This window comes from Cynocephalus volans, chromosome 1 (genome assembly GCF_027409185.1).
Source record: "Cynocephalus volans isolate mCynVol1 chromosome 1, mCynVol1.pri, whole genome shotgun sequence".
Taxonomy (NCBI): domain Eukaryota; kingdom Metazoa; phylum Chordata; class Mammalia; order Dermoptera; family Cynocephalidae; genus Cynocephalus; species Cynocephalus volans.
The window spans coordinates 36358447-36646804 of record NC_084460.1 but is presented as its reverse complement, the minus strand read 5'-3'; the positions used below and the strand labels follow the sequence as shown (position 1 = coordinate 36646804).

Genomic DNA, 288358 nt, shown 5'->3' with positions numbered 1-288358 from the left:
AACCAAATTTACAGAAATCAAAAGGGTTATAAGAGAATACTATGAATAACTGTTAGTCAACAAATTAGATCATCTAGATCTAGTATAGCCATTATGGAAAACAGTATGGGGGGTTTTCAAAAAACTACAGATAGAACTACCATATGATCCACCAATCCCACTACTGGCTACGTATCTAAAGGAAAGAAAATCAACATGTTGAAGGGATACCTGCACTCCCATATTCATCGTGGCTCTATTCACAATAGCCAAAATATGGAACCAACCTAAATGTCCATCAATGGATGAAAGAAAATGTATATATACACAATGGAATATTTCTCAGCCATAACAAACAATGAAATTCTTCCATTCACAGCAACATGGATGACCTTGGAGAAAATTATGTTAACTAAACCATGAACAGAAAGAAATAGTGCATGCTCTCACTCATATGTGGAAGCTAAAAACATTGATCTCTTAGAAGTAGAGAGTAGAATAGTGGTTACTAGAGACTGGTAGGGGGAGGGGGAGGGAAAGATGGGGAGATGGTAGTCAGTGGATACGAAACTGTAGAGAGAAAGTAAACTCTAGTTTTCTATGGCAATATAGACTGCATTCAACAACCAGTTATTGTGTGATTTCAAGCAGCTAGTGCGAGGATTTTGAGTATTCCCAGCACGAAGAGGCAACAAATGTTTGAGGGGATGGATATGCTAATTAACCTGATATGAGCTTTGCCCACTGTATTATAAGTGTACCCAAATATCAGTTGCATTCCATAAATATATAATTAGCATGGGTCAACTAAGGAAAAGGTAAAACAAAACGGAGCAACATATTCTATGTATACTCTCATTTATTTAAGAAATATTTATTGAGTATCTGAACATGTCAGCCCATGTTCCAGATGCTGCGGATGAGCAAAACAAAGTTCCTGTCCTCGGGGACATTACAGAGGATATTCAGCTCATAGGGGCTAGGCAGAAAAGTAAAGTAGGACCAGAGGATAGAGAGTGGTGGAGGTTGGGACTTGATATTTTAGTAGAGTGGCTTGGGAAAATCTTTCTGGGGAGGTGACTTTTGAATAGACATTTGGAGTGAGGGCACACACCTTTCTGATATCTGGGGGAAGAAAAACCAAATGCAAAGTCCTGAGGTAAGAGTGAGCTTCTATGTTCCAGGAGCAGGTAGGAGGCTGGTATGGCTGGAATGGAGTGAGAAGGTGGAGTGGGAGGAGACGTAGTTAAGAGAGGTGGAGGAGGGTAAGTGAAGGATACGATTTTAGAGGCCCTTGAAGAACATTTTCTGGTTTTTACTCTAAACGAGATGGGAAGCCATTGGAGGCTTTAGCAGAGGGGAGAAACATGTTTTGACTTAGGTTTTAACAGAATCTCTCTGGCTGCTGTGTTGAGAACAGGCTCACTGAGAGCAGACTGGAATCAGGGAAAACAGGGAGGAGGCTATTGCAATATTCCAGGAAAGAGAAGAAGAGGGTATTTTAAAGGTAGAGCTGACAGGCTTTGCTAATGGATTGCATGTGGGATATAATAGAAAGAGAGGAGTCAAAGATGACTCCAGTGGTTTCTCCTGAGCCACTAGAAGGACTGAGTTGACATATGAGGTGGGAAAGGCTGTGAAAGGAGCAAGTAAAGGGGCAAGTTTCAGTGTTTGACTCTGGATATGTTAAGTTTGACACATTGCTCACACTTATGTATGTGTTCAGTAGTTTTTAGGATCGGAAGGTTCTAATGCAACCCGAAGTTAAAGTCAGCCTTATTAATTCAACACCAGGCACTGTGCAGGAAGCTCCTTTCAATAATCCTGTTGGTTTAGTTACTACTATTTCACTGCCCTTTTATTGATGAGAGATTAATATGTCCAAAGTCACTCAGCCAATTATTAATCTGCCAGATTAATGCAGTTCTGGGATTCCGACCCAGGTGTGTCAGACTGTAGACCTCTTGCTGTTTATTAATCAGTGGATTCTAAAGGTGGGGACCGCTTTCTCAGCATATTTGCTACAGACTTGGGTTCCCTAACAAAAAAGGTGCCAGGAACACGTGACAAGAATTCAGAAAAGAGCCCACCCCAACCCAGGCATAACAGGTTACACAAAAGCTACCAAGAAAGTACATTATTGGATTTGAGGAGGCTGACTAATGTTTGAAAGCTCAAGTACTAAAGATTTAATGTTAAGAAAGCGGTGATCAGAAGTTTTTGTTTGGGTTATTATTATTTTTAAGAAATAAGATAATTAAAAACTGCAGTGAAGCCTTGGTGGGATAAAAGAAAGATCAACTTCCAGGGGATGCTTGTTGGGAAACACTGGACGGGGGAGCGGAGACCGACTGGGCCCCCGCCCGTCCTACGTCCTTTTGAAAATGTAGCCTGGTGTGGCCTTCCTTAGGTGGTCCTCTAGAAAGACCGGGATATGTTGTACAAAAGCCGGGAACCACTGGAGCCGTAGCATCCGCCCCCACCTCTGCCGCCGTCCGCTTCAGCCTCCACGCGGGAAGCGTGGGGCGGGCGCTCGCGCATGCGTCCGGGGCAAGTCCGCTCCCGCGACGTCAGGGGGCTCGAGCTCGCTCAAAGCCCCGCCCCCCGAGCGCCAGAGGCGACCTGGGAGGGGGGCCCGGGCCACGCCCCCAGCCGAGACTGGCCGAACAGAGCCGAGCGCCTCCGAGCACCGCCGAGCCGAGCCGAGCGTCCCGGAGTCGGTCGGTGCAGCTGCGTTCCCTCCGCTCAGCAGTCCGCGGCTCCGGCGTCGCCGCCTCCGCGGGGCCTGCGCCGGCCGCCCGCCCGCCCGCCGGGAGGGAGACCCGCAGCGCGGGGAGAGCAGCCCGGCCGCAGGCGCCGCCGCCGCCGCCTCTGCCAGGTGAGCGCCCGCCGCGGCCCGCTGGCCCTGTGTGCCCCCGCCGCTGTCAGTCCCTGGTGTCTGTGTGTCTCTCTGCCTGTCAGCCCCTGTGTCTGCGCAAGCTCCTTCTCGTCACGCCTGGCCCCTAGGCCGGCCGCAGTCCCCGTCAGCCCCCTCCCGCCCGCTGCCCCCGGTCTTTCTGTCAGCCGCCAGCCACCCCCTGCTGGGAGGCTCCGCCCCTCCCCCCAGGCCCCGCCCTTCGCCCATCTGTCATCACCCCCCGCTCCAGCTCCGGCGTCCCGGGGTTCGCGGGCTCAGTGTAGCCCCGCGGGCCACACAGTTGCGAAAGGAGCAGAAGGGGGAGGTGGAGGGGAGGCCCATCTGACCGTGTGAGTGCGCGTCCGGTGTGCGCCCCGCGTGTGCGCCCGAGAGCCGGGAGGCAGATGCTGGGCGCCTGCGAGCCGCTTGCTTCCACTCCCGTGGCCCGTTGCACGGTGCTGGGAGGTGGCAGCCCATGCCTCTGGTGTAAAGAACGTTAGCTCAACCAGGGGAGGCCGCTGAGCCGGGACTCGAACCACTCGGGGTACAGTAGCAAACGGAATTCTGGGATCCTTGTTTGCCCACGCTAAAACTCTACACGTGGGCCCCGGGATCCCGGATGCCCTGCATGGCGTGTGAGCGGAGTTTGGGGCCTGATAAGCCTTCCCAGTTTGGGATTTTCATTCAGAGAAGCGTGTTGGAAGTGACTGAGGAGTGGGTGGGATGTGGGGCTTAGGTGGAAAGTGTTTGCGAGCTTGAGTCATTTTGAGTTGCATGGTTTGCATTTCTGAGCAGTGATTGCCCTGGGCTTGTGTCCTTCGAGACTTGGGGGTGGGATGGGGAGGTTAGGTAGAGGAGGACGGAGGGCAAACTTCTTTGTTTCTGTGTCATGTGAACACATAACATATTTATCTAGATATCCTAAATGTTTATTCACGAGGCGTCCACACATCCTCAATTTAAAAAAGGATTACAGTAGTTTCCATTTATACATGTTCTTTTACGTTGTTATCTTGATGTTCTTTATTTGTGGTAATTCGTATTGCAATATTTCAAAGCTGAGAGAAAATACGTCCTAAAACAATTGGTATTTTGCTTGATAATTCTCAACTTTGGTGAAAGAGCCAAAAGCGCACTTCATGAGCTGGAACAACTTTTTCGGGCTTAATTTGTTTCTAGGAGAAATACAGTGGAAAAATCCAGAAGCAGCAAAGTAGTATCAAAGAGACTTAGGAAATGTATGAAAAGGGCCCTTCTGTTGCTGCCTTGGAAAGATGGTATCAAAGCTGCTGTAGAGGACAGAACTAATATGTAATGATAAACATATTAACCAAGTTAGTTTTGTGACCTTGATACATTGAGCTGTGCTTGATTTGTGCAGTGGTTCATGACAGGCAAACATTGCATGGGAAGTGTGGTAATTTTCAGAAAAAATGTTCCTCATGTTGTTTTTGTTCTTTCTTCTTTTTGAAGTAAGATTTCAGACCAGGGCAGTCCCATGGTGGAGTGGTGGTTTGTTTGTTTGTTTGTTTTTAAACATAACGTTAAAAATTACAAAAGTAATTCATGTTTAAGGCAGAAAACTTGAAAAACAAGAAAAGCGTAAGAAAAAAACCAAAACCCACAAACCGTAGTAAACCATCATTTGGTATTTATCCTTTTCATCTTTTGTTCCCACGTGTACACGTTTTTCCTTACAAAAATGCTACCATACTATATAAGACTTAGTGTATGCTTTTCTTTTTTACTTCTAAATAGGTTACGAGAGATATGTCTCGGTTTTACGAGTTAGGAACTTGTGTTCCCTTTGTGATCCTTTTAAAAAGTTAGATCATGTAGGTCCTCTGCTTAGAGCCTTCCAGTAGCTTCTCATATTAAAGTAAAATCTGAAGTCCTTGTAGTGTCCTACCAGGCTACCTCCCTGTCCTCAATTCCAGTCTTGCCAGGTGGATCTCTGCTATCTCTTAAAAACTTCAAGCATATTCTGGCCTCAGTGTCTTTGCATTTGCTGTTCTCTGCTTAGAATCCCTGAATATTATCATGGTTGACTCCCTTACTTCTTCAGTTCTCTGCTCAAATACAACCTTGTCAGGGTTTCCCTGACCACTCTATGAAATGCACCTCATTCCCCTGTCCTCCTTACCCTTACCACCACTTGACATAACATATTTATTTGTTGATTTATTTTATCTCTCTCCCTCATTAACCCAAGAAGTGTGAGACTTTTGTCACTTATATAACCTCATGGCCCAGAGCTGTGCTTGGCCCCATTGTAGGTACTTAATATTTGTTGAATGAATGAACAAATTAATGAATGCTCATTACCCATTTATTCATGTGACCTTGTTGGTAGCCTTTTAGGCTTATTGCTATATCATGAGGTGGAATACAATCTCTTAAAAAACAGGATATTCCTCTCCTTTCCATATCTGAGAAGAATTTTACAAAGTGAGGCTTATGATCTTAAAAAGAATTACAGTCTTAATTTAACTTGAACAATTGAAGAAAGGAATATTTTTGGCAAATGTTACTGGCTTTCCTTCTTATGTATTATCCCTGTGTCACATTGGAAATCTTTGAAAAATATCAAGTGTCCCAGTTATGTTTAAAATTGTGATTTAAATTTGGTAGTTCTTAGTGATAATATAAGCCTCAAGAGCTTAGTGGGCTTTTTTGTGTCAACAGATTCCCAGAGATATAATTACAGCTTTAATGTGTTTTCCTTTAGGGAGTAGCTGTTATATTTACTTATATTCCTGGCAGTTCTATTGTTTTCATCTCCCTGCTTATCAGTTTTTGGATGGAATAACAGGTATACTTAAAGTTGTTTTTTTTTAAAACACTTTAAAATAAATCCTTGACTTTTTGAGTATTTTGCGTCTCTCGTGTAATTCTTGAATTGTTTTGAAAGTACCAGTTTCTTCTTTCAAGATGAAACAACATCTGTAGTAAAATGTATAATTGCATTTTCATTTATAAGGAGAGGAAAAATTGTAGCTCGGGGCAGAATTTTCACAGAGAAGATATAATGTGAATGTAAGCTTTTTAAAGGTTTGAATTTCAGATAGGCTACTTTAAATTTTAGTGAGCTTTTGAAAAAAGAGTGCTTTTTTTCCTCTTAAAGAACAGGATTCCTTTGAACACAATCCAAACAGAGACCTTCAAAAACTTTTTGTTTTTTCTGCTCCAAATGTATAAGAATACTTAAGTGAAAATATTATTCTTTTAAAGGCCTAAAGGGAATGTGTTAAGGATTTTTTTTTATTTGTTCCACAGGCATTTATTGAGCCCATATTCAGGGCAGTTCTAGGTGTTTTTGTGTGGGCTACATTACCATGTTTAATTTTAGATTACCAACCTGATTTCTTATTACAGTATTTCTTTTCTTTTCTCGCTCAGCTTCCTCCCTTCTCTCATCATAGTCTCTCCCTAAATGATCTCATCCATTCCCAGGACTTTAATACCCTCTGGATGCAGATGATTTCCTCCTTTATGCCTCCCACCTGTTCTCTGGTTCCCGACTTGCATTTTCAGGTACAGCCTTCCTGTTATCTCTCCTTTCAGCCTCACAGGATCTCAGACTTCACATGTCCAAAACAGAGCTCTCAATCTCCTTCTCAAACGTCTAAATTTATGTTCTTCATTCCTGACCCCTCCCTCCCCACCCCCAGCCTTCCATGTCTCAGCGTCATTACTGTCCATTCATTTTTCAGGCCAGACACCTGAAAGTCGTCCTTGATTCTTCCTGTTTCCTCACCCCACATCCAATCAATTCGTCAGTGTGGCCTTTTGGCCTAGCCTCCAGAATATCTAAAGTCCCTCCTTTCCTCCATCTTCCTAAACAAGCCACCCTGCTCTTTCAGCCAGGTAACTGCCCCTGCCTCCTAGTTGGTTTCCCAGCTTCCGCTCTTGCCTTCTTCCGGCACATTCTCCTCACAGCAGCCAGAGTGATTCTACTAAAAAGCAGACTAGAGCATGCCATCCTCTGCTTAGTGACTTCTTGCTGCACTTAGACTCATATCCACACTTACTCTGAGATGCCTGGCCCTTGTCTCCCTCTCCAAGCTCTGCTCCTGCTCACCATGCTTGTCGGGTTGGGCACTGTCAGTTCTTCAAACATGCCAAGTTCTTTTCCTTCTTTATACAGTCCCTTCCCTCTGCCCGGCACTCTTCCCCTGGCTCTTCTTGTAGAAAAATCTTTCTCAAACATCCAGTGTCAGCTGCAACATATCCTTCTCAGAGTAGCCTTCCCTGATCAACCCTTCTGTAGTAGCTTCCTCTCCTTTGTCCCCTGTCTCAGTACATGTCCATTTCCTGCTTGGCACCTCACCAAACTTCCAAGTATTTCATTTACATGTTTGTTTCCTTCTTTATTGTCTATTCCCCTGATAGACTGCAGTATCTATGAGGGCAGGGACAGCCTTGTCCTGTGTATGGTACAGTCCTGGCACCCAATGCTCTGCCTAGAATACGATAGGTGCAGGGCCTCAAAACATTTTGAATAACAATTATTATAACAGCTAACTTTTTTTTTTTGAGACTCATTTTGTACCAGGTCCACTGCTAAGTACATTTGCACAGTATCTCTAAATCTTTGGGAAAACCCAGTGAGGTAGTGATGATAATTACATTGCCATTTCTATTTTTTAGCTAAGAAAATTGAACTTAGAAAAGTTAAGTAATTTTTAAAGTTACACAGCTAAGAAAGTGGTAGAATTTTAATCTACATGATCTCACTTTAGAACCTTTCCTCTTATTCATTACTGCCTTCTGTATGAATGTAAGAATGAATGAATATGAAATATGCTGTAATATTAATATTTGATGGTTCCTCATGTTTGTGTTTCTAAGCATAGATGGGAACATATAAACTAAGAACACTTGGGTTAGGGTGTTCTCCTGGAAAGTTTCTGTTAATAACCACTATGCCAAAGCACATAGATTAGTTTGCTTTTAGGCTCTGTGTTTTAATTCTACCTTTGCCACTTTCTAGCTATAAGCCCTTGGGGAAATTACTTAACATGTCTAAGCCTGTTTTTTCAGCTGAAATGGAGAAAAATAATAATTCTTATCTCGCAAGGTCTTGTGAGGTGCAGAATTATACACAAAAACAATCAATGTTAACTATTAATATCATAAGGAAAGAAAAAAACCCTCAGGAAAAGATCTGTAGCCCCATCACCAAACTAGAGTTTGGGTAAGAGTGAACAACAACAGACAATAACCAACTTAGTAGTCCCTTCACTGATCATGGTTTTGGATTTATAAAAGTTACCAGGGAATTGACTATTTGTCCTATAATTATTCTCTTGATATATGGCAACTTTATGTTTGGATTTAAGCTTGTTAAATGCTTGTGAGATAACATCACTTTCTTTTTGTCTTCTTTTTAAACTCTTCCTCATTTTTAGAAGAATTACCAAGGTAGAGAGCTCTTTTAAGAAAATGGCCATACTATTTTATTTTCCTTTCACTAGAAAGATGCTTACCATCATACTCTTTACTTAAGTAATGCTTACCACCAGGGAGCTTACTTCAAGTAACCAAGTGAACAGTGGTCCCAGTTCAGGCACGATGGACTTGGCAGTCCTCATGATGGAATATCTGGGCACAGTTGTATTTTCTGGTGGGATGGCTTATGAAAGAGTGCCAGTCTGGTGGCTTCCCATATCTCTGTGAGGTTGTCTGCTAAGAATAAGTGAGAAGAGGTTGGAGGGAAAATAAGGAAGTTTGACATACAATTGAGATCAGGAAAAGGGAGAATGAACTTAAGACAATGTCCATGATCTTTAAGCAGTATGCATACCTCCATTGAGAAAGGAGACCGTGGATTGATTGGGGCACCAGTGGCTTTCAGCTGCCTGGTTTTAGGAGCAAAGAAAGCATTTAGTTGGATTGATCCAGGGTTGGGGTTTGCTGGGGGTGAGTGGCAGTAGGACAGTGGAGCAGGAGAACTGAGGGTATTGGCCAGGGAGTGATTAATGTGATGGGTCATGGTGTCTAGACTGGATGGGAGGAGAAAGGACCAGAGGTGTTGTTGAAGTTAAAGAATGGGTGTATTGGAGTGATGCAGTAATAGAAGGATGTGGTTAGAGAGGGACATGTGAGTGGAATATTTCAGAGTTGGAGCAATTAATTACTGGGCATGACAGACTCCTGTGTTTTGCCACAGACATGGATAGCTGAAATGAAGTGAACTCACTGAAACTGGCTGCAGTCAAGGAGGTCAAGTAACTGAGAGGCTGAAGTGTTGTTTGGGTCATCCTTGTGGTTAGAAAAGCCATCAGAAATATAGCAGATACTTGGGGTGGAGAAAGGGAAGGTAGGCCAAGTTTTCAGCAAATGAGATGGGGTCAGAGGTCCCAGCAATGAGAAGAGGTGTTAGGCCAGCCTGCAAGGAGTCTCAAAGGACATTCAGCCTGAGAGAGATGGAAAAGCAGTGACCTGGAAGATTTATTGGTTGCCAGGTCTCTCTGGAAGGGGTTGGACCTGGCCCAGGTTTGTTATGCTTCTGAAGGAATCCCAATTCAAGAGGGCAGCACTGGTGTCATGTAGTATTGTGTTTCTAAACTTGTTCATGAAAATCATCTGAGGGTATGTGTTAAAAATACAGATTCCAGGCTCTTTCGCAGGCCCACTGAACTAGAATCTCTAGGAGAGGAGTCTGAGAATGTGTATTTTAACACTCCCCCTCCCTCCGCTCTGCTCAACACCACCACCCTACACACACATACAGTCTTGGTAATTCTTTATAATTATGCAAGTTTCGGAAATGTGGCTGCAGTGGTTGAGAACATGGGATCTGGAAGCCTACTGCCTGGGTCTGAAGGAGGTGAGACTGATGGCAGTGAGCCTTAGCCCATGACTCTTAAGAGTTTGGCTTTCCAGGTCTACCTGATATCAGAAGCAATGAATTAAGGAATGCTTCATTAGAGGCAAACACACTGACAACAGCAAGAAGGGACAGCTTGTAATGACAGAAGCAGAAACTGTGTACAAAATAATTCAAAGTTTAGCAGTTTGGGGATATTCATTGTAGAGGAAAAAGTCCTGTTTGCCTCAATGGTCTCTGAATACATTAATTAATTCTAATCATTATCCTGTTCAACAGGAATAAGTCAAATAATGGTTTGGTTTGTTTGGAACAGCCTAAGGAAGTCATGCAATTTAGGAAAGCTTTCCATTACAAACTAACATGTTTTAGTGCTTTAGTTATCCATAAAATTGACTTACATGACACAATTCTATCTCTGAAGATACTGGAATAAAAAAAAGATTTACTCAATGACAAGCCAAAGACAAGAACAGTTATTATCCCCAAGGGGCTGTATATACGAGTATGATGAGATACTTAATATCATGATACCAGCAACCCTACTGCCCCATTCTCCCTATTTTTACTGAGAAAATTCTTTCTTTTCCATGACGAGGAAGAGGAATCCTGCAAAAGAGTAGCTGTTTGGGAGGGGACTTGGAGTTAGCTGTTCTTGGCTGATCACCTAGAATCCCCCTATTGCTATTAAGGAAGTTTTGAGTTTGAGTTGCAGTGTTTAAAATACTTAAAACTATATTACCACCTCATTTAACAATCCCACACTAAAGCTTTGGGAAAAGAATGTTGTCAGTGCTGTTAGAAATGGTTGCTATGGACCTTGAGCCTGAACTTGATTTGCTCTATCATATGTTCCATTTCTTCTTTCCTCTTAGACTGAGAACCCTGGCTTTCAAACGGAGAACTGGTGAGCGTCTCAGTTGCATTCCAGTCACCTACAACATCCTTCTACTCGCTGTCTCTTCTCAGTGAACTGCAGGGAGCTAGCTGAATGTATGTTGTGAGGCCTGGAGAATGTGGCTGTGAAGATGTAGTGATGCCAACTCAACCAGAACTTTCAGTTCGCAAGTTGAGATTTTTAAAGAGTCATTCCCTTTTAGAAAAACATGTTCTTCTAAAGCTGAGGAATACCGAACAGAGCCAATAAGTGCTTCGATGATAGTAACATGTTCTCTAATCTCACACTTTTCTTCCCTACAGAGCTCAGGAACCCTTGAAGCCTCTGCTGTATTATGGTACTCTTTATAATGTTTGAACCATGAAGAGTACTCAGTTTGTGAAGGGTTCGTATGGCTGCTGTGAACTAGGCACCTTGGGGTTAAAAGGGAAAGTCCCGGTGGATCCCCATACTGGCCAATCACAAAAAGAAAAGAAAAGAAAAAAGTCTCTGGACTCAAGAAATTTATTAAAAGTAAGAAAAGTTTCATTTAAATCTTAAACCTCAAGTGGACCATGCTATGTGCTGTGAGGGTGGTACGAGCTTACTTCAAAATGTTCTTGGAAAAATAGAATTAAAACATATTACAAATCTTTCCATGAACTTTTTGAAGTAACGTCATATAATCAAAATGTCGTAGGACCACAGATGAAATGGAGGTTATTTCTGGTGCTGAGTGGAAGTGGCAAGAGGGGACTAGAGACTGTCCAGAATGTGTCATTCCTTAATTATTTTAGGTAGCTTATTTGTTTCTGTACTTAACACATGAAGCATTAAGGAGTGTATGTTGGTGAAGGGCTTTTATGGAAGCATAACTGAAAATGATCTTGGAATACTAGTGGATATCTGAAAGAATTGGAAATATAGTATTGGGGTGGTAAACAGAAAACCAGAATGATATTGGAACATATACGTTTAGGAATTGGGGGAAGATGGAGCTCTAAGTGATGTTAGTGAGGTCTTCGTAGGAAAGGACTAGACTGCCAAGTTAGCAGGCCTCTTTAATACCAGCATCCCACTTCTGAGTATCTTTCTCAGGGATGGTTGGCCATGTGGCAGGAGAGCACTGTGGGGTGGGGCCATAGTACGCTGAAGGAGGCCAGCTGCTCCTCATTCTCCTTTGCTTCAGCGTGGCTAAGCACAGAGGGTTTTACAGAAAGGCTGTGAAGCTGTGCCCAGAGTGGCTCTTCCTGCTTCAGGCTCCGGGCGCCTGGTTCTTGAGCTTGGCCTGCCTCAGAGCTGCATCTTCTTGCCACAGAGTGGATTCTTTCTCACTGATGTGAATCCCTGTGGGTGAGTCCTCACTCCTTTGGCAAGCCTATTTCTTGCCGTGGTAGGTTAGCTATGACTGGACCATTGTGCCAGCCTTGCAAGTGGTCATTGTTATGTCTGAGACCTTGCATCCAGTTTTTCCTTTCTCATGACTGTTTTTACTCTTCCACCTGTCCCCTTGATTCCACTCTTAATTTTCTAGGAGGCTGAAAAACATACCACTTGCTACCATTTTTGCTGAAACAAGGCCCTGGCCCAGAATTCTAATCTCCTTGGGAATCAACATGTATGGTTTAGAAAAGATAGCATTTCCTTTTTGTTTATTCCTGATAATGCAAATATCATGTATTTATTTATTCTTCAATAGCATTTAAAAAGCCACAATATTTGGCAATGCTATATGCCCCATTTTACCATACAAGTGATTAAAGCCACTCTAAGAAAATGAATTCAGCAGTTCACCAAATAATGTACTTATTGTTTGCCTACTATGTGTCAGATACTATGCTAGACACCAATGGAGAAATCAGACATGGTCTTTCTCTGGCCTCATAGCACTTACATTTTTTTTTTTTTTCTTTTGAGATAAGGAGTTTTGAACTGCATTGTTCCTTTTTGGTTCTGACCTCTCATTGTAGGTATTTTCTGTAGCAACCTAGACAAGACCCTTAATCTTTCTGAACTTCAGTCTACTCATAAAATGTCACCTTTTCTTTGCCATATCAACTTCACAGGGTTGTTGAAACATTCAAATAAAGTATTGGAATGGATGTGCTTCTGTCTGTATGATGGTCCTCATTCAGTCATAGGTGTAGTGATCAGGTAATTCTGGCAAATGAATGCCCTAGAAGGGCTGTGTCTTGCTTTGTAGCATAGCCCTTGTTCGAGTCCTGATTCTTCCTCGTGATGACTCATTCAGTGCCTTCCACATCCTGTTGTCCCATTCTCATATAATAGCATCTTACTTTATACCCAGTTGGCCATTAGCCAACACTTGTTCAGCTTCTGCTGTGTGACAGACTTATGCAAGATGCTGGTGGTATGGAGGTGAGAGGGTCAGAGCCTGTCTCCAGGGTCCCTGTCAAGTAGCGGGGGAGCCCAAGACTGAAACAGCAATTCTGGGCTGTCCTACAAGTTTTGGACTTGTCAGCCCCTACAATTGTGTGAGCCAGTTCCTAAAATAAATCTGTGTGTGTATTCATACATACTGCACACACATACACACACACACATGCACACACACATTGGTGTGTTTCATATTGGTTCTGTTTCTCTGGAGAACCCTGACCAATATAATACTCAATAAATGAGCTCATTATTGATGCAGAAAGAGGAGGAGCAAATGTGGTAAATAAGATGCATATTGTGGTTTTTGCCATGTTAAATTTGAAGTGCCTCTGGAATTATTCAAGTAGAGATACCAGCAGGCAAATGTAGCTGGGATGGGGAGACCCACATGACTGGTATGGACTGGAGATATGTAAGTGTGGAAGTCACCAGTGTGTAGCTGTCAGTTGAAGCTATGTTTGTGGATGATTTCAAACAGAGAGAGTATAGCATGTAAGGTAAGAGGAAGTATGGAACCCCAGAAAACACTAATATTTAGGGGGCAGGTAGAGGAAGAGGAGCCTATAAAGGAAATCGAGAAGTAGACAGAGGAGAAAGATCAGGAGAGAGAGGGGTCATGGAAATCATGGTCATGGAGGGGAGAATTTCAAAAAGGAGGGAGTTCCATAAAAGGGTCAAGTAAGACAAATGTTGGAAATTTCCCATTGAATTTATCTCCTAAGAGTATTGTTGGAGGTGACTGTTCCAGTGTCCCACAACTGCATTACAGTGGGTGGAGTAGAGAATCCATGATGATGGAGTGAAGATGCGTGTCAGCTGCTGCTGCTTAAAGGAGTTCAGCTATGAAGTGTGAAAGCAGGAGAATAGGCTTCCTGAGAAAGGGGTGATTTCAGGAAGAGAGGAGTTCTAGCATGTTTAGAGGCTGAGGAAAGGAAGAGCCAGAAGAATGGAAGAAGGCAGAGATTAAAGGAAGAGAAAGGATGAATGATTGGGCAGGTCTCTCCCATGGATGGAGAGACATACACAAGGGATGGGTAGCAGCATTGCGGGGGAGGGATGCCTCTTCCATTTGGCATTGTGGAAAGAGGGAAGACTTTGTGGAGATACAGAGAAGTCTATAGAAAGTAGGGGGCTGGAAGTTTTGCCTTTGTAAAAGCTCTATTTTCTTTGTGAAGTGGACCTTTGGCACCAACTGAGAGCCAAGAGGAAATGATGCAGTAAGGTCTTTGAAGACAAATGAGAACATATAAAATTACTGCTGTGGAGCTTGGAAGTGGAAGTTGATTATTGCTCCCCATTGTCTGTTGAATGAAAGTTATATTCCACAGTCCAATGTTTATAAATTCCTCCACAATTTGCCTTTAATCAATTCTACCAGACTACCTGTCTTTTTTGTTTCGTTCTAGCACCTCTGTACTTCAGCCAAGAGTTTCTCTGATGTAGCACCTAGAATGTGGCTTTGAGAGACTAGATGCTGAAGTCAAAATGACATTGGTCCACGAGTCAGGAGTCCTGTGGTCTAGTCTTGGCTCCTCCATTGACTAGTTATGGGACTTTGTACATGCCTTAACTTCTCTGTTTCTTCATTTGTAAACTGTTAATAATAATAACAATAAGTGATGATGACAATGGTGTATCAAATGAGAAAACATATTTTGAAATACTTTGAAGAGGATAAATGGAGGTGGTGTCATTAGGCCATGCCTAATTTTAGCTCCAGGCTTTTGTATAAACTTCTTTACCATGAGAGTCCTCCCACTTCTCTCCAACTGTCTAAATTCAGCCTGTATTATGTAGAGAAATGCTAGCTATTGTAATAGATAAACACTGCTGAAACCTCAGTGGCTTAAAATGGTAGACATTTTTGTGCTCATTGAAAATCCAGTCTGCCATGCATGCTCTGGCATCTTCAAACCATGGTTTCCAAGGTTGCCCTGGGTGTCGATGGCCAGCCTGCAGCATGGGGGAAGAGATCAAGAGTCGATGACTGTCTGGGAGGCTTTTATGCACCATGCATAAAAGGAAGGATGGTTGAGAAGAGGCATCTACTGGATGGGTGATGAATCTGGAGTGTGTGGGCAAAGGGCACCCGAGCCCCTTTGTGATTAGGTAAGTCCAGGCCTTTAGCCCTCACCTGACTTGATTTGCATCCATTCAAACTGTTAGCCATTCCTGCCTTTAAATGCTCTCCTCCTTTGCTCTTTTGTCACTCTGATCCCTTTCTGGTCCCCAAATCCTCAGACTAGCCCTGAAATGATAGCATTCCCCAGGCTTCTGACCTTGGTCCTCTTGGGGATCCCCTGTGCCCTTCTGCATAGAATGAACCCTCCCCTCGTTTATCAGGCCAACACCAGCTTGCCTTTCCCGCTTCATCTCAGGTGCCCCCTCCTCCAGAAAGTCTTTCCTGACCACTCAGTCAGGGTTAGGCACAACTTTTTCTCCTTTCTCATTTCTCCTGGAGCATAAAGTAGATACCTCTATGATAGCACTTAGCACCTGTTTACTTATTTGTCTCCCCAGTCTAATAGTGCCTGAAGGATAAGGTTACAATGAAATACTCTCTGTGATCTAGGACAAAGATTGCTTTCTCCAGTTCAGGTGAGAAAGCCACGCTTTATAATGAAGGTATCTACACCTGATTATATATCCTTTAATAGGGCATTCATTTTTCACTGGGCCTGAAGGCTGGAATTCTGGTATAATATCTTCTGTGAATAGAAGCAATTAATTTAATCAGAAATAATCACCAATTGTCTCCATCTTCTGAAAGGAAAAACATGATTTAAGAATCTGAATTGCTTCAGAAGAGCTTCTGAAGACCTGCACTTCTTGTCTGGTACTTTGGATCTCCATTCCCTTGTTCCCATCTCAAAACCTGTTACATGTTTCTTGTATTTTGTGATTCCACAATTCTGGGTTTGGCATTACAATTGCCTCCATGGTGATGAGCACTAATGTTCTCCTGTGCTGAATTGTGATAGCTGTTAAAGGCAGCAAATAGGCAAATGAAAGATGAGCTTTTGCCTTTAGTATCCTTCCCTCCTGCTAACCATCTCATTGTGGTGAAAGAAAAAGAGAAGATGGGTAGAGACTGAAGTATACACTTAGATTTATAAGTAACATATCTGGAATTTCAGTAAGGTTTTGGGCATTTAATGTCATTAAACTCTCATGCTTTTCTTTCAGATGTCTTTTTCTACTCTCTTGAATTCTTTTTGTCTTTCTCTCAGTTCCAAACCCACTCCACCTTCTTTGGCAGGTGGAACAAAGAAAATAAAATGTTTAATCAATTTCTTCTCAGTGGCTGCGATTTTTAGAAACTTTCTTGAATTTTTTCAGTGTTTAGTTTTTTGAGCCTAACAGAGCAAAAAAGCAGTGATGCCTTTGACTAAATGAAACTCTTAGCATCATTACTCAAAATATGACAGGTTGCACTTGTGCCTTTTTGATATAATGTTGGGCTGATTAATTTATTTTTAAGAAAAAAAAATATGGGTCATTATTTATTTATTTATTTTTAACTAGACTACCTCTCAAGTAGAATAAGACTTCCTAAGTATATGTAAAAGTGGACTAAATTTGAGCCCTCATGTTAACTCTCTCAAGGGTTTGTTGCTATCAGGGTAAGAAATGCTAGCACATATTAGCCTCATGTTATTGATTTCCACTTATGTTTATTTCTGTCATCCAAACAAGACATCAGGATCACAGACTCTCAGATAGGATGAGACCATAGGGTTTTTCATTATGCCTGGTGAGATGCCAACTTTCCTTTATATGTGGGGAACCTCTCTGTTAGCTCAAGAACAGTCTTCCTCATAGGAAGCCACAGACTGTGTCTTGGGAACTTTCACCCACTGACTTACATAGTGAGTCTTTCCCACCATATATAACATATACAGCCCTTCAAGTACTTGAAGAAAGCTATCTCCCCTTTTATCGCCTGAGTCCTTATCTTCAGACTCTGGATCCCTGGTTTCTTCAGATGTATCCTCCCTCCTTATTCTGCATATAGTGATCCTAACAGATCATCCCAAGATTTTCTTAGCCTTTTCTGTGGGCTCAATCCTTTGTTGAATTTACTCTTGGTTGGGATCCACCCTCATGGAACTCCCCTCTGAGTGTAGGTTCTAAAATGTCTATTTAATGGAATATTTTTTCTCACTGGTCTTACTAGCATAGTTTTATTGTTATATTTTGTTACATTTGTTAACATTGTAATATTCTTTCCCCTAAAAGAAAACAAAGGCTTTTAAATCCTGGGGTACAGGTAAAAGGCCAGTAAGGTCATAGAATCTTATTTCCAGCTTGAGGAGACTTAACCAACTTCAGTTGGGTCTGATAATAAGAGCTTGCATTGATTGAGCCCTTGCAGCATGCTTGTCACTGTGCCTGGGACTGTTACACATGTCATTTAGTGTAATACAAATATGGGTTAATAATAATATCATTAATAGTAGCTAGTGTTATTAACCTTGTTTTAGTGATGAAGAAACAGAGGCTTAGAAAGGTTGGGGCTTGCTCCATGTTTCACATGTTGCAGTTGTGACCCAGAGTACAAACTCTAAATACGCCACTACCTTCTTTAACGCGTTCCTGCTGGGCAAAGCTCTGTGTACAACTCCCTTCTTTTGTGCTTCATGTTTAGCTCTCTGGTCCTCTTAATAAAATGTAAATTAAAAAAAAAAAAGAATTGGATGATTCTTTTCAACTCACCAGGGCATCTAGAAGAGCACTCTGTACATGGTGGGTACTGACAGTTAGAGCTGAAGTCCATGTCTTTAGACCCAGTAAAAGGAGATTAAACCTCTGTGAGTTCTTCAGTCTTGGGATGACTAGGCCCACTGTAGAGCTCATAAGTTTATCTTAAACCAGTGAAAGTCTGATGCGTCATGATGGGCTAGCACTGAACTGGGGGGCGTGCTCCCTTTGACTTACCTTTGGGCAAATGGCCAGCAGGGACCAAATGGGAGAGAGTATGGCTGTTGTAGTCAAAGTTGGACTAGCAGCCAGATACCTGTGTTTAGTCCTAGCTCTGCCTTCCACACTTACCTCTGTGGGCCTCAGTTTTCTTACTTCCTCTGGGACTTAGGAGGGAGAGAAAGGTGTGTGTATGGTGGTGGTTGGGGGAATGGGTTCTTTTCCCACTTCATCAGAGAAAAGCAGCTCTTTTGTTTTGGAGAGTTAGTTTTTGGGCTCTGTTTCCCAACCTCACACTTGAAATAGTGGCGCAATTGGAAGAATGGGAAATGTGGGAGGCTGCTGTATTTTTCCTCCCCCCAATCCCTAACAGAACGGTGAATTGGAAACAATTATTAACCCGAGATAAAACCGGCACTCATTGACTGAGATTGAACTGAAGATTTAAAACATGGGGATGCCTAGAACTTCTCCCCCAATTAACAGGGCCCCAGGGGATTAGAAACTGATGTTATTCCCCTGGGGTCCAAGGAGAGTGGCTCAGCAGTGGGACTATTTACAGACTTATTAAGAGAGCATGACTAGCCTCTGGAGTCTGGTATTTTAGAATCAGCAAGTCCTGCCTGCATTCTCCCTGAATTGATGCAAGGTATAAATTATTCTGGAATGCTATACATAGGACTTTATCAGTCAGAATCTCAATAGGAAAAGCTGGCATTCTCAATTTAGGATAATTCCAGGAGAGTTTACTTAAAGAGGTGTGAGTAGGATGTAGAGGAAACCATTAGGGGTAATCCAGCACCCTGGGATTATGGTGATAGTGGAGCTATTACCACCGCTAGCTCCAAAGGGACAAATGGATGAAAGTGGTTATCAGAAGACAGAAGATGAAAAAATGAGATTCTGAGTTTCAAGATGGCGGCGGCTGCGGCGGCTGGCGCGGAGTAGCTGAGGTGGAAAAGGTGGCCACTGGGCCTCAGGCAGCCGGGAAACTTGTGGACCTTCCTCTGGGCATCTCTTAAGGGAGGACTGCTGCTGCTGGCCGGTTGTGGGGGCTCAACGCCACTTTGCCCCCGGCAGGAGAGGCTGCCTCATTTACAGGCAACAGCTTTGAAGTGTGGAGCAGGAAAAGAACTGATTCTTAGCTGCAAAAGCGAGTCTTGAAACAGGGAACACGGCGCCAGGGCTGCTGTGGATGCAGCCAGGATCCCGGAGGCTGGGGCCGCACTGAAGGCGGCCAGCTGCCCTATTCAGGATTCGAGGTTTCAGGCCGGCATTAAAGAAGATTCCTGGGAGTGCCCGAGCGGCGCCGCGACTGGACAGCCCGAGGCGGCAGCGCCGAGAACACGGAAGGCAACAAACCAGAGACAGAGCGAGCGCCCGACCTGGCACAGCACTGTGAGTGATCCCTGGCACAGCTCTGTTCGGGGGGGTGGATGCCCACGCGGCTCCCGCCTGCACCACCAGGCCACTCACTGCCCCGGTGCTGCCTCCATTTTCCCAGGTGCGGGCAGCTCCGCCCTGCTCGGCCATCACTGAGCCCATTTGCTTGGCCTGGCGCGGGGCTTTCCGGACCCTGCGGGCCGGCCTCCTCTCCCACTCCCTCCACGGTTCTCTGGCGGGGCTGGGGGTGTGGGGCGTCCCGACCAGTGTTGGGAGGGCTAGGAAGTACGGGCGGGCCGACTGTCACTCCACCACACCCTGGACTCCGGCCCCGGTAAACTTCCTGTTACTGGGAGGCAGATACCATCTCTGCGACCACCAGTTTGGAAAAAAGCCTAACAAATTTCTGGTTGGGAATAGTGTGGTAGGAGAGTTCCCAGGTCCGCTTGAACCTGCCGGAGAGCAGGCTGCAGGCGGGCACTAGACTCGGTTTATACCGGGGGGATACAAAGGTGAACAAGACCCGAGAAAGATCTACACAGTGCTACAAAGGCACCCAGAGAGACCGGTCGTCTGTGCCTAGCAGAAACCTGGTAGACTTCCTGGGTGAGGCGGTGCTGAGCAGGGTCTTGAAGGCCCAGCTGATAGACGAGGGGTGCAGAAGACACACCCCAGCCCAGCACAGTGTGCACAGAGGGGGGAGACGTGCGGCCAGGGAGGCGGAGACTCGACAGAAACCACACACCCGGTGGGGTCGCCACTGCACGATCTACCAGCCTGGGCCAGAGCACACAGAACGGGGAGAAGTCCTGTACAGAAAGTGAAAGCTCAACAGAGATCACACACCCTGTGGTACGTGATCCACCAGCCCAGCGGAGTACAAGCTGACCAGAAAGGTGGATCCCCGGAGAAGCCCAAGACCCGAGGCAACCACACACACAAGACACTAGAGGCCAACTGAGCAGTCACGGTGGGAGCCATACCAAATTGGCAACCACAGCAACATCCTAGTTAGTCATTAGTCTCAAACCGGTGGACTGTGAAACCCCCTGCCACAATGAATAAATACCAAAAAAAAGACACCAGAAATACAAAAAATCAAGAAAGTACACCACCAAAAGTTAATAAATCTCATACTCTAGATCCTATAGAACAAGAAGCCCTTGAAATAACTGACAAGGAATTTCGAGTGATAATTCTAAGGAAACTGAATGAGATACAAGAAAACTCAGCTAGACATCATGATGAAATGAGGAAAAGTATACAGGATCTGAAAGAGGAAATATACAAGGAAATCAATGTCCTGAAAAAAAATGTAGCAGAACTTGCTGAACTGAAGAAGTTATTCAGCGAAATAAAAAACACAACGGAGAGTTTAACCAACAGGCTTGTCGAAGTTGAAGAGAGAACCTCTGAACTTGAAGATGGGCTGTTTGAAATAACACAAGCAGACAAAAAGAAAGAAAAAAGAATCAAGGACATGGAAGAAAATCTGAGAGAGATATCAGACAACCTCAAGCGCTCAAATATCCGAGTCATGGGTATTCCAGAAGGGGAGGAAAATGGAGATTCCATTGAAAACATATTCAACAAAATAGTGGCAGAAAACTTCCCAGGTATAGGAAAAATCACAGATCTTCAGATCCAGGAAGCTCAACGATCTCCAAACGTATTCAACCCAAAAAGGCCTTCTCCAAGACATGTCATAGTCAAATTGGCAAAACTCAGAGACAAAGAGAGAATCTTAAAAGCTGCAAGAGAGAAGCGTCAAATCACCTATAAGGGAGCCCCAATCAGGTTAACATCAGACTTTTCATCACAAACCCTAAAAGCTAGAAAGGAATGGGATGATATCTTCAAAATACTAAAAGACAAAGATTGCCAGCCAAGAATACTCTACCCGGCAAGGCTATCCTTCCGAAATGAGGGGCAAATAGTATATTTCTCAGACAAACAAAAACTGCGGGAGTTCACTACCACAAGACCACCCTTACAAGAAATCCTCAAGGGAGTACTGGGTTTGGTTCCTGAAAAATAACTACCACTGCCATAAAAACCTAAGAAAAATCTAAACCCGCTAGTACAATAAAAATGGCATTCATGAAGAGAAAACAAGCTAACAAAAACACTATCTACAACCTAAGGAACCAACAAACAAAGAAACCAAACAGTAAATCAGAAAGCAAGGAACAAAAGACACCTAAGACAACCAAACAACCAATAAAATGCTAGGAATAAATCAACACCTTTCAATAACAACTCTTAATGTTAAAGGCTTAAATTCCCCAATTAAAAGACACAGACTGGCTGACTGGATCAAAAAGCAGGACCCAACTATATGCTGCCTACAAGAGACCCACCTCACCGATAAAGATTCACACAGACTAAGAGTGAAAGGATGGAAAAAGATTTACCATGCAAACAGAAAAGAAAAACGAGCTGGAGTGGCTATTCTTATATCTGACAAAATAGACTTTAAACTAAAAACCATAAAAAGAGACAATGAGGGACACTACTTAATGATAAAAGGACTGATCCATCAAGAAGACATAACAATCATAAATATGTACGCACCCAATGTTGGAGCAGCCAGATTTATAAAACAAACTCTGTTAGACCTAAAGAAGGAAATAGACACTAATACCATAATAGCAGGGGACCTGCACACTCCACTGTCAATATTAGACAGATCATCTAGGCAAAGAATCAGTAGAGAAACACAAGATCTAAACAAGACTCTAGACCAATTGGAATTGGCAGATATCTACAGAACATTCCACCCAACAACCTCAGAATATTCATTCTTCTCATCAGCACATGGATCATTCTCCAGGATAGATCACATATTAGGTCACAAATCAAGTCTCAATAAATTCAAAAAAATTGGAATTATCCCATGTATCTTCTCAGACCACAATGGATTAAAACTAGAAATTAATAACAAACAAAACTCTGGAAACTATACAAACACATGGAAATTAAACAGCATTCTACTTAATGACATATGGGTCCAAGAAGAAATCAAGCAGGAAATCAAAAAGTTTATTGAAACTAATGAAAACAATGATACATCATACCAAAACCTGTGGGATACTGCAAAAGCAGTATTGAGGGGAAAATTTATTGCATTAAATGCTCACTTCAGAAGAATGGAAAGATGGCAAGTGAACAACCTAACACTTCACCTTAAAGAACTAGAAAAACAAGAACAATCCAATCCTAAAGTTAGCAGACGGAAAGAAATCATTAAGATCAGAGCAGAACTGAATGAAATTGAAAACCAAAAAACAATTCAAAAGATCAACGAATCAAAAAGTTGGTTTTTTGAAAAGATAAATAAAATTGACAAACCATTAGCATGGCTAACCAAAAAAAGAAGAGAGAAGACTCAAATAACAAAAATTAGAAATGAAAAAGGCGATATTACAACTGATTCATCTGAAATACAAGGAATCATTCGAGACTACTATAAACAACTATACGCCAACAAATTTGAAAATCTGGAGGAAATGGATAAATTTCTGGACACACACAAGCTCCTAAAACTGAACCGTGAAGACGTAGAAAATTTGAACAGACCAATAACAATAAAGGAGATTGAAGCTGTTATCAGAAGGCTCCCAACAAAGAAAAGCCCAGGACCAGATGGATTCACAGCAGAATTTTACCAAACATTCAAAGAGGAATTGACACCGATTTTTTACAAACTATTCCAAAAGATTGAAACGGACGCAAATCTCCCAAACTCATTCTATGAAGCAAACATCATCCTGATACCAAAACCAGGTAAAGATATAACCAAAAAAGAAAACTACAGGCCGATATCCTTGATGAATATAGATGCAAAAATCCTCACTAAAATACTAGCAAACAGAATACAGCAACACATACGAAAAATTATTCATCACGATCAAGTGGGATTCATCCCAGGGATGCAAGGTTGGTTCAACATACGCAAATCAATAAATGTGATACACCATATTAATAAACTCAAACACAAGGACCATATGATCATCTCTATAGATGCTGAAAAAGCATTTGATAAAGTTCAGCACTCATTCATGACAAAGACCCTCTATAAGTTAGGTATAGAGGGAAAGTATCTCAACATAATTAAAGCCATATGTGACAAACTCACTGCCAATATCATCCTGAATGGGGAAAAGCTGAAAGCTTTTCCTTTAAGAACAGGCACTAGACAAGGATGCCCACTCTCACCACTCCTATTCAACATAGTGTTGGAAGTACTAGCCAGAGCAATCAGAGAAGAGAAGGAAATAAAGGGCATCCAGATTGGAAAAGATGAAGTCAAACTGTCCCTGTTTGCAGATGACATGATCCTATATATCGAACAGCCTAAAACCTCTACAAAAAAACTGTTGGAATTGATAAATGATTTCAGCACAGTAGCAGGATACAAAATCAACACACAAAAATCAGTAGCATTTCTTTTCTCCAATAGTGAACATGCAGAAGGAGAAATCAAGAAAGCCTGCCCATTTACAATAGCCACCAAAAAAATAAAATACTTAGGAATTGAGTTAACCAAGGAGGTGAAAAATCTCTATAATGAGAACTACAAACCACTGCTGAGAGAAATTAGAGAGGATACAAGAAGATGGAAAGATATTCCATGCTCTTGGATTGGAAGAATCAACATAGTGAAAATGTCCATACTACCCAAAGTGATATACAAATTCAATGCAATCCCCATCAAAATTCCAAAGACATTTTTCTCAGAAATGGAAAAAACTATTCAGACATTTATATGGAACAATAAAAGACCACGAATAGCCAAAGCAATGCTGAGCAAAAAAAATAAAGCTGGAGGCATAACACTACCTGACTTTAAGCTATACTACAAAGCTATAATAACCAAAACAGTATGGTACTGGCATAAAAACAGACACACTGACCAATGGAATAGAATAGAGAATCCAGAAATCAACCCACACACTTACTGCCATCTGATCTTTGACAAAGGCACCAAGCCTATTCACTGGGGAAGGGACTGCCTCTTCAGCAAGTGGTGCTGGGATAACTGGATATCGATATGCAGGAGAATGAAACTAGATCCATACCTCTCACCGTATACTAAAATCAACTCAAAATGGATTAAGGATTTAAATATACACCCTGAGACAATAAAACTTCTTAAAGAAAACATAGGAGAAACACTTCAGGAAATAGGACTGGGCACAGACTTCATGAATACGACCCCAAAAGCACGGGCAACCAAAGGAAAAATAAACAAATTGGATTATATCAAACTAAAAAGCTTCTGCACAGCAAAAGAAACAATTAAAAGAGTTAAAAGACAACCAACAGAGTGGGAGAAAATATTTGCAAAATATACATCTGACAAAGGATTAATATCCAGAATATATAAGGAACTCAAACAACTTTACAAGAAGAAAACAAGCAACCCAATTAAAAAATGGGCAAAAGAGCTAAGTAGGCATTTCTCTAAGGAAGATATCCAAATGGCCAACAGACATATGAAAAAATGCTCAACATCACTCAGCATCCGGGAAATGCAAATCAAAACCACATTGAGATACCATCTAACCCCAGTTAGGATGGCTAAAATCCAAAAGACTATGAACGATAAATGCTGGCGAGGCTGCGGAGAAAAAGGAACTCTCATACATTGTTGGTGGGACTGCAAAATGGTGCAGCCTCTATGGAAAATGGTATGGAGGTTCCTTAAACAATTGCAAATAGATCTACCATACGACCCAGCCATCCCACTGTTGGGAATATACCCAGAGGAATGGAAATCATCAAGTCGAAGGTATACCTGTTCCCCAATGTTCATCGCAGCACTCTTTACAATAGCCAAGAGTTGGAACCAGCCCAAATGCCCATCATCAGATGAGTGGATACGGAAAATGTGGTACATCTACACAATGGAATACTACTCAGCTATAAAAACGAATGAAATACTGCCATTTGCAACAACATGGATGGACCATGAGAGAATTATATTAAGTGAAACAAGTCAGGCACAGAAAGAGAAATACCACATGTTCTCACTTATTGGAGGGAGCTAAAAATTAATATATAAATTCACACACACATACACACACACACACAAACCGGGGGGGGGGGAAGAAGATATAACAACCACAATTATTTGAAGTTGATACAACAAGCAAACAGAAAGGACATTGTTGGGGGGGAGGGGGGGAGGGAGAAGGGAGGGAGGTTTTGGTGATGGGGAGCAATAATCAGCTACAATGTATATCGACAAAATAAAATTAAAAAAAAAAAAAAAAGACAGAAGATATTGTTATCTGGAAGAGGCCATCTTGAAAGGAGCAGTGACTATTGGTTGAGAGATGCATTTAATCAAAGTGGAATGAATTCCCCAACTTCACTTCCTCCCTCGACTTCTGTTTCCCTATGGTCTCCTTCATGGATCACAATATGTCCCATAAGGATCAGCCTGCTGGGGCAGACAACAGGGTAGAGAAAGGTGGAGAGTGCATCTGAAAAATATCAGGCATAAGGACCAATGCAGTTTCATAATGGGCAGAGCTTGTATGCATAGTGGGAGATGGGGAAAAAGGATGAGACAAACATTTCTTGAGCACCACCACATACTAGGGGCTTTCTCATGACATCACCTTTTGGGGTAAGTGGGATTATTTCCATGTTATAGATGTGGAAAACCTGAACCCAGGCTAAGTCATCTTAGTCCTGGTGATCCCTTTCTGGAGTGGGCTACAGAGAGAGTAAAACATGGAGAATATTTCACTATTATCTGTTACCACCTGATAGTAGTTGGATATTCCCCACGTCTTACCCTTTCTGTAGCCCACTCCAGAAAGCCACATTTCATGGCATTGCTGGGAGACCAGGGGAGGACTGTAACAGAGCTGCTGTGTATTTTTTTCTTCACATCTATGAACTTGAGGAGAAGGGAAAAGAGGAGTAAAAAAACTTGGCATGAGTGATGTTAAGCAAGATCAAATAAGGTGAAAAGTAAAATAGAATCCAGAAATTTAGTTTTGCTTTTACCCAAAGTTCATGGATGGCTGCTGTACAAAGTCCTTTTTACTTTCTGCAAATGTTAAGCTCTTTTCATAACATGAATCTCATTATCTTTACTTTTGGTTGTTTGTGAACTTATTTATAAAGAACAAAGAACCAATTGAAGATGAAGATCAAACTGTGTCACTTTTGCTATTCCATTTCTTGCTGAGGTACAAATTCTTACACTTATAATGAGTTACAGTTATTTTGGTTCCTGATACCTTCATTTAAAAGTGTTTTCTGAACAGCCAACAGTGAGACAGAAATAATAATAAAAAAGGAATTTTAACACCCTAGAAAATAAACTTTAAAATTTTCTTTTTTCCCTAGCTTTTGTGCACATACATGCATAATTTTTACATGGCCAGAAATGTATACATTTGTATTGTTTTCTTAACTTGTCATTATAAGTATTTTTCTATGTTGCTATGTAGCCTGCATGATTATTTACAACAATTTATCAATTTACCTTAAGCATTCTCAAACTTGTTGAATATTATTTTTTATTATTTATACCCTGCCTCATTTCATAAAAGGGATTGTCGGTTTGTTGAATGTTCAAGTGGTTTATTTATTATTTTTCTTTATAAATGTTGCTCATTTTCATTTTCAGGCATCTAGTTTCCCCACCCCTCCCTCTGGTTTTTCTGAAAGAGAGAAGGAATTGTTATTTCTTTAGGATGTAGATATATTCTTTCGGGAGTAGAATGAGCAACTCTGAAGCTACATCAGGGAACACGAAATATAGTAGCAGTTTTAGGGGTAGCTGAGAGAAGCAAGAGTACAATTGAGATGAGTCATTAGGCAAAATTGTTGATTAAAAGGTTAATGTGGATTTTTATTAAATATTAGGTTAAAACCTAAAAAAACATTGCTAAAAGAGAAATTAGACATCATTTACATTTACACACAAAATTTATTTCATACCCTAAGTTGTGGTTAAGTTTTAAAATATTCTCAGTTAAACTGAATGTAGTATAATTCTAAGCAAATCTTACATGAGGCTAATGATACTGGCTCCAGTTTTCCTCCAGTCCTGCAATATTAGCACTGGCCTCATAGTCCCCTGTGCTACTCCCTGGGAGGTGATCATCCCTTCCCTAACCCATTCTTCCAGCCCTGGGGAGCCTGGGCCCTTTGGTTTATTCCCTGCTTTACAAAGCTATAGTCCTCTGGCTGGAAGGGACTTCCTTGTATGGTGCCCACACCCTTCCATTGGCTATAGTTCTGCTTTCTGGAACAACAGACAAATTTCTTCCATGGGGCAGGAAAATCAGAAAATCAGAGATCAGTTCTAGTTTTTACTCTCTGTGTCCTTAGTTTCTGGCATACTGCCTGACACATAGCAGATGTTCAAAAACACATTTGTAGAATGAAATGTTTTGAGATAGTCCTTCAGATATGTGTGAATACGACCGCAACGTCTCCAATTAGTCACCTTTTCTGCAGGCTTAATGTCCTTCAGTACACCTATTCCTTATGATAGATCCCTTTCCTTCCCTGTCCATCACCATTGCCTGTGGCCACAGTTTGTTGTCAGTCAGTGTTAGTGTGCAGCCAGATTTATAAAGCCGGTTTTCCAGAAGTGGTTTGATTTGCAGTAATACATTCACGTGTGCATTACTTTTTTTTTTTTCCTTTAGTAAATTTCTGATTGCGTATATCTTTTTACATGATCTGCTGTTAAGCCAGGTCTCTTCCAAGAGATACTTGTGCAATTGTTTTCTTCTAGTGTCACTTGGGATTTGACGAAGGCTCTTCAGTATCCTTATTTGAGTCATTAGTAAAAATGAGGAACAGAAGCCCAAGGAAGAGTGTTGTAGAAACCTCCCTTCAAACTGATAGCAATCCCCTAATCCTATGCGTTTCAAGCTATAATGTTCATACAAATAATCTGGGAATTTGGTTGAAATACAGATTCTGATTCACTCGGTTTGGGTGTGGCCTGAGATTCTGCCTTTCTAACAAGTTCTCCCCAAAGTTAAGCTGATGCTGTCGGCCTCCAAGATCATACTGTGAATAGCAAAGGCACAGTTTTTGGGTAAAGTAGCTCATGGGAGCAAATCCTTTGGTGTTTGGATAGCTGTGCCATACCTATCAGAGCCCCCAGCAGATACTGTCTGATGCAGGTACTTGACACCATACTTGGACGTTCATCTGCCACCTCACTAGATAATTGAAGAGAAGAAGAGCTGGGCTGTTTCACCAGCTTCCAAGTGGTTGCATGCTTCTCTCTGCATGTTCAACTGGACCCTTTATTCCAGCCAGACACACTGTTACCTAACATATTTGATATCTTTTCAAGTTTCTTATCGTCTGGACATTTGATAAAGTGTTCATGTATACTGTTTTTTGTTATTAATCTGGTGTACTTTCGTATACCAGAAAGTTACCCAAAGAGACACAAACAGATAGTTTTTTAAAAATTGGATCGAAAATACAGTGTCACTGATAAAATTCTTTCATAATAAATGTTATGGGGCGTCCAATTTTTTTTTACTCTATTGGAATTTGGATAAAATGGATGCATTGTTGAAATTACATGCCTAAACTGAAAGATATTCATGCAGATGGCAGCCTTTGAGTAGTAGATTAGCATGTGAGTTCTGTAGAAACACAGGATAGAGAGGTCATGAGCACCTGATCTCCCTTTTCTTCAAGCTTTTAATCTTTTAGCTCGTGCGAGGGGTGCTTTTCTCTTGTCCTTTGCACAGGCAAATAACACCATGACTAAGACTTTTTTGGTCATTTCAAAGAGTAATTATTATTAAACATTGATTAGAAAGTACAAAAATTTAGACAGCAAAGCATTTATATTTATTTTGTAGAGATCATTGTAACTTGGCCAACAGGACGTTTCTCTGTGTTAGGGATTCCTTACCTCTTTGTGAGATGAGCTCTTATTTCCTTGAAGCCTTAGGATGAGTAGAAAGAAGTATTTAGTTAATGTTCTTGAAAGAGAGGTTTTACTTTGAATTATTCTCCAGCCCTAGGAGCAAGGGCCCTCTGAGCTCAAAGTCTTTGCTTAGAAACTGACTAGCATTGTTCCTTTCCCAATCAGGCCTCTGGCCTTGGTGTTTTGTGGGGAGGTGGGCGGATATAGAGTCACTTTCAAAGTGCAATCTACCTAATGCCCTTGTCCTGGCAATTTATAACCTGGTTGGTGCAGTTATCACAACACAAAAACAGATCCAATCAATCCGTTAAATTTTACCTGTGTAGGTTGCCTTTTCTTTTTGTCCACTGAATGTGAAAAAGCCTCTCTCCCTGCCCTCTCACAGCTCTTAAGCCCCAAGTTCCTCATTTGAAGATATGGGGGACAGGTAAGGAGTGACATGTTGCTGCCATAGTTCACGTATTAATTTCCTCCCTTTCCATGATGATGGTATTCCAACGGTTGCCCAGATGTCTGTCTTGCTTGTTCTTTCAGCTGCTTATGTGCAAGCATAGTTGCAGCAGCAATTACACCTTCCCTTTAATAGTTTTTTTCATTCTAGTAATTTTCAAACGTGTATTAGGAACCTCTGTGAACCCACCATATAACTCTGACAATACCAACAACATCCTAATCTTGTTTCATTTATTTCCTACCCCATTTCATCCTCTTCCCTACCCATCACCATACATGCTCTCTTTCCACCTGTCTACTGGAGTCTTTTGAAGCAAATCCCAAATATTTAGTTATTTCATGTGTGATAGTTCAGTATGTAACTTCACAGAGAAAGAAGTATAATATATATAAAAATGAACCAAAGTATAGAGCCTGGTGAATTTCACAAACCGAATGGACCTATACAAGCAATACCATATCAAGAAACAGAACATTACCAGCACTAAGCAGAGGACTTTTCTGGATGAATTCAATGTTAATCTCTAATGCATTCATTACTAAATATTCTAACCTATAATTGAATAACCAATAATTGAAGTTTTTATGGTATATCTATATTTTAATTAGGCAAATATAAGTATTGTTTCATTATAAATGTTTAAAACATGATTTGACTCTAACCATGTTTTTATACCAAATACCAAAGTATTATTAGTCTCCAATGAGTTGATTACTTCACTACTGTTCATTAATATTTTAGATAATTCTGATTCTTAAATACTAAAGACTGTCTTCCAAACATGTTACAAAGGTTGAATCCTGTAACTAGGCATTAAATTAGGAAATCCCAAGCAGAGGAGAAAGATAACAGTAACAAAAAAAAAAGCCTTGACGTTGATGATAATTTGGCTGCTCTTTTTTCAGTGAAAAATAAGCAGTAATACCCACATTCAGTCCAGGCTGAAAATGAATGATGGATGTATTAACAATGATTGAATGATAGAACTTAAAAAAAAAAAAAAAACTATAGTGCCATTAACATACCCCCAAATAGCAATAGTTCTTTAATATCATCTAATACCCAGTACATATTAAAATTTTCCTGATTGCCAAAAAATGTCTCCTTTTTTAGATTCATGCTTTACTTTTAATTGATGGTTCATATAAAAATTGTTATAGGTTTAGAAGATAAATTTTTTAAGTATGTCAATCTTTTATTGTTTTTACATAACCATAGCTTTCATATGGTACTTATGCTCTATGCTTGCTAAATTATTAACAATGAAAAATGTAGTCATTTCTATCATAATTATTGTATCTTTGTTAGAAGAAAAAATATTTTGAAGATTGATCCAGCCACCCTTTCCAAACCTGAACTAACTTGCTTTAGGAGAACACCTACTTACAGATACTACTATAACCATACTTCTGCAAAGTATTATTCTGGGTTTGCCTTTCTCTGGCACCACTTCTCATCTATTTTCTCATATTCTTAAAATTTGTTGTGACTTGTTCTCTGATCTTTCCCTTCTGTGTAGATAACTGACCTTGAGGTTATGTGACTCCCTTTCAGTAGTGGAAAGAGCACTGTGTGGAAAAAAAAAGAAGTCTGAGTTCAAATCTCAGTTCCACTACTTCCTGCTGTATGACCTGAAGCAGTGTATTTAACTTCCCCCAATTACTTTGTAAGTAAAATGTTTAATTCCTTTTCAGTGGCCTGCATCAAACAAATACCATAAATTGTTTAAAATATCCTAAAGCTCCCCAAACTTGTAGGCGGGGAGTAATATTGGATCACTGCTTTTTGTTCCAAACTATAACTTAAAGAGCATTGCCTAAGGAGCAAGGATGGGAGGTCCCCAGATGAAGAAAGTGGGAGAGGAGACATGGGAAGAGAAATGGCAATTAATATCTACTGAGTGCCTATAGCCATTTTTCCATGTGTTTATTTAGACCTCACAGCTGGCCTGGCAATTTTATGATCACAGAAACTTTGGCTCTGCCAGCGTAGTTAAGTGGTTATGCCAAGTGGTTATGAGCCTGGGTTGAAATCCCTATGTTGCCACTGGGTACTAGTAGTTGTGTGACCTAAGGCAGGTCCCTTCACCTCTTTGTGTCATCAGACACAGGGATAACACAGCATCTGCTTCATAGGATGCTTGTGAGGATTAAATGAAATAAGTGTGTACGGTGGCAAGCACAGTACCTGCTACATAATCAGCATTCAATAAAGCAAATTGTTATCCATCATTTACTTCTTTTTAGACTTAGGGTCTTTTTAAAGGAAGGCTATGAATTTTTAGTAGCTTTTAATAACATTTATAGTTGTGACTACAGATTAAGCAGATTTTCTAACAACCGTACCAGAACTTTGTCAAACATATGCATGCTTTCCGTTCAAACTGGCCATCATGAAAACCTCTTACTTATTCCAAAGTTGCCCCAGTGTTGCTCAAAATATGTTTGGATTTATTATTATTACTTTTTAGTCCCTACGTGTCTTTTTGCTAAAAGTGCAACCAGGATAGAGGTGAACACCTACATAATTAAAATTAATTATTTATCCATTTATTAAGTAGACTTTTATTAACCACCTACTATTTGTCAGGCATGCTGCTAGTCACTGGGAATATGGCAGTGAACAAAGAAGACAGGGTCGTTTCTCTGTGGCATTTGTAATCTAAGGGGCAGAAAGCTTTCATCAGCACCTTGGATTGTGCCAAAAATATGACAGTCCTAACTAATATTGGTAAAACTGCTGAAAGGAAAAAGGCAAATTTTGGAATGTTTGGTAGACATATCCAAACCTTTTATTGGTACAAAAAGATCACATCCTTGGCTTGTTACCCAAAAGGAAGACAGATGCCTTCTTGGTGAATAAAATGAGATGTACTGAGGGAGACAGCATTCTGTATTCAATGTGATGATGTAACCTGCCCTTTAAATTCAAATTTGGAGTAAAACAAGGGGCTCACTTATTTTCTCTCTGTTTGACCGTGACTTTGGAGCTGCTCATTTATGAACTTGAAATCGGAGGCATAGTTACATTAAACAACACAATTGAAACTAAGTTATCATTCACTAGTAACCTGGTGATTATTGAAAATTGTTATACATTCAAGAATATTTGTTAAGTTCTACTAATTAGCATGTCTAAAATTTATGCTGATTTTTTCTAAGTTTCCAAATATTTGTGTGTATTCAATTTAACATCTTAGTGTTAAATAATTGCAATATATATATATATATAATTAAATAAACAAAATTACAGAGTGCTAATCTTCAAAGACACTTTAAATATAATTTAGGATAGCCACCCTTACATTGTAAAAAAGCCCTCTGCCTATTTTCCAACATCTCTGGTGATAGAGAATGTCTAACCATAGACCAAGGGTCACAAGCATATAGTATAAAGGTAGGAATTTATCTAACGGGAGTGGTATTTACCTATGGTAAACTTTTGGCCCCTTTCAGTACAATTTTTTTTCCCAAGTATCATTACAGCCAGCTAAGACTTGACTTCTGCAGGCTGGTATCTGCCTATGGATCTCCAGTGTGTCACCCTTCCAGTATATTTTGGCACTGGCTAGGGAAAAATCCTGAGATCTTTTTAGTTTTCTAAATTTGTAATTAACATTATAGCATACAATTTTAACTATGTATTCATGAGCAAATATTTATTAAGTGACTGTTGTGTACCAGTCACTTTTCTGTGAGTGGTGTGGTACACAGTAGTCGCATAATGAAAGTGAATAAATAAAAGGGATAATAGCACCGAGCAAAAAGTTACTACTATCATGGACATTTTAAGTTTATAAAGGAGTAGCTCTAAAGTTACAGTCAAACATGAAATAAAGGATGTCCTTGCTTTATTCCAAACTTGAATTTTAAGGGGGGTTACATTATCACAATGGATACAGAGTAGTGTCTCTCATTACATCTCATGATATTTTATATTTTATTTTACACATGAGGATGTGTTAATTATTGCTGCATATTAAATAGAAATTAGCACCTTAAAACAACAAACCCTTGTTATCTAACAGGAATGGGTTGTGTGTCTGGGCAGGGCTTAACGGGTGGCTCACAGTCTCAAATGAGATTGCAGTTAAACTGTTGGTTGGAGAAGTAGTCTCATCTGAAGGATTTATTTGGAGAGAAGACGCTCTGCTTCCAAGCTCACTCATGTGGTTGTTGCTAGGCCTCAGTCTCTTATCACAAGTGCCCATCCATAGAGTTGCCTCATGACTTGGTGTTTGCTTCCTCTAGGGGGCAGGATCCAAGAGAGAGTGAAAGAGACCACCCAAGATGGAAGCCATGGTCTTTATATAACCTAATATTGAAAGTGGCATTCCATCACATCCACTGTATTCTCTTTATAAGTCTGACCCACCCTCAAGGAGGTTATAAAAGGGTATGAATACCCAGGAAGCAGAGATCTTTGGGGGCCACCTTAGAAGCTGCCTAATACAGAAGGTAAGACATATCATAAACAAATATAATGTGTCAGGTGATAATATGTGCTATGGAGAAAAATAGAGCAGAATAAGGGAACAGAGAGTGGTAGAATGGGAATCTGCTATTTTGGACAGAGTAGTCAGGGGTGGCCTCTCTGATACAGTGACATCTGAGCAGAATTCTAAGAGAGATTAAGGGAGCAAATGTGAATTCCTGGGATGAATGAATGATTCCTGCTACTCATTCAAAGAAGAATAAATAGTAACTGAAAGGCCTCAAGTCAGGAGCATTCTTGGTGTGTTTGAGGAATAGCACAGAGTCCAGGTGTGGAGTAATCAAGGAGGAGAAGGGCTCTTAGTCCATGGAAAGTATTTTTGTTGGTCCTCAGATGGGAAGCCATTGGAGGGTTTTGCCTAGAAAAAAGAGAAAGGAAGAGAACAAAGAGAAAGGAAGAGCAGCAATATTCAAAGAGTTAGTGGATAATAATTTTCCAGAATGGGTGAAAGATGTGAATTCTTATATAATAATTACAAGTAATCATGAGTATAATAAATAAAAACAAATCCATACCAAGACACACTTCAGTAAAACTGTAGATCCCAGTGACAAAGAGAACTTCTTAAAAGCAACCAGAGAGAAAAAGACATCATTTTTACTTACAGCAGACTTTTCAACAGCAGCAATAGAGGCTGAAAGACGATGGAACAAAGTGCTGAGTGGGGAACTGCTATCTGAGAATATCTAAACTATCATTCAAGCTAAACTATCATTAGATATCAAGCTAGCTGTCATTCAAGAGTGGAGGTGAGATAGTTTTTACAAAGACTGAGAAGTTTATCATCCACTGACCATTGCTAAAGAACCCCTAAGTAAGCAGAAAAATGAATGCAGAAGGAAGGAGTGGGATGCAAGAAGAAATGATACAATCTGTACATTCAACAGTAGCCATCATTCTGCTGGCCAGTGGGCTCAGTTGGTTAGAGTGCCGTGTTGATAACAATAACACCAACATCAAGGGTTTGGATCCCCTTACCAGCCAGTTACCCCCCAACCCCCTCCCCCCTACAAAAAAAGCCATCATTCTAAGTGTTTTTTAATGTTCAATTATAAGTAGCTAATTTTTGGTACTGGAATGATTAAGAGTGTTTTCTATGTATAATTCTTTGCATTTAAAAAAAAAGTATGCAAAGAAAGTACATTCTAAACAGTGACTATTACTCTGATGCCATTATACATTTTTTACTTTTGTCAATGCAAGAACTCTGTTAGCTGATAGTTTAAAATTGTAACAATAGTTATTACTGATTGAACATTTACTTGTATTAAGCATACAATGCTAAGCATTTTATATGTGTTATCTCATTTAATATTCAGTAGTTCTGTGAAATAGGCACTATTGTTATTCCTATTTTACAAATGAAGAAACTGATATATAAAAGATGAGCAACTCTTTGATAACAACAGTTATTAAGTAGTATAGCCAGGATAACACCTGCTAGTGAGCAGTACTGCCAAAACAAGAACACAAAGGTCTGACCCTAGAGCTCATGCTTTTAACTGCTACACTGTTCTCTCTCTTCTTCTAACCAGTTTTTGTTACTTTATTTTGATAAAACTGTATCAATTATTGAAGCACTAAATTAAACTGAGCTTCTCTTGAGAATTTGATGCCTTACTGCATTTAGTATTATAGAACTTTAAAAATGGAAGGGATCTTAAAGAGCTAGCTCAGCTCTCTCATTTTATAAATGAGAAAGTGGAGGTCCAGGCAGCTTAACTTGTCCAAGGTTACACAGATGGTGACGGCAACATCTAGAAGATATGTCTCTTGATACCAATATTAATATTATTTCCTCTAGAATCTGAACAGTTAGCTTCAAAAAAGGTCAGGGTTCTATTGAAATGGCTTAAAAATTATTTTGTCCAGAGATGCTTATTCTGTAAGCTGGCATTCATATAATCAGTATTTATTGATGTAAACGCCTTCCATAGAGAAGAGCAGCAGACATGACCCCTGGCCTCAAGAAATTTACAGTCTAGTGCAGTTACAGAGGAGTAAAAGGAAACTGCAGTTCAGCATGTTAGGTTCTGTGGGAGGGGTAAGAGCAGAATGGCCAGCAGAAGGGCAACCAATCCAGTATTTGGAGGGGGTGAGAAGGAAGGGTAGTCAGGGAAAGCTTCTTGGAGGAAAAAAAGTGACTAAGCAGCAACTTAAAGGGACCACCAGTAAGAGTGTACCAGGTCAAGGGAGGGGTGGGGAAGTATATGGAGGAGGAAGAATATACCAAATAGTAAGGGGAAGAACGATGGGGGAAGTGAATGCTTGTGTCCAGGACCCTAAAGTAATCCGGTATAGTGACAGTTTGCAATAAAGGGTGGGGAGGGGGTGAGGGATGGTTAGATTGGTGGAAAAGGAGGCTGGAGAGGTGAGATAGGCCTTGACCCCGATCACAACATGCCTAGACTTGATGCTGAAGCTTTGATGAGGGTCTCCTGAAGACTTTGCAGTGTGAAAGTGACCAAGCAGATTTTCAGTGAGAAAGGTTAAGCCCGGAGCAATATGGAGCATGGATTGCGGCAAGCTAGGAGACTGAGGTCATGGTAGGAGGGGTGGTCCTTTGAACATATAAGTGTGGTGACCAGCAGACAGATTGAAGAAAGTTTTAGGAGGTGGAGAACTAGCAAGAATTGGATACTGGTGGGAGGTGGGAGGTTGGGGGAAGGAGAGGGGCTAGGCAGTTGGGTTTGTATTGAGATGGGCGTCATAGGAGATGGATCAGTTCTGAGGGAGATGATGATTTTGGTTTGGGACATGCTGAGTTTGGGAAGCAGTGGCCATCCAAAAGCAGATATCCAGTGGGCAGCTGGCTTTGTGGTGAGAGATTATTTGGGGAATGTTGGCTTGTGGGGTGGGACTTGAAGCAATTGGAGCAGAGAAGGTCAGCAAGGGAAAGTGAGTGGTGTGAGAGTAAGAGAGAGTCTAGGGTAGCATGCTGCTTGGCACTGGAAAGTACCAAATGAATGTTTATAAATGCACTTAATTGATCAACAGCTATATTCCTTTTTAGATAATTATGTAATAAGCGATTCCTTATTCAGTAATTGAAACATTATTGAAGCAAGTACAATTTTCTCATTACGCTGGAAGCTAACTATTTTCTGTTATAATGGTTTGGGAAATGGAATTTTGTGTAATAGGCTTTCCTTTTTTTTTTTTTTAATTACACAAGTAATATACATATGTACTTGTAATATCCAAAAAACATGGAAGTATAGAGTAAGAAGTTTGTCACTTTTACCTCTCTCTTCACCCTCACCAAGACTTGTTTTTAATAACTTTCCATATACTGTTCCTAAGAGGAGCTGTGTTCTGAAGAGACTCTAGGTTGGAAATTGGAGAATGTGATTCCTTGTGTTTGTCTTCAACTCACAGTGATTACAGATAAGTTATATTAATGTTCAGTGACTACCTCTCCAAGAGATGTACTTGCCTTTGCCCTTAGTAGTAGGTGGCCTTGCTTTTAAAGGAAGTCATTCTGCTTTATAGTTAGCCTCACATTATGAACTTTGGGAAGTTCTATCACAGCTGTACAGATGTGGAGGAGGGGGATCTCATTTCCAAGAAATGGAAAATCACTGTCATGTGAATACACACACACACACACACACACACACCCCTTTATGGGATGTGTAAGTTCTGAAATGTCTTTTGTGATGCAGTGGATTTCTAGTGTTATTACCTATACCAGACTCTAGCAAATCAAAATAGTTATCTTTAGGGAATGTTAGTGAGAAGTACTCATGAGATGTTGCATATTTTATTAGATTCCTTATTTGTCCAGTTTTACTGCATGCAGTGGACCTGGGGTTTCTAGTGTTGGTGTTTGGCCATCATTTAGAGGTGGACGTCGTTAGAGGTATTGAAAGCCTAATTGTGTCTAATGGACCTCTGAGACGTTGCTTCTCTAGTGTTAAATATGCATAAAAATATGTGCTTGAGGAAGATTGTTAATTTGATAGGAAATATGAGAAGAGAAATTATGTGATTGCTTTTGGTGTTTGCAGCATACCACAGGATCTAGAATTTAAATGAAAAATTAGTTCAGAGCAAAAGCACTGAAAGGGTACTTAGTATTTCTCTGACAGCTTGCTGATCTGTTTCTCTTCTGGTCTTCCCCATATTGGTAAAATGGTACCTTGATGGACTTTTGTGTTAAAACCAGAAACCTGGGAGCCATCCTTAACAACTCTGTCCCTCATGCTCAATCCACTGGAAGGTCTGCTGATTCTACCTCCAACACATATGGAAAATCCATCTCCACTGCCAGCACTCTAATGTAGGCCACTGTCACCATGGCCCAGGACTTCTGCAGTAGCCTTCTGCCTTCTCTTTCAGCTGCTACTGTTGCTCCACTCCAATCCATTCAATCCCAGACAGAGTAATCTTTTTGGAAACATGTCAACTCTGTTACTCCTCTGCTTAAAACTCTTAAATGGCTTCCCATTGCACTTAGAGTAAAGTGTTTAAATCCCCAACTCTGTCTGCAAGGCTGTGTGCGACGTGACCTCGGACTTATTAACCTCATTTTGAGCTCTGTCACCTCCATTCAGTTCCTAGAGGTCATCCTTTTATCTGAACCTAACTTTCTCTATAGACATCAAAAATTTAAATAGCACCTGTTTTCTCCATAAATAAGAAAAGATTTTAAATCTGTGTCTGCTTTTGTTTTCCTACTCCTTTGGTTCCCAGATTTTTTTCAAAGTTTCTGATTAATTTTCTACATTATACTTCTTTTGTTTCAAGAATTCTTATTAGCAATTGCATTTTGCCTCACATCTATTTTATCAATAACTGTGGAGCTTTAACTGTAAATTTTACTTATTTCTTTGTTCAGCACTTCTTGTATCCTAACTCACCTTTTATTTCTTGGATTCAAATTTAATTTACTACAGTACAACTTTGAGTTTCTCCCCCCACCACTCCCACCTCCAAAATGTGTGGTGGTGAACTTCGTGGACTCTTGCATACCCCCAAATAACTTTATTTTGCCTTTATACTTATGATAGTTTTAGGGAGACATGGGATTCTACATTTAAAATTATTTTCCCTTTTAAACTTTGTAGAAATTTTCATTTATGTTTTAGTATCTGGTGTTGCAGATGAGAAGTCTGGTGCAAACCCAATTTTCCTTTTGTGTTTGTTAATACCTCCCACCCCCCAACCTTAGATTGCAAGATTCTCTTTATTTTTTCAATTTAAAAATTTCATCAAGTTTTATTTAGGTGGTGTTGTTATTGTTTTTCAATATTATTATAAACCACTTAGCAGACCCTTTCAACCTAATACTCAGGTCTCTAACTCAGAGAAATTTGGTCCTATTATTTCTTTGGGAACTTCTTTCCCTCTATTTTCTCCTTTTAAAAAAACCAGAAAACCTAAACAGATATTAGACATATATTGGATTGTCTAGATTTATTCTCCTTTGCCCCCTCATATTTCCTGTCTCTTGGTTTGGGAAAATTTGTCAGTTCAATCCTCCGAATCACTATTTGTGTCTTTGGTCATGCTCCTTTTGCTATTCAGACCTCTGTTGAGGGATTTAAAAAATTTTTTTTTTGGTAGTTTTATTTCTTTATTCCCCACTAATAACATTTTAGTATTGGCTCCCCCTCCCACCTTAGTATCTTTATAGATCTTTCAGAGAATACTAAAATTATTTTTTGCTTTCTTTGTTAACTCTGTTTCCTCTGGGCTTGATTCCTCTGTTCAATTTAGTGTCACTTTTCATTCTATTTTTTTTCTTAGTGTTTGATTCTTAGGTGGTTTTCTGTTCACATTTATAAATGATGTGCCAGACCAGTCGTTTTCAATCCTAAGGGTAGTTAACTTATCTGGAGAGCATTTAAATGCTAATGCCTGGACCCCATTTCTTCTATCAATAATGGTTTAATTGGATTGTGGTGGGGCCCAGGTAATTGGTGTTTTTAAGAGGCTCTCTAGGGTTGATTCTGATGTACAGCCAGGGCTGAGAAAGAACCCTGGTTGTGTGATCAGAGTGGTAACTGTAGTGAGTTCTCTCAGTGCAAATGGGAATTACTGTTCTTCCAGAAGTAAATCCACAGTACTGGAGCCCTGGTCTTGCTAAGTACCAAGTATATCCCTCCAGGGTTCAGAGTCAGCTGCCTTCTGGGTGGGTATGTGCCTTGTCATTTGTGGCACTATTTCTTCCTTCTCTAGTTTTAGCACCTATGTGGGACGTCCCCTGCAGCTGATCCCTCACTTTATTATAGCGATCTGTTTCACAGCTTAGCCTGAGAACACTGGAGGATGCAGCTGTCCCACAGACCTTTAATTGTTCTCTTGACAATCCATGGCTCACTTCTTCTACATCCAGCTTCCACTCTCTATGAATTTGGGTTTGTTTCCACCCAGGTTCTGTGGGCACAGTCACATTTTCAGAGGTTCCTACTTTTGCTTAGTTCAAATTGAAGCTTCCTCTACATGGTTAGCACTGTCATCGTTCAGTCCCGATGGCTTTTTTTCTTTTTTCTATTTTTTTGGCCTATAATTCTTCATGCTATTCTCTAGATGGCATCTTTTCTGTTTGTCCTATGCTGCTGTGAACTTATTTTTACTTTTATATTTTTATAATTGATATTCTTACTCTTATAATAAACCATTAGTCTTTTATATTGGCCATTTAAAAAGATGTGAGAAGTATGTTCTAAAGCTCCATTATTTATGATAAATAAACCAGAAGTCTCCAAACACTTTTTGGTTACCTCTAAGGAATTTAGCAGACTATTCACAGAAGAGGATCTATAGGTGGTTTAACAAAATGAAAAACTACTTCATTCTGCTAGTGAATGCATTTAAAGTTCTAAGATACCATTTTTCATATGTCAAATTAGCAAAGTGTGTTTTTGTATGTATGGGAGTTATGGTAGGGGGTTCTGATAGGCAGTATATGAGAGTGGGGAGTGTGTGTGAGAGACAGAAGGAGAGAATTTGATGCTAGAAAGGGTGTTAGAAGTATAGACATTCTTATATACTCTCCCTGTGGAATGCAAAGTGGTACAGCTCTCAATGCGGTTTGGCATTATGGGCCTTAAAAATGTTCGTCATGGGAATTCAAATTCTGGCAGTCCATCCCAAGGAAATAATCATGGGTTAAGACAGTAATTTATATATAAAGATGTTATAAAGTAAATAAAAACAAAAATAAACGTTCAAATGCCTGATGCTGATTAATTGTTAAATTATAGTACATCTATGCAGCTAACAAAATTCAGCAAAGTAAAGCTAAGAAAAGTAAATGTTTAAAAAGATTTTAATGACATAGGGAAAATTCTCATGTAAAAATGCTGAGTGAAATATATATACTCTAAAACAGATCTATCCAGAATATCATTTCTATAAGAAAACATATGTGCAAAGAAAAGTAAAAATAAGCAGTAGTGATTATTTTTATGACTTGAATTATATGAGTTTTCCCCCTTTAGTCATATGCTCTTCTGTACTTTCCATATTTCTGCAGTAAGTATATTATAATCAGCAAAAATATAACTATTTTTAAAAAAAATCGCCAGGCTGTTCCACAGAGGAATAATCACATGAAAATGTTTAACCTCAGTAGTAATAAAAAATGGAAACAATGCTCAATAACATGGGAAGTGTTTTTTACATATATTTACGTGAAAAAAAGTACCAAAATGTACAGTATGATTCCAATTTGGTTAATATTTGCGTGTGTGTGTGTGTGTGAGAAAATGTTGATAGTGCTAATCTCTCTAGGTAGTGGATATTGTGGGGATGACCTTTAATTTTCTTCTTTATACTTATTATTTGGATTATATGAGTTACCCCTCCCTCCCACACTATAATCTTATCTTCTCTATTTTCCAGTTTGCCTATATTAAATATAATATTGCTCTTACAATCAGGGGAGGTTTTTCTTCACACATTAAAAAAAATCAAATTAGTTTTGCCATCCTCTACACCATACTTTCCACTCTTAAAACATATTTAAAATATTTAACACAGAGGTTAGAGTAAGAGAAATTTAAGGGTATTTTCCATGTAATTCAGTCTTAAGAATTAATTGAATTCATTAATATAAATTTTCATACTTTACTTTTTAAAGAGATTTAAAGAGGTATATTTGAATATTTCAAATATCTTTTCTCTTTCTCAAAATGTTAGCCACATAGGTGCAAAATGATGGAAAACTACCTTTGTGCCATTTTTGAAAAAAGATTTTTGAACTTTTTTATTTTTAAAAATTGAGGTATAATTTACATACAGTGAAATGTACATACAGATTTTAAGTGTATAGTTCAATGTTCTGACAAATGTTCATTTCCATGGAATACCACCTCAATCAACATGTAGAACATTTTGTCACCCCAGGAAAGTTCCCTCATGCTCCTTCTTGTCAGTTTTCACCATTCAAAGGTAATCTCTGTTCTGATTTTTACCACTGTAGATTAATTTTGTCTTCTCTAGAACTCCATAGGAATGGAATCATAGAATATATTCTCTTTTATATCTGGCTTCTTTTACTGAGCATGATTTTGAGATTCACCCATGATGTGTGTATCAGAAACTTATTCTTTCTTTTTTATTGCTGAGTAGTATTCCATTGTAGGAATACCACAATTTTTGTATACATTCTCATGTTGACAGTCATATAGGATGTGTCCAGGTTTTGGCTAATTTAATATTGAGGCTGGGTAGTTTGTAGCTGTGTCATACACCTGGCATGCCATCTCCCTCCCTTTTCCTGGCTAGCAGGGCTTGCAAACCAGCCATTTACTCTTCAGTCAAGGGCTTGTTTCCAAGAGCTTGTAACTAAGATTACCATAAAGAAAGCAGAAAACAAAACTATAGTAGAGCCTCCAAGTCTCGGGTGGGCACTTTAGAAGCTCAGCTCTTGGGCACAGAATGGCAGGCCTGTAAAATTAACTCAAAGCTCCCTTTACATAAAGAAAAAATAAAAGCTAAGCTCAGGGTACCCAATCAGGGACTAAGAGAGCCACCACCACATTGGATCAGCAGTTGTTTTGAGATGGAGAGGTTACTCAGAGCACTGAGCCCGGACTATATTGTGGGTGGGATGCCTCCCACTGCCTCCCCCAGCCTCCCCCAGCCAGCCTTGCAGCAAGTGTCTCCAGAGTGCCTGATCAGGGCTCCCTTCTGCTGGGGCTTCAGGCTAAGAAGCATCAGGATGCACTTGAAGCACTTGCTGTGTGGCCCCTGACTGCTCTTCTAACATGAGCTACAGACTCTTGGGTGTGGGGAGGGGGTCGGGGAGACATACTTGATAACAGAAATTAGAAAAACCTCACAGATTCAAGTGGCTAGCATACATTCAGATATTCAGCTTATTACCCAAGAGCAGGAATCTGAGTTCTGGGTTTGAGAGGCCCGGGACATCTCTCTCTGTGACAGAATAGGGCAGAGCACCCTTCCCACTTTTCATTCCTTATGGAGTACATCTCCCTCTGTGCCAATCAAAAAGAATGTGAGCTGTTTCCTTGGGCACTGCCCCTTTGTCCCACCTATCCCCTGAATCTTGAAACAGAATTCAGGTAAACTGAGTACAACTAGAGCTGAGGAAATGTGGAGGGAAAAGTACAGTAATTCAATTAGCTTGTTGAAAACACTCTTAAAGGATAGGAAATGGTATGGAGCCTGAAGGCAGGACCGTCATTAGGCACTTGCAGGACCAAAGAAGAGGAAGGCCTCTCCACCAGCCATGTTCGAAGGGCTTTCCAGTCCTGGACGAATTTATGGCAAAACTTTTGCCATGAGAGTGAGTCTACCATGGATGTTATACTGGCCAGCCTTACTGATAACTGTGCAGAAAGGATCCTCTGCTTGGCATTGGGCTCAGCCAGCAAGCAGTTTACTCTACATATATCTGAGCCCAGCTCTTCTCCTCCCTGGACTGTTGTCTGTCTGTTGCCTTGCTGAGTCAGGTTCTTACCTGGTTATCTTCTGGCCTTTATTTCTTGCACAGGCCTATTTTTTTTTTTTTTTTCTTGCCCTCTCCAACTTACACTTTCTGGTAAAAAACAAAAAATAAACATTGACTCAGAACTCCTAACTTTGCATTAGCTAACATTTCTTCCCAAGGCACTGACCCTGAGCACCTGCCAAAAGATATTTTTATTGCCTTTAGTTTCATTATAGATGACAAAATACGTGGAATTGGATTTCTTTTTCCTGGGATCTGGTTGCTGGTTGTTTATTTCAACATCAGATGGTATTTTCTGATTGAAGTTATTTATAGGCAATTTGATTCTCAAAACCCTTTCTGATATTGCTGGATTGCCTAGGACCATGAGTCTCATGTGACTCCTACATTGAGAGGAGGTACAAACTGAAGCTTTGAAAAGTTGACACCAGACATCAGAACTAGTGCAATCAGTCACTGCCCTCAGACTCATAATCTATCGGTCTTAAATGTCTTTTACTTTTGAGAGTATGCAATTTCCTTGAAATTGCTAGTCTTAGAGAACTTCACAGTTACTTTTCCTGGTTGTCTTGAGTTCTAATTTTGATGTGAGAGCAAAGAACAGATTTTTTGCAGCCCAAGTTACATTTATAACTTCAAGTGATTGTTCTCTCATAGACTTCAGCCAAAAATTTTTAGAAAACAGACTTTTAAAAAAGTTTTCCTCCCCACCTCTCACCCTGCCCAAATATAGTTGACACTTTAAGCTCTGACTACCCAACCTTCTTTGAGCAAAATCTTTGGCAAAGTAGCTAATATTTCATAATAAATTTGGGGAGATTTGAACTACATAAAAGACAGTTCCTGAAAGCATCCCGTGAAGTCTTTTAAACAACTTACTCTTATCAGGCTCATGTGTATCAATTCCGTTACTAGGAGCTGAAGATGATAACAATTATAAATCAGAGAAGCGAAAATCCTTGAGTTCTAACCTTTTCCATAACCAAAAGCAAACAGTAAGACCCTGAATAATTGATTCTCATTTTCTGGAGTATGAATATTGGATTCTCCATGGCAAGTGTAAACTTTATATTTGTGAATTACTCCAGGGTGTTCATAAATTACATATAGATACAGACAACTGAAGGAAGTTAGTGTATGGCCTTATCAGGGGCATTTTAAGATAACATTAAAATTACATCATAGAACAGAAAGATATTCCATGCTCATGGATTTAAAAACTTGCTATTGTATAGGAGGCAGTACTGCCCAAAGTGATCTAAAGATTCAATGCAATCTCTACCAAAATCCCAGTGACCTTTTTTTCAAAAATGGAAAAGCTGGTCCTAAAATTCACATGGAATTGCAAAGGACCCTAAATAATCAAAACAATCCTAAAGCCAAACAAATTTGGAGTACTCATGCTTCCCAATTTCAAAAGTTACTACAAAGCTACAATAATCAAAACAGTGTAATATTGGCATAAGAATATACATATAGATCAGTGGAATAAAATTGAGAGTCCAGAAATAAGCACCTGCATCTATGATCAATTGATTTTTGAGAAGAGTGCCAAGACGGTTCAACGGGGAAAGGACAGTCTCTTCAACTAATGGTGCAGGGGCAACTGGATATTCACACGTGAATGAATGAAATTGGACCCCAGCCTCACACACATATTAAAATTAACTCAAAAAGGGTCAATGACCTTTTTAAAAACTATAAAACTCTTGAAGAAAAGGTAAGGGTAAATCTTTATGACCTTGGAATTGGTAATGGATTCTTAGAAATGACACCAAAAGCACAAGCAATAAAAGAAAAAAAATCATTTGAATTACATCAAAATTAAAAATTTTTGTGCATCAAAGGACACCATCAAGTAAGTGAATGGTGAGAAAAGAATGGGAGAAAATAATAGCAAATCTGATAAGGGTCTAGTATCCATAATACTTATATAAAACTCTAACAACTCCAAAAAATACAAACAACCCAATTAAGATATGGGCATGGATCTTGAATATACATTTCTCTAAATTTATATTCTAAAGAAGATATACAAATGGTCAGCAAACACATGAAAAGATATTCAGTGTCATTGGTCATTTAAAAATGCAAATCAAAATCTCACTCACTAGGCTGGGTATTATTTTAAAACAAAACAAAATAAAAAAACAGAAAATTACAAATGTTGGTGAGGATGTGGAGAAATTGGAACATTGACCTTTGCTGATGGGAATATAAAATGGTAAAGCCATTGTGGAAAACAGTTTGGTAGTTCCTCAAAAAATTGAATATAAAATTACCACATCAACCAACAACTCCACCCTAGGTATATACCCCAAATAATTGAAAACAGGTATTCAAACAAATACTTGTACATGAGTTTTCATAGTAGCATTATTCACAATAGCCAAAAGGTGGAAACAACACAAATGTCCATAAATGGATGAATGGATGAACAGAGGACTATTTTTCAGCCATAAGCAGGAATGAAATACTGACTGATACATGCTGCAGTAGAGGAACTTTGAGACATTATGCTAAGTGAAAGAAGGCAGACACAAAAGGTCACATATTGTATGATTTCATTTATGTGAAATATCCGGAAGAGGTAAATCCATAGAGACATAAAACATGTTAGTGGTTGTCAGGAGCTGGAGGAGGGGGAACGGGAGTGGCTGCTTTAATGATTATAGGGTTTCATTTGGGGGTAATGAAGACATTTTACAACTAGGTAGAGGTAATGGTTGCATAGCATTGTGAATGTACTAAATGCCACTGAATTGTAGTTTTAAAATGGTTCATAGTACATTATGTGAATTTTACCTCAATCTAAAAAATTACATCATACAGTTTTTGTGATCTCACAAATAACTGTGGCTTTGCTGTCTTAGTTACCTTGTGACTGTTAGACCCATGTACTTTGTAGCATTAGTACCTTGGGAAGTTCTTTCCTCCTGCGGGCAGGAAAACTCAAAGATGGATGACCCCCAGTGAGTTTCTTCATAAAATTATGATTAAGGAATACAGTTCTGCTTTTTCATTTTTGTTTGTCGAAGCTGGTAAAACTTCTACCTTGAGTGGACCCTGGGTTGTTTTAAAATGTAATCTGGTCTGATATTGGTTGGTTTCTTCATTAATTTGAAAAAGCATGTTTAAAATAACTTTATATTGGAGATAAAGTAATTTTTGGTTTTATGAAAATTTAAGGTAATTTTTAAACAATCTAAGTAAGAAACACTGGAATTGCAGTCAGAATTTTCTGATGGTTTTGTGCATTGCTAGAGACTTTTGATTCTTTCTAAAACCATTGCAAATCCTTTTTACTGTCAGTGGAATTTGTGTCAGGAATAAGAAAATTCTATTTTCAGATCAAGCAGAGCTTGTGCATAAACTGAAAACATTAATTTCTTATTTTTATCTTATACCTGTTTTGTTTTTTGAAGGAGGAACTTCAGGTTATGTTCTGGCAAAAGACCTGAGGTTGAGAAGAGCTTCTTACTTCAGAAAGGTAGAAGGGCTTTGCCAATGATCATGAAGCTTTTCTTTATGAATAAGGCTGATGCTTCTGGCCCATAGTCAGTGTTGTGTTTTATGGGACTTGTTTCTCCTACAGATGTATTTATGCTAGTTGTCTCACATCCTTCCACCTGGTTCCTCTTATGACCCAAAATATGCCATCCAGGTTAAAGATCTGTAGATGCAAAGCAAGCTAACTGCTCTGTAGTGGACTGAACACACAGTTTTTGGCATTATGTCCCAATGAACTGAACTAATGCCTTGCTTGAGCAAGGGTTTTGCAATTTTAAAGTTAGAAGGGATCTGGTAAGCATAGGAAAATATCTGGAATACATGTAATATGTGGAAATAGTGGGTGAATAAGAGTGTTCAGCTTGAAATAATTATTGCTTCTGACTTCCACAAAATTAGGAGGATTTCCTTTTTGTGAAGTTCATAGGATAATTAAAAAAAAAACATTATAAGTTTTTCAGTAAACAATTAGAAAATTTTTTTAACAAGAACTAATTTAACTAGACATTGAACTACTTTCACTAGACATTCTAGGACATCAATAGAAGAAAGTGAACAGGTGGATGAGACAATGGCTTATTGCAAAATTATATTTGCCCAGGGACCCCTGCCTATGAAAAGCAGCACAGCACGTAGTGATTTTCCTTGGGTGATTTTCTTAACTAGTTTCCTCATATGGGTGATTAGAATAACAGAATCAACCTTGTAGGGTTGTTATAAGGATTGAATTAATTAATATAGTTAAAGCTGTTAGAATAATGCCTGACACAGTGTAAAAGATAGATATGTCTATATTAGAGACATAAGAATCCTGGTGATAATTAGGAGCTACTTTGGTAAGGGGTGCTTTTTTGAGGAACAAACCTGTTTACATTCACAGATGCTCATAGTCCTCACCCTCTCTAGTGTATCCATATGCCTGGACTTCTATTTGAAGTTCTGAGACCTTCTGCTATACTCACTTTGGGGCCATATTACTGCTAATGGGCATTTCAACTGAAGAGAATGCTTTGGAAAAGAAAGAGAGAACTCAGGAGCAGTTGTTTTTCAACTGTTTCCCTAGTAATTTTAAGATCCCATGAAGCACTTTGGTGGTTTGTTGAAAACATAGTTACTGTCTCCTTCATTCACCAAGAGTTGTTGTGTGCCCACCATTGGCACTGGGCAGAATGGAATGAAATAGGGGTAACAGAGACAAAAATGAAGAGAACCTAGTTCCTTGGCCTGGCACATGCAGTCTCAACCATTCCTGTACCTCTAGAATCCATCCCAGGAAAACCTCAGGGCTTGGAATGGAAGAGCACCAGAAAACAGTGCATCCTTAAGAGTGTGCATCCTTGAAGTTGTAAGGCCATGCATCAGTTAATATTATTATTTCTGCCAAGCTGTCTCAAGCTTAGCTGGGAGAGAGGAATGGAAACTCATCGGTGGAAAGATTGTTAAAATTACAGATTTTGATGGATTATCTTATTCTGATCTGTTGTCAGAGACAGTTGAGTTTGCTTTACTTCCACTTATGTATTCCAGTTTCTACTAGCATTTTTAATAGTTCTAAATTGCTAGTTTTTGTTTCAATGACCTTTTTTTACTCTCGTGCCCCTCTGGTTTTCCTGTTCTGATGAAAATGAAGTAGGAAAGGAGAATGATGAGATTGGATAACTCAGCTCCTGAGAATGCTTTATCTTCTCATGAAGTGATGGTATACTGCTTCTTCTATAGGAGTGAATTGTAACTGCAGAAGCAACAAGTGGTCCAGTAAAGATGCACTTGGGGCTGGATAAAGTGAAGAGTGAAACTGGAGAAAGTAATGAAGTAAGGAAAAGGTATGTTTCCCAGATTAAAAGTGTGCTTCTGAATTTTAACATTTCTTTCTACATCAATCAACTTTGTAATTCCTGAGTCTGTATAGCCATATTTAGTCTTTGTATTGCTGTTAAACATTATTTATTTTCTCCTCCCTTGGTTTTTATTGCTGAACTCTTTGATCAAATGATTCTTGTTTGGATTAATCTAAAAATCTGTATTGAATCTATAACTTATTTCATTTCTTAGATCACTTGATGGGAATCTGTTATAACTTAGGTTGACCATTGGGTATCATAAAAGTAGAGTCGTGTGTTGTGTTTTTGTGATGTGCAGATTTAGTCCGAGTGTCAGCTTTTAGTCTGAGTGCAAAACTTACACTTGTGCTTTATTAAATGACTGACTTGAAAAACTAGAAAACTAGTTAGAATGCCATTCATCCAAGCCATATTTTTAGACTACAATATGTGTGGCACTGTACACGTCTATGGAATCTCTGGAATAGGCAACCTTTTCTATTGCTAAATTTAATATAGAAGACAGAGCAGACAAGTGAATAGTCAGCATAAACAGACATAGCCTTCACTTGATGAAATAGATATGATTTAGTAAGCTTTTCAAACAAAGCCGATCTTTTATATTATTTTCCATTATAAAGTTAAGAACCTTTCTTCGATATGCTTAATAGAGATTTTTGGGAAGGGAGAAGGAATTGGAGTCAGAATCATCAATGATATATGGTGGAAGTTCTGTACCACAACATCCTTAGACAATTCCATGGCAACATCACTCCTTCTCCACAAGCCTGGGGACCACCAGCCCATGGGAAATTTTCCACAATTGTAACTCTTAGAACTTCCTGCCTTGTCGTGGGTGGTCTTCCCTGTGCTTCAGGAATGGATTGTAGCAGGGCCACTCTTGGATGTAAGATATATTCCAGCTTGATCATTCTCTCACTTTGAGTCTTAAAGTTGAGTAAAACTGTTTTGTGGTCTTGTATATCGATCCTCTAAACTGAAAATGTCATAAGACAAGCTTTTTGTAACACACATTTTCTACTGCTAACCCCCACAATAACTCTGCTTCATTATTCTGGTCTCCCAGCTATGCTTCATTCAATCCAGAAATGCCCCAGCTTCAAGGCCATTGTACTTGCTCCCTCTGCTTCAAATCTTGTCCTCCCAGATTAGCCCCATGGCTCCATGGTCAGGACAGAGGGTAACAGGCAGGCTCTAGCAATGTTTGTTGGGCTGGGGGACTAGTAGGAAGGGGACATTGCCTGTGGTGACTAGAGGTTGCAATGGAGGAAAGTTAATGGGAAGGGCAGGGCAAAGCCAAACTAGAATCACCAGCCATCTCTGAACCTACTACCTGGCGACACTGAGCCATCCTGCCTAGCTCCAGCTTAGCTCATTCTCCCAGTACACTCCTACCTATGAAGTATGAAGTTTTGTTTATTCTACACATTGTGCTTTCTTGGTTTCACCTTTAAGATCTTTTAAAATTAATCTCTCACTTTTAGAGGCATATACCATTTGACTCAGCAATTGCATTTCAAGGAACATATTCATGTATAACCTCATACAGGTAGGCAGGTAATCCTGTACCACTTCAGCCTCTGTTAAGTTCTCATGCATGCTTCCTCCCTCAATAGCACTTGGACAGAGACTAAATAAACATCTCTCATTGCCATCATTCTGTTGTGGCCCTGGGTTATGTCCCTTCTGCTTGCTCAAGTGTTAACTGCCTGCCTCTTTGCCCAAACTGCAGTAGACTGGGGACATTTGCACAGTATCTAACTATATTCCCTCTTTGCTTTCTTCTTTTGGATTTCTGTTTCTTACAGCAGTCTTTCTTTTCCCATTTGCAATTATCAGGAATGGTTAAATTTTTGCGTTGCATTTTCTAGATATTTAGATAATTAAGTATATAGTAGTGGATATCTCTACTTGGGTGCATGCTAAAATCACCTCAGAAACTTCATAAAACATTAATGCCTGGTCCCACCTCCAGTTATTCTGGCTTTATTTTTTTTCCTTTTTTCTTTTTTTGGTGGCTGGCGAGTAAGGGTATCCAAGCCCTTGACCTTGTTATTCTAACACCATGGTCTAACCAACTGAACTAATCAGCCAGCCCCTACCTTCAGAGATTCTGAGGCAACTTGTCTGAGGTGAGGCATGGGCATCAACATTTTTGAAAGCTACCCAGTTGATTTTTATGTGTGCTCAAGTTTGAAAACTAGAAGTACTATTGATTTTTCTATATTGGTGATGACTCTGGTCACTTTAAACTCATCATAACCATGTAAATGATTTCTTTGAGTTTTATAAGTGTAGGATGGAGTTATTCATAAAAATATTTTGTCTCTGCCTTTACTATATTTGTATCTCTCATTCCTTTTTATATTGCTTTGTATTGGAAGGAACTTCTGATACTGTGTTAATTAACAGTGAAGATAAAATGCATCTTCATTCTGTGCCTATTTTTAATGACTGCATAGCTTGTTTTTTCCCTTGAAGTATAATATTGACATTTGGTTTTAAATAGATGCAGTACTCTAATTAGGGTAAGAAAGTATACCTATATTATTAGTTTTAGAATTTTAAAATTAAGAATAGATGTTGGCAGTGGAATACTACTCAGCCATAAAAAAGAATGAAATTCTGCCATTTGCAGCAACATTGATGAGTCTGGAGAAAATTATGTTAAGTGAATTAAGCCAGACAAGGAAAGAGAAATATTGCATGTTCTCACTCATAACTGGGTGCTAAGAAAGAAGGAAGGAAAGAAAGAAAGGGAGAAAGAAAGAAAAGACCACAACAATTCATTGAACTTTCAGAAGGAGAGAACAAACCTAAGGTTATAAGAGATGAGGGAGGAGGAAATGAGGTTTGGGGAGGGATGGATCAGATAAAGGGCATAAAGAAAAATCATGATTTGTAATAATGAATATGCTGATAATAATAATAATAAAAAGAATAGGTGTTGGATTTTAGCAAATGGATTTTTGGTATCTGTTGACATGACACAGTTAAAAAATTTAATTTATTCCTAGATTCTATTTACTGTTATTTTCTTTTGAATTATTGACCATGAATTCTGAGTGAGCTTTGTCTATAGTTTTTTCTTTTCATTTTCTTTAGCCAGTTTTAGTGTCAAGTTAGTAGAATAAGTTAGATAACCTATATCTTGACCTATTTTAGGCATGATTTCTATAGCATGTGAATTGTTTCCATAGAGTTTCAAGGGACTCACTAATAAACCATCCAAAGGCAAACTGGCTGCTTTTTGGGGTGTGGTTATCTGATTCTGTATAGCTGTTGTTCAAGTTAGTTATTTTATTTTTGCCAATATCGGAATTTTACATTTTTAATATAAAATTCATTTATTTAGTTCTATCCAAATTTATTAACACACACAATATTCTCTACAATTTTATTGCTCCTTTTTGTGTCCTATTTTTCCAATTTTAAGTGTTTCCTTTTTTTTGGTAACTACATTTACCAGTAGTCTTACTTTGAGTATATTCACAAAAACTTTTGTGTGTGTGTGTGTGTGTGGCTGGCCAGTATGTATTCACAGAAACTTTTAGTTGAAATATAAAACTTTAAAAAATACAAAAAAATGTAGTAAAAAGTCAGTTTCCCATTCACTCCTGTTCCTAAAGCAAACAACTCTCCTCTCATAGGCAGCAGCTCCTGCTAGTTTCTTATGAATCCTCCCAAAGTATTTGGGTTTTCACTTTCAAAATATCTAATTTCTTTTGTTTGGGTAAAAAAAAAGTTCCTTTAGTTTTTGTTTTTTTTTTTTTTTTTTTTTTTTTTTTTTTGCTTCTCAAGATTATTAATTGCATATTTAGTTTTTATTTTTATTTATTTATTTATTTTTATTTATTTATTATTTTTTTTTTTTTCGTGACCGGCACTCAGCCAGTGAGTGCACCGGTCAGTCCTATATAGGATCCGAACCCGCGGCGGGAGCGTCGCCGCGCTCCCAGCGCAGCACTCTACCAAGTGCGCCCCGGGCTCGGCCCTTTATTTTTGTTTTTTATAACATTTATTTATTTTTTAATTGGTATCACTTTGTTTATTTATTTATTTATTTATTTTTTAAATTTTATGTCGATATACATTGTGGCTGATTATTGCTGTCCATCACCAAAACCTCCCTTCTTCCTCCCTCTCCCCTCCCCCCCAACAATGTCCTTTCTGTTTGCTTGTCGTATCAACTTCAAGTAATTGTGGTTGTTATATCTTCTTCCCCCCCCCCCCCCGGTTTTTGTTTGTGTGTGTGTGTGTGTGTGTGTGTGTGAATTATATATTAATTTTTAGCTCCCACCAATAAGTGAGAACATGTGGTATTTCTCTTTCTGTGCCTGACTTGTTTCACTTAATATAATTCTCTCAAGGTCCATCCATGTTGTTGCAAATGGCAGTATTTCATTCGTTTTTATAGCTGAGTAGTATTCCATTGTGTAGATGTACCACATTTTCCGTATCCACTCATCTGATGATGGATATTTGGGCTGGTTCCAACTCTTGGCTATTGTAAAGAGTGCTGCGATGAACATTGGGGAACAGGTATACCTTCGACTTGATGATTTCCATTCCTCTGGGTATATTCCCAACAGTGGGATAGCTGGGTCATATGGTAGATCTATCTGCAATTGTTTAAGGAACCTCCATACCATTTTCCATAGAGGCTGCACCATTTTGCAGTCCTACCAACAATGTATGAGAGTTCCTTTTTCTCCACAACCTCGCCAGCATTTATCGTTCAGAGTCTTTTGGATTTTAGCCATCCTAACTGGGGTTAGATGGTATCTCAGTGTGGTTTTGATTTGCATTTCCTGGATGCTGAGTGATGTTGAGCATTTTCATGTCTGTTGGCCATTTGTATATCTTCCTTAGAGAAATGCCTACTTAGCTCTTTTGCCCATTTTTTAATTGGGTTGCTTGTTTTTTTCTTGTAAAGTTGTCTGAGTTCCTTATATATTCTGGATATTAATCCTTTGTCAGATGTATATTTTGCAAATATTTTCTCCCACTCTGTTGGTTGTCTTTTAACTCTGTTAATTGTTTCTTTTGCTGTGCAGAAGCTTTTTAGTTTGATGTAATCCCATTTGTCTATTTTTCCTTTGGTTGCCCGTGCTTTTGGGGTCATATTCATGAAGTCTGTGTCCAGTCCTATTTCCTGAAGTGTTTCTCCTATGTTTTCTTTAAGAAGTTTTATTGTTTCAGGGTGTATATTTAAATCCTTAATCCATTTTGAGTTGATTTTAGTATATGGTGAGAGGTATGGGTCTAGTTTCATTCTCCTGCATAAGGATATCCAGTTATCCCAGCACCATTTGCTGAAGAGGCAGTCCCTTCCCCAGTGAATAGGCTTGGTGCCTTTGTCAAAGATCAGATGGCAGTAAGTGTGTGGGTTGATTTCTGGATTCTCTATTCTATTCCATTGATCAGTGTGTCTGTTTTTATGCCAGTACCATACTGTTTTGGTTATTATAGATTTGTAGTATAGCTTAAAGTCAGGTAGTGTTATGCCTCCAGCTTTATTTTTTTTGCTCAGCATTGCTTTGGCTACGCGTGGTCTTTTATTATTCCATATAAATGTCTGGATAGTTTTTTCCATTTCTGAGAAAAATGTCTTTGGAATTTTGATGGGGATTGCATTGAATTTGTATATCACTTTGGGTAGTATGGACATTTTCACTATGTTGATTCTTCCAATCCAAGAGCATGGGATATCTTTCCATCTTCTTGTATCCTCTCTAAGCAGTCCTTGTCCTCCTTCTTTCATAGTCTATAGATTTCTTGTATAGCAATTTTGTTACATTTTCTAACTTCATTATTGTTATTTCAGAGTTTATCTCTTGCAAACAGAATATTGTTGTATTTTGACTCTATTCAACCTCTCTTCTTGAAGAATCTGTACCTTATGTGGAAATTTATACTCTTTAATTTATGGTTGCCATTATATTTCTTATGTTTTCTCTATATCATTTGTTTCTCAATTTTTATATTTCTTTGTTATCTCTTTTCCATTATGCCTTTTGTTTTATGGAATATTCTTTGCTTCTGTTTAGCTTTTAAACACATTTTAAAGGTGAACAATCTTTTGAATTCTTAGTGCTAAAAATAACATTCGTTACTATGTTTATTTACTATCATCAAAGCAAAAGCAGGAACTTTCCTTTCCTTCCATATGAGGAAATTCAGTTTCTCTCTTTTTGGCATCCTCTCTTCCTATTCCTTATCTACCTACCCCCCCCATGCATTATTTTTTCCTTTCACATTTTACATTTGTTCTGTGAAGTGTACTAATTCTTCTGAGCCTCAACCTGGTACTCATAATTATTTTGCTATGTTTGATTCAGTCCCTTAATTAACAACCACTGAGGCCTAACTCTGAGCCAAAATATACTGAGCTAGATACAGGAGATACAAAGATAAAGCCAGTTTTATCCATGCCTCAAGGTCCCCTTTCCAGTTGAGAAGGCAGCATGACATGCAAAGCAACAGTGGCAAAAGACGTGATGTGTCACAAGTGCTGGAGACACAGAGGGAAGGAGGGAGTGACATTTGGTGAGTGGGCGAAGGTATCCTGGGAGCTCAGTGTCAATGTATGTCCCAGCAGGGCTTCGTGAGATAAAGCCACAGGGAAAAAGCCTGAAGGTGCACAGGCACATCACCCCATTCTTGGGAGAGTGGTTGGAGATGACACTGGACAAAGGGATGCTGGGACCAGATTGTGAAGCATCTGTTTATATCCTGTGGGCTGCACCACACAGGTTCTAAAGCAGGGGAGTACCAGGTTCTGGTTCATTTTGAGGAAGATAACTCTGCTGTCATGAACAACACAGACTGCAGAGAAGGAAGTCAGTTAAGCGGTTGTGGCAGTCATCCAGATGAGAAGTGAGGGCATCTTGGACAAGGGGGTGGTGGTGATGGTGGGGAAGAAAAGAGGAAGTGTTTTGAGGCAGAACCTAAAAATATTAGTGCCTGACTTGGGGGAGACTGGGAATGAGGGAATGCCTTGGAAGGGTTTTTGTTTATTAGTTTTAGGGAAGGTGATGATAGGTGGTGGAACTTTTGATCAACTTAGGGAATGGGGTAAAGTGTGTAGAGCGGGTAAAGAGACTAATTTGGAGAGAGGCAGAGAAGAGTGTGTTTTAGGACTTGTTGAATTGAAGAAACCTTCAAGTTGTCTAGAAAAACTTATCTTGGAGCAATTGTGAATATGGGTCAGAAACTCAGGTGAGATGTGGGACCGGGAGGTAAAGGTATGAGATTCACTTGCTCCATGGAGGATCAGAGTCATAAGAGCAGATATAAAAATCCCCCCGAGTAGAGCATGTAGACAGAAAACAAAAGGTCCTAGGATGGGCTTTTGGCAAAGTCCAGTCTTTATGCAGGAAATTGAAACCTTTTGAGCACTGTAATACGTTCCCAGCATGGGATGGCTAGAACTTTTTCAGATGGCTTACTTTATCTTCTCAACAGCCCTGTGCATGGGAATTATATTATTCTACTTTGTGGGCCAGGAAACTAAGGCTCCAAGGTATTGTTACTAAGCTAGTAAGTGGTATTGCAAACCAAATATGCTAGAGTAGAGGAGAAGCAGAAAAGAGGTGTGGAAGAGATAATTTCCTACAAGGGGCCATGACCAGCAGTGACCACTCATTCAGAGATCCGGTAGCATAAGGAGAAGCTAAGCCACTGGTCTTCTCAATTAGAAAACTGAGAGAGATCCCGCAGTTCCCACCACATACCTGTCAGCTCACACTGGTGTTAGGAGGTGAGGAAATGCAGATTGACTGTAGCTCTTGGAAACAGTTTAGTGGTAGAGGAATGATGAGGCTGTCTGGTCTGGGGGTAGCATCATTTTTATTTACAGATGACAGGTTGAGATATTCTGATTTGCTCAGCTTGATTTGTGTTGTCTCTAGACTTCTGTTACTAAAAAGGATCAAAAGTAACTGGTGGATTCCCTTTCATGGAATCTACTTGTTTCATTTGTTTACTTAGAGTTCTTTTTTTCTCTTTTTCTTCTACACATTTCTTTCAGATGTTTCCAGGCCGTGTCTGAGTGACCCTCTTTGATTGCTAATTATGCGTGAGACCCTGGGAGCTGCTTCTTGTTTCTTCTCTCAGGTCTTTTCATTCTAGAAGTGGTTTTCTTCTGTCCTTTGAATCTTTTATTCAATTCAGCTTCCTACGAACTCTAATTCCTGGATTGTCTCTGTCCTCCAGATGACAACTTGCTTATGCATTCTTTGATGACATGAGAGTGTGCTCTAAGAGCATGGGCTCTGCAACCAGTCTGCCTGGATCCAAATCCTGGCTCTACCAACTACTAGCTGAATGACCTTGGGCAGGTTATTAGCTTCTTTATGCCTCTGTTTTCTCATCTGCAAACTGGAGGTAATAATAGTATCTACTACCAAGGGTTGTGGTGAGGGTTAAATGAGCGAGTGCATGTAAGTGCTTAGAATGAGCGGTGTGCAGTGCGCATCGTATCTTCCATCATTGTTAGCTGCTTTTATTGTTGTTATTGTTTTAGTGACAAGTAGTAGGACAGATGACCTCTTCCTGATTATCATTTGGACAATACAAGTAAGGTATAAATTTACAGACTGTTGTAGCCTTACTTGATGAGCTAGAAGTAGGCAAATTCTGGGAACCAGGTAGTATTCCCTCAAGTTTTTAAGGAGTTAAGCAATGAACAATTTTAACCTTGGTCCAGATGTGGCATCTGGAGTTGCGGATGTCTACTGTGTGTTCTTACCCTCCCTATGACAGTGTTCAACTGATGTTCCTTAAAAATAGGCATATAACTTTAATTTCCATTTTACAGAATAGTTCTTCCAAAAAATGTTTTTGTTCCTGTAGCTGCAATTATCTCATATGCAAATAATACTTTAAACTCCTTGTGCAATGTGTATGACTACCTTATGCCAGTTGTCTTGCTGCATTGGCCAGAACTTCAAAAATATTTGAGATAGTAATGCTAGCTTATATCTCCTTTTTTTTGACATCTGGCTTAGAATGATGTGTTATATTGTCTTGTCTTATCTATAGGCCATTTTGTTCTCAGTATTTTTATTAGGAATGTATGCTATCAAATGACTTTCTTGTATATATTGAAGGATTCATTAGGTTTTTTTCATTTAACTTTTTGATTTTGCGTCATATTTATCTTGAACTACCATCCCATTCTGGCCAAATCCTTATCAGTTTGGTTATTCTTTTATCATTAAATTATTTTTGCCAATCACTAAAAATTTTTAAGTCTATATTCATTCAGAGTTTTTATCTATAACAAAGTTCTTTTTTGATCGTATATTCATTCAGAGTTTTTATCTATAACAAAGTTCTTTTTTGATCGTATTGGGGTTTTAAAGTAGCATACCCTTTGTAAAAAATTCAAATAATATAATATTTATAGACTAAATAAGGAACAAAACTCACCTGATAATCCTATTAATTACAAAGTAATTAATGTTGGGTTTATTGTCAAACCTTCCAGATTTTTTCCATGCATTTACCTATATATGGGGTTTTTTTCCTCTCTCTCTCTCTTTATTTTACCAAAAATGAAATCATACGAAGTCCTGAAACTTTCATTTAAATTTAATATTATATCATTGGCATCTTTCTGAGTCCATGCACATACATCTACTTCATTCTTTGTAACATCGGTAGGGTATATCATAGTATGGAGTGGTCATAATACGTTTAGTTAGTCCTGTTGGTGGATGTTTAAATTATTCACAATCTTTTGCTAACACTACATGAAACATCTCAGTACATGTTTGTGTGTACAAGTATTTTCTAGGATAGATTACTACAAATGGATTTGTGTATCAGAGGTGATGAATAGAATAGGGGTTTTTAACCTAGTCTGTGAGTACCTATTCTTGTATGCAAAATGTGGCGTGTATTACCTATATTGTGCATTTTCCTAGAATGAGAGTCTATAAATAAGATTCACAAAGAAGTCATTGCCCAAAGAGAAAAAATTACCACCACATAAAATTAAGTAACTTGCCTGAGTCCATGGTGGGACAGATGTAAGCCCTTGGTATCTCTCTCCAGTGGTATTAAAAAAGGAAAAAAGGTTCAGAAGGAATATGTCCTTCAAATTATCTATAGTGCCAATCTCTGAGGGTAGGGCTATGAGAGTTCCACAAAGACTTTTTTTTTTTTTTTTTACAACGAAGATATGTTATTTTTATAAGCAGAACAAAAGTAAAACTCATTGAACAAACAGAAAAAAGTAAAAACAAAGTGCTTGCATGACAGATATAGTAAGGGGAAATCAATCAACTAATCTCTTGGGGTTTTTAAGGATAGTGAGCAGGTTTGTCAATGAGTGAGCCAGTTGTCCTTTAAGAAATCTTTGACAGAATTTGCATAGTCTCAAATAAGCTATCTCAGCATGTTTATTAACTATAAATGAAAAGGTAGTAACTTTATAGTGGAGAGATCCAGCAGAAACCACCTTTACCAAATCTCAAGGTCAGCATCACCAACAATAAGACATTGTGAGCCCCATGACACAATGCACTGAGAAGAACACAGCATCATTTCTATGGTATTTTTGCCAAAAAATGCATCACCTTAGTGTAATCATGAGAAAACATCAGGCAAACCCAAATCAAGGGTAAGTCAACAAAATAACTGATTAAATCTCTAAAGTGTCAAGAACATGAATGACGAGAAAAGACTGAGGAATTGTCATAGACTGCAGGAGATGAAGGAGGAATAACAGCCAAATACGATGGGGGTCCTGGATAGGATTCTGGAACAGAAAAAAAGACACTGGTAGAAAAAACTGGTGCAATTAAAATAAGATCTTTGGTTTGGTTAACAGTATTGTACCAATGTTAATATCCTGGTTCTGTTAGATATACTATAGTTGTGTAAGATGTCAACATTAGGTGAAGCTGGGTCAGGGATATATAGACACACTCTCTACTATTTCTGTAACTTTTCTATAAATCTAAAATTAGCTCAAAATGAAAAGGTTTTGGGCCGGCCCATGGCTCACTCGGTAGAGTGCGGTGTTGATAACACCAAGGCCCCGGGTTCGGATCCCATATACGGATGGCCAGTTCGCTCACTGGCTGAGCGTGGTGCTGACAACACCAAGTCAAGGGTTAAGATCCCCTTACCGGTCATCTTTTAAAAAAAAAAAAAAAAAAAAAAAATTAAAAGGTTTTGTTTGTTTGTTTTAAGAAAACTTGACAAGACTCCTTACAAATGTTTTCTATTTTTACTCTATCTCATTTTTCTTTTAAGTAAAAAGCCCTCATGGGGTTAGAGAAACCCTTTGGTCCGGGGTAGAAACTGGCTTAAGAATATGAAAGAAAGCTTAGGGTTAAATTCCCTTCTCTGAGTGGATAAATGTTAATGTTGACCTTCCACAGTGTTGCCTCTGGGATCATTTTCTAATATGTTTAATTTCCCAGACTTTTTAAAAGGGTACAGTAGTGAAAATCTGTACTGATGGGAGATTTTGCTGAAATTTTTTATGAGGCCAAGTGAGCAGAAAATTAGTCAATGCAAGATACTGCACTTAAGGGGAAAAAAATTCCAAACCAGACTTATACAAAGTCATGGATCACAAAATATCACTTAGTACCTTGGTATTCTCTGAAGATAATGCCTCAGTGCTTGATGCTGAGGCCAAAATGGCCTGAAAATTGGTGCACACCCCTGCAGAGATGACCATACCCAAGCGGTCATCTAGGGGCTTGTGCAGATGAAGGTCCCTCCTTTTTGTTAGGAAGCAGCCAGCCCAAAGCACTATATACAGAAAAAATTTTAAAGCTATGGGTTTATAACATGTTTACATGAAGAAGGGTACAAGAGGGCAGCAGACTTGGAGTCTGCATGGAGTCTAGGAAGATTTGGAGGGCAGGACTCTATCAGAGCATATCTGGCTCTGTCCATAGGAGGGGAGATACCACATTGGCCTGGGCTGGTTGCTGCAAAGATGGGCATGCTAGACATACAGGTTGAATACTTCCTAAGGAGTTCTAAATCTGTTCCTCAGGCAGCAACCTGATTAGGGATTTTGTTTCCCAGATGCTGTGATTAGCAGGAAAGGATAGCTCTGGGTAAATGACAGGAACAGTGAGTCGCCTGGAAAGTGAGTAAGACTCTTGAAAATGAGGGCGGAAAATCTGGTTTGTCTACATTGAGTTTGGTTGGTATTAAGACAATTCCACCCCACCCAATTAAGAATTTAATAATCTCTTAGTGAACTTAAAAAAAAATGTATCATATTTCTGAACTTAAAAAGTTGGGGACTAGACTTAGTCAATGAGTATTTCATGAGCAACATGCCAGGCACTGTATTAGGCCCTGAAAATGCATACAGCAGCAAGCAAGATATTCACGGTTCCTGCCCTTGTGGAGCTCACAGACCAGGATATTGTTCCTCAGAGCCTAAACCAGCCAGCCCACCTACCTCACACAAAGGTGCCTCTGCTAAAAAGGCTTTGTTTACACCAAAATAGAAGTTCACCTTTTATTTTTTTTAAAAATAAAAATTTAAAATAATTATCACTATTTTAATTTCCTTCCGAGTGTTGAAAAGATGTGTCGTGTATACTTCATGTGATTAATTTACATAATTTTGAAGCAGCATTTGGCACCTTTAATCATAAAATCTGCCCCTGTCCTGGCTGCTCCCCTGGGCTGTGATGTTGAAGACACTTTGGTAAGGCCTAGTGGGTTTGCTCAGTGTGTAAGACAGTCAGCAATGTTTACCAAGGCATCGGGAGCTCTGAGAAGGCACAGCATGGCCAGCTGGCAGTATCCAGGGGGAGCCACCTCTTCTCTGCTGTTGCATGGACATTTCTCCCTTCCTGAATTTACTCTTTTGGGTCAAATTCCAACAAATTGGAACCTTCAAGCAGTGAACCAACTAGAGTGGTGCTAATTCACCTGATTCCACAACACTGTTAGTGACCTCTTCCCTGGTTCTTCCTCCAGAGGCTCTGGGCCTTTTTATTTAGTAGAGATACATTCTCATGCCTTGAATTGGTAGAATGGTTATGAATTCTTGTTTTTGTATATAAAGAGTGCAGTGGATAAATGATGAGCAGTATTTATTATTTATCAGCGAGAATAAGTTTGTGGTTGACATATTTAATTTGCAAGATTCAGCTCTATGAATCCAGTGTAGTATATGAATAGATGATCATTTTTTCCAAGTACTTTTGCAGAATGAAGTTTCATCAGAGAGCTTTCCACCATCTGAGCCTGATCCCTTTCCAGCCACGAATCTTCCAACCCACCCTGACCTACCTTTTGTTAAGCTCCAGAAGGCCATCTTTTTGCATTACTGAGCTTTTTTGCCTTCTCTGCTTTCAAGTCCCAGTTCATCAAATGCCAGCCTCCCTTTGAAGCTTTCTTTGCTCTTCCTCGTTCATTATTATCAGCCTTTCCCTCAGGTCTCCCAATCCCGCAATAGTGCCTCTCCTGTAGCACATATACATCACAGGTCTTTTGTGATGACTGCGTTGACGTGGCTTTCTCCTCTCCTGGATTAGAGACTTTTGCATTCATCTTTATGTCCTCTGAGTATCCTGCACAGTGAATTTGCTAACATTAACTGAGGGCTTACACTATTCCAGCCACTGTCTAAAGCACTTTTTATTATCGTGCTTAATTGTCATAATAACCCTACGAGAATAATACTTACTATCCCTGTTTTACAGATAAGGAAACTGAATCATAGAAAGGTTAAGGATTTTGCCCAAAGCAGCAAATGTAATAAGTGGTGCAGTTGGGATTTGAAGCCAGGCAGCCAGTCAGGAGTCAGGGCTTCTAACCACTACTTGATACTGGAATAATATGCTATATAGTGCCCATGCTCCTTACTGTATGCTACACTGGCATAAGAACAGACAGTGTTTCTCAAAAACCAGCTGGGTGGCAAGCACTAAGCTAAGTGTTATGTGTTTATTATCTCACTTAATCCTCACAAAAATCCCATGAAGCACATGCGATGACTATTCCATAGATGAGGAACCTCATATGTAGAGGAGTTGGGGTTAAGCAGCTTGTGCTAAGCAATAGTACCGTGTGTGCCTAATAAGTGTTTATATGTGAATGAGTGAGTAGATGAATGAATAACAGCAGGGAAAGGGTTTGAGATATATGTATTGAGTGCCTTCCATTTTTTTCAGTAGAAAATTTTTTCCCAATATTTTATTATGAAAATTTTCAAACATACTGCAAAGTCAAAAGAATATTACAGTGAGCAACCATACACCCACCACCAGGCTTTGACCATTAATATTTTACTCTTTGTGCTTTCTGTCATTCTAGTCAGCCATCTGTTCTTCGTATTTTTTCATTCATTCCCCTTGGTATTTCAGCGTGTATATCACTAAGTAGAGGTCATTATTTGTTTACACGTTATTTTCTTTAGAGGTAAGATTTGTGCATTTCATTGTAGTTAAATTTTAACTGTACATTTGCCTGTTTTTGACAAATGCATGCACCTGCATCACTCAAACTCCTACTAACATATTATTACCCAGGAAATTCCTTCATGTCCCTTCCCAGTCAGTGCCCACCCCTACTTCCTAGAGGAGTATCTGCTATTTTTATATTGTTGATTTATATGCTATCTTGTTCTAAGAGAATTTAAGGTGACTCACTCAGGTTCATAATATACAGCAAGAAAACGTAGATGAGAAGTAGGTGGAAAAAAAAACTAAGGTAGGAATATTAAGTCAAGCCAAGAGAGTACCTATGATATTACTTGAACTTTTATAAGTAATGTATTACTCAATCCTCACAAAAGATATGCATGCTTATTTCCATTTTGTAGATGGAGAGTCTACGAAGTTGTGTAGCTGCTAAGTAAACACATTTACTCCAAAGTTCATAGTTTTTCCACTTTATCCCAAAAAACCAAGACAACAGATAAAATAAAAGCTCATCTTAAATGTTAATATGGTTTCAAATAATATGTGCTGAAGTATTTATAAAACTGTGTTACCTGGTTAGCCACCTGATACAGGCTGTTACTCATCTGTCTTCTGCTTGCCCGGCTGGTGGTGCCAGTTCTTTGTGTCTGCACGGGTGCAGGCACTAAAATGGTCCAAATCCGAGCAAAGTGCCTTAAGGTCTGGATTGGCTTTGAGTTATCCTGTGTGGCCCTAGAGATGGGATTCCATGTCCTCAGAGAAAAAGTCAACTTTTCCAGGACTGGTGATAAGAGTGAGAAGTCTTGAAATGGTCCTATTGACTGCTAAATAAGACCGAAGCAACATCAGCAAGGAAGCATCTTATATATGAAAAAGTCTTGGTTAGAGCTTTCAGTTTTGACTTTAATAGGGTTTATTTGTTAATTGTGTTATGAAAAAGTAAAGGTAATTATTTGGTAAAAGAATTATAAATCTCTAATAGGATGCTTTAGAAATCTTCTACCTTGTATATTCTATGTTGAGTCTGCTTTGTAATAATAGGTTGGTTACACGAATAAAGGGTAAGGAGGAAGTGAAGATTACTTTGTGGTTTCTTACTTGAAATGCCAGAAAAAGGGTTGGGCTTGTTATGCAGTAAGAAGGTTGTCACAGGGCTCCTCAATAAAGTTAGGGAGAGACTTTAAAAAAGAAAAGAAGATGGGCATACTAAATTGATACCTACTTGGCAATTTAAAACAAGGATTTCCTCTTCTGGACTGTGGCCCCCAGTATGGTGGAACAATACTTGTGTTGGGCTCTGTTGTGCCAGTGGGAACTATGATATGCTTACATGGTCTTGGGTGATAGGGTGAGGAAACACAGGAACCAGCTCAGGAGCCAGACTTGTGAAGACCTAGAGCAGTGACACTGGAGACCACTAGAAGTGAGGCAGGTGTCCAATAGTCTTGCTCTGCTGTCCACACTGTCCCACACTCCACTTTTCACTCCCACCCTTTTCTCCCTGGATCCCATACCCACAGCTTGCAAAGAGAACATTTCTTGGTCTTCCAGGCTCTCTTCTCTGTGCTTCTAGTCCTCTGGAGGGCACAGGAGGGGTGGACAGCCAACTCACCAGTAGAAAGATCCACATTAATGGTGGCTACCAATGATAAAGATTAGTTCCTCCTCCCTGGGAAGCAACAGTTAGTTGTCTTTAACAGACTTTTAATTGAAGGGGGAAAAAACCCCACCTTGTTTTCTCATTATAAAAATCATTCTTACAGTAAATAATCTGAAAAATATAGGAAAGCATAACTGAGATTCCCTTAATGATATCTTGATAGCATTCCTTTTAGGTATTTATTTAGAAATTGCTTACATAGAGTCTGACACCATGCTATATATACATTTTGTATCTTGCTTTTAGAATATTTATGATTTACTTATTTTTCATATCTTATAAAATGTAATATTCTAAATATTTTCCTGTATCAAAAATAAGTATCATTTTAAGTAGGCATTGATATTCCATATATTGTGTGGACAGTATTCTATTTTTAGCTTACCTATTTTGTTGACTTTGAAGTGAGTTTCTTGTGAATAGTATATAGTTGGGTTATATTTATCCACTCTGACAATCTCTGCCCTTTTAAAATTTTTATTTTAATTTAACATTGTAATTTTACATACTTGTGGGGTATAATCTGATATTTTGATACATATATATGTTGTATAATAATCAGGTCAGGGTAGTTAATGTATCAATCACCTCATGCATTTATCATTTCTTTGTGGCAAAAACATTCAAAAGCCTCTCCTCTAGCTATTATATAACATACAACACTTAACTGTTAACCATTGTCACCTGACTGCTATAGAACACCAGAACTTATTCCTCCTGTCTAATTGTAAATCTGGTACCCATTGGCCAACCACTCTCTGTTTTCCCTACCCAGTTTCTGGTAACCACTGTTCTATTCTCTGCTTCTATAATATCAATGTTTTACCCCCCCTTAAATTCCACATATGAGTGAACTCATGTGGTATTTGTCTTTCTGTGCCTAGCTCACTTCACTTGACATAATGACCTTTTAATTGGTGTATTTAGATCATCTACATTTAAGGTAATTATTGACATATTAGGGCTTTAATCTACCATTTTATTATTTGTTTTGTTTCCTGTTTCTCATTCTTCTGTTTCTCTTTGCTTGCTTTTCTCTGGGTTACTTGAACACTTTTTAGGGTTTTGGCATTTTTACAGTATTTTTGAGTGTGTCTTTATCATTTTCTTACAATACACATATGTGACTACAGTCTACTGTTATCAACATTTTACCACCTTGAGTGAAATGTGGTACACCTTACTTCCATCTAGGTTTCTTTACCTTCTTCCTTTTAATATACTGTCTTGACTCTCAGATGATGTTATGATTTTTGTTTCAGTTATCGAATATGATTTATAAAGCTCATGAGGAGAATGATAGTTTGTTGTATGGACCTGTATTTCTGCTTTTTCTGTTGTTGTTTATTTCTTCCTGATGCTCCAAGATTTCTTTTATCAATTCTGTTCTATTTGAAGAGCTTCCTATAACCATTCTTTTAAGGGTAGGTCTTCTAGCAACACCTTCTTTTAGTTTTCCTTCATCTGAGAATGTCTCCCCCTATCCCCTGCCCAATATTGAAGTATAGTTTCACCATATAGAGAATTGATGGTTGATAGTTCTTTTCCTTCAGCATTGAAAATGTTGTGCCTCTTCCTTCTGAACTCCATGGTTTCAGATAAGAAACCTCTTGTCATTTGAATCATTGTTTCCTTATAGGTGGTACGTTATTTTTCTCTGCTTTCAAGAGTTTTTCTGTCTGTAATTTCAGAAATTTTAATTATATGTGTCTTGATGTGGGTTTATTTAAGTTTATCCTATTAGGGGGTTATTCACCTTCTTGAATCTATAGATTTATGTCTTTCACCAAATTTGGGAAATATTTAGCCATTATCTTTTTGAATACTCTTTCAGCCTCTCTCTTTTTCTCCTCTCCTTCCAAAACTCTGGTAATATGAATATTGGAGCTTTTGCTGTTGTTTCACAAGTGCCTGAGGCTCTGTTCATTTGTTTTCAGTCTATCTTTTCTCTTTTGTTCATATTTGGTAAATTCTATTGATCCATCCACAAGTTCACTGGTTCTGTCCTCTGTAGTGTCCACCCTATCATTGAGCCTATCTAGCAAGTTTTTTTGTTTGTTTTTGTTTTTTTTAATTTCTGTTATTTTATCTTTGAGTTCTATAATTTCCATTTGGTTCTTTTTTTTGATGAGATTTTCTATTTTTTCATTTGTTTCAAGAGAACTGGTAATTGTTGAAACATTTTTATGATGGCTGCTTTAAAATCCTTGTAAGCCAATGCCAACATCAGATTCATCTTGGTGTTGGCATCAATTAATTATATTTTCTCATGCAAGTTGTGATTTTCCTGGTTCTTAGTATGACAGGTGATTTTCACTTTTATTTTGGACATTTTGTCTATTGTGTTAGGAGACTATGGGTCCTATTTAAATCTTCTATTTTAACAGGCAGTCACTGTGTTTAGATTTAGCACACAGGTTGGGGTCTACTTTTGTGGTTCCAATGACAATTTACTTTTTAGAGCCTTTGCTGTACTCTTTTGGTCTGCTTAGTTTATCTGGTGCTACTGGGGCTCCTACTGGTCCCTGTTGGTGCTGTCTGAGTCGGGTAAGGAGTTTCCCCAGGCCGTGATGCCTGGCACTTCCAGGTGAGGGAGGGAGTCTCTGTCCTGCTATGATGAAGAGTACTTCCTAGGGACTCTGTAGGGAGGAAGAGTGTTTCCCCAGACTCCTTTGTTATCCTTGGGATCCCGAGTTATTCCTCTTGTTGGTGCTGCCAGGTGGCCTGGTAGTATCAGTGGGACTCCCATTCAATCTTAGGCTGCCTTCTTTTGCTCAGATGGGGGTTGGGATACATTGAGCCTAGGCCACCTTCTTCTTTTGAATGGGGGGTGAGGGTGGTTGTCATAAGATGTCCTGATGCTATGTTTACTCCTCCAGTCCTGGGGTCCCTAACCAGTTCACCTTCCTTTTTCTGTCTTTCAGACTTCTCCTTTGGTAGCCTCTTGTGTTATTTCCAGGGTTTATGGTTGTACTTATAAGGAGGTTGGGGGAAGAAATGGGTTTATACCATCTTATTTGGACCATGACAGTGTTCTATTTAACCATTCATCTTTTGGATGATAAGATTGTTTTAAATGGTGAGTACTTTAGATATCACAACAAGGGGTTGGGGGAAGAGAACTTCCAACAGCCTTGAAATCTGAAAGGCTTTCTTACTGCACAGACCCATGGGCCTGGGCCTGGTTGGCTGCCCAGTACAGGCTGTTACTCATCTGTCTTCTACTTGCTTGGCTGGTAATGTCAGTTCTTCATGTCTGCGTTAAATGTAGGCTTTTCTTCTTGTTGTGCTCATTGAATAATGCAGTAGTTTATCATACTTCTAGAATGATTAAAACAGATGAACTGTCACCTTTGTAGGGCCTTTTGGTCTTTCCTTTTGGTCTTTATTGTCTCCCCTTTGGCAAGGATTTTATTTTAAATTTAGCCACACAAATTGTATTTAATTGTGACTTAACTATGAGATGTTTAATTTTTTATGTGAACATTTCTATTTTAGAGCTGTAAAACAATGAATAAGTTTTTTCATAAATTTGTGTGAAGAAAGTTTTTGACATTTTCCATTTGTGAATGAGGAATTTGAGGTCATCTCAGTTCTTCCACAGTAAATGTGCCTTTAAAAGAGTCAGAATGAGAAATCCTTTATATTGGAAGCCATGGGTCATTTTGTATAGTTTATAATAATAGTTTTGCACAAATAATTTCAGGTTAAAATTGCATACTATTTATTCCCACCCATTTCCTTTATTGGCTGTGACACACAGGAATTACGCCCATTGCTTGACTAACCTTTCTGACCTTTTGTTACTTGGCTATAAATTGACTTGGGTCTTTTGCAAAAACACTGTCAGGGGGAAAAATCTTTTTGTTAGAACCCAGCCAATTCCTGCTTCAGTGCAGAACAGTTTGTTCTCCTGAAGAAATGAGCCAGTTTAGTGAACAGAAAAACATAGCTATAAACTGGCATCGTCAAAAACTGCAAAAGTGATTGCCCACATTCATTCCACAGAGCAGGGAACTTTATAAAAGAATGGGGCTTTGGGAAGAGAAATACAGTTTTGAGCTCCACAGCCTTTAGATAAATGTAATTGACTTGTTAGAGTGAGTTGTAACCACATGAGAAGGATTTCTTTTTCTGAGCTCTGGCAGTCACCAATATTTTAACATTTTAATGGGGAATCTTGTAGAATCCTCCCTCCCTCTCAGAGCTCTCTCAGATTGTGTTGTAGCATGTATCCCCTGCACTTCACCTGATCTTCCCACTAGGTCGGAAGCTGCTTCTCTTCAACAGTACAAACATTTCCTGAGTGACTGCTTTGAGCAAGGCTGAGTGCTGCTGGCCCATCCCCCAAAGAAGACATTTATTATGAGAAAACATGAAAAATCATTACATGACAGTGTGGTAGATGCAGTAATAGAAAAACGTATAAGGCACAGTCAGTACTCGAGAGACTATATCACAGAAGTGGGGGCATTTGAGTGAGGTTTGAAGACTGTCTAGGAGTTTGCCAAATAGACGAGAGGAGAAGAGTGTTCTGTGCAAGGAGAGGAGCATATGTAAAGCTGAAGCATGATGACAAAGCGTAGGGTTGCAGGTACTATACTATAAGTAGAATTGCTTGCATTTAAAGTATGAGGAGGGAAAGTAGTGGTGGACAGTGAAACTGGGAAGGGACAGGGACCAGATACCATGTGTCTCAAATGCCACGTGGAGCAGTTTGGAATTTATACTGTAGGCCATAGGATCTATGTAAGGGCTTGAAACAGGGAAATGGCCTGGGCAGTGTTGGGGTGGGAAGACGTGGGTTTGCAAGGAACCATGAGTTCAGAAAGGCTGGGTCAGACCATACTAAGAAAGTGCCATGTCACCATGCTAAAGTGGTGGACTTTATCCTGCAGGGAATCACTGAAGACAATTATCTGTGTTCTAGAAAGACAAATATGGTTGTGATTGAGAGGAGCATATGGGGAGGGCAGTTTAGATCCCTGAAGTCACTGAGCAGTCCACAAGCAAGAAGAGAGAGACAGTGCTCAGAGAAGCCTTACTCAGGGACCACTGGGGAGTGCAAGGAGATAGGAGGCAAGAAGCCCGAGACTTCCTCTTACCTCTCAGCGTGCCTGTCAAAGGCTCTCTCACACAGACTGTTTAATTTTCATGGTGAACCCTACCCTGTCTGCACTCAGATTACCAATTTTACAAAAGAGAACTGAGTTTTGGGAGGTTCAATATTTCCCCCAACACCCAAGTGACCTGCACTAGGAAGTAACCAAATCAGAGTTGGAACCCAAGTTTATCTGACTCCAAACATACAATTAGTATTTTGAAAGCCTGTTTTTCTTTTCTTCTTAACCTGTTATCCTATGAAAACATCAGGCACATGATTTCATTTCTTAAAGATCTCACCATTTTGGAACAATTGGCTTGGGAGAAGGCCCAACCAAATTGGCAAAAAGTATAAATGAGTGAGTATACCCAAAGAGATATAATTCTTTAATGTTTGTGTGTGTGTGAGTTCATATTAGAATAACGAACTATGGCTTCCAGAAATTAGAGAACCTTTTAAGACTAACATGAAGTTAACATGGTGATTTTTAGTAAATGTGTGCTTTAAAAGGTCTCAGAAAACATATTTTTCGGGTAACTGTATTATATCTGAAGAAGTAGTTTACTAAGCAAAACTCATCTTCAATCAAGCTCCAGGACACATGAATGATTCTCTCTATGCAGAATTCGTTCTACAGTCATGAGCCCATGGATTCCAGGGTTAGGGCCTAGGAGAATAGACAGGAAAGAGCCCAAAACACACCTGACCTGCTCTATATCAAAAATATATTCTTGGTTAATAGATTAGCCCCTATTTAGTTACCAAAGGGAAATACTGTCCCATTTGGGATTGGAGCCTTGAGGTTCCAGCATCGAAGGCTGTAATTACGGAATGTTGCAAGCTGTCTCTTCAGCATCTCATTTTCACCCTTCCTTTCCTTGTTTCTCAAAGTGGAACCAGAAATAATGAATGTTTCAAGACAGAAAAATGCAGGAAATGTGGGGAAAGTATCTTAATCTTAAGCTAAGTCTTATTATTATTTTGTGGCATCACTGGTTAACATTGGTGGGTTTTCAAGAAAAAAACTATGTCTGATGTGACTGAGCTGTGGAGCTACAGCATACTCCGCTGCCGAAACAAAGTTGGGATTATATATAGCACAGGAAAAGAAAGCCAGTTATGCTTTCCTCTGGTGGCTGCCGAGCATAGCAGGAGAAGCAGTTATGTAACATGGTGTACTCATTAGCTCCATGGTAAATTCACACAGCTGGGCCTCTGTGGGCCCTTTGTTCACCTCCGTGTTAACTCTTGCTTGCTTCCTTGGTCACCGCAGGGCCTGAGCCCGGAACATAAGGAAATGCTGGCGACACGGAACCCCAAACACAGCCCTGACAACCTAGTCTGGCAGAGCAGACAGACAAGTCAGTGAGCAGCTACAGCTCGTGTGGACAAGAAGCTCTGGGCGCTGGAGCATGAGGAGGCACAGCAGGAGGAAGCTGCCAACCAGGCCTTAGGCCTCTGGTCATTCTGGGAGCCCCCTCAGTCTGCAAAGTTGCCTCCCTGAACCTCATTTTCCTCCTCTATAATAAGGAAGTTATAATACCCACTTCCATACATAAGTGTGAGAATTGAATGTGGAAATTCATGCAATGTGCCTTGCCCTGAACTGGCACTCAGTGGGCATTTTGTAAATATTCAGTCCTCTGCCCTTTTCCTTTCCTCCAACCCCCAGCCCTACCTTGTTTTCTTTTTACTGAGAAACATGGTTGCCTTTTGAATTCTGTCAATAGATCTCTCTTGGACTTCAGAATTCTCTCATCTTCACCCTCTTCTCCTCTTTCCTTCCTTCCTCCCAGGAATAAGTACCTCAATAATTTCTACTTTTCCTGGGCAACACCAGTCCAAGGGTGAGAGGTGAAGGATTGGGAGAGAGTCTGAGAAGGTAAGAGTGGCATGGCAGCACAGACACATCACAGATTAGTATTTCTCCTTATCCGGGTTCCCTCAAATCCTTCCGAATAGGTTTGGGAATTCCAGGCCCTTGATTACCCTGTAGCATTCCTTGTGTCTTCCTGTTTTGTTTCAGTGTATTGAAATGAGAAAAGAGAGTAAGGGTTTACCCTTTCCAGGTTGCCTAGATATAGAATCTGCCTTCTCCTCCTGTTGACATTCTACTCCCAGTCAGGGTTCTGCTGGGCATTCTTCAAAGGGCCCCATTGTGGGATCACATGTGGCTTCATTTGTCATAATGTAATCAGAGTCCATACCTAAGTGAGTCAATGAGAGGACTCCCAGAGCACAGGTCTGTTCCCCTTTCCTATCTAGTTCATGGCCTCCCTTCTTACCTAAACCTCCCCTGCCCCTACATCCACCCAGTCCCAATTTTCTGGCATATCTTCGCCTAAGGCAGTGGTTCTCAACTGGGGATGATTATGCCCCCTGGGAGACATTTGGTAATATCTGGAGGCTTTTTTGGTTGTCACACCTGGGGTTTGTGGTGGAGGGTGCTACTAGCATCTAGTTGGTAAAGGTCAGAGTGTTGCTAAATATCCTACAGTGCACAGGAAAGCCCCCAGACATAGAATTGTCTGGTCCAAAATGTCAATAATAACAAGGTTGAGAAACCCTGATCTAAGGGGTTTCTCATGAGTCCCTTTCTTTGTGTTTGCCTGCTTCCATGTCTGTGCTTAGGAGCTTTTGTTAGCTCCTTCTCCACAATGGAGGCATCACTTCTCTGAAGTCTTCTTCATCGCTTACCCAGTCAGAGGTGATCCTTACCCTAGGGTTTCTAAACTGCTTGTGTCCATTCATTGTAGCACTTACCGCCACTTGCCTTCTCATAGCCCCTTCTCATGATTTGTTCTTATGCTTTTGAGAGCAGATAAGAGCTTGATTGTAATGAGGATGACCATCCAAACCCCACATATTATTACATAACAATATTTCAAGGCTGCAAACCTTGGCCCTAGGAGAGTCAGTGGCACACAGTGGGGAGAGCACAGGACTTGGCACCAGGAAATTGTGTCTGGTACCCAACCATAATTTTCTATCTCTTTGACAACAGACATAACTTCCCTGCGCTTTAGCTTCCACATAGGTAAGACAAAGATAATGTCTGCTTCCTAAGATTGTTTAAGTCTGTGAGATGTTAGCATAGAAACTGGTACCTAGTAGTCATTCAAATATGGGTTAAATCTGGGAAATGAAGCCAAGGTTCCAGAAGTGACCCTGATAATAGATAGTTAGCTCAGGGAGAAAACAGTAGCAATCTTAATTTCAGGTAGCCACCTCACCATTATACCTGATGAGAACAAGGAGAATCCCTACTGGTGCTGGTCCCATAGCACATTCTAGTCACTGTAGAATTGCTAGAAGGCGTTGATGCTTTCCCCTAATCCCATGGAAGCAGAGGGAAATCCCACACACTTCTGACTCCCCACTGCTTTATAGAGGAGATATTTCTCCCTCTCTTGGAACACCGAGACCCTAGAACCATGCCCTGAAGATTGAGAGGTCTGCCCTAACCTGCGGGAACCAGAAGTTAGCTGCTTTGGAAAGGAACTGCTGAGGCATGAGAGGGACATCACATACATTCACTCCCACAACTTGCTGGTACGTGGAGACCAGCACAGAGGAAGTGGTGTTTTATTTTGTTCAGACATTATAAAACCTTTTCGCACAGTGCTAAGAGGTTAGTTACAATCGATCCCGTAGCCAAAGGCAATTCCGTATACTCTTAGGGCTAGGATTATAAAAATCATATAAATATTCAACAGTGGAAGTACTTGTCCAGAGAATTTCAAACTTTCTCTGTATGTGGCCTTATGTCTAGAACAGAAGGGAAGTCTGTGCATATAAGGGAAAGAGCTGATTCCATCCTTGGAGATAGCTTTGGAAGATCCCAAGGCCTGTAGAGATATCATTGGTCTTCCATCCTATCAGTGGCTAAAGAATGAAGAGACAGTTCATGAATTGGTCATGGGTCAGAGGCCAGTGGACAGATTGTGTGTGGACAGGGCTCACACAACTGACAGCAGCACGTGGGGCTCCTCACCCTGTTGCCTTCTTTGACTTCTCACTCCTCAGGATCCTAAGGCACTTCACTCTACCTCTCAGAACTTAGCTTTTCACTCTAATATACTCTCCTGTATTCTTCACTCTTACAGGATATTTGTTGTCTGCTTTCTTGCCAGCCAGATGTGGTGTGGGTTAAGAATATAGGCTTTGGAATCAGGAATACCTGGCTTTGAATCCCAGCTGCTGCCTATTGCTTGTGTGACCTGAGTCAAGCTACTTAGCCATTTAAGCCCTGGTTTCCCAATTTGGCAAATTGGGTTGATGCTTAGCTCCAAAGAGTTATTGTGAGGATCAAATTAAGTGAGAAAATAAATGTAAAGCAGTTGGCACAGTGCCTAACATCTAATAATTTTATTAAGTCAGTGGTAGTGGTAGTGGTTGTACTCCTTGAAGGCAGATACTGTAGCTTTGAATTCTTTGTGTTCTCAATGTATTTCTTAGCCCAGAGCTGAGCATCTAGTAGCACTCAAATTTTTTAATTGAAGTAAGTGACAGGTACATACATTTACACAGAAACACACACTCAGTTTAATCGTATGATGACAATAACTTCAAGCACTCTAGATGTCATGTTTTTAAAGTGTTTGAGCTCATTTTTAGAAATTTGATACATAAGAGGGAGTCTAAGGTAAGACAGTCCCTATTCTTCGCAGTAAGTTAGATCATTTGTAGGGAAAGCATCTGGACCATATCATCTCAGCCCTTTGACGAAATAACTTTGCTTGATTATGATTTACTGTCATATCCTGTGCCTTCTGGATGATCAGTGTAAGAATGGCCTATTGGGTATGTTTCACTGTATCTTTCCAAACTAAGCCTGCATCCCCACTTTTACCCATTTTCCCTTACACACAGTTCTAAGACTTGCTTCTCCTTGAGTTTTCCTCCAAGAGAATTTGTCTCTGAATAAGAATAAATGTTTGTATTTGCTAAATGATAAAAATAGTGTCACTCCAAATACTTTTCTATGTTTGACCTTGGTACTGAGAATCTCAGGGTCAAATTCTGTGCCAGGTGAAGGGTGGAGGACATTCTAATTGTCCCCCTCCCCGCAGCATCTCTTCTACCTCCCTACTCCCTTCCGTAGTGAATAGGTAGTGTTTGTTTTCGACTTCTGGTAGGAGAGGGATTGGTCCCACCCCCAGCCCCAGGGGTGGGTCCTGATTGTTTAAACCCAATCAGGTAACCCCACACATGTTGACACAGTGATTAACCCAGTGTCAGTCAGTGCCAAAGGAGTTAGGTTAGTTCAGGGCTGGGCATGTGACCTGGTTCAGGCCAGAAAATGTTTGCGGAGGACTTTGGAAAGAAGGTTCTTCAGTCTTCTGACAGGCTTCCCAAAGTCAGCCCTCTCTTGGTCCTTCTAGATGTGGTGGGGACATGAAACCTGGGGCTACTATAGCTATTGTGCCATGATTAGGGACACTACCCCTAGAGTGCAGCTGACAGGGTGATAGAAAGAAAACAGGCCCTTGTTTTCTTCATAGAGCAAATGAATCAAACTCAACCTGAAGCCACTCAACCTCTGAACTTTCCCCTCACGTGTGCCAGTAAACCCCTTTATTATTAGCCATTTTGAATTGGGTTTCTTATTTGCACCTTAGAAACCAAATGGCACTTGGTAGACACAGTTCCTTCTATTTTGTGTATATTAGTGATTCTAACTGTGGACCAAGACCTTACTTGGAGGAGGGGGAACAGGGATTAGAGGAACTCTCTTTTGGCAAGGCATGAGTAGCTTATGTGAATGTATTTTTGCAAATTAAGTAAATTTCTTGCCTATACACATATTAATATTTTTCAAATTTATTTTGCTGTTTTTTTTTTATTTTCTTTTTTAACAATGGACCGGTAAGGGGATCTTAACCCTTAACTTGGTGTTGTCAGCACGACGCTCTCCGAAGTAAGCTAACCGGCCATCCCCATATAGGGATCCGAACCCTTGGCCTTCATGTTATCAGCATCACACTCTTCCCAGTGAGCCAAGGGCCGGTCTTTATTTTGCTGTTTTGATTAATGAATTACAAATTTAGGTAAAACCTTGTAGGTTTTTTGTTATGTGTTTTCAACAATGAACAGATGTTGAAATCATCATGTAAATTTCTACCAAGACTTCCTTAGTAGAAATTTTTGAAATGAGAAAGAAAACATTGCATAGACCGGCATTGCTTCCCTCCTACGGTCCCTCCCTCCTCCCTTCCTTTCTTTCTCTCTTTCTCTAAATCCTTTATTACCCTGTTTTCCTTCTCTTTAGTCTTATTAGTAACTCAAACTCTGTCAGAAATAGTTCAGATATAAATTCTAATTAATTTTATTTACATGGCATCTTAAGTTAAGGTGCAGCTTAACTTTTTGGGCCCTGCATCTATGAATTCGACACATATGCAAATAAATACTGGATATTGAGTGCTTTAGTATGAAGGCACCCAAACTGAAGTTGAGTTTATATGTAGCAAATTTGGTGTTGGGAATGCTTATAGTTATTAACCCCATTTTTGGTAGTAAACAAAAAAGTGCAGGTGAACTCCTGTAATTGACATATTTAATGGATGCCTGCTATGTGCCCATTGCCACTGGTGTACCTAAGTGGTGAGCACTGAACCGTTACCTCCATAAATCCTACAGCTTATTGGAGAGGAGATACTATATAAGCCAGGGCTATTTTGGTAGGGGAATACATCAGTAGACCATTCTGGAACCTCTTTCTTAGAATTACTCTACCAGAATACCACTGTAGAACCATGTGTTTAATAAATGTTGATCAGTGCTATTGTGAAATATACTGTTTGCTAATGAAACATAATGCTCAAATGCCCTTTTCTTTACCTTTTCTATTCTACAACTGATTCTTGATCAGTAATTCTCAGCCTTTTGTCTTGAACAATACACAGCAGTTTTTTTTTTTTGCCATAGAATCAAAATTTTTACACCCCCCTGCCAGCCATGAGTACACACACACACACACACACACACAGAATTTGCTGCAAGTAAAGCATTATAGTGATTCAAAATTATAACTGTTCCTTATGGAGAAGAAGCTGCCTGCTGGTTCTGTTTAGGAACAAGTGAACTAGCTGATCTCAATTTCTTTCTTTTCTATTAAATAAAGCATTGCTGAATGCAAGTGAGAGAGACTTATCATAAGGACAAACTTGAACTGTCTTCCAGTTTGTTCAAAACCCCCAAAAACTTACCCACTCTGGTATTTCATGTCAGCAGTGACAAAGGCTTGCTGAGCTCCCCAGTAGTTGCCTGGCCCTGCGTTCAGCTTCTAGAATGCCAGTAGGAAGGCCAGGCTGAGGTGGCCAGCTGGCTGGGGAGCCCTGATTCTAAGACTGTGCCACCACTCTCTTGTGACACTGGAGTCAGAAGCAAAAGGGGCATGCCGCCAGTAACCCAAAGGGCTGTATTCAAGCAGTGACCTATTTTTACACTTTAATCGGGTTGGGTTTCTCATTTTCCCTCACAGGCAGTAATCTCACATTCTTCTGAGTGCTCGAGAAGCCAGTTCCCTGTTACCTCTTTGGCTTGGTTGTTTTTCACTTTGACATAGGTCACTCTTAACTGAGGACAGGAATACTCATATCTGCCCCTTTTCCCTGATTAGAGAGCAGGAGTTGACTTATGAGTATAAAATGGAGGGACAGGAAAGCATGGAGCAAGTGAGGATAGATGGCTTCTGAGGAAGAGCAAAAGCAGGTGAACTAAATAGAGGAAGGCATTTGGGATTACACATCCAGGGTTCTGCACTTTCAGATCCTAATCATGCATTTCAGCTAATTACTTAGCCTAGCATCAAAATTTGCTTGAGATCTGTATGTGCTGGGTGATAGAGGCATAGTGATAAAAAGATACAGCTCTGGCCTCAGCCCACAGCATGTTGGGGGAGGAAGCTCATACCCACGACTACGATGCAGTGCCGCCGCTGAGACAAGGGAATGGGGCCCAGAGGGAGGCTGCTGGGTATTGCCAGGGAGGGGTTACTGAGCAGGGTGTCAGAGGAATTCCTGCTGAGCTTCCCAAGCCGACTCCTTGCTTTCTGATACCCTTCACTTCAGCCTGTTTCTCCTCCATCAGACCAGTCCCTGGTCTGCATGGGGTTTTTGTTTTGTTTTGTTGGTTGGTTGGTTGGTTGCCACTTAGGTATGTACTGTGTGTAACATGCAGGGGTCAGGTTCTTCAGGTACATTTCTCCTGTCTCCTCTGGGAGACCTTTGGGACAGGAGGAAAGTGTGCTACATGGCTCCATTCTCCCAAAGGTGACATGCCTGAGGGCCATGTAGTTTTAGGACTTGAGGCCTTTACACCTAGAATGATACATACTCCTGTCTCCTCTGCCTGGTCAAATCCTTTTCATCCTTCAAGGCCTGCTTTCAGTATGTCTTGCTCTCGCAGAATGTAAGTCCTGCCCTCTGTCCTGAGGAACACCCAGATAGTTCTTCTCTGGTATTTCCATTGCCTTTTTCCTTTCCCATTAGCACTTAGAGCCTTGAGCTTCAACTTATCTATGTATACCTGTATCTATCCATCTCCTCCACTGCACTGTGACTTTTGGACACAGGATCTGTGTTTTATTCACCTAGGACATACGAGCTGCTTAGCAACGGTGAGTCACATGAAGGAGGTGTGTGTGTCATGTCAGTGAGGTGCCCATCTGGCACCAAGATGGCTAAAGCTGTGGAGAGGACCACAGTAGATTCCTGGCTGATTCTCAAGCTTTTTGAGCTGGTAGAATGTTTTTTGTACTTAAAAATAATAAAACGATATGGGAAAAGTTTGGAGTATTTAGTCAAGGAGGATGTAAAAAGAGGCCTGTTGGCACTTGGGAGACAAAGAGAGATTAGTAAGGTAGGGATGTGTACACCACCACAGAGCAGGGGCCATCCCCATGTAGGTGTCCCTAACTTCTGTGCATAATACTCGCCCGAATGCAGGGCATAATTCATATTATCTAGCAAACAGCATCATCGTGCCTCAGCATGTGTATTAAGTCTGAATTCAGAATGTGATTATGGCCATGTTTACTGTGTACAGAAGTTGTGGCTGCCTGTAACAGCTTTCCTGGTACTTCCTGGCACCAAAGAGGGAAATGCAGAGTAGGTGCTGATAAAATGGATGTAGCGATTAAGTGAACATTAAGATCAGCCTTGTATAATTTTCCCTCGACCTGTCATGGTTTGGACCTTATATTTTGAGAAATACTGATATATATTAATAATCTTTTTTGATTAAAAAACAATTACATACACCAGAGGGTGCTGTGTTTCGATTTTCATATCTTTAATTCTTTTCCATTCCTATGGTTGTATGTTACATGATTCATTTGAAGACAAGCCAATTGAGAATTTGCCCTCAACAAGGAATTGTTGAAGGCCCAACACAGCCTTCCCATTTGCTGCTTTCCCAGCATAATAAAGGATTTTGGAAATGGCTACGTCACATACAGCCTGGGTCTGCTTTGCTGTATACTAGTTCTTACCATTGAGTTCTTTGTTCAAAACTAGACAACTTTTCTTATGCTGCAGCTTAAGTCCATTTTCAATACTCTTTCTTTGGTGGAAATGGAGACCATCTGGTCACCGTCATGTGTGTAATAACAATGATTGAAGGTGGTTATTAAGTCACCCTTTGGCCTTTTCTCTTGTCCAGGCAAATTGTCTCTGTTCCTGTGGCCATTCCCCATAAATCTCATTTTCCAACCCTTTAATCATCTTGGTGGCTTTCTTTGGAGACTACATCAAAGGCTCAGTTTCAGTGCCTCTATTCTGATGGGGTCTGGGCTGTTGACATTTAATGGATATGGAATGTAGTTATTTTAACCATCCAGTTTCCATAGCTGGCCCCATTTCCAAGCCAATTACAACCTGCTCACTGTTAGAGGCTGCTTCATCATCTCTTCATTGTGATGTACTTTATACATATTATTGATTAAGATGTTGATTTGACTTAAAATATAAATTTTAGTTTGTGAGTAACTCTGGCTATTCCCCCCCGCCCTTTGCCTATTGTTTGATAGACTTTTGCAGCCAGGTTTGCTGCATTTGAGATCCTTTCCTGAACTGATTGTAGGTGGATATGTTATCTCTTCTCAGAGGATAATCCAAATTTTCCTGTGTTTTATTCATTTGTTTACTAACTCAATATCTCTGAGTGTCTACTGTGTGTCAGGCTCTGTGCTAGGGATTGAGGACCCAAAAATGAAAAAAACATGGGGACTAACTTCAAGGAGCTCACAATATGGAGGGAAAATCAGACACATACGCACACAAAAAGTTATAATATAAGATGGGATGTTCTGTAAAAGATGATGTAAGTGCAGTGGAAGTTTAGAAAGGCTTCACTGAAGATGTCATATTTGAAGTGGGTCTGAGCATGAATTAGTCTTCAGGTGATGAAGGGGTTAAAGAATACTCTAGTGAAGGACTCTAGTACATGTGAAGGCAAGGAGGCTAACATATTCAGGGCACCAAGTATGGCCAGGCATGGACCATTGAGTGGCTGGAGAGGCAGGCAGATGCCAGACTGAAAAACTGCCCATGCCAAGCTAAGAAACATAATGTGAGCTACGAATGTCATTTAAAATGTTCTAGGGGCTGCATTTTAAAACGTAAAAATAAACAAGCCAAGAAATGAGCCATCAATCCCTAAAGTCATGGAGGGAACTTAAATGCATATTACTAAGTAAAAGAATCCAATTCGAAAAGGTACATACTGTATGATTCCAACTATATGACATTCTGGAAAACATAGAACTATAGAGACAATAAAATGATAAGTGGTTGCCAGGGGTTGAGGGGAGGGAGGGACGAATAGGCAGAGAACAGATTATTTTTAGGGCAGTGAAACTATTTTGTATGATATTATAACAGTGGATACATGTCATTATAAATTTGTCCAAACCCACAGAATGTGTAACACCAAGAGTGAACCCTCATGTGAACTATAGACTCTGGATGCTAATGAATGTGTCAACATAGGCTGATCAATTGTAATAAATATACCACTCTGGTGGGTGATGTTGATAAGAGGTAGGCTATGCATGTGTGGGGGCAGGGAGTATGTAAGAAATCTCTATACCTTCTGCTCAATTTTGCTGGGAACCTAAAACTGCTCTAAAAAATAGTTTCCTGAAAAAAATTTCAAATTAATTTTAATAATATATTTTACTTAACCAAATCTATCAAAAATATTAATGTCGCAACATGCAACTGACATAAACATTATTGAGATATTTTACTTTTTTGTACTAAGTATTTGAAATCTGGTCTATATTTTACACTTACAGCACTAGCCTAGCCACATTTCAAGTACTCAATAGGCACATGAGTACGTATGGCTAGTGGCTTCTGTGTTGAACAGGGCAGGTAATGAAACTTGGGCTTGTCTGATTCAAAAGCCTCAATTCTCAGCCACACTGGTCTCCTGCTCTGTAAGAGCTATAATAATAAACACAAGAGGAAGGGAGCTTGCAGATGATCATTTAATCCCATGATGTCAGCTGCTGCTCTCCACACTGCCTGGTGGCTCCAGTTTGGAGCATCCAGGGTAGTGCTGTCCAATAGAAATATAATGGGAGCCACATGTATGATTTTAAATGTTCTAGGAACCATATTGAAAAAGTAAAAAACAGGCAAAATTAATTTTGAGAATGTATTTAAAACCCATTATATCCAAAATATTTCAACTTGTATTCAATATTAAAAATTGTTAATGAAGATATGTAGACCAATGGAATAGAATAAAGAACCCAGAAATAAACTGTCACACATATGGTCAAATGTTTTTTGACAAAAGTGCCAAGACCTTTTGATGGGAAAAGGACAGTCTTTTCAACAAATAGTAATGGGAAAATCATATCCACATGCAAAAGAATAAAGTTGAACCTTACCTTACGCCATATACAAAATTTAATTCAAAGTGATCAAAGACCTAAATGAGCTAAAACTACAAAATGCTTAGAAGAAAACACAGGGGAAATGCTTTATGACATTGGATTAGGCAGTGATTTCTTAAGTATAACACCAGAAGTACAGGCAACAAAAGAAAAAATAGATAAATTGAACTATATCAAAATTTTAAACTTCTTGCATCAAAGGACACATTTAACAGAGTGGAAATGCAGTCCATGGAATGAAAGAAAATATTTGCAAACCATATATTTAATAATGGGTAAATATCCAGAATATATAAAGAACTCCTACAACTCAACAAAAACAAACAAAAATTAATTAAATGGGTTACGAAATTGCCTAATGATGCATTTCTCAGAACGTATCCCCATTGTTAAGTGACATATGACTGTACATCCACGTTCATAGAAGCATTATTTACAATACCCAAAACGTAGAAGCAACCCAAGTGTCCATTGACAGGTGACTGGATGAAATGTGTTATACACATGCAACGGAATATTATTCAGCTTTTTTCTGACACATGTTGCAACATGAATGAACCTTGAGGACATTATGCTGAGTTACATAAACCTGTTATATAAAGGTATTCCACTTATATAAAACACCTAGAGAAGACAAATCCATAGAAACAGAAAGTAGTATGGTGGTTGCCAGAGGCTGGGGGGAGAAGGAATGGGAGTTATTGCTTGATGGGTGCTGAATTTCAGTTTTCCAAGATAAAGAGAGTTCTGGAGGTAGATGGTGGTGATGAATGCACAACAATGTGAATGGACTTAATGCTACTGAACTGTACACTTAAAAATGATTAAGATGGTAAATTTTATGTTATATGTATTTTACCACAATTTTAAGAAATCCCCCCTTCCCCCACCAAAAAAGATGTAATTACTTCGAGACAATTAACATGTTATATGGGAAAAGAGAAAAAAAGGAGATGTGAATAAAGGAAACTAGGAAAAACAAGAAAATATCAAAAAGCATAAGCATGTTGATTTAAAAAGGTAACGCATACTCTGGTTTCTCTTCAGATCGCATAAATCTCTCACCTTTTAAAAAGGTAATGTAAACACCAAGGTCAAGGGTTCAGATCCCCCTATGGACCAGCCACAAAAAAAAATTTAAAATAAAACTAAAAAGTAGGAAGGTAACATAAAGATGATTTAAAAGATATTAGATGAATATTTATTCTGCCTCTGCTCTAAATAAAGAATTCTGTTCTATAAAAAAATTATTAATGAGATATTTTATGTTTCTTTTCATACTAAGTCTTTAAACCCAGTGTGTATGTTACCCTTATAGCATGTATCAATTTAGACAAATCACAATTGAAGTGCTGAATAGCCACATGTGGCTAGGGGCTATCGTATTGGACAGCATAGGTCTGGAATCTTCTGACTGGCAGTAAGAAGCCAGCAGAAATTCTTTAAACCGAGGAATGATGTGAACAGATTTGTGTTTTAGGATATTAACTCTGGTGGCAGTGTGAGAGGTGGACTGAAGGGGAGAACGAACTGAGAGCTGGGCACTTGAAGAGTTGTTACAGGATCCCAAGACAGAACAGACAAGGGACTAACTTATGGAAACAGGCACAAGGATGATGTCTCTGGCCATCATTTGTGGTACACTTGCTTTGTGTCAAGTATAATATTGAGCCACTTGTACCCCATCTTAATTCTTGCAACAACCCTGAGATTGAGGCTATTATCTCCATTTACAGAGGAGGAAATGAAGATTTAGAAAGTACAATCACTGTGCCCAAAACTCATAGGTAGCAGAATCAGGACACAAACCAGGCCTGTCTAGCATCAGAGCCTAAGTCCTTAAGCATTAGCCTGCATCTCAAAAGAATGGAGACAAGAGGTCAGATGTGAAACGACATTCACATAAGGGGAAGAAGGGAGAAAAAGGCTGTGTAAAGGATGCAGAAGTAATCTGGAGATGACTGCTTGGAAACTGGATGGATGGTACAATGGACTGAATGTTTGTGTCCCCCTAAAATTCATATATTGAAATTCTAACCCCCAGTCTGATGGTATTAGGGTGTGGGTCCCTTGAGAGGTAATTGGTCATGGGGGCAAGGCCCTCATGAATGGGATTAATGCCCTCATCCTTTTCGTCATGTGAGGACACAGAAGATGGTGGTATATGAAGAAGCAGGCCTTCTCCAGACATAGAATCTGCCAGTGCCTTGATCGTAGACTTCCCAGCCTCCAGAACTGTGAGAAATAAATTTCTCTTGTTTATAAGCCTCCCAATCTATGGTATTTTGTTTTAGGAGCCCAAACAGACAAACAGCTGGTGAGAAGTGAAATGAAGATCTAGGCACCAGAACACGGTGGCTAGATTTTTTATTTGATTGTTTTGTTTTGTTTTTTGGAGGGGTAAATGCCAAGGTCAGAGGAGGTAGAAACTTATGTGTGTAGTTTTTTTAAACCTATAGGAATAAATAGCGGTTGGAAGTGATGGATTTGCAGCTTGGCAGAAAGGTCAGGGCTGACAAGGGCGATTTGGAAGTCAGTTGGGTACAAAATATTGCAAAGTCCTGGGCATGGGTGAGTTTGCTCCCTTGTGAAGAGGTTTTAGAGGCATACGTCTTAACCCCTTTGGGACCTGAATGGCTTTGAGACAAAAGCTGCTGAGGAGTTGGAAAGAGACACTTGACTGGTGACCTTGATGCAAGTTATTTGGGCAGAATGGGAGGAGGGAATGGAGCCTGTAGTGCACCAAAGATTGAGTGAGCAAGAAAGTTGAGTAAATGGGGCTGTGGCGGGGCAGGGTGGGCTCCACAGAGAAGGTCACTTAAGGGGATCTTTTCCACATTTTATGAGAGTTTAGTGGTGTTTTAAGTAAAGTCAGATGAAATTTTATTGTCCAAAGTTATAGAAACAACAAACCAATTCATAATATTAAAGCAGTCCTTTTGTTTAAAAATAGATAAATATAAGTTTTACCAAATTTATGATGGCAGGTGCATCACATCAATTCTCAATATGGCATCAAGAAGTTTCTTAGAAACTTCTGATTTAGGCTCCTAAAATCTCATGAAAAGGAAATAAATATACTTACTATTTTGCAGCTGTGGTCTCTCTCCGAACACTCTCCTAAGTGTATTGCTGGCAAGTGTGGCACACACATATGCATATGTGTGGCACACACATACGCTCTCAAGCTCACTCCCTAGTCTTTTCTGATGCCTTCCTGGTTCCTCTATTTTTTTAGTGAATTCAACAGGTCAAATTTCAAATTTATCTCATTTGTCAAAAAGGGAAGGAAGCTATTAAACTTTTCTTCTCCTTCTCTATTGAAAAAGCTCCCTCAACTAGAGGAGGACACTGCCCCAGGCCTGAGCAGAGTGAAGCGGCAGGTGCCCAGGGCCCAGCCCCTGGGAACAGTGAAGGGCTGTGGCTCTGCCTCAGTCAGCCCAGGACAGTTTTACACTTACACTCTGCACTTACACTTATGTACTGTAGGAAGAGGGTTAGATGGGAATAGGGAGAAGATGGTTGTGAATAAACAGTCGTTGGAATTTTATATTTTGCACCATCACAGCCTTTCTTTCTTTCATGATTTGTGATTGAGTTTACCGCTGTATAGATTAGAGAAGGCTCAGGTGCTGAGGCCTGTTCCTTCTCCTTCCCCCTAGGTCACCTTGGTGCTCTAAGGTTCCTCAAAGACAGAGCCAAGCACTCTTAGAAGCCCCACAATGCGCATCCTCCATCTGGCTCTCAATACCTCTGTTCTGCTGCCCCTCAGGACAATAATGTGAAAGTGACCATGATCCTGAAGAGTTCTGGGAAAATGTGGAACTTTGATTGAATCCAGTTGGCCCCATTAGTTGGGCATCATAAAATTGAAAGTAGATTTCTATAGACATATCCGGGCTCTAAATCATAAGTCTGATCCACCCAGTGAATGGTACTTAATCTTAAGTATCAAAGGAAACTGGTAACTTCCTGATGAAATACTAACAGCATTCAAAATGAGCGTTAGTAAAACTGTCCTGGGCCAACTGAGGCAGAGCCACAGCCCTTCACTGTTCCCAGGGGCTGGGCCCTGGGCACCTGCCGCTTCACTCTGCTCAGGCCTGGGGCAGTGTCCTTCTCCAGTTGAGGGAGCTTTTTCAACAGAGGAGAGGAAAAGTTTAATAGCTTCCTTCCCTTTTTGACAAATGAGATAAATTTGAAATTTGACCTGTTGAATTCACTAAAAAATAGAGGAACCAGGAGGGTAACAGAAAAGACTAGGGAGTGAGCTTGAGAGGGAGATAATTTGGTAACAAGAGCAAAAAGGCGAAGGCAAAGTGATGACTCCTGTGACTGCTGTTGCTCTTCTGGCATTGTAGGATGGTGGAGAGCTTAAACAAGAAAATGTGGCATATACCCAAAAGAGTCCAAAACAAGTGCTTGAAGAAATATTTGCACAGCCATGTTCACTGCAGCATTATTCACAATAGCCAAGAAGTGGAAGCAACCCGAATTTCCATCAGCAGATGAGTAAAGAAAACGTGGTATATACATACAGTGGGACATTATTCAGCCTTAAAAATGAAGGAAATTCTGACACATGCTGTAACATGGATGAACCTTGAGGATATTATGCTAAGTGAGATAAGCCAGACACAAAAAGACAAATACTTTTTGTACGTAGATAGATTTCTGGTAGTATTAGTAGTGGTAGTGGGATGATGAAAACAAAGCTTCCATTTAATTCTCTTCTGGTTGGTCTACATCTTGAAATACGATTTTACTTATATGAGGTATCTAAAGTAGCAAAACTCTTAGAAAGTAGAATGGTGGTTGTCAGTAGCTGTGGGGAGGGGGAAAGGGAAGTAGTTGTTAGATGGATATAGAGTTTCAGGTTTGCACGATGAAAAAGTTCGGGACATGTGTTGACTAACAGTATGAATGTGCTTAACACTATTAAACTGTACACTTAAAAATGGTTAAGATGGGAAATTTTATGTTATGTGTTTTTTACCACAATAAATAAAAAGGAAAAAAAACAGGCATGCTAAAATAGCAGCTGTACTTTTAGCTATTACAGTTCACTGTTGTCCCTCGGCAGCCTGCCTCTGAGTAGGAGGTGGTAGTCATTGGAGCAGCAGCAATAGCTGCACTATGATTTATTGAGTGTTTATTGTGTACCAGGCAGCGTGCTGAATCCTTTTGTATGCTTCTTATCAATTCACTGAATATCATGTCAGCTCTATGAGGTAGGCATTAATATCTCCTCATTTTACCAATGAAGAAACAGATTGTGAGGAATTAAGTCCTTTGCCTGGCAATACACAATTTATAATGGTAGCGTTCCAACACAGCTCTGTTTGATGTTAGCATTCTTAACCTCGTTCTCAGCTCATCCATTCATTCACTGAAAATTATTATTATGTGTCAGGTACTGTGCTGGATGTGAAAATTACAATGGGTGTAGGCTCTGACCTTACAAAGCTAATGGCCTAGCCAAGTAAGAGAGACAGTAAGCAGGAAAAGAAACAAAGATCCAGTGACAAATTATGATAAATGTTAAGAAAGAATCAATAGTGTGCTATGATAGAGAACAATTCATCATAGAGTTGGGGGACCAACTTAGACGTTTATTTTATTTATTTTTAAATTTTTTTGTTGAATCATGATTATACATATTTTGGGGGCTCAATGTTGACATATGTTGATCAAATCAATATTATAGTATGTATATTGTTACAAATTGTACTTATTCTTTATGCCTCTTGTCCAATCTTTCCCTATCCCCCTCTCCCTCCCACCTCCCACCACTGATAACCCTAGATTTCTTCTCTCCTTCTGAAAGAGTAATGGTTATTCTGTCGATTTGTTGCCTAGATGATCTGTCCAATGCTGATGGGTGTGTTCAGGTCCCCCACTATTATCATAGAGCAACTGCTGCTTCTGTCACTCTGGGATGGGCTTTGTGGAGAGAGACATCCTCTTATTTTCTTTGATCTCTGCTGGTGACCTTCCTTGTGTCAATGCACTCCAGTGGCTGGTGGACCATCTGTGTGGTGGTTGTGATGTCTAGACACTTTCGCTGCAGCCGTGGTTACTGTGGTGGCTGTGGTGGTCCACCCACATGGAGGTGATGTTTTTGGCATGCTCCTTGGCGCTGCTGGTGTGCTTGGTTGTTGGGGGGTGGGTCCGGTCCCCGGCTCTATGCCTGAGGACTCCGGGCCAACTTAGACATTTAGATAGTGTATTCAAAGAAAGTCTCACGTTCCCTCCTTAAGTCCAGAAGGTAGAATTCAAAGAGGAAAAGAGTAAAAAAAGTCCTCTATCAGAATTAAAACAGTGTCAGAAAAAGTGTACCCAAATGGTCTTGCGATAAAAGAATCCCAGTCCTGCCCAATTCCAGCAGAGTCCTCTTGTGCTGCTGTGTCACTTCATTTCAGTTCCTCCTCTGTGTGGGGAAAGAGAAAATAGAAGTTGGACCTAGATAAATTTCTGGTATTATTAGTAGTGGTAGTAGGCTAATGAGAACACAGCTTTTATTTAATGCTCTTCTTCTTGGACTACATCTTGAATGCTTTATTCCATTCTAATTGACAAATTTTGAGACACGAGCAAATTATAATGTATCCAAAGAGCAGGTCACTAGAGAGAATGCGGAATGAATTCAGGATGCTTACACTGCGAAGGTGAATACCAAAGGATGAAATGATGATCTTCAACTGTGAGAAAAGCTGATAAATAGAAAAGAGAGTTGACTTATCCTGTGTCTAGAAGACAGATCTAAAACCTGGGAATCAGGTCCATCTTAAAAAAGGAACTTTGTAATAAATTATAAGTGTTAATGAGCTTCCAGGCCTTGGAGGTACTCAAATGGAGACTGGACTACAGATTGTTACAGGATTTTTTAATTGGGAAAGAGGTTAGACTGCATAAATTATCCCATTCCTCCATATTGTATATTTCTAAGTTATTTTAGAACTATGGCTCTAAGCTGGAGGCATGGACTATACCGAGTTGTAGGCATTGTATTTAGTTGTAGGTGAAAGGCCCATGTGCTCCTCTACAGAAGCTAAACCACAAGCTTATCAATCAGTATTGAAGTTTGAAATGTAGAGGAGCTCCGTATGCTATAATAGTCATGCAATCTGTTGGAACCTCTGTCCCAACCTATTAGCCTCTCAGGTTCTCACTTGTTGCTATTTGTAACCACCCACATACTTCGGGAAATGTGCTAATAACATTTTTTTTTCAATTTATGTATTTATTCAAATTTTAATTTTTTGTTTTGAGTATGTAGCACATTCACATTGTTCAGAATTGAAAACAGTCCTCAGGGAAAAGTTTCCCTCAATCCCATCTCCCTTTTCTCCTCCCTGAGGCAAACACTATTACTAGTTTCGCAAATGTATTTTTCGAGAGAGATTTTAACTGTATGTATATACACACAAGCATATGTATAATTTTTCTGCACTTTGCTTTTTCAAAACAATATATATGAAGTTATCTTGAAGGTTAATCCATAGCAGTATAAAAAGTGCTGCACCCGTTCTCTTTCACACATTCATATTATTCCATTGTATAGATGTGCCATAATGGACCTGTGTCCTATTGGTGGGCAACCAGGATATTTCCCATTCTTTGCTATTACAATGTTGATAATGGATTACCTTATTCATGTATTACTTCACACATGTACGAGTGTATTCCTAGAGGCAGAATTGCTGAATTAAAGGGCATGAGCATTTGGAATTTTGTTAGATATTGTTAAATAGTTCTCAATAGAGGTTTTACCAGTTTTTACTCCTGCAAGCAGTGTGAGTGTCTGTTTCCACAAACCCTTGTCAACTCAGCATATTTCAAATATTTCAAGCTTTTCCAAAGTAAGTGAAAAAAAGGGAATCAAAGTCATTTTAATTTGTATTTCTCTCAGTGTGAGTGAAATTGAGCATCTTTTCTTTGTAATATCTTGCTGGACTTTGTACTGAGGTTGTCAAAGAAAGTCATCAATGCAGACTAAGCCTGGAAGGAGGAAGAAGAACAAGGTATCTGCAGGGGTGAGCCAGAGAGTTCTTTTTTTAAATGAATGTTCTTGAGAGGTTCGAGCAAGCTCACTGGACTGTAAGCTATTTAGCCTGTAAACTATCTGGCCCACACTGGAAATATTCAATTAAAACAAAACAAATGTAATTTCAGAAGTAAAACCACATCCAGAACAAACCATTTATACTACTTTTTAAATTTTTTAGTTTTAAAATTAGTAAAGTAATTTACTTTTGTACTTGGAACAAAATTTAGGATGCAAGTACATTTTAAAGTAACACATTTGACTTTGAAAGGAGCTGTCTCATGCCTCCAAGTGTGCAGCTCTGACTCCTTGGCTCTTGTTATATCCTAGGTTTGCCTTCAGACTCCCCTTAACCCCACCCCCTCCCCCTGGCTTACTGTAGTTTCTCTGTGGATCTGAGCAGGTTTTGGCAAAGACCAGAGTCTTTTCATTGGGAACATTGGCATTGTATAGTCTCCCTGCTTATTAGCAGTCTGACCCATTAATTCCCTGAAACTCCTGTGACCAAACCAGCTCAGTCAAGTTTTTCACCTAGAAAGGGACCTTGCAGTTTTAGTAGCACAGATTTGCTTTTTACACAAAGCTTGCCAGGTTCAAACCTATCTTGGTTGATGGCAACACCATCGTTCCAGTTACTTAGGTCAAAAATCTTAGAGTCATCCTTGATTCCTATAGATACAGTGGTCATGTCCTCCATCCATTCCTTTTGGAAATCCTGTTGGCTCTACTCTCAAAATGTATCCAGAATCCAGCCACTTCTCATTACCTCCAACTCTACCATCCTGGTCCAAGCCACTGTCATCTCCTGCCTGGGTTGCTACCATAACCTCCTGACAGGTTTCCCTGCTTCACCCTGTTTTTTTCTATAGTCTGTTTTCAACACAGCCAGTGGAGCCATGCTGTAGGACATGAGTTGGATCACATCAACCCTCTGCTCAAAGCCCTGCCTTGGCACTGCCCATCTCAGAGAACCAAATCATCATGGTGCCTGCACATACACTCCTCTCCCCTCCCCTGTTTGACCTTGTCTCTTACTGCTCTCCCAACTGCTGCCACCCAGCCATACTGGCCTCCTTGCTGTTCTTTGAACATGCCAAGCACATTTCAGCTCAAGGTTCTTAAACCAGCTGGTGCCTCTTCCGAATGCATTTCCTAGGGTATCTACGTGGTTCACTTCTCCACCTTGAGTCTCTGCTCCAAGATCACATTCTCATTGAGGACTCTCCTGACCACCATATCTAAAACAGTAACCTCACCCTCGCCCCCCCACCTCATTCCTTCTACCCTTCCCTGCTTTCTTTTTCTCCATTGCATTTAATACTCTCTAACACATAGTTTTATTTACTTATTTTGTTTATTGTCTCTCTTCCCCCAAAACTAGGATGTAAATTCCAGGAAGGCAGAGATTTTTTTCTTTTTTTGTCTTCCCTATATTCTAGCACCTAGACAGTGTGTGGCACAGGGTAGGCACTTAAATAAACATTTATTAAATGGATTAACTTTCTTTTCTCTACCAAATTTGTCCCTCAAATTCTGCCAAACCTAAATTGAAACAAACAGGTGTTGTATTTTGGTACTGATATTGGTGATGTGAATTAAATCCAAGGGCACTGATCCATATTTTGCTGGGGAATCTCACGTTATAAATATAACATGGCATCATTTGGGTAGCAAATTTTTTGAAAGATTAACCGTGTCACGAGGAACTCTATTATGGAAGTTGATAAATATGCTCAGACTACATTTGGAGAATTAGATCTAGGTGTCACTCTTGAAAGAGCTAGAGACAAATAAGAGCATGTTTAGAGAAGAGCAATGGAAATGGTGTGGAGTCTCTAACCTGGTCACATGACATGCAGGAACTGAGGATGATTGGCTTGGGGGAAAACAAGACTGTTAGGGAACATGATCCCTTTTTTCAGATGTTGAAAAAGGTGCCATATAGAAAATCAAATATCTTTTCTGTAGACCGAGAGTCATCTTCTTATTCCCCTCCACACCATCAAAAGCAGATCTAGCTTTTGTGGAACTTGAACATTAGGAGGGGAACTCTCCTAAGAAAATTTAAATATAAAGAAAATAAAAAATATAAGGTTAGATACAGGCTTTGGAAGGTGCCTGTGCAAATGAGGGTCCCTGAAGCTTCAACTTCGTTATCTTTACAGTAAATCTGATACCAGAGGAGAAGGTCTGGGGAGGTTGGATAGCTAACCTCATTCCACCCCAACCTCTACTAGGTTCTTGACTCTACCACAGGAAAGAATTCAAGAGCAGAATCAGAGTAGAAAGTGAAAACAGGTTTAATGTAAAGAATAGAAAATACACACTTCACAGGGAAAGTGAGGGCTGGCTCCAGAGAGTGAGCAGCAGCCACAGCAAGTTTAATACAAAAGTAAGAAATACACAATTTGCAAACAAAGTGCAGGCTGGCTCAAGAGAGTGAGCATCAATCACCCACTTAAGGCAGGTTTAACACAAAAAGTAAGAAATACGCATCTCACAAGCCAAGTGTGGGCTGGCTCCAGAGAGAGTGAGCAGCAATCTCACCTGCTTCCTGGATTCTACATTTTTACTTTGGCTATTTATACATATTCATGCTATCTAGTGAATATTCAAAGAAGGGGGTGGTTCCCAGTTATGTAACAAGTTATGTAACAGACTTGTACATGTTCAGTTGGTCTCTTTGGAGCCTGCTCATTGGTCAAATTCCAACATATGTACCGAGAATTTCTTAAAATATGCTAGGTGCTCTCTAGTGCCTCCAGTGGAAGGTCATTTATAGGATAAACTGCTTTCTACTGAGCATGCTCAACCACTGGAATTCTATAAGTCTGCCTTGTGTGGTCTCAATCTCTATTTGTTGGTGCTGAAAATAGGTGCAACAAGAAACAGTAGCACAGAACTCAGAGGAGGGGCTTGAATCCTAGAGGAGTGGTTTGAGATGCAGGGGGAGTGGCCTGAAACCTGAACCCAGGGAAACTGAGCACCTCGTATCTCAAATCCACGACATTCAGATTTCATATGTCAGCAAAATTGAACCACTTGTAGCTCTCCAAACATGCCATGCTTTCTCTTCCCTCTGCAGTTTTGCATAAAGTATTCTCTTTGTCTAGAACCCCCTCTTCCCAATTTATCTACTTGGCAGTATCTACTCAGCCTTCAAGCTTGAATTCAAAGGCTGCAGCCTTTGTGAGGTCTTACCCAAGTCCACCAGAAGACTTAGGTAGGTATAGGTCTTCTCCTGTGCCCCCACTGAAACTTGTGTGTGCTTCAACTACAGAAGTTGGCTTATTGTTTGAATTTTTTTTTTTTAATATATTTGTCTGGCTTCTTTTAGACTGTATCAGTCAGGGTGGGCTGCAATAACAACCAACCACAAAAACCTCAGTGGCTTAAAGCAACAAAGATTATTTCTTGCTTACACTATATGTACATGATGGGTCAGCTATTAGTCTCCCTTTAGGACCCAGGCTAATAGAGTGACCACCATCTGGAACATTGCCAGTTTCCAGGCCAGGTAAATAGTAAGACAAAGCACATACTTTCTCCTAAAACTGTCCCTTTGAGGTGACACATATGTTCCATTTCATTGGTTGCACCTAACTTCAGGTAGGCAGGGAAATCCAATGTGTCTAGAATGAGAGCAAGCCCCAGAGTGCTGGTGATTAGCTTAATAATCACAAGAGACTGTTACCTTCTTGAGTACAGGGATGGCATCTTTTCAGAAATCTTTGTGTACTCAGTGCCTAGCACATAGTAAGTCCTCAGCTCTTTTTGAGTGAAAAAATAGATTTAGCAAGTAAAACCTATAGGAAGGTAATTTTAAGAGTGTGCGCTTATTACCAGGAACCATTTCAAACATCTTTCCAGTATCAATAGGTGCTGAGCTCCCGGTCTCTAGAATAGGCCATCCTAACCACCTGGAAGTGATATTTTCAAAGTAATTCATGCAAAGGTGGGTGGATGAAATATATGGTCTCTAAAGTCCTTTTAATTCTGAGGCCTCTGTATTAATATAATCACCTTTGTGAGCTTGAGAAGGAATAAATTAGTATTCACGTTAGAGGTGATAACATCTGACTTCAGCAGGCTATTTCTGTTGGTGACTTGACAGAAACAAGAATTGTTTGAGGGGGGAAACCAAGTAGAGAGCTTTGGTCCTGAGCCCTCAGCCAAACGGTGATTACTAAATGCAGAAAGTATTGTGACCCTTAAGTATCCAGAGAGCAAAACTAGGCCAGCTCTGAGCTTAACACTTGAGTATCTGGTGTTGGAAATAGATTTGAATTCTTTGTAACCTCTTTCTTTGTTTTCGACAGAAATCTGACTGTTCTAACCGGCAGATCTGCTAGACTGCCAAAGTCCTGCCCACACACATTCCTGAGGAGTGACGGTTTCCCATGTGTTCTTTTTATTATAGATATATAATGACTAACCTTGATCTAATCACTCAGCCCCACTGTAACAGAGTCCTCTTTTCACACATAAGAGAGTAAATAATTGAGTTCTAACAGTTTTAAAATGTTATGAATAATTAAAGATCATAATAGTCCTGCCAAGCCTTTTTAATTAAAAAAACCCAACAACACTGGAATAATTCAGCTTGTAAAATCTTTGAGCCCTCTGTAAGAAAGAAATGTAAAGATAATTAAAAGTAGTGGATGTATTGTTCAGAGTGAATGTAGGCTAGAAGAGAACATAGGATTTAAAGTGGAATATCTGGTTCCACCAAGAATCTGCTGTGTGACTGGTCATATCACCTCCCCTTTCTTGCTCGGTAGCTCCTCAATGCTAAGATGGGCAGGAATAACCAACGCAGGAGGCTTTGGGGATGGATCAAGAGATAGGAAAGTGCTTTGCAGGCTATGATGCACTTTTAGTGATGTCAAGGAAGTGAATTCGGTTTTCTGGTTGATCACAGAAACTTCCCAGAAAGACAGCCATTTTATTTAGAGTTGGTTTGAGCAGTGGTAAAGTGGGTGGCTGCATCTGGTTGTCATGGCCAAAGTCAGTGTTTTCCAAAGGAAGTCCTTTGGTGTTTTTAGTGCCCACAGGTACCCAGAGCATCCCTCAGTTTTGAAGGCAGGCAAATGTAGGTACATGACAGCCCAGCATACAACGAAGGATCATGATTTGAGGAATTTTTATCCTTACATGAGCAACTGAACCTGACTTTCTTTCTAGCATAGCAGTGGTGCCATCAGTGAAAATTGGTCCATGTGTGTGTGATGGTATCTTAGGCTTCAGAGGTCTCTTGAGATGGAGCCCATTGATGTAATCCAGAGTTTATGGCATTTGTTTGCAGTACCAGCCAGTGCCACCATTGGGATCACTTGATGCATCATGCCAAGCAGCCACTTTCGGAGGTTTTCATACATTGTATAACTTGCAGCCCAGACTGAATTCTAGCACAGCTGGCATCATTTCACAACAGAAACTGCTGATTCTTTTTTTCACATCTGGCCTCAAGTTTTTAACATTTCTACCGCATGGGTGTTTACTAATATTTTCAGCTATTTTGTGCAACTTCACAAATAATGCAATTTTTAGGATGTCTATATTGAGGGCTATTTTTAAGTGTCAAAATTCCATGTTTCTAAGGATTCTGTTTCAATCAAACTGTCCCCTTATGAATTTCAGGGTGTCAAGGGTCTTGTCTGACAAAGTTGTCAAATTCATGTACAATTAGGGGCTCCATTTTTTTTTTTTTTTTTTTTGCAACTGGCCAGAATGGGGATCCGAACCCTTCACCTTGATGTTGTAACACTGCACTCTAACCAACTGAGCTAAACAGCCATCCCAGGGGCTCAAAGACTTGTTGACTGTTGTGGGGAGGTCTCAGGACCCCTTCCCCCATACACACTGTAGTTCTTGTTACACTAAAACCACCCAACTCTAAATGAGCAACTCAGCACCACTTCACATGCTAGCTACCTTATTTGCAGGGTATACTGCTCATTGGCATGAATAACTTTATTTTTATCCTTACTGTAATTTTTAATTTACAAAGTAATGTGTGACTCTAACAAATTCAAACAATATAGAAGGCATTACAAAAATTTAAAAAGTAAATGTTCCTCTCCCTCCTAATTGTCACTTACTGTTTAATGGGTCAGTAATTATCTTTTGTGCTTTTAAATTTTGGTCCTATTCAAATATAACTCTACATTGATTGTTTCTTAAACAATGAAATCATATATATTTGATTATACAGCACATTATATATTTTGTTATTTAAATATACCACGGAGATGTATTCACATCAGTACACGTAGGTCTTAATCCTTCTTTTAAGTGGCTGCATTTTATTTCCTAGTATGTATGTACTATTGTTTATTTTATAACTACCTTATTAAAGGGCATTTTTTATGCTAACAAACAATGCAGTTAACAACCTCATTGGTCTCTTTGTGATCACATGCATGTATTTTTGCTTTTCATCAGACTATGCGGATTCTTAGAAGTGAAATAGCTAGATCAAAGGATATGCCTTTTTAAAGTTTGATGACTATTGCTAAATTGACTTTCATAAACATTTTACCAATTTATACTTTCACCAGTGGTACATAAACACTGCACATAGTGTGTCTTTCTGATTTTTGCCAATCTGCAAGGCAGGAAAAATCTTATTTTTTTTTAAATTTTAATTTTCCTAATTACTAGTGAGATTGAGCATCTTTTCTAGTTGATAGCTTGTGTATTTTGCTTGTTCATTTTCTGTGCCCCTTTTTCTAATATTTTTGTCTTATTTTCATGAGTTGTTACGCATTTTAAATATCACTGATTTATGTTTTATATATTTTCTCCCAGTGCGTTAATTGCATTTCAACCTTATTAATGGTTTCCTTTACTTTTCAAAAGTTTATAATATTTATGTATTCAAATCAATCAACTTTTTCTTTTGTCTTTTCTAAGTTTTGAGTCTTGCATAGGAAGAATGTCTTTACTACAAACTTTTTAAAAATCCATATTTTTTATCATATGTTTGTAATGTTACTTATTATATTTCTCTCAAATTCACTTGGAAATTATTGTTCTTAATAATGTGAGTTAGGGATAGAAGGTAATTTTCCTTATTATTAATTTATCTCTTTCCCAACATATTTAAAATAACACCACTTTCATACTCTGAAAAACCCATATATACAAAATACATCTTGACAATCCATTTATCAATTTTTATGTTGATAATATACTATTTTAATTATTCAGGCTTTCTAGTAAAATAAGCTCCTCTTCACTGTTCTGTTTCAAAAAATTTAAAGCCATTTTGTACTTTTTCCCTTCCAGGGGAATTTCAGATTCAGCTTGTCATATTCCATAAAAAATCCTGATGGCATTTCCCCCAAGATTTTTTTTTATAGAAAGTTTTAAACATACAGAAAAAAATGAAAGAATTTTATTATGAATATCTGATACTCACCACCTAGATTTTATTAATAACATTTTAGAGTACTTACTTTGTCTAATAGCATTTTGATTGTGATTATAATTCCACTGAATTTAGAGATTAATCTGGAGTGAATTGACATCTATTTAATTCTGAATCTTTACTTCCAGGAATATGCTATGGCTCTCTGTTTACTTAGGTCTTCTTTTTTGTTCTTATTCAATTTTGTACATGTCTTATGATTTTATTCTGAGGACTTTCGAAGTGTTGGTTATTAATGGGAAGGTTTCCCCGCCCCCATTTCCTTCTCTAATTGGTTATTTTTGGCATGTGGGAAAGTTAATGATTTGTATTTGTTGCTAATGTATCTAATCATCTTAATTTTCTTATTACTTAAAATAGTTTTTCAGGGGATTTTCTTACTAGATAATCCCCTCATCTGTAAAAAACAGCATCAGTTTGTCTCATCATTTTTCACTCTACATTCCTCATATTTCTTTTTCTTATCCTATTTAACTGTCTAGGATCCTCACTACAGTGTTGAATAATGACAGTAAGAATCATCATCTTGTTCCTGACTCAAATGTTTCACTATTAGGTGTAATGTTTGCTGTTGTTACTGGTAGAAAACCTTTATTTGAGGACATTTTTTTACTTTTCATTTCCTTCATTTGCTAAATCATTTTAAGAATGAGAGATTAGACTTGAACAACACTATAGATCAACAGACATATACAAAAGGCTGCACCCAACAACAGTAGAACACACATTCTTCTAAGTGCAGTTGGAACATTCTCCAGGATAGCTTACATGTTAGGCCACAAAACAAATCTTAACAAATTTAAGAAGACTGAAATCATACCAAGTATTTTTTTCCAACCACGTTGGAATGAAACTAGAAATCAATAGCAAAAGGAAAATGGAAAAATTCACAAATATGTGAAAATAAAACAACACACTCTTGAACAACCAGTGAGTCAAAGAAGAAATCTATGGACAAAGGAAATCAGAAAATAGCTTTAGAAGAAAAAAACAAAAAAACAACATATCAAAACCTATGAGATGCAGCAAAAGCAGTACTAAGAGGGAAGTTTATAGCTATAAATGCCTGCATTAAAAAAAAAAAAAAAGATCTCAAACCAAAACTTAAATTTACACTTTGAGGAACTAGAAAAAGAAGAACAAACTAAACCCAAAGTTGACAGAAGGAAGGTAATAATAAAGATTAGAGCAGAAACAAATAAATGGAGAATAGAGAAACAACAAAAAATCAATGAGAGTGAGAGTTGGTTTTTAAGAGAGATTAACAAAATTGATAAATCTTTAGTTAGACTAAGAAAAAAAGAGAAAATACTCTTAACAAAAATCAGAAATGAAAGAGGAGACATTACAACTGATGCCAAAGAAATAAAAAGAATCATAAGAGACTACTATGGACAATTATATTCCATCAGATGGGATAACCTGGAAAAAATGAATTTCCAGAAACATAAAACCTTACCAAGACTGAATTGTGAAGAAATAAAAAACTCTGAACAGGCCTATAACTAGTAAGGAGATTGAATCAGTAATTGGAAACCTCCCAACAAAGAAAACCAAGGACCAGATGCCTTCACTGGAGAATTCTACCAATCCTTTTCTCAAACTCTTCCAAAAAATTGAAGATGAGGGAACACTTTCTAAACTCACTTTATAAGGCTAGCATTTTCCTGATACTAAAACTGGACAAAGATACTAGAAGAGAAGAAAACTACACACCAATATTTTTGATGAATATTGTTGTAAAATTTTTCAGCAAAACACTAGAAAACTAAATTCAACAGCACACTAAAAGGATTATACACCATGACCGAGTGGGATTTATTCTCAGAATGCAAGGATGGTTTAACATATGAAAATCAGTGTGATACTCCACATTAAAAGAATGAAGGACAGAAATCATATGGTCATTTCAATTGATGCAGAAAAGGCATTAAATAAAATTCAAGAAACTTTCATGACCAAAAAAAAACTCAACAAAATAAGAATAGAAGGAAATTACTTCAACATAATAAAGGCCATATATGGAAAGCCCACAGTTAATGTCATACTCAACAGTGAAAAACTGAAAGTTTTCCTCTAAGATTAGGAACAAAGCAAGGATGCCCATTCTCACCATATCTATTTTAACATAGTATGAAAAGTCCTAGCCAAGGTAATAGGCAAGAAAAAGAAATAAGAGGCATCCAAGTTGGAAAGGAAGAAGCAAAATTATCTGTTTCCAGATGACCTAATCTTATATGTAGAAAACCCTAAAGATTCCATACACAAAATCTGTTAGAACTAATAAGTGAATTCAGCAAAGCTGCAGAATACAAAATCAACACACAAAAATCAGTTGTACTTCTATACACTAACAATGAACAATACAAAAAGGAAATTAAGAAAACAATCAGGCCTCAGGCTGCCCTCCCCCTGCCTGAACAGAAGGCAGAAGAGCAACCCAGGACCCAGGACCCAGACAGAGGCCCTCAAGCAGCCTCCCCCCACCCAAACAGAAGGCAGGAGCACACTGCAAACACTGCTTCTGCACAGGTGGTCCACCACAGCCACTGCCGCAGCTACTGCCAATGCAAGGATGGCTCACCACCACAGCAGCAGCCAGGACAATCCTCCAGGCAGCCCACCACACACTTGACTGCATTTACCTAGAAGAATCACCAGTGGTGCCTACAAAAAGAGGAGGAAGTCTTTCTCCTCAAAGCTCACTCCAGAGAAACAGAAGAAGCAACTGCTCTACTAGATGACCAGACATCAATGTAGAGATACTAGAAATATGAATAAACAAGAAAATATGACACCATCAAACAAATACAGTAATTCTCAAGTACCAGACCCCATAGAGCAGGAAACCCTTGAAATGACTGAAAAGGAATTCTGAGCAACAATTTATTTATGTATGTATGTATTTATTTATTTCTTTATTTAAATTTATTTATTAAATCAAAATCGATTATACATATTTTGGGGGCTGAACATTGAGATATGTTGGTCAAATCAATATTACTAGCATATATATTGTTATAAATTGTAATTATTCTTTATGCCCCTTGTCCAATCTCTCCTCTTCCCCTATTCCCTCCCCCTCCCCCCTCTAATTACCCTAGATTACTTTTCTACTTCTGAAAGAGTAATGGTTACTCTGTTGATTTGTTGCCTAGATGATACGTCCAATGCTGAGAGGTATGATCAAGTCCCCTAATATTATCATACAGCAGGTGCTTCTTTTGTCACTCTGAAATGGGCTTTGTGGAGAGAGACATCCTCTTCTTTTCTTTGTCTCTGCTGGTGACTCTCCTTATGTCAATGCACTCCACTGGTTGGCAGACCATCTGCGTGGTGGTTGTGGCATCTAGCCACCTTCACAGCATCCATGCTTATTGTGTTGGCTGTGGTGGGCCACCAAAAGGAGGTGATGTTTTTGCCATGCTCCTTGGTGCTGGCAGTGTGCCTGGTTGTGGGGTATGTCTGGTCCCCTTCTCCAAGCCTCTGGCCCCTGGGTGGGCCCTGAGGTGCTGGATCCATGTTCCTGGTTGTGGGAGGAGGGTCTGATTCCCTTCTCCATGCCTTGGGTCACTAGGAAGGCCCTGAGGTGCTGGCACAGTGTGCCTGGTTGTGGGAGGGTGATCTGGTCCCCTTCTCCATGACCCAGGTCCCTGGGCTGGACCCGAGGTGCTGGCACCATGTGCCTGATTGTGGGAGGAGGCTCCCATCCCCTTCTCCATACCCTGGGTCCCTGGGTGGGCCCTGAGGTGCTGGCATGGTGTGTCTTGTTGAGGGAGGGCAGTCCAGTCACCTTCTCCATGCCTCAGGTCCCTGAGCAGGCCCCAAGGTGCTGAGCAACAATTTAAATAAAACTCAGAGATAAGAGAAGACTCAGAGATAAGAGAATACAATGAAATGCGAAAAAATATCCAGGATATGGAGGAAGAAATTTACAAAGAGATTAATACCTTAAAAAAGAATGTAGCAGAAATCCTGGAACTGAAGGATTCATTCAATAAAATAAAAAACACAACTGAGAGCTTAAGCAGCAGGTTAGAGTAAGCAGAAGAAAGAATTTCAGATCTCCAAGGTAGTCTTTTCTAAATAACTCAGGAGGACAAAAAAAAAGAAGGAAAAAGGAAAAAAGAAATTTAAAAAGTGAAGAAAATCTAAGAGAGCTAGCAGACAACCTTAAGCATACAAACATCCAAATCATGGGTGTTCCAGAAAGGGAGGAGAAAGGAAAAGGCATTGAAAACCCATTCAGTGAAATAATAATGGAAAACTTCCCAGGTATAGAGAAAGACATGAACCTTCAGATCCAGGAAGCTCAGAGATTCCCAAACAAATTCAATCCAAAAAGATCCTCTCCATGACTCATTATAGTCAAACTGGCAAAGCTCAAAGACAAAGAGAATTCTAAAAGCTTAAGAGAAAAGCATCAAGTGACCTATAAGGGTGCCCTGTCAGACTAATAGCAGACTTCTTAACTGAAACTCTACAGGCCAGAAGAAAGTGGGATAATATATTCAAAATACTTACAACAACAACAACAACAACAACAACAACAACAACAACAACAAAACCCTGCCAGCCAAGAATACCATACCCAGCGAGGCCATCCTTCAGAAATGAGGGAGAAATAGTGTATTTCCCAGACATTCAAAAACTGCAGGAGTTCACCATCACACAACCAGTTCTACAAGAAATTCTCAAGGGAGTCTTGCATTTGGAATCAAAAAACAATCACTACCACGAGTACAGAAGAAAGAATAAAATCCACTGATAAAAATGCAAACAAGAAAGAGAAACTAAATCTTATCACTTCAAAAAGCCAACAAACATTGAAGACAAATAATAAAAGGGGAAGAAAGGCACAAAAGATATTTAAAACATCTAAACAAAAACAATAAAATGTCAGGAGTAAGACAGTACCTGTGAATAACAACGCTAAATGTAAGTGGATTAGACTCCCCACTCAAAAGACACAGACTGAATGGATTAAAAAGCTAGACCCAACTCTATGCTGTCTTCAAGAGACTCACCTCACCTGTACATACAGGCTGAAAGTGAAGGGATGGAAAAAGATACACCACACAAATGGTAACCAAAAACAAGCAGGAGTAGCTATTCTTATATCAGATAAAAAAGACTTTAAACAAAAAACAATAAAAAGAGACAAAGAAGGCCACTGTATAATGATAAAGGGATCTATCCAGCAAGAAGACATAACAATCATAAATATGTATGCACCCAACACCAGAGCACCCAGATATATACAGTAAACCCTACTAGACCTAAATAAATAGCTAGATCCCAATACAATAATAGTGGGAGACCTGAACACCCCTCTCTCAGCATTGGACAGATCATCTAGGCAACAAATAACAGTGAAACTACACTTAAGACCAATTGGACCTAGAAGATACCTACAGAATTAGGATTTAACTACACTTTAGACCAACTGGACCTAGCAGATATCTATAGAACATTTCATCCAACAACTACAGAATAAATATATATTCTTATCATCAGCACATGGAACATTCTCCATGATAGAACACATGTTAGGTCACAAATCAAGTCTCAGCAAATTAAAAAAAACTGAAATCATTTCAGGTATCCTCTCAGACCACAATGGATTAAAACTGGAAATCAATAACAAGTGAAACTCTGGAAACTATACAAAACATGGAAATTAAACAACAGGCTCCTGAGTGACCTATGGGTCCAAGAAGAAATTAAACAGAAAATCAGAAAATTTCTTGAAACTAATGAAAATAAACATACATCATACCAAAACCTGTGTGATACTGCAAAAGCAGTACTAAGAGGGAAGTTTATTGCAATAAATGCTTATATCAAAAGAATAGAAAGACTTCAAATAAGCAATTTAACATTATACCTCAAAGAACTACAAAAACAAGAATAATCCAATTCTAAAAGTAGTAGACAGAAAGAAATAATTAAGATCAGAGCAGAACTAAATGAAATAGAGACCCAAAAAGTGATACAAAAGATCAATGGAACAAAAAGTTGGTTTTTTGGAGATAAAACAAACCATTAGCTAGGTTAACCAAAATAAAAAAGACAGAAGACCCAAATAACAAAAATCAAAAATGAAAAAGGAGATATTACAACCAATACCACAAATACAATGAATCATTAGAGACTATTATAAACAACAATATGCCAACAAATATGAAAACCTGAAGGAAATGGATAAATTTCTGGACACATACAAACTACCAAGACTGAATGAAGACACAGAAAACCTGAACAGACCACTAACAAGCAATGAGATTGAAGCAGTAATCAACAGTCTCCTAACAAAGAAAAGCCCAGGACCAGATGTCTTTAGTGCTGAATTCTACCAAACCTTTAAAGAGGAATGAATACCAATTCTTTTCAAACTTTTCCAAAAAATTGAAACAGAGGCCCTCTCGCAAATTCATTCTGTGAGGCCAGGAACATCCTGATACCAAAACCAGACAAAGATACAACAACAAAAAAGAAAACTATAGGCCAGTATCTCTGATGAACATAGATGAAATCCTCAACGAAATATTAGCAATTAGAATACAGCAACACATCAAAAAAAATTATACACCAATATCTAGTGGGATTCATCCCAGGGAGGCAAGGATGGTTCAACATATGCAAGTCAATAAATGTGATACACCATATCAACAAAATCAAGGATAAAACCATATGATTATCTCAATAGATGCAGAAAAAGTATTTGACAAAATTCAACATTTCTTCATGATGAAAGCTTTCAGCAAACTAGGTATAGAAGAAAAGTATCTCAACACAGTAAAAGGCATATATGACAAACCCACTGCCAATATAAAAAAAAATTCACCTTTTCCCTTAAGAACAAGAACAAGACAGGGATGCCCACTCTCAACATTCCTATTTAACATAGCATTGGAAGTACTAGCCAGAGCAATCAGGCAAAAGAAAGAAAGGGCATGCAAAGTGGAAAAGACAAAGTCAAATTGTCCTTGTTTGCAGATGACATGATCCTACATATATAAAAGCCTAAAGACTCCACCAAAAAACTCCTAGAACTGACAAATGAATTCAGTAATGTTGCAGGTACAAAATCAATATACAAAAATTAGTAGGATTTTTATACTCCAATAACAAACTAGCAGAAAAAGAAATCAAGAAAGCAAGCCTGTTTACATATAATAGCTACCAAAAAAATAAAATACCTGGGAATTAATTTCTGCCAGGAAGTAAAAGATCTCTGCAAGGAGAATTACAAAACACTGATGAAAGAAATTAAAGAAGACACAAAAAGGAAGAAAGATATTTCATGTTCATTGATTGGAAGAATTAATATTGTGAAAATGTCCACACTACCCAAAGTGATGTACAGATTCAATGCAGCCCATAAAAATACCAATGATATTCTTCACAAAAATCGAAAAAACAATCCTAACATTATATGGAACAACAAAAGACCCCAAACAGCTAAGGAAATCCTGAGCACAATAAATAAATAAAGCCAGAGACATTATACTACCTTACTTCAAGGTACACTACAAAGCTATAGTAATCAAAACAGCACGGTAAGCGCATAAAAACAGACACATGGACCAATGGAACAGAATGGAGAACCCAGAGATCAATCCACGTACTTATAGCCAGCTGATCTTTGACAAAGCTGACAAGAATATCCATTGGGAAAAGGATAGCCTCTTCAATATATGGTGCTGGGAAAACTGGATATCCACTTGTAGAAAGATGAAACTAGACCCTTACTTTTTGCTATATACCAAAATCAATTAAAAATGGATTAAATACTTAAACATAAGACCTGAAACTATAAAACTCCTAGATAAAAATACAAGGGAAACACTTTGTGAGGTAGGACTCGCAAAGACTTTATGAATAAGACCTCAAAAGCACAGGCAACAAAAGAAAAAATAAAGAAATGGGATTATATCAAACTAAAAAGCTTCTGCACAGCAAGGCAACAATCAAAGCAAACAGAGTGAAAAGACAACCTACAGAATGGGAGAAAATATTTGCAAACTATGTTATCTGACAAGGAATTAATATCCAGAATATACAAGGAACTCAAACAACTTAAGAAGAAAAAAATAATGATCCAATTAAAAAATGGGCAAAGGAACTGAATAGACATTTCTCAAAAGAAGACATACAAATAGCCAACAGGTTTATGAAAAAATGATCAGCATCACTAATCATCAGGGAAATGTAAATCAAAACCACATTGAGATATCATCTCACCCCAGTTAGATTGGCTTTTATCAAAAAGACAGAGAATAACAAATGCTGGTGAGGATGTGGAGAAAGGGGAACCTTTGTACACTGTTGGTGGGAATGTAAATTACTACAGCTATGGAGAACAGTATGGAGGTTTCTCAGACAACTGCAGATAGAACTACTATACGATCCAGCAATCCCACTACTGGGTACATACCTGAAGGAAAGGAAATCATCACGTCAAAGGGTTATCTGCACTCCCATGTATATTGCAGCTCTATTTACAATAGCCACGATAAGGAACCACTCTAAAAGTCCATTGACAGATGACCGGATAAGGAAATGTGGTATATATACACAATGTAATACTACTCAGCCATAAAAAAGAATGAAATTCTGACATTTGCAGAAGCATGGATGAGCGTGGAGAAAATCACGTTAAGTGAAATAAGTCAGGCACAGAAAGAAATACTGCATGTTCTCACTCATAAGTGGAAACTAAAAAATAAAGAAGGAAACAACCATCATAATAATACACTGAACTTTCAGAAGGAGAGAGAAGAACTGTGATTACTAGAGGCAGGAAAGTGGGAGTGAGGGGGAACAGCAAGAGATGGTTTAATGGACACAAAAGAGCTACTTAGGAAAAATAAGTTCTGCTGAAGTACAGTCGAGCTAGGCACCTATTATTAACATTAGTTTACTGCATGTTATCAAATGACTAGAGGAGAGGAGATAGAATGTTCTCAACACAAAGAAATGATTATGTTTTGTAATGATGAATATGCTAATTATCCTGACTTCATCATCACACATTGTACACAGGTATTGATTCTCAACTCTGTACCCCACAAATATGTATAATCAATTACATTTTGATAGAAAGGAAAGAAAGAAAAAGAAAACTGAGGGACAAAACAGGATGTAAAAATACAACTCCATTTTTGATTTTTTTAAAAAATCGATTATAGTAAACTACACCTAGAAAACATCTGAAATCATGTATACTCCATTGTTAATGATGGCTATCTCCAGGGTTGAATGAGGAGGATTTTCACTTTTCTTCATTATTTCTGAGAGATAAAATGCTATATAGAGCATAATTTGAAACAGAAAGTAAAATTAGGATAAATTTCAAAGTAAATCTTTGTTGCAAGCAGTAAAAAATAAATAAAATGGGATGCTACCTGTAAATTTTTACTTTGGAATGAGTTGTGGTTTATGTGTGATCTATTATGCCACATGGTCAACTATTAAATATGTTTCATGGTGTTTTTAAAAGAATGTGAAGTCAATCATTGTAGAATATTCAAGACTATTCCCATATCTGTCAAATCAACCTCATTGCAGTAGTCACTTGTTTACATCCTTTTTTCTGCCTACTTGATCTTTCAAAGATTAAGAGTAGTATATTAAAATCTCTTACTATAGTAATGTTTTTGTAATTCTGTCAGCTTCTCCCATTATTTTTATTTTTAATGATAAATCCTGGGTAGTATGTTCAGGAGGGCTGCAGCCAGGCTATCATAACTCTTGGAAAGAGTCTGCCGAGAGTCGCTTTCTAAACATTTGATTTCCTTCGTTGAACTCTTAGCGTTCTTCCAGTTCCTCTCTCAAAAATTTAAAAAAAAAAAAAAAAAGGTTTCTAACTTAATCTATAACTTAGAGCTAAACACTTTAAGAATTTGATTTAAAAACCATATATATGTATATATCATATATACATTATAGTGTTGAAGCATAGTGATTATTAGCTCCAACTTTGCTAATTTAGCAAATCGAGCAATTCTCAATTCCCAAAGACAGATTTTTTTTTGTTATGTACTTTCAGTCTTATTTTTTTATTAAAAAGTCCATTTGTAAGGCAGAAAGTTTCAAGACGTGGTATATAACACAGATTGTAGAAATAATGACAAACGTGATTGTCATCTGGTCCTTCTTGCCAAATCTCTTTTGGCAACACAAAATCTTATGTTTATATCGGCTCAGCTCACTTGGACTTGACTTAGGAAGCAGCGCATTTTCACACGGTAATGCCTCACTTGTCAGACATGCTCCATGTATGTCTTCTGGGTGAATAGTTTTCTAGATGATTGGAGCTTTACCTGTTAAGCACCACTTTTAATAGACACCTCTTTAAAAATGTATGACAAATAAACCCAAACTCAACTAAATGGATAATGTTGCTAAAAATAGCCACTGTGGTAAGCATCTAGGTGGTGGGAATATGGGTGTTCACTGTAAAACTCTTTCAACTTTGTTGTATGTTTGAAATTTTTACTAATAAATGTTGGGGGCAGGGGATATCACTTTGGGTGGCCATGCCACCGTTTGTCCAACAATTTTGTAGTTACTCAGAAAGCTTAGTATGTGGAGTGATTGAGGTTGTAGCTCTGGAGCCAGACAGCCTGGGTTTTTGTCCAGCCTCTGCTGCTTCCTAGTTGTGTGCCCTTCAGGCAGTAGTTACTGCACTTCTCTGAGCCTTGTCTTTCTTGTCTGTAAAATGGGAATGATAATAGTACCTCCTCTTGGGTTTGTTGTGAGAGTGAGATGAAAGCACTTCCTATGATAGTAAACACTCAGTAAGCCTTGGCTGTTGCTGCCACTGCCCTCAGCACTACTCTTTTCTAATTGCCTGTAATCGACAGTGACCCATTCAAACAACAGTTAGCAGCATTACCCTCCTTCGTCATTTATTTGAATGATAATTTGGGGCTCATTTGAGACTTAATTTTGAATGACATTGGGACTATTTCCAAAAATCAAATATATCTTCATGTTGTCCACTTCTCAGTTTTAGTAAGTAAAACACTGGCAACACAATTTATTTCCGTTTTCCTCAGTGAAACCCAGTCTCCATCACAAATAGCAGTTCTGGCCCTGTCCTCAGACGCTTATGCCAGGTAGGTGGGGCCCTGCACTGGCATGCTTCTGAGTACTGTGGCTGCCTGGTCTTGTGGTGAGCTTGTGCTCTCTTCCTTTGTGTTGGTGCTTCTTCCAGCTGGTGGGTCTGCATCTCTCTTACCTGTCTCCTGCCAAACCTGATGTTCACAGCTCTTTCCATTCACTTTATGCAGGGCAGAAGTAAATGTTACCAACGTGAGTCAGGAAGTATCGCAGAATGACGTCACCTGATTGAAAACTTAAAAGTGTGAATGATGACCTCTTCTACAGAACTGAGTGCTGTAACTTTCTGCCCTCTACCTTTCTTGGGCTCAATGTCCTTTTAGTGGTTTTTAGTACATATACTCAGAGTTGTGCAGCCATCCCCACTATCTAATTTTGAATATTTTTATCACCCCACAAAGAGACCTCGTACCCCCTGCCCTCCACCCCTGGAAATCACTAATCTGCTCTCTGTCTCTATGATTTGCCTCTTCTGGACACTTCATATAAATGGAATCATGCAATATGTGGCCTTTTGTGTCTGACTTCTTTCACTTAGCATAATGTTTTCACGTTCATCCATGTTGTAGTATGTATCAGAACTTCATTTCTAATTTTTATGCCTGAATAATATTCCATTCTATGGATATATTACATTTTATTTATCTATTCATCAGCTGATAAACATTTGGGATGTTTCCAGTTTGGGACTGTTATTTGAATAATGCAGTTATGAACATTTGTGTGCAAGTTTTTGTGTGGACATGTTTTCACTTCTCTTATGTATATACCTAGGAGTGGAATTGCTAGATCTTACGGCAACCCTATATTTAACTTTTCAAGGAACTACCTGTGTTTCAAAGTGGCTGCACTATTTTACATTCCTATCAGCAATGTGTGAGGACTCCGACACATCTTCACCTACACTTTTTACTTTCTTTCGTTATAATTGTAGCCATCCTAGTAGGTGTGAAGTAGTATCTCATTGTGGTTTTGATTGGCATTTCCCTAACAACTAATGATATTGAACACTTTTTTAAATGTGCTTATTGGCCATTTGTACATCTTTGGAGAAATGTCTATTCAGAAACTTTACCCATTTTTAAACGGGGTTATTCATCTTTTTATGGTTGAGTTGTAAGAGTTCTTTATATACTCTGGATATACCTCAGATATATGATTTGCAGATCTTTTCTCCCATTTGGTAGATTGTCTTTTCACTTTCTTGATGGTGACCTTTAAAGCACACATTTTCAGTTTTGGTAAAGTCTAGCTTCTCTGTTTTTTCTTTTGTCACTTGTGCTTTCAGATATTCTATTTGATGTATTCCATGACTTGTCTGAAAAATCTGATTTATTCACTGGGAACATAACTGTATTATTCTCAGTTTCCCTGATTTGGAATTATAAAGCATTTGATTTAAAATGTTTGACAACTATACAAGGGTACTTCAAAAGTTCATAGAAAGATTTGTATTATCTTTTAATTCTATTTTTTTAAAATTTTTTATTTTATTTATTTATTTATTTATTTTTTTAAAAGATGACCGGTAAGGGGATCTTAACCCTTGACTTGGTGTTGTCAGCACCACGCTCAGCCAGTGAGCAACCGGCCATCCCTATATGGGATCCGAACCCGGGGCCTTGGTGTTCTCAACACCGCACTCTCCCGAGTGAGCCACGGGCCGGCCCGATTCTATTTTTTTATGAACTTTTTGAAGTACCCTTGTATATAAAGGAGCTCAGACATGTTGATACTATTTGAGCTAGTAAACACATTTCTGTGTACTTAGCCTCAGGAAGTAATTTGATAGAAGAAAAACATCCAATATGTCCAGAGATGTTTATTTCACTGTCATCCATGCAAATGGGATGCTGTTCAACAGCTGGGGTGGGTGGGGGGGGGATGAGTTAAATCCATTGTGGAACATTATTAGGCATCTATCAAATGTTATAATTATGAAGCTTCTATAACAGAAAAGTTTATGATGTAATTCTCAGTGAAGAAAACACAAGTGTGTGCTCATTATGATTAAAAAAATATATAAAATCTTTGCACTAGATGGAAGGGCATACAAAATTATAGGTAGTTTTATTTATTTTATTTTGCTGGCTGGTACAGGGATCTAACCTTAAACCTTGGTGTTATCAGCAGCACACTCCAACCATCTGAGCTAAGCAGCCAGCTGGTAGTTTTATTTTCTTAAATTTCATTTAATATTGGTATTTTGTCTTTACAATTAAAAACTAGGTAAATGTGTGCATGACATTTCAAATTGATGGGAGAAATGTTGACAAGTGGTTATATCTGGGTATATATTTATTCTTAACCCAAATTTTTAAATAGCAATTATTTTTATCATCAAAAAAATAGTTTGCTGTGTTTGTTTACTAAGAATTTGAATAGAGATATTTTAATTTTCTTTACATTTTTATATCAAATCCAGACACTGATAATTGGATTCTAGTATTAGAATTACTATTATTTTAGTCATTGCAGCATTATCATTTTCTGAAAAGAAAGGTAGTGAAGATTATGGTGATACATTAGTGACAGGGGTCCCAGAAGCACTTTTCTCAAGGGATCTCATGAAATTATTATTATAATCATTTTACATATAAGAAAATAATTAACTCAGCTTTTGAAATAAATTTCAAACAGATCAAAGATTTAATAGTTTTTTTTTTTTAAGGAACAATAAAGGCAACAAAAGAAAATTAAAATGAAAAATAAAAAAGCAAGCCCCATACAAGGTTACACATAAGATGCACACCCAGGGTGAGGCCATGCTTTGAGCTGTTGTACCAGAGAGAGAATGTACAGCTTGTTGGGCCACAAACTGGTTCTGTGGATCCCCTGACCCTTCAACCTTTGGCTTCATCTGAGTGACAGTGGTCTGGGGTATAGCCAGTAACTGTGAGGTGATTCCTTTTCTGTGGCTGGAATAGATGTGGTACAGCAGCAGACAGAGAAAGGCCACGGAAAGAGGCCAGGCTCTTCAGCAGCCAGTGTTCCTGCCCACCCCACCCCTGCCATTCACACTCAGTGAACTTTGTCTCTGGGCCAGGAATGGGAGAGACAGAGTCATCATCTTGTTCTCGTATGTGGGAAGGCTATGAAGAGAAAAACCCTGTTGGCCCAAACATTTAAACAAGAATTACACTGGGATCTTTTGTTCTTGCTCTGACATGGTCAAAATGAATTTGGAGGTCTAAAAGAGGGTGTTTTTTGTTTATTTGTTTTGTTTTGTTTTGAATCTGAGTTTCTTAATGCAAGGATAGAGAGGGGGAAAGAAACCAAGAAACATGGCTTAAGTCTGTCATACAGTACTGGAACCTCGCCAGGTCATTCTTCAGGGGATATTTGCATTGCTTCATTTTGTTAGTGTGTAGGGGACTCCTGACTCAGAGTTCATTTCCAAGTTGCTGATGGAACTCCTTGTGAAAATACCTAGAAGGCAAGCAGTAGAGGGTGTCTGGGTAGCTGAGAAATATGCAGACAGAGCTTAAGAGATCTTAATTTTTTTTTTTCTCTTCTTCCTCAGATTTATAGGGAAAACCTGCTTTCTGCAAACAACTGAAAGAGCTGCCCTTAGAAACTCTTTTCTTTGGCCCTCATGGAGTAGCTAGAACTTGTACTCTGAGGCCATTGGTGGGACAAGCTCTTGCCTGCTGATCACCCAGAAAAACTGTCACCATGGCCAGCAAGAGGAAATCCACCACTCCGTGCATGATCCCAGTGAAGACTGTGGTGCTGCAGGATTCCAGTACAGAGGCCCAGCCCGCTCAGTCCTTGCCGGAAGGGCCCCAGCAGGATCTGCCCCCAGAGGTGCCTGCCACTAGCAGCGAGGCCGCCCAGAACTCCAGCAGTACTGAAGGCTCTGCATTGGCCAACGGGCATCAGAGCACTTTGGATGGCTATTTATATTCCTGTAAATACTGTGATTTCAGATCACAGGATGTGACCCAATTTGTAGGACATATGAACTCAGAGCACATAGACTTTAATAAAGACCCAACTTTTGTATGCACTGGGTGCCCTTTTCTGGCAAAAAACCCTGAAGGGCTTTCCTTGCACAATGCCAAGTGTCACTCAGGGGAAGCCAGCTTTGTGTGGAATGTGGTCAAGCCAGACAATCATGTAGTCGTGGAGCAGAGCGTCCCCGAGAGCACCAGCACTCCTGACCTAGTAGGAGAGCCCAACACTGAAGGGACTGATGGACAGGCTGAAATCATCATTACCAAAACTCCAATCATGAAGATAATGAAAGGCAAAGCTGAAGCCAAAAAAATTCATATGCTCAAGGAGAACGTCCCCAGCCAGCCTGTGGGTGAGGCCTTACCAAAGCTGGCAGCTGGAGAGGTAGAGGTGAAGGAGGGGGACCACTCCTTTGTCAACGGGGCAGTTCCAGTCAGCCAGGCATCTACAAGCTCCATAAAACCCCCCCATGCCACCAATGGGCCCCTGATAGGAACAGTGCCAGTCTTGCCAGCTGGTATAGCACAGTTCCTCTCCCTCCAGCAGCAACCCCCGGTACATGCCCAGCACCACACCCACCAGCCACTGCCCACATCCAAGGCCCTTCCCAAAGTAATGATCCCCCTGAGCAGCATTCCAACCTACAATGCAGCCATGGACTCCAACAGCTTCCTGAAGAACTCCTTCCACAAGTTTCCCTACCCCACCAAAGCTGAGCTCTGCTATTTGACTGTGGTAACTAAGTATCCAGAAGAACAGCTCAAGATCTGGTTCACAGCCCAAAGGCTCAAGCAGGGTATCAGCTGGTCCCCTGAGGAGATAGAGGATGCCCGGAAGAAGATGTTCAATACAGTCATCCAGTCTGTACCTCAGCCCACAATCACCGTTCTCAATACGCCCCTGGTTGCCAGTGCTGGCAATGTCCAGCATCTCATCCAGGCTGCTCTCCCAGGTCATGTTGTAGGACAGCCAGAGGGCACCGCAGGGGGACTTCTGGTCACTCAGCCACTAATGGCCAATGGGTTGCAAGCACCAAGCTCATCTCTCCCCCTCACAGTTACATCTGTCCCCAAGCAGCCAACTGTGGCACCCATTAACACTGTGTGTTCAAATACAACATCAGCTGTGAAGGTGGTCAATGCGGCCCAGTCACTCCTCACGGCATGCCCCAGCATAACTTCCCAAGCCTTCCTTGATGCTAGCATCTACAAAAATAAGAAATCTCACGAACAGCTGTCAGCTCTGAAAGGGAGCTTCTGTCGGAACCAGTTCCCAGGGCAGAGTGAAGTTGAGCATCTGACCAAAGTGACTGGCCTCAGTACCAGAGAGGTGCGGAAATGGTTCAGTGACCGGAGATACCATTGCCGGAACCTGAAAGGCTCCAGAGGCATGATGCCCGGAGATCCCGGCTCCATCATCATTGACTCTGTGCCAGAGGTGCCCATCTCCCCATTGTCCAAGGCCCCTGAAGTGACCTGCATCCCGGCAGCAGCTACACTAGCAGTGCACCCTTCTGCCAAGCGACAATCTTGGCACCAGACTCCTGACTTCACACCAAACAAATACAAGGAGAGAGCACCTGAGCAACTCAGGGTCCTGGAGAGCAGTTTTGCACAAAACCCCCTGCCTCTTGATGAGGAACTGGACCGCCTGAGAAGTGAAACCAAAATGACCCGAAGAGAAATTGATAGTTGGTTTTCAGAGAGACGGAAAAAAGTGAATGCTGAGGAGACCAAGAAGGCTGATGGGAATGTCTCTCAGGAGGAAGAAGAGCCTGCTGAGGGTGAGGGTGGAGAAGAGTGCCCAGCCATTGAGCTGAGGGTCCCTGGAGAAAATGGTTCCCCAGAGGGGCCCAGCAGCCGCACCTTGGCAGAGCGCAAAGTCAGCCCCATCAAAATCAACCTCAAGAACCTGCGGGTCACTGAAGCCAGTGGCAAGAGTGAGCTTCCAGGGCTGGGTGCCTGTGAACCTGAGGACGATGGGCCAAGCAAGCTGGCAGAGCAGCTCCCAGGAAAAGTGAGCTACAAAAAGACAGCCCAGCAGCGGCACTTGCTGCGGCAGCTCTTTGTCCAGACACAGTGGCCCAGCAACCAGGACTATGACTCCATCATGGCCCAGACAGGCTTGCCACGACCAGAGGTGGTGCGCTGGTTTGGAGACAGCAGGTACGCCCTGAAGAATGGCCAGCTGAAGTGGTATGAAGACTACAAGAGGGGCAACTTCCCACCAGGGCTGTTGGTCATTGCCCCGGGCAACCGGGAACTGCTGCAAGACTATTACCTGACACACAAGATGCTGTATGAGGAAGACCTGCAGAACCTCTGTGACAAGACCCAGATGAGCTCCCAGCAGGTCAAGCAGTGGTTTGCTGAAAAAATGGGTGAGGAGACCCGGGCCATGGCAGACACAGGCGGTGAGGACCAGGGCGCTGGTGCTGGTGAGCCTGTGGCAGTTCACAAAGGGATGGGTGACACCTATTCAGAGATGTCTGAGAACAGTGAGTCATGGGAGCCCAGCGCCCCTGAGGCCAGCTCAGAGCCCTTTGACACTTCGAGTCCCCAGGCTGGACTTCCACTAGGTAAGGAGTACATGGGAGCCATGGCTGTCCTCTGTGGGTGAGGAGAGGATGCACTCCTGAGGGGCACCTGCTATCTCTGAGGCTATCTGGCAGCAGGACTAACTGCCTGGCTGCTTCAGGATGGCTGGCAGCAGAAGCCATGGGAGCATAACATGACAAAGGGTTGAGAGTTGTTTTTTTGTTTGTTTTATGTTTTTAAAAACCTGTGCAGGGGAAAGAAGATGGTGAACATAAAGGGGTCCAAGCTTTTCTAGCCATTTCTTAGCAATAAGAGAATAAGTAAATAGGTCAAAACATCATTTGAATCAGGCAGATCCACAACCACTGGGTAGGAGAGAGCAATAAGATGTTAAAGGAAATTCAACTGTTCCTTTTGGTGAAAAAAAGGAAAGAGAGCCTTTAATTGTCCTTAGATACATGAAGTACTTTTTTCCAACGTTGAAAATCCTGTCTTGTGTTTCTGTCATTCTTTCTTATGTACCAGAAATGTTTATTGTAATGGAAAATCACCTTCCCTCTTGGACATATACTACAGGATCAGAAGCTTGAATTTTGCTCCTCAGTTTCTCTGGACCATGGTATTTTAATATTTGAAAGTAAAATTTAGGAGATGATTTTATCATTTAAGACACGGTTTTCAAGCCCCAGACAAGTCACATTACTGGGTGTTGATTTCTATGTTCTTGGTCCTTGAGTTCCTAGCCTCTGCCTTTCCTCCCTCCCCTTCTATATTTGTCTCCTCATTAGAGGCCCCATCACAGGGCAGCCAGAAGCTCGGGTGGGAGCCAGGAGGAAGGAGTGATGCAGCAGCTGAAGGGATTGTGGTTCCAAAATGGCAGCCCTTATATTTCCTGGATGTTGTTCCATTGTTTCCATAAAATAGCTGAACATTGTTGTTATTTGTTTATTTTGGCTCAACAAATCCCAGCTCTTCCACCCCAGTTGCTTTCTAATTAAGACCTCTAAAAAGGACAAAGTTCTTTTTCTTTCTCTGAATATTTTAAATTCATTTGAACATGACAGTTTTGAAAAATAGGTCTGCTGTTGTTTCTTCACACAGTTAAGGAAACTGAGACTTCCAAGTCTCCCGATAATTTTTAGGGGGAAGGGTGCCATGTTTTCCATCTGTTTAGCATTTGCAGAAAGCCTATTATTTTCATGCTCTCATATTAAGGTGAAATCCAGGTCTGCAAAGCAAACAGAGCAAACACCTGGTGGAGTCAGCAGTTAGGGTGTGAGCACAGGGGGCCACTGGCTTCTTGCTGGCCTCTCCAACTCTGGCCATGTTCTCACTGGGGCAAGAGTGGGGGAAGATACTTCTTTCTTCCAGGCTCTATAGCTCATAGCCTGCTTCATGAAGTGGCTGATGGCACATCCTAGAGTCAGAACAGCATGGGAGGGAGATTTCTTATAGCTGGTTTAACCTTTTCAGTACAGAGCAGGTTGTCTCCCCTCTATCACCTGTAAGGCTTTGTGCAAGTTGGGCTAAGTGTCCCTACGTTGTACCCAGCTCTATACTTCTCGTGATTTCCACTAGCCTGGGGTGTCATGCTCAAGGATGTTTGAATAAGTTTGTTACAGAAGCTAACCTGGAAAGAGTGACATCAAGGAAAACTGCAGATTAGGAAGCACCAGGAATCTGTTCCTCTTCCAGAGCATCTATTGAGCTGGGAGTAACCATCTGAAGCAACTATTTTAGAATTCTGAGTCTAGCTGAATGCAACATCCAGGGTAGGGCTTGATGGAGAGACTTGTAAATTTTGGCGAATTTCTATGTTTTACATAGCATCTCCCTGTGCCCCAGTCCTGCAGCAGTCAACCAGGGTGACTGTGACCCAGGTTCCTGGTGGGGTTTGTTGGTGCCAGGGTGGGCAGTAACAACCTTGTCTTCCAAAAGTCAGGGTTTTGTGTTTTGATTGCTAATTGCTGCATTTCATCACTGACCAGCTAGCAAAAAGGCTGGTCACTGTTTCAACACCTGCTGCCACCAGCCCCCCATTCCACCCCCACTCGCAGGCTGAAGCAGCTTCCTAGCCAGAGGAGATTTAAAGGGACAGTACCCTTTTATTCTCTTTTCCCTCTTTTGATGAGCCAGTCATTTAAGGAAATCTTAGGTCACTGGCTGACCACAGAGATAATAGAACAGAAACTTCAGTGACCCTACACCACAATGAATACAGTTTGCAAAAATAGTTTGGAAAAGTCACAAACAGATGTCTCCAACCCTCAACAAGCAAAAATCAGCAGTCCCTGAGGCATGAGAGAATTATATTACCAGTTACCACAACATAATACTCAGAATGTACCGTTCTCAACAAAAAAGTACAAAACATAAAAAGAAATAGGAATGTGTGGCCCATTCACGGTGGGGGAGGCAGTGGGGGGGAAAGAATTTGACAGACACCATCCTTGAGGTAGTCCAGACAATGAAATTATTAGTCAAATACGTTAAATCAACTGTCTTAAATATGTTCAATGAGCTAAAAGAAACCATGGACAAAGAACTAAAGGAAATCAGGAAAACTATGTATGAATAAAATGAGAATATCAATAAAAAGATAGAAAGTATAAAAAGGAACCAAACAAATTTTAGAGCTGAAAAGTACAGCTACTGAAATGAAAATCTTGCTAGAGGTGTTCAACAGAAGATTTGAGCAGGCAGAAGGGATTAGTGAATTTGAAGATAAGACAATTGAAATTATCCAAAGCAGCAGAAAGAAAAAAGAATGAAGGAAAATGAACAGTCTGAGGAACCTGTGGGACATCATCAAGTATAATGATATATGCATTATAGAAAATCCCAAAAGAAGAGAGAAAGGGAAGAAATAATATTTGAAAACTTTCCTGATGAAATACATGAATCTACACATCCAAAAAACTCAATTCCAACTAGGATAAACTCAAAGAGATCCACATCAAGACACATTATATTAAAATTGTCAAAACCCAAAGACAAAGAGAATATCAAAAGCAGCAAGAGGAAAGTAACTGAATCTTCAGTAAAATTAACAGCTGATTTCTCAGCAGAAACCATAGAGGCTGAAAGGCACTGGAATGAGATATCTAAAGTCCTGAAAGAAGAAAAAGTATGTCAAGCAAGATTTCTATGTCTGACAAAACTATCCTTCAAGAACGAAAGAGAAATTAAGACACTTTCAGAGCAACCAAAACTGAGGGAGTTCATTACCAGTAGATTTGCACAACTAGAAATACTAAAGGGAGTATGTCAGGCTGCAATGAAAGGATACTGAACAGTAACTTGAAACCATAAGAAAAATTAAGAACACTAGTAAAGGTAACTTTATAGGGAAATATAAAAGCCAGTACTATTGTACTTTTGACTTGGCTTGTAACTTTTCTCTTTTTCCTATATAATGTAAAAAGAAAATGCATAAAAAATTACACATCTATGTTAATGGACATATAATGTAGTATAGGAGCAGTGTCTGTAAAATATCAAAACTAAGTTAGTATTAAATTAGATTGTTATAAGTTTAAGGTATGAATTATAATCCCCAAGTTTTAAAAATACAACTTTTAAAAATACAGAAAAGGAAAGAAGGGAATCAAAATAGTACATTGCAAACTATCAAATAAATATATTTTAAAAAAGGAAGTAAAAAGGGGGCCGGCCTGTGGCTCACTTGGGAGAGCGTGGTGCTGATAACACTAAGGCTACTGGTTCAGATCCTATATAGGGATGGCTGGTTAGCTCACTGGCTAAGCATGGTGCTAACAACACCAAAGCCAAGGGTTAAGATCCCCTTACTGGTCATCTTTAAAAAAAAACAAAAACAAAATAGTAATGGAGGAATTGAAGAATCAAAGATGTATAAGACATACAAGAAACAAACAGCTAAATGGCAGAAGTAAATCATTATCAGTAATCACATTAAATGTAAATGAATTAAGCTCTTCTGTTAAAGTTAAAGATTGGCAGATTGGATTTATAAAACAGGATTCATCTGTATGGTATCTACAGGAGACTCACTTTAGATAAGAGGACACAAAGTAGATGAAAGTAAAAGGATAGAAAAAGATATGCCATGCAAATAATAATCAAAATAGAGCTAGGATGGCTATATTATCATCAGACAAAATAAACTTTAAACAAAGAAAGGTTACAAGAGACAAGGATATTATGTATTGATAAAAGATTCAACACAGCAGGAAGATGTAACAATTATTAACATATATATTCCTAATACAGCCCCAAAATATATGAAGCAAAACTTGACAGAATTCAAGGGAGAAATAGACAAGAATAGTTGGAGGCTTGAATTACCCCACTTTTAATAATGGATATAAAAACCAGATGAGAGATCAATAAGGAAACAGAAGATTTGAACAACACTATAAACCAATTAGACCTAATAGACATAAACAGAACACCACCCAACAACAGCAGAATACGCAGAATACACATTCTTCTCAAGTGCACATGGAATGCTCTCCAGGATAGACCATAAGTTAGGCCATGAAATGAATCTTAATAAATTTTTAAAACTTGAAATCATACAAAGTGCATTTCCAATCACAATGGAATGAAACTAGATGTTAATAATAGAAAACTGGAAAATACACAAATACGTGGAAGTTAAACAACATGCTCTTAAAAAACTAATGGGTCAGATCCCTGCACTGGCCAGTTTCCAAAAAAAATAAAAAATAAAATAAAAATTGTGTGATACAAGCTACTTACAGAGAAGTATAGAAAACATCTCTGTGCAGGATAAAAAAGGAAAGAAAAAAGAAAAAAAAAACTAATGGGTTAAAAAAAAAATAAACAGTCTAATAAATATACATTCTTTTATATTTATCCAGATAATTATCAAGCCAAACAAAACAATACTAATGGGTCGAAAGGGAAATCATGAGGGAAATTACAAAATACCTCAAGGCAAGTAAAAACACAGTATACCAGAACTTATGGGATGTAGCAAAAGCAATCCAAAGAGGGAAGTCTACAGCTGTAAATGCATATGTTAAAAAAGATCTCAAATCAATAACCTAACTGAACACTTTAAGTAACTAGAAAAAAAAAAAAGCCCAAAGCTAGCAGAAGGAAGGTAATACAGAAACATACAAAAAAATCAATGGAACAGAGTTGGGTTTGTGGGCTGGCTGGTTAGCTCAGTTGGTTAGAGTGCAGACTTATAACACCAAGATAACAGGTTTGGATTCCTGTTCCAGCCAGCCACGTCCCCCCAACCCCAAAAGTTGGGTCTTTGAAAAGGTCAACAAAATTGACAAACCTATGGCTAGACTGACCAAGAAAAAGCCACCAAAAAAATATTGTTAGAGCTAATAAATGAATTTGGCAAAGTTGCAGGATATAAAAATCAATACACAAAAATCAGTTCTATTTCTATACACTTGCAATGAACAGTATGAATGGAAATTTGAAAAATCCATTTACAGTAGCATCAAAAAGAATAAATGTTTAGTAATAAATTTAACCAAGGAGGCAAAAGATGTATACACTGAAAACCACAAAACGTTGCTGAAAAAAATTAAAGATGACCTAAACAAATGGAAAGATATCCCATGTTCATGGACTGGAAGACTTCATATTATTAATATGATGCTACTACCCAAAAAAATCTACAGATTCAATATAAAACCTATCAATATGAGAATTTGGGTTGGCCGGTTAGCTCAGTAGAGCACAGCCTCGTAACACCAAGATCAAGAGTTTGGATCCTTGTACCAGCCAGGCAGCCCCCCCCCCTGCAAATCACATTGATGTTTTTACAGAAATAGAAAAATTAATCCTAAAATTCATATAAAATCTCAAGGGACCCCAAATAACCAAAACAAATTGAGAAAGAAGAATAAAGTTCAGTATTCACACTCACTTTTTAATTTCAAAGTTTAGTACACAGCTACAATGATCAAAACAGTGTGGTACTAGCATAAAGAGAGACATTCAGACCAATGGAATAAAGTGAAGAGCCCAGAAATCCTCACGTAATGGTCAATTGATTTTCACAGGGGGTTCAAAGACCATTCGGTGAGGAAAAGACAGTCTTCAACAAAATGTGCTGGGAGAACTGGACATGCAGAACAAAGCTGGACACTTACCTTATGCCATATACAAAAATTTACTAAAAGTGTATCAAAGACCTAAGCAAAAAAGCTAAAACTATAAAATGCTTAGAAGAAAACACAAGTGAAAATCTTCCAGACCTTGGATTAGATAATGGTTCCTTAAGAATAATACCAAAATCATAGGCAACAAAAGAAAAAAAAATAAATCAGACTATATCAAAATTTAAAACAGGCTATCCAGTTAGCTAAGTGGTTAGAGCATGGTGCTGATAATGCCAAGGTCCAGGGTTCAATCCTTTACTGGCCAGCTACCATAAAATTTTTTTTAAAAAAATTTTGTGCATCAGAGGACACTTAAGAAAGTGAAAGACAACCCACAGAATGGGAGGAAATATCTGAAACTCATACATCTGATAAGGGGATTCAGAATATACATCTAGGACTCCTACAACTCAACAACAGCAAACCAATTCAAAAATGGGCAAAAGGTTTAAATAGACATTTCTCTAAAGAAGATATATAAATGACCAATAAGAACATGAATGCAAATCAAAACCATGATGTGATACCACTTCACACTTACGATGTTGATTACACACAGAGAAAATAACACGTGTTGGTGAGGATGTAGAGAAGTTGGATCCCTTGTACATTGCACTGGTAGAAATGCAAAATGGTATCACCACTTTGGAAAACAATTTGGTGGTTCTTCAATAAATTGAATATATAATTACCATGCAATCCAGCAATTTTGCTCCTAGGCATATACCCTGAAGTATTGAAAATAGAGACTCAAATAGATATTTGTACACCAAAGTTTGCAGCAGCATTATTCACAATAGCCAAAAGATGGAAACAACCCAAGTACCTATCAACAGATGGATAAACAAGATGTGGTATATACATACAATGAGATATTATTCAACTGTAAAAAAGAATAGAATTCTGATACAGTCTACAACATGGATGGACCTTGAAAACATGCTAAGTGAAATAAGCTAGACACAAAAAAACAAATACTGTATGATTCCACTTATATGAAGTATCTGAAATAAGCAAATTCATGGAGATAGAAGGTAGAATAGAGGTTACCAGGGATTGGAGCAGGGGAAGTGAGGAGTTATTGTTTAATGGGTATAAGATTTCTGTTTAAGATAATGAAAAAGTTCTGGAAATAAGGTGATGGTTTTGTAACATTTTAAAGTACTTAATGCCACTGAATTGCACACTTAAAATAGTTATAATGGTAAATTTTATGTGTATTTTACCATGATTTAAAAAAAAGGGGCTATCTTGGAGATGGGATGAGTGGGTTTGAGTCACAAGCATTGGTTCCCCTCAGCTACTAAATCCAACACAAAGTGAGGTATTGGTGTCTTTGGTGGGACAGAGTAGGAGTGGCAGGGGGTGATCCTGCCATTGTAGCATTTTCCTCTTCTATCTGAGGCAGATAGCTGTGGGTACAGGACAGGCTTGTCTGTTTATCTGCACCTGGTTTCTCATGGCTTTCTCAGCCAGCCTCAATGCCAGGGCCGTATTGTACGCATCGCAGATGACAGACCTCTCTGATCAGTCTCACTGACTTTGACTTTATGGTTGCAAGTTATAAATGAAGTGAAGACATCAGTGGATACATATCAGAAACTAGACCCAGCTGTTATTATATTAGAACAGTGTGTTCTGGAGAACCAGGAGGGAGAGGGCAGAATGAGGCATTTTAGTCCTCCAAAGAGGACTCTGGAGGTGGCAGTAGTGGCCTGGAGAGCCAGGCCCGGGTGCACAAGGACTAGAGGGTCCAGAGAAGCCAAGCTGCTGCCCCAGCTGCTAGGCCTGGGGCTTGGCAGGGGTCTCTCAGAGAGTCTGAAAGCCTTGCCACATTTAGCCAGCATCCTGTCCTTATCCAACATACTCTTTTCCACATTACATCAGGCTAGAAAATGGGGGAGTGGCTGGCAGGAAGGCATAGCTCATGGAATTAAAAGGTCCCCAGAGCCAGTGACACCGCCCTGCCAGAGGACCAGGTTTCCCTGGAGGCTGTACAAGTGGCTACAGCCGTGGAGTGACAGGCATGTGTTTCCTCCTCAGAAACAGATTGAATTCGATCCGGTTACTGTGAAGGACTGGCCAGTCTGGGATGCCGCCTGCCACGTGGAAGGGCCAAACCCAACTCTCTGCTGCCACAGGCCTTTCCATGCCTGGCTGCTGGGCACCCGGGAGAGCTTCTGGAGGCCTCAAGACAGCCCAGAGCCCGTCACCACCCTCGGCCTACCCACCACCAAGCAAGCAGCAAGAATGGGTTTCTCCTCAGTTCTTCCTCCCCAACGTAGGACCTTTCCTTTGCCTTCCAGTGGATAAAATAGTTCAGATTTCATATTCATAGACACAGAATCAAGTTTTTAACATATACATCTGCCTATATACATTTAATAAAACATCAGATTATAAACACTTCCATTACATAGAAACTTTGGTTAGCAAAGCAGTACATTGTCCTTTACGTCATCTCTGAAAGTGCCCTGTGTCTGTTCTCTGGGGATCGTTGGGCCACACAGGCCCCCTACTTTCCCCAGTGAGGCAAGGGTTACAGGCACATTCAGAACTGCAGCTGAAACCTTGGTGCCCCTTTGCATCCCTCAGAGAAGCAGAACCTTTGAAGAAATCTGTCTCCACTGATCAATGACCAGCCACATCTCATGCCAGGCTTGCCTTGCCTGCAGGCCCATCAGTGCAGAACCCACTGCGACGCTCAGTTCAGAAAATGGACTGGCTGTGGGATTAGTGTTGGAGGCTTCCCACACTCTTCAGTTGTTACCGTAATTCTGCTTTTTCACAGGAATTTGAATCGTGGACCATACCTTTTCAGTTATATCAACTACAGAAATGTTTGTTGTTAAGCCTAATAGACTGACCTATGTGCCTGCTCCCCCACCCCACCTTTTAAAAAAATCTAGACAAGTTGAGAGAGAGCGGGAAATGAGGGTGGGGACATAAATGGAAGTATATAGCCACTACCTGTAGCTTTGGCCACCAGAGTTTTCAGTGCCCTTTCTCCACACTCACCTCAGAGCCTCCTGTGGTTTGGAAAGAACACACTGACCTGGTAGTAAGTGAGGAACGAAGGGATTTGGGGGATTTTCAGAATTATCACAGCTGGGATGGTCTTCAGCACCTCTAGAGACCTGCACATGGGGCTCCTGGCAGAACACCAGAATGCTCCTGGCCCCCACACCAAGGGCCTGGCTGGTGTGCTAGACACATGCCCTAAGGGTGCTGGACGTCACTGGACAGGTCCTTGTGAGGATGTTTTTAAAACTCTGTATTTATATCCCCAAACTTGGAAACAAAAACTCTTATCTACTTTAGCCTAACCCTCATATCTTTTTTTGAGTTGAGAAAATCACAGGAAAAGGTGCCTTTGAAACACTGAAAAACTTGCTTACAGAGCTGTACTAAATGGCAAATTCCCTATTTCTTCAAACTGGCTGCCCTGAGAGCAGGACGTAAAGAGGGACAGGTTAGTCCCTTGTAGCTCTGCTCACCTTTTAGAAACTACCTGCTCTCTGAGAACCAAGCCACAGGTACCAGCGCCTTGTGAGCACACTCCTCCTGGGGTCTGCGCTGGGTGAGAGCATTAGGAAACCCCAGAGAGGGGACAGGGGCTTTGGGCAAGAAACACTGGTGGTGTTTTAGGCACTGTTCTTCTCCCCTACCCCCCCGGGGAACTGGACTGGCCAGGGCACCTTGCTGGCTGGGCTCCAAGGAAGAGCATGGTGGCAGCACTTTCCACCTTCTAGGAGTGGGCTTTCTTTGGAAACTAAATGCCCTTGAACCATTGTTCTTTTCAAGTGTCTTCTTCTGCCCTCCTTGTCCCAAAAGGGACCACTTCTTATTTGTCTCAAACAGGGAACTTATGAGTACTTGGCAAGTTTTGCAGCCTATTTTTGTATCCCTTCCATTTTGGGAGTGAAGCTATTTGGTCCCAAAAACCTTTGAGGAGTTGCCAAGATTGGCAAGTGATTGCTTTCCTTCAGAGGACAGACACCTGGAATTTTTCCTTTAGTGTTTATGTACATGCAGACTAATTTATATATACACACTTATACATTACAAATACTTGTTTGAAACTTTACTTGTAAAATGTACATCTGATGTGTACACATGAGGAACTTTGTGGCACGTGGGTGTTGAGGGAAGTAGCCTGTGTTGAAGGGAATGCCAGGGCGGCCCAGCACAAAGCCATCTCCACGTGTATGAGAAACCACCCAGTGCCTCGCCTCCAGATCCCCACCAGCGTCACCACCAGAGCCCCGCATGCACTGGCCAAAGGGCTGCATCTGTAGAAAGGGTTTTCTTGGTTACTTTATTTGTACTGACAGTTACTTTGCAACCCAAACAGCAAAACAGAAAAAATAAGTTACTTGGTGGACAAGTTCATGCAGGACATAGAGAGCAAACTAGCCTTGGGCACCAGCTCATCTTTAGGTGGAAAAGTTACAGTGCTGCCTTCCCAGCATGTTTTCCGCACAGATGTTGGTTCTGTCCAACAGCCAGGGCCACGCCATGAATGGCAAGACCCAGGTAAGGGGCCCAGCAGAACTGACAGACCCTTCTTCCTGTGCTCTTGCACTGGAGGGAATAAGTGTGCTTTGTACCTTGTGCTTGAAAGAGTAAGATGATCAAAGAAAGATGATGCTGAGGGAGGCAGTCATCAAGCAGGCCCTTAAAGGGACATTGTAGTAGGTAGCCAGAGCTTTGGGCACAAAACGCTGAGTGTAGCCAACCAGGCACGGAGACACCCACACTAGCCCAGACGTTGGAATCGCATTGACAGAGGCAGGAGGAAAAGTGGGATGGCAGCAGCCATTGCTGTGGTTTTGCACACAGCTGAGGGTTAAATTCTGTGTTGTCACCTGTACAGTCTGTAGGCTGCAGAGTTGAGAGAGGTTGGTGGGGTTAGTCTCTCCTGAGGAAAAAGTCTATTTTATAAGGTGACTAATCTCTCCCCTCTTCTCTATATGCAGTTGGACTCATCAGAGAAAGTAAAATCATCTTTCAGTGTTTCTTGTTGCCTATGTCTTCTACCCGTTTGACTTATTATGTTTTTTACATGGAATTGTAGATCCAGTTCTAATAGGCAAAACCAGATCACCATTCTGATAAAGGAAATTTGAGTTTATGATACATATACTTTGCATATGTTGATTGCTTGTTTTACTTTTTGACTATAGAGGGGCTTTCTGATTTTGGGAGGGGGGAGTGTCATTTTCAGGAGTCTTGGATTCCTGAAAAATAATGTCCTAGTTGGATGGCCTGCTAGCACTTTGAGGTATGGTAGTGACTGGATGACTTAGAGCTCTTTCTTTTGGCCAAGTGATGGGTGGCTGTTCAGGTGGACCAAAGCACCTCCACCCAAGGACCCACACACAGCTCTTGGGAAGCAAAAGGAGGGAGCTGGGCAGTGCTGGGTAGTGGTTCCTTGTGGGCTCCCATGTGTACTAAAGATTTTGTCCCTAGCTGGCCTTGGGAGGCTGTCCCACCAGCAAGTTTCAGTGTATTCTCCAGGTGCTTGTGGATTTTATTCTGCTCAGTCAGTGGCCCAGTGACAGGCACTGTGTCCCCTCCCTCTCTGTTCTGCTGGCTCTGGGAAATGGCTGCCTTCTGTGGAGTAGGAGTCAGCCTTTCCTGTTATATGCTTGGCTTTCTGTGCACATCTTCTCTCAACTCCCACTTATGCTGTCCCTGTCTGGGGCCCTGTTGCTTCTTGTCTTCCTAGTATCTTCTTGAACCAAAATCTTCAGACTGGAGCAGCTTTGTCAGCTCAAACATTAGCCCATGTGTATAAAGGCACTTTGCAGGAGAGGAGAACCAGCCAAGAAGAAAATCTTAAATAAAGCCAAACCTGGAGTTTTGGTTTCTCCTAAATTTTTTCTTTTCCTTGCTCAGAATTTACCTGGGAAAGTTTATCGGTTTGATTCAGCTTTTGCAGAAGATGTACTTTCGTCTTGTTTAAATCTGTATACATTACATTCATTTGCAAGGCTCAGTTGTATGCTGGAGAAGAAAAATCCTCTCAATGCATGAAGGTCTGCACAGCCAACCCATTGGGCCAAAGCCAGCAGCCTGCCAAGGTCAGGTGGTTAACAGGGCTTCGTTCTTCTCACTCCAGACACAGAGCCCTCGCCTCAGGGTCTCTTGACCCAGCTTCCTTCTCTCCTTTTCCCTGAGAGCACAGGCCCCTCCCAGCCTTCTTGCCCAGACCTTGGGGGCTGTCTCTTTATGGTTTAGGAAGTACCTGGTCTCAGAAAGGCTCCAACACATGGGCAAGCAGGGAATTGTGGAGCTCAAGCCTCCTCCCTAAGCTAGGCTTCAGGTGCCATCTGATATACCACTGTGAGGTTCTCTGTAGCCCGTTTAAATGGGGCAGGGGCCAGGCTGATGAGGCTGTGGGAGACCTCACTGACAAAGAGAACTGCTTTGGTTTTGGCACAGTGACTAGATGGAAGCAGCCATCAAGGTGGTGCTTGGCTTGTACCCACTCCAGGTCTAAGTCCAAATGGGACCAACTGGCCTTGGTTAGAATTTGTTTCTGCTGGAATCTGTATGTGTCCCCAGTGCCAAGTCACACTGGGCAGGGTAGGGTGGCAGAAGGGTAGCTCAAGATCTCTCTGAATTGCCCCAGCATCTGCACTTAGTCGTGAAGTAAAAGAAGCACATTCAGAGCATTTGGCCTTAGGATCAAGAGCCTGCTTTTTGGTTCTTCAGTCCTGAGAGCTCAAGACTAACCAGCCATCCTGTGACCTGCCTGCAAATCTGACCTCTTCTTTGAATGGGGGCCCAGGCCTTCACCTGACTGGAGATATGACAGAAGAGTTTCATTTTAGCCCTGGATTAAGCAGGAACCACCCTTTCTAACTGCCTTAGTCTGGAGCAGGGAAGGGAACCCAGGCCTGGAGATGAGACTAGGCAGACCCTGATCACCCTGTGGACAAAGACAAGGGCAAGCACCTGCTTCCTTGATTTTTAAAAATCCTATCTTTAGATTTACAGGACTGCAAGTATCACAAAAGATGTCTAGATAGTACTTTGTTGTCATGAGCCCCAAAGCTTTTGCAGCACTCAGAATCTGGCCCTTGTTGCTGCTCCTGCAGGAGCCAGGCAGAGCAGAGGGAGGAGGGAACACAGGGAGCAGGGTGGCCACTCTGGTCATCTGCTCTTCTTGCTGCCTAGTGTCTTCCCTCCTCTCCACTCAGGCAGGTGGCAAGCCAGGGTACTGGAGACAAGCCTGAGTGTTTACCTGACATTAGTGCCTCTTCCTTCAGACTGGCTTGCGTGTGTGTGCACGGGCACATGCGCACACAAATGGAGCACCTGTATTCCTGAATGAACAGCTTCTCTTGGTTAATGCTTTTTAACTGTTCCTTTCCATGATAAATGGAGGATTCAAATTACTCAATGTGACTGAAGTTGAAGATGAAATGTCTAGGATTAAGGTGTTTGAGCACTTAATATAGAAAGCTACAAGTGCTTGGTCTTTCTCAAGAGTCGAACTGGAGTAGAAATATTAACAGGGTAAACATCTACCATGTGATACCTATTAATCCTCTAATTTGTGTTTAAAGAGAAATCTTGTCACTCTTCCTTGGTTCCTGCCCATACAGCTGTCTCATTCTTGCACTTTGCTTGAAATGGGGCCAGAGCCCCATGTGAGTGGGGACAGCTAGCACCCGCTCCTCAGTAGGGACCCAGCATGATAATCAGGCTGCTCCCAGTCAAACTGGGTGAGGGCCAGGGAAGAAGCGGTCATCCCTGTGTGAGTCCCTGCTGCGCTTCTGAGCAGCTGCTTTGTTCAACTGTGGCAGGAGGGTCACACTGTGCCATAACTGTTATTAAAGAGGGAAAACACGCCAACCTTCCTCTCCTCCCCACTGGCCATTGTTCATTGAGAGCTTTACTGAGCACAGCCTTTGTGGGAAGTCAGGGAGGTTGCCAATGGCCGGCAGATCCCTTTCTGGCAAAGTCCTGATTCCTGGTTTTCTAGCACCCATTTGTATTCTGGTCTTCAGTGCAAATCCCCTTTCCCCTGTGGACTGCTAAGAAGTGAGACTGGGGAATGACCATTGAGCAGTTTCCTTTTGGTGCACTTCCTGTCTCCCAGAGACGGCTGAAGAAGTGATCATCTTGGTGCTAAGTAAGAGGCAACTGCCCTGTTTCTGTTTGTCCAGAAACAAACTGAAACTAACTGTTCAAGAGGGTCCCACCTCCTGCTGTGGCCAAGCAGGAGACCAAACCAAGAAAATGTCACATACTACCATTTAGGCCTGGGTAGAATGGTAATTCTTTACCTGAGGTGAATGTTTTAACAGAAGGATGGAACTTGACTTTCATTTGGACTGTGGTTGTGCCAAGGCAGGAGGAATGGGGTTGCCCTCTTTGGGCTGAGTCTCCAGGCCTCACAAGATGCTGCTATTTCTAAGATGCAAATTGCACATTTCCTAGATTTTGTATCTGTGGTTTTGGATAAGGGAGTCAGGGACAAACTGTACAATTTGAAATGGGTCTCAATGGTACTTTAAACCTTTTGATAGTTCCTAAATAAAAACATAAATACATTGCACATCTGCTGACTTATTTTGTGGGAGAGTCAGGAAAAAAACTAAAAACACTTCACATCTGATTTATCCTGTGGGCGAGACCAACCTCGAACTTGGATGAGTGAAGCAGTTCCCCTCAGCTCACTTCAGAGAAGTTCCAGTTCACCCGTTTCCTGCACTGCTGAATGCACTCTAATGGCTTCACCGTCAAAAAACTGTTATGTTTTAGAAATTGTGCTAAATGGGCCGAGCCTGTGGCGCACTCGGGAGAGTGCAGCGCTGGGAGCGCGGCGACGCTTCTGCCGCGGGTTCGGATCCTATATAGGAATGGCCGGTGCACTCACTGGCTGAGTACCGGTCACAAAAAGACTAAATAAAAAAAAAAAGAAAGAAATTGTGCTAAATAGACAAAGGCTAACTGAGTCAAACCTGGAGTCATCGGGTATCAGGTGAAAGACACTGGCGAGGAAAATGATGACAAGCAGACCTTATCAGTTGCTAGTGAGGGGTTGCACAAGGATCCAGGGGTCTTCTGGAGGAATCGGACTAAAACCCCAAATTTTAAGACCCAAAGCAACTGAATGTTGTCAGGGTGGCCCTAAGGGACCCTTGAAATAAAATCACCAGGGCAAAGACACATGAAAGCATGACAGTGACTCTGGTCCTCAGGGAGACACCAGGGCCTGTTCTTGACTGGACCTTCCAGAGGCCAACTCAGGACCTGAGGAAGCTGCTGTGTTGAGTAATAAGCCAATTCTGTGGGAGCTAGACCAAACCGGTGTGAAACCGTGAGGCCAATCAGCTGGACTCCATGGCGGGCACAGAGTCAGAGTGGCTCACCTGGGACACACTGAGTGGAGCTAGCAGTAGTGGCCTACAGGGGGTTGCTGTGGCCTCCAGGCAGAGAAAGAATGCCCAGACTGACTCCTGGACATGAGTACCCTGGAGATTATCAAAGGACGACCCAGGGAGGAGAGGACTGTTAGGCTGGGTCAAGGTTGATCCATTTAATCAAAATGTGAAAGAGGCATGACCTTTTGTTCACTAAGCTCGTTTGGTGGGATAACCTGATGTTGTTTTTCCCCTCAATAGAACTGATATGGTCAGAGATGATGGGCTCAAAGACAAGTGAGTTTCTAGCCCCAGACCCAGCCCTCAGGTGATGTTCAGGATCTGCCTGGGCAGCAGGGAGGCCTCTGCCCTTTCTGCTCACGGCCACAAATACTTAATGGCAATTGTTTCCTCAACTGAGGTCAGAATCTGCTCCTGCCTTCTTCCTACAGGGCAGCCTTTAGTCCTGCAGCAGAAGGCAAAGCACCCCCAACCTGGTAGGCAATGCTGTGTGTGCAGATGTCCACTGGGTGGAAGCTGGTGAAAGGGAAGGTCTGCCACTGAGAACCGGGTCTACTTGTCCCTGGTCTGCCAGCCAGTGAGGTGACAACAGGAGAGTCAAGAGTCTGCAAGGGAGCCAGTCACTTCTCTTTGCCTGTGTCCCTGGTACCACTGACTTCCTCTCCCCCGGCCCTGCTCTTTTGGTTTCCTTTACCACAATCAGTGGTTCTCAACCCTAACCACTCATTCAAATTACCTGGGGAGCTTCTGAACAATACCTATGCCAGGGTCCCAGATAGGACCAGATAGGTATTTTTCAGATGCTCCCCAGGTAGTGAGAACACGCTGCCGGGGCTGACTCCACGGGTCATGTGGAAGGCAGTGCTGCCCAAGCTGTAGCACTGTAGGGACAAAGCCTGCATGCATGGGGTGAGACAAGCAACCACCAGATGCTGTGACATTCAGCCCTAAGTGAGGGTCTTCCCCACCAACAGACACCCCGCCTTAGTTGGGCCTCCTAGGTCAACGATAGTCTGTCTGGAGAAATCTGAGACGAAACTCATCTTTAAATTTGCTTGACCAAGGGTTGACGTTTCTCCACTAGGAAGAAGGATAAAAACATCTGCAGTGAGCGGCAAAGGCAGTGTCATCAAGAGCCCAAAATAGGCAAGTCCATGAAGCTGCCCTAAGGCAGGCTGTGCCTCCCCCAGGTCATGTTCCAAAAGACACTTGTTCAGTAAATGGAGATTTGTATTGTTGAAAATTAAAGTGGCCACTACCACCAAGCCAAGGACATCATATGGTGACGCAGGTGACCCTAACTGAAGGGCCAGCACAGACCTCTTCCTTACTTGGTTAGACAAGCTTTCCCTTCAGGCCACAAGCTGGAGTGGGAAATCATGGATCATGAGAGCCTGAGTAAATTCCCTCCACCACATTCTTTTGTGTGGGAAAGGACCGTCCTCCTGTTGATGAACTGGGACCGTGAAGATACAAGAAGAAAGTTGTGGGGCCAGCAAGAACCTGAGCACTATCACTGATACTGGCCGTCACATCTAGTTCAGTGGATGATATAAATTATTTTAACTCTTTGTCTACATGGTAGCATTTTTGTTCCACCCCAGTACAGACCACTATGAAAACAGCCTCGGGAAGAGAAGGGCCTTTTCACCCGTGTTCTGGGCATAGAGATTTCGGTTGCAAATTAGAGGCAACCAGAGTGGCACCTGGCAACGCACATTTGGATGCTATTATTTTAAAAGGAGAGATTACTGTGGAACTGCAGAGGAGCTCTGGTTGCTTCCTGCTCACCACCAAAGCAGGCTGGCCATGAGAACTTGGGCTTGCTCCTAGTGTGATGCACTCTATCTAGCTACACCCTTGGAGGAGGGCATGGGGGAGAGAGTGGCCTCACACCTCCCGTTAGCCCAGAGAAGGGAAGATCTTCGTGACCTAAGAAGTTTCCAAAAATGCTGCACCTTCTTCTATTGCAGTATAACCACCAGGCAATTGTCCCTAGTTAACAAGTCACCAGACAACAGGCTTTCCCTAGCCCCTGCAAAAAGCATACAATTAAAGGAAAAAGGACATGAGGATGATTTATTTGGCAGTCAGATCTTAAGAGGGCAGCAGAACTAGCAAATGGCCAACCCTGAGCCCAAATGTGGGCAGTGGGTTTGCGTGTGCTGAATGCTGGCTATGCTATGAGGCACCTTTGCGCCCACGGGCCTAGACCCCAGCCTCTGTCCTCAGAGGTGGGGGCTGCCTTCCTAACCTTTCCATCTCCTTCCCTGCACTTTCTTACCAGCTAGACAGAAGCTGCAATAAGCGCAGTAGCTTCATTCAGCACCTGCCTGCCTGTCCCCCACTTACCCACGAGGCAGGCAACCCCTTAATCCCTTTTTCATTCCTAAGGGAAAGCATATTGAGTTGTCTTTGCCTTAAAAACAAAAAACCTCACAATAGGTTTTGCTATTTCTTATCTTCCCAACCCCTCCCCAATTCTGACAGTGCCTTAACATCCAGAACTGAGCCCATCCCAACATGGCAGGCACCACCCGCTGCTTTCCTCTCAAAGGCTCTGCTCCGAGGTTTCCCTACATGAGTGAGGAGCAGGAGGAGTAAATAACTTAGTTACAATACCACTGAGAAGAAAAATAATACTGCTATTTTTAACATGATCCCCTGTATCTTCCAGGCTGGGTAGTGTTCCCAGCCGTGGGCAATATGCCCTTGTGCTGTGTCCTCCTCCTCAGGCAGGGCAGAGCCCTTCTCTACACAGGCCCCACGTTCCTCTGCCCTGGCTTCAGGGCCAAACTGCAGGGGCATCTACCCTCTCACCCTGCCCAGCTGTGGTTTTAAAGCTACAGGACAATGTAAACTTTGTTTCCCTGGCCCAGCAAGGCTCCTCCTCCTCCTCCACTCTCAGGAATGTCAGCGGCTCCTTGGAGCCTCCTATGCCGCAGGCTGAGGCAGCCTCTCTCTCCAAGGGGCTTTGACTGTGGTCCTGGCCCCACAAGATGGAAGGACCCATCTCCAGAAGTCAGGGCCAGATACGTGTGCTTAATGTGAGACACAGTACAGTTTTTGCCTTCACCCAGAGCTGAGGCGTGGAGGCCCAAAACAGTAATAGATCTCATTAATGGCTTGGTTTTTGTCTAGCATTCACTGCTGGAATCCAGACTCCAGGCTGCGTGACCAGGAAGGCTGCCACAGCAGGCCTCTTCCAAAGAACCCAGTTCACCGCATTCCACAAGGTGCGCAGTGTCTGCTGCTCTCCAACGAGGCTGGGGCACAACTAGAGGCGGTTGTCTCCATTGACCCGAGTCCTTCTTGGGGCCCTGGACAGAGGGAAGAGTGTCCTTACTGGTAGCAGAGACTTGCAGCCCAATGGGACAGCCCACAGGAGAAAAATATATAACTTTTCTACCCAGGAGAAAGAGATACAGAAGAAGTAAAACTGTCTTCCTGGCCCCAGAACTACTCCATCTCCCTCACCTTCGTTCCCGACTGTCAAAATGGTCTGCCAGATGCTCCTGGGAAATGCGGAAGTCCTCAAATGGCTGCTGGTAGCGGGCCTCAAAGGAGCCTTCCCGGGCCCGGCCATGAAATAGCTGGCCTGAGGCATCTGAGCCCCGCTCCCGCAGGGACGTACCACTGAAGGGACTGAGGTCACCATTCTCCTGCTTCAACAAGGGCAAGTGCACAAGACCTGAATGACTCCTCTGCACGTCAGGAGGCTGTTGACGGCTCCCCTCCCACCCCAGGCCAGCCCCAACTACAGTTACCTTTGCTGGGAAAATGTCGATCTTGATAAGCAGGGAGGCCAGCTCCAGGTCCTCGCTATAGTTGTTCTTCAAAGGCACTGCTCTGTATCCTACAAGAAGCAAGCCCAGCCCTCAGCCCAGAAGGGAACCCAGTAAGGGACCCAGCCCCACCCTGGCAGCAAGATCAGGGGGGTGCTGTCTCAAGGAAGGGTCCTCACCTGTTTTCAGGCCTTTTACTGGGAAAGTAGCCTGAGCCAAGAAATTCTGGTCACTAAACATGTCTTCCTCATATACCACAAAGCGCAGGAAGGCAAATTCAGGGTTACTGATCTGGAAGTGGAAGGGCTTGGCTGGCCACACGGGGTTCAGTCCATTGTCCACTGTGAAAGAAAGGGTGAAAGGCTCCAAGCCACCATCGGGAGAGGATGTAGTGACTGATGGAGAGGGGCCTTCAGTGCCCCCGGAGGATGAGGATGGTAACTGGGGAAGGCAGACTTACCTACAAACTCTGTCTTCTGCTTGGTGCTGTCATACTCAGCTCCAGCCACCTCAATCTCCACAAAAGGACACACAATGCCTCGACCATTCTTTGGAAGATGCCGGGCCCCCAGCACCTGTGAGGCAAGCAAAGATGGGCCTGGGACTGTCCTTCCTGCTCCCTCCAATTCCCCCACTGCACAGGCTCAGGGAGCCCCTGTGGAGTGGAAACAGTGCGCCCCCTGCTGGGCCCTAAGGTCCAGAGTAGATATTGCCCATAAAAATGTGTTTGAAAAAGCTTAGCTTTAGCCAGAATTTTCATGTGAGTTTTGCAATCTACTTCATCTTAAATCCATGTCTGTTTTAACACAGAAATGTTTTAAATTTCTTCCCTTAGGAAGAAAAAAAAAAAACTCAGAAATAGTGGTACGATCACCTCCAGTGAGGACCCCACCCTGTCCTCACTCCTTTAACACTGCACAGGCCTTGCCCGCCCTGGCCCCCACAGCACCAGACTGGACTTTGTCACTGCTTTTCACCCGGCGTGTGTTGGGGGTGCTCAAGGACTGCTCCAAACGCATGAGAGCTCTGGGGTCCCTGGTCACTCACCCTCGAGCCCAATTCTAGCTTGTTCATGCATACAGGTCCCTGGCTCACCACCACCCCCAGCTTCCTGTCCATCTTCTGCCACCCTGACCAGCCTACTCCCGCCAAGCAATGGCTACCTACACTTTGGCCTTACTGGACAGCCTGACTCCTTGGTGCCAAGAACTGACCATGGTTAGCCCAGCTGCCTCTGCCCCACAGCAGGGCCCATAGCTGACTTTCCACCTAAGAGGACAGTTATATCTTCCATAGCCCAGCTCCAGTGCCCCCACCCCCTGTCCCAGACAAAGAAAACACTGCTCCCTCTGTTGGCTCTGTGCCCTTCCCCCTTCGCACTAACCAGCCCCCCAGCCTTGGCTCCTAAAACAACCCCACTTTTGGCAAGCTTGGTATAAATACTCTCCAGCCGAGAGCAGCCCCTTTCCCACCCTGACGTCCACAGCTGAGCAACACCGACCTCGATGCAGATAGCGCAGGGCTCCAGCCCGCGGAGGCTGCTCTTGTCAAAGGGGTCGAAGGCCTCATCCCGCATGGTGCTTGGCTGCAGCACATAGCCACAGTGCCTGCCAGTCATGAAAAGGGCTTGGTTCATCTGCATCGGCTTGTCTGGAAGAGCCAGATCACAGTGTATTCCAGCCTAACTGCCCCATGTTGCCCCTCCCAACCTTGTCCCACAGGGGACCTCCTCACCTGGGGTCTGGAAGTTGAGGGCCACAAGCTGGCTGCCACAGATCCACATGGGCAAAGGATCGTAGTTGGAGGAGTCCAGCCGCTGGCCCTTGGGGTAGATGCGGGAGAGCTGCAGCCGATTGTACTGGAGGAACTTCTTGCCTTTGACCTTGTTCACATATTTCTCAGCCTTCGTTTCCGGGAAGGATGACATGTCCCGGTAGCAGGCACGCTCTGTGCCAATCTCTGGGCCAAACAAGGAGAACACTTACAGAGCCTGCCCACCCAGGCAGTGTTGTGGGGGCACTAATAATCCTCCACCACCCAGCCCCCAGGAACACGCACACCCCACTGGGTCCTGGCCCTTACTCTCTTCATCGAAGGGAACAGGCCGGCAGTAGACGACAAGCTCAGAGAGCTCCAGAGCAATCTTCTTCCTCCGTTCCATCATCTTCCCCTCAGTGAGCTGGTGACACACACAAGGCCCTGTAGCCCCAGGCTAGAGCCCTGCCCAGAAGGAAGCCCCTGCCAGCCTTGGGCACGCCCACCTTCCAGATCCCACCAGGCAGTAAACAAGGGCCCCTCTGTCCTCACCCTCATCCCAAAGTCACCCTTCCTCTTCTCTGTCCCGAGGACACACTTGGGAGGCAGAATCCTCACCACCCATGTCCCCAGTGACTTTTCAGGGATCCTGGGGTTGACCACACTTCCTGGTAATGCTTTCAGATCATTCGTTAGTCAGCCTTGTCCATGAGCAAAAATGCCTCCTCCTGGTTCCCCTCTGACTATAGTGGGTACTTGGGCCCCTGGCTCTGCCTCTATCTGTGTCCTCAGGATGATTCTTACCACCTCAATTCCCCTCACTCCAGCACACCCACTTTCTTTTCCGCACCAAATCTCAGCTGCAGAAGCCCACCCACAAGTGCCCTTTCCCATCCTCTCATCCTGGGGGTCCACTTTCCCCCATCTTTCTTCTCTCAGCAGCTCCTATATTCACACTCTTTCCTCCCTTTCCAGCCTAAACCCCAGGATCCAGTCCTTTAACCACCTGGCCTGCCAGCAGCACCTTGTCTTTCTAGGGCATACCCCCAGCAAAATACTTAGCACCCCATTCCTTCTCTGTGCGGCTCACAGGTGCCCATTCTCCAACTGTCACAGATCCACCCATCAAATGCACTGAGAGAAATAGCCACCAAGTAGGAACTCCCTTATCCTTGAGAATACTTCTCTCTCTCTCTTCCCCCAGGCTCAGTGGAAAAGGCCTCTCCTCCAGAAGCTTCATCCTTGAAGCTTGGGCCCCATCTCCTCGTACTGCCCCAATAGTTCTTTCAGCTGTCTGCAAGAAAGCCTGCTCAAACCCCAGCCACCCTCCTCTCTCATGGCCAGGACCTACAGAGGCTGTGCCCTTGCCATTCAGCCTACTGTTCTGGAAACTAGAGGCCTTGGCTACCCAACAGGCCCATGTGCTGCCCACCCAGCCCCACACCAGCACCCTCCAGGCTCCAGCAGGCTCTCACCCTGGCATCTGCAGTCTGGGCCACTTCTCGGATCTTTTTCACCCAGTCCTGCAGCTCCTCCTGTGAGTCAGCGGCAACATCAAGGGACCAGTGGGCCACTGAGGCCATGCTGATGGAGAAGACGAAGAGCCGGTTGTTCTTGCCCTCAGGTCGGATGGCTGGGAGGGCGAGAAGACAAGGGCTGGGAACAGACATCTCTCTATCCCTCACTCCACTCCCTAGGCACTGGCTCAAATAAGTTCTATCTCATCCCGTTTCCTCCATACCACACCCTACCAAGGGGGAGGACTGCTCTACAGGCCTGTTTTACAGATGAGGACACTACAACTCAGGGACAGGTCACTGCTGAGCATGGTGGAGCCAGTGTTCCACCTCAGCTCTGCCTGATTCATGTCTCTTCCTCAGACCGTGCCCCTCTTCCCACCCCATCTCCAGGATTCTGCCACACTCCTGTGGCCCAACCCATTAGGACTATGGGTACCAGCCAGCCACCAGCATCTTTGCTCTCTGCCAATTGTGATGGACTCCACAGTGCCTGGCCCACAGCAAGCATGCAGGGGTCAAAGCTGGGGTGACAAAGGAAGCCTGGGTGTCAAGGAGATGTCCAGAGTATGGGGAGAGCCTGGAGTGAGGGCAGCCTTTGGGGGTTCAGCCATCAGCTTCCTCCCCAGGAGCAGGAGAGAGGCTGACCTGAGGAACAGTGGGCGAGAGAGAGATGGGGGCTCACCAATCTGACAAGCCGGCACATCCACGACCCCCCGCAGCAAGTCCCCCAGGGGACTGTTCTCGTCCAAGTGCTGTGGGAAGCAAAGCCCACAGGATGGTCAGCACATCTGCTGCACACAGATGTGAGAGGCTGTTTGTGTACAGGTGACAAATACACCCTGAGAGTGTGCCCGCAGCCAGCCAAGTGTGGCAGGCTCTGTCAAAGACCATAAGCATGGCCACACACGGTAGAACTGGCCCACGTGGGACAGGTGTTTGTGCATGCACAGGCATGCCTGGGACTGCGTGTGCTGGGGTGTGCAGAGGAGCCCCTGGGTGGGGAACCTGTCCCACCCACATGGCTCTGGTCTCACCTCCCTCTCAGGCTCCAGGGCCACCGGGCTGACCATCTCTTCCACGTAGTTTGACGGGAACCACAGCTGCTTCTTCCCACCATAGTCCCCTCGCCACCTATGGGAACCACAGGGTGCTGACCTACAGCAACCACCCCAAACTTCCATGAGGAGGGTACCCTTTGCTGGGGCTCCCACACCTAAGCCAGGCCAAGGCAAGACACCGCTGATACACTTGTGGGGCAGACGCTCCATCAGGGCCCTCGGACACCTGGCACCCTAAGGGACCTAAGACTTCTGGCCCTAGAGACCGGTCTTACCAGCCTCCCTCTTGCTTCTCCACGTTCTGGATGATGGCGCTCTTAGTAAAGGTCAGCTCGTCTTCTCTCTGGGCCTTGTAGTCAAAGAGGGCTTTGACCGCACACTGCAGAGGCAAGAAGCACTAGTGAAAGGGGAGAGGCCTTCCCTGTCACTCCTGACCAGGGCTCACATGGACACATGTGTGCTTGGGCTTCCCAGCCTGGGCTCAGGCCAGTGGGAGGTGCTACTGCCAGCAACCAGTCCTAATTACACTTCTCTCCACTGCACTGCAGGAAGGCTCTGGGACAAGTATGATCAGGAAGAGGTAAGGCCTCTGCCAAGGAAACTCCTCAGGATCCAGGTGGAACCTTGCAAGCCCCACCCTGGGCCACAAGGAGAACCTCAGCAGTCAGGGCTGGCAGGTGGGGAAGGGAGAGTCTGCAGTTGCCCTGAGCACCTCCCCTGAACCTGGAAGACTATGAGAATGACTAGGACCCCATCATTCCACATCTCTGAAGTGGGAGAAGGTTCCAGCAGTGAGGCCCCCTGGCTGGTGAGAGGAAAGGGTAAGGAATAGGGTACAGGCTCCTACACCTGAGAAAAAGGCAAAAAGAGGAAGATCCTCTTTGACAGATCTCCAGGAGGCAAGGGAGTGACTGGCCAGTGCTTTTCACCCCCACCCTACAGCTACCCATGGAGTAAACAGGATCTCTCCTGGGGAACAATCTGGAAGGGTTAGTGCTGACCTAAGAGACAGAGGCTAGGGAGTGGGTCAGCCCTGGGAGAGCTGTGGTCGTTCCGCAACCACACATCTCACATGACCTCTTGGGCCTCAAAAAACCACAACTACCACTTCTTCACAAGGACTGCAGATGGGCCCAGAACACAGAAATTCAAGCCCCAAGCAGCTGAATTTCTCTGCCCAGAAGTCTGCACTGTACCTTGAAAGTCGGCATAGGGTTTGCCTCCACATAGAAGCCGGGGTTGCGTCCCTCATATAGGGCCCCATAGTCTGGCTCCTGGAAAGGGACACAGTGGGACATGTTAGTACCCCATAGCCTAGAGATAAAAAGCAGCTACTGGCTTCACGTGTCCCTACCCCAGTGCAACTGACTTCCACCCAGCCCTTCTCACCAGGCCACCAAGTATACCCCCTTCACTGGCACCTGGCCCACCAGGATCTCCCAGCCTCTATGGTGATGGCCTCAGGGGCTCGGGCTCACCCTCACCCTCCTTTCCTTTCTCTACATTCTCACCCTTGAAGTCTACCCAGGACTCTCAACTCTCTATCTTCGTTCCTAAAGGCCCAAACTCCAACTACTACTGAGACACCTGCAGTGGGTGCCCCACAGACACTCCACATTTAATGTTTTTTTCTTCTCAATGGCTCATTCGTTCACTGCTGAGCCCCAAATCAGGAAGAGCTTCACCCCCAGCTCTCTTCCTGCCTCTCCTTCCCATCACCTGAGCCCCAGGCCCCAGTGGACGGCAGGCCTCTCCCCAGCCATCCATGTCTGCTGATGACAAGAGTCTCCCAATGACCTCCCATCCTAGACTCCTTCCTTCCATCCAGGCCATGACCCCACTCCAGGGTGTATCAACCCCTGCATCATTGGTCCCTGTGGCTCTGCCTTCCACACTGGCCACCAGAAGGACTCTCCACAACCACACTCCTCTGCCCTGTGATTGAGTCCAGGCCAAGCCCGGCTGCATGTGCTTCCAGTGTGTGCACCTCCCCTGTGTGGGCTCCAGGACATCCTCACCCCACACCTTGGCTCACAGGAATCCTTCTGCTTGAGTGCACATCACCATCCTCACAGGCACAGCTCAGATATCCCTCCAGGACACCCTCTTAGGAGCTCTCACAACACCCCAGTCCTCGCTGTCACCCACACAGACTAACCAGTGACTGTCAGATTCTGGGTCTCTCCCAACTTCCCTGCCATGCCCCCTCTACCACGGCCCCCTCACAGCTGTGCCAATCTTCTCCAGCGCCTCCTCATTGATGGGATAGCGCAGCTTCATCTTGCGGTACAGCGGGTGCTTCTCATAGTAGCTGATAAGGTCGACAAGACTGTCAAACTCCGAGTTCCCCAGCATCACGGTCTGGCCCTCCTGCTGCACACGGCAATGCTTGATCTTGCCCTCAGCTCTTCAGAAGGACAGGAGAGTCACACAGGGTCAGGGTGGCCCAGACCCAGGCAAGGCCACACACCCCTTCCAGCATCCCAGGGCCCTCACCGGAAGGAGATGGCGTATGAGTTGGGCTCATTCCGTTTCCGCACCAGGAAGGCTCCATCTCTGGGGACACGCATTAGCATGTGCTCAGCCTGTGCTCTGGTCAGGCTCGCATGGTACCACCTGAGGACAGGGTAAGTCAGGCCCAGCCAGCACCCCCTACGTGCCCACCCATCCACCTCTGGCCCCTCCCTCACTCTTTGCTCTCGTGGGCATTGGTCTGTGGGACAGGCTCTGAGAGGCGCATCTCAAACTCGTTGCAGCGGAGGGGCACCTGCTGGTAGTGTGTGATGAGGTCGTACAGGGAATCAAAGACGAGGTTGTCTGTCAAGAAGAACTTGGGGGTCCCAGCATCCTGCCGGGAGTGGATACGGCAGTGCTGGACCTTCCCATTCCGCCTGAGGGAAGATAGGGTCGGGGAAGCAGTAAGAAACAGGCCAGGACCCCAAAGACCAAGTTCCACCCCATGCGTGGCATCGAGTCTCAGAGGGAGGCCCATCTTCTGAGGAGCTCAGGCATGGGGCAGTCCTGCAAGATGGCTTCAAACTAACCCAAAAACAGTGTCTGCATGCATATGAGTGTGTGTGGAGATGAAATTATGTTGCACATGAGAGTCTGGAACAAGGGGCTCAAGCGTTCCTGTGGTTCTCTGGGGCGTGCCATGTTTATGCACACACAATGACTGAGCACAGGCACTATGCTGGGGGTGGTTACCAGAAAGACAGCGTGTAGTCACCCACGAAGGTCTCGCTCTCTCGCACGAGGAAGGAGCCATCGGGGGCCCCGGTCTCAATGCAGTACTCAGTGAGCAGGCGTTCGGCAATGTGCCGCCCATCGCGCCCCGCGCCCAGCTTCCCGTGGAACCACTTCTCATTGGAGTGCAGCTCTGTGCTGCCACTGGCCTGTGAGGGGCAACAACCAAGATGCTCAAGGCTGACCCTTGCCCCGGCCAACCCCAGCCCTGGCCAACCCAGCCCCAGCAGCCTTCACCTCCTTGGGCTCCTCCTCATCTTCGTTGCCCTGGTCACTGCTGGTCTCCTCAGAGTAATAAATCTTGCTGCTGGTCAGGACAAAGTAGTGGGGATACCATTCCTAAAAGAGACCATGGGGTCCTGTAAGGAGAGCCCCCCCCACACTGTGCCCAACATGCCCACTGTGCCCAGCCAGGCCAGCCCTCACGTGGTTCACAGGGTCCTCCAGGTAGAGGATGCCGTTCTTGATGGAGTTGCTGATGTCGTTCTCTGAGTACATCACAGACGTGGGCACCTCCTCATAGGCACTGCCCTCTGCCAGCTTCTTGTGCTGGGGATGGGGGATGGGGGAGGCAGTGGGACATGGCACCACCAGCTCATGTTAGCCCACGCGTCCTCACCCAGCCCCAGACCTACAGCTGGAGCCAGGGCTGGGAGAGGCGCTAAGAAGTGTGGGGCTCCCTCCCCCCTACCTTGATGAGGATCTTCCTCTTGAGCTGGTTGGGTGAGGGGAGCCCATCAGCAGCGATGTCCACAGGCTTGGTGAGGAGCGTGTCCCCAAGTACCTTCTTGAAGTACTGGGCCATGTTCCTCTGCTGGGCAATGCTGCAGTGGTCCTCGATGGACAGGATGACTGGGTACCTGCAGGGCAGGAGATGAGTGGCAGACCCTACAATTCTGGGGGGTCAAGGCTCAGTTCAAATAGCCCCTCACAGTGAGGTGTTGGAAGCCACAGGCCTGGGAGCACTTGTCTATAGGAGCTATCCCAGACAAGAGGCAGGCTGTGGCCACTGGCAGGGTGCAGGGGATTCTGCAGAGGGCAGCCAAAACCAAGAGGTGGCAACTGCTGCAGAAGGGAGTACCCAGAGTTGTTCCATTATAGAGGCTTCCCAGCAGTGCAAGAAAGAGATGCCACACCAGAGAGTTAGGAGAGATGAGATGAAGCCTCCAAATTTAGCTATTAGGGGGCCCCTGGTGATCCCTTCAGTGAGGTGAGAGAGACTAGCAACTACAGGTTGGGTGGTAAAAAGGAATTAAGGAACGGAACACAAGGAGCACAGACATCCTCTACACTGTGAAGGGAAAAGAGTTGGCAGGACACCGGCCTAAAGAGACCAGGGTTAAGGAAATATTTTGAGGATGAGAAGAGTTTGAATGTGTTCCACAGGCTAAAGAAAAGGACCCAGGAAAAGGGTGGGCCACAGACGCAGGAGACAGAGGAGTAACTTGAGAAGCAGTGGCTCACACAAACAGTGGAGGGGAGGAGAGGCCAGGGGGAAGGAAAGGCAGGGGAAAGGAACAGGGCATCTGAGGGATCCCTCCGTTCTCTGTCCCAGGAGTGAGAGAGCTGGAGCTGAGTCTACCCCTAGATCTTCCATCCCCACTCACTCTGAGGCCACAAAGGCATGCTCCTTGATGGTGTGCAGGACGTCCGAGAACTTGATCTTGGTGGTGAGGGTGTGTCCGTGGTAAATAACTGGCATCCCATCTGGGCCGTCCCAGCAATCCACTAGGGAGCAACATCACCAGGGTCAAGCCGGTAGGCCTCCCACCTCCATTCCCCCAGCCCCTGGCCCCCACGCACACTCAATGCAGCGACAGCCCATCCGCAGGCAGCGAGCGTAGGCTTCCAGGGAGGACTCGCTGGAGAACTGGTCCCCCGTCAGATACCTGGATAGGCCAGGAGAGGCAGGTATGGTCAGATGGCCCTCGTCCCTCCCATGTAGGGGCTGGGGGGTGGGGAGGGGAATGGGAGACACTCACGTGTTGTGCGAGGAGGAGATCCAGTAATGGGAAAGAGGGTTGTTCATGGAGTCCGGGCACACCCCATCCAGATGGGAGTTCCATATGCTGTTCTCTTTGGAGAACAGGAAGGTGACAAACTATCCAGGAACAAATGTGGAAGGAAGAGAAAGTGAGCCCTGCCCTGCCTGAGATGGGGGGTGGGGGCAGAGTGGAAGAAAGGGTGCCCAGTCTCAACTGGTCTGGGCAAGGCAGACAACCTAGCTTTGGGAGCCTGGGTGGGGTCTGGTCACCGCCACTCATTCTCTGACAGATGAGGTGAAGGTGGGGCTCACCTCATCCAGGAAGAAGTATGGCTCCTCGATCTCTCGCAAGGGGTCTCGGAGGAAGCTGAGCATGAAGTCCTGCACCTGGAGCTGGTCCACAGCCCACAGCTCCTGATGATGGGGAGATGCCAGTGAGGAGCCTGCCCCCCACAGCCTTACCAGGCCATACCAGCCCAACCCAGCCCAGCACACCATACCCCCTGGTACTCAAGAAGGAACTGCTGGAACTCAGGAAGGGACACTCGGCAGAGCTCCGGCCGCTCCCCAGCCCTGCAGGGAGAGAAGGTAAGTGCTGGCAGACATCTGGCTGGCATGGTAGACAGCGAGGGGCCACTTGGAAGGTGGAGCCTCAGCCAGCATAGCTGCCCAGATGGCCCCAGAATAGCATGGCTCACCCCTCCTCCCACCCCCCACCTACATTGATAATCACCCAGGGACAGATGAAGGGAGAAGCACAGGGGAGAACCCCACCTCCCCACTCCAAACCAAACCTCAGAGCACTGGCTTCCAAGAAGGGGAGGTCCATCTGCAGGAAACAGAACCTGGTCAGGGCCAGAGCCCCTGGAGGCCATGTGGGAAAGGGGCTCACAAATAGGCTGGGGCAGCTGATGGGGGCAGGCCTCAGGAGAAGGAGAACTGGAGAATTGACACCCAAAAGTCCCAAGGCAGGGCAGCAGGGCTGAGGCAGACAGGACTGGGGATGAGGTAGAGGGGCAGGGGCGGGGGCCAGGGGCAGGGGCCAGGGAGGGTGGGTGGCTCATGCACCGTCTTCTGGGCGCTGTACATGAGGCTGCGGTACAGCTGAGCAAACTGCCCATAGGTGATGTCCCCGCTGCGCTGCTCCAGGTCCTGCACAGCACAGAGCAGGGCTGCCAGTCAGGCCCCAGCCCAGGACTCCCAGCCCCCCGACCCCCTCCTGCAGACAGATGCTGGAGGTTCTTACTGTCAGCCGCTCTCGGAGGAAACGCATATTGGGGACCCGGTAGTTGACCTGGGACAGCATGTTCTTCAGGTCCTTGGCTGATATACTGAGAAAACAGGGATATCCCCAGTAGCTTCATCCAACTTCTCATGACCTCTGACCTATGGGCTAAGCCCACCTGGGGCTGGACAGGTAAACAATACTACTCTGGGAACATGGAGTCCTGAGGGCAAAACTGGACCAGAACCCATGGGGTGATCAATGGAAGTCTCTCCCTTTCTCAGGACCTCAGTTTCCTCATCTGAGCAAAGAAAAGCCCATGATTCTAGCAAGGAAGAAGTGACCAGGCTCAGTAAAGCAGGTCAGGCGCAGGAGCAGAGGGAAGACCAACCTTCAGTCCCCCACTGCCCCCAGCACTGTACAAGCTGCACCTCAAGCCCTCCAAGGTGGCAGTCAGCCCATCCAGGACACTGGACAGGCTCACTTGAAATTCCTGTGAAGGGCAGCTCAGCAGCAGGTTCCCCACCTGCTTCCCACTAGGATTTGAGGAGTTTAGTCCTCAGAACCTGCTGCCCCCAGGCCCTGTCAGCAACCAGCACCATAATGCAAGGGGCAGGGAAGGAAGGGGGATGGACATACCCAGGCAAGCACACCTGCTGGCAACCTGGCACTCTCCTGGGGCCACATAGGGTGCTGGCTCCAGGAAAGGAATACAGCCAGAAGGAATACAGCCAGAGAGCAAGTGTCCCTGCCCCCGGAGGGTACCTTGCCTAGAATGCAGGGCTAGGGGACACTGCTGGAGCTGGCAACCAAATGGACAAGATAAGGAAGGGAGACCTTCTTCCCTGGAAGGGGTGTCAGGGAGGGGAGGGCAGGTGCACCTCCTCCTCCAGCCCCACCAAAAGCAAGCACTCACTGTGAGCAGACACCATCTCATCTGACCTCAACCTCACCTGGGAGGTAGGCTCTGCCAGGGCCCTCGCTTTCCAGTGGGGAAGGGAAGCTTCCGGTGCCACTGTCTGCATCACTGGCCTTTCCATCAGTGCTGCTGCAGTATCCACTCCCCTCCCCAGCAAAACTCCCTGGAAGAGTCACTGAGCCCCTTCTCATCCGCTGGAGCCCCTCACCCCTCCACTGATGCTGCTCTTCCTACCATGCTGATACATCCAAGGGTCTACTCTCAGTTCTCATCATTCCCTTTTCCCTGGGCTGCCAGATCTCTTGACACTGACAGGCTCTCCTCTTACCTCACCAGCTGCCGCTCACCCCCAATCCCTATTCTGGGAATGGCCTGGGATCTACCACGGGACCTTTGTTCTTACCACACTTGCCCCCTAGGTGACCTCATCCAGCCCCATGGCTTTCAATGTCATCTCTCTGCTCCCAAGTTAATATCTCCTGTCCCAACTTCTTCTCTAATCTCATCCTACCCACCTGCCTACTCAACAGCTCTACCTGGACATCTGTCAGGCATAATAAAGCATAACATGTCCCAAACTGAACCCCTGAGCTTACCGTGTGCCTCTCCCTCGGTCTTCCCATCTCAGTCAATGGCTATTCTGTTTTCCAGTTCCTCAAGCCAAAAAGCATACTTCTATCCTCAACTGCTCTCTCTCTCACTCCCCAAAATTAACCTGTAGGAAATTCTCTGGGGCTCTATCTTTGAAATACAATACAGTATAGCCCAAATTCAGCCACTTCCTACCACTATCACTCTCACCTAAGCCCTCTCACCTTTCACATGGAGTGCTAAAGTGGCTCCTAACGGAGCTCTCCACATAGCCCCAGAGTGATCCTAAGTAATTCTATGTCAGATCACGTCACTCCGCTCTACAGGACCCTCCATGGCTTACCATCTCTTTCAGGACAATGAAGGGCCTCACCATGGTGCAGCACACACACCATCTGGTCTCTGCTCTCCCATCTCTCCCTGGCCGTCACACCAGGCCTCAGAGCTGTAAGCTGCAAGGCACCCCTCACTTCCAGGACACCCACAGCCAGTTCTGCATGTCCAGTCTCTGACCACAGTGGCAGGGCACACGGCATATTGTCGCTGGCTTCTCTCACCAGCTTGTACCAAGGCCACCAGAGGACTTTCTGCTGAAAGGCACTTGTGTCAGAACTGCCTGCCCACCCCCTAGCCCCACTTAAAGCAGGTCTCCAGGTTCCTCTGACTCTCCAGACAGCTGCTCAGACCCATGGCTACTGTTCTGGCTGTCCCTACCCACCTTGCTGAGCTAGAGACACAACTCAGCACTTACCGATCCTCACGATTCCGATCCACTGAGTAGAATTGCTTCCGAAGCCACCTGGAAAGAGAAGCCTGAGGTGAGGGCCACTTCTCTAGCTAGGGCCAGGCCTGGGGAGGAGGTGAGTAGGCAGTGTCTGAGCACACAGAGGCCTTTTAGTCCCATGATCTTCTGGTCCCTCATGCCCCCAGCGCTAACCATGCCAGGGGTGGTTCTCACCTCTCAATCTGCAGAGGTGTGGCTGCCTGCAATGTATCCTCCATCAGCCAGGTTAAGCCCTTGATCCACATGTTCACTTCATCCTCAGACGTGGCTGTGAGCAAGGGGGAAGCAGCCGGGCTAAGGGTGCACGTCACCCACTGGGCTAGGAGCCAGCGGGCATTCCCTTAACTACCCCTATCTCTTCTAGCCCCTTGCCCCCACCTTGTAGGCTCAGGGTCTTCAAGCGGAATTCCATTCCATAGAGGATGACAAAGCAGTGTGACTGGTCGGGCCGGAAAGCAGGGTCCTCTTGATAGCGATCAAAGTCCCTCGATGTCTTCCCTGGGCGGATCTCCTTGATTTCACGAATATCAACTAGGAGGGTAGTGAAAAGGCCAAGGTCAGGCTGGGGTCTCCCAGAGTCAGCACTGAAAGGAGGGCAGCTTGGTTTCTTCACTCATTCCCACACTCTTCCCTTTGTGGAGAGACCACAAAGAAAGATACTGCCCCACCCCCAACCCCACCCAGGGCAGAGCCAAGACCACTTGATAGAAAGAGAGCTGGGCTGAGTCTAAGGACAGACAGAGCCTTGCTAAGGGCTGAGAGGTCAGAGAGGGCTATCTGGGGGACATGGAGCTCTGTGTGGTGTCCCTTCCCCATCTTTGTTCCCTCACTGAGAATAAAAATGCTCCTCAACTTACGATGGGGTTACATCCTGACAAACCCACTGAAAGTTGAAAATATCATACATCAAAAATGCATTTAATACACCTAGTCTACTGAACATCATAGCCTGGCCTACCTTAAATGTGCTCAGAACACTTACATTAGCTCACAGTTGGGCAAAATCATCTACCACAAAGCCTATTTTATAATAAAGTGTTGAATAGCTAATGTAATTTATTCAATTCTGTACTGAAAGTGAAAAACAGAATGGTTGTACGGATACTGCAAGTACAGTTTCTACTGAACACATATGACTTTCGCACCATTGTTAAGTTGAAAAATGCTAAGTTGAACCACCATAAGTAGAGGACTATTTGTGCAGGCTGTACACTTTGACCTGGAAAAGAGCTGAATTCCGGAAGGAGAAATGGGGACCCAAAGGTATTCCGTAAGGACCACTTCTTGCCTGACACAACATACACACAAAGCAAACCATAACGTCCCAGGAGCAGGGCTGGGGCTGGCCTTGTCCAGGTGGGTCCCAGCATCCCTGGGAGGAAGTAGGCTCAAGCCCCGAGAACTGGTGCATCCCTGAAATATCACATACCCTGAAGACATCCCCACACAAGTCACAGCAAGAGGCCTGGTCCCCCTCTCCAAGGCAGTGGTTGTCCAAGTGCAGCAGCCACCCTGAGCCTCACCCATTGTTTGGTCTGGGACCATTTCCTTGTCTCAGGAGTCAAAAGGCACTGGTAGGCTCCCCCTGCCCTTGCATAGCACAGGCCATGGAGTACACAGGCCTGGATGGCAGATGATCTGCCTCAGCCACTAACTCAAGAGACAATGCTGAGTGACTCATTTAACTTCTCACAGCTTCAGTTTTACCACCTATAAAGCAAAGGGCTTGACTGAGTTTCTCTAGAAGGCAGGGTGGTAGAAGAAACATGCTCTGGAGCAAGACTGCCTGGACTAGAATGCTAGCTTCACCTCACATAAAGCTGTGGGTCAGAGTGTTGTTACTCCATCACACAGCAGAGTAACAACACTCTGACCCACAGCTTCATGTAAGAAGAGAGGTCACATAATAAAAAAAAAAAGAAGAAAAAGAATAAAAAAGGTCACAAACAACAGCACCAGAAGCATGTTGCTTGGAAGTTGTAACAGCTAAAAGCGCCCGGCACTGTGTAGCATATGGAAGGACCTCCTTCAACGCGGATACCTTGGCTCCCTTACCAAAGTTTTCTCAGGAGCACAGGGTTCTGACATGAGGCCTCGCTTCTGGCCTAGCCCCAGCTCCCCTGCCACAGAGAGGGGAGAATTGGGTCATAAAGACCCAACCTGAGAAGACAGTTTCCGAGGGTGGAAGGAGGAGCTTCCATCGGGGGAAATGCCCAGATCAAAAACTGCAGAACAACCACAAACTCTGCCCTTTGAAACAGAAAACAGTTTGCTCTTCCGGTGCAGAGCTGCTGTCACGCCCTTCCCACACCTTTGCACAGAGGTGCAGGCGCACGCACGCACACACACACACACACACACACACACACACACACACACACACACACACCTTTGCACAGAGGTGCAGACTCACACACACACACACACAGAGGTGCAGACACACACACACACACAGAGGTACACACACACACAGAGGTACACACACACACAGAGGTACACACACACAGAGGTACACACACACAGAGGTACACACACACAGAGGTACACACACAGACACACACACAGAGGTACACACACAGACACACACACAGAGGTACACACACAGAGGTACACACACAGACACACACAGAGGTACACACACACACACACACAGAGGTACACACGCACACACACACAGAGGTACACACACACAGAGGTACACACACACACAGAGGTACACACGCACACACACACACACAGAGGTACACACACAGAGGTACACACACACACACACAGAGGTACACACACACACACAGAGGTACACACACACACACACACCCCAGTGGGCCCTAGGAGAACTTCCAGCCTGTCCTGTGTTCTTGATCACATTTCCACTGAGACCAATCTGAAGGCAGAAAAGGTACCTGCCCAAGACAGGAACCAGGTAGGCATGGAGCAGTTCAAGGCCAGGCATCTGACTCTCCCAAACTCCTACTGGCCCCTTGTACTTTCTCCTGTAAGGAGGCATCAGCCTGGCCCTTATGTCCCCAAGTCCATCAAAAGGACCTGACAGCCGGGAGAAACACTCTACTAGGTTCTTGAAAGCCACATCCTGTGCTACTTCCCAACCCCACCCCCCATCCTCCTGCCTCCCAGAACATACACTGGGGTCCCCTTTCCTGGTCCCCTAGGAACTGCCATCGCCAGGAGAAGATTCCCTGGACAGGCATGACCTCTGCCCTATTTGGTGGGGGGGGGGGCAGGGGGACAGGGAGAGGAAGAGCCAGACCAGCCCAGTCTGTGTCACACATGACCTGCCATAGGTCAGGAAGGGCAGGAAGAGACCTTCCCAGAACCTGGGAGCCTGGGGAGAAGACCGCTTAGAGGAGCAAGAAAGTCACACCCTGTACCTGGAGACCCATGACCCAGTGCTCCTCCCCCACTCAGAACCAGGGGAGAACAACGTTCAGGGGACACTGGGGAAAAGAAAAGCCAGGGTACTGAGAGGCCCTCACTGTGCAGAAGATAGGAGAGTGAGAAGGAGGAACTGTCCCAGGACAAGAGTAGGATCCCACAACTAGGACGCCTGTGGTATGATGGCCAAGGCCCAGGATCACCTAACCCCAGAGGGCACAGCCCAGCAGCACCAGGAGCTTTAGCAGGCTCCTTCATCCAAGGCCCAGGTCCTAGGCCCATGGTGAAGGCTCCCCAGGCTTCAGCAATGGCCTACGTATCGCCATACCAACCATGGCCATGGCAGACAGTGACAAGATAAGCTGCCTGGGACAGTGGGGGGGGGGGACCCCATCCCTCACATTTAATCACCCACAAACCCTCATGAAGAAACAGAGACTCAGCCCTTCTTGAGGGGCTCTGAATAATGAAAGACCATCTGCACCCAAGCCATGGCCGGCACCACATGCCAGCTCTGAGCTGAGACCTCTCAAAGGCAGGCTGCCTGGTGCTCCAGACAGAATCCTGGGGGCCCTGTTCTGTCCTCCTCTCCCCTGCCCAGTGTAGATCTGCTCCTCCCACTCCTTCAGGAAGCCCTCCCTGACCTCCCCTTCCTTGAGGCTGCCAGGCCTAGCGAGAAAAACTACACAGGTCTTAAATTCTAGCCATGATGCCCTGGCAATCCCTCATTCTTTCAGCCTCAGTTTCCCCATCAGGAGACTGGGAATCCCTCTTACCTCACCAGGTTGCTGCGAGGGCCCCACTGAGAACCTCTGGTCCCAGTGAAGTCTGCAGGGAGCCCAACTGCCTGCCTGCATGCCTAGTGCCATCATCCTAGTGCCAAGGAAAGCTGGCAGTAGGGGAAACACATCAGCTGTCTGCCAGGGCTCCACTGGGGGCAAACCCAAACCCAGGAGAGGTAAAGCTGGTCCACAAGGAAAAGAATCCAGGCAGCTATTTCCTCGGATCAAAAAGGGGTCTGGGAAGGGTAGGTGCCCTGTGTGAGGAGGAGTGGGATTCTTGCGGTCTCATGTTGAGATGGGTGTGTACAGACAGATAGGCTCTAATTTGGAGGTGCTTCCTGAGCCTATGGCACTCAGCCTTCCCCAGCTGCAGAATCTCACCTGCACCCTCACCAACAAGCTGAGGCACATGCACCCTACCACCTCACACATGGTGGGGTATGGGAGTGGGAGACCAGCAGACCTGAAGTCACAAAGACCAAGGTTCAAAGCCTGCCTCCAGCAGCTAAGGCCTCTGGTTCATCATGGACAGAATGAAGGCTTTAGTGGAGTAGACCAACTACAGATCCTTCACACATAGACACGCTCTTACATGAAGACACCCACATGGGAGAGTCAGACTTGGCCTGCCCTACCACCCCTAACCTTGGGTTGGTTTGTGTTTTGGTTTTTCGGCAGAAGAAAACTTGCTTGCTGCCTGGCACCTGGGGCCAGCTCTAAGCATTGAGGCAGAATGCCACAAGACTGAGTCTGTAAAAATCAAAGCTCACATGGCCAGGCCAGTGAGGCCAGGAAGGGCACCCTTCCTTTTCCATCTCTTCCCTCTTCTCCCCTCCCTTCTCTCCTTTCTCAGCCCAGGGACAGATTCCTGGCCTGAGACCACAGAGACCTGCAGATACTTAGAGCAGAGCAGCTGGGCTGTGTAGTGCCAGTAACGGCAGCCACTTTCCCTCAGAGGGCCTGTTTCCTCATCAAGCCCGTTTCCTCACCTGTGACACACAGCCAATCCCAAGCACTTTGGGAACTGTGCAGCTACACAGTTTTCAGGGCTGGCTGAGAACTTGCCTCTGCAGGAGAATGGGCCTCCACCACAGGGACAACAACCAATCTGGGTGCGGAATGAAGAGGTGCTGTCAAGGGGACAAGCTAAATGACAGGGAAAAAGCGGGAAAGGATAATGACCGCAGAGGGCCTGCCTGTGTGCTTGGCTCCTAAAGGTAGGGCTGCTTCCTGTCTTGGACTCCTGCTCCCCACCCCTCCCAGACATCAGGCTAAGCCACAGGCCTGCCACCAGCCTTCTTTCCTGCCGAGTGCAGTGGGATAACCACCCTGTCTGGCCACTGCAGGGATGTGCATGAGAGCCATATTCCTGTGGCCAGGCAGAGTCCTAGGATGGGCAGGAACCTCAAGGAAGAGAAAGGGGAGAGTAAGGGTGGGCACCAAGCTTTTTTCAGGGCTCCTCAGAGCCAGTCAATCCTGCCCCAGGGGGCAGAAACATGGTGGGCTTTGGAAGGGAGGGCTTTGGATTTGATCGTTGGGGAGGGAGCCCAACGATCAAATCCAAAACCCTAAATTAGACCAAGTTTCTCAGTCAAAACCCATGTCCTAGCATCCCCTGTCCTCGGCAAAGCCATTTCCAAACTGCCCTCCAGACAGAGGTTCCCCAAATCTACTGGCCCATGAGGCAAGAAGGGTGAGGAGAAGCATTGTGAGCAAAAGCACTGGCAAGGCAGACAGGCAGCAGTGCCCCTTTCGAAGCCTCACATTCCTCCTATGCAAAATAGGACCACTACTCTTGGCACCTCCTTCATTGGGCTGCAGTGAGATGCCAGGGAGGTAAGGGACACAAAAATGATCTTACAAGAACAAGAGGACATATTGAAAATTAACCCCCCAAAATGGTGACGATATGGCCAAGAAAACCACCAAAACAAAAAACCAGAAGGAAATATGGCACCACAAATTTCTGGACATGAAACTTGCTTCACTGAAATACTTCTTTTAAGGAAGGGTTTTCCCTTTATAAAGTGCATACGTTAATTGATGTAAACTGCAGCAAAAACTATTCTTTTAAAAAGTACATGTAGCAAATAAAATTTGTAACAGAGAAAGATGGCAACTCAAGATAAATATAAAAGATCTTTTTAAAGTCTAAAGAGCTTGTCACATGGGAGAGCATGGTGCTGACAACTCCAAGTCAAGGGTTAAGATCCCCTTACTGGTCATCTTTAAAAAAAAAAAAAAAGTCTAAAGAGCTTGAAAGAGGTAAGTAAATATTACCTAGGTAGGTTCCTTCCCCTCTGGGGGTTTTCACCACCCCCATCTGTGCGGCTGTGGACCCCAGAACCCCTCCAGGTCTGTGTGCCTAGCCCTGCAGAGGGTACTGGAGGAAGGTGGGGAAAGTGCAGCCCTCCTCAAAAATGCCTACGTCCAATCAAGGTAATACAGACCCCAATGCTCCTCCCTCCTTCTGAGCCTTTGCACGACATTCCCACCAGGCTCAGCCTAGTGGCACACTAGGTGCCCCCTCCTCTCCTGTGCGTCACCACTCCTGTCACACCTGCTGGAGCTTCCTGGTGTCTTGGCCATCAGCTTGTGAGCTCCCCCAAGGAAAAAACCACATCTGATCTTCTCTCCATTTCCCACCAGTACAACACAAACCCAGGTCCCAGAGAGTCCTCAAAATATTTAGAGTGCTTAAGAGCAGGAACGAACACATGGGAGTTAGACTCCAGAGCTAATTATCTAACAGAGGCAGCAAGGGCCACAGATGTTCAATGATGGTATCAGGGATGGCTTCCTGGAAGAGGTGGTGTGTGGGGCAACAAAGGCTGATGAGGTACAACAGATACACAAATGCAGTGGTTAGTAGGGTGACTAAGCAGAGAGAGAAAGAATCAGGCACAACTGGGGGAACATGGCCCCTGGGAGCCAGTGCAGTCTGTAAACACTGGGAAGTCCCTACACAAAGGTTCCTGCAGCCAATGGGAACCACGGGATGCTAACATAGCTTTAGGAAACAACAGTGAAAGAGGCAGAGCTCTCTGAGCACCCACACCCTGCAGGCCCTAAGCCAAGACCACCAGGAGATTCAGAAGCATGGATCCCAAGGGTCAGGAGAGGTGTGTGGATATTCCCAGAAATGGTCTCTCATCAATCCCCCTCTCCGTACAAAGCCTGTGGCAAACAGATGGGCCCTCTGTCCTCCACCCCCCCTCATCACCCTCCAAAGAAACGCAGCCAGGGCCTGGAGGAAAGTTAACAGAGCTGAGCCTTCTCCCCCAGAGGATGCTGAAAAACAGACATCGCCCATTCCCAGCCCTGTACCTCTGCCACTGCTCACCCCCCTCCCCGCCAAACTGGGGCCAGCTCCTAGGGGGGAGGTCAGGCATCGCCCTGCAGATCCCCACTCACAGGGAGCCAGAGGCACAGGGGTTCTGCACCCCGGGGCTCCTGTACCAGTCAAAACATACAACTTTGGAAGGGCTTTCGCAGCTCTGAAGCATAAGGATGGAGGTGACCAAAGAGTGGACAAAGATGGAATGGGAACGCAGGCCCAAAGGGAACCTGATGCAGCAGTAGCCAGGCCATGGGATGACCAGCAGTGCCCAAGCTGGGAGCCTGTGCCCAAAGCCTCTGGAAGGAGCAAGAGTGCCCCTCCCCCTCTCCTCTGTCCTGAGGCTACAACATTCCTCCTCCTACCTCCCAACAGAAACATGCCCATGAATCTGATGGAGAGGTTTTCCTGACTATATCCCACCTCCCACCATACGAAGGCAAAAACGGAGAAGTGGTTAGTTATCCACCTCCATTTTACAGATAAGGATCCAGGCTCAGAAGTGTCCAAGGTCAAAAGGTCACTTGGCAAAGGGAAGACAACACTGGGGCATACTCTCCTTCCCATTCCTGTGCAGCTGCCTTTAAACCAGACCACCAGCTGGAGAAGACCAGTGCCCCCTTTCCAGGATATGCAGAAGGAAACCCTAGCCAAACCATGGAGTTCAGGTTACACCCACAACAGCAGAGCCCAGGCTTTGCTCCCCTAAACACCTGATCGAGAAGAGCAGCCAGGCCTGACTTGGCATCCAGCCCCTTTCCTACCTTGGTAAACAGGAAGAGGCCATTCAGACAGCTGGATGGAGGTTTATGGGATCCTACATGGGACCCTGCACTGCTACCAGCTAATTGCTTCAGGTCACAGCTGTACAGGATTCTTGCCAATATCCAAATCACCTAGAGTCTAGATTCTAGAAGAACCTCCTCTTTGGAGCAATGAGGAAATGGAAGGTCCAAAGGTCACATGGTGATTCATGGCAGAACTGAGGCCCTCTGCAGTGTGCCCACAGCAGCTCCGACATTGGGTATACAGAGAAAAGCAGGGCGGCCACAGCAAGCCTTCACCTGGTCCAAGCAGGCAGCCCTCTTCTACAGAATGCTAGACTAATCCCACCCATGTCAGATGTGGGAACAGTACGCCTAGGCCCCAAAGGAGGAAGGAAAAGAGGCCCAGTCAGAGAACTCAAAGCTGGAAGAGAGCTCAGCAGTTATCCATTAGGTCTATTCATTCATCCCACCATCCAATCAGACACTTATTAGGCATCTATGTACTCTATGTCAGGCTCTGGGGTGGTTCCTGGGGAAACAGATCAATAAGGCATTTATTTGAGTTCTTGCCCTTAAGAAAACCTCCACCAGTGGAGGAAACAGATGGGGAAGCAGATCACTATGAGGTCATGCAAAGAGTGGAACAACAGGGAGATGTCTATGCGGCTGACAATGTGTGGGGACGGTCCCAGAGTGTTCGGAAGGCAGGTCTGGAGGGCAGAGGGGGTTACGGAGTCCAAGGCATTGATGCAAGAGTCTGGTATGTTCCAGAAACAGGGGTTCAGAGTGTCATGGATCAGAGGGGATGGAAGATAGGCCTCACCACTTTGGGGGAAGTAGAAGCAGGGAAACTTGCTTTCCCCAACTTTTCTGCCAGAGCCCAGATGACTCCCCAGGAATCCCATGAGTCATCATCCGGGTCAGGAACCCTGTGTGCTCTGACCTCTCCCCTACCGCAGGATGATGCTGCCCATGTGCTTTCTAGATGGCCCGTGTCTGCCAGGCTCCTAGCTATAGGAGAGAGGCTGGGGGCCCAAAAGATCCAGGTCCCTGGGCTGTCCAAGATCTCTAAAGGTCCCCATAAAATAGCCGCCATAGTGTATTCAGGCCACTTGGAGAACTGGTGTACTGGGCATAAGCCACTTTTCTATGGTCCTCTTTCCTGACCCCTTGGCAGCCAATCAACACCATTGACCATGCCCTCCCTCCTGCTTAAAGCTCTGCCCTTGATTTCTCCCATACAACCTCACCTGGTTCACCTGCTTCTTGTGAGCTACAGGCCTATCCTCATTAAATACTGGCCTTTGTCAAGGCTCAGGCCATGGTCCTCTCCTCTTCTGGTGCTCTGTCCCCTCCCTAGTCAGTCAGACACACCCGCAGCTTTAATTGCCTCTAATGTGCAGATAATTCACAAACACATCTCTAGCCTAGTCCTCTCCTCTAGGCTTCAGACCCTTCAATCTCACTGCCTACTTGCTGTTGCTACCTATTCACCTCAAGTCAACCCCTCAAAACCAAACCCTGTCTTCTCTCACCAAACCTGGGCCTCTTGTCATACCCCTTGGGTCAGCTAACAGCATTATTATTCAAACAGGTCCACAAACTATAAACTTCAGAATCATCCCTCACATCTCCTTTTCTCTCACGCCGCCCCCCCCCCCCCCGAATTACCCCCCTATCCAATCCAATCCTGCAACAAGTCCTACTGGCTTTATTATTTACAATCAGCCATGTTTACTGAGCACCCGCATGAGGAACATTATGCTACATACTTGGAACACAAGTATCTCAAGGAGCTTGAATGTGGGAAGAAGAATTAGACATGCATATTATGCTAGATGGATTATGTTAAACAGAGTCTACAGACAAATACTACGAGAAGCTGAGAAGCACAGAGGACGAGGTAGTCACCTCTGCTGGGTGGGAACAGGCACATCTGGCACCCTATCACTCATTTCTTGCATATTTACCTTGCACAGTCACTGTATAAAGCTCTTGATCAGGCTATCTCATTTCATCCTTATAAATAACACTATGAAGTATATATTAGGGTCCCCATTTCCCAAGTGAGGAAACTGAGCACACAGAGGTTAATTAACTTACCCAGGATGGTAGTTGGTGAGTGGCAGAGCCAACAATATCTCAAAGCCAGGACCGTCTGTGCCCTGGGCTTGTGCTCTCCCTGTCGGAAGTGGCCAAGTAGGGCCCACACAGACAGGGGAGGACGAGAAGGACTCCAGGTTGCACGGTGCACTGCTGCTCCATAGCATCCATCACAGTGGTAACTGTATGTGTATTTTAAAGCTGTCTGTCTTCTCCACTACAGTACAAACTCCTGGAGGACATGGACCATGTCTGTTATCTTCAATGCCCCATGCCTAGCAAGAACTTAAGTATTTGTGGAAAGAGAAAAATATGATGAAAGACTCACACTGTCCAACCTACTCCTGCCCACTAGATAAATGAGACCCTACTCACCACAGCCAGGATGCTGCAAGCCTCCCTCTGCCGCCCTGTCCCTGTGAGGTCCTCCCACAAGGCAGAGGAAGGAAAGGGAATGCGTTAGGAGAAGAAAGAAAAATCTAAGCCCCCACCCCCCAACAAAGAAACAATAGGGACGCAGGACTGAGGGGTCAGAGTGACATGGGCTGAAGCAGGGAAACAAGTGGGAGAGGGGAGAATGGAGGTCTTCCCTTTGCAGAACTCCCTGAGTCCTGTGCTGTGTCACCACCTTGGCCCTGGCTTCCTGCCTCTTTGGTTTCTGTGTTACTGCCATCTCTTTCGGGATGGATGTGAGGCCGTCCGTAAGTCCCCTACACAGAGTAAACCTTGACTATGGGGTTGGAGATGCTCTAAATAATGAAGGGAAGTCATCAAGTCAGAGGTTGGCTCGCTCAGACGCCCTGCTTCTGCATCACCAGGCTCTCCTGACTTAGAGCTGCTGGGCCCAGCCTTTCTCCAGGCATCTGGCCATACTCCCTTTGGGCCATGCCAGCCCAAGCCAAGCCACTCTCCTGTCCCCCTTTTACTTCCTCGGAGGAAGCAAGGCCTCAGTGAGTGATCTCACCCTGAGGTGACAGTGAACTCACTCACTCACTCACTGCGTCCCCAGGAAGCCAACTCAGATTCTTCTCGATCACCTCCCCTACTGACAGAGATAGCCACCTTGGCATTTCCCCCTACCAATTTTCATTCCCTAGTTCTACCCTTTTGGGACAGTTTCTTGCCCCACATCCCACTAGCATACATCCTTGCACGGACCTTCACGCTTCCAGCATGGCCCAGTTCTCAGGATGTCCACTCGGGCGGCCAGGCACCAAGCATGCTGTTCTCACTGGAGGGAACGCTCTGCATCCCACTACTGGCCTCTGGAGGCCCTGAGCAAAATCCCTGAAAGAGCAGCACATGCTACCTCATCTAACCTCTCGTGGGTATGCTAAGAGCTCCTAAGAAAGGCCATTGTCCCAGTTAGGACTGACAACCTAACACAGGCACCTTATACTCAACTAGTGGTAGAGCAGGGAGACCATCAGGGGGGTGTGCAGAGCCCCAAAGAGGGACTATCAGCCCCTTCCCTCACTGCTACCCAGCCTCCCAGTTGAGCAAACTGAGCTGTCCCTTAGCTGACCTCCTGCCCCCAAATAGGCTGAGAAACCTGTGGGACCTGTGGCCAACTGGGGCCCTCCTTTCCTCCTTCCTAGATTTAGTCACCCTGTGAACTCAGGCCCACACTCTCTAGGCCTGAGGCTGAGGTCACTTAATCCCATGGGTTAGAGTTCCCCTTACACACACCCGCACCTACACAGCCAGAACCCAGTGTGGCCAGTACCCTACTCCCACCACAAGCAAGGCCAAGCCAAGGACACTGTGACCTGGGGCATGCCCTCAAAAATCACTTCCCTTAGGGCATTTCAGCTCTGCCATATCCCCAGGTGTCCAAGAAAACAGGAAGCCAACCCCAAAGTGAACTGCCCACAACCGGCCAAGGAAGAGTTAGATCATACACAAACAAGTGGTCAAACTCAATGGGCCCAAGCCCTCATCAGTGTGGCCAGTTGTCCCCTAATCTTATGTTCAGTACTAGAGTTCCACTGAAACTGCCCACTCTTCATAGTGCCCACGCCTCACTGCCCTGCTCCCAGGTACTCTGCACCTTTGTCCAGATCCTCTACCAATACTGGTATGCCAGCTAGGAGGGGAGGGACCCTGCAGGGCAGGATGGGGTGCTACAGAGAGAAAGCCAATTCTGTCTGGGCCCTCGGGCTCAGCCAACAGCACTGTAGGCACAACCGTGCCCTGCCAGCCCTGGGCCTTCATGGTTTTCTGCATGTTCCAGATCGCAAGCTTCCCAGGATCAAGGACTGGGTCACCTCCTTTTCTGGCTTCCTAACTCCAGCTTCCTCTGTGCCAGGCCTGGGCTCAGTAAAAGAGATGCCAGTCTTCTTCAGGAGAAAGTCCCGCCCCATTTACTCTGCATCCTCAGTCTTGCTGAAGCCAGGGCCACCGGCCAACACCAGGAAAGACCAGGGCCGGAAGGAAGCAGCAGAGGCTATACACAAAGCCTACATGCGGGCTATAAAAAGGAGCCCCTCCCTCCTTCCCCCAGGACGGCTGGTTCCTGGGAGGTGAGGAGTGAAGAGCGAGCTAACACTTGTGCCTGGGCACATAGCCACAGCAGCCTCTCAAAGGCTAGCCAAGTACCACCTCAAAAGGAACTAGTCTTGCCAGGAGGGATGGGAGATTGTTAAGGGCTGAGACAGGGATGCAAGCAGAGACTCTCCAAGTCTCTGGGGCCATCTTATGGGACCATGGCCTTCCCCAAAGCAACGAACTCCACTGTCCCCTCTGACCCTCCTTCCTCCAACTCCAGAGTACTCAGGAACCATCTCCTTCTTACACTTATTTCCGTGCTCCCTGGGGGCTGAGAGCGCTCCCTTGAGGCCTCCAGGTGCCCACATTCCCCACTCTCTCAGGAAGCCCCAGCACACCCAGCAGAGGAGCTCTGGGGCGCGGCTTGATGCGAGGCAGCAAGAGGCTCTAACACTGGGGTGATGGCAGGATACCGTGGCTGGACTCAGGCGGCAGCTCAAATAGGGGCATGTGTATTGGGGCTTAGGCAATTAGGTAAGGGCCTCAAAATCTGAACATAAAGATACCTATTTCAAAGAAGCAATCTCTTGACCCACGTGGACAGCAGTCTAATAACCACAACAGCAGAGCCACACTCACTGCACCCACCTCCAAGTCAGAAAGTAATTCTTCCCCAATCTCCATACTCCAAATCCCTCTCCAGCCTAGAGCCACCGAGGCCCCTCTCCAGGGACAGTGGTGTGGCTCAGGAATGCACATGTAGCATATGGGAGAAATGAACTCTGTTGTGATCAGCCACTGAAATTTGGGGTCATTTGTTCTCATAGCACACCCTCACCTACTCAGACTGACAGAGCAGCCTCCTGCCTGTTTCTTTCACAGCACTCACCAAACCCTGTAATTATTTCATTTGTCTGGCTGTTTATGTCCTTTCTGGCTGTATCTACCTAACCTTATGTTCACTACTGGACTCCACAGTGCTTGGCACAGTTAGCAAATGCCAGAGCCCAAAGCCAGGGAAGGACAAATGGTGTTTTGCTTGTTTAGTGAGCCACTGAGATCCAAGAAAGCTGGTTTTCTGCTTTTTTTTTTTAAAGGAATGAGTACCAACGGTGAGATGGAAAACAAACCAAACTAGAGACCTACTGCCACCTAGAACAAGTCAGAGGCTGGAGCAATCACATCCAGCTTAGTGTGTCCAACACACTGTTGTAGCTAGACCCACGATGAACATGGGACAAATGAGAGCATGTGATTGAATGCATGCTCTTGAGTTTGTTGTAACGGATCCTGGGAAGTCCCTTCTCAGAGTGTCTGGGGCACAGAGCCCTAGATTCCCATGTTCTCCAGTAACAGTGAGTAACAGCGAGTCAAGAAGGTGAAGCTTTTCTGTCCCCCAACATTCAGCTACTACTTTTGCCCCCTGTAGGAGTGTGGGAAAGGTCTGGGCAGGCCAAGAATCTTGACGGGAGTGTCCCAACAAGGATAAGAGCAGGAGAGGCTCTGGAGTGGAGACTGAGTCCAGCTTGTCCACAGATGGAAGCCAGGGCTGGCCAAACACATCTGGTCAGAGGGCAGAAAAGAGATCAGATATCTCTGTTCACATTTAAAAAAAAAAAAAAAAAAAAAACTTTGGTCCTATAGAACAGTCCATCTTACTGTCATTTTCCCCAGAGTGGGAAAAGAAACTGGATACTATATAGCAGGACTCAGAAATCCTAGGCTCCACCATTAACTTGCTATGTGACCTTACCCTTGGGGCCTTGGTTTCCTCCTCTGTAAGAGAGGGATAATAATTCTGGCCCTCCCTGGATTCATGGAGCTGTTGTGAAGCTCAGACAATACAACGGATGAGAAAATGCTCCAAGAACTCCCAATGTGCCATTCAAATACCAGATTTTTTTGGTGCCCCAGTCCTCTGTGTACAGATGCAGGGAGGGAACAAAGAAAACGAGTAGGAAACAGACTCCCGGCCCAGGTTGTTAGAGTAGCCACTTGTGGCCAAGCTCACTGGTGGAAAGAGCTGGAGCTCTGCAGCTACCTAAGGTGAGAATAGAGGAAGCAAATACTTATAAAGTGCCCACTAAGTGCTAAATGCTGTGCTGAGCACTTTCATGTAAAATCTTTTACTCTCATATATAATCTCATTTGATTATTAATATACAGCTCTGTGAGGAAGAAATCATTTTTACAGCTGAGGATCAGTTTCAGATCAGTTAAAGTAACTTGCCCAAGGTCACAGGAAGACCTGAGACCAAACCTAAATCTGACTGGTTCTAGCTACGAAGTCTGTACTGACTTCTCCAGGTCTAAGAGAGTGAGTAGAGAGAGGGGAAAATCAGTATCCTAATATCAGATCCTAATATGAGGCCTCTGTGACTTCAGGCCTCACTTTTTCCCTCCAACTTATCCAGCTGTGGCCTCCTGGAAGCCATGTCCTACAGGAGAAGGCGGAGAGTGAGAAGAAATGCTGTGCATGAATAGAGATGGACACAGGACTGTGACGGCAGAGGTAGCCCACCACACTGGGGTTGTGGCATTAGAGCACTTTTGGAAGGAAGGAGGTCTACCCACCAATGTGCTTGGATAGCTGGGCTATTCCTCTGGGCTGGGCACTTAGAAATAAGCCAACATGATACCCTCACCCCACAGAAAGGGGCATCACTCTTTCTTCCTGCCAGCCAACTGCTATGTCTCCTGCAAAAGCCAGCAGCAGGAAAGAACCCTGATAACAAAGGGACTGCTGAGAGCTGCGAGAGAAGGTGGGTGGCCCTTTTGCCTCCAAATCCAAGGGCTTGGTGGCCAGGCACCAGCCCTCAGCACAACAGGTACGTCCATTCCCCCACCCCACCCCAGGTCTTCCTGGGAACTTAACCCTCATCTCCCCCATCAGAGCTCCCACAATGAAACATTTATACCCTACCACACTCCATGCTAAGCAGTTTCACAGATTCCCATCAAATCCTCACAAAAACCTTAGGAGATAAATGCTGTTTGTTACTATCCGCTCTTTACAGATGAGGAAGTCCAAGTCAGTGGCACAGGATTTTAACCCAGGCAGTCTGAATTCAGAACCCAAATGCTTAACTACTAAGCTCTACTGTCCCACCCCCAAGACTCAGCCCCCTTCCTTCCAGCACCAATGCATCCCCAACCAGTCCCAGCCTCATCTCTACCACACCAAAGGTGTTCTTGGCCCCTGCAGAGCGATCCCCACTTCCTCAGTTTCGGCACAAGCAAGCTCACAATCATTCGACGTTCAGCTCAAAGATCACCCACCACTCCTGTGACGCCTTCCTGGCTCTCTCCCTTGCGCTCACAAAGTTCTCAGTACAGACCTTTCTTATGGAACATAAAACACGGTTATAATCACATGCTTCCAAGACTGTCTCTTTCAAGAGTTACTCAATGGCACAGACCATGTCTTATTCCTCTGTTGACCCTCAGTGCCTAGTATTGGGCAAAATGGAGGCATTGAAATATCAGTTAAACAAATAAATGCCCCCTCTTTCCAAGGGGCTTACCCATAGCAAAGCTAGTGGCCAAGATCACTGAACTCTGACTCAAGCCTGTGCATCTTTGTACAAACACACACAAACACACAGAGTCCTGAGGAAGCTGGAGGTGTTGTGGGCTCCAGGGTTGCTTACTTTTTCAGTCATTTGTGAAGCAGGCTCCTCCCTGTGTTCAAAGGAAACAGAGCCCCAGCTGGATGAGGGGCCTGGAAACCCACACATCAGGGCAAGCCTGGGGTGCTGAGGAAGAACTAAGTGGTCTGATTTCCTCTGGAAAAACTACAATCAGACAGGAAACACACAGGCAGGGCGGCTAGCCCTGGAGATCCAGACACGTGTTCTTGCCCTCCTCCCACCTGTTCCTGCCCCACTGGGAGCAACCAGCCAATACAAAGAAAACCCTTGGTGACACCAGGCTGGCCCCCTCAGAGCAGGCATCCTGGTCCACGCCTCTCCTCACCAGTCTGACACCCACAGCGACCGGGGCCAAGCCCCAGTCAGCTGGTTCCAATGCCACCTCCTCCCTGAGCCCACTTGCCTCCTCGAGGCAGTTAGCTGTTTTCTTCAACCGCTCCCCCCAATCCCTCATCAAAGGTACCACTCAAAATTGTCACTGTATGTTTTAGTGTCCCTGAAGGCAAGGATCTGTTTTCATTCACCACCTACAAGGGCCTGGCATCTAGAAGATTATCTACCGAAGAATCAGCCAAAGATGAAGCCTGGGGCTCCAAAGTCCCACAGATGTGCCAGGCCAGTATTCACAGAACACCTCCACAGAGTGTCCACCTGTGGTTACCGTACCCACAAAGATCCTCGCTTGGACAACCTCAGTGAACATGGGTGTGAACCACCTCACCCCAGAAGGCTCCAGAAGGAAAAGTGTGGAGCCAGAGCTTAGAGAGGCTCGGGCTGTTCTAGGATGCAGAAGCAGAAGACGTTTGTATCATCACTTATGTTCTGAGCACACAGGTTTCTTCTCCACAGAGCAGCACCTCAGCCACAGAGAACATGGGACCTGAGGCTCACCTGCAGCACCACACCCCAGCCTGGAATCATCCTAGTGCTGCTGGCCAGCCACTGCCTAAAGAGCAGGCACAAATCACTCCCAGTATTTCCACCTCCTCATCTGTAAAATGGGATGGTACTCCCAACCACTCCCCAGGGCCCTTGTATTAGCCAAAACAAACAAACAAACAAAAAAACACAGTGAAAAGTCTCCATAGCACTCAGCAGGAAGTCTATAATTGCCTTCTATTTACTTATGTCAGTATCTGCAACATAAAAGCCAAACCCCAACCTTGTTCCTGTCACACCACCACGACAACCAACAGGGCACTAAAGCACCTCCCCACCCCTCTTCTGAGCCGAATGACTGCCCTAGAAATCAGCAAGTGCCAGCCCCATCTCACAGTGGCCAAATGAGAGGGCACAGAGTGAGGACAGAATGAGGTTGCACATGTGTGCTGTGCTCACTCACTGACTGCACTGCTCCCCTGCAGGTTCATGGACACCCTGAGGGGAGTGGAGTGTCTCATCTCTTTGACTAGGCTTCAAGCACTGTATGGTACCTGGCAGGGTCAGCAGGAGAATGCCAGACACCTGAGACACCTGGGCAAGAGGCCAGGTGGCTGTTGACCTAGCTGGTAGCCCAACCCTCCTATAGTCTGCAGACAAGGGTGCAGAGATTAGAACCCACCAACGAGGTGAGCCCACGAATGGGCAGCAGTGAGTCAGGGCTTCAATGAAGGCTCCATTTGCAAGGTCTGAGCCCCACACCCAGATTCCTTTGAAGCATCTGGGCCCCCAAACTTGAAGGGCTAGGGCCCTTCTACACCCTCTGTCTACCCCCCAGGCCTTTGGAATCCCACTTAACTGATGAGATCACTAGATTTGTATACCTCTGGCCGACCCAACCCCAGGGCTAGGGTAATGAGATCCTCTGCATTTCTGCCTCCATCCCCCAAAGACATGAGACACCATGGACTAGGTCGTCCCCTTTCGACACCCCTTTCTTCTGTTCAGGACCTAACTGACAAACAAGAAAGTTGCACCCAGGAATCAAATGTGCAAAACTCCAAACACTTTCTCTGCAGAAATACTGTTCTATATGATGGATGGGTGTGTGGGTGGGTAGAAGATTTGGGGCAAAACAAAACCATTTCCTCCCCTTTTTCAAGTAGCAATCTGAGTGAAATACGAACTTGGTCCCCATCCTCCTCCCTTCCTGCACCTTCGCCCTCTCCTACAGCCACACTCCACTGCCCTCAACACTCCCAGTCCAGGGTTTAGGAGGGCAGTCATGGTCTGTTACTGTTATTGTTATTATCAGTAACAGCTCACATTTATTAAACGTTTACAAAGTGTCAGGCACTACAATGTGTCAGCTCACATTTATTAAACATTTACCATGTGTCCGACACATTTACAATGTGCGAGGAGTGATATTTTACATCCATTATCTCATTGAATCCCCAGAACAACCATACATTGGTGGATATATTATTACACCCATTTTAAAGATGAGGAAACTATGGCTCAGAAAAGGTAAGTAATTGGCTGGGGGACATAAAACTAACAAACAGGCTTCACGTCCGGACCTGCCTTCAACCACTGTGCTACACTTATTGCCTGCTGGTCACATGCAGAGTTTAAAATGCAGCCACTTACCCTGGAGATCTCTATCTGGGAACCTCCAGCCAGTGCCACCAACTCAGCACAACACAGGGAGCATCACAAAGGCAAGGAAGGGAACTGGATCTGGAGTCTGATGTCTGGGTAATGTTCCCGGGACTATCTCAGCTCTTTGCACTGTCTATCCTTCCTCCACTATGGAATCCAGTCTCCCAAATCACCAAAATGTTCTCTTAATGGCTGAGAGGGACACTGGGGGCACTGAGGAAGGCAACTGCCATTTTTAAGTTCAGCAGCTGTGTCAGATCTGGAGTTTGTATCTGAGGATGGCTGCCTCACCACAAGACCTTCCTTCCTCCCAGTCTCACCCATCTACATCATATTCACCATACCCAAGAAGGTCTGTGGGAACCTCTCCTGGGTTGTCACTTCTTGACTCCCTTCTCTACCTAGACCTGGTTCTGAGCCTGGTTCTCTCTAGGACTAGTCTCTGGGGGTTCTTGCAGGAAACTATTCTCAGTCTGGGTTGCAGACACATCATCTCTTCACACTGGGAGGCAGGGGGATGGAAGAAAGAGCTGAATGTCCACCTGGCCATAGCTCAGGCATGCGCTAAGTGGAACAACACTCTGAAAACTCTGGGCTTTTTCATAGTCCTCCAACTCCCACCTCCCACCACAGACCTGCACAAAAGCGGCCAAGCTTAGGCCTGGGAAGGCAAAGAGGCAGGAAACCAAAAGGAGCCGCTCCCGGCTCCCTGCAGCCACCGGACACAGGATACAAAAGGCTAGACCCCAAGCTGGCCACATGCTCTTGAGACAAGCACCTGATTCCAAGGCACTGGGGCAGCCCTTCTGGGGCCACATTCCTGGAAACGTGCTTTCAAGGGCAAGGAGAACCTGGCCCGTTTACCAAGAGCTCCTGCCCTGGCTTTGGGTGTCTGCTACCCCCCCCCCCACCAGGCCTCCAAAACTCAGCTTCAGAACAAAAGAACAGTGCGGGGGAAAGCACCACTGCTTTCTCTCAGGCTTTTCCAAACCCAACAGGACTACCTTGCTCCCTCTGCCCAAGAGGGAGATGTGTAGGCCCCGATCTGCTCCTAAATCAGCCCTACCCCAACATCTGATTAACTTCTACTTAGGGAACGTAAAGGTTCCTCTCCAAATAAGAGCCTAGCCTGGGAGCCCAAAGAGTTTCACAGAAAGCTCCTCCTGGAGAAAGAATGGTGGGTGGTGACGTCTGGTCTGGCCCCAGGTTCTCTGGCTGGGTGGGGGCCGCTGCCTTGGCTCCCCTCGCCGCTGCGACGCCCCCTCCCCGGGGCCTGTGGGGGGGGGACCTATGCCTGCCCGCTGACCTCCAGTCCGCGAGGACTTTTAGGCCTCAGGACAAACACTCCCCCTAGCTGGGGAAGGGGGTGTCCTGTCAGGTGACCGAGGACCCGGATGCCCCCCGCCCTCGGTGACCACCGGAGACGAGGCGGGGGCGTGGCCCGGAGGAGGCGGAGGAGGGCCCGAAAGTTTGCCCAAGTCACTCCGGCCGCGGGCCGGGGCGCGGGGAGCTGGGCCAGGACCCCTGCCACCCCCGCGCGCGCAGCTGGCCCGGCGCAGGGAGGGGCGCACTTACTGGCCCCCTCGATCTTGTCGGCGCCGCGGCTCCATGTGATCTGGCGCGTCTCCAGCTTGACCTGGAAGGTCTTCCGCTCGGGCCGCTGCGACTTCTTGGAGTAGAACAAAGTCATGACGGTGCCCACCTCGAGGCTGCGGCAGAGGTGCAGCACCTCGGCGTCCGAGGGTACGCCGGGCCCGCAGCCATTGGCACAAGGGGACGCGGCACCCGCCATGGCTCCGACGCTGGGGGCGGTGGCAGCGCAGGCCGGGCCGGCCCGGCAGCAGACGGCTGAGGCGGCGGCGGCGACCTCGGCTGAGGCTGCCGGCGAGCGGGACCGGCGGCGGCTCCTGCGGGCGGACACAGGGCGGGGCCTGAGCGCGGAGGGGCGGGGCGGCCCCGAGGCCCCTCCCCGCCCGCGCGCCGGGAACAAAGGCGCCCGCGCGCCCGCCCGGAGGACCCCCACCCACCAGCCCGCCGCGCCTGCGCCCCGCGACCCCCGGACAGGCCGCAGGCGTGGGCGCGGGTCGCTCTCGGTCAAGCGGCCCAAGCCTTGGTCCCGCGGAGCCTGCTCACGCGGTCCCCCGCACCCTGCAGCCCCGCCCACAGGCTGCAGGCCCGCGCCGACCGCCGGCCCGTCAGCCGGCGCACACGCACGGGCGGCCGCCAGCCCGCCGGCCCACACAGGCCCGGCCGCAGCCCCCCCGCGCCCCGAGCTCCGCCCGCGCAGCGACCGGGAAGGGACGTGAGGGTGCGGCGCAGCCCCCGGGCCCGCCCAGCCAAACCCAGTTACCTGGGCGGGCTGCCCGGCGGAGGGAGCCAGGCCAGGCTGTGCCGCCTCACACCGGCGGCGGCGGGAGCGGGGGCGGGTCCTCCGCGCGCCCCCTCCGGGGAGGGGCGGGGGCGGGGCTGCCTGCGGATTGGCCGGCGCGCGCTGATGTACGGCGGGCCTGTCCCGCCCCCTCCCCAGTCGCGCGGGGCTGGCCCGCAGGCCGCTGTTGAGACGGTCGGAGCCACGTCTGTGCGGCTACTTCGTGGGTCCTCTCATTCGGAGAGGCCCTCCAGACGTGAGCGTCCCCTACAGGGCCTTTAGACCGACGGGTCGCGCTGTCCGGAGGCCTGACCTGCAGCCCTCTATGGCCTTCTTTTCTGTCCCTCGCATCGGCTGCTGCCCGCCCCGCGTCACGCTCGGTCCCCACGCGGCAAGACTCGGGTCAGATCCGGGGCGTAGGCTCAGGCCTACCTCAGCGCACCCCTCCTGCAATGATCCCCTGAACTTTGGTTTTCTCGGCCTTGTTTTCCTCTCCCTCTGTGGCCGCTGCCTCGGCCTCAGCAGCCTCTGGACTCAGTCCTGAGCCAGTTCCAAGACGACCTGACCTTTCCAGGCTTCACCCATCACGCAGGCACCGGTGACGCCAAATCCGTATCTCCCCCTACCTCTAGGCCGCATCCCCAGTTACCACGGGCTGTCACCTTATCCCTGCAAATGCTTCTTCCACGGTCTTCACTCTCTGAACGTGGCACTAAAACATCTGTATGTTACTTAGACCAAAAATCTTGCAGATAACCTTGATTCCTCTCTCTGCCTCACCCCCGGGTCATCAAGGCCCCATCTTTTCTCATCCAGACTATTTACCCTTGTTGGTCTTGCCTGCATCTATTCTCCCTGCTTTAATCTTTCAAATGAAATTAAATCATGTTCTCCTACCTCCAGCCTGAAATCCTCTATGACTTCCATTGCACTTAAAATATGCACTCCCTACCTGGCTCGGCAGGTCCTATGTGACCTGGCCCCTTCCTATCTCTCCAGCTTCATCCCTCACCACTCTCCATTCTCCAGCTGCAAGCCCTTTTTGTGGTTATTGAATAATTCACACTCTTCATCTTCCTGAAGCTGTTTGCTAAACCCACCTTGCAATCTGTCTACCCCTGTCACGGCCAAAACTTAGGATACCTACTGTCATGGTGGAGCCCATCTGACAGATGTTGAGGCAGGCATCTGGTCAACTGCCAGGCACAGCAGGACTACTTACTGCATTTCAGAGGTAAGAGGCCCTGCAGAACATCCACCTGACACTAGAGAAAGATCCAGATTTCCAAGGATTTGTGAGACTTTTAGACTAGAATTTGCGAGGATGTAAGTGTGTGCTCAGACAGCTCACCCTGCTGGACAGTGACCGGTACAGTGTATGGGGCTGCTTCTGCCTTCTTGCTGCGGGGGTCACTTGTTTTATATGTGTTTTGATTCCCTCAGGTGTGGCCCCTAAGAAGCTCAAAATTCAGCTTGACTTTGAGATCCTTCATCCTAGCAGGCTTCAGTTGATTCCCTCAGGTGTGGCCCCTAAGAAGCTCAAAATTCAGCTTGACTTTGAGATCCTTCATCCTAGCAGGCTTCAGTTGCCTAAGGGAAGGTGGGGTAGCTGTGATGGACTGCCACCTAGTGACAGACCTTTAAAGTGGGAGGGAGGGAGCTAGTATTGATCCAGTGCCTGGCCCTGAGCTACAAAAGGCGTGCACATGTGATCACAGTGATCCTCATGATTACCCTCTCTCTAATCAGGGAAGATGGTCCCAATTTACTAAGGCAGAAACGGAGATTCAGAGAAGTTCTGCGACTAACAAGTGGGAATTTGAGCCCAAGTTTGTCTGACTCTGTGTGTTTTCTGCCTTACAAGAGAGCCACTAGCTTAGGTAAGTCCTGATGGTCAGTGGCCAGGGGCCATGGAAGGTAGCTGGCTAGTCAGTATGGGTGAAGCAAGGCATGCCCACGGCTGGCCCTGGGTACAGGGAACCCATCAGAACATGAGTGCTCAGAGTATGGCGTAGATGGGCTCAGTTTAAAGTGGTGCTGCCCCCCGCCTGTGGCCCTTGAGCTTTCCTGTGCTGGGCGTTGGCAACATGAGTTAGAACAAGAGAGACCCAACACCAGCTCTCCAGGAATCCACAGACATTAAGCAAATAAACACTGTGTTATGTAAAGACAATTGTGATGAGGACTACAGAAAAAAAGAATAGAGGGTTATGAGATCATGAGGGAGACCTGCTTCAGACTGAGACAGGGAAGACCTCTTTAGGACTCAGCAGAGGCCTAAAGGATGTGAGTAGATGGCCAGGTGAATTATTAAGGGTAGATTGGAGGAAAAGACTTTCCAGGCAGAGGTAACAACATGTGCAAAGGCCCTGCGGCCAAGAAGAGGTTATTGAGTTTAGGAATAGAAACAAGGCTGGAGGTAACCAAGTGAGGGGTAGCGGGGGACGGAGGCAGGGGAGAAGAGAGACCGGGAAGACAGGTGAGGGCTGAGTGGGGCCTCTTCCTGCCTGTCTGATCTTGTTCATTTTTCTAGGAGGCACCCTCCAAAGTGCTGCAGCCCCCACTGAACTTTCTGTGCCAACTCAGGCAGCCTACAGGTTATGATACACTTTTAAAAATCTGTTTCTGTGTTTTCTGGGACCTTCTCAATATGCAGCCCAGGTTTCCTTGCTTTTACTCTAGCCTCTGAGGCTAGACCCCCAGGGGCTTCAGAAATCCCTGCCAGTAGGAGCTCCAGTTTTCAGTCTGCTGCCAGGCCAGTAATCAGGGACAGGGCCCTGTTTCCTCCTGGGACTTCTGGGCCAGCATCCCAGGCCTCAGGTGCCTCCTTCCACCAAAGGAGGTTCAGGAAAAGCAGGGCACGCAGAGGGTGTGGCTGGTGTGGGCTTCCCCCAGCTCAGCATAGATATGGGTGTGTGGGTGCTACTGGCAGTGCATGCAGCTGCATTGTCTGGGAGGAGCAGCCCAGCACCCACACAAGGCACACACCCATATACATCACCCAGGCTAGTGCTGCTTGGGCCTATTTCTGTGAACGCTCATGTTTCAGCATGCACTGGTCTATGCCATACCTGTTCTGGGAATCTGGGGGGAGTCCCAGCTCAATTGCCCCCCTGGCCCTGAGGGCTTGGCCTCACAGCTGTTTATTTTATTTAATAACCACTCAGAACAGTGGTTGTTGTAAATACTTCTGTATCTACATTGGCTCATTTCCTTCTTATTACAGCCCTATGACACAAGTACTCTTTTTACCCCTATTTTACAGATGAAAAAAACTGATGCACAGAGAGATTAAGAGACATGCCCATGATCCCACAGCTAATAGGTGGCAGAGACAAAATTCAAACCCAGGCAGCCTGGCTCCAGTGTCAATGCTAATCTGCCTTCCATGTATGTATGAACACTTTACTGTGTATGCTCACCCCTTTTCAAAATCTCCCTACCTGATGTGTTTTGTTTTTAGTTATTTGTTCAGTGTTGTCAGAGATTGGTTTGTTTGGGAGCAGACTCTGTGACAGGTTAGTATGCAGAATGTTTATTAGGGAGTACCCCTGGAACCAACACTGTAGAAGGCAAAGGAAGGAAATAGGAGTGGGCACAAGGAGAAATTAAGCTGCAATGCAAGACCAATGGCAGCCTCAGCCAAGCCCCAGGGAGCTCTGTTGTCCTGCACTGGCCTGAAGTAGATGTGAACTGTTCTGGAAAGAGCCCAGCCTCAGCCAGACAGCTATCTGCACTGAGGTGATCTTAGGGGGCTGACAGCTGAAGGTTTTCTCCCAACAGCTGGGGCAAAAAGTCCTTTCTTGAAGGGAGTTCTGGGTGCCCACCACAAGTGTATCCTTTTGTTTTGGCAGCTGGCTGGTTGGTACAAGGATCCAAACCTGTGAACATGGTGTTTTAAGGCTGCACTTTAACCAGTTGGGCTAACCAACCAGCTACAAATGTATTCTTTTACAGGCCTTTAAAAAAAAAGTTTAGAGTACTTAATAAAAATATCCTACTATAGAAATGGGATATGAGATTATAAGAAGGAGGATTTATAATATGGTTAATATGGGTTAACATAGCTGCTGTAATTGAGAATCAAATGTGGCTGAGCTTCCTGGTAGCCAAGGCATTAACTTTCCATTCTGGTAACTGATTCCTTGGGGAAGAAAATTTTCCTGGGGTTAAATTATAAAAGAAATTTCTCACATGGACACTTATTTGATTGAAATAGTGGAGAATGTTCTCAACAGATGAATAGCAAATGCTAATGCAGTTTTCATTTGTTTCTTGTAATGAACTTGGATGAATATAGAAGGCATAATATAAAGATATAGCTCAGTGAAGTCCCTTCCACAAACAAAGGGAGGCAGATTTATAGACATGCAGTGTCTAATTTGATCCATGCATTAAACTTTGTCCCTCTTTTGGGGGGGTTTTGTTTGTTGTTGTTGTTATTTTGGTGGCTGGCCGGAACAGGGATTGAACCCTGGGCCTTAGTGTTATCAGTATCTCTTTTCTTTAAACTGTTCTTTAACTTTTACTTAGTTTTGTGTGTTTGATGTTGGAGCAGCCCCTCTTTGGGTTAGTAAGCTGCCTGCACCTCAGCATGCAGCCAGCACTTCTGAAGTACTCACATCAGTGCACCTTGAGCTGAGCTCCACCCACAACCTGTCATTTAGGAGCTTGACCTCTGGTCCCAATACATATCCAAGGCTCCAACTTAGTTGTTGGGCCTTACACTTCTTAGGCCATGTCCTTCTCCTCTCCTCATCTGGGGCGTATTCTCAGTCCCTTGAGAGTGAATCTCACCTGGCACAGCCACTCCTAGGGACTCTGCCCTCTCCACAGACCTTGCTCCCTTCCTGCTGATAGGTCGCCGTAGTGGGACCCACATGTGGAGGCTGGAGAGCTGGGCTCCAGATGTACCTTCTCCCAAGGAGTGGCAGAGAGACTGTAATTGCTTCACTGAGTTGAAGTATGGCACTGAAGGAAGAGACAAGGAAAGCTCTTGCTAGCCACTGGGCCCAGGCCAGGGCAGACCTGCTCTTTTCCTTTCTCCTTTTTTTCCAGCAAACATCCCTGGTGCCACTTCAAGAGCACTAAAGACAGCACATCTGAATCAGACCAACTTGCACAAAATGCCCACAGACCATGAGAGGTAAGTGTGATTAGGACCCCTGGAGCATTGAGAAGGGACACTTGGCCTTATTTAGACCTGTTGGTGGCTGTGGGGTAGAGCAGAGAAATACTGTATATGCCTGAATATACTGCTGCTCCAAATATAAGGTGAACACTCATTTTCATAGTAAGGTAACTCCAGGTGTCTTGTGGGATATTTTTGCAAGTAAAATATAAACATTTTTAGAGATGCATGATTCAAATATTCATATATAACAGTTTTACATACTTTAACTTACATATTGTTAAAAAAATATTAATTCATGAATATTGATTTTTTTCCTACACTCAAATTTCCAGTAATAAGTTATATTCAACTTTTTACCTGAATCTTTGATTTCTATGTATTTTTCACCAGGAGAGCCACTTTTTGAGTTATCTAGTACAATTTCTCAAAGCACATCACCTTCACTTTCCTTGTAAGTTGCGTCAGAGAGAACGTTTTTAAAAATATCAGCTTGAGGAATAATTTATATATAATAAAATGCACCCATTTTAAGTGTAAAGTTTGATGAGCTTTGACAAATGTATACCCTCATGTAACCTCCACCAGTCAAGGTATAGAACCTTTCCATCACCCCAACAAGTTTCCTAGTGGCTCTTTGCAGTCAATCTCCCCCTGCTCCTATCTGACAAACCACTGATTTACTTTCTGTTACTACAGATTAGAGTTTCCTAGAATTTTCCTATCCTAGAATTTCATATAAATGGAATCATAGTGTATGTACTCTTGTGTCTACATTCAGTGTAATGTTTTTGAGATTTATCCACGTTGTTGCAGAGAATACTTTCTGAATCAGTATGTGCTGCTATCACTGGAAATTTTAAAGTAAGCATGATTACCTTTTAATATAACATGAAGACAAATTAGATTCCCCCCCCCCGCCATTTCTCCTATAGGTTATATTAGTGATCTTCATGATAACCACTCACTGTATTGCTTTAAACATTTAATGGAAAATCTCAAATGTGTAGAAATGTAGACAGGATCATATAGTGAACTTCCATGTACCCATCATCCAGCTTTGATTATGAACTGGTGGCCACTCTTGTTTTGTGCTGAACTCTACCTACTAGCTCCTCCCATATTATTTTGACACAAATTCTCAACTCTCTCGTGTTACCTATAAATATTTCAGTGTTTTTCTAAAAGACTCTTTTTAAAAAATATATTCTCAAATACAGTATAATTATCAAATCCACAAAAAATCAACACTGTCTTGCTATTTAGTGATCTTTGAAAGGCTTGTTTACATGGAATATTTGGGGCTGTGAGAAATAATTACTAAGTCTGTATTAAACTTCTTTGCCTCCTTGTTTACTGATTTTTGTCAGGGGACTACTTATAAGCATCCAAGACTAGCTTGGCTGAGGTCATTTCAGGGTAATGTGTTTTCTCAAGAAAAATGCTTTTTGGTTCAAAACAAGAGTGTCTTTTTATATGAGGGAGTTTGTAAGGACTGAAATATAAGTCAATTCTTTCTTTTCTCAAAAGAAAAAAATTTTTTAAATTAAAAAAAATTTCTGTGGGGAAATATCTATATTCAGTGTATATGACATTGAAAAGTTGATTTCAGAGTCAGTAATTTACTAGAGGTGGAAAAGAGAAAAAGGAGTGAAAGATGGTGGCTATCCTGGTTTCCAGGTTGGAGGACAGAGTGGGTGTGTGTCTGTCACTGAGATAGACACACAAGAGGCATGGAGTAATAGGTACTGAGCTCAGTTCCCAGAAACATTGAGATTGAGGTTCCCGTGGACATCCCCTGCAGAGATGTAGCTGGCAACATGTGTCTGGAGCTCAGGAAAGGGATCTGGACTGAAGATAGAGACAGAGGAGTTGTCACCCTTAGGTGCAAATGAAATCAGCTAGGCAAGTGAGACCATGAGAACCATGGCACTTAAGGACCTGATAGAAGAGGTGACTCAGTAGCAGCCTGATAGGGTGGTGGCATCGTGGAAGCCAGAGAAGTGTTTTTAGAAGGGAGTAGTCACATATTGTAAGATTCCATTTACTTGAAATGTCCAGAAAGACAAATTTTATAGATAGATTAGTGGAGGCTGGGCGTGGGGATGTGAATTAACTGTAAGTGGTTGTGAGGGATCTCACTGGGGGAATGAAAATGTTTGAAAACTGATTTATGGGGATGGCTGCACCACTCAGTAAAGTTACTAAGAATAATTGTGCACTTGAAATGGTAGATTTTATGATATGTAAAATATACTTCAATAGAAGTTAAAAAAAAAAAAAAAAGGATGATCAACAGCATCCAGTGCCACAAAGAGCTCAAATAAGATGCAAAATGAAGAGCTCGTTTATTGGTTTTGTCACTTAGTCATTGGTGATCGTGGTCAGAGTGAAGGGAGGAAATCAGGGACAGATGGGACAGAAGCTAGTTGCAGTGGGTGGGGAAATGATTGGGTGGTGTAGATGACTCATTGCAGGTGCCTGTTTGGAAAATGGAGAGGGAGAGAGGTGGTGACAGGAAAGGGTGGAGGCTGCGAAGTTTCTTTTTCCATTTTTCATTGTGGAAGAGGCCTGAGGTAGATTTAACAGCTTTTGGTATGGAGAACAGACAGGATTTGCTCACCAGATGTGTGTGTGTGTGGAGGGAGGAGCGGGAGAGAGAGAGGACCCAAGTCAGCACCCACACTTCTGGCTTGGGTGGCATGTGGAAACTGGCCCCCTTTGCCCACAGCTGGAGTTGGGCATCATAGAAGGGCCTGACTGGAGGGAGCTTCTTAGACCCTGCCCATCTGGCTTTTGATCTTGGACATGACTGAAGTGAGACCTACTGGATGATTAGGCAAGGGGGTAGGTTTACTCCTGACTCCAGGCTGAAGCATCCTTCAAGGCCCTTTACATCTGGCCCCCACCTACCTGTCTAGCCTCTTCTCTTCTCTCACTTTCAGTGCCCAGCTCACCTTTTCATTCTCTGGCTTTGCTCTCCCAGGCCTGCTGCCCCTGCTCAGGATTCAGGATGCCCTTCACAGTTGTCTTGGACAGAATCTGGTTGCCCTGCACCTGCCCTCAGAAGACTCGCAGGGGGTCCTTCCCAGAGAGGTAGGCACTACTTCTTGCTCATGTGCAAGGCTTTCTGCTCGCAAAGTCTTCTGTACCTGATTTCAAGTTGTGAACCAAAGTTTGTTTCCTAGTTGTGGCCGGTCCTTCTGAAGTCCCATATTTGAGGTCCACTTTCTCATCACCCACCCATCAGCCATAGTATATCAACTGGGCACCAGAACAACTTTTGTTGCTATTCCTTACGTTCAATGGTCTAGCTATCTCAACATTACAGAATTCAAAAATAGCTGGCTGCAATCTCTTGCTCCAAAGCAATGATGGCCATATAACCCCCTTTATTCCCCGGGGTGAATGCTACTTCCCTCACTAGCCAATGAAATATAGGCAGTCATGGACCTCCCAGGATTCTTTATTGTGGGCCCAGCACCAGCCCTGCTCCCAGCCCCGCTCCCAGGGAGAACCGAGACCACCAAGGAGATGGCTTTCCTCCCTGAATATACCTGCTCATGCTAGCAAGCTAGAGGGCCCAGGGCCCTTCTATGAAGTGACCAATTCTTACCACTCTGGCCTTCCTGCTTTCTGCTGCGTTTGACCGAGACCTCACCTTTCATCCTAAATTCTAGACTTAGCTATGATCTAGGATTAGGAAAGGAACAATTTTTGTAAGGACCATGGCCAGCTCAGGTACCTGGAGTGTGAGGAAGTAGTCACTGACCACTCCCTCTTTCAACCAACCAATCAATACAGGGAGAAGTCTGCATTCCACCTGAGAGGGCTTCTGGGATCTAGTGTTCTATTTGGCTTAGTACTCTTTAATTTTTCCCATCCTGACTGTAAGCTTAGCCACATAAGCAAATCCAAAGAAGTTCCCTTCTGTTCTGCTTCTGGTCAGTACACATGGAAAGTGCTCCAAAAATCTGCCTCTCAAATACACTTGCTCCATCTTGCTCAATAAACGTTACCCTTCAGATACAATTCTTGCAGATTTTCTGCACCCTCCCTCTCTTTCTGGGCCTGTCTTTGGATGTTGACTTTGGATCCTCTTCAACTCACACCCACAGCAGGACAGATGCATCCCTTCCAGGCCAGGCCCCGCCCCACCCTTGCTGACCTGAGTGGTCAGATCACATCCCACACTAAATCCTAGCCCCAGAGCCCCAACTCTGGCCTGGAGCCCTTGGTAACAAAGAGGCAGACACTAAGTTTCCGTTAAGTTGTAGGAATTTATTTTAAATAACCTACAGTTGATTAAAAGGGAATTCATGATAAAAATAGAAGATACTTGAGGAAAGATGTGGGAAATGGACTCTGCACACACGCTAAACTAACAATGCCTCTAAAACTAATGATTATAGCAAAAAATGTTTTCACATTAAAATTCTGCTTTTTATGGGTTTTTTTTTTCCATTTTTTACACAATTACAAAAGAAAAAATAAAAGCCCTAAAATCTTGATTATTTTTCCTTTTTTGGACCAAATACTCATTTTCCTCTAAATTTTTTGACCTGTGGAACTTTTATACAATAAAATCTTTCAAGTGAAAGTCGGGTTTAAAATGAAAAGATGGATACTTTAAAGGGTACAGAGAATGCTCAGAACAAAGAATGATGGGAAAATGGTTTCAGTCACTAATTATTTCATTAACCTTAGACTCACTCGCCCTTCATCCCTCCCCAACCCCAATCTACACGATCTTTAAGATCAAGAAAAAGGTTTAAATATTTTAAAATAATTAAAAAGAAATAAAAATTCACATTTAAAAAGGAACACTCAAGTCAGGAAATATTTTCCCATCATGCTTTTCTGTGAATAGGTGTCTGAACCAAAACACTGCCGATGTCACAACTGCTTCAAGTTTAATGAAAATTGATTCCCATGACAATAGAGAGTGACAACTCTAACAGGTGCGCTGGGTTTTTGTTCTACTTAATTTTAAATTCCTGAAATGGGGGAGAGGGGAGGGAGTTTAGGAATTTATTTCTATTAAAATATAGAAGTTATTGCAAAACCCTAACTGTAAAAACGCACCAATATAATCAGACTTTGCATACAGTAGCTAAGAGAATCCAAATGCTTCAGTGAAACAGTGAATTTGCCTGGCAGAATGCTGACAAATTCCCATCCACTTGCCCTCTTGAAAATAAAAACAAAATTCAAAACAAATCATACAGCTAGAATTTTGATATCTGAAATATTTTTAAATAAGTTGTCCATAGGACAACTGGCTCAGCTCTCCCTTATAATATCTCCAGGTTTATCTTTTCACAAAGATGTTGGTTTGTTAAGACTTGTTGCCTCTCTCCCTCAGATGCGAGGGCAAGCGAGGCTCAGTTTATCCATCTTCCCCAAACCACACTGTTCCTTTTCACAGAACCCTGCCCCTTGAGACTGGCTAAAACTCATAGTCCTCATCAGCCATGTCGATGGCCCAGGCAAATTTCTCCCGCTGAGTTTTGTTGTAAATCTTCTCAATCGGGACCCCCCACTTTTTGCACCTGCAAACAAGGGAGAAAGAAGGGAGATTAGTGAGACTCAGAGAGCAGTGGCCCACACCTGGGGCCTGGAACTCAGCTGTGCCACCTTCTCCTACACATGTGTCTGGTGAGAATTTCAATTAATTGTGTACCAGGAATGTTCTAAGGGCTTTATGTGGTCAACTCATTTCGTCTTGACAATGATCTCTAGGTGCTACTACAGATGTACAAATGAAGAAGGTGCACATGAAAAAACTGAGGCAGACATGTTAAGTAATTTACTTCTGTTTTCGTGCAGCTCGTTAGTGGTGGAGCTGAAATGTGAACCCAAACATTTTGGCTCCAGAACCTATGCTCTTAACCACTACTGTATCGCCTCGTAAGAGCTAACCAAACCTCTAGCACTACACAAGGCAAAAAAGAGCAGAAAGGGTACAGGAACTGGTGGAACCTCTGGCCCAGAGGAACATCTATGCCCAGAAATTAACAATTCAAGTAAACTAAACATCTTTAAAGAAAAAGCTACTTGTTTTGGATGTTTTTATAGGACTGTGTGAAAGAGAGAAAGAACACACACACAAACAATAGAGAATTTATCTGTCTTTGTTAAAAGGTCCCCCTACTTTTTGTGTACATTGTTCAGATGTGTACTCTTTTTTTTTTTATTCTTGTTCCCACCTTTCTTTCTTCACTTATAAAAATTTCATTGAAATGTATTGTTAAAGTGAAGACGGATGGGCTCTTTTCTATTTTTCCTTCAATAAGGTTTCCATTCCTTTCCTAGTTTCATAAGAGACAGTGACTGTACCCACCTTTTACAAACAGAACATAAACACACTCTCACAGTATCGACCATTTAGGACCATCCAGGATGTTCCAATGCATTTGTAAACAAGGTTCAGCAACCAGAGCGCCGTGTACACAGCAGAAGCCAGAGGTTTCCCCAGAAGACTATTTAAGTGTGCCACTTAGGAATGGTATGTGAAGGCTGACAATGCTCTCGGAACCCCCTCCACCTTTCTCAAGCCAGCAGCAGGAGCTCAAGAAGGGCTCAGCACTTACCAAGCCACTGTGATCCTAGGGTCCAGATAATTGAGTTTGGAGGTTCCCAAGGCAATTTGTTTATTCTCTTCTCGGTCTGTGGCCTGAACTTCCAGCTTCATCAACTGTTCCTCTAGTCTCTGCACAGCCTTCTTCTTTGACTCTACTACCCTGGAAGAATGTCAGTCATCAAGAACCAGGCCTGGCCTCTAGACAATATAGCACACTGCAACCCCACCCTGCCACGTATGGGCAGCAAAAGCATAAAAGCCCCAAGTACAGAGATTTCCAAAAGACATCACTTGGAAATCCTAGAAAAGCTGGTGCCCTAGAGCCTTTGACTGATCCTGCACACACTTTTCTCTCTCACCCAGCCCCTGACTTTGCACAATACCAGGTACATACTTCTTGGTCTTTGCATCCTTCATGACCTTGGCATCAGCCTTAGCGCTTTTCAGGTCTCTCCGCGCATCTGCTAGCTGTTCCTTCTTGGCGTCAATCTGGATGGGGAAGAACAGTAGTAAGGTTAGGAGCAAAATAAGTCAAAGAGAAAAAAGAAGGGCTCCATCAGAGAAGGTGAAACCTAGAAATTGTCTCCACCAGGAAGAATGTCTCTCTCAGTGATTTTTTAAGTAAAAACACCATGGATGGGCTTCAGGAAGGCACAGAGGAGATACAGCACAGTGACTGCTGAATTCAATTGCTATTTGTTCATTTATATTTTTCAGTGATGCTTCAAGAAATGAGGGTTCTCTAGGCAGTCACCTGTGGACCCGTTAGTCCAGAAGCTCAGGGTCTGGGAACCTAGGTGCTAATCCTTCAAGCAGAGAATACTCTGGTTTTAGACACCGGGGAGGAGGACCACAGATGACAGCTGTTTATCAAATGAATCCTGTGCCAAGTTTTAGCCTTCATTCCAAGTATACTGTAGGAGATCTCTTTAGAAAACTGAGGTAGGATACTTGCATCTACTGGACAAGCCTGACTCAGGCCTCAGATCCTGCCAGCACTCTAGGAAGGAGCTGCAAGCTTCTCAAAAACAAACAAACAAACAAACAAAACAACAACACTGAAGAGAATACGCAAGGGACCAAAAAAAAAGGCAATTAAAAGGTACCCAGGAAGCCTAACAGCTCAGCTAGCCAGTCTGTCCCAAACTAATACATGGTACGGCCCATTTCTAGCATTGTTTCAAAAAGGAGAGGCCTGGGGTAGGCAGCGCTCTGTAGTGGGGTCTCAGGCTCTGGCAGGCCAAGCCCCTTTGCTGGGTTGCTCCAAGTGGGATGGTTTAAAAACAGAGAGAGAGGTCTCATGGGGGAAGGAAATTATCACTCAGAAGCAGAGGTATGAAAACACTTTTAGCTATGGTGCTTTTTTATTCAAATGAAATCTTGAAGAACCAAATCTATAAGGAAGAAACAAGGGCAGTTTCAGCCTTTCTTGCTTGTTAGAACCCTTGAAGCACCTCTGGAGAATTTAACTTTTTCTTAGGTTCCTGCTTAGAGACAGCAACGGGAAATGCTATGGAGCTAGAGCCCAAACCAGTGAGTTCATACTGCTGGGCACAGAAGAACCCCATATCTGCGATCACCTTGCTGATCTGCGAGGTCAAGAGAACCTCCACAGAGTAAACACATGCTTGATTCACACACACTGGGCTGCTGCTCACTGAGCCTAGAATTGTTTGTTAGATATACACACACAGCCCAAGATTGGAAACAGAGGCCACCATTGTAAGAGAATCATTAAATATGTTTTACTATGAATGGCTTACTTCCAATATCTTTGTTGTCCAAAGGCAAACTGAGGGAACTGATTTTATACACAAAAGCATCACAGACACCACTAGCCAGATTCTTCTTAGGCTAGAAACACAGCAAACCACAATCTTTTAACCGTTTCTGTGAATGCTAAATTGGCAGGCTATGTCAAATTCTCTCAAAGCATCAAAGACTCCATTGATTCACTTGGCAAACAGGGGCGTGTGTTTGTTTTGTGGGCACATAGGAGAGGGTTCCTGGGCTTGGAGGGCTCGTTTGGCAGGCAGCCTGGGCTGCCTAAACAGTGGTTCCAGAGTGAGAGCAACAAAAGACCTCCTCATACTCCAGGGAGGGCTCTCTTGAATTAGGTAAACAGCACCTGAACATTCACGCTCTTATTTCTGGCTTGGAATGATAACATGAAGAGAGTAAACAATACCAGATAACCAACATTTAACAATGTCAGCAAATGGGAGCTGCTAGAATGGGCAGTCTGTAGGGTTCTTTGCTTGCCAACCAATGGTCCAAGGATTTGAGAGGTCTATGAATGTATTTGCCTTCACTGTGGACATGTACATACCTTTAAGGAAAGCCAGAAGCCAGATGGCATCTGTAGCATAATCTACATGTTGTGTGTGTCTTTTGACCCAGATGTACTACTCCTGGATATTTATCTTGAGGAAATCTCAACAGAAGGAAAAACTCTGGGCCTGAAAATGTATGTGTAGTTTCATTCCACAGTAGTAGTTTTTAAAGTCCAGTTGTCCAAGTGTAGAATTCTATGAACTTGGATGGAAAAAAATTATGTCTATAATTTCATTAACCTGTAGTTAAAATTTAGTATTTCTTTTTCAATTATGAATGTAGGCAACAAACCATAGTAATGTCAGTAGAACCCATGACTTCCTCACCAAAAATGTTACATAGATTTTCATATCATATTACAATAATTGCAGAAATTTTGCAGTATCATTTATATTCATTACTGTGTTGAAACTTACAGGAGTTTATAGAACCACCTCAAGATCTTAATTTAATAAGGAGGCCCATCTATTACTATATCACAGACTTTAAAATATATTTTGATAACCACATTTCAATATAATTGGTCTCATTTGTAACCCTATGTATGTATCTGTTCTATAGTGAAATATCTAAACTCTCACTGTGGGTTAGCAAATTAGAATGGATTAGTTATGTAGCCACTGCTAACACAGAAATGCTCCTCATTAAATGTCAGTGCCTTGTGGCTTAAAACCTCAGTACCAAGCAGTCAGAGGGAGGAGAGGCACATGGAAGAGGAAAGCGTCTAGTTGTTTGCAAGCCAGTCTTTCCCTGTAGGGCAGCAACTCTGTCTGGCACGTAGCCAGTACTCAATAGATGTTTGATGAATTATATAAAAATATGATTCATGTAGAATGTGTAAAAATAAAAATAGTTGTGCTAGGATTAGAGGGAACTTAAATATCATTGTTTCATCATCTTTTCAATTTGAAATAATCTAATTTGGAATCTAATTTAGTGGTATTTCTGAGTTATGGCAAGGAATTGTGAAGACTATTTTCCTCATGTATGATAAGGACAGTAATTAGCAATTAGAAGATACATCAAAGTTAGCTTTTCAAAACAGTAAGTAAATGTGTGTGTGTGTGTGTATTAAACTTCTGTCCATAGAATAAAGACTTCCTGAATGTTGAGTACCCTGATGTTCAATATCTTCATGAGGTATAACTACTATTGAATTGCCATTTGTTTATCTTTAGCATGGACCTTTCTTCCAGAACAGACCCAGAACTGGTCTGCTGATATGCCAGCCCAAAAGGCTGGATTGTAACAGCCTTCCATTTTCAGATGATCTGCCCACAGCAGGAATGGTTCCCTTCATTTTGCTACCCCACCATCCAAATCCAAGGTACCTTAGATTGCAAGTTCATCATAGATTTCTCAAAAGTTTTTGGTGGTGCCCTCTGATGGTTACAAAGAATTGCAACAGCTCGATTGGCACGGTTATAAGAAAGGATCTTTGCTGGGATGTTCTCATCCGCTGTAAAGAAACATGATAGTAAGAGGGTCAGTTAGTATACCAAGACTGCATACAGGATGTGTCTTCCCCAGGGCTTCATTCCCATCATTTTACTGGCCCTTATCTCCAGTTGATCAAATGATCAATTCAAGTTTCCTCTGAGGTACGAGGGCAAAATTTGAGAGTCAGATCATAAGAAAATGACAGCGGAAAGTTTCTATTAAGCTTAACCTGGGTAAATTCCCATCACAAGAGGAATTCAGGGTCTCAGTAATATTATAATGAAAATTAAACTGTTCTTTTTACCTGGGTAGTTTGGCCAGGGACTCTTCATCTGCTTGCTTCATTCCCTACCTCCCCACCTCCCCACCAAATGTAGCCTGAGGAAAATGTGGAATTGGAACAGAAAAAGTCTATAGAGTAAGGTAAGACAAAGGGACCTTAAGTTCTATGTTTTTAAGCCACAAGGCAATATATTATTTAAAAAGAAAAAATTATTTTAAAAAAATGTGTGTGTGTGTGTGTATATACACACATATAAAAATATCATCCACGTAAAGTTTTTTTACTTGTATTGTGTAGCATTTTTTTTTATCCCACTTTAAAATACTAACCCTCAACATACCCATGGCTTTTCTGGCTCATATTTTAAGGCCACTTGACATATTTAGAGGATAGTGGGAACTCAGTAGTGACTGGGCTCCATGAAAAAAAAGACTTTGGATCTTGGTACCTTCTGTAGCGAGCTTTTAGAATATTACCTACTCTTATCGGGAGAGAAAAAAAGAAACCACAGGAAAAGGATTTCCTCCTATATTTTTCTGGTAACCATGACAACTTTACTCTCCAATTTAAGAGAACATTACAGCACTATGTCTTCACCCTGTGAGCTTTTAAATAACATATATGCAAAATACAAAATGCAAGCATTTTCAGAGCAGATGGAAAGTTCTTGTCAGCATTCCATGAAATTAATCTAGAAGTTGGGGTAGGACTGAGGAAAACAGCACTGATCCTATGTTTCTACAACTAAGCCTTAGCTCTCTACTAGAGGTCTGGAGGAAAAAAGTGTCCAGTCACAATCATGGAGAAAGAGTGGAGCTGATCTAGGACTTAGCTAAGCAAGGATACTGGACAGCACCACTAGGATTATGGGCCTTATCTGGCCAAGGAATACTTACGGGCTGTGAGTTCTTTTAGCTGCTGCTGTAGCGTGATGGAGGCATTGTATGTACGGAAAACCTTGGCTGTTAAGCCCTCCATGAGATCCTGAAGATGCTTATTTAGAATACCAGTCTGGAGGAAACAAAGCAACAGAGAGGTTGCTGGAATTCAAGTAAAAGCCATACCACCCTGCCCCTTCTGGCAAGTCCGAGGAGTTGTTTAAGCCAATGCAGTCACAATCTTGTCAAAGTATATTGCTGCAAGTGGGAAGTTAGAAAAAGAGGGAAAAGAATTCTGGAATATGGGGGCTACATGATGCCTTGCTATGAAGTACTTCAATCTTAAGCAGGCCAATAAAGCAAATTTTTCCTTCTCTATTCAGATATTCCCTGATAAGATGTTGGGGACAGGTCTTGGGTCTCGAGCAGCGGTGGCTGGGCATCCAGCCAAGGGAAGGTTCTGGAGGAGCAAGGGGAGGAAAAAAGACAGGGTTCATGTTCCCCCTGCCTCAGGGCTTTGGCAGTCACTCTGTAGCAGAAGGGTGTCTGCTTGCAGCCATAATTTACTATGTGCCCTAAGGGAGGAAGAGTATATAAGATACATAAGACAGACTGGGCTAAAGGGAGACCCAGTCACAACTGCCCCCCGCCCCCGCAAGCAACCCTCTCCTTTAGGAGCTTGTGAATCTCTGGCTGGGACCCCTTTCAACCCAGTGCACTTTGTCCACTCACATTGAGTCTGTCAAAAAGATCATCCTCAGGCTGCTTGTTCTCCATAAATAATTGTAGGTTCTTAAAAACCTAAAAGAAATAAATGAAGCCTAATTATTACTCTTTTTAAAACCTTTACTAATAGAAATAATTTCCAACTTACAAAAACTTGCAAAAAGATAAATAAGGCACAAGGAACTGTGCTCTGTTGGCTCTCATAGTAAACCCAGTGTAGGATCAAACCCACCACGTTTTGATGATTTAGCCACATCTCAGTATCCTCGGTCATGTTGCGTGTTCATCACACTGCATCTTTGCTCAGCTTCTCCCCAGCTTTGAGTGAAAAGGTAACCTTTTAGTCCCCAGATCTCTGAGCCCATCGCTGAAGAGAGTGCTGCAGCTCCATAGTCCCAACCTAATCTTTCCAAAGTACTGGGCTAGAACCAGAGATTACAGAGTGCAGGACCTCCTCAATTTCAAGTCATTGTTACTAGAGCCCAGCAAAGTGCAGAGCACATTAAAAGCGCTCAAATACTTGCTGAACATCCTTTACCCAGATTCACCGTTAACATTTTACTCCATTTATCATTTGTGCAGTGCACATATCCACTCACTCTCGTGTATATTTACGTATGTATACACGTAATTGTTCTGAGCCATTTGTGAGTACTTACATATATTATGGCCCTTTAGCCCTAAACATTTCAGTGTGTACTTTCTAAGAACAGAGATATAGAGATATTCCCACACAGTACTTATCAGCTTCATAAATTTACACTGATATATGCTGTTATCTAATCTACTGTCTATATTCCAATTTTGTCAGTTGATCTAATGATGTTCTTTATCTCCCCAGTATAGAATCCAGCCTAAGGTCAGATACTACATTTAATTGTCAGGACTCTTTAGTCTCCGTTAATCTGCAGCTTTTCCACAGCCAGCAAAGCCTTATTACTGATTAAACATCGGACTGCTGACGGGCTGGGTTACTAGGGTCCTGCACTCTGTAGGTCTCTGGTCCTAGCCCAATACTTTGGAAAGGTTAGGTTGGGACTGTGGAGCTACAGCACTCTTCAGTGATGGGCTCAGAGATCTGGGTACTAAAGATTTACCCTTTCACTCAAAGCTGGGGAGAGGCTGAGCAAAGATGCAGTGTGATGAACGTGCAACATGACCAGGGGGTACTGAGATGTAGTTAAATCATCAAAACAACGTGGTGGGTTCAATCTTATACTGAGTTTGCTGTGAGAGCCAACAGAGCATACCCTGTTGAATACTGCTACAGGTGATGGCCCCTCATTCCCAGGAAGGTAGCACTAGGTGGGGGACAGGGATTAAGAGGAGGTACACAGGACATCAAACAATAACTCCCCTCCACTTCAAGTCATTGTTGCTAGTGCCCAGCAAAGTGCAGAGCACATGAAAAGCACTCAAATACTTGTTGAGTGAATGAAAAAACAGGCCAGGGAGCATAGGCTACATTAACTTACTCGTTTCTCAACAGGGACCTTGTTATAGTATCTGATTGAGTCCTTTCCAAGGAAGTCAAACTCTACCACATATTCCTGACCATCCAACTCTGGGTGCAGGTTGATGTGCTCCACACGAAGTGAGCAGCAGCCCACAGTGTCTGCTGTTTCTCCTTCCTCCTTCTCATTGCCTGCTCTCAGAGCAAGCTGCCCAGGGAAGAGAGAGAGAAAAACAAAAAAAAACAAAAAAAATGAGCATGGATGAAGAGCTGTGAACCTCATAGCATGTCTAGGAAACCAAAACCAGAAGTCTCCCAATACTCTTTGTAGACAGAGCATGAGTCTACAAGGCCTAGAAACTCTGGATTCTGCAGTGTTTTTATTTTTTTAAAAAAAAACAAGGCAGCAAATATAGTGTTTCTACTCCGGGCAATCAGATTCAAAAAGCTAGTATCTCAATTTTGCTTAATTTGCAACAATTTGGAATTTGTGCTAAAATATAAGCAGTGCAAAATTGGGAAAAAACATAAAACCTTTTTCTTTATAAGAATACTGAGAAACATCTCTAGCGATCACAACTGTAGTTGCGATACATTAATGGTTTGTTTAACCAATTTTATGGGTTATAATCATCTTTTTTCTAAAAAAAAAAAAAATGAAATAGAATAAGAAGTATCAGAATTCATGCTCATAGTAGGGTAAGCATTGTTTTGTGAAACTTTTGATTCAGTTACACACAAACACAAATATATTTATATACATTTTGGGTTGTGATGTAAAAAGTTTTTATTGTGGGTCACAATCAAAAAGTTTGAAAATGTTACAGTATATTTTACACATTCAGATTCATGCAAATCCTTCTATTAGGCAGACTATATTCAAACAGCATCAGACACACTATGGATACCTCTCCAGTGCTAGGCACAGGGCCTGGGGCAGAGCAGAAACTCCCTATACCTTTGTTAAGCTAAACACTAGCCAATGCCGGCAGGAAGACAATCACCTTATCGATGAAGTACAGGGCTACAGCTCTCTGCCGGACTTTCATCTCTTTGGACTTCCAGTCTTCTCGATACTGGTTCCGGATCTTGTCCACACACTTCTTCAACCGCCGAGCAGTCTCATATTTCTGCCAGTCTTTCTCACCCTGAAGAGACCCAACCCCAAAGATGGACTGCTTAGGGATGGTATAGTAAAGACAGACTTTGAATAACAAAGTTCAGAGCTCTGAAACAAAGAGCAGGAATTTGAGCTTAAGCAAGGCTGAAAAAGAATAGTACTGAAGACAAATTTGGGGGCATTTAACCTGATGAGAACATACATTGTCACATTTCACTGTCAAGCACAACTGGCTCCTGTATAATCCCTAAGAAAGCTTCTGGCTTTCATTCTGTAAAATGTTTATGTTCTTGGAAAAAGCCCACATGGCATATCCCCAAAACTGACTTCTGTCAACACAAAGGGTATAAACACCCCCATTCCCACATCAGCATCCCAGCCTTGCTGCCAAGTTTGTGACCCAATAGCAGTTTTCTGCTAGGACTGAATTCCATTATATTTAAAAGACAACCTTTCAGTTTGATGGAGCTGTCAAAGTAGCAGAACCAAAGACTACAACATGTAATTACAAAGAAACACAATGACTTCCAGGAACAGCCATAATTATTCACCATTTTCTAACTTCTGCATTAAAAATGTTACTTGATTATATTGAGGAAAACAATGTTTCTGGGAAGACATTTTTCCCTAAACATTAGAGCTTTTGGTGGAAGATTTAAAAACTGATTCTAAAGCTATTAAACGGTTATTAAAATGGGTGTGAAAAGACTGAATCTAAACAGTAAAGGAGGAAGATTTTTGCTACTATGTTGAATGGAAATAGATTTACAAGCAAGGGTTAATAATAATGTCAAGTGAGAAAGATAAGGAAAGGGGGGTGGGGAACCAAGAAATCCCGAAGATGTAGGGGATTTGACAAGGTACAAAACAGACTATGTGGCATAAACACAAAAAAAGGAATTTAAGAAACTAAGAATCTCTGCTCTTAATTCCACACCCACAACAAAGGAGGGGGGATATTGATTTCTTCCCACACATGCCTGGTTTCTGCCTATGACATGGACACGTGATCCTTGAGGTGTAAGGATTATGGTCCAAGGTAACCAATCTGAGTGTACACTCCACTTCAGATCCTAACCAATGCTCAGAAATTAAAGTGTACACAGTATGCTAGGAGTCACCAGCACCCTCCCACTAGCTGTGTGTACTAGTTCTATGTACTTATTTTGCTACAAAACAAGAGATTCAATAACTACCTGCTATCGTGGGTGGGTGATTTAGGAGTTGGTGATGCAGAAGAAATATTTATGTCTTATTTCCTGGGGAGCAGAAAATTTATCACTGATTTTTCTACGTACATCTTGACATTTAAGAGGGTGAATGAAAAAAGGTGTGATACAAGCTGTCCTCGTGTACAAGTCAGTAATAAATCTCCATGACAATAGTTCCTACATACACACACATAGGAAACATTGGACGTGAAAGGCTCATCTTCAACAGTATAGTATCCAGCTCAGGGGTGGCCTCTTTCCCATCATTCCAATGCACATAAGCCTACCAAAGCCTGTCTCAAAGTCCCCTAGGGTCAGATTTGCTGAGTTCCTTAGTCATGCCACTGCAATGTATGGTAGGAGTCAGGGTACAAGGTTTAGAAAAGCCCAACAGTAATTCATACAGGATACCACTAGAGCAACTTTTCTTCACAGGATAGTTGGGTTCTTGGAACAAAGATCCAGGATTCTCTCAAATAAGGACACTGGATGGGGGGGTAAGGGCAGAAGCCACCCTGTCTAGGTCTAGCAGGAGAGGCTGGACTGTCTAAGAAGCATGCTTGTCCCTGCTTTCAGTGCCCCTGAACAGAGTCCACAGAGTAACACTGCACTTGAACAAGCTTTCTCCTACTACTAGTAAATATCTATCCAGGTCTTGTAGGCAAGGTATCACTAAAGCCATCTCAGTAAAACAATGTATCCACTATAGGGAGCTGCCTTTGGCCTCCTCTCCTCTTTCCCTACTCAGTCACCCCTCAGTAATGGATAAAAACCTAATTTGATTGGTTACATATGACATTCACTGGGTGACTTTTTAAACTAGTAGGCCCACAATAGTTTCTCTCTAACATAGCTGCTTATCCATTCAGCAGAGTGGGTAAATGGGGATGGGATCTGGATTCAGGAATACAGAGTGGGAGGTAAGGAGGCAAGCTAGACACTGTTCTCTAATCATTTCTCAAGGATCTGTATTGGGGAAGATAATATTTGCCAATATTCTAAGTGGCTCTTCTCCGTTGACTGGTGATCCCAATGTGTTTGCCATTGTGTAGAGCACCAAAGGGTGAGTGCCATTCTGAACCCCACACATGTATCATTTAAATAAAAGACACAACAAACTGGCCCTATATATTTATACCATGTTTAAAGGTAAAACCCAACCAGCTTTCTATACATGTCCATTTTAAAATATATTTGTTTTTTTATTATTGATTTGTTGACTTTATTTTCTTCTAATACTTGTCTTTTTTTCAAAACCCCAATTAAACTGTTCACCTTTCATTCTGAATAAACTTTTTCTAATTTCAAGATTTTATGTTATATAGATATACAGATTTATAAGTGTACAATTTGATCAAGTATGACAGTTCACAACCCAGGTAACATACGAAGGGTCTTCAAAAAGTTCATGGAAAGATTCATATTATCTTTTAATTCTATTTTTCCACAAACTTTTTGAAGTACCCTTGTATACTCCATCACAATAGAGAACATTTCTGTCATTCCAGAATGTTCTCTCATGTCCCTTCCCAGTCAGTCTCCCACTAAGCAACCATTGATCCCTTACTCTGATTTCTATCATCATAGATTAGTTTTGCTGCTGTAGGATGTTTATGTAAATGGAATCATACAGTATAGACTTTTGTGTATGGCTTTTCAATGTGTTCTTAAGATTCATCCATGTTGTTGCATGTAGCAAGTTCACTCCTTTTAACTGCCAGTACATACAGTATACAACTATACCATAATGTGTTTATTTTCCTGGGATTTTTCAGTTTTGACCTCTTATGAATACCGCACTGCTATGAACATTCTTGTTTAAGTCTTTTTGTAAACATACGGTTCCATTTCACTTGAGGTAAAAATACCTATAACTGTAACGAGTATCTCATTGTGGTTTATTAAATCTTTATTCTACTTATAATTAGTAATGTTGAGCACTCTCGCACAAGCTTATTTATTGGCTATTCCTATATCTTCTTTTGTAAAGTACACAGTCAAGCCTTTTGCTTTTCTTTATGGGGATGTTTGTCTTTTTATTATGGAGTTATAGGAATTCTTTGTATATTCTGGATATAAGTCCTCTGTGTAAATATTTTTTCCCAGTCTGTAACTTGTATATTTATTTTCTTAATGGTTTCTTTTATTGAACATAAGTTTTTAATTTTAATGAAGTCCATTTTATTGTTTCTTTTACTGTTAATGCTTTTTGTGTCCTAAGAAATCTTCTCCAAGGTCATAAAGATATTCCACCATGACAGAATCTGGAAGCTTTAATGTTTTAGCTCTCATATCGATGATGGTCTTCAATAAATTGATTTAAAACTTTTTGAATTTTATACTAAAAAGCCAGGCTCAGCATATAATTAAAAAAAAAAAAAAAAAAAAACATATGTCTTGTCTTCTCTTTCTAATAAAACTCACCAAAATCAGAGCTTTCCAAGACGATAAGTTTTATAAAGATATTTCCTTCACATGTAGCCTTTAACCCCCAGGTTGTTACATTTAAAAGACTGTAGCTACGTACATCTTTGTAACCCCATAGAATTATAGGTTCTAAAGACAGAAAAGGCAGAAGTGTGTAATTGCCACTGAGAATATTTTAATAGAATTAAATACAATGTGATGTTTGTTTTACTTCATTTAAAAGAAAATTCACGATGATAACTTCTATTCATAAGTCAAAGTTAGTTTGAAGAACCTTACTTTTACTAAGGGCTATTTTTCCAGGTTATGAGAACAGGTAAATGCTTCCAAACTTGGCAGTAGATACGTCTAAGCTGCCCTTATGTAAACTCCTAGGTTATCTGGGATCAGAAGCTCTTGGTTAATTGTGATCAGAGAGCTTCCTTGGTTTAAATTATAGGTTCCAGAAGGCTGACTGTCATTCCAATGATATTTCAGGGCAGCAGGCACAGGGTGGGAGAAAAAGGGAATAGAAACACTTGCAAGAAGTCATCTGTATAATGGAAATCCTGGGAGGAAAAGCAGAACCACCAGGATGAGCAAAGAAAGACATGAATAAATAAGCTCAGAACAACCTTTCAGCACCTGGAGCATGTGTTACTGTAGCTCTCAAAAGTCCTGACCTTTTCAATGACCTTTGAGGCTGAAGGTAGTGTAACAATAGCTATGACTGCAGGTAGGCCAATCTGAGTTTCCAGAATGGGGAGAAGAAAAGGGTATATCAAAGGGACACACTTCATCTGTCCTACACATCTGTCCTTTTTTTTTTTTTTACTTTTAAACGCTTAAGTTTTTTAAATTGTTGAAAACCTGTAACTCACATCATACTTGTGCTACATTTCTTGATAGAGCAGAGACAGGGTACAATAGTTCAATAATATTATCTGGAGAGAAGTGGAGAAGAAAGAGGAAAAGAAACAGGAATGATACATACACAAAAACCACCTCCTACTAAAAAGGGTTTACAAACAGAAATTTCAAAAGAAACCAAGAAAATGGCTCAGAGAAATTGCCAACAAAATAATTAGCACATGAATTCACTTCAGGCAACATTTTATAAAATAATCTTACAAAGGCTTTCAAATAAGTATATTTAGTATACATACAGATAAAAAAAATTAAACCAACTGAAAAGGACAAGAAATTACAAAATAAATTAAATAAAATAAGAAAGATATGAAATAAAATTAGAAATTCTGAAAATGAAAAGTAACCATTGAAATAAATTATACATAGGATAAACTTCAGGCAGGATATAACAAAAAAGAGAATTAGAGGCTTCTGGTCAAGATGGCAGAATAGACAGTCCCCAGTGTCACTCTCTCCCACAAATCAACCAATCTACAACTAAAAAAAAGCAACAACAGCCATGCTGGGGCCGCTAGAGCTCAGGGGAAGAGGAGGAGAGACCTATGGAGTACATGAAGGCAGAAGAAGCCATGATGAGAGAAAGAAAAAACCACTCCGACCGTTCCGTGCCATGGCCACTTCAAGGCTAGAGCTGCTGAGCACACGAAGCAGGAGCTGGCAAAAGCTGCAGCTGTGCCCTTCAGATGAAGTTGCTTGGACGTGGCATGGGAGAAGAGGGCCTTGGTGGTCCCCAAACCAGCAAGACCACTAATAGGGTTCCTGTGGACCCACACAAGAGCAAGGAGCCACAATAACTGAAGAAAAGGACAACTGAGAGGCTGGTGAGTCATCTCAAGGGACTGGCGCATGGCCCATCCCATGGGAAGTGTTTAGAACATGGGCAGTGGGGGAGACAGGCCCACCTGGGGAACATGCTCACAGCAAGGACAGCTGACCAGCACCCCAATCAGCGAAGCACTACTCAGAGCAGACTGGTCAGAAATATAGAATTCCATGGGGTGCAGTTTGATGAAAAGACTCAGACCTAGATCAGAGTTTCTACACAACCCAGGTGCACCAAGTCTCTGGAGAGCCAGAAATATCCTTAAAGTCAACCATTAAAACCTGAGCTGCACAAAAAGCCTTCCCTAGGGAATCAGCAGCAAAGCAGAAATTTAGCTCAACAACACAGCTCAAGTACTGTTTCCCACAGGAAGTTCCCCCATTTTAGAAGTAAGCAAAGGACAAAAAATTATTTCCGGCCCAGGCACACTGCCAGCACCTCAGGGACTGCCCAGGGACCTGTGGCATGGAGCTAAGGACTGGACCCCCCCACCCCACAACCAGGCACACCACCAGCACCAAGGAGCATGCCAAAAACATCACCTCCATGTGCGTGGCCCACCACAGCCAGCACAGTAACCACAGCTGCCGCTAAAGTGGCTACATGCCTCATCCACCACGCAGATATCCACCAGCCACTGGAGTGCATTGACACAAGGACAGTCACCAGCAGAGACCAAAGAAAAGAAGAGGATGTCTCTCTCCACAAAGCCCATTCCAGAATGAAAGAAGCATCTGCTCTACAATAATAATGGGGGACCTGAACACACCTGTCAGCATTGGACAGATCGTGTAGGCAACAAATCAACAGAGTAACCACTAATCTTTCAGAAGGAGAGAAGAAATCTAGGGTAATTAGAGGGGGAAGGAGAGGGGAATGGGGAGAAACTGGACAATGGGCATAAAGAATAAGTGTGATTTGCAACAATGTATATGCAAGTAATATTGATTTGATCAACATGTGTCAACGTTGAACCCCAACAATATGTATAATCAATTATGATTCAATAAAAACAACAAAAAAAGACAGGACCAGCTACATAATTTGGGAGAACCAGTGCAAAATGAAAATGCAGGACTCCTTGTTCAAACAGCAGGAAAAAAGTGTTATTAAAGCTACAATCAATCAATCAATAAAAAGAGAATAGTGAATTGGAAGTGAGTCCTACAGAACTCATTCAAAATGAAGAACAGACCTAAAAAGATAAAGAATATGAAAACATAGTTTAAATAGATGGTGTGTAGATTGAGGAGCCCCAACATTCATCTAACAGGACTCTAAAAGAAGAAATAGAAGAAATAATCTGTAAGCCGTGGCTGATACAGCGGCTGGGGATTTTCTAAAATAAAAATACATTTAGTCCTCTGATTGAAAGTCTAGTCTAAGTATCTATAAAAATATGTCTATACCTAGATACAAGCATAGTGAAACCACAGTCTACCAATGGTAAAAACACATTCTTTATTGGAGAAAAGACAGATTATGAGTTAGAATAAAAATGAAATATTCTGGTAAACAAATAGAGGTGTTTGCCAGTGCTGAATCTTCATGAAATAAACACTAAAGGGTGTATTTCAACAAGAAAAGACAACTCAGAAGGTATGAAATGCAAGAAACACCGATTACAGAAATTAATCAAATACATGGCTTTGACAACTGTTGACTACCTTGAATTAGGTTTTTATGAATGACGGTTTAAAAATAAAAAGTAAAACTTAAGCAAAAGAAATACTTGTATAAGATTTAAGAACTGGAAATGAAGAATTAAAATTGTATTTATTAGTACTATAACTGTCTACATAGAAACTGTGAAAACACACTTTTAGTACTAGTAAGAGTTCAGAACTCTGAGCAACTCTTGTATGTGTTGCCGGATATAAGACCAATATTCAAATATTAGAAGGATTACCACTACAGTAATAACCACCAGAAATATAATAGAAAAAGAATCTCATTCACATCAACCATAAAAACTATAAGGTCTCTAAGAAATAAAGTTTTAATAAATATGTAAAACCTCAATGGAGAAAATTACAAAACTATATTGGAGGATACATTCAAAAATCATGAATTAATAGAGAGGTATAACATATTCATGGGCTGAAGACCCCATATCATATTGTCAAATGTTTCCCCTATTCTGTAAATTTAATGCAATTCCAATAAAAATCTCAACAGTTTTCATTAGAGCTTGATAAATTTACCTTAAATTCAATATGAAACATCAGAGGGCCAAGAATAGCCAAGACAATTTTGAAGAATAAGATGAAAGAAACTTGTCCTACTCAATAGACTTTATAGGGCAGTATGCTATTGATGCAGAAATGGACACACAAATGAAACAGGATAGAGAGCCTAGAAACAGTGACATATATGTAGAATATATTTGATACGAGAGTACTTTTAAAAGTTTATGGAAGGATGGAATTAAAAGATAATACTAATCTTTCCATGAACTTTTTGAAGTACCCTTGTACTCATATATGACAGAGGGGGTAACACAACTAAATAGTCCTGGGACAACTGTTTATTCATTTGGAAAAAATATATTAAACCTCAACTTCATACTACACACAAAAATATATTCTAGTGGATCAAAGACCCAAATGGAAAAAGCAAAACTTTAGAAATATTAGCAAGGATATGGAAAAACAGGAACTTGTATAAACTGTTTGGGGTTGGGGGAGGGGAAGGTATGATGTAAACTGAAGTACTTCAGAGAATAATTTGTAAATATCTAATAAAGAATCTTTTTTCTTTTTTGGTCCTTTTTCTGACTGGTAAGGGGATTGCAACCCTTGGCTTGGTGTCGCCCGCCCTGGCCATCCCTATGTAGGATCCGAACCTGCATGGCTGTGCTCCCAGCCTCGCACTCTCCCTAGTGCGCCACGCCGTCAGCCCCTAATAAAGAATCTTTAAGAGAAATTTTTACCCATATACACAAAGAAAATGTGTTTATTCCAGCACTGTTTATAAAAGTAAGAGACTAAAACAACCCTAAATGTCTCTTAACAAGAGAATAAAGTTTTTGTAATAGAATACCATGCAACAAATAAAATGGATGAATTAAAAATGTATATCAAGTAATAAAATTTCAAAACCAAGGCTGAGTGAAATAAACAAGTTGCAGAATGATTCCAATAACATACCTAACTCAAAATCAAAATCTGTAAAACAATATTACATATTGTTTATGCACACACAAATGTACCATAGAAAGAAAAAATATACGTAAGAATGAAAACATCGAGTTCATCTGCAGGGAAGAAGGTGAATGGTACACAGGGGCCTTCAGTTGTGTTTATCAGAATACTTTTTATGAAATAAAGTAATTGAATACATAGGACATAGATCTGATAAAGCCAGATGGTGGGCGTACAAGTGTTCTTTACATTATTATCTAGTCTACATATTTAAAATATTTCATTAATTAATGCTTGCATTTTTTTTTTTCCAATCTAAAATGAGAATGCTTTCTCCCAGTGGCAATACAAAGCTAAAAACTATTGAAGGTGATGTCAAACCCCAACCTCTGAAGATCTCACTGTTCTGCTGAGTGGAAGACAGCTTAAGAGAGGATTGAGAGCAAGCTCAAGAAATCACATTTCTCTTCCCTTAATAGTATCGCTCTTGCAACCCTTTAATGACGCTTCTTGGGATCCCATCTCAGTTGACTAGAGTCAAGCACTCTGCCCTATGTATAATGTTCTAGGCAGGGCCTAACTTTGGGTGACCTCTAGGTTCACTATCATAATCATCAGAAATGACTGCACAAATGCCTACTGTGTGTAGCAGACACCTGGATATTGTCTGGAATGAAACTGGCTGCCTCTCTGCTCTTGAGGTGCTCCACCTGGCCTATCCAACATTATCTAAACCCTCAGAGAGGATCTTACAACCAACTCTAATCCTTGCCTGCATGAGTACACAGCACACATATATTAGGGATCTGCTCACCTCTGTCCATCCCCCATTGCCATCATCTGTCTATGTCATCACCACTTCTTGTAGGGAGTAAGTACTACAACAGCCTCCTCTTGATCTCCCTACTTACACCTTTGCATCCTATCCACTCTCCAATTAGGTCACACATTTCCAAAATACAAATCTGGCATTATTTCTCTCTTCAAAACCTAGTTCAGTGACTCTCTTTTGGACTTAGGATAATGTAAAAAATTTTAAAGCAGGATCTGAAGATCTGGCCTGCCTCCCTCTCCTCTCCTGCTTCTTTCTTGCTTACTGTATTCCAAATATGCTGACCTACTTTGTGCCCTCAAAACTACCGAGCTCTTTCTCATCTCAAAGATTTCAAAAGGCTCTTTCTTCTCTGTCTGGAACACCCATTCCCCTATTCTTCCCAAGGATAAAATCCTATTCAGCTTGTAAATCTTATCTTAAATGTTACCTCTCCAGAAAGGTCTTCCCTGAACATCAGAGTCCAGAACAGGTGCCCTGATATACTCTCAAATGGTCCCCTATACTATTCCTTTGCAGCTTTATAACAGTTCATGTTTATTGGTGTGATTTACAGGTAATGCCTGTAAATCTTGCTGAAGCAAGGCTATGTTCAAAATGTGACTTTGTTCCAAGTTCGTCAAAGTTCTTCATTAGAAGCTGAACATGGTCCAGTCTCTTTAGCATGGCATTTAAGGCTGGCCATAATTTGGCAGTGAGATGTCAATGGAAAGCATGAGGAGACTGAAGATCTAAAAATCTAAGATTAAGTTAGAGTTACTAGCTATTGGATCTTGGGCAAGTTTTTTGGCCTCCCAGAGACTAAAGTTACTCACCTATAAAACAGTGGCATTAGCATATGCTTGGTATGGTTGTTAAGAGAATCAAATGTCAACTTAAATAAAAATGCTTTTTAACAGTAACATACAGTATCCATTATTTTGATAATTTTTAAAATTGTGGTAAAATACATATAACAAAAAATTTACCACTAGTGGCATTTAGTACAGTCACAATATTGTGCAACCATAACCACTTGATAATTCTTTTTGTTACTCCTTCTCACATTCCCTATACCTCAACATAGTCTGTGTTTACCCTCTTTTCTGTCTACAATGACACAGTTCTGTTTGGAATATCTCTTTCAAGTCCTAACTGTAACTCAACTTCTTTCATAAAGTTGATCTTGATCTCTAAGTGCTAGAAATAACTGCTCTATTTATCTAAAGCATTTAACTTTTACCTTTCCTCTAACACAATTGAATTCTTACCTGATTTGCCCACCAGCCTACAAATTACTTCAGGGCTAAAACCATTGTTTATCCACCTTTCTAGCCCCACAGTTTTGTGCTATTTCAGAATAAGAATACAACATGATTCTTTAAATGACTTGATTTTTGCTCACCATGAGGGTTCTCTTTCTGATTCTATACTTACTCTAAACTAGAAAAAGTACATTTTCCAATTGAATTGAAGGAAATATATAGATGGATATTTTTCATTAGAAAAGTAACGATATATAGAAGAACACAAGGCTGTAAGCTAGAAAATGTGTAGTTTAGTCTTGACAATTTACATAGTCTTTTGAGCTGAGGCTTTCACATCTTAACAGATGTCAAATAACCTATAAACCAGGATCAAGAAGGTCCTTAGTCCCAATCTTCTGCATATAAAATAGTTACAGTCTACAAAGAATTAATTACTTGACTTTTTTTGTGAAGCCTATCTCTCTTTTAGGTTGCTGTTCACGTTTCCATAGTATATCAAAGGGAGGAAGTTTGTGGGACTCTCCAAAGCAGAGTATAGCTAGCTGGCTAACAAGAACTGATTCCCCTCAAGACAGCTTTCTCCTTTCAATAACAGTATCAATAAATAACACACAGGTATGTAACATAGTTTAAGATGTGCTTTCACATATATCATCCTATCTCGTCCTGGTGGAACCTACCCAAATGAGACCTTAGGAAGCCAGAAGTATATCAGATACTAGATTTTACAACTTGTTTCTGGATTCAGAGCAATTACATTCCATTCCTCTGAGCCAAGAAAGGTGAGAAAGAGGAAGAGAGTTAGAGAAGCCAATATACATTTACCACACTCTTCATACATTCTGACCACTGGACAGTAAGCAATGTGAAGGCAGGGATTATGTCTGTCTTGTTTATCAACACATGAATCTCATGGACACTGTGCTTGGCACATATTGGGATTTCAGTAAATATTTGTAAATTAATGAATGAACGATTTACAAGGTGACTAAAATAATTGATACATAATAGGAAAATCACCAGGTAATGCTAACCATGAAAGTACTTGCCTTCTTTCAGTGGGGAGGGTTATTAATTTGTCAAAGTGATTCTAATGGCAAGAACATTATATTTCAACAAAAAGACAGATTATCAGCACTGATAACTGGTGTAGCTCCTAGCTATCCCCTTACCTTGATTCGTGAACTGGGGTTCAGCATGATGTATTTAATGGAACCTTGGATGTTCTCTGTCCAGGAGACCAGCCAAGTAACTTTGTTATCATGCCGGACCTCTTTCCACTTATGTCCTGCAGGAGGAGAAGGAACCTTGGCATCTCTGTGGAAATAACAAAGCAGGAGAGCAGTGAAATGAGGAGAAGTGAAGAACAAGTTCGCCTTCATGACCTGAAGTGGATATATCTGCCAAGCATGTATTTCCAAGTTTCTTTCCTAACAGTCAATACCTGAAAAACACTTGGAGACAGAAACGTGGAAATACTATGTTGCTCTTAAGTATCTCCTTCCCAAACAGTTCTCTGTAATGTGGGAAATATTTCCAATTGCCAACAAGAAAGGAAGCCCTCGCCTCATTTCAGGCCCACTAGACAAACTTTGTGCTCACTTGCTACAGTTGATGATTATATCCTCGGGCATGATCCGTCTCTTCAGCATGCCCATCTTGGGGTGGTTGCCACGGCCACGGAAAAGCCCAGGAGGCTCTATCTTGAAGTTGGCAATCCTCTCTTTGTGATTATCCATAATACAGAAGCCATATTCTTTCAGTAATTTTTCATTCTCCTCTTTGATTTTCTGGAAAATAGTAAGGAATTATTCCAAATGGATTCAAATTGCTATTCTCTACTCACATATTTTTATTTCTTGTGGGAGAACAGGTTAAGATAGAGAAAAATATAAAAAATCACTGAGAAATTAATTCAAATAGAGAAAAACCTCTAGTGGATTTTTGAAACATACATACAATAAAATTTCTCAAAAGATCTAATTATAAAAATTGACTTCGACTACAGATTCAAACTGATTCTCATATTTTAAAGGATGTTTATAAATATTGTATGGGTATTTTTAAGTGTAACATTACAAATTCAAATTATATTGTTGAGTCATGTCAAAATAGGAGATAGAGATGATGGGGACTCATAAAAGAAGAGCTCCAGAGTCCTTGTGATACCTGCTCTAAAAAGATGGGGATGGGAGGGGTTGAGCCCTGGTTTGAGCCGCTTTACCCTCTACTGGCTCTTTAACCATCTTATAATTAGTGATTTAATTTAACTATGTCCTGCTGCCTTGTGGGTGAAACCCTCAGAACTTGCTGGCAACAAGTATACTTGGCAGGGGCTCTAACAAGGTGATATCTATAAAACCTCTCCAGCTTTAGATCTCTATTCCAAGAACAAAAGTTCCAAAGTGGTCTTTAACTTTTAAAAACACTCCTGAAGGAAATAATATACTAAATTTCACTAATTTTGAATACTGGGTATGAAATTAACCTGAGACTAAAAATTCTGTTTTCATAATGCAATTATCATTCTTACTGTAACCCATATTTTTGTTTGTTTTTTGTTTTCTTTATTTATTTAATTTTCCTTAATTTTATTTTGTCGATATACACTGTGGTTGATTATTGTGGCCCATTAACCAAAACACCCCTCCCTCCTCCCTCTCCCCCTCCCACCCAACAACGTCCTTTCTGTTTGCTTATCGTATCAACTTCAAGGAATTGTAGTTGTTATGTCTTCTTCCCCACCCCACCCCGGTTTTTGTGTGTGTGTGTGAAATTATTTATTTATTTTTAGCTCCCACCAATAAGTGAGAACATGTGGTATTTCTCTTTCTGTGCCTGACTTGATTCACTTAATATAATTCTCTCAAAGTCCATCCATGTTGTTGCAAATGGCAGTATTTCATTCGTTTTTACAGCTGAGTAGTATTCCATTGTGTAGATATACCACATTTCCGTATCCACTCATCCAATGATGGACATTTGGGCTGGTTCCAATTCTTGGCTATTGTAAAGAGTGCTGCGATAAATATTGGGGAACAGGTATACCTTCGACTTGATGATTTCCATTCCTCTGGGTATATTCCCAGCAGTGGGATAGCTGGGTCATACGGTAGATCTACCTGCAAATGTTTGAGGAACCTCCATACCATTTTCCACAGAGGCTGCACCATTTTGCAGTCCCACCAACAATGTATGAGAGTTCCTTTTTCTCCGCAACATCGCCAGCATTTATCGTTCAGAGTCTTTTGGATTTTAGCCATCCTAACTGGGGTGAGATGGTATCTCAGTGTGGTTTTGATTTGCATTTCCCGGATGCTGAGTGATGTTGAGCATTTTTTCATATGTCTGTTGGCCATTTGTATATCTTCCTAAGAGAAATGCCTACTTAGCTCTTTTGCCCATTTTTTAATTGGGTTGCTTGTTTTTTTCTTGTAAAGTTGTTTGAGTTCCTTATATATTCTGGATATTAATCCTTTGTCAGATGTATATTTTACAAATATTTTCTCCCACTCTGTTGGTTGTCTTTTAACTCTGTTAATTGTTTCTTTTGCTGTGCAGAAGCTCTTTAGTTTGATATAATCCCATTTGTTTATTTTTCCTTTGGTTGCCCGTGCTTTTGGGGTCGTATTCATGAAGTCTGTGTCTAGTCCTATTTCCTAAAGTGTCTCTCCTATGTTTTCTTGAAGAAGTTTTATTGTTTCAGGGTGTATATTTAATTCTTTAATCCATTTTGAGTGGACTTTAGTGTATGGTGAAAGGTATGGGTCTAGTTTCATTCTCCAGTTCTCCCAGCACCATTTGCTAAAGAGGCAGTCTCTTCCCTAGTGTATAGGCTTGGTGCCTTTGTCAAAGATCAGATGGCTGTAGGTGTGTGTGTTGATTTCTGGATTCTCTATTCTATTTCATTGATCAGTGTGTCTCTTTTTATGCCAGTACCATATTGTTTTGTTTATTATAGCTTTGTAGTATAGTTTAAAGTCAGATAGTGTTATGCCTCCAGCTTTATTTTTTTCCCTGAGCATTGCTTTGGCTATGCATGGTCTTTTGTTATTCCATATAAATGTCTGGATAGTTCGTTCCATTTCTGAGAAAAATGTCTTTGGAATTTTGATGGGGATTGCATTGAATTTGTATATCACTTTGGGTAGTACAGACATTTTCACTATGTTGATTCTTCCAATCCAAGAGCATGGGATATCTTTCCATCTTCTTGTATCCTCTCTAATTTCTCTCAGCAGCGGTTTGTAGTTCTCATTATAGAGATTTTTCACATCCTTGGTTAACTCAATTCCTAAGTATTTTATTTTTTTGGTGGCTATTGTAAATGGGCAGGCTTTCTTGATTTCTCTTTCTTCATGTTCACTATTGGAGAATAGAAATGCTACTGATTTTTGTGTGTTGATTTTGTATCCTGCTACTGTGCTGAAATCATTTATCAACTCCAAGAGTTTTTTTGTAGAGGCTTTAGGTTGTTCGATATATAGGATCATGTCATCTGCAAACAGGGACAGTTTGACTTCATCTTTTCCAATCTGGATGCCCTTTATTTCCTTCTCTTCTCTGATTGCTCTGGCTAGTACTTCCAACACTATGTTGAATAAGAGTGGTGAGAGTGGGCAGGCATCCTTGTCTAGTTCCTGTTCTTAAAGGAAAAGCTTTCAGCTTTTCCCCATTCAGGATGATATTGGCAGTGGGTTTATCATATATGGCTTTGATTAGGTTGGGATACTTTCCCTCTATACCTAACTTATAGAGGGTCTTTGTCATGAATGAGTGCTGAACTTTATCAAATGCTTTTTCAGCATCTATAGAGATGATCATATGGTCCTTGTGTTTGAGTTTATTAATATGGTGTATCACATTTATGGATTTGCGTATGTTGAACCTACCTTGCATCCCTGGGATGAATCCCACTTGATCGTGGTGAATAATTTTACATATGTGTTGCTGTATTCTGTTTGCTAGTATTTTAGTGAGGATTTTTGCATCTATATTTATCAAGGATATCAGCCTGTAGTTTTCTTTTTCGGTTATACCTTTACCTGGTTTTGGTATCAGGATGTTGTTTGCTTCATAGGATGAGTTTGGGAGATTTGAGTCTGTTTCAATCTTTTGGAAAAGTTTGTAAAGAATCGGTGTCAATTCCTCTTTGAATGTTTGGTAAAATTCTGCTGTGAATCCATCTGGTCCTGGGCTTTTCTTTGTTGGGAGCCTTCTGATAACAGCTTCAATCTCCTTTATTGTTATTGGTTTGTTCAAATTTTCTACGTCTTCATGGTTCAGTTTTGGGGGCTTGTGTGTGTCCAGAAATTCATCCATTTCCTCCAGATTTTCAAATTTGTTGGCGTATAGCTGTTTATAGTAGTCTCGAATGATTCCTTGTATTTCAGATGAATCAGTTGTAATATCGCCTTTTTCATTTCTAATTTTTGTTATTTGAATCGTCTCTCTTCTTTTTTTTTGTTAGCCATGCTAATGGTTTGTCAACTTTATTTATCTTTTCAAAAAACCAACTTTTTGATTCATCTATCTTTTGTATTGTTTTTTTGGTTTCAATTTTGAAATCAGTTCTGCTCTGATCTTAATGACTTCTTTACATCTGCTAACTTTAGGTTTGGATTGTTCTTGTTTTTCTAGATCTTTAAGGTGAAGTGTTAGGTTGTTCACTTGCCATCTTTCCATTCTTCTGAGGTGAGCATTTAATGCAAAAAATTTCCCCCTTAATACTGCTTTTGCAGTATTCCACAGGTTTTGGTATGATGTATCATTATTTTCATTAGTTTCAATAAATTTTTTGATTTTCTGCTTGATTTCTTCTTGGACCCATATGTCATTAAGTAGAATGCTGTTTAATTTCCATGTGTTTGTATAGTTTCCAGAATTTCGTTTGTTATTGATTTCTAGTTTTAATCCATTGTGGTCTGAGAAAATACATGGGATAATTCAAATTTTTTTGAATTTGTTGAGACTTGATTTGGGACCTAATATGTGATCTATCCTGGAGAATGATCCATGTGCTGATGAGAAGAATGAATATTCTGAGGTTGTTGGATGGAATGTTCTGTAGATATCTGCCAAGTCCAATTGGTCTAGATTATTGTTTAGATCTTGTGTTTCTCTGCTGATTCTTTGCCTAGATGATCTGTCCAATATTGATAGTGGGGTGTTTAGGTCCCCTGCTATTATGGTATTAGTGTCTATTTCCTTCTTTAGGTCTAATAGAGTTTGTTTTATAAATCAGGCTGCTCCAGCATTGGGTGTGTACATATTTATGATTGTTATGTCTTCTTGATGGATCAGTCCCTTTATCATTATGTAGTGTCCCTCATTGTCTCTTTTTATGGTTTTTAGTTTAAAGTCTACTTTGTCAGATAAAAGAATAGCTACTCCAGCTCGTTTTTCTTTTCTGTTTGCATGGTAAATCTTTTTCCATCCTTTCACTCTTAGTCTATGTGAGTCTTTATGGGTGAGGTGGGTCTCTTGAAGGCAGCATATAGTTGGGTCCTCCTTTTTAATCCAGTCAGCCAGTCTGTGTCTTTTGATTGGGAAATTTAAGCCTTTTACATTAAGGGTTGTTATTGAAAAGTGTTGATTTATTCCTAGCATTTTATTGATTATTGTTTGGTTGTCTTAGGTGTCTTTTGTTCTTTGCTTTCTGATTTACTGTTTGTTTTCTGTATTTTTTGGTTCCTTGGGTTGTAGATAGCCTTTTTGTGTGTTTGTTTTCTCTACATGAATGCCATTTTTATTATACTAGTGGGTTTTGATTTTGGTGGGGTGGGTTATGGCTGTGGTAGTTATTTTTCAGGAAGCAAACCCAGTACTCCCTTGAGAATTTCTTGTAAGGGTGGTCGTGTGGTGGTGAACTCCCGCAGTTTTTGTTTGTCTGTGAAATATACTATTTGCCCTTCATTTCGGAAGGATAATCTTGCAGGGTAGAGTATTCTTGGCTGACAATCTCTGTCTTTTAGTATTTTGAATATATCATCCCATTCCTTTCTGGCTTTTAGGGTTTGTGATGAAAAGTCTGATGTTAGCCTGATTGGGGCTCCCTTATAGGTGACTTGACGCTTCTCTCTTGCAGCTTTTAAGATTCTCTCTTTGTGTTTGAGTTTTGCCAATTTGACTATAACATGTCTTGGAGAAGACCTTTTTGGGTTGAATACGTTTGGAGATCGTTGAGCTTCCTGGATCTGAAGATCTGTGATTTTTCCTATACCTGGGAAGTTTTCTGCCACTATTTTGTTGAATATGTTTTCAATGCAATCTCCTTTTTCATCCCCTTTGGAATACCCATGACTTGGATATTTGAGTGCTTAAGGTTGCCTGATACCTCTCTCAGATTTTCTTCAATGCCTTTGATTCTTTTCTCTTTTTTTTTTTTTGTCTGCTTGTGTTATTTCAAACAGCCCATCTTCAAGTTCAGAGGTTCTCTCTTCAACTTCCAGAAGCCTGCTGGTTAAACTCTCCGTTGTGTTTTTTAGGTTACTGAATAACTTCTTCAGTTCGGCAAGTTCTGCTACATATTTTTTCAGGACATTGATTTCCTTGTACATTTCCTCTTTCAGGTCCTGTATACTTTTCCTCTTTTCATCATGATGTCTAGCTGAGTTTTCTTGTATCTCATTCAGTTTCCTTAGAATTATCACTCAGAATTCCTTGTTAGTCATTTCAAGGGCTTCTTGTTCTATAGGATCTAGAGCTTGAGAGTTATTATCTTTGGGTGGTGTACTTTCTTGATTTTTCGTATTTATTGTATCTTTTCTTGGATGTTTATTCATTGTGGCAGGGGGTTTCACAGTCCATAGGTTTGACACTATTGACTGACTAAGATGTTGCTGTGGTTGCCAATTTGGTATGGCTACCTCAGTGACTACTCAGTTGGCCACTAGTGCCTTGCGTGTGTGGTTGCCTTGGGTCTTGGGCCTCTCCGGGGAGCCACCTCTCTGGTCAGCTTGGACTCTGCCGGGCTGTTCGGTGACGGGGCAGTACCGCAGGGTGTCGCTCCTGCCGCTGCTGCTTCCCCTGCTGCTGCCGCTGCTGCCGGCTCTGCTGCCGCCGCTTCACCCCCTCCTGCCGCTGGTGCCGCTACTGCTGATGCCACTTTCCCCCTGCTGCCACTGGCGCCGCTACCGCCGGTGCCGCTTACGCCGCTGCCAACTCCTCCGAGTTTTGGTGGCTGTGCTTTTTAATTATCTGTCTGATTGCAGCTCAGATTAGCTCTTTATAATCCAATTTTGAGAAAACGATGCATGCAGTCTTGAAGATGCAATGTCAGAGTCTCAGAGGCTGGGGGATGTCCAAAGTCCAGGGAATACATCTGGGGAGGACCATCTTCTGGGTTAGAACTCTGCAGAGTCCTGCTCCACTGCGCCGCTCCCCTCGCAGGCCTCCTACATTGGCCGCCGCTGCTGCCGCTGCCGCTTCTGCCACCGCTTCGTTGCCCCGCGCTCCCGTGTGCACGGGGACCGAGCAGGCTCTGGTGCGCCTGCAGGCCCCGCCGCGTCTCTTTCTTATAGTTTTTTGAATATCAGGGGCTTACATCTCAAAGATGAAAATGAAGACGATATTGTGTTTTGCCTCCCACCGCTCCATGCGTGCTCTTTGCTGGAGGGTGTGCAGATCACCGCCCACCCAGGGAGCCCACCTGGGCCTCGCTCCTGACCCGTTAATTTTTAAACTGAGGGCCAAAGGTACCATAAAACATGAGTTATATAAATACAACGGCCTAAATTACATATAAATATGTAACTACAGAACTTTAAAGTACAAAGAATTCCTTAAAATCCTTAACTTCTGGATCTCTGATTGGAAAAAATAAAATTCTAGCCTAGATTTCTCTAGATCAAGGGTTGTGGCAAACTTTTTCTAGATAGAAAATATTTTAGGCTTGAGGACCATGCTATCTCTGTTGCAACCACTCATCTCTGCCACTGTTACATAAAAGCAGCCATAGGTGATATGTAAATAAGTAGGTGTGGCTATGTTCCAGTAAAACTTTATTTACAAAAACAAGCAGCCTGTAGAAGATAATGACATCCTAGTTGCATACTAGAAAGATCCTTCAGAATGACTATGGCCAAGGCTGGAAGACGGAGATGAATGAATGTGGTTAGATACCACAGTAAATCAGATCAAAGAATAGAGAGGTACATGCCCAATATCAATTCATCTGTCTTAAATCCTTAGTATCCAGTAGCCACTGTGGAACAGGTCTGTCCTTAAATACTATATTATTGGAGTTACTGACTGGTTTTTAGGTCCATGGAGCACCAGAGTTCTTATAATGAGCTACTGAACAAAGTGCTTATTCAGAATTTTCAGTCTAAGTAAAATCTTTAGAAAAACTTAAACTTTATTCCGCTGAAAATCCTAAATCTTTAGCCTAGAATCATGTGAAATAACTGAAGTCAATGTTATGTCACAGAACTAAGAAAAAAACTAAATAAATGAATCACTATTCCAAAATTCCCAAGAGGTTTCTGCTGCAGGCATTACTGACAAGGACCCCAGAGGTGTAACAAATTCCATAGTACCTGTTTCTCTTCCTTGCTCATCTGTTTCCGAGCTTCTGTCTGGGCTTTGAAATACTGGCTCATCTGGGTAAAATCACATTTGCTTAGACTGGTGATAATATTCTTCTCTTCATTAGTCATTTCCTAGTCAAAAGAAAAGGAGGAAACAAGAAAAAAATGTAAATACGCTAATGAGTCCTCAGGTTTCTTTGCAATTACAGCAAAGCACCATTTTTTCAGTCAAAGGTGTCTGAAGAGGTAGCCAATCTAAATCAGTTATAAGAAAAGAACCCAAGAAACAAAAAAATAAGTCAGTGAGTTTTGGGGAAAAGTATATAATTTTATTACTTTGTTCTGTTATAAAATATGTAGAGCTGGCCCTCTGTATCCACGGGTTCCTCATTCATGGATTCAACCAACCATGAATCAAAAATTTTTTTAAATTGTACCTGTACTGAACATATAAAGACATTTTTCTCTTATCAATATTCCCTAAATATAGTATAACAACTATTTATATGGCACTTACTTTGTATTAGGTATTATAAGTAATTTAGACATGATTTAAAGCATATAGGAGGTTGTGCATAGGTTATATGTAAATAACACACCATTTTATATAAAGGACTTGAGCACTCACGGATTTTGGTATCAGTGTGAGGTCCTGAAACCAATCCCCCATGGATCCCAAGGGATGACTGTATTTCATATAAAAATGTTTAAAATGACTTATCATTGAAAAAGATTAATTCTTATGTAATTTCTCAGGCTCCTTGGCACACTGCCACAAATCCTTAGGTATATGAATACCAGTTTGGGAAAAATGAATATATATCATTTTAGTAATGAGAAAAATATTTCCATACTCATTTTCTCTTAGAAATGTTACCCCTTCTCTATTCACTTACTAAATCTGATTTTTAGAGCTATCTCAGGAGGTAAACTTTAGTTCAGTCTCTCTCTCTGCCCACTTTATTTAAATTGAGAATAATGAGACTTTTAAGAATCACCTAGGCAGATATAGTATATTTGGTTTCAAGGGCAGAAGGTACATAAAACAAGTGAGCAAGAATCAAGAGGGAATGGAATGTCAGATTAACATCTCTCTTTGCAACAGCAGACAGAAGGCGATCCTGCAGAGACAGACTTTCCTTTGCTCAACTGGAAGCTAAAGTTTTCTATTTGGCCTAATCTGATAAGCCCCCTCCTATAGATATAGATGAGCTGAGAAGAAAAAGATGTAAGTATTCTTGTTGCACAGAAACCCTATATAATATAGTAAGTGAACAGACCAAAAAATACACAACTTTTAATATAACAAAATTCATAAAACCCAAATTTTACATCAGGGAATTTTTTGTAAAATTATAGTTTATTATTTATTACTTGATCGACATTTTTGCAAGGCACTAGGGTATTAAAACATGGCCACAATACCTTTCTCCAGTCTTTAAAGAAATTTTTCCTAAATATTTCCTTAGTAGTATATTCATGGTCGAGCATTTTTGCAAAGAACGTAGCTACTTCTTCAGCTTTGGAGCTCAGCTTCATGACTTTACCTAGAGGGAAAAGTGGTTCCAAAAAGTGAGATGTAGTATTCATGTTCTAAGTATAAATACTGAGCACTGGAGATGACTTCTTTGATAATGGTTTATCTTCCCAAGGTATATAAAGGGCTGGTGACGCATAGTAACAACAACAAAGACAACATACTGATTTATATTGTATAAATTCTCCTTCTCTTTAGCAGATATTTACCTGGGTCATTCTCTGGAGACTATGCCAGTTAATTGTTCCCAGGTGCCTGCTCAGGACAGGGATGACCTGGGGGAGGCCCAGCCACTCTTCCTTTTCCTTTCAGCAAGCAGGGTCCTTTACACCTCTTCAATGGTTTTTAAAAATCAAATCCTCAGAGGGACTCCTGCCACTGCTAAGCTAAGCAGCCTCTGTTCAAGAAGGGGAGGAGGGGATAGGGCAGGGAGTGGAAGAAAGGAATTGTGGGGAAAAGAAATAGGCATCTTTCTTCTTCAAAGTTAGGTGGGTAGAATATGAATAAAAATATATATCCACAGCAGGCAAGCCCAGATTTCCCATATGAAAAGCCTAAGTAAGAACTTCCTCTAAAACTGTGCTATTCCAAGTGTGGTTCACAGACCAGCAACCATCATTGGCATGTGGAAGTTTGTTAGAAATAAAGAATCTCAGGCCCCGCCCTAGACCTACTGAATCAGAAACTGCATTTTAACAAGACTCATACACACTCAAGTTTGTGATGCACTGCTCTGGAACACAGGTACTATGAGACTGCCTCTTCAGGGAAACTGGATTTATGCACAGCACAAGGGATGGCTGGGGTTACTAGCAGTACGCAAGGGCTTATGTAAAAGAAAAGGAACCTTGATGTGTCACAATGAAAGCTGCTAACTAGTAAAGAAAATTTGACGATGGGCCTAGGGATTTTGTGTACCTTAATCTGTTAATAAAGCAGTAAAAGAAATGTACTTGGGAGTTTAATTTACTTTTCAAATAGAGTACTTTTTTTTGAACCCTTAGGGCCAATTTCCATTTTTTCTTGAAAATCCAACTTTACAACACTATCTGGAACTAATCCATGCTATAATAATAGCATATGGCTATACTTAAAATGAGGTTAAATATAATTCCATTGTCTTACTATTACATAGATAACAATTCAGAAAGGGTTTTCAAATTCATTATAGAAAATTAAAACTTAACCTGAAATCCACTAATTTCAAAATTCAGAAGACATTTCATCTTATGATGGTTGGGAATCCCTGATTGTAGGGATATAGGAAAGTGTAGCACAAAATTGAAACTGTCACAACAGACAGAAAGAACCTGCTTGGTAACCGTAACTTAAAAGGCCAACAGGTGGCGCAGCTTCCCTCTCTCAAAGCCCCAAATTTCTGCGGTGTAAGACACTGAGGAAGACAGGATTGAAAGGTTTCCTGTTCTTCAGAACTTCCTACTCAGGTCAGAACCAGAGTTGCCAGTAAAACTGTAACATGTCATATAAAGAGAAAAAATTTAGTAACTAATAAAATAAATGGTGAGAAAAAATATAAACTGTTCTCAGGTCTGGCATAAACTCAGTATTAACAGTATTTGAAGAAAAACAAAAAAGAGCAAGACTCTTTGGCCTATTTTACTGAATTCTGTCCCCAGAGAGGAAGCAACTGTGATTCCTCCTATTTTAGATGGGCTGTCAAAAGATGAAATGACAGCTCCCTACAGCAGAGGGGTGGGAGGAAGACTTGAAGGTTCCTGGCAATGACAACACTTTGTGGAAAAGGCCGAGCTCCAGGAAAAGGAAATTGCTGAGTCAGAGCTGAAAACTGATGGTCCCTTAGCAGAGGCAGCAATTCACTGCTTCAACCAGCCCATGCCCCACCTCCCTGGCAGGTTCTAAAGGAGTCTGAGAATTCTCCTCCCCAGAGAGTAGGCAGCACTTACAGTATCAGTTTGGACTAATAAGTCAAATACTTCTTGACTTACTGCAGAGTGGCAATTCCCACATCAAAGGGAAGAAATTCCACAGGGAAGACCAACTGAGAAAATGCTAGAGGCCTGGAGCTGGAGTTCCTATAAAGAAGGACTGAACAAGAATTGGAAGGGGGGAGAGGGGGACGGACTGTGTCGACCGGTGGACTGATCCAGGCCTTAGCTTCCCATCTTGAAAAGTAAGAGAAACCCCAAGACTAGAAAATCTAGCTTTCTTTTTAATCATTTTGAACCTCAAAATGAGGCTTTACCAATTAAGCTTTCTAAAGTTCCTGGTGAGCCCATATTAGGGCTACAGAATACCCGTACTTTTATGATGGTCCTCTTCAAGGTCCTAGGCCTGCTCTCTTAATCAGGAGTTTTGGCTGTGAGCCATACTTACGAGTCTCCAGGAATGACCCAGTGTTAGGGCTGAAAGAATTCTGTCTTATGCTCTCTGGTCAACACAGGTCAAAATGTTTATCTGATACAAGGATTTGCCATTGAGACTATGGGTTCCTGTAGCTGCTAACTCCCCAAGATCAGGGATTAAGTCAGTAGTACCATCCACTACTGGGTCTTGGTATCAAAACAGAGGCATATTCAACAAGTACATAGTTTTAAACAAATTCCAGCTGCCCAAGTTTGGCACTTTCTTTACTTGCAGCCCCAGCCCTTCAGTATAAACTACTACTTAGATCTATAAGCATCTGGGGCCCTGAGGCCACTGCTGGTGGGAAGAGAGATGCACTAGAACTCTGAGTGTTAACCGATGATGCTTTCCAGAAGTTCTCCTGCCCAATATTTCTCAAAGTTTGGTCAATAGACCATTTGGCTCAGAAAGACCTGATCCCACCTCATACAGATCCACTATGGTGAATCATAAGCATGTAAGGGTTTGAGAATAATCCCATAGCCATTTCTGGCTAGAACTCCTGAAATGAGGGAAATCAGCTTAGCATTACCATCTATATAACTGCTACATCCTTAAAGAAGGAGTGTGTCAAAGGCTACTCTCAAATCCTTCAACTCAAGGACAGAAATACTGATGATAGTTAATGGACAATTCTGAGAGTTCAGGAGACATTTCTTTAGAGGCATTTCTTTAAAGCAGTTTAGCAGACTTCACTGCACATGTATCAAAGGCATAGTGTTACACTATATAGGGTGAGTGACAGAACATCTGCTAACCCTACCTAGAGGTTGATGGCAGACTAATTGATCTGCAACCAAATACTAGTACTATTTCTAGTGATGAGCAGTAGCTTATCAGATTGTGTTATATCACTAAAATAAAATACGACCACTCAAGTGAGGCTTTTTTAGTAACTTGCAAAGAGTAGCTCCCTAGACATGAAGTTCAGATAAAAACATTTAGCTTACGGATCATGTGCTGTGAGCTATATAAATGGATCTTTTTTGGACTATGTGGATAAAACATTAACAGCCCCTTTCCTGTGGCACTTTTTTTTTTAGCAACAAATGGACCTTTAAGAGTTAATACCTGATGTCACTTCCCCAAAACCACACAATGACAGTGAAACAAAATGAAATAAACAAAAAGGATTATCCAGCACTAGATCCTTCCTCATTTTCTATCCCTAAATAGCAGCGGACTCTTTTCTTGGCCCAGAATCAGACAACCTTGGAACAACTCACCATCATAGTAAAACTTGACACTCTCTGGAAGAGGCTCATATGGTGGAGCAAATACTGGACCTTTATGTTCTAGGAATTTCCACTTGATGCCTTCAGGATAGCGCTCTTCTTCCCACCTTTAAAAGACAAGGCACAACCTCATTTAAGTGATTGCTTTGCCTAATACGGAGATCGTCAAATTATAAGGCCAAAATAATTATCTGCTCAATTGATTGGTGCTCTGGAATGACTCTGGGCCCCACATTCAAGGTCTGGATCAAAATAACCAGTGCCTTTAACTTTGAAAAAGCCAACACTCACAAGTATGATGAAATACTCTGGTGAATGAAGTAAAATACATTTCAACAGTTCAGTTATAAGATCTATCACTCAAGGAGTTCAGTAACAAGTGGGTGATATGAAAAAGAAAACAGTCATTTTACCACAATGCTATAACAGTATACCACAATGGGATCCATGACAGAGGTATTATTTATGCTGTTGATATGTAGGAAAAGACCTCCTGGAAGTGGAGATGCCAAGTGAAGGTAGAGGGGGAAACAACCCTATGAGAAAGTACATAATGAGAACAAGAAGGCCAGGAAATAATAGTTTAATTGGGGCATAATGAGTTTAAGATACTCATGGGTTATCTAGAACTATCTAACAGTGAATCTAAAAGCCTAGTGGAAACAACTTTTTCAAAACCTTTTTATTTAAAAAACAGTCAAACACACAGCAAAACAATGAATGATACAATGAACACCACATACCCACCCCACTTATATAAAACAATTGTTAACATTTTGCTGAATTTCCAATTTTGGCTGAACCATTTCAAAGTTAATTGCAGGTCTGATACTTCACCACTAAATATTTCAGCAAGAGTCACTATAAAAATAGTAATATTCTCCCACAAACCTGTAGTAAATACCATCATCACATTTGACAAAATTAATAGTTTCCTAGTATCATTCTAATAATCTGTAGGAAAAACTTCCCAATTATATCTAAAATGTATAGATCAGGATTGAATTAAGGATCACGTATTGCAATTGGTTCATAGGTCTCAAAATTCTTTTTCTCTGGAATAGACAGACCTTCTCACCACTCCCACATTAAAAAAAAAAAAAAAAAGGAATTAGCCAGTTGTCTTACAAGTAGAATATTTTAAAACTTCACAGATTTTAATCTTCACTATTTCTACCTTAGCATGAAAAGACCTACAGTTCTATGAAATCCTTCCGAAGGCCAATTATCCATATTCTATTACTTCCATTAATTCCTATTGCCTTCTAAGTCCAATATGTTAAACAAAATTCAGGAATATGAAATAAAAATTACATGTATCAAACCGTACTGTAGCAATAGCATTACTGTAAAACCAAAGTCAACATATATGGTCAAATGATTTTCAGCAAGGGTCCTTAAGACCATTCAATGGGGAAAGGACAGTCTTTTCAACAACAGTGTTGGCAAAAGAATGAAATTGGGCCCTTCCCTTATACTATATACAAAAATTAATTCAAAACGAATCAAAGACCTAAATATAAGAGCAAAAATATAAAACTCTTAGGAAAAAAACATAGGGAAAAGGCTTCATGACACCGGATTTGGCAATGATTTCTTGGATATGATACCAAAGTACAGGCCAAATATATAAATAAATAGGACTTCATTAAACTTCAAAAATTCTGTGCATCAAAGGACACATTCAAGAGAGTAAAAGGCAATTCATGGAATAGGAAAAAATATTTGCAAATCATATATCTGATAAGGGGTTAATATCCAGAATATATCACGAACTCCTACAACTAAACAAAAAAACAAACCCAATTAAAAAGTGGGCAAAGGACTTGAATAGACATTTATCCAAAGAAAGATATACAAATGGGTCAGTAAGTGCCTGAAAGGATGCTAAACATCACTAATCACTGAGGAATTGCAAATCAAAACCACAATGAGATACTACTCACACCCATTAGGATGGCAATAAAACAAAAAATAAGTGCTAGTAAGGGTGTGGAGAAGCTAGAACCTTTAGGTACTCCTGGTGAGAATGTAAAATAGTACAGTACAGAATATAATGCCACTGGGGAAAACAGACAGTATGGGGGTTCCTTAAAAAGTGAAACACAGAATTATCATATGACCCAGCAATTCCATTCCTATATATACCAATACAAACAAATACCTGTACAGGAATGTTCATAACAGCACTCTTCACAACAGCCAAAAGGCAAAAACAACCCAAGTGTACGTGTACAGATGAATGGATAAACAAAAAGTGGTATATACATATAATGGAATATTATTCAGCCTTAAAAAGGAAGGAAATTCTGACACATGCAATAACACGACTGAATCTTGAGGACATCTTGTTAAGTGAAATAAGCGAGTCACGAAAGGACAAATACTACATGATTCCACTTATATGCGGTACCTAAAGTAGTCAAATTCAGAGACAGAAAGTAGAATGGTGGTTACCAGGGACTGAAGGGACAAGGAGAGTGGGGAGTTACTGTTTAATGGGCACAGAGTTTTTGTTTTGCAAGATGAGGTATTCTGGAGACGGATGGTAGTGGTGGTGATTGCACAACAATAAGAATGTACTTAATACCACTGAACTGTACATTTAAAAACGGTTAAGATAGTAAATTTTATGTTATGTGTATTTTACCACAATTAAAAAAGAAACAAAGTCAAGATTTAATAAAATCTTAGATCTGGAAGGAGCATTGAAGATCCTCAATAACCAACCTGCCACTTTACAGATATGAAATTGGCAGCATCTCTCAACTAGTCATTGACACAGAAAGACATGGATGCAGGAACCCCACCCAACCTTAGTCTATTACTCTCCCAATCAGAGAAAATGCATCTGTATGTATATATATGAGAACATTTACAAGGAGCCTACCTGCAGCAGTCACAGAGGAACTGTGAGGGGATGCAAAAGCCATGTTTTCCCTTATCCTGGACTTGATCCCATTCTTCTCATCAACTCTAGTATTTTCAAATTAAGATTCCAAACTATTTTTACAATTCCTCCTATTTCAACATGTTTATCTTGAGGACCCACAGCAAGTTTACCATTTAAGCAAATGAAGAGATTCAGTGAATCACTCAACATTAAACCTCAGTTTAAGAGAATGATAGGAGGTTGGCTGGTTAGCTCAGTTGGTTAGAGCATGGTGCTGATAACACCACGGTCCAGGGTTAGATTCCTATATGGGCCAGCCACCAAAAAAAGAGAAAAGAAAAAATAAACAGAAAGACAGAACAAGTCCTCCAATAAACTTATGTTACTGGATTGACAGCTATTACTGTATGTATAAAAACATACAATGTTGGCCCTTTAGTCACTGCCCCCATCAGTGCTTATATTCTACCCACGATTTTAAAAAACATGTATTTAGTCATGAAAATTACTTTTTTCTGGCAGTTTGACTTACAAATTCAAGTATCAATTTGACAATAAAATTTGCTTGGAAAGGTGAAGGTAGAAAAGTGGTAGGAATGTGTGTAAGACAGGAAAGGAAATTCCACATGCTGTTTGAAATCAAGTTCCCTTAGAGTTAACACACACCTCACAGTACACTGTAAAATTCATATGTCATTTTAAAAAACTTAGGAATACAGGTCATATACTACAGCTTTTTGGAAGCTAATCTCTGGGATTAAGAGCAGTTTCTCTGGTTTGAGTAGAATGTCAATAATCTATATTCCATACATTTCTTATCACTATAATTGATTGTATTCATGAGTCCTGGTTTTTCAACATTAATTCCTTATGACATTGTAGAGTCCTAACTCCTTAAGACATTTTACTTTTGCTAAAGGATTCAAAACTCCACTTAAAGTCACACCTAAGACCAGCAATAACCCTTCCAGTTTCTAAGTCTTTTTTGTGAAGACCTATCTGTTCAGAATTAACTTGTGACTTATATTCAAACAGGTCAGCCCTGACTTAAAAGTCCGCTTAACCCAACACAGAGCTAAAACCTATACAGCTACAATGAACAACATTTAAAAATAGAGACATCTAGAATAAATAGGTTTTCATGGATGAGCCTGAGCATACTGTCACCACTTGTACCACTGTTTCTATGGGGAAAATGTGGTACAGCAAAGAAACCCAGCGGGACCTGGACCATTTTCCCATCCCCACAATAACCAAAGAAAGGGAGATGAGGATCAGAGTAAGCTGTATTTTTTTCCATCAGGATAAACATGTCTGAAGACTGGAGGGAAGCAAAATATCTGCACGTTCGCCAAGCTAGTAAAGTATGTAATTCTTTTACAGGTATAGCAAGTGGAATAGTAAAAAAAAGAATATCTGCCATGTAAGTTCCCTGACTAGGCTGTCAGTGGCAGTCACTGAGGACTAGGACCACTGACTTCAGAGTACAGTAGGTAGCCTGTAGCGATCAGTTAAGTCCACTCCTATTCTTTACTTCTAAAAACTTACATTGTGCCATCAAGCACTGTGCTCAGCAAGAATGTGCAAAGTTTGACAATCAGACTTGAAAAAAGCATGCATAGAAGCTGTATCAAGGACTGCTCACCCCCACGCCAAACATCTTTAATTAAAGACTAGCCAGTTCCCCTTTAAGCCAAAACAAGAATAAAAACTAAAAGTCATGGTGTCTTAGAATTAATTGTGGTAACACTGATAAGGATTTCAACCACAAAAGCAAAATTAAGCTACTAGACTCTTCAAGGGCACCTAATTCTACACATGCAAGTCTCTACCACATTAAGAGCACATCTGCCTTGGGCCCAACAAGAGCCAAAACTTCATAGGAGGAGGGGAAACAGCAAGGAGTTCCTGATGACAAGGAAATTAATTTGTTCATCCAACAAGTATTTATTAAACACCCCACCACGGAACCCTGAGAGATGTAACAGACTGATGAATTACTAACTCACCATTCTCATGACTCCCAATAATAATCCATAATTTACACAATCACTTTATTTTTAAAAATCACTTTATTAAATGTCATAAAAACATCTCAAAACTCTATGAGCATACTCTGGGAAAGATCACTTAAAACCTCTGATTAGTTCCAAAGAAAAAATGAAATAGAAGTGAGGAAAAGAGAACAATATGTTCTTTTGTTTTCTGACTATGGCTTCTGGAAAGGCTCAGGATGCCTCTGCCCTATGGTCTTTTTTTCTATACTTCCCTTTTAACCTCATGATGTTACACCAACATGCCAATCACACAATTGTTAATGTGAGGCAATATTTCTGCTACTGTGGCTCTGCTCCTCTTTGCTACCTCCCTGGCCATGGATCTTTCCCCTTTCCTCAGAGGTGCTGGGGACATCACTATTCTAAATTATAAAATGCATACAAATGGGTCTGAAAGGCCACTCATCAATCTGTGAATAGTGGTTACCCCAAGGCTGGAAGGAATATGGGAATAGGAGAAACAGAGGTAAAGGGGACTTCCATTTTCTTTCTAACTCATAAACCTCACGATCATTTGAATTTTTTCAGCATAAATACAAATCATGTATTACTGGTATAGTAGTTGAACAATATAAAATATTAAGAAAAACAAGAATTAAAAAATACATACTTATTTTAAAATTCTAAACATCAAAAGTAGAAAATAAAAGTTCCTCATCTAAACACACTTCTCAAAAGTAACTTGTTATTACTAAACTGTTCTCTATAAAAGCTGTCTGAATCTTCACTCCCATGCAGGAGAATACCTTTCTTCTCATAGTCACAATCCTAGATATTTTTACTCATTAATCTTCCCAATCTGAGAGGCATTAAACACAAAGATATATCATTTGTTATTTTGCTTTGCATCTTTGATTACTTATGAGGTTGGTCACATTTTAAGATGTTTATTAACTCCTTATTTTCTTTAATGAACTGCCTGTTTTTCACTTTTCTATTAGACTGTTCCTTTCATAATTTGTTTTAAAAGAGCTTTTTTCAAGGGCCAGGCCGTGGCTCACTTGGGAACACCAAGGCCACAGGTTCAGATCCCTATATAGGGATGGCCGGTTTGCTCACTTGGGAGCGAGTGGTGCTGACAACACCAAGTCAAGGGTTAAGATCCTCTTACTGGTCATTTAAAAAAAATAAATAAATAAAATAAAAAAATAAAAGAGGTTTTTTCATATTAGGAATTAGCCCTTTTTATTGCAATTATTTTCCATTAGGATTTTTTTTTAATGGCATGAAGTTTTCTGTTTGCCATATAGAAAATTTCAATTTTGATATATCAAATTTATAAATCCTTTCCTTACAGCTCTGGTTGCATCTTGCTTCAAAAGATCTTCACTGTTCTACAGTTATAAAAATATTCACCCAAGTTTTCTTGTGGAGATTTCTTTTGTTGTTGTTTTAACAAATAAGTCTTCCCAACATGATTTATAGAATAATCTATCCTTAATCTATCACTGTAAATGTGTTTGCATTTTGTTCATATGCTAAATTCTTATGTAAATATAGGTCTACTTCTAAAGTCCATTCAGTTCAATAGGGTAGAACTAGTTTTGAGACCCAAAAGGTTTAGAGAAAGTTAATGATTTCACTAGGACTTGAAAAACTTATTTCAAAATCTTGTTTTAGAAAGATTCATTTAAGTACCCCCCGACCCCCCAAAAATCAGGCTGTTAATTATAACAACTCAACACTCTTGATTAGGTTATACAATAAGAGAGCTGACATTTTAACCCAGTGGTGATTTGTTACCATTTCCACTTCTGTTCTTCTTCTTTCTTTGGCTTCTTTTTCTTGTTATCTGGCTCAGGAACTTTTTTATCTTTATCTTTATTCTTGGGTTTTTTCAATTTACCATCCTATGAAGAAACATGGTGAGAAAGCACTTGAATAACGATAGATCACACTTCTGGAGGTAGTTTTGGGGAGCCATTAGAAAGAAAAACTGTAATCATAGACTATTAGAACTGGAGAGGATCTTAGCTCCAATCCTCTCATTTGACAGACAGATAAAAAAAATTGCTGGTACTTTCCCAAAACTCCCCAACAAATGATTGCTCGAGGAAGTAGTTAAAAAACACTCATTCTATAGAAGAAGAGCCTAGAAAACTATATATTTTTTTAACCCCCGGGGAGGTTAGGAAAACATTGCTATAAAGAGCAATCCCAGTGTTATTTCCCTCACTTATTTTAAAATCTACTCATCTTTAAACCTCTTCTAATACAATCGAATAATGGGTATAGGAGGCTTTGCATTAGATATTTAGTATTCAATTTGAAAGGAGATTCCTGATTTAGTGGAAAATATTTTCTATCACTGCTGCTTGTATGTACAGTCATGAAGTAGTAAGCAAGTATTGGGGGGGCCTAAAATGATTACCAATGCCTACAGTGTTATTTTTTTATGGCTCGTCTTTGAACTGTCAAAGCAAATGAGCTACATATTAAAAGACCATCTAACCTAAAGAAGTGCAATTCAACCATGCAGGGGGATAAATCTCAAAACATACATACACTCAGAAAAAATGTGACATTTACCAGGTGGAGGTCCCATTTAACAGAATCTAAACTCTTTTGAAGAAGATTTTCCTTTGTCCTACCTATTCAACATTTAAGTTATGTCTTTATTCAACAAGTTTTATATTTCATTTTATAGCAATGAAATGTGGTTTTGAACCATCTTAAAACCAATTACAAAATGGCAGAGCTGGAAAGAACTGTATAGACAGTTTAGTTTGACCTCTTCCAGTTATAATCAAGGAAACTTTGAAAAACAGGTTTTGTCACTTGATCAAGGTCATATAGGTGTTATTGACCATGATGAAAACCTAACTTTATGAGGAAAATAACAGAATGTGACTCATGGGAATGACTGGAATAGATAAACATTCTAGGATGACATGATAGGATGGCAATCAAGACAGAAATAAACTCAAAGTCTATAAGCAAAGGACCTTTAGGGTCGGAGGAAGGGGAAAGCCTAAGTACCATACATTTTAAAACAGGCATGAAGAATATAAAAAACATTTATGTTTGGGAGGAAAAGGTACTAGAGGATCACATTAATTCAGATAATGTTTACTATTTAGGCTGAAACATACAAGAAAGCGAAACGTTTTTTCAGTTCAGACATTCTCTGAACAGCTTCTGAAGAGGCATGCAGAAAGTCCAATCAGGAAACTACTGGCTATATTGTATGTTTTAAAGCCTCAAATTGGGCTAATCAGTCACTGAGAGACCTCAGAACAATTCCCAGAAACAAAAATAACCATAGCTGGAGAGTGAGGTTTAATGACAGATTTTGCCATCTGGGGTCCCTGCCACAATAACACTGTGTATTAATTCAGTCTTTCAGCCTGCATTTTCCCCCCTATAGGGGGAGGGCAGTTAAACAGGAGAATATAAAATAAAGTCAACTGTTCTTTTTTTTTTTGGTATAACAAATTCAGAGAAACAGTATTATTTTACATAAAAACAAGAGAGTTCAAGCTTTACATTTATTTTTTGACTAGTCTGTACTGTTTATCTACATGAAAGTGAAGTGACTGGCTACCATAACCACTACTCAACATTTCACTCTCAATTCCTTGAGTTGGCTCTCATTAACTTGAACTTCTGCCAACAATAGACTAGTTGTCAGAAAAACTAAAATATTCTAAATTTAGGATCTGGTCATCTCTCTGTGGTTCACCTAACTCATTAATATTCTTAATGATTTCATTAAAGATCTTTCTTCTCCCTTCTTGTGGAGTTAAAGGATCAGTAAAGTCCCATAGGAGGCAAGATAACATGGTATTTAGTGTGCTGGCTCTACAATCAGATTGCATGAGATCAAATTCTGGCTTTACCACTTAGTAGCTGTGTGACCTCAAACAAATGATTAAATCTCTCTACACCTCTGTTTCTGCATCTGTAAAATGGAGATAATAGTAGGGATATGTCTCTCTTAAAGAGTTGTTGTAAGAATGAAATGAAATGATACACACACACATACACACACACACATACACACAGCATGTAGAATAGTGCCTGGCACATAGTAAGCACCTATTTTACACTTAACTATGATTATTAATATTATTCTTACTACTACTATGGTAGATTACATTCTTAAGACTCACTGCACCCTTACTATCACAATCTTTTCTATTGGTACTTCAAGGTATCCACTTTACACTTGTATACCAATTTAGCCCTACAATAATGGCTAACCTCAAATGAAGCATAAGAGCTAAGAACGTACTCAACTCCTTCTCTTAGGAAAGTGCAAGTTTAAGACACCTGTGAATTTCTGCCATCTTTTCTTGAATTACTTGCTAACAACTTTTTAGTGCAAGACATTGAAAGTGTCAAAAGGAGGAACCATAGTACTGTATTTTAAAATCTACCACAAGCATCAAATAGAACACCTAGAAAAATACTTAAATTGAACTGAGATTTGAAAGAAGAAAGAAGGGAAGAAGAGCATGTGTGTTCCAGACTGAGGGAACAGCATGTGCTACTTAAAGCTCTAAAACACAAAAGAATTTGGTATGGAAAAGAAACAAAGGAGGCCAGTGTGGCTAAAACAAGGTGAGCTACAGAAGAGACACAAGATGAAGGGGCCAGATAAGGAGGAGTGGGGGTAAAGAGCTTGGGTTTCATACTACGTCCAAGGGGCACCCTTTAAAGGACTTTAAACAGGGAATAGTGACTCAAAATGAGTGACGAGCGTGTTTTTGTTAATAAGACCACTAAAACAATTTGTAGGGAAAATTCTTCAGGGTTATAAGCCAAAATGTGGTTTCTTGTTAACACTTCCCCTGTATATATGAAGACAGCATAGTTTCTCTAAGAATGTTAGTTGGCAGCATAACTAAGGGTAGACACCCAGGAAGGGTAAGAGAGTAGAATCACTGCTTGTTGTGGTTAAGACACTTTGGAGGCTCTAAGAGATCTTAGAATAGTGCCACAGCCACTACTTGTGTGCAATTTTTTTTCTAATTTTACTACAACAAACCAATAAATTCTTAAAACTCATTTACCTTTAAAAGTTGTTTTACGGAAAACTCCCACTTCTAAACTCAAGCCCCAAAGGGCTTAAGTCTTTTTACTAACCTCCTCCTCTTCTAGTTTTCGTTTCTTCTCCTTCTTGATATCTTCTGTTTTAATTTTCTTAGGTTTATAATCAGCACTAGAAAAAAGGAACAAGAATATGCAGTTAATATAATTGACTCAGGAGTTCTCACCCGTAGAATTAGGATCTCCAAACTCTTGGAAGCCTCAATAGCAGGTATGGCTGCTGTTATTCTTAGGTCAAGAGTAACAGAAGTGGAGAAAGTAAAGGAGGCCAGACCAAGGACCGATAGTTAGGACCCTATATAGAACAAAAAAAAAACAACTTATACTACATGCAGGCCTGAAAGTGAAGTGGGATAGAGGGATACACACAGAAAGAGACACCATTGTAAGATGAAAGTCTGAGAACCAAATGTATAGCACAATGGCTATCACATAGCAGTAACTCACTGAAAGAGGAGGAAAGAAATACTGTATTAAATGAATATAAATATGAGTTCACTATTTCCCTTCTCCCTTTCCACCCACTTTCTACCATAAATCCATTGTGGATTACTGGAACATAATATATACAAGACTGAAAATAACAAATAGAATTTAATCTCACTAATTATCTGGGAAAGCCTCAATTATCTTGTAAGCCTCAAATAACTGTTTTTAAGTAAGAGCAGTTTTATTATTTCTATATACTGAAACTTCACTTAGAATGTATTGATAGGCACAGATCCTAGGAGAAACTGCTTTAACTTACCTGTGGTAGGTGATGATAAACTTAAAGTAACTTAAATAATTTAACTATTTTTCATGAACTCTGCAATACTTAAAATTTCTACAATAAATATACATTGACTTTTTAATAAGAAAAAATCTTAAATTTATATATTCTCCATGAAAGCCTCAGATATACTTCTTATTTGCTTAGCAAAAGCCCACTTCTCATAATTCAAAGCGAAATCAGTCACCCAGTCCATTAATCACAAATTCCAAATGAATAAAAGCCCACAATGCACTTTCTCTGTATATTTTAGAAACATACATTTATTCTTTAGAAAACTCCCTTTAGTTTTCAAAAGTCAAAATATTAAGAAATACTCACTCATCCTCATCTCGAGGTCGCTTTAATGGCTTTATATCCTCTTTAGGAGGAGCAAAATAGCCATCATCTTCAGGTTCATCTTTAATTCGTGGTGGACTAGAGAGAAAAAAATTGCTAGTCACTGAGTTAGAACATCTACATTATACACATAATACAAAGTTGGGATACATCACCTTACTGAAAAGAAGCTAATACAAGGATAACAGTGTATACATTACAAAGATTTTCCATGAGCACTTCTTCCCACTTAATTCTCACTACAACCCTATGAAGTAGTTTTGTTTTTATTTTATAGATGAACTAGAAATATAAGGATTTGTGATCAGGACCCCTTATGGCAAGTCAGTATTCTTTTCCACTATATGAGCTACTTTTTCCAGCACAACCCAGACACCCACAGGAATAAACCTAAATTGTTTTCTTGCCTTGCATGAGAGCTACTGTATATCTGACCTCACAAATGATCTAAACTGGTCTTTATAGTTCTCCAAAAGCTAAAATATAACTTTTACAAGGAACAGAATAAAAATTTATCTCCCAAACGTGGTCCCTTAAAGTTGTAAAAATCTGGCAATAATGTACATGTATATCCAGTTACCTGGAAAAACAACCAAGCTGACAAAGTTACAACAAAAAAAGAGCATGTGCTAAAACAAGAGACCCAAAACAAACTGAAGTCATTCTAAGCCAAATCAATTCATTGTTCAACTTCCACCTTAGGTTTACTTAGTTTATACACAGAAGAGTGCCTCACCACTATTTTTGTTAAGATTTTGCCTTTTGAATATAAAGACGATCCTGTTAAACAACTACCTTGAACTAAAAAGGAGAAGGAACAAGTAAAAACAATAAACCACAGGTACCAGCAATCACCAACAGCCTTGGGATGCTTCCTGGCCTGGAACATCTCTTTAGAGCCTCACTACCCTAACTCAGTTCAGGGAAGCCACCATCTGTGAAGTAGTCCAAGGATATAAGCATCCAGACTCAGCTGCAAAGTATATTCACAGGGTTTCAAGAGAAGAAAATGCAGCTCCCTCCAAAAGCATACTGGATCCCCTTGATTGCAAAAGAATTTCAATGTTTAAAGAGATTAGCTCTCCTTATTTTAGCATGCTCCCCAAATGCCAACTTCTACAGCTGTTCCTCTTTTCCCCCAATTACATAGCCCCAAGGGTACAGAAGGAAAGAAATTTAACCAACTAGTTAAGTAAATGCTAGATCCTAGGATTGTCACGGGTGAAGTTAAAAACATATGGAAAGGGTTATTACCATGCCTGAAGGAAGGAGTTCTAAAACAATTTACCAGAAAATTGTGTTCCAGTGAAGCATCTGAATTCTCTACAAAGACACACACACGAGCTAGCAAGCCATCCAGCAAAATGAACATAGAGACAACTACCTGAAGGGTGTGTTCCTAACTTAACCCAAAAAAGTCTGAAAATGAACCCATGACTATATACCAAGTCCAGAGTCTATTCATATCTTAGTATTAGTTTAGTAAAAGTCCTAGGTGGTCTTTTGGCAGAGATTAGCCATCCTGTGCCCTCAGTCACTTTATCTAAGAAATCAGAATTCCTATGGCAGCTTGCAGCCCTAAAGCTTTCTGAATTTTATTATTCTGCATTCCTAGAACAGTTATAAAACATGACTGAAGAGGGCACTTCCCTCTCCTTACCTAAAGGACCCAGAGTACATGGCACAATTTTCAAAACTTTTATCAAATGAAACTTCAAGTTCAAAGTTTCAAGGAGGCAAAACTCTCAAAACACTTTGTCCTAGTCCACAATGCAAACCCTTCCAACAACTCCTAATAAATCTATCTGTCATTCAGTGAAGTGAGAATATATGATCATAAACGTGTAGTTTTTTGAAACTAGAAGGGACCTTCAGGATTATTTTAGGAAGCTGAGGCAGATGAGGAAAACAAAATCATAATGGCGAAAACAGTACAGGAAAAGTAACCTCTAGATTGTCTGCATTTTCCTCTCCTTCTAGAAAAGAGATAACATATTTCTACCTACATTTAGACCCATCCCTAAAATGAAGGTCAAGTAAGCATCTATATGTGAGCCTCACGATATTATTAAGGGAGAATTCAGAGTAGGTGATTTTTAGGAAACTTCATAATAACTACTGACTGAGTGTAGAGTTTCTTTTTAGAGTGATAAAAATGTTCTGGAATTAGATAGTGAAGAGGTTGCACAACCTTGTGAATATACTAAAAACCAATAAACCATACAGTTTAAAAAGACATATTTCATGGTATGCAAATTATATCTAAATTTTAAAAAATCTCTTCCTGTCAATTCTCTACTCAAAATAACCTTTTGGAAAATATGTTGGTCAGTCTCACTAAACAGCACTATAGAAACAGCACTACAGAGGCTTCGATCAAGTCGTCAAACTGCTGGCTTCCTGAGAACCATCAAGGTATCCAGGTCAGTGTGTTTTGGGTAAGCTCAGACAACATTACAACATGAGCAACTGGCCTGCTAGGCACTGAGAGAAAGGGAAGCCAGTGAAGCAGAGGCTTACCTAGAGAAGCCATTTTCCTTCTCTTTCTTTATCTTTGCATCCCCAGAAGCTCTAATCTGAAAGATAAACAACGATAACTGATTAGTACCCTGAAAGAACTTTGAAAAAAACTCTGTTTTATTTGAGAATATGAATCAACTCTTGGGGCAGGGTATTTTCATCCCAGGCTGGCTCTTGTTAGAAAAACCAAACAGGTGAGTTGTTAAAGGTCTTTTCCAAGACTTGTTTTTTACCATTCTTCTGGGTGAAACTGTCCAACTGATTAAGAAAGGTTTTCCTTCAAAATGACGGCTTTTAACCTTAAAATCATAGCACGTCCCCTTTCCGCAATAAATATGTTCCATTACTCAAAGATTTGCCATTGGCAGTGCAAAAAGGAAACAAAACCCAAAACCAAACAAAAAACAAACCAAAAAGGAATAGTCTACTATTTCTTGATTTCAGTAAAGTATACTCGCTTTCCCCCTCTTCTCCTTCAACTTCCCACTTTCTAAACTTGTCAGAAACTCTAGGTCTTTCAAAAATCTTTATATGTACACACAAGAGGACAACACACACACACAGGCATGTGTGTGCTCTCTCTCTCTGAAGGATAAAAACATAATTGATACAGGGCTGCCTCTGGGAAGGGAAAGATGGGGGACAGTGAGTCAGGAGTGAAAGGAAGACGTCTTCTTTGCCATATTCCCTATTTCACAGTGTCTAAATTTACCAAGTACCAACATTACTTTTTCAAAAACTAAAATAAAAAGAATCTTTTGTAAAGTAATTACAATTTGTAATGATGAACATGCTAATAATATTGACTTTGGTCATCACATACTATATGCAAATAAGGATAGTCAACTCTGTGTCCCACAAATGTGTAAATAAAAATAAATTTTTAAAAAAGTCTTTTTGAAAAAGTCTACACATAGTACTATTCACTCCCAGCCAGATGAGCCTAGCCATTTTGAGAAAGCTTGCACTGGTTATGCTGGAACCAAACACCACAAAGGAACTGGAGTTCCGGTCAAGATGGAATAGACAGTCCTCAGTGTCACTCTCTCCCACAAATCAACCAGTTTACAACTATAAAAATGTAACAACAGCCAAGCTGGGACCACTGGAGCTCAGGGGAAGAAAGGAAAGACCTATGGAGTTCATGAAGGGGAGAAGCCACGATGAGAGAAAGAAAAAACTGCTCAGAGCGTTTCGGAACGCAGCCGCTTTAAGGCTGAAACTGCTGAGCGCATGGAGCAGGAGCTGGCAGAAGCCACAGCTGTGCCCATTGGATGGAGTTGCTTGGAGTCAGCAGGGGAGAAGAGGGCCTTGCTGGCCCCCAGGACAGCAAGACCACTAATAGGGTTACCATGGACCCACACAGGAGCGAGGAGCCAGAACAGCTGAAAAAGGGGAGCCATTCAGAGGGCAGTGAGTCATCGCAAAGGACCAGTGCAGGGCCCATCCCAGGGGAAATGTTTGGAGCACAGGTGGTGGGGGCCCACCAGGAGAACACTGGAATACAGCAAGGACAGCCAACCCACCCCCCAATCAGCGCAGGACCACTCAGAGGAGAATGGTCGGGAATGCAGAATTGCATGGGGTACAGTTTGATGAAAAGATTCAGGCCCAGATCAGAGTTTCTACACAACCTAGGTGCACCCGGTCACTAGAGAGCCGGAAGTACCTATAAGGTTAACCATTAAACCCTGAGCTGCACAAAAAGTCTTCCCTAGGGACACAGCAGCAAAGCAGCAATTTAGCTCAACCACACAGCTCAAGTACAGGTTCCCACAGGAAGCTCCCCCGTTTTAGAAGTAAGCAAAGGACAAAAAATTAGTTCCGGCCCAGGCACACTACCAGTGCCTCAGGGCCACCAGGGGACCTGAGGCTTGAAGCTGGGGACTGGACCCCAACTCCCACAACCATGCACAGTGCCAGTGCCTTGGGGCCCCACCTGGGAGCCGGGGATATGGAGCCAGGGGACTGGTGGAATGCCCACAACCAGGCATACCACCAGCTCCAAGGAGCATGCCAAAAACATCACCTCCATGTGGGTGGACCACCACAGCCACCACAGTAACCATGGCTGCAGCAAAAGTGGCTAGATATCACAACCACCATGCAGATGGTCCACCAGCCACTGGAGTGCATTGACACAAGGAGAATCACCAGCAGAGATCAAAGAAAAGAACAGGATGTCTCTCTCCACAAAGCACATCCCAGAGTGAAAGAAGCATCTGCTCTATGATAATACTGGGGGACCTGAACACACCTTTCAGCATTGGACAGACCATCTAGGCAACAAATCAGCAGGGTAACCATTACTCCTTCAGAGGGGAGAAAAGAAATCTAGGGTTATCGGTGGTGGGAGTGGGGAGGGAGAGCGGGATAGGGAAAGATTGGACAAGGGGCATAAAAAATAAGTACAATCTGTAACAATAAACATACTAGTAATATTGATTTGACCAACATATGTCAACACTGAATCCCAAAAACATGTATAATCAATTATGATTCAATAAATAAATAAATAATAAAATAAAATAGAGAAGAGGGAAAAAAAAAAAAAAACATAAAAGGATACCAGCATCACCAAATTTTCACTTAGGAAGAACTTTAAATCTTTAAATCGGGAAGAACATTAAGCCCAACAAGGCATTAGGCCTTTTCCCCAAAACAGAATTAATTTTCCCTAATAAAGAAAATCAACATTTCTAGAAACCCTACATCTTCAATTCATCCATTGGCAATATAAAGTAAGATTATAATATAGATAGAGATGTTACTGTGAAAAACATGGTGGTAAATAAAGGGCTTAGTTTTCATAGTTTAAGACTAAGCCTGGTTCTAAAGTCTCCTGACAGAGACCATGCCACTCCAAAGCCAAGGGAATCTTACTATGCAGTGAAGGTTATTTCATTATAGGCCTTTAAATGGTACAAAATATAAGTACATCCTACATCCCTCCCTCCCCCACTAGAAAGTTCTGTACCTTTTCCTCCTTTCGTTTTTCCTTGTCTCTGTCTTTGTGTTTGTCTTTATGCTTTTCTGAACTTCCATCTTTGTGTTTGGTTTTCTCCTTCTCTTTGTGTTTCTTTTCAGAATCTTTATGTTCACTGTGAAAAACAAGACACAAAGGGTTATTAGCCCAGAAGGGACCACAAGGGTTCATCTCACATGATCAATGCACAAGATACCCTAAGATAACATGAACCATGGAAACTTAGATTGTCTTAAATAAACACTCCTGACAGCCAAGTAGAGGCTCTTAGCTACTTCAAACTTTATCTTGTTTGATGTTTTTGTTTTTATTTTTGCAAAGGATCAAAGGAACCAAACAGAGAAACAGTTATTCTAAACATACCAGGACATTTTTAAAAAGTGACTAAGAATATACAGCCACCCCAGTATATTTGTACAACATTCTGCCATCAAAAAAACTATAATAAAAACTCCAACTTCAGCATTCCTATCTGATGTAAGGGAGTTAAAACCAACTTACCAAAAATGCAATTTGTTACTTGAGACATATCACATACATATATGTGATGTGCCAGGGCCTTGTAGAGTGAGCAGCTCAACACAGTGGATGTCTCCCTTTTAACTTTTACTAGGAAAAGTTAGTCATATCTAAATGGGGCTTATAAATCCTGCTTGGTCCTTCCCTCACAATAAGAAAGACCCAAATAAAAGCAAGGGCATGTTCTGTGCTAAATGGTAAAAAGTCTTTCTTAAGGGGGTGTGTGGTTGTACTAGTGGCAATATAAAAAGGCACTGCTCTTTTGGAAAGCACAATATGACATTACAGGGCAAGAGCCATTAAAATGTTCATACCTTCTTATCCCGGGATCTAACTCCTGGAAATTTCTCTTAGGGAAATAACATTGCATATAAATATGTTCATTTTGGTGTTTCCCATAATAGCAAAAGACAGAAACAGAAAAATCAAGAAACTGGATGCAACCTAAATGATTAATAAGAGAAGAAAATGTGATACATAAAATTATGTAACATTATGCTATAATTTGTGAGTACTACAAATATACATGGAAAGTGTGCCACGGATGGAAAAAAGTATATAAAATGACTGCAACTACATAAAAACATACACATGAACAAAGACTAAAGTAGAGAGGCCAGAAGTAAAAGTCACAAGCTGTAGCTTTAAGGTGGCAGAACAATGTGGATGACTTTTCTTCAGGCGTGCACTGAGGCAGGCAGTTAAGGAGCTTTGTTACTGCACTTACCAACGTATTCCACCAGTTAACAAAAGGGAGTTCAAACTCAAGTGCTCTGAATTGGGGGTGTGGGTGGGAGGGGTCCATCCAAAATGCAGGACAGCTGAAAGAAACCCCCAGCTGATAGGAACAGTTAGGCCCTATAGGCAGCACTGGCTCTTGCCTTTCCCACCATGTACTGTATTTCGCATGTCATACTTAACACTTTCAGCACAGGAAAAATAGACTTTACCAGCAGTGAGCTCATTTGGCTATGTTCATCCCATGAAGTTTGTTCTAAAGGGATACTTGGCCACACAGAAGATCAAAAAGGGAAAAACAAACGATGGTAATTAGTTTTTTTTTAAAAAAGAAAGAAAGTAAAGAAAAGAAAAAAAAAGAAAAAAAAAGGCTCTCGATTGCATTAACCCTCTACCAGTTCTCATTAATTTCACCAGCTGTAGAATAAATGGCAAAATAGCAAGGTTGCTGAGATTGCAACTATGCAATCTATAGGCACATGATTTTGAAATCACCCCCAAAATGTCTGAGTTTAGTATTCCATTATGAAAGCACTGTAGTTTTGGTTAATAGTCATCTATACAAGTTTCTGCCTAAAAGCAAAAAACCTGAGAACAACTGCAACCGTAATATTGATGGATGAATATACTACCCACCCCCCGCCACCGCCCAAGTATGGGAGAAAAAAGAAAACTCTACTCTCTAAGCAAGCATTATATTGTTTTCACATACATTATTTCATTCAATCCTTGTAACACTGTGAGGTTGGTTGTATTAACCCCTTATACTGATTTACAAACAGAGGATAGAGTGGTTATAAGACTTACTCAAAGTTATACAGTTAGAGAGAAGGAAAATTGGGATTTAATCTTAATATTTCCATCTCCAAGTTCAGAGCAACTTCTACTACATTGATACCATTATATTTTCACTAAATTGATGCCTACTACTTGAGGTGGACTGGTATTAGAGACAAATGCATGGCGACTGAGATCTGATACATTAAGGTCATGATTTTACCATCAAGCAGATACCTTCTAGAACAAAGACCCTGGATTCCTAAAAGGATAAAACCATTGGGATTGCTTCTCCTTCTGTCTTCCCCTGAAACTACAAATAGTTGACTCAGGGATCTACATTCGGGAATGTCCCATCTTCCTGTATGTTCCACCTTCCCCTCCTCCCTTGTCTTTCTCTCTCTCCTTTAAAAAAAAAGATGACCAGTAAGGGGATCTTAACCTTTGACTTGGTGTTGTCAGCACCATGCTCACCCAGTGAGCTAACAGGCCATCCCTATATGGGATCCGAACCTGGGGCCTTGGTGTTATCAGCACCACAATCTCCCGAGTGAGCCACAGGCTGGCCTGTCCCTTGTCTTTCTCAATAAAAGCAATTCTCATGAAATTCAATGAAAGCAAACTAGTCTGTTTCACTAGAGAACTGGCTTTCTGGCCTTCTGGCAATCACATCATGGGCACCTATATAAGTATACCACAAGAGCCCTCCGATTTTCAGCTTTGCTGTTCATTATCACACCAAACAGAGATCAGGGAAAAGGAATCAACAAATGACAAGGCAATAGACAGTTCCCAGACCACTTCAGGAAAGCCAAAAAAGTCAATGCCTGCTAACCAGAGGGAAGTCTATGTAGGAAATTCAAAGTTTCTGCTAGAGTAGTTAAGCCCCTTTGTATGTGACAATTAATCACAAAGAACAGAATGGGATGAAACTATCATCCTAATTTTTTTCCAAAGAAAACAGACTCTCCTCTACTCCCAACTGTTTAGATATAAGACAGCAGGTTTGGATTTCTATACTACCTGAGCTCAAATGACTCAGGGTTAAGGAAAGCTTGTAGTATAAGATATTGTACTGTTGATGACTATTAGAAATGTGGGTTTATGGAGCCCTAAGGCTCTTATCACTTCTACTTGACAAATTCTTTTCCTGTCCCTGCCTCCAGTAAAAGCAGAGCAGTCAGGAGCCCAACCCCTCATCCATAACCCCTAGCAAATAGCAAGCCCCACTGCCAGTCTTTTATATCTACCTGAAGTAAGTAGCAAAGGCACTGGGGGACAAAGTCCTGTGATACAGAAGCATGTCTAAGGCTGTGCCATGAAAGTAAGAAGCAGGGTTTGGTGACTGGTAGAAAAGGAACTGATCAGGCTGACTCATCATTCAGGAATTTCTAACATGTATGCCTTTTTCCAAAATGCTTGAGACTAGTTTGACTTTCATGGTCGCTTAAAGAGCTACACTTTTCACACTGGTAGTGAGATGATGGAAATACTGACCAGTACAGAAGAGATGTTCACATGTTGACTGCCTGGTTTAAGAGATGTTACCCTTGTCTTTATACTGATCCTGCTACTTTACCATACACAATATATAAAAGTCACAAAAAGGCTACAGCTGATTGAATATTGAAGAAACTTCAGTAGCTCTCTCTCCCTCCGTTTTCTCTGCTTCCATCATCTTGCAATGTGAGACCCCTGGGTCACTGTCACCCTCTCCAGATGGACTTTAGACTTCCTAGTCTCAGAAACTTTCATCATACTAATATTTAGAGAGCTTAAAGTGTCGACTTCCGGTCAAGATGGCAGAATAGACGGTCCCTAGCGTCACTCTCTCCCACAAATCAACCGATTTAAACTATAAAAACATAACATCAAGTGCATATGGAACGGGGAGACGTCCAGCAGGGGAGGCAGAAGCTCCGCGGAGACCACATGCCCTGCGGGGCCACTGTAGCACGATCCGGCAGATAGGCTTCACCGCCACCACCCGGCTCCATTCCCAGCCCAGCCCAGTGCGCACAGAGTGGGGAGACATCCGGCAAGGGACGCGGAGGCTCCACAGAAACCACACACCCTGTAGGGCCACCACTGCGTGATCCAGCAGGTAGGATTCACCTCAGGCACCCGGCTCCATTCCCAGCCTGGCCTAGTGCGCTCAGAGAAGGGAGACGTATAGCAGGGGAGGCGGGAACTCCACGGGGACCACACTGCTGCCGCACAATCCAGCAGCCCGGCCCAATGCATACGGAGCACAGAGACGTCCAGCAAGGGAGATAGAAGCTACGTAGAGTCCACACACCCTGTGGGGGGGCCGCCACCATGGGATCCAGCAGAAGGTAGGCTTCATCGACGCCATCCAGCTCCATCCCAAGCCCGGCCTAGAACGCACAGAGCAGGGAGACATCCTGCAGGGGAAGGGAAGCTCTGCAGAGACCACACGCTCTGTGGTGCCTTGGCGCATCCCAGCAGCCCGGGCCAGAGCGCACGGAACAGGGAGAACTCCAGCACAGGGGGTGGAAGCTCAGCCGAGACCACACTCCCTGCGGTACTGCCCCGTGATCCAGCAGCCCGGCAGAGTCCAAGCTGACCAGAGAGGTGGCTCCCCGGAGAGGCCCAAGACCCAAGGCAACCACATACGCAAGGCACCAGTGGCCAACTGAGCAGTCACTGAGGTATCCATACCAAATTGGCAACCACAGCAACATCTTAGTCAGTCAATAGTGTCAAACCTGTGGACTGTGAAACCCCCTGCCACAATGAATAAACATAAAAAAAAAAGATACCAGAAATACGAAAAATCAATAAAGTACACCAACAAAGGATAAGAACTCTCAAGCTCTAGATCCTATAGAACAAGAAGCCCTTGAAATGACTGACAAGGAATTTTAAGTGATAATTCTAAGGAAACTGAATGAGATACAAGAAAACTCAGCTAGACATCATGATGAAAGGAGGAAAAGTATACAGGACCTGAAAGAGTAAATGTACAAGGAAATCAATGTTCTGAAAAAAAATGTAGCAGAACCTGCCGAACTGAAGAAGTTATTCAGCGAAATAAAAAACACAATGCAGAGTTTAACCAGCAGGCTTGCGGAAGCTGAAGAGAGAACCTCTGAACTTGAAGATGGGCTGTTTGAAATAACACAAGCAGACAAAAAAAAAAAGAGAAAAGAATCAAAGGCATTGAAGAAAATCTGAGAGAGGTATCAGGCAACCTTAAGCGCTCAAATATCCAAGTCATGGGTATTCCAAAGGGGATGAAAAAGGAGATTGCATTGAAAACATATTCAACAAAATAATGGCAGAAAACTTCCCAGGTATTGGAAAAAATCACAGATCTTCAGATCCAGGAAGCTCAACGATCTCCAAACGTATTCAACCCAAAAAGGTCTTCTCCAAGACATGTTATAGTCAAATTGGCAAAACTCAAACACAAAGAGAGAATCTTAAAAGCTGCAAGAGAGAAGCGTCAAGTCACCTATAAGGGAGCCCCAATCAGGCTAACATCAGACTTTTCATCACAAACCCTAAAAGCCAGAAAGGAATGGGATGATATATTCAAAATACTAAAAGACAGAGATTGTCAGCCAAGAATACTCTACCCTGCAAGATTATCCTTCCGAAATGAAGGGCAAATAGTATATTTCACAGACAAACAAAAACTGCGGGAGTTCACCACCACACGACCACCCTTACAAGAAATTCTCAAGGGAGTACTGGGTTTGCTTCCTGAAAAATAACTACCACAGCCATAACCCACCCCACCAAAATCAAAACCCACTAGTATAATAAAAATGGCATTCATGTAGAGAAAACAAACACACAAAAAGGCTATCTACAACCCAAGGAACCAAAAAATACAGAAAACAAACAGTAAATCAGAAAGCAAAGAACAAAAGACACCTAAGACAACCAAACAATAATCAATAAAATGCTAGGAATAAATCAACACTTTTCAATAACAACCCTTAATGTAAAAGGCTTAAATTCCCCAATCAAAAGACACAGACTGGCTGACTGGATTAAAAAGGAGGACCCAACTATATGCTGCCTTCAAGAGACCCACCTCACCCATAAAGACTCACATAGACTAAGAGTGAAAGGATGGAAAAAGATTTACCATGCAAACAGAAAAGAAAAACGAGCTGGAGTAGCTATTCTTTTATCTGACAAAATAGACTTTAAACTAAAAACCATAAAAAGAGACAATGAGGGACACTACATAATGATAAAGGGACTGATCCATCAAGAAGACATAACAATCATAAATATGTACACACCCAATGCTGGAGCAGCCTGATTTATAAAACAAACTCTATTAGACCTAAAGAAGGAAATAGACACTAATACCATAATAGCAGGGGACCTAAACACCCCACTATCAATATTGGACAGATCATCTAGGCAAAGAATCAGCAGAGAAACACAAGATCTAAACAATAATCTAGACCAATTGGACTTGGCAGATATCTACAGAACATTCCATCCAACAACCTCAGAATATTCATTCTTCTCATCAGCACATGGATCATTCTCCAGGATAGATCACATATTAGGTCCCAAATCAAGTCTCAACAAATTCAAAAAAATTTGAATTATCCCATGTATTTTCTCAGACCACAATGGATTAAAACTAGAAATCAATAACAAACGAAATTCTGGAAACTATACAAACACATGGAAATTAAACAGCATTCTACTTAATGACATATGGGTCCAAGAAGAAATCAAGCAGAAAATCAAAAAATTTATTGAAACTAATGAAAATAATGATACATCATACCAAAACCTGTGGAATACTGCAAAAGCAGTATTAAGGGGGAAATTTTTTGCATTAAATGCTCACCTCAGAAGAATGGAAAGATGGCAAGTGAACAACCTAACACTTCACCTTAAAGATCTAGAAAAACAAGAACAATCCAAACCTAAAGTTAGCAGACGTAAAGAAGTCATTAAGATCAGAGCAGAACTGAATGAAATTGAAACCAAAAAAACAATACAAAAGATAGATGAATCAAAAAGTTGGTTTTTTGAAAAGATAAATAAAATTGACAAACCATTAGCATGGCTAACAAAAAAAAGAAGAGAGAAGATTCAAATAACAAATATTAGAAATGAAAAAGGTGATATTACAACTGATTCATCTGAAATACAAGGAAATCATTCGAGACTACTATAAACAACTATACGCCAACAAATTTGAAAATCTGGAGGAAATGGATAAATTTCTGGACACACAGAAGCTCCCAAAACTAAGCCATGAAGACGTAGAAAATCTGAAAAGACCAGTAACAATAAAGGAGATTGAAGCTGTTATCAGAAGGCTCCCAACAAAGAAAAGCCCAGGACCAGATGGATTCACAGCAGAATTTTACCAAACATTCAAAGAGGAATTGACACCGATTCTTTACAAACTATTCCAAAAGATTGAAACAGACGCAAATCTCCCAAAACATTCAATGAAGCAAACATCATCCTGATGCCAAAACCAGGTAAAGATATAACCAAAAAAGAAAACTACAGGCTGATATCCTTGATGAATATAGATGCAAAAATCCTCACTAAAATACTAGCAAACAGAATACAGCAACACATATGTAAAATCATTCACCATGATCAAGTGGGATTCATCCCAGGGATGCAAGGTAGGTTCAACATACGCAAATCAATAAATGTGATACACCACATTAATAAACTCAAACACAAGGACCATATGATCATCTCTATAGATGCTGAAAAAGCATTTGATAAAATTCAACACTCATTCATGACAAAGACCCTCTATAAGTTAGGTACAGATGGAAAGTATCTCAACATAATTAAAGCCATATATGATAAACCCATTACCAATATCATCCTGAATGGGGAAAAGCTGAAAGCTTTTCCTTTAAGAACAGGAACTAGACAAGGATGCCTGCCCACTCTCACCACTCCTATTCAACATAGTGTTGGAAGTACTAGCCAGAGCAATCAGAGAAGAGAAGGAAATAAAGGGCATCCAGATTGGAAAAGATGAAGTCAAACTGTCCCTGTTTGCCGATGACATGATCCTATATATCGAACAGCCTAAAGCCTCTACAAAAAAACTCTTGGGGTTAATAAATGATTTCAGCACAGTAGCAGGATACAAAATCAACACACAAAAATCAGTAGCACTTCTATTCTCCAATAGTGAACATGAAGAAAGAGAAATCAAGAAAGCCTGCCCATTTACAATAGCCACCAAAAAAATAAAATACTTAGGAACTGAGTTAACCAAGGATGTGAAAAATCTCTATAATGAGAACTACAAACCACTGCTGAGAGAAATTAGAGAGGATACAAGAAGATGGAAAGATATCCCATGCTCTTGGATTGGAAGAAGCAACATAGTGAAAATGTCCATACTACCCAAAGTGATATACAAATTCAATGCAATCCCCATCAAAATTCCAATGACATTTTTCTCAGAAATGGAAAGAACTATCCGGACATTTATATGGAATAACAAAAGACCATGCATAGCCAAAGCAACGCTGAGCAAAAAAAAATAAAGCTGGAGACATAACACTACCTGACTTTAATCAATGGAATAGAATAGAGAATCCAGAAATCAACACACACACTTACAGCCATCTGATCTTTGACAAAGGCACCAAGCCTATACACTAGGGAAGAGACTGCCTCTTTAGCAAATGGTGCTGGGAGAACTGGATATCAATATGCAGGAGAATGAAACTAGACCCATACCTTTCACCATACACTAAAGTCAACTCAAAATGGATTGAAGAATTAAATATACACCCTGAAACAATAAAACTTCTTAAAGAAAACATTGGAGAAACACTTCAGGAAATAGGACTAGACACAGACTTCATGAATACGACCCCAAAAGCACGGGCAACCAAAGGAAAATTAAACAAATGGGATTATATCAAACTAAAGAGCTTCTGCACAGCAAAATAACAGAGGTAAAAGATAACCAACAGAGTGGGAGAAAATATTTGCAAAATACACATCTGACAAAGGATTAATATCCAGAATATACAAGGAACTCAAACAACTTTACAAGAAGAAAACAAGCAACCCAATTAAAAAATGGGCAAAAGAGCATTTCTCTAAGGAAGATATACAAATGGCCAACAGACATATGAAAAAAATGCTCAACATCACTCAGCATCCGGGAAATGCAAATCAAAACTACACTGAGATACCATCTCACCCCAGTTAGGATGGCTAAAATCCAAAAGACTCTGAACGATAAATGCTGGCGATGTTGCGGAGAAAAAGGAACTCTCATACATTGTTGGTGGGACTGCAAAATGGTGCAGCCTCTGTGGAAAATGGTATGGAGGTTCCTCAAACAATTGCAGATAGATCTACCATATGACCCAGCTATCCCACTGCTGAGAATATACTCAGAGGAATGGAAATCATCAAGTTGAAGGTATACCTGTTCCCCAATGTTCATCGCAGCACTCTTTATAATAGCTAAGAATTGGAACCAGCCCAAATGTCCATCATCGGATGAGTGGATACGGAAAATGTGGTACATCTACACAATGGAATACTACTCAGCTATAAAAACGAATGAAATACTGCCATCTGCAACAACATGGATGGACCTTGAGGAGAATTATATTAAGTGAATCAAGTCAGGCACAGAAAGAGAAATACCACATGTTCTCACTTATTGGTGGGAGCTAAAAATAAATAAATAAGTACACACACACACACACACACACACACACACACACACCACACACACACACACACACACACACACACACACACACACGGGGCGGGGGGAGACATAACAGCTACAGTTCCTTGAAGTTGATACAACAAGCAAACAGAAAGGACATTGTTGGGTGGGAGGGAGGAGAGGGTGGGAGGTTTCGGTAATGGGCCACAATAATCAACCACATTGTATATCGACAAAATAAAATTTAAAAAAAAAAAAGAGAGAGAGCTTAAAGTTACTAGCCCAAGTTGCCAGTTATTAGTACAATGCCTTAAGCTCTTAGAGTACAAATGTTAACTGCCCACACCTCCCTCCCCCGAAAACTAACAAACAACTGAAGCAGATTTATTTGCTTCAATTTAAATGAAAGGTGGGACTGACCAGTAAACCAGATCAGTATTACACACATTAAATAGGATAAGATGTATTGGGAGCTTGACATTCAGGTATACATTAGTGGTTTTCAACTGGGGCAATGCTGTCCAGTTGTCATAAGTGGGGGCAGTTTTCACAAATGGGGGGGCTGGTACTACTGTCATCTATGGGTAGAGGCCAGGAATGCTGATAAAATATCCTACAAATGCACAAGACAACCACCTACACTAAAAAAAAAAAAAAAAAAAGTATTCAGCCCAAAATAGAAATAGTGCCAAGGTTGAGAAACCCAGGGTATAGATACATGAAAGCTTATAATCATTATGTCTAAGTCTGAGTCAAACAGCCACTCATTTAGGCACAGTAAATACTCTTTTTTAACAGACTCTCCTGTTTTAAAACAACATACGGGAAAATTTAGTCATACCAAATTTGAACAATTTTATAGAATTGCCTCTGTGGTCACTCCTTTAATTGTGCAGCAACTCCCACCCATAAGTTTCACACTGCAGATTTAACTAGTTACTTAAAAGATTGAAAGCATATTAATGAGGAAATAAAACCTACCACAGCACTTATCACAAGGTGTTCTGTGACCATTTTAATATCTGTTTCCTCCTTGAAAATGTGACTTTCTTAGGAACATAAACCATATCTTAGTTATCACAAGCTTACATGGTGGTGGGCAAATATAAATGATGAAGGGATAGGTGGGTAGGTGGATAGAATGTGAATGGATAATGCTAGTTTAGTCTGAAAATAGATTTTTTTAAATAATCTGAATTTACTGATCATTTTTCTTCTTTGAAAGGTCATTAGTTCTGTACTATTTGCCAATGACAGTATTTTTGCTCTCATAGTTCAAGTTTTTAAATACATAAAATAAAGACAAGATTTTCAAAACTTAAAAAAAAAAAAAAGAAAAAAGAAACTTCAGTAGGGCTAATAACACAAATAAAGTAGAAGAAAGGCTTAATAATACCAACCATATAGGAAGGATCCCAAGGATTAGATGAACATGTTTTAGGAATCAGTTTAGTCTGGGATACACTGAAGGCCAAAATATAGACATCAGCATTCCTAGAACCTCTGTAATGGTCACACTTTTGGATAAAATATGGATTTACCCCACAGGCATGAGGAACTATCTCTGAAAGAGAAAATACCCAATTATTGGCTATACACAGATGCTGAGTACTTGGCTCAGCATCAGTACTTGGCTCTTGTCTGCGGATAAGATTCCGCCACACCAGCACAGACTGGATAAGCAAAAGTCAAATGTTAAAGAGAACAAATGGAAAAGATTCAAAGCCACCTTTCTAGAGCATGTTCATACCTGTCTTATGCTTCAATTAGCTAAATTCCACAACAAAAAACCAGTAACCCACATTATTTTTAAATTGATGATGGCAGAACCTTTAGTCTGTGACTCTCATTGGAGTTAAGCAGACAACAGAAAAGGTTGACCAGGATTTCTCTAAGGCACTTAGGCAGGAGGGTAAGAGAATGGGCAGAAGTAGGGTGATGGCAGCAAAAAGCCAGGAGGGAAAAGTTATTTATTTCCCTTCTGCCCTGGAAAAATATTTGTCGTCTCTTTAGAAAAAACCAAAAAAACCTATGCCTGATATTCTGGAAAGCTAGAATGTTGTCTATGAGAAACCATTTAAATCTGTCCTCCATCACCAGTAAAAGTATTTAAAAGATACTTGAATAGCACCAAGCGCCAGGTACTCATCTCATCTAAGCATATTTAATCCCTGTAACAAAACGCTGAGATAAGTACTGGAATCTCCATTTCATCAATGTGGAAACTTAGGCACAGAAACAACATTAAGTAACTCTCCCAAGGAAACAAGTCTAATGAGAGAGAATTAGGATTTAAACTCAGGCAGTCTGGAGGTCGGTCGGATATAATTGGGGGGATAATTGGGTGGGGGACATGTAGTATAATCAACAATTTGTGGTAATGGGCATGTTGCCAGTATGCATCTGGCTATCACATCTTAGGCATGAGTGGTGATAATTTGCTTTGTACCCCATGAATATTCATAACTAATAAAACTAAATAAATAAACAAACAAACTCAGGCAATCTGGCTCCAGAGTCATGCACCTGACCACTCTGTTACTTCCCAAAGCAAAAAAAAGAAGCACTATTAAGGGTAGAAAGAGCCTCCTTATTTTCTGAGAACATTAGACACTAATGGCCCAGCTATTGCCTACTCCTCAAGGCAACAGACCCCTGCAGGTCATAGCCAACTGATCACAGGGGATCCCTGTGACGAGAGGGCTTCAAAAGCGTGGAAGGAGGGAAATCAATGGCAAACAGTTAAAGCTTAAATAATGTTTGTTAAATAAAAAATTCCAGGTAATTTCAAAAATTGCCTCTGGGAAAAGAGTGCAGTAGCTAGATTCCAAAAGATTCTAAGAAATGAAGGTTTCTTAATGCCCATCAACATTATAGGTTACTAAACAAAATCATAAGGATTACAGTGTTTCATACTATAGAATTATTGAAAGTTTGGGTTGAATGGAATCTTAGAAATGATTTAATCCTTTGCTTGCAGGCCAGAGAGGATAAAGGGATGTGTCCAAAGATGCCAAACCAGTACGCTTTCTGAACTCCCATTCATCCCCCTAAGTTCCTTATCTCTATGAACAGCGTAAACAGCCACCTAGTTGTCCACAAGATAGGAATTCTTTTTCTTAGGCTCCTCATGTTATTTGTGGCTAAGTCCTATATCCCCCTTTCTCAATCATTTCCAGTGGTTTTTTGCTTAAGTCAGAATCACGTTCCAACTTCTTGAAAGAGCAATTAACAGTTTTGTCTCAAGTCACCTTTTTTGGGTTTTTCACCTCATTTTTCTATTATCCCACACTGTGTAATCCAGGCATCCACCTAACTGGATTCCTCCCAGAACAAAGCATATACTACAATGCCTCCACGTTTTATGCTTCTCTCACTGTCTGGAACGCCTCTCCTTCTAACCTTCACCTTCCCCTTGTCAAGATCTTAACCATCTTTCAATGGTTAGTTCAAATACTGTCTCTACCATGAAATCTTAAAAACAATGTTATAGTACACTATAATAAGGCTAGATATCATTGAAATATAGAAGTTATCTGGGCCGGCCTGTGGCTCACTCGGGAGAGTGTGTGCTGATAACACCAAGGCCACGGGTTCAGATCCTATATAGGGATGGCCGGTTAGCTCAATGGATGAGCGTGGTGCTGACAACACCAAGCCAAGGGTTAAGATCCCCTTACCATCTTTAAAAAAAAAAAAAGAAGTTATCAATAACTACTGAATTAGATTCAATTACCATAATCAACAGCTCCAATTTATCTGTATGATATTCTATTAGGCTTTGTAGTAATTACCACCATCATTAGCTCAAGTGTGTTACAATTTCCAATGAGCTGTTATCTGCATAAACAAACTCAAAACCTTGACAAAGTTTCAACATTTGACCAAAATGGAAAATGAGACCTAGAGAGGTTAAGCAGCTTAGATGAGGACACACAACTTGTAAATGACAGAACCTTGCCTTCTGTTTTAGTGTGCTTTTCAATACATCACACTGACTCCCAAGTGAATGGTAGTGGTACTTAAGTTTCCTGATTTCTATCTAAACTACCCAACCTTCTCTACCTATGTTAATTGTCCATTTCCCCTGACAGGGTGATACAGGGCTGTATAGATAAATGAAGGGCTTCGGCAAACAGCTCATGAAAAAGGAACAAGCGCATATTTTTAATTTGATTACTTTCAGAAAACTCTCCCCTAATCTGAGAATCAGGTGTTTAATTCAAGTACATTTTCCTAAAATCTGACATTCTCTCAATTCTAATTCAGGTGGGATTTAGAACTGATGGGAAAGCAGAAGCCAAAAGCATCCTTGTTCTCAGATGTTTCTCACACTGACAATACGTATAGATGAGCAGTACCAATATGGCTGGAAAAGTACTTCCCTTACTACTTCACAGCAGTAGTTCTCTGTCTTCCCTAGCTTTCCACAAATTTGTCACTCCAGTCTGAGTGCCAGGTTTAAAACTAGTGACATACACAGTCAAAAACTAGAAGGTGGAATCTCATTTTTTATGCGATAGCCTATTTTCTAAAATCAAGCTGCCATCCCCAAATTGCTTTAAATAATATTTTGTTTATATGAGAGATTTAATATTAAAGATAATTTATGACTAAGAATGCAACCCTTTAAGAGAGGTGTCTGGTGAGATCCTATAAGCCCAGTAATTCCTTGGCATCTAGAAGAGTATTCATTTTGTTTCTTTTCAGAGTATTTATATATTTTTTAAATATATAAATTTAAATTTTACACTTAAGTGTAAAATATTAATGTTAACAGAAAAGAGCAGTGTCAAGAGATAAACGATGATAGAATAAATTATTTTAATTTGACTTTGGTGTAAACTCTTCCCGTGATGTTACAGGCTAAACAGGAGATAGTCACAGACAGGGCTTTCACAGGGTCAGAATTTGATGAGATTAACACTTTTAGTGCCAAAATTTTTAGGAATTTGTGGCCCAAAGAGAAAGAGGCAGTGCCTGAGATGATCTGACATTTTAAAACCTAAGCCTATCACATATATACAAGGGAGGGGTACTTGTATTTAAACAGATAGTTTGGCTACACAACTAACTTTCCTTAGGAAGGGAGATTTTTTTTCAAGGAAGGAATAATGTAGTAGGAACTCAGGAACCTGCTTGGTCTCTCCCCCTCATTCTGCTACCACATTGCTGTGTGACTTTGGGCACATGACCTCAGACTCCTGTTCACACAAAGAGGAGACAAGATAACATGATCTTTAATACCTGCTCTCTTACTTTACACCTTGAGTGAGGACAATAAAGAGGAAACCAAATGATTATGAAGGGATCTCCTGGGAAGTGGGTCCACAGCCCCATTCCATCTCAACAGAAAGGCTGCTCTCCCAATCACTGACACATCAAATCTGTAGTGCTACTACTGCACAGGAGAGTAAGGTGCCTCCTAGGCTCACTCAGGTCCTGAGTGTAGCCTGGTGACAAATGATTGATCCTAATTATCTAGCAGAGAAGGAAGGGACACAGAAACACATTAGAAACACTTATTTCCTCATAACAGATGGCTGCAAAATTAGCTAGCCTTGATTAGCAAAGAGTTGGAATAAACAAAAACATTTTGGAATGCAACATGCTAAATCAGTTATTCTGGGCTTCAGAGGTGATTAAACAATCCTCAAAGTTTCCTTAATCTGCTACTGAAGAAACCCAAAACTAATAAATATCAGAAGTCACTTAAAAAGGAAATGTGTACGGTATTTTACTGGAATATAACCAATCTACACTTGCTTTGCTGCAAAGAGGTACTGGGTTTGCAAAGAGGTCAAAACAGGAAGTATTTAAAAGTTTGCTTATAACATATCATCAGGTTAAACTGTCTTAAACTTATTCACATGTGGATTAAAGACCAAGGGCTAGATTTAGTCATAGGTAAACAGAAACTTGGGCCAGGTTTTTCTGATGCCAACACTGCACTGGCAAACAGGCTATTTTCGTAGGTATTTTGATTACAAATGAAGAAAATATTAAAAGGCACAAAAGTGCATACAACAAATTCCTGAATCTGCCTATGCTATTATCTTGGAAAAGTAGGCTTTTAATAGATGTACAAAATATCATCTCCTCACATTTGTAGAGCAGTTCACAGTCAAAGGACTTTTATATTTACTGACTTCCATGGCTCCGCTCTGAAGCATTTATTAATATGAAGATGAGGAAACCAAGTTGAGGAAGGTTAGGTAACCTAGCCAAAATCACACAAGACCTAAGTGGACAGGCAAAAATGAGAACTTCCCCTAGATGGAAGCTATTAAGTTACTATGAGCTTTTCAAGAAAAATGATACCAAAATCACATCCTTCATTTTTAAAAAGAGAATAATTTCTGTAAATCAGGGCAGGGCCAAGCTTATGTCCCAAAGCCCTTTATGCCATTCTACCTTATTCTTTCCACCACCACAATTATAAATATGGTTGGTAAAGTAGGATGTGCAAGAGAAGATGAGATTTTAAAAGCTTATGTTTTAAATATTGACATCTCTCTTTTTAAAGTCTTTTTGGATAATTTCTAGTAACATAAAAATTGGCATTTCTTCATCTGTGTCTCTCATCTCCTCCGATGATGAAGTTTTTCATGGTCAACAATTTTCTCATTTTTTTTCACATTTCTCATCAACTAGCAAAGCATAAACATGGCATACAGGAGAAAAATAATTGTACAATATGATCCAGCAATTCCACTCCTAGGTATACACCCCCAAAAATTGAAAACAGAGACTCAAACAGATTTTGTACACCAATAGCCAAAAGGTGGAAACATCCCAAGTATCCGTCACCAGATTAATTTTTTAAAATGTGATATAGACATACAATGGACTATTGTTCAGTCACAAAAGAAGGAATGAGATTCTGATATGCTACAACATGGATGCACATTTAAAACATTATGCTAAAGGAAATAAGCCAGACCAAAAAAGGACAAATACTGTATGATCCTACTTATATGAGGTAACGAGGATAGGCAAATTCATTAGACATAAGAAGCAGAACAGAAATTAGGATGCGAGAGGACAGAATGGGGAGTTATTGTTTAGTGGGTTCAGAGATTGGGATGATGAAAAAGTTCTGAAGATGGAAAGTGGCTCTGGCTGCACACCACTGTGAATGTACTTAATGCCATTTAAAAATGGTAAATTTTATGTTGTGTATATTTTACCGTAAACACACAAAAAAATTGTTTGAAAAATGGGATAGCCAAAGGGAACTAATAGCTATCCTAGAGAAGACTGAGAATATGTGAGAATGAAGAAAAGAGAAGATGGAAATTGGTATACCCATAGGTCATCCACTCACTGATTCAAATAAGTACACATTAGTGACTGCCAGCTATCTGCCAGGTACCATACTAAGTCTTAAGGATGTAAAGTGTACACAAAAGCTCCCAACTCTGCTCACAGGGACCTTAGAGTCCAGTAGGGCATATAGAAAAGAAAAGAGACAATTACAATACCAACACAACTTGGTAATAACTATGATAGGGATATATTCTGGGTGCCAGAGAGCTCACAGAAGTGGCACTTAATATGAGGAGGTGGGCAGAAAGATACATGGAAGAAGTCAAGTATAAGCTGCAACTAAAATAATATTATGAGGGCAGCACAGTATTCTAGAACCAGCAACAGCATGTTTTAAGGCCTAGTGGTATCAGAAAACATGCTGTTTGAGAAACCAAAAGGAAGTTTACAAGATTGGATATGGAATGTGAGATAAGGGTAAATGGCAAGAGAGATGACAGAGAAAGACAGCCAAAGACTGTTAAAGAATCACTATGTGCATTAGAAAGAGATGAAAAAGGTCCAGAAAGATGGAAAAGCATGAGGGCATGAAAGCCAAGAGAAGATTATTTTTAAAAGGAGGGCTGGGCCCAGAATATGATTTATCTTGGCACACATTTCATGTGCACTTGGAAAGAATGTATATTCTAATGTTGTTGGGTGAAATAAGTCTATATACGTCAATTAGATCAAGTTGGACGATATTGTTCAAGTTTTCCATATCTTCAATGATTTTCTCTCTATTTGTACAAACAATTACTGATGAAGAGGTAGAAAAATTTCTTACTATAATTATAAATGTCTATTTCTCTTCACACTCCTACTGATTTTTGCTTCATATACTTTGAGGCTATGATATTAGTGCATAAACATAACTGTTATGTCCTCTAGATTAATTGATCCCTTTTTATCATTATGAAATGAACTTCTTTACCCTTGGCAATATTCTCTGCTCTCAAATCAACTTTGGTAAATATTAATACGTGCTGGTAAATTGGAGAAGAAGAGAAGCATGTGAACTAAGAATGGATTCAACTACTGAGATTAAATCACTAGAGTAATGAAAATGGAAATTAGATAACCAGAGGTCAGAAATGAGTGATAGAGGAAAAAGGCCACAGGAGTGGTAGGTGATTGGTGAAGAAACGTCCCCACTAGAGAAAATTAATCTTTTTTTTTAATGATTCATAAAGATTTATTCTTAAAAGAATTCATTAAAATATTTAAAAATTTTAAATGATTCATTTAAAAAAACAGACTTAGAAAGCAATTCTCACTGCAACTTGTCCACAAACAGTAAGACAAGCTAATGAAGTAGTTCTAAGGAACTCTAAGATGGAGACACTTGTGATGGATCGTTACATTCCCTCCTAACAAAGCTGAAGCCACTATGGGAATATCATATGGCTTTCTCACCAACAACTGCCTTTAAATTGAAATGGAAGTGTTAAGTCCTCATTTTCAACAAGTGGGCTTAATCACTCGTCTTCTACACCAAAAAATGGGAGCAAAATGAACAAGAAAAACATCTTTCTGGAGCTTGGATCCCAGAAGCAACACTACTGGGTTTCATTTATACTGGTGGTCACTGGCTTTTGTGGGAGCTGCAGGATGAGAACCCCTTTGACAACCTGATGAAAGCTAAGAACACTCTCCAGGAAAATCTAATATATTCAACCTTTTGCATATGATTTCAGGGATCTGCAGACCACGGAAGCCCAAGTTAATAATTTTTAATGTACACCCTTTAAAATACAAAAAAAAGGGGGGCGGGGTGGGGCACCAGGCCTCCAATCCAGTTGCTTTTTATCAAGACAAGCTCTCTAGATACTTAAGTGCCACCATGTATTACAATGAGTCCACAGCTGACTTAGTTAAAAACTGTATTTTTAATGAGGTACACAGTGAAAGAAAATTCACCATACTTGCTTTGCACATCTTGTTCTAAACAATTGCACCCCAAAAAAGTAAGGCCTGAATTATGAAGGCTACCCTCTTAGCAACTCTAGGATCAAATACAGTCTGACTACTTTGCTATTCATGCTTACCTGTGGCTCACAAGGCCTATTCCACACAAGCCAGGTAATGGCCAACCCACTGCTGAATGAAGAGGGACTTCCTGATTCGACTCTTACCTGTTGCTATGCTTGGACTTTTCCCGGTCCTTCTCCTTGTCCTTCTTGTGCTCTTTGTGCCGGTGTTCTCGATCTTTGTGTTTATCTTTGTGTTTATGAGAATCTGTAACCATAAGAGATGGGTCAGTTAAAAAGAGTCATGAGCTATCTTCTGCCCACCTACCTTGACAAGGTGGTCAAGAAGCACAATGACAGGATTCAAATGACATGGTAGCCATAATATAATCAATAGCACATTCCACTGGAAGGAAACATTTCAAAAAGAAGCCCAGACAAGATATCCCATCACCCTGTTTCTAAAACCAAGACATGTGTTATTAACATGTGGGGAGATGATGAAAGTGTTTTGCCAATTTTACTGTGAAAGGAAGCAACAATTTCACATTCTTCTCCCTAGATCTTGTAGTATTAAACCTAATCTATAAATGATACAAAGGGATAAATCTTGAACACTGACTCTAAAGATCAGACGTTTACGTATATAGTTTCTGGGAAATCCAAACCTCAGGAATTATCTGTTTTTAAATAAACTTAAATGAAGTATAATTTCCATACAATAAAATATACACAATTCAGGCCGAGCCCGTGGCGCACTTGGTAGAGTGCTGCGCTGGCAGCGCGGCGACGCTCCCGCCGCGGGTTCGGATCCTATATAGGACTGACGGGTGCACTCACTGGCTGAGTGCCGGTCACGAAAAAACGACAAAAAAAAAAAAAAAAATATATATATATATATATACACAATTCAAAGATAATATGACAAGTCTGACAAATACACAGGTATACTCCCCATCATGATCAAAATTTAGAAATCCATCACCCCAGAAATTTTTCTTGTGCCCTCTTCCCAGTCAATCCCCATCTGCCACCCCCCAGCCTGAAGCAAGCACTGAACTGACAGCACTACAGATTAGATTTGTCTAGATTTCTTGAGTTTCATATGAATGAAATTGTATAGGATTTACTCTTTAGTGTCTGATTTCTTTCACACGGCATGTTTTTGACATTCATAAGTGTTGTTGGATATATCAGTAGTTGGTTCCATTTTACTGCTGAGTGGTATGCCATTGTATGGATATACTGTACTACAATTTATCCCTTCACCTATTGATGGATATTTAGTTTCCAGGCAGTGGTTTTTATGAATCAATCTGCTATAAACATTCATATACAAATCTTTCTGTAGACATTAGTAGTGAAATTGCTGGGTCATATGAAAAATGTATGTTTAATTTCATAGGAATCTAACAAACTGTATCCCAAAGTGGTTGTACTATTACATATCCCCCACACCCCCAAAAGTTCATTAGAGTTCCTATTGATTCAAATTCTCACCAACATCTGGTATTATGAATCTTTAATTTTAGCTGTTCTAGCAGGTGTATAGTGGTATCTCACCGTAGTTCTAATTCACATTTTTCTGATGATGAGAAATATTGAATGATTAGCATCTTTTTGTTTGCTTACTGGCCACTCATATACTTTATTTGGTGAAGTTTCTACTCAAATCTTCCCTCTATCAAAAAAATCTTTTTTTCTGACAGGTCATTTCAGAAAAAAAATAAGAAAAAAATTTTTTGTGTCTTATTACTGAGTTGTAAGAGTTTTAAATACATTCTGAATTACAAGTTTTTTTTGTTAGCTACTTGTATCGTGAATATTTTCTCCTAGTCATTAGTTTGCCTTTTTATAATTTCTTAATTGTGTCTTTCAAAGATCAGAAGTTTTAAATTTGATCAATTTTTCCTTTTATAGTTTGTGTGTTTTGTGTCCTAAGAAATACTTACCTACCCAAAGAGCACACAAATTTTCTCTTATTTTTTTCTAGTAGTTTTACAGAAGTAAGGACCAGGGCTCATTTTTTAATCTATAAAGATGTCCAGTTGTTCTAGCACCATATTTGAAAAGATGGCCTTTTCCCCCATCAAACTGTCTTGGCTTCTTTACTGAAAATCAAGTGACCATACAATCATAGGTCTATTTCTGGACTCCCTATTATTTTTTTTTTCTTTCAATTTTATCTATATTTGTTTTTGTGGGGCACAGTGTATTGTTATTGAAACATTATGCATACACTGCACAATGATTCACTTAGGGTAGATAGCATAGTTTTATACTTGTTTGGACTCTATTCTATCCGTATACAAACACACACTATCTTGACTTCAATAGTTTCACAGTAAGTTTTGAAATAAATAAGTACCTTAACTTTGTTCTTTTTCAAAATTTTTTGGCTATTCTATGTCTTCTGCACTTCCATATAAGTTTTAGATACAGTTTGCGAATTTCTTAAGAAGGGAAAAAAAGGCAGCTGAGAGTTTATGTTCATTGGACAATTTGGAGAGAAGTGACACCAAAACAATATTGTGTCTTTTGATCCATGAACATGGTATAGCTCTCCACTTTTTTAGGTCAGTGATTCTCAAACTTTAGTGTGTATCAAAATTACCCCAAGAGCCTCTTAAAAATGCTGTTCACTGAGGCTGAGCCCGTGGCGCACTCGGGAGAGTACGGTGCTGGGAGCGCAGCGACGCTCCCGCCGCGGGTTCGGATCCTATATAGGAATGGCTGGTGCACTCACTGGCTGAGTGCCGGTCATGAAAAAGACAAAAAAAAAAAAAAAAAAAAAATGCTGTTCACCGAAGCCAGAGCACCCAAAGTTGAATATGAATAAAGTAGAAGCTCAAGTATCCAACATGTATGTGGTAGTTTAAAAACATGTCCAATAGATGTTTTGATACTCATTTCAAGAGAAGCCTAATTTCCTTCCCTTTGAGTGTGGACTGGACTTAACGACTCATTCCTAAGAAATAGGATGAAGTGGAGATGTCCATATGAAACCTCTGACACTATGTCAATAAAAGGTATTATATCTTCCTTTCTGCAATCTCCTTGCTTGGAGGGGGAGGGAGGGCATCTGCCATACTGTTAGTACTAGGGTACTTCAAAAAGTTCATGAAAAATAGGAATAAAAGATAATATAAGCTTTTTGAAGACTACTCATGTACTCAAGAACCTGGAAAGGCCAATGAATGAGAAACTGAAGCTTCCTGCCAATAGCCGTGTGAATGAACTATCTTGGAAGTGGATCCTCGAGCTCCAGTTAAGCCTTCAGATGAGTGCAGCCCTGGCTGACAATGTTGACTGTAATCTTATGACAGACACTGACACAAGACCACCCAGCTGTATTGCTTCTGGATTCCTGACTCACAGAAACTACATGAGAAAATAAGTATTTGCTATTTTAAGCTACTAAATTTTGAGTTAACATGTTTCATAATGGCAGACAACTAATAATATGTAGGCAATGTCTATGTTCATCCTATTCCTGGCTCATAGCAAAAGAAGCCACATTTGACATAATCTACCAAGCATCTAGTCTGTGCCAGGCCCTGGGGAGATAAAAATTTGCATGACCATACTCCTAGCTATAAGAAATCCCATCCCACTGAGATGAGAAAAATAAAATCATATGGTGTCAGAAGTAGGATTTGAACCTAATCTTCCATGCAGCATATAGAACCCTCCAACTTCTAAAAGTATCTCAAGTCTACAATTTAAAAACCCTGAGTCAATCCACTCAAGGTTGGTGACCCCTGTTCACTTCACAGTAATATCCCACTACTTCTGCTTCAAGACAAATGCTTATGGCTAAAACCATAATAATTACAATACATGGAATAGCAATACAATCTGGAATGAAGCATGTCATTTGATTTTGTCTGTAGCCCAGATTTAACAAATAGGCCTCAGAGAATTAAGATATGCTATTATTGCCCAAGGTACAGCAGGGACATAATATAAAATAAAAATTACTGTGTATAATTCACATAAATAAACACATACAAAAAAGACTGAAAAATAGACATCAAAATATTAAAAGTAGTAATCTTTGCATGGTAGATTTATGAGCAACTTAAGTTTTTGTGTGTATTATTCATCTTGTTTTCCAATTTTTTTCCCATAATAAATCACTCTTATAATTTAAAAAAAAGTTATTTTTAAAGATTACCAAGTAATGTTAGTCACTAAAAAACACTAAATTTAAAGAAAAAGGAAACTAAGTAAAAGATAAATTGAAAGTAATTCCAGGTAGGTTTCAGATAACCAGTCAATAAGTTGGGTTTTTTTTTAATGCACAAAACTTCAAAATTGATTTTAAAGCCAAATCCCCAAGTCATTTAAAGCAACTGCTATCTAAAAATACAAAACCAAAATGTTTGGTGAGAAACTTAGGGCTGTAGCTGGATAATCCCACTGATACAAATGAGACCTTGGTCAAAGATCTGAAGTCCAAGTGTCCCTAATTTAAAAATAAGTTATTATATGTCTACTATATGCTCAAATTGTGCTGTGTTTGCTGTGACAGGTACCAAAAAATATAATATATGGCAACGTCTTCAAAAATCTGAACAGATATTATATGGCTATTATATAAATTTACTCAGTATAACTCCACATGACAGCCTGAAACTTCTGAGGAGAAATAATAGGATGGCAAATGTGGGTCAGTACAAGAGTAAAACTGCAGGTAACTTCTAAATGCCAAAAGCATTTAAACAAAAAAAATAACCAACTGATGGGGAAAAACTGTAGAGCTGATCTGCACTAGGTAGACTGATAGATTAAATAACCTCTAAAGATGCATACTGAAGTATTTCCAGGTAAATGATGTCTGAAACTTGCTTTAAGATACCCTCCGAGGGGGGGAAATGAATTGGGAGATATGGGGATAGACAAAACAAGTTGGCAAAGGTTGATAGTTATTGATGTTAGGTGATGGATACATGGGAATTCATTACACTACCCTTTCTACTTCGGTGTATGCTTGAAACATTTCATAACAAAAAGTTAAAAATTTTCCCTAAGCTTTTTCCTTACAACCCTTTATTTTTTATTATATAAGGGTAAAATAAGAACAGCCTAGTTCCAAAAGAGGATTTGTGTTAAGGGGCAGTAAGAGATAAAGTGTAATAGATAAAATTAATGCAAGAGTGGGGTGTCCTACTCTCAGGATGACAGGGAGCCACTTCAGGCAGAAAAGGAACAAAAATAAAAGCCATACTTAAGGAAGATTAATTGAAGAGCAGTGTGTATAGAAGGGTAAAAGCAAAATAAGTAGCCAGAGGTCTCTGAAGGAATCTAGAAAAAAAAGTGATAGCAAAGGGACTGAGAAAGAAGGAAAAAAATGCAAAAATGTATTCAGGAAAATGGAAGTAGAACCTAGTTCCAGGAAATCACCCCATTTGTAATAAAAGCAGAGGAAGAGTCATAGAAGACTCAAAGTCTCTGGGTCCAGGTAACTGGGTAATCAAGGGGCTTGGCAAAAACAGGAAAGTTTTGCAGAATAAAGATGGGGAGAAGGAAGAAGACTGGAGAAATGATGAGCCTAACTGAAGTCACATCGTACTGAAGGTAACAGTGGGATATACGACGTGTCAGTCAGAAGAGAAGCCAATAAGTGAAAAAGCAAAGCCAATAAGGGCACACAGAACTATATCCCTCGTTGTGAAAATATCCGTAGAGAACATAGTAATGGCCGTGAAGACTACTTTTAGTACATATCCTTCTCCCTTAACTGAATTCATCTAAAAACAGATAACTCTTAAAATGTTTTGGAGAAAGAATCCCACCACTTTAACCAAAAAAGAACCGTGTTGAATTTGTCTGATAGATAAGAAATGAAAGATACAAACCACTGCATATTAAATCATCACAAAACCTCATTCATTGTGAATTCAGGTTGCCTAATGGCTCCTGATAGCAACTGTTTCAATTCCTAGCATTTGAAAATTCTAGAGGAAGACCTGGGAGGAAGACCCCTGAAAAATAAGGCAGTCTTGAGAAAATATAAGACTTGTAATAACTAACTCCTTTAACTATAACTTAACTGGAGTTACTCCATAAGGATAGATAAGTAAATGAATAGAGAGAACAGGAATCAACATTTTTGCTACTATTATCTAAGGTTAAAAAGGCTGTAAACAAACAAAAAAAAACCTTTCAAATGATAAAAGAAAGTGTCTATTTTTTCCCATTGTAGGAATATGCAAAAGAAAAGGAATCCTTTTACTACTGAATTCAGAATTATATTCTGAGGGCTAATTCAGTTTACAACCATCAAATATATTAAGTCCAAAGCACTCTGCTAAAGACTCATCAGACATGGACTCTGCCCTCAATGAGTTTGCAATCCAATAAGGTAATAAATCCAAATAGCCACTTCCCAAGGCACACAAGAGGAAAGGGCACTAATACAGGTACCAGCACCATGCTAGAGTATGTGCAAACACTATCTCACTTAATTTTCTTACCACTCTTATGATAGAGAATCCTCACTTTATAAGAGATAGTAATAATAGCTGTCCTTCACTAAATGTGTATTCTGTGCCAGGTAGTATTACATATATCACTTCTAACTTTCACAACTCTGGTGCTGACCTCATAAAATCTAAGACACAATTTGCTTCATTTTAACACCTCTGAAAATAAGATGCATCTAGTTGGCATATAACCCCTATGGAGGGGGGATTTGGCAATATCTAACAAAACTAACTCACATACCCTTCTGACCCAACAATCCCATGTCTGGGAATTTAGCCTGAAGATACACCTCCAAAGTATATCTGGAGGAAAATCAGATGGTGATAAAGTTCAGAGGCAGTACTTCCGAGGACAAGTGACAAGAAAAAAAGGAGACAAAACGCAGAATGACAGTAAGGGAATAACAAAAGGGTAAAGGAAAAGTGTTTTTAGGAAAGTGAAAATATTGTGAAAGATTCTAACAATTTCTGTTCTCAACTTTCAAATATACATCTGTAAATGTAGTAATTGTTTAAATGTTTTAAATAAGTACTACTTTTACAATAAAAAGGCAGAAAATTTATGTTGATCTATGTATAAATGAAGGCAGAGAAAACTAAGTCAGCAGGGAAAAACCCTTTTTCAATTTTAGACTTGCTGAAATGGATTAAAATTCCTTTCCTACCCTTAAAATTTCAAATGTCAATGACTGCCATTGAAATAAGTGCTTGTATTGCATCAAAGTGCTCCTATATTTAGAAACTATGCAAACTTTTTATAAAGGTAATATTTCCGAAATGTCTATATGTGAAGAATCTGGATGCCATTACCACCACCTCTTACATGATGGTGAAATTTTCTGTTGTCCTGCTGCTATTTTTCAGTAAGCACGGGAAAGCAGTAGGATTACTTAATTTACGGGTATTTTGAAAAGAAAATCTTAAGAGTAAAAACACTGAATATGGGATAACTGCCTCCTTTGCCTCCAAGCGAAAGGTAATATAATGAGGTGAAACAGCCTAGTTCTACCAGTAAACAAGATGAAATAGAGGTCCTGGATCCAAGAAAGGCAGTGAAGGGTCAATATATGCTCCCTGGAAGAAGGCAGTTTGAGCTAAATCCTGGTAAAATCTAAGAGGGAGGAGTTAGCAAGGCAGAGGAAGGAAAAAGGTTCTTCTCAGCAGATGATCCACACTGCAGTAAGAAATTAGACACAAAAGCCAACTATCTATTATTATTTCTGAAAAATTCATCTTCTCATGATTGAGCAAAATTAAATGAGACATACAGTTGTCCCTCTGTATTCATGGGGGATGGGTTCCAGGACCTCTCATGGATACCAAAATCTGTGGATGCTCAAGTCCCTGAAATAAAGTGGCACAGTATTTGCCTATAACTTATGCACATCATCCTGTATATTCTAAATCATCTCTAGATTACTTATAATACCTCATACACTGTAAATGCTATGTACATAGTTGTTACACTGTATTGTTTAGGGAAGAATGACAAGGGGAAAAAAAGCCCTAACTTGTTCAGTGTAGATGCAATTTTTTTCCCCAAATATTTTCGATCCATGGTTGGTAGAATCCACAGATGTGGAACACAGGGATACAGAAGGCTGATTGTACTACAAACCAGCTAGGAAATGGTACAGCTGATTCCTTTTGGGAGCATATTAAAAAATAAATTCCCAGAGTCATGTTTAATTTACCTCCCTAAAGCCATGTGTCCCAAAAGCAGTTTCTTAAAAAAAAATTATAGATATACTCCTATTTGTTGTAGCTTTAGAATTTTAATCCTCTGCTTAGAAAGAAGGGAAATAAAAAAACACCTAGGAATAAGAAATTTCAGTATCAAATAAGTCCAGAAAAATTTGATCCAGTTGTTAAAAAATTCCTGAAAGTTGGATGAATCTCAGGATGACAATGAAGCTGCAGAGGTGGAAATCAAGTACAGGGTCAGCCCCAAGTGGCCAAATCAGCATCAAACTAGGCATAAGGTGAAAAGTTCACTCTCCATAGGGAAACCAGAAACATACTCAAATTATATGAAAAAGGAAGCCGAGTTCATAAAACACTTTGTTAAGCATGTACAAAAATGATGAGCAAAAAAGATCAGGGCCAAACCCTAACGAGAATAGAGACATTACAGAGCAGTACAGAATGGAAGGAACCTCCAAAGGAAGCAGGAGAAAGCAGACTAGTTCAACAGTGATAAAGATCTGATAGAAATCCTTTTTCTGCCATTTAGTGTGAGACCTTAGGTAAAATTCACTTAACTACTAGATTTATAAGAAGGCAGCATAGATCAGTGGTTATGAGCTCACATCTCTGTTCATCACCTTGACCCTGATAAATTCAACTCTCTTATAGATGAAGAAACAGGGGCTCAGAAAATTTAAGTGATCTTAGAGAATTTTATTTTGAACATCAATCAATCTTTGTATATAGTCATAACAGAATTCTTGGCTAATCTCCAAGAACTTACAAACATAATGACAACTGTCAATGAGGTATAATCGTTATTTAACCTTCCTTGTGCTTAATTTACAAAAAAAACTGAATTGAGCCTACTCAATCACTTCATACAACTTAGAGTTCAGGCTCTATTTGAGCATTAGAAGCAACACCCATGCCCCATTCACCCCGCCTGACTAGCCAATGATAGAGAGAAGGCTGTCTGATTTTCTTTTCTGTACTCAGATCCAGAAAAAAGCAGTTATGAAGAAAGAAGTAAAACTCTGGCCTACTCTAACCCTGTACCCAGAAACCTAAAGAAATTACAGGTTTTAAAGGATGCACTGTTAACAATTAACAACCTCCCATGCAGAAGCACATTCATACCGATAACAAAAGTTAAAATGCCACCTGCAGAAGTACATTTGCATTAGTTTAGATGCAGTCGGTAGGTGGCTAACAGTGTTGCCTATCTTACTTCACTTAGGGTCTCTAATGAGCCAAAACACAATCCAAGCATAAACATTTACACTTTCTTAAGAGAGAAAAGGCTAAGGGATCAGCAAAGAATACTGACTGTTTTTAAAAACTATTCCATGATCTTAAAGGTTTTAGGGTAATCAGATCAGGGGAGGAAAAAAGAGTCCTTTGCTTTCTTATAAACTAAGGTGGAGGGTCTTTTGGTATGAGAAGGGGGCTCTTTGCCATGTTTTGAGCCAAACCCTTTTAAACTAACTTTAGATGACAGGTTCTCAGACTTAAACCAGCTGTATAATATGATTGGCTCCTCCTTCAAAGACAGTCATCAAATCAAGCATGTGGAGGTTGGAGGGAGGGAATTACACAAAGGCACTTCAAAAAGTTCACAGAAAGATGGCAAGATCTGTGTTATCTTCCAATTTATTTTTCCACAAACTTTTTGAAGTTCCCTCTTACAATCAAAAGCTGCCTTCCCCCAAAAGGCACTCATGATACTTTTGACAAAGATAATTTCTGCTCCTCTCTGATGTACAAATATATAACCAGTGCATTAAGAAAGCGAATACTGGAATCATTTGAATGAACACACTGGATGAAGAAATTAATTTTTTAAAAGAAGATATTTACCAATTCATTATTGAAATTCTTCTACTGGTAAAGCCCTTGCATCTTCTCCTTCCTCCCTAAACTTCAAAACCATGTATATCACGTCCCCAAAAGCTGGAGTTTAAACAAAATCAACATTTCTACTTAACACTCTACCCAGTATGTTCTGGTACTTTAAAAGAAGACTGTTTTTGTCTAGGACAGATAACAAGCTGGTCTTGGGTGATAAAGACTGGCATCCGGGAGTGTGGTGACTATCAGGGGTATGTGAATCTCCCCAGGAACTTAATGCCAAACTAGAAGGAGTAAGGAGGCCTGAGAGCTTGTCCTCATTAAAAGAGGCATGGGTCAAGGAGTGAAAAAAAACTCTACCCTTCCCTGTCCCTCAACACCACTGTCTAAATTCACATTTTACCAATGCTGGTCCAGTTTCAATCCAAGGAAACCCAGTCTGTGATCCCTCTTAATGGTTGATTTCAATTTGTTGCCCATAAAAGAGTCCTTTATCACTATTTTACAGCAATTCTCAATGAAAACATGAAGCAGCCTATTGGTCAGCTTCAGGCCTCAAACACCCCCCCCCCCCAAACAGTTAAATGGTCAGAGGATGTTTTCAATTCCAGTCCACTTCCTCATTTAAATTTCTTGGACGCCCTTTACGCTTTTACAATGCCACAACTACCTTAATCTGTTTCTTTACAGCTCCTTCCTGTCCACGCATCCTAACTTAGTTTAAAACCTTCTCTCCCATACTACTCCTTGCATTAAGTCCCTTAAATTCAAGTTCATCTTCTTTTCTTCTTCTGGTTCACATTTCCAGGGACCAATTAATTATATTTAAAAGACAAAAAAAAAAAAAAAAAAAGGATTCAGATTTAGGTGACGGGATCACCAACTAACTGACAGGTTTTAAAAGCCAATTCCACTTTCTAACAGTAAGAAGACATCCTTAGAGCATCTCAGGGTCTTTTGATGCAATGTCCTGCTGGGGTCTTAGACAACTTATTTCTCAGCTTTTGGTCTAAATTTTCTAATCTCTAAAATGACCTCTATTGACCCCTTACACTTCCAGTCACAAGAATGCTATGAACTTTTAAAAACTGTTTTGGTCCAAATGGGTTTAAGTAAAAATAAAAATTGTAAATACTTGAGGGCAGTGGTTCTCAAACTTTCCTGTGTAAGAGCCCTGGGACTTGGAATCATCCCAAGATATATGTATTTTTACACAAGTTCTCCTGGTAAAAAACCGTATTTTGAAAAACCTTACCTTGTTATTTCTTGGTCCCCAAGTCCTCTGAGCAATAATTAATACCAAATACCAGCCACCTGAAAAAGTGGAGGTGCTATTGATTTTATTTTCAGTTTCTACTTCAATCGGGTCTGAGGAAGAAAGTTCTCACCTGCTACTCTTCCAAACCCTGTCTGAGAGGAAGAAGAACTATATAAGGGGTAACACAGCTACCCGAACTTAAAAGAGTGGTGTAGTCAGGCTCTTTAAGCCCATTGGGACTCAGTTAAGAAAATGAAATGTCTAGAAAAAAGATGGGTTAAGAGTTAATGAATCTACAGATTAACAGTAAACTCTTGACACTTGGCTTATACAGATTCGTTTGGGAGCTAGAGGCTACCACCTAACGTGAAGAGTCCTGTGAGCTTCCTGTGACACATACAGTGCCCTCAGTCAGATCAGCAAACTTTTTCTGTAAAGGCCAGGTAGTAAATTAAATAGCTTAGGTTTGTGGCCCATTCAATCTCTGTCGTGAATACTCAACTCTGCCACTGTGGCAAAAAAGCAGCCACAAATTATTTGTCTTTGAATGAGTACGGCCCCTCTCCAATAAAATTTTCTTTATGGACACTAGAATTCGAATTTCATGTAATATTCCTGTGTTGTGAAATAATATGCTTTCAATTTTTCTCTCCAACTATTAAAAATGTAAAAACCATTCTTAGTTCCTGGGCCATACAAAAGCAGATGTAGTTTGCAGAACACAGCACTAACAGTGACTATAAACTACCCCCAACCTCCTGTAGAAAGGTGCCTTTCTCAAGCTCAGTATGTAAATGAGGAATATCCTCCTGGCTTTACCTACAGCTCCCCTCTAACTCCTAAGCTTTCTCCTAAACGATATCCATGCCAAGCCTCGTTCCCATCTCTCTCCTTCCTTCAAGTAGCTCACAAATGGCCATTAATCTATTTGACTTGAAAGTGGTTAAAATCCACCTCTGCTCTGCAAACCCAGTCAAAATAAGCCACATTAATGAGAACTCTGAAGGGAGGCCACTGCTGGGCCCACTGTTAATTCTGCTTCTTAAGCAGCAAGCTAGTTAAATTTTTTATCCCCCCTGAAGTGGGAACAACGTCATACTTGTTCACATAATGCTAACCACCTCCAATGAAATTCCTTCATAAATAAGCAGACTTCAGGGATCCTTATAAAATAAGAGGGTTTCTAAGTTAACAAAAAGATCATTTTTCTTGAATACTCAGATAAATAGATTTTACTGATTTTTGGAATAACTGGTTCCAAGCACACGCTGAACTGCTGAAAAATAAAGTATCCAGGATCTTTGCTGCATAGGCAGGCAAACTTTCCTTAACAGCAAAAGGATTACACTTTAAAGTGCAGCAAAGCCTGATATTATTGTTAAGGATCCATCATAAATGGAGATAGATAGCTCCACTACAGCACAGAATTCCCCAGGAGGCAACTGAGTCACCCAGGTCCCCCTTTACCTTATTTTGTGTCACATCTAAGAACTCAGGCTGTGGTGTCAGATAGGCTAACATTAGCTGCCCTTCTCTGCAGTTTAGTTACAAGCTACATAGCCTTGAGCCAGTTAACCTCTGAGCTTCAGTTTCTTCAAATGTAAAGTGAAGATAGTAATGTTAAATACCCCAGTATCAATAGATGAAAGAAAGTATAGAATACTTGAGACATTGCCTCGGATATAGTAAATGTTCAAATAACTAGCTATTTATTTCATCCCTATTCATTTTCTCCTCCTACCCTCCAAAAAACTGATCTTAATTTGAAGTTTAAACCTGGAGGAAACTGGACCTATTCCCAGTCTTCAAGCAATTTACTCAAATTGTTATATGAGATCACTGGCCCTCATGGTGGCAAAATCTACAACCCTATTTTGATTTCATCAGACTAACTAATATGTCTAGCTAACTGTGAGCCAGATTACTGAAAGATGCAACAACCCACACTCACCATGTGCATGCAAATGAGAAGATGATCCCAGACGGAATGGAGAAGCTGAGTTCTGATCTGCTTTTACTACAAGGAACACCTTGGGTGAGTTAAGACTCTTGGGTTCTGTTTGGTAGTCCGTACAATCTTAGATTCTTTACTACTTATAGTAAGACATTCACTTATTACTGATTACAATTTAACAAATGTGAATTAACTTCTTGTTGAGGCAACATGCTAGAAACCTGTAATTCCAAATGAAGTTGTGGGCTAATATCAACCATGTTAAAGGATACTGATCTGTGAAGGTGTGTATAAATGTAAGTCAACCTGTTTTGTCAAGTACAAAATAGATATAACCTACCTCATAGGGCTGCTGAGATAAAATGAGAACTTAATCCATCCAAAGGACCTTAAATTTTCACCTTTGTTTAGCACTAAATTCAAGTAAAATGGAGAACTGCCTGAACTTCCCAGTGCTTTGATAAACATAACCTTACTTACCAGTCTTAAGTCCTCTTAGGGTCTTCCCAGGAAAAGACAATGCTGACATAGAGAAGGAAGACTATTACTCAAACTCAAAACACAACAAATTCACACCTGTCTTTGGATTTTTAAGTTCCAAGAGCTCTAACCATATTCCAGACAAAATCTAAACCTGAATCTCTTGGGTCTTATCTAAATTTTACCTAGAGCTGTGCTGTCCAATATGGTAGCCACTATCAACATGTGATTATTTCAAATTTAAATTAAGTAAAATAAAACAAAATAATTAAGTTCCTCGATCACACTAACCACATTTCAAGAGTTCAGAAACCTCATATGGCTAACAGCTGTCATACTAGCACAGAGACAGAACATTTCCATCATGACAGAAAGTTCTATTTGACAGCAATGATCTAGAAGCCTGGATGCAGGACAACACTTCTTTTTAATGGTAAGAAGCCTGAGGCAACATGTTGTATGACCTGCTCTGGTCAGAGGTGACAAAATTGGGATAAAGACTTCATTTGTCCTGACTCCTTGCCTAGCACTCTACACTCAACCTGCTGGAGCCCAGTCAGGGGACTTTTCCCTACGCATGGCACTGCACTATGCTGTGTAGTTCCTTAAGGTCAGCAAGAACTTTGCCTGGCCTAACTGGCCATCTCAAAAGCAGGCTGCTTCTGCACAGAGACCCTAGAAAATCAAAGCCTCAATGAGCGCCTGTGTAGACAACATTTCAACTGAAATATTAGTATAATGAGGTATAAGTCAAACCCAGATAGAGCAATTATTTTAAGCTTGAGGAGTATGGGAAACAAATCCTATTTTTACTAACTTATCTTCATTCTCTAAATATAAGACTTAAAGTTGGGAATTTTTACTCTTGCCTCCAAAAGTAATTAACCGTATGAAGCCCCTTAAAAGGGCACTTACATTTCATATACTTCTCTGTAGTGAGTCACTTCTTCACAAGAACATCCCTGCACTGCAAATGCTTCTCCTTTCCCAGGAGGCAGAACTTGAAAGGGAAAAAGGACTTGTCTAACCTGAAAATGTACCTTCCCAGGCTAGCTCAATTAGGGCAGGCCCATTCCTGCAGGCTTGTCCTCCTTCTGCCTGGGAAGTAGTGAGAGTGACTGATTATAAACTTCCAACCTACATAGGAATCCATAGCTCCCTAGACTGCCTCTGTTTCCAATGGTTGGGGGCCTCAAAATGCCCCCAAGTCCACACCTTGTCTGGCCATGAAATTGTCAAAAGTGTGTTGATGCATTGCTTCATGTATCCTATTCCTAATTCAACCAAGGGGACTTCTTTGTCTGGAGCATCACTACTGACTGTGTTTGAAATGGATGGGCCATTCTCTGGGCGACTAGCTGTAGAAAGAATAAGCCTAAACATACCTCTCCTACTGAGATAATATATATTCTTTAGGAATACAAACGTTTTTGGTGTTAATCATGTAATTGGCTCCTTAAAGATTTTTATGCTCCAGAAGACCCTCCCCCCATTATGAATTACTCCAACTTCAAAACTATAAGGAAGCATAGGAATTGCACAAATAATGAGCCCCAGCCACAGACCTTGTGAAAGAACAAGGAACACTGCTTAAGAGGCTGAATTACTACCAAACTAGTTTTAAGCTTTGTAAAAATATCAGGTCTATAGAATTTGACCAGAAGCTTATTTTGATCAGTCAACTTTTCTCATTCTTGTCAACTATTGGACTTCGGAGACATTACTATGTATCAGGTAATCTTTCACATACCTCTGAGGTAGCTATTATCCCCACTTTTACAGATGAGGAAACAAGGCTCAGAGTTGTGACTTGCTCAGAGCAGCCCAGCTAACAACTGAACCCAAGTTAATCTAACTTCAAAATCTATATTTAACTGGTGAGCACATGAACTTTGTCAACTATCTTTCATCTTCCTAAAAATGTGAGGCTCAATGGGAGACACTGAACTTCAAATCCTGCTCTATTGCATTGGTTCTGAAACTTTCGTGTGTATTGGGTCACTTAGTGGACTCCTTAAAAGCCAGATGGTTGAGTCCCAACTCCCAGAGTTTGAGAGTCAGTAGGTCCAGCTGAGGCCTAAGAATCTGCATTACCAACAAGTTCTCAGACAATGCTGATGCTGCCAATCAGGAACCACACTTTGAGAACCACTGCTCTATTCAATTCCTCCAATTTCAATCAGTGTCATTGGAAGCTGAAGACCTTAACTAACTTAATGAAAAGACAGTGACCTCTATAGACTGGATCTTCAGCACTTCACTAATCTATGCTGTACCCCTCCACAACTTACCTTCTAAAACCCTACCTTAACCATCCTAGAAAAATATTAGTATGAAAACAACCTCTCGCTATTTGTGCTCCAATCTCCTAATCCAAAAAGATGACATCAGGATTAAAAGGCTTGTTAAACATGGAAGTAGGAGAAATAATTAGGATTCTGATGAGTACCATAGCTGCAAAAGCAGTTAACTATCTCTGCTATTTAGGTAAATGCTCACTGAAAGTAGAAGTTATCTATTAAAATTAGAGAGAAATAAGTATCAAGCTTTTAAAAACATATACTGAAAAAACACTGTTCTGGTCCTTTTAAAAAAATTCCTGTAAGCTTTATAGCTTGACCAATGAAGAACCTTAATTGAATGAAGCAAAGTACATATCTTAGCCAAGTAAGGGTCACCTGCATTAAGGAAAATCATTTGCGATTGTTGAAGATGTATTAAAAATGCAGATTTTCAGTACCCTCCACAAGGGAATCAACTCCTAGGAGTAGGACTAGGAATATGTATTTTTATCTAGCACTCCCAGGTGATTCTTATGCATATTAGCTTGAGAATGAAAACATACTATAAAGCTCTCAGTATTTCTCATCTGAACTTCAACCAGCAGGTGAGCTAGGTTTTGAAAAGAAGGGTTCCCATTTCACAACTTAAAGATTTGTTAAAAGCATCTGTATTGACCATAAAAGACAAGGCAATGCTGTTGCCCACTTCTTAGATGTAAACAAAACATATAAAGTTTTATAGACTAGAAAAAAAAATCAAAAGAGGACAACACAGGTTCAGAGAAAGCCAGAAAAACGTGGTTACTTGTGGCTTGGGGTTAGGTGGTGACTGCAGACAGATTTCTCTGGAAAGGAAATGGATTATCTATTGGAAAGGAAATGGAATATCTATGACCATGCTGTCAATACTGAAACAGGCTATGAGATGTTTCTAACTCTCAAGGAGTTCACAAAACTTAGTGCCTTCCTAAAAATAGGTAGTAAAACAGAGAAGTAGTGGGTATATCTATCTAAACCTTATCAGATTCTAAAGACTTAAGAGACATTCCAGGGTAAAAGGAATACTCAAACAGGCCCTAACATGATCTTAAGAGTTGTGGGAGAATGCCCACTGAACTCTGAACTTTATCTCTGAGAAACAGAGAACAAGGGTTTGCTGCAGGAGGCCTGTTTTAAAAAAATAATTTTCAATAAATGTACTTCTCAGGAGACTTCTTAAGGGTTGAGCTCCTGGCCTTGGAGAGCTTTTGGTTTGGAAAGCAACTCTAACAAGCCAGTAGTTATAAAGACTAACCAATTTGTGCTCCTCCCCACTTTTGTTTCCTCCCCTGGTTCAGGGAAAGCATGAAAAATAGATCCTGAGTTATCATCAATTTCCCAAGAGGATCTTGTTTATTAATTTCTGATGTTAAATAGCAAGAACTACTGATACTGCATCCCTCCCTGCAAAAATGCACTGATTGGAAGAATAAGGCATGGTAAGTCTAACATTTAGTCTCGATCACTTTTCTAGTATTCAAATCATTCTAAGTAATACCACTATGTACTCTGCACCTTCCTCTGAGCAGTTTAACAGCTTTCGTGTATTGCCCATATCAAGACAATTTATGGATTAGGAAGGGGCAATAAAAGCTGTATATTTAAACTGTTTCATAAAATTAGTTTCCCACAGCTTCAACTGAGTCTAATCTCTAAGATTTCAGTTCTTCAAATTGGTGAGGATGGTGATTTAAAATTCTTTATTTCAGGCAATTCAGTTCCAGGATTTAAATTATCTCAAATATCTGAATTAGCTATTGTCACATGGATCTCACGCACAGAATGTGAGCATTTCTAGTCACCCTGACGATCTAAAATTCATGCAACACAGTCATGTCTAATACAAAAAGATGATAAATACACAAATTAAAGTTATGCTTTTCTTCTATTCCAAGTGTAAAGGTTTAATAGGCATATATACTAAAAGAACATTTTCTATAACAGTTACTGGAAATAAATGGAGATGTCACTCTTTTGCACTGATAGTGAAACATTAACTGCCAGAAAGTACCTCCAGTCCCCATTCACCTTGGTATGACAGGAGCCTTTGTACTGAGGCCAATGAAAAATCTCAACAGAGGAAGTGAATGTACATACCTACAACTTACTAACTTCAAAGCGTTCATTCTGAGAGCCATCTACGTTTGTCCTTTTTATCTGTGTCTTCTAGTTACAGATATTCCCTTTCTGAACGTTTATATGAATGAATATGGTAACTTAAATTTTCCATTTACAATTAAACATGAAATTTTTAGTTTCCTAAATGGATTTCTAAATACTGCACCATCCAAAGTGCAAAGGGCGGAAAATTACTCACTGCCAAAGATTCTTAACCTATAATTTAAGGTATGAGAAATAAAGAGGTTTGTACACAGCAGGCACTTGTCTCTCAGTGACTAAAGTTGCCACAAAGGCAAATCAATATGTTCCTGAGCCAGCCTGTCTACGATCCACAACAGTACTCAAGACTCCCTAGTGACCCCTCCCGACTGGGCAAAATCTTGCAATAAATAATATACTCAAGTTTAATGAAACTGATGATGTTCTCTTTCTACAAAAGACTAATGAAGCAGTCTCTGAAAAAGGTATTTGGGTTTTTGTTTTTTGCTTTTTTTCAAGGATTTGGCAAAGAACTAAAAATTTTGTTGTAAGCTTTACTTTTTATAAAGTAATCCTTACATGCTCTTTAATCCTCAATCTTATGAGTTAAGTATTATACCTACTTCACAGGTAAAGAACCAAGGCTATGATATCAACTTGTTCAAAGACCTAGCTGGCTATTGATCGGAAGCTTAAGAACTCAAATTTGAATTCCCTTGATTCAAACTCTGTTATCTTGGGGGTGGGGTGGGGTGGACGAGACAGGCACCTTGGGGAGGCAAGAAGACTATTCCCATTTAGTATCAGAGAAAATATAGAAAATTTCTATACCATAAAATTATTTTCTCTGGCCTACCTTTAATTGAATATTAATTTTGAAGTCTGCTCCTGTTGTGACATTTCTGTGATAAATGTTTTAATCAATGGTATAAGATCTCTTCTAAGATCCAGTAGGCTTAATCTAATGGATATTAGTGAACACGTCCCTAAATGACTTTGGTTTATTTCTTTTAAGTAGCACTTCCAAAATAACAAATTCAAAGAAATTCAACATTCAGCATTATCTAGACTTATGAGCCATTACTGAAATTTCTGCTGACTATATAAATTTTTCCATCGAATCTCCCAAATGCCCATACTCATCCACAACTATTAACATGGAGTTTGCTACTAAATTCTCTTACATAAACTTCATTATTTAAGGTACTTTTATTCCAAGAATTACTATTTCACTGGAAATTGCGTTGGCCACCTTAAGCAACCATTTCAGATAAAAGAAAAATTAAGGTAATTCTCAGATGCTTTGAATCTCTTTAGTTTAAAAACATTTTGGGGGAGAAGTAAGGTAGTGGCCTTTAAAAAAACATGCTGACACAAGTCATTTTGAGTTTTGTGGTTTAAAAAAAAAAATTACAAATAACTTGGCATTTCTCTTATTAAATGCATCAAAAAAGTAAGGCTCTGGGTATCTGTAATAGAAAATCCATAGTTCTATTAAATGGCTGAGAAATTAGTCACATCAATAGACTTCATTTCTGAGCCTATCTTCTCTATTGCTGGAAGAAATTCTTTCAGCAATGACAACCTTGCCTTAAACTTATTCTTAGAAAAGTAGCAACCAGATATACATATGGCTCCTACTTAGCCCAAACCTAGATGGGGAGACACTTTTATTAAGTGACTGCTTTATAACTGGAAGAGATCCGTGTAGGCTACGTGTAGTTCAGTTAGGTAAAGCCTCAACCAACTCTAGTTTCATGCTACAATTCACTGTGGAAATGTCAGGAAGATTTAAAACATTAAGAGGGAATACCAGTGAAGGACAGACTGACTAAACAACATCACCACCTCAAACCTAACATTCAAAATAAAAATTCATTTCCTAATAGGAGCTTCCTGACCAAAGTTTAAATTTTACAATGTGGGCAGAGAGGTACCTTTATATACTCATTTAATTCTCAATGGCTTGTGAAACATAGAAATATCATCCTTGTTTATGGATGAGAAAACAAGATTCAGCGGCCAGGCCAATTTCATAATAAGAACAGGGACTTTCTACTTTTTCCTGAATTCTATTCTGATTTTCTATTTTACCACAGCTGCTCAAGAGCAGCCTCCCTCTTTACCACCTATACCCTTCAATATGAATCTGGTATTAACACCAAAGCATCTCTTGGAGACCTACCATGCCAGATGAAAGGGGTCTAAGCTATCTCTACCAGCAGATAATTAAGGTCAGGCTGTGACATCTGTACTAGAAGCTTACCAATTACAGCCTGAGTGGGGTTTCTGGAGTATGGACTAAGGCAATATGCTAACAAAAATGGAAAGTAAAAGGGTGTAAAAAGAAGAAAATTTTTCATTTTCTGGTCTCTGGTTCTCCCACAGCCTATGCAATCTGTATTATCCCCAATCAACTCAGATTTAATAAAAATGTGGTGCCTAGTAAGCTCTTAACATTAACTCCCTTCCTCCCACTTCCCCTTCTGCTGCTGAGCAACAGCTAATAGCTGACTACAGAGAAATAAAGGGGCTACTTTACAGGGGTCTGGTAAAGAGTCATAGCCAATGAGATCCACAAATGACACTAATCCTGAAACCTTCAAGATTAGTCTCCTGCCCAATCAGTAATATGCCTATGAAGCTTTATAAATCTGGATGTTCATATACCATAGCAAAATTAAAATCTGGACTTTTACTAAGTAGCAAAAGTTTGCATTATTCTAGTGTAGGACTAACATTCAACATAAATTTCTTTTTTTTTTTTGCAAATTCCAAATAGCCAAGGATGTCATCCCCAAGAGAGGCCCTAGACATCTATCTTTGCTAGGTTGTGCTGAGAAAAACAACACATACAAAGAACATTGGTCGGTTGGTTTTTGTTTTTAAAATATAGGAAAATGTCAGAATACCTAGGGATTTGTTAAATTTGTTCTAAACAACATCATCTACAACAACAAAAACAGGAGAACTAGAGTCCCTAATAATGCCTGATAGCTTTAACACCTTTTGTTGGAGCTTATCTAGCTGTCTCTTAGTAATGCTAATGAGTCCTTTGGTTCCTTAAATCCAGAGAAACAAGAAGGTTAATTTCAAAGTCTCAGAGGGGAATTAGTGGCCTGGAAGAGATGCATCCCCACCCCAAATCTGATAGGGAGTGTGGAATGGAGATGTAAACAAAAATATTTACCATACATTTCAGGAAAATTCACAAGTACAGTACAGAAAGGTGAAAGTGGCAGGGAGATGACTGAATGGAACTAAAACTTAAAACAACAAAATGACAGATACAGACAGACACTTAATACAAAATTTGACTGGAGTGGTCCAAGTTGATGACATTACAATTTATATATCTCAGAGATATACTTGAGATTATCAGCAACGTCACTTTTCTCCCAGTTTAAAAAATATTTAGCATATTTCTTATACATACAGAATAAAAATCATGTTCAACAACATCTATTTGCTGTTAAACCATTTCAGCAAACTATCAGTCATTTCCTATAAAACTACCAAAATAACATTAATATCTAACAGGTATTCTGCTATAAGCTTTTTCCCACCTAATCAAGCTTTGATCACTGTGACACCCTCGCACCATCTTCATCCCCCTCCCCCATGCCCAGGCCTTAAGCTATCAACACAGTGCACACCGCCCCCACCTAGATAGGCAGGTGATGGGAATGAGGTGGTTTAGCAAAACGCTAATTATTCCAAGCCAATGGCCTCTATTTTAGATTTCCTACTTCAGCTACTGGCCTGGAGCCATCCACGGGGATGGAAAGCTGTTTCTCAAACTTCAGATTTACGAGGCATGGAAAGAGGGAGAAAAGACATTACTACTCCAAGTTTATACACCATCTGAAAGCTTCCTTTAAACACAATACCTCATTAAGTTCTTAAGGGCCAGTTTGGAACTTCTCCCCATCCTAAACACTTTACCTTAAGAAGTCAAATTCTCAACTGTTTGCCTAAATGCCTTACTATGCAAAGTTAATGGTTTCAAAATACAATAATTAAGGGACAATCAGATAATCTAAACCACAGGACACAATTGTCTCTGTCAGCTCTAAATACAATGAATCAACTATTTTTGTGTTCAGGATGGTTTTTTTTAAAAACCTCTGGATTCCACAGCATTTCAAACATTTCCACAACCTCATTCAAAGTAATTACATTTGAATCCATTTTCCCAAGTGAACCTTAGAACTTTATTGAAGTTCAGCATAGTTTCACATGGGAAGGATGTAATCCCTTACAAAACACACTTCTGGGTAAATGACTTTGTGTTTGAAGAAAATCAGTTTTATTTTGCACTAAAAGTATGGCAAAAGTTGTTAAAGATCCTTAACATACATATACATTCATGCCCAACTAATATGCAATAACACAATTTCAGTATAATCTGAAGTCTCCTAAAGTGATAGACATTCAGAAAGCACAACAGAATCATTTCCCATAACATTAGCAACAGAGGACAACTGTCACTAAAATTAATATACAACACAAAGTTTATTTTCCCAACATATTTACAGACTCAGAAGGCATTTTTTGCACCTCCCCACCCCACACATAAACACACACTGAAAACAAACAACAACAAAAAAACCCTCACAGCCTAATTTTGGAATACTATAAACTTTAAGACATGATAGTTAAAAATTCTGGCACTCATATAAATGAGTATTTAATTCACTATGACCCAAAACTAATGGATCTCTTTCAAACTTTCACAACTCTTCATTCTTAAGCTGACAGCAAGGAAAAAAGTTAGACTCAATTCTCTTTTTTTGCTGCTATTGATTATAAAAAGATTTGGGGACTGATCCTGGGTCCCTATTTTCCATTTTACACTATCTACTTACCAAAGAAAAGAAGGACTTGGCAACAGTTAGCAATATAATCAAGTTTTGACCTTTGAAAGCACGAGGCATTCCTGATTCCTTTAACAACTTCTGAATTTTCTTGTTTTGTCCAGAACATCCGAATCTAAAATTTGTTTCTGAGATCTGATATGCTGGTAATCTGAAAGGCACATGTTGACAAGCAACTTTGTTCCATGTCAAAGTGTAGTATAAAGATTCCAGCAGCTCACTAATTCTAGAAACGTGCTTCAAGGAGTCTGTCCGCAGTACAAGGAAAAAAGATTTAACACTGGACCCCAAGGCTTAAGTATCACTGGATTCAGTCTGAAGATTTTCCAAATTTCACTTGGAGGTGCCATCAGTTTTCAGTTTTAAAAATGTGATAGGAATTTTCAGATAGCCACACCATCAGCCTTCCCACAGCCCACCCCAACACATATCCAAAAGCATAGAAGTACCTGTTAGCCTCATAAACAATTCATATTTAATTACCCTCATCCAATTTGAACCCATTAAACTAAACAGAACCAGCACAAGATGATGTCAAACCATGATATATAACATTTCTTAGAATAAACACTGATGGACTCAGGTATTTTACCTTGCTGAAGGGGGGCATGCAGGCAGACCCCACAACTCAAGAGTAGACAGGCAAAAACTTCAAATACTTGAAACAGCGAAACAATCACTAACACCCCAACCTGATGTTACCATAACTTGGCCTCACTATATTTAGTGCTACCAACATGAAGAAAGTCTTTTCACTAAGATAAGAGAGGTTATGAAATTCCTAGCTCACTGTCAATATTTTAAATATAAATACATTTCACAAATAACAGATTTTCCCAGCAGTTGAGTATGGGCCAGAATGTCCTAAATTGCATACAAACAGCTACAATTTTAAATATTGTAGAGAATGAGCTCCAAAGGAGGGTGGGGGGATCTTTTATATCTTAGGGGATAAAGGTAGGCAAAATGAGGGATGTTTGATTTATAATGTATAAACATGCACAGTTAATCTGTAAGTGGGTTAGGCCCACTTAAAATCATGCTTAAGCAAACTCCTCTTAATACAAAGATCAATAATGACATGTCTGAACATAATTAAACATTGATTTTTATTTTTTAAAAACTGTCTTTCATAGTTACATAAATCAATCACTAGTTAACACTGTATTACTTGACAGAGCAAGCACAAAGTTACCAACACCATATCTTCTAGACAATATTCACAAAGATAATTACACCAGTGTCAGACCCTTATGGTGTTAGGGAAAGTTAAAGTGCTCTTTCTCTTGAAGAAACAGGTTTGGGTAAAAAGCAAATGACAAACTATCAAATCCTTCCCTCTATCGTTTTTCAGCTCTGTAAGAAAGTAGAGATGTGCAAGTTTCGATTTCTTCATACGATTACCATTCCTGTGGCATAATGGCTAAGCTCATCATCTTAAACACACCAAAGCCTCAGTATCCTCACCTATAAAACAGAGATAATATTATCTAACTCATAAGGGTCCTTCCAAGGATTAAATTAAATTAGGTGATCCATGGAAAGAGTTGAGAGTCATGCCTGGCACAGTAAGCATTCAGTAAATATTAGCTATTATTGTTATAAAATGTGAACCCATACATTCTAAAAGTCAACACAGGCAGTTTACTTCAGTCTTTACATAAAAATGGCAGAAAAGATCAATAACATAACCAGTCCACAATCATTCACATATTCAACAGTTCCTTTGTTTAATTTAGGTGACAGCCATAGAAGTTAACTTTCTAAACTTTGTTTCATCACTGAATACATTACCTACTCAGGCCAGCCTAAAAGCCAAAAGAACACTTTTTCTGTATTAAGATCCTACCTTCCTCAAAAGGACTCCTTACATCCTCACTTACCACCATCCTTCCTTTGCCTCCATATCCCAAGGAAACATCTATATCTATGCAGTTGTCTAAACTGTAAGGACCTCATCTCCTTCTTCTAAAATCCTGATAGGTTGATTAAACATACTTAAGATAACACTCCAGCCCCTGACAATTCTCTGCACCTTGTCTTGCACAACACCCAGTCCAGAAGTCACCTCCTCTAAGAAGTCTCCCCACCTCCAGACAAAATTAAGTCCACCTACCCAGCATCTACCTTACAATTAACTCATTATGTCTCCCCCAATAAACTGAATTGAGAACAATTACAGGTTCAGCTCTAGCACTAAGCACAGTGCTGGGCACATATTAGGTGCTCAAGAAATGCCACACTTAAATTTAACCAGATTCTCTCCTGGCTGAGTACCATCTCTTGCTGGATGAACCCTTCAAAATCTGAACATAAAGCTGCTCTCAGTAGAACAGGATAACACGATGGACTGCTGATTACAACATCAGAAAACCTACTCATCAGCTTCTCCCATTGGAGAAGTTCCCGGAACCCAAACTCAATTGAGCAGGATTATGTACCATCAGAATTAGTGGGAACTCCCAGCACACTACAGAGGGTAACTTCTCCTTCACCATAATTGTTGGAAAGCCTGCAATGGTGAGCTTTTTATTAGGGGACTCCTCCTTGGGTAACAAGTGGAAATACTCAACGAATAAATGCCTTGACTAGGCTAAAAAGGGTTCAAAAACATGAAGATGTGAAAAAGGCAAGCTAGCTCTTGATTCCTGAATAACTGTGCCTTCTGAAAAACAATGAAGAGGGAGCAGGGGTGGGTGCTGGCCACTCTTTGTTTCAATAAACAAATTCTTTTTTCCCACCCTAGAGCCCCCGCAAAAGACCGACACACCAGGTCCAGATGAGATGCTCAACAACTTTTCCTCCTGACAAGTACAGTAAACTGCGTTTCTAAAAGACACTGCCTTGAGAACCTCAGCCACAAGGAAAAGTTCGAGTCACTAATACTTTAATTTTTCAAAAAAGCAATAAATCCAAGAGTCCAACATTTACATGGGGTGACCCATAGCGAACTTGCAAACTTTCTGAAGGGAGGTACTGCAACTACCTTTGCAAAGAACACAACTTGGGAAAAACAACCTGTAAATATAAAGAACTCCACAAAGGGTGGCTTTAGTTTTAGAGCCATAATTCTTATCATAAACATCTAATCCACCCTCTCCCCCCAAAATCAAAGATTTGTCTGAGGAAATCTTTCATTCTGGAAGCAGAAAAGGAATAACCCCCAGATAAAGTTCTATCTGGAAAAAATTATAACAATTCAGTCTCCCAGTTTTCCCTCTCTGGTGAGGTCTGTGATTTATACGGCTTTGCTCTGCAGAAAGCTCTTTCTGGGCAGCTCAAGGAAGGATCCGAGGGAGGGAGAGAAAGAGACACAGGCACAGAAAGGAGAGGAGAGAGAAAAAGAAAATGGCGCAGAGACTAAGTCCCGACCGTCGACAAGGCGACTTTCCCGGGAGGAATCCCGGCCCGGAAAGGCCACCCCAGGCCCGGCGGCGGGCGACTCGGGGTCTCCATTGTCCCCTCTTGGGAGGGCCGTGATCTGGGGGAGCTGGGGTCCCCGGAAAGGGGGTCTAGAGGCGGCCCGATGGGAACAATGGGGCCGGTGAGCGAGGAGCCGGGACTTAGTCTCTGGGACGCCATGTCTGTCCTCTGCCCGGCTCGGGCCGGGAGCAGGGGACGCGACCGGCGGCTGGGGGCCCGGGATCGGGGCGGGGGGCACACTCACCATTCAGTCGGAAATCCGCTTCGATCTGGAGAAAGAAAACGAGGGAACATGAAACAACAGTCAAATTAAGCCCCCGAGCGGCCAGCGCGCGCGACCGGGGGCCAGGCCCACCCTGCGCACCGGGAGATGAGGGGGCCCTGGGGACGTCCTCTAAAGGGTAGCCATCCCCCCAAACTGTAACTTCGCGGCTTTCGCCCGGGGCCTAGCGAGCCGACCTCCCGCGGCGGGCGGCCCCTGGCCGGGGACTCCGGCCTGTCAAAGCGGCCGGGCCGGGGCCTGCGCCGGGGGTCCAGGGAGGGCCGAGCGGGGTCCCGGGGCCGTGGGACTGGGACGTACCTGGGAATCGTTGTGGAGATGGTCCCCACTCATGTCTGCCGGAGCAGCGAGCGCGGCGAGCGGCGAGAAGGTGCCGGCGAGACGCAAACGATTGGGCCGGCCTGTGCGGGCGGACGGGGCTCTTGGAGGCTTGCGGAGGCGCAGGTGAGCGGCGGCGACGGGCCCTGAGACTCCTGGAACGGCTGTGGTGGCGACAGAGACAGCAACGCTGACTGACTGCCGGGCGGGCGAGTAGAACAGACCCCAGCAGTTGTGTAACAGCCTAAGTTCGCATTTCGGTTTACTGCGCCTGCGCGGCCGCTTTTAAACCGGAACGTCGGCGACGTCAGAGCTCGCGGAAAGAGACCGAGGGTTACGACCCGCCCCCTCGCGACTCAAAAGTACCGGGCTTTGCATCGCAAGCCCCGCCTCCGGTTCGCGCGCGCCGCTGTGATTTGCATAAGGGGCCGACTCCTCCCACGGCCGCCCACCCACGACAACCTTCTCTTCCTCTCCCGGTGTCTTTTCTCGGAACCCCGAAACCCTCTGCTAGGCAGTGCGCAGGCGCTACCAGGACACCGCCTCCAGACCGGGGCCGACCGCGTGGCCACGTGGTGGACCTTTAAAGGCCGCGGCGGGACCCTGCCGCGCCGGGTGGAGCTTATATTCCGCTTCGGCATCTCCTCCGAGTTTGGAGGCCGGGACCCCAGAATTTTCACTAGCGCCTCCTCATTAGCTAACCCGGCCCTGCGGCCGCTTGGCAGGTGAAGTCTCCTCCCCAGCCTTTGTCCAGGCCTCCAACTTCTGGACTATTTCAGGCCCACTTCTTAAAAATTATTTTAATTTTTCAACAACCAAGGATCCAGTTTAGCCCGAGTTTCCAGCCGTGGGCATGTAGCCCTGGGTCACAAGGGGCCTGGTTTATTTCTTTCTACAAATATTTATTGAGCGTTTACTCTGAGACAGGAATTCCGCTGAGGGAAGCGGCGATCCGAGGAACCAGAGGGAATTGGACCTCATGGTAAACACGACCTGGCTCTGTCCACCGCTGTATCTCTGGCACGCTACTGGGGGTGACAGGGTGGGGAAGGAGGATAAGTTGGAAAAAAGAACTACTGTTTATGGGGCATCTGCTGTGTAACCCGCTCTGAATTCTCACAATAGCTGTGTGAGGGCGCCTATTTTACAAAAGACTGACTGTCTCAGAGATAAGGGACCTTCAACCAATCACCTACCTGACATCTGCACTTGTAGGCCTCACAAGCTTCTCCAGGGCTGGACTCGTCATCTGCACCGAGCTAGAAAAGCCACACCCTGACATCTTCCTCTCCTTCATTTCTCATTAGTCCAGCCAATGGCGTCTCTTCACTCCATCCACTTCTCTGCCCTTACCCCTTACACGCCCCGTTGAGGTCTGCTTTACCTCTTGCTTGGTCTAATACAATAGGCTCCTAGCAGGGGTCCCTGCTTTCATGTGGCTCTCTCCCAAACTGCTCTCCGGCAGTTGCCAATTTTGCCACATCTGTAACCACTTCTGCTATTCATTATTTCATATTTTAATTGATCCACTTTAGTTAGTTTCATACTAAGTAATAATATCTATGAAATCGTTTAAAAATAAATACAAAAAATGTTCATCTGTGGACATAAAATCACCTCTATAAATCTTTGGGGTTAAAGTGACACCCAACACCCACACACTCCCTGACTCAGCTTCTCACAGAACAAGTACCCCTCCATGAAGTGTCCTTCCCCTTTGTAGCACTTACCACAACTGTTATTGTACTAATGCAAATTAGTGATTTAATGTTTATCTCCCCTATAGAATGCAAGGTCTGTAAGGGTGGAGACCTTATCCATCTTGCTTAGCACTCGATCCCCAGCACCAAGCAGCAGGTCTTTCTACAGAAGAGGTATGAAATCAACGAGCGAATGGAAGCAGGGTACAGTAACACAGTGATTAGGAGAACACACTTGGAAGTCAAACCAACCTTGGTTTGAATTCTGCTCTGCTGTTTATTAGCTGTGTGACCTCAGGCAAGTTGTTTAACTTCTCTGAATCTCAGTTTCCTCATCTGAACAATGGTAATAATTGTGGGTATTTAAAAGAATATCAAAGGGCTGGCCAGTTAGCTCTGTTGGTTAGAGCATGGTGTTGGTAATACTAAGCTCCAGTGTTCTATCCTTGTACTGGCCAGCCATCAAAAAAATAATAAAGACTGTCAAAAAAATAATTGAAATTTTTAAAAAAAGAAAAAAATCTTAAAAATGATGAAAAATAATTGAGTGAAGATACGAAACAAGTGGTGAGCTTTCGATTCAAGCTCAGATCTGCCTGACTCTAAAGCTATGTTCTTTCTCTGAAGCAAGCTGCCAGAGTCAATTTTGCCTTGTTTTTCATGTCTTTCCTCATAGTCTTCCCATCTTGGAATCAATTCCAGGCCAGCAGGTGAGGCATCTGGCTCCCACCTGCTTGCTGCAGTTAGACTAAGATCATTTGAGAACCTCCTTCAGGAATAACAGTGCCTCCTACCACCACCACTCCACCCCCAACCCCCAGTGCTTTCCAGATCTCTCCAAGGAAGTGCAGGTAGGCACAGACTCCAGAATGGCATACCAAGGGTGGTCATCGTGCACAGCCATGCACGTATCCAGGCCAGCATGTGTGGCTGGCAGTGCCCAGACATCGACTGGCTTATTCAAGCCCACTCAGCCACTCTGGCTCCTGACACTTCAAACCAGTGTCTCCACAATATGGTCCTAGTATTTGAGAAGATTATTGGTAATGCATGGACAAACTTTTTAATTTTAATAGTTATGTATTTATTTCAATGTATTTGAGAAAAAAAAAAAAAATTTAACCACGACATCAAATCCATAGTTTTAAGGATATAACTGTTTAGGATGAGGCTAAAAAAAGTTTAATTATTGACTTAAATAAAAATACCCATGAATGGCACAGAGGGGACATTTAAGACAAACTCTAGAGGGCTGGCTGGTTAACTCAGTTGGTTAGAGTGCCACCTGGTAACATCAAGGTTAAGGGATCAGATGCTCGTACAGGCCCGCTGCCAAGAATAAACAAACAAAAAAAGACAAACTCTAGGAAGGTCACAGACAAATAAGTGAGGTTTGGAAAACACTGCTTTAAATCAAGACTGCTCACTTATGGACCATCCCAGCCCCCATAAAAATAACTAGCGTATGAAAGCTGATGGTGTAGGCCTGTCTTCAAAGTAGGCACTGTGAAAGGTGGGAGATTTATAGATATCCCCCTAAAAGAAGAGTTCCTCTGATTTAAAGTTACACAGGTCTTTTCCCAGAGGACTACGCAGTCTTCAATATGCTAATACTTATGTGACTCTTGAAAAGAGGGACATGGTATGCAGCATCTCTAAAATGTCTATAAGCCCAGAAGCCATTTTCCAGACTACCTCTTGAGACTTGGGCTCTTTGGAAAGAATGGACCTTGGGACCTGATCTAGGTGGTCACCCCAAATCCAGCCCTCGCTTGTTTGTTTCTGACTCTCTTGGGCTTGTTCTTATCAACCTGGCCCAATTCCTGTCTCCCAGCAGTGAATACCTGTAGGGTTGTCTGAACAGCTCCTGTTTTTCAGGAAACTGTCCATATGTACATTTTCCCCAGACTGCAAGTTTGTGGAGGAACAATGTACACAAATGTACAAATGTGCTGCTATCCCTCTGGCTACAGTTGTTTGGACCAAGACGATCACTTGACCCAAGCTAAGTCACTCAGACTAACTTCCTTGAGACTTTAGAATTGAGAAGGAGAGAGTGGTTTGGTCTCTTCCTCTGGATGGATCTACAGTATGTAAATTAGGGAGCTGCTCCTGGTTCTACTTTCAGCCGAGAGGGCTGGAGAAAGGTGAAAGAAAGAGAGATGGAGGGAGGGATGGAGGGAGGGAGGGAAGGGGGGGAGGAGGAGGAGAAGGAAGGAGCAGGAAGGGAAGGGAGAGGGAAGGGGAGGAGCAATAAGAAATGGAGAGAACACCCTGATGAAATTCAGGGCCCTGGTTCCTACTTTCTCCTGAAGCCTCATTGTATTCCTGTTCTGGTACCTTTAAATAAATTCTTACTTTTGCTTCATCAAGCTATGATGGGTCACTTAAGACTAAGAGCTCCATGTAATACTTGGTCCTAATCTACACTTGATTTCTGAGCAATCAATGCCTCTACTATCCTTTTGGTCCCCACCCTGGGCTCCTCATGTTAGGGCACTTGGATGCTGGCCCTTGACTTTGCCAATTATTTGACAGAGGTTTCTCCTAGCAGTTCTCCCTGCCTGTAGTGCCTTACCTAAAGATCTGCTGCCCTTTGAAGATTTGGGCACCCTCAGAAAAGAACCTGCTTGACAGTCCTAAAAGGAGACTCAGGCTGACAACTCCAGTAACAACCAGAAACACCCTTTGTCTGCTGGTAATGAAACAGCTTAGCAAAGGCTAAAATTTGTGGAATGAAAGAAAAAAGCCAACAGGAAATCTGGCGACTCTTGAATCATGGAATAAGAGGAGGTCAGATAACAAGGATGTAGAAGCTTGGCCATATGGCTCGGTCTGAGGAGGGAAGTACACTTTCATGTACCTCCTTTGTCTTCCTGCCAGGAGACATCCTGTGTGTGATAAGGATAATTATTCATTCAACCAATATTCCCTGAGGAACAAAGGAGTAGGTACTGTGAGGTATGCAGGCATTATGCTAAGTCCTGGGGATATAAGACCTAATAAGACCTAATCCTCATTTCAGGGGAGTTCCTACTCTGATAATGAGACAGACGTATTCCTCAACTGTTACCCTAAGGTACCAAGAATAATAGGGAAGAGGTGGCCATCCATCAGTTGCTATGGGAATGCTGGGGTGGGGGAGGCACAACCCACTCATCAGTGTTGGCGGGGGCATCCAGTTGGATGCCACTGGTGGAAGATGAGGAGGGGCTGGCCTGTGGAAGAGAAGGGTGCACTGCAGGCAGTGAAACAACATGTGCAGAGGCAGAGAATTATGAGCAAGAATAGCTTTGGTCAGGATGGAGCAGAGGATAAATGTGGAGATGTAGCAGAGAACGAGGCTGGGAAGGTGGGAGAGGCCCTCCCAGTGACAGTGGAGCTACTGCAGGCTAAGCTAAGACAGGGTTTTGAACAGATATGAGAACAACCATGGGCAGCAGAGTGGGAACAGTTTGGTGAGGTTGACACTAAAGACAGGCGGGTGAGGTAGGAGACCCATGGAGACCATTGCATATGTTTCAGAAGCATTGTTAACCACAGCAGGTCATTTGAAATGACTGTGAACATGCAAACTGTGAAGGGGACAGCAAGATTTGGCCCTGTATTCCTGATACAGCTCCAGGAGAAGGTATGACAGCAGCTCTTTCTGAATCTCCCTCTCATAGTATGTGCTGCTGGGACATCCTGCTACTGCTCAGGCCCAGCTGCCTCCAGAGGCAGAGAGGCAGAAACTGGGCTCCAGGAAACACTAGAAGATTCTGGGAGAGAAACCACAGGTTGACTCAGCATGATTCCCCAAGAAAATGGAACAGAAGTATCAGCCTCACTCAATAACCAGCAGGTGACAGATTAGCCAAGGTCTGGTTTTGAAAAGATCTACCTCCCTGTCCATGCCAACAAGCCCTCCAAGTCTTCAATCTCATCCCATCCACTTCCCCAGAGCCTGGTTTGCTCAAGAATCTCCTCTCCTTGCATGGCAACTTCCCCACTTCTTCTCCTCTTCCCAATTTCCCTCCTTGACCTTGCTAAAAATAACATCTTGCGTTAATATTGGTTATTTATCATATACTCTGTCCTGTGTTAAGTGCTTCACATACATTATCCATTTAATCCTTACAATGACTATGTAAAGCAAATACTACTAGTGCCCCCAATTTATGAACAAGGAAACTGAGGCTAAGGAAAGTTAAGTAACTTAACTCGCCCAAAGTCACCCAGCTATTAAGCAGTGAACTATGATTTGAACCCAAGCAGTCTGACTATGGAGCCCAGTCTTGGCTGCCAAGTTGTCCTTAGGTCACTGTTCCCCTCACCTGTTTGAAATATTTGGAAAAGACAATCTACACTTGCTGCCTTTTCTGTTTTATTTCCAACCCCCTGTTGATCTGGATTCTATTTAATCAGGGACTTCCTAGTTTTCAAATAGAGTAGGTTTAATCTCTTCAACCTTCCTATAGCTCTCAATGATGTGGACAACCACATTCTTCGGGCCCTTTCCATTTGGCTCCAATGACCATTAGTTCTCCTGGTTTTCCTCCCACCTCTCCAAATGCCATTTCTCTGCTTCTTCCTCTTCTCCCAACACAATTTAAGTTTTCCTAATGGTTCCATCATCAATCTTCTCTTCTCTCTATATACCCTCCTTTTTGTAGCTTTATGGGTTCTATCTTGACTTCTGTAGACAACCTCTCATATGGATGTCTCTAGCCTTGGCTTCTTTTTGGAGCTGAAGAAATATTTACCTATATGCTTATTGCATCCACTTGATTACCTTACAGTCCTCTGGTCCTAATTCAACTTTCCCCTGAACTGCCCTTCCTTTCTATGGTCCCTGCTCAGTGAATAGCTCTACCCTTCCCAGTCACTCAAAACCTTGGAACGTCATGAGTTAATCTTTGATCCTGTCCTTCATGTCCCATTAGTGGCTACTTCCTCTGTGGAATCCGTCCAAGGCCTACTTCTGTAATTATCTGTTTCTTCTTCCTCAGCGTTCTCAATGCATCCTGCCCCTTCACCAGCTTCCCTGCATCTCTCTCTCTGTCTCTGTCTCTCTGTCTCTGTCTCTCTCTCTCTCTCTCTCTCTCTCACACACACACACACACACACACACACACACACACAACACACACCCCTAACTATGAACTGGGTACCATGCCTGGTGCTAGGGATCTAGCCATAATCTAGACAGACAAGATCCCAGGCCTAGTGGGTGAGACAAACAAGGGAACAAGTAATTGTCATTTACTGTGTCGAGTGCTATGTGGATAAAGTACAGTATGTTTGCTATAGGAGCCCTTTAGAGGATCTGCTATCCAGAACTGAGGAGTCAGCAAGGCTTCCCAGTGGAAATGACATTTAAACTTAGGCCTGAAAATGAAAACAGAAGATAGACAGGTGAAGGTTAGAGAAGACAGAGAAGGCAGATGAGGGAGACAAGCACTAGAGGCCAAGAGAACAGATGGACAATGATTTGGAAACTGGGAAGAGTGTGGTTCGTTTGGGGAACTACTGGTAATTCTGTATGGCAGAGGAGCAGAGTGTGAAGAGGAGTAGTGAGAGATGAGGCTGGAGGGGTAAGGAAAGCCTAGATCATGCAGGGTCTCCTTAGAGCACTGAGGAGTCACTATGAGTTTTAAACGATGGAGGAACATAATCAATATGTGTTTGAGAAAAATATTAGCTGACATAGAAAATGGATGTGAAGCAGTGAAGACTGGAGGCTTATTAGACCACAATTAAGAAAGTTGTTGTCATCATCTAGGCAAAAATGATGACGCTGGTGGCCCTGATGAGCAAAAAAGACATGATGATGGAGAAAAGTGTGTATGTTTGGGGGATATTCATGACATAGGGTTGATTATACATGTTAGGGAAAGGGAGAGGGGAGAAATCAAGAATGTGGATGATGGTGGCATACACAAAGACAGAGAGCACCTGGGGATGACCCGGTTTGGGGGGAAGATGAGTAGAGGTCTGTACATGTTGAGTTTGAAGTGCCTGTGGGTTAGCCGAGTCAAGATGCCTAGCAGACATGGGTTTGGAGTTCAGGAGAGGACTGGAGGTACCAAGGTAGTACCTCAGCACCAAGGTAGTACCTAAAGTAATTAGACTAGATGAGGTCATTTGGGAGGGCCTGAAAGGACAGCGTTGTTTTAGGGATTGGCCTGAGTTAGGAAGTGAATAGAAGGTGAGGAAGTGGAGATAGCAAGTTTAGACAAGTTATTCAAGAGGTTTAACTACAAACAGGAGCAGGAACAAAATGCAGTAACTGGAGTAGCCTGGGCTTAAGAGAGGGTTTTTGTTTGTTTTCTGAGGGCCAAGACATACTCATGTCTAATAGAGGGTCTGTTTTTTTCTAGTTTAGGGCTTTGGGGATCATCCCAACCTCCTTGACAAAATGCAAGTACATTTTATGTGCCAGGAATTCTGGGTCAGATAAGGAGGCAAGTCCCTTCAGAGGAGACATCGGTCTTTGCCCCTAAGAAGCCACAAGCTGCTTCCAATCTCACCTCCAGGGTTCTGGGCCCTTTCCCACTGGAACTCACTTAAGGATTGACTCAGAGAACTAGTTTCTCAGGATGGCTTATCCAGGCCCCTGAGGATATTCTCCTCCCAAAGCACAGAGTTCAGGCCTGCAGGGTCTGTCTCTATCTTTCCAGGACTGAGCTGTGTGCCAGGAAAGGGGTCTGGCAGAACAGACACCAGCTCTGGTGGTAGAGCTGGAGAAAGACACTCAGAGCCCGGAAAGATGGATGTTCCTCATTAGATCCTACAATGCAGTTAAGTTCCACCAACATTTCCTGATTCCTCTTTGGTGCCAGGTCCTGCCAGGAGTACTGTGATAAATTCAACACAGCCCCCACCTGGGGTTTTGAGGAGGCCATAGTTCCATGGAAGAGATTGGCAAGTAAAACCATCAATTACAATACAGTGTTTTGGGACCTGGTGAGAGAGCCCTCAGGGCTGGGAAGCCAGCCTCAAGTGTTTGATGGGACAATGACAATGCTGAAGACCCCAAATCCTCCCACTGACCCAGAACATGGCTCTCTTGCTATTTTTGGGAAAATGGCAACACATCTATTTGAAATGGATTTTTTTCTTCTGAGGACGTTTCCTTTCCTGGTAAGCATTTGTGTTCAGAACTGGGAGAAAGAACACTGAGAAAATATTTGCATAAATCTTTAAAGAATGTCCAAGTCTAGGCTTGGCACCCCCAAATTAAAAGCAGGTGAGGTCACCATTGTTAGATATTGGAGAGCCCCTGGGCTCAATCCTCAGACCTCTTTGTTCTCTTCATTCATTTGTATATCCACTCTTGTGGCTTTAAATACCAATTATATACTGAGAAGTCCTAAGTTTATAATCAGTACTTTGGCCTAGGCCTCCAACTTGTATATCCAGCTGCCTTCCCAACATCCCTATTTGGATTTCCAATGGGCTTCTTAAACATAACATGCCCCAAATCAAAATTCTATCTTTCCTCCCAAACCTGTTCCTTCTTTGGACTTCCCCATTATAGGTAATGGCTTGGGCCAAGACCTCGAGTCATCCTTGACTCTTTCTCTTGCCTGCCTTGCCCCCCTCCCCTCATTTCCAATCTGTCAGCAAATCCTGTTGACACCACCTTCAAATATCCGGATGCTAAACATTTCTCACCACTCCCTTTTCTTCCACTTTAGTCCAGATCTTCATCATTTCACCTGGTTTAATGCAGGGGCCTTATAACTGGTGTCCCCTGCTCTGTGCTCGTCATCCCTTGGTACATACTCAGAACAAGTGATCCCTTTAAAACAGAGAGATCCTTTTAAATTGTGAGATACAGGCACTCTTCTGCTCAAAACTCTCCAGTGGCTCCCATCTCACTTAGGGTAAAATCCAAGTCTTTACAATGGTCCCCAAGGCCCTACCCTGCCTGCTCCTCCTTCCCCCCAGCCGGGCCTCCCTTGACCTCATGTATTGCTGCTGTCCACCTTGATCACCTTTTTCCAGCCCCCCTGGGCTGTACAAGGCCTATCACACACCATGCGCCCTCTCGCCCCAGCACCTTTGCACTTGTGTACCTTTCTACCTGGAACATCCTCCCTCCCCGCCCCTCAAATATCTCTACGGCCTAGTCCCTCTTCTCTTTCAGATCCTTGCTAAAATATCTCTCTTTCAGTGAGACTTGTCCTGACTACTCAATTTAAAATTACAACCTCCTCCCCTCAGTTCTTTCCCACCTTTCATCCCTGCTTTGTTTGTCTCCAAGGCACATGTCACCATGTAGTCTACTAAATATTTTACTTATTTATTGCTTGTTTTTCACCTACTAGAATGTAGTCTTGATGAAGGCAGGGACTTTTATCTGTTTAATACTAAATTTCTGCCATCTACACCAGTCCTGGGCATATTTAGTGTGCTCAATTAACATTTGTTGAATAAATGAATTAATTATGGGCTACAGTGAGCTCCTACCATGTGTCAGGCAGGGACCTAGAATGTACCAGGAAAGTCCTTGTAGTGAATGATGTGATTCCCATTTTGCAGATGAGACTGAGGCTTGGAGAAGGATGAGTGCCCTTCCTCTCTGTTTCCATAGTAACCTGTGCATGACCCCCATCCCTCCACCTCTCATACTGCACTGTCATTGTCCTTTTCCCCAACTAGATGTAAGATTTGAGCCCAGGGACCATCTCATTTATTGTTGCATCTCCAGCACCTGTAGAAAGCTGCACACATAGTAGGTGCTTAAGAACTATTTGTTGCATGAATGAATGGCATGGCCAAGTTGAGATACAAACCGACAGCTATCAGATCGCAAAGTCTCTGCCCACCCCACTCTACCCCAGGGTGTCCCTAAGACAGCTACAGAGCCAACAGTGAAGATTCCCTCCCCTGGCAGAGTGCCTTCTTGCAAATTCTCACCCACAGAGTCAGAAGTATTTCAGGTGGGGAGACTATACTCGGGCTTACAGGTTTTTTCCCATCACACCAGGCAAACGGAAAGAATTTCTCCACTCAATTCCTCCACAGTTCTCCAGACACACAGTCAAGATCATTTTTATCTCCTTCCCGACCTGCAGTCTGCCTCTCTAGTTTCCCCAGTCCTCAGTAGCTGGGTCAGGCTACCCACCCATCCATTCACTCACCCAGCCTTCAGCCAACAGTCTCTACGAGCCTTCTCTGGGCAACATGATAGCTGTTAACCCTCATTTCATGCCCAATGTGAGTTGGCTTGGTTCTCTAAGTCTTCATTCCAGTGAGCTCTCTTCCCTTTACCTCTTCTCTTTACACTGTCCGCCATTCCCAACCCTGTGTCTTGGAT

General features: G+C 41.7%; 3 protein-coding genes across 8 annotated transcripts; 1 reads left to right on the top strand and 2 right to left on the bottom strand.

Annotated features, from left to right (window-relative positions):
* The first annotated feature begins 2775 nt into the window (after positions 1–2775).
* On the top strand, positions 2776–130295 carry ZHX3 (zinc fingers and homeoboxes 3). 4 transcript variants are annotated; one of them, XM_063093830.1, is made up of 5 exons: positions 2776–2857; positions 10583–10614; positions 49324–49427; positions 112670–115681; positions 123818–130295. In XM_063093830.1, the coding sequence occupies exons 4-5, from the start codon at positions 112822–112824 to the stop codon at positions 123826–123828; spliced, it is 2871 nt and encodes a 956-aa protein (XP_062949900.1). In that variant the 5' UTR covers positions 2776–2857; positions 10583–10614; positions 49324–49427; positions 112670–112821; the 3' UTR covers positions 123829–130295. The 4 variants fall into 4 exon arrangements, with proteins under 4 accessions (XP_062949900.1, XP_062949910.1, XP_062949918.1 ...); XM_063093840.1 differs by lacking the exon at positions 10583–10614; XM_063093848.1 differs by lacking the exons at positions 2776–2857; positions 10583–10614 and adding an exon at positions 3169–3225.
* Positions 130296–133234: 2939 nt separating this feature from the next.
* On the bottom strand, positions 133235–169017 carry PLCG1 (phospholipase C gamma 1). 3 transcript variants are annotated; one of them, XM_063100901.1, is made up of 32 exons: positions 168681–169017; positions 148421–148573; positions 148217–148310; positions 148010–148057; positions 145770–145854; positions 145592–145675; positions 145318–145352; positions 145024–145096; positions 144836–144937; positions 144522–144640; positions 144343–144428; positions 144147–144267; positions 143231–143399; positions 142966–143088; positions 142777–142878; positions 142501–142688; positions 141984–142184; positions 141790–141909; positions 141520–141700; positions 140490–140567; positions 139569–139672; positions 139270–139366; positions 138918–138987; positions 138191–138348; positions 137043–137139; positions 136695–136919; positions 136462–136610; positions 135421–135535; positions 135140–135301; positions 134943–135031; positions 134653–134837; positions 133235–134495 (listed from the first exon to the last, which is right to left on the bottom strand). In XM_063100901.1, the coding sequence occupies exons 1-32, from the start codon at positions 168895–168897 to the stop codon at positions 134453–134455; spliced, it is 3873 nt and encodes a 1290-aa protein (XP_062956971.1). In that variant the 5' UTR covers positions 168898–169017; the 3' UTR covers positions 133235–134452. The 3 variants fall into 3 exon arrangements, with proteins under 3 accessions (XP_062956971.1, XP_062956959.1, XP_062956966.1); XM_063100889.1 differs by having other exon boundaries at positions 134653–134840; positions 168681–168978; XM_063100896.1 differs by having other exon boundaries at positions 134653–134840; positions 141790–141849; positions 168681–168978.
* A 9847-nt stretch (positions 169018–178864) lies between these two features.
* TOP1 (DNA topoisomerase I) lies at positions 178865–277613 on the bottom strand. The gene is made up of 21 exons (XM_063101068.1): positions 277334–277613; positions 276998–277022; positions 250481–250583; positions 231311–231434; positions 228334–228389; positions 225796–225891; positions 224739–224814; positions 221394–221500; positions 214692–214807; positions 210969–211090; positions 209553–209675; positions 201616–201803; positions 201186–201330; positions 189306–189449; positions 188324–188509; positions 186855–186923; positions 186141–186255; positions 184853–184980; positions 181582–181676; positions 181198–181347; positions 178865–180156 (listed from the first exon to the last, which is right to left on the bottom strand). Exons 1-21 carry the CDS (start codon positions 277364–277366, stop codon positions 180054–180056), a joined length of 2304 nt encoding a protein of 767 aa, XP_062957138.1. The 5' UTR covers positions 277367–277613; the 3' UTR covers positions 178865–180053.
* Between the last annotated feature and the right edge of the window lie 10745 nt (positions 277614–288358).

Excerpts from the sequence above, each read along its gene's own strand:
- PLCG1 (XM_063100889.1), bottom strand. The coding sequence starts at position 168,897 with ATGGCGGGTGCCGCGTCCCCTTGTGCCAATGGCTGCGGGCCCGGCGTA. Across the intron at positions 144,429-144,521 it reads ATCTCCTCCTCGCACAACAC|GTATCTGACGGGGGACCAGT; the intron begins GTGAGTGTCTCC and ends TGGCCTATCCAG. Across the intron at positions 139,367-139,568 it reads GAGAAGCAAGAGGGAGGCTG|GTGGCGAGGGGACTATGGTG; the intron begins GTAAGACCGGTC and ends TGGTTCCCATAG.
- TOP1 (XM_063101068.1), bottom strand. The coding sequence starts at position 277,366 with ATGAGTGGGGACCATCTCCACAACGATTCCCAG. Across the intron at positions 181,348-181,581 it reads AAGGATGCAAAGACCAAGAA|GGTAGTAGAGTCAAAGAAGA; the intron begins GTATGTACCTGG and ends ACATTCTTCCAG. Across the intron at positions 180,157-181,197 it reads CCTAGGATCACAGTGGCTTG|GTGCAAAAAGTGGGGGGTCC; the intron begins GTAAGTGCTGAG and ends CCTTGTTTGCAG.
- ZHX3 (XM_063093840.1), top strand. The coding sequence starts at position 112,822 with ATGGCCAGCAAGAGGAAATCCACCACTCCGTGCATGATCCCAGTGAAG.